At 42.3% G+C, this 288,358-nt stretch overlaps 9 protein-coding genes across 15 annotated transcripts in view; 3 read left to right on the forward strand and 6 right to left on the reverse strand.

Annotated features, from left to right (window-relative positions):
• Window positions 1-598: 598 nt before the first annotated feature.
• foxj1b (forkhead box J1b) lies at window positions 599-5,873 on the reverse strand. 3 transcript variants are annotated; one of them, XM_071463022.1, is made up of 3 exons: window positions 4,891-5,873; window positions 4,023-4,635; window positions 599-3,269 (listed from the first exon to the last, which is right to left on the reverse strand). In XM_071463022.1, the coding sequence occupies exons 2-3, from the start codon at window positions 4,608-4,610 to the stop codon at window positions 2,373-2,375; spliced, it is 1,485 nt and encodes a 494-aa protein (XP_071319123.1). In that variant the 5' UTR covers window positions 4,611-4,635; window positions 4,891-5,873; the 3' UTR covers window positions 599-2,372. The 3 variants fall into 3 exon arrangements, with proteins under 3 accessions (XP_071319123.1, XP_071319122.1, XP_071319121.1); XM_071463021.1 differs by having other exon boundaries at window positions 4,023-4,690; XM_071463020.1 differs by having other exon boundaries at window positions 4,023-5,873.
• A 2,932-nt stretch (window positions 5,874-8,805) lies between these two features.
• ubald1a (UBA-like domain containing 1a) lies at window positions 8,806-28,240 on the forward strand. The gene is made up of 3 exons (XM_071463681.1): window positions 8,806-9,188; window positions 9,866-9,925; window positions 25,853-28,240. Exons 1-3 carry the CDS (start codon window positions 9,081-9,083, stop codon window positions 26,174-26,176), a joined length of 492 nt encoding a protein of 163 aa, XP_071319782.1. The 5' UTR covers window positions 8,806-9,080; the 3' UTR covers window positions 26,177-28,240.
• A 10,630-nt stretch (window positions 28,241-38,870) lies between these two features.
• Window positions 38,871-43,670, forward strand: LOC139609305 (uncharacterized). The gene is made up of 5 exons (XM_071463680.1): window positions 38,871-41,649; window positions 42,287-42,421; window positions 42,658-42,816; window positions 42,935-43,061; window positions 43,545-43,670. Exons 1-5 carry the CDS (start codon window positions 41,376-41,378, stop codon window positions 43,651-43,653), a joined length of 804 nt encoding a protein of 267 aa, XP_071319781.1. The 5' UTR covers window positions 38,871-41,375; the 3' UTR covers window positions 43,654-43,670.
• A 565-nt stretch (window positions 43,671-44,235) lies between these two features.
• On the reverse strand, window positions 44,236-70,760 carry mrtfba (myocardin related transcription factor Ba). Its single transcript, XM_071463678.1, has 17 exons — window positions 70,598-70,760; window positions 64,866-64,953; window positions 60,923-61,185; window positions 55,571-55,636; window positions 55,305-55,360; window positions 55,070-55,145; window positions 54,582-54,743; window positions 54,240-54,415; window positions 53,948-54,070; window positions 53,592-53,839; window positions 52,800-52,971; window positions 50,826-51,905; window positions 50,530-50,655; window positions 49,897-50,046; window positions 49,644-49,778; window positions 49,413-49,473; window positions 44,236-48,755 (listed from the first exon to the last, which is right to left on the reverse strand). The coding sequence occupies exons 3-17, from the start codon at window positions 61,083-61,085 to the stop codon at window positions 48,241-48,243; spliced, it is 3,309 nt and encodes a 1,102-aa protein (XP_071319779.1). The 5' UTR covers window positions 61,086-61,185; window positions 64,866-64,953; window positions 70,598-70,760; the 3' UTR covers window positions 44,236-48,240.
• Window positions 70,761-72,015: 1,255 nt separating this feature from the next.
• ercc4 (excision repair cross-complementation group 4) lies at window positions 72,016-79,255 on the reverse strand. Its single transcript, XM_071463679.1, has 10 exons — window positions 78,900-79,255; window positions 77,953-78,133; window positions 76,938-77,133; window positions 76,629-76,836; window positions 76,165-76,345; window positions 75,928-76,059; window positions 75,719-75,823; window positions 73,392-74,058; window positions 73,164-73,276; window positions 72,016-73,055 (listed from the first exon to the last, which is right to left on the reverse strand). The coding sequence occupies exons 1-10, from the start codon at window positions 79,074-79,076 to the stop codon at window positions 72,313-72,315; spliced, it is 2,703 nt and encodes a 900-aa protein (XP_071319780.1). The 5' UTR covers window positions 79,077-79,255; the 3' UTR covers window positions 72,016-72,312.
• Window positions 79,256-101,348: 22,093 nt separating this feature from the next.
• Window positions 101,349-236,011, reverse strand: cpped1 (calcineurin-like phosphoesterase domain containing 1). 4 transcript variants are annotated; one of them, XM_071463467.1, is made up of 7 exons: window positions 235,857-236,011; window positions 235,241-235,407; window positions 130,788-131,006; window positions 119,533-119,705; window positions 118,681-118,809; window positions 118,352-118,484; window positions 101,349-106,150 (listed from the first exon to the last, which is right to left on the reverse strand). In XM_071463467.1, the coding sequence occupies exons 3-7, from the start codon at window positions 130,939-130,941 to the stop codon at window positions 105,924-105,926; spliced, it is 816 nt and encodes a 271-aa protein (XP_071319568.1). In that variant the 5' UTR covers window positions 130,942-131,006; window positions 235,241-235,407; window positions 235,857-236,011; the 3' UTR covers window positions 101,349-105,923. The 4 variants fall into 4 exon arrangements, with proteins under 4 accessions (XP_071319568.1, XP_071319567.1, XP_071319566.1 ...); XM_071463466.1 differs by lacking the exons at window positions 235,241-235,407; window positions 235,857-236,011 and adding an exon at window positions 134,153-134,359 and having other exon boundaries at window positions 118,352-118,481; XM_071463465.1 differs by lacking the exons at window positions 235,241-235,407; window positions 235,857-236,011 and adding an exon at window positions 134,153-134,359.
• Window positions 135,845-183,466, forward strand: shisa9a (shisa family member 9a). Its single transcript, XM_071463457.1, has 4 exons — window positions 135,845-136,801; window positions 137,621-137,727; window positions 172,445-172,630; window positions 180,455-183,466. The coding sequence occupies exons 1-4, from the start codon at window positions 136,287-136,289 to the stop codon at window positions 181,333-181,335; spliced, it is 1,689 nt and encodes a 562-aa protein (XP_071319558.1). The 5' UTR covers window positions 135,845-136,286; the 3' UTR covers window positions 181,336-183,466.
• LOC139609180 (tropomyosin-like) lies at window positions 196,561-208,745 on the reverse strand. Of its 2 annotated transcripts, none has more exons than XM_071463464.1 (2): window positions 203,325-208,745; window positions 196,561-203,189 (listed from the first exon to the last, which is right to left on the reverse strand). In XM_071463464.1, exon 2 carries the CDS (start codon window positions 201,927-201,929, stop codon window positions 200,955-200,957), a length of 975 nt encoding a protein of 324 aa, XP_071319565.1. In that variant the 5' UTR covers window positions 201,930-203,189; window positions 203,325-208,745; the 3' UTR covers window positions 196,561-200,954. The 2 variants fall into 2 exon arrangements, with proteins under 2 accessions (XP_071319565.1, XP_071319564.1); XM_071463463.1 differs by having other exon boundaries at window positions 196,561-201,933; window positions 202,873-208,745.
• A 38,392-nt stretch (window positions 236,012-274,403) lies between the features above and the next one.
• The window catches only part of snx29 (sorting nexin 29), a 145,146-nt gene continuing 131,191 nt past the window's right edge, over window positions 274,404-288,358 (reverse strand). Inside the window, exons 20-21 of the mRNA XM_071463453.1 lie at window positions 286,365-286,504; window positions 274,404-276,780 (exon numbers count right to left, since the gene is read on the reverse strand). Of these exons, the coding sequence (XP_071319554.1) occupies window positions 276,654-276,780; window positions 286,365-286,504 (267 nt within the window). The 3' untranslated portion in view covers window positions 274,404-276,653. The remainder of the gene's footprint in view (window positions 276,781-286,364; window positions 286,505-288,358) is intronic.

A 288,358-nucleotide genomic window follows, 5' to 3' on the forward strand; every position in this document is an offset into this window, starting at 1 on the left:
AGCACTGCTGTGACTAAGTACAGCTTATAGAGCTGCTAGCATGGCTGTAGCCTCTTTGTCTTGTTCACTTTTTTGTCTTTGTTAAAATATTTGTAGCAAATTGATGAAAAGTGAGAAATGCTCCTTAAATGAATACCATTATTTCGTTTTTCTTTTCTTTTCTTTTTTTTTTTTTTAAGTCATATCGCATTTTCCTTCCATCTCATTTTTAACCTTTTCTCCTCTTCACACTTGGTCTAAAAACCCCTCTGACCTCAGGTACAATTATGATTCTGAATAATGATCATAGAGTTGAAGACAAACGTCTCTGACATTTAATGCTACAGGCTTTGGCAGGCTTTGCTAATAATGTCTGATGTACTGTCTTACTTTTTTTTTTTAACGGGTGTATATCTACCCCTGTATGTTTAAAAATGCCAAGCGAGTTCAGAACTGTCTGTGCTGATTAATGATAAACCCTGATTGATCTTTTATCTCTTGACTGCACACACACACACACACCTATAACCCAAACAATAATCCTGACCTGAAATATAGATCCATCATGTGTATGTATTTTAACCTCTGATATTTCACAACGACAAGTGAAGGATACGTGTTTGTGTTACTGGTCTTTCTTTAATTGACACCATTTATTGCATCAAGGCATGATTGCATTTTTAAACAGCTTAAAAAAAGTACAAATGAAAATAACATGGTAAGATTAAAGAGTCCATATCAAACCTGATCAATATGATACAATAAGAAAATCTGGCCTTTAAGAGTTGAATTTTTGTATCTCCTTGTCATTTGTCACCACAAACCAGCAGTTATTATTCTCATACATAATTTGAAATTCAGATTTATGAAAACAAACCATACAAATAAAAAAAGACATACACCAAAGTAATCAATAAGGGACAAAAAGAAATCCATCACCCAGTGACAGAAAGCACAACTCTCTTATTAATCAACACAGAAACACAGGTGAACTGCATATTCCTTATCAACAAATTTGGCGAAAATATAATCAACAAATGCCCACTTACTTCTGTATACATCTGGAAAGAAAAACAGTATAAGAGTATAAGCAAATAAAACTTATTGCAGTGTTGAGTTCATTGTTCAAAAAGAAACTGATATGGACGATTACAGCATATATGCATCATTTTCATTATGGTCAGTAAACTTCAGAAAAAATGTTGCCATTTTAATACCATAAAAAATAAAACTAAACATCCTGAAATAAAAGCCGTCTTGCTTTCCTAAAACTGCTGCCTATCAAAGTGCATAATGTTCGATTTCATGACTCAATTTCAGTTCGGCTCCTCTTTTTGCTTTGCAATACGTTACTGTAGACAAATGGCAAATGTTCCTGCCCAGCTTCATGCTATATACTTTAGTGAATATATATTAAATCAACTATATAACAATGTCATAAGTGACTGATTTCTAATCTCAGACTATGAATTTAAAGTTTTCTTGTGTCCATCCTGCTCTTGATAGCTTCATCTTTCATCATCACACAACACAGCAGACAGTTGAGATGAATGGCTGATTTTACTGCATGTTAGTAAAAAATGTTAAATGCTAATGTAGCAAAATAGATATCCTGTTCGTCTTCTGAGACCCACTGTGACAGTGCTTGTTTGTGGAGAGTGCTTTGAAGGAGGGCTGATGGGTTTTCTTTCCTTCTGTCACTGGGAACGAATGGCTGTAGCTTACAGTTCAGTCCACTTCAGCACTCATTTGAACACATTCTCTTATCACCAGCCTCCTCATATTCAAGCTCTTACAGTTCCAAAAAAAAAAAAAAAAATCCAACTTAAAGGATGTCCTCTTTTGTGCACACAGCTAAGCTTTTCGTCGTTTTTCTTCCTCGTGAAGAAGCCATTTGACAGAGTGAGATAATCCTGCTCAGTCCGCATGAAACTTTAATTTGGTTTATCTAAGTTACTCTGTTGTTTTGTCATTTCATTTGTGCCTGATGTACCAGCTCTGCTTTCTGTCAATCACCTGACATGCTCAGGAAGAAATGTGGGTCTGTGCCAGGAAGTAGTCCCTAATCGTGTTACCCAGCAAATGTTATAGTCAGATCAGTTTCTTTTTTATGAAGGGCATCTTTGTTAGCTGGGTTTTTGTAGTTCAAGTTCAAGATAGGTTTGACATGATTGTGTTTGTATTTTAACCACAAGAACAGGTAAATATTCCAAAAAATAAATTACGGATGCAGTGTATTGCAGGATGATTGGAGGAAATGCAGAAGCAACCTTGCTGCAGCTCTGTTGCCAGTGTTATCCTTTTGGGGTAATATGGAGTTGGACCAGCAATCAGAGATGTTAAGATCAATAGGTGTAAATTATTAGAAGTCAATGAGGTTTTGGGGTCAAAGGTCACAGGTAGGCCTCCACTCGCTCCCATGGCTGCATCTCTGTGAAGAAGCCCTCGCACAGGCCGAAGCCCTGATCCAGCGTGAGAGGAATTGCCTGCGCCTCCTCTTTGATTTCCTCCCAGGGCTGCAGCATCGCCTCCTCAGGCTGCTCCGGGAACAGCGTGGAGGGCTCGTCGAACTGCTGCAGGTGGTGGTGGTGGCTCTGGAGCAGCTGATCCTGGTCCAGCTGCTGAGGATGCTGCTGCGGCACATGGAGCTCTCCCATATTGACAGCGCACTCCATGGAAGCAGCGCTCAAGTCCATGTAACCGTAGGACTGATGGTGGCTCAGGTGCTGGCTCTGACCCATCAGGTCCCCTCCCCCACACCACCTCCCGAGTCCTGCTGAGTGCTGCCTCCCCTGCATGGAAACCTCCATCTCGCAGCCAAGGGAGCTTAGCGCCGTGTTGATGTCCAAATCCTCGAAGGTGCTACAGTTCCCGCTGAGAACGTCATCGAACACGGACGCCAGGTCAAAGTCCCCCCTCAGGATGTCTGCTTTGTGGGCTTCTGTCGCTAATAGAGGGGACTCAGTCACCCTCATCGCCTTGTTGCTGTTTTTAGAGGGCAGATGCTTCCGTTTGCCGCCCACCTCTTGGTAAGGGCAGCCATTTTGGGTGCTGTGATAACCCTGAACAGGTTTGCTCTGTCTATGTGTGCTGCTGCCGCCGCCGCCGCCGCCGCTGTTGCTGCTGTTGTAGTGGTTGGCAGACATCCTCCTGCGTTTGAAGATGCCGTTGACAAACATGTCAGCGTACTGAGGATCGATCTGCCAGAAGCCTCCTTTCCCTGGCTCGTCTTTTTGTCTGGGGACCTTCTTGAAACACTTGTTGAGGGACAAGTTGTGGCGAATCGAGTTCTGTGACAAAGACAAAAAAAAAAAAAAAAGGATATTTAACATGATCCCAGTGGCTCTGAGCACAGTTAGCCATGCAACAACTGAAAATGCCAGTTTGTCTTTGAAAGGGAGGTAGGAAGAAAGAATGAGAGAGGAGGTGTGTACGTATGTGTGTGTGTGTGTGTGTGTGTGTGTGTGTGGTGGTGTTGGGGGGGGGGTATTGTTGTTGTTTGTATAGGAAAGCAAATGTACCTAATGAGGCTTTCTAGTAACAGGCAGCTCTGTGCGTTTCAAACATGATCAGCTGTGCTTAGCTGCCATCTCTCTCAGGAGCCCTCATTAACACACATTCAGGCACAAACACACACACACACACATTAGAGTGCTTTCTCCACACCATCACCATTCCCCTCAGACAAAAACCCTGCACCAGCACTCTCTTGGAAGATGGAAATTTCAGACTCTTGCATTAAAAAACACTTTCCATGGAAATCATGAAAGGAAGAAACTAGACACTAATCCTGGAGAGAGAGAGAGAGAGAGAGAGAGTAACAGAGAGATAGAGAGAGGATTTTTTAAAATGATTTCCTTCACTACATTTGATGATTGGTGTTTTCCTACACTGACAGAGAAAAGCCCTTGTTTGATGCCCTGTAGTCTAAAGACTTGGTGTCTGGTGGTGACACTGGAGTCAATTGCTCAGCCTTCCCTCCCTCACCTCGCCATTTATCTGGCTCATCAATAATAGAAGGAGAGTTATCCGGTCTCGGTTACCTGCCAGCTGGGCTCCGCATGTCTGTAGTAGCAGAAATTCTCCGTTATCCAGTTGTAGATGGTGGACAGAGTCACTTTGGGCTGCTTGCTGGCCTGCATGGCCATGCAGATGAGAGAGGCGTACGAATAGGGCGGTTTGACTTTAGGGTTGGTTTTGTAGTCGACCTCAGCCGGCGGGCTGGCCTGGATGGGGATCTGTGGGTAGCCGGATGCAGGATGTGCGCAACTGGTAAACCGCGGTGCCGCCGTGGAGTCACTGCCGGAGGTAACGGGGCTCCCGAGGTACAGAGGCATCCCGGTAGCGGCCGTGTCCCCGGCCGGGGGGCTGGACGGGGAGTCGGTGCCTCCTCTGGGGAAGCCGAGCCGCTTGAGAAACAGGTGCTGCTGGGAGGACGGACAGCCCGGTCCAGCGCCGTTGGGTCGCTCCGGATCCGCGCTGAGGATGGAGAAATTCTGGAGCCAGTGGAGGCTGGTGAGACTGTCGTCAAGGGGGGCAGAGTCGGACCCGGTGACCTGATCCTCCGGGTAGACCGCCAGCCATTTCTCCTTAAACTTGTTCGCGATGTCGGGGCTTGTCAGGACCGGCATCCTGGCTCTGTACGCGCGGTGAGGGCTGAAGACGACCAAAGGACCACGGATTCAGATCAGCATTTAAAGTTTTGTTTTATCTTGAAGCCAAAGGGGGAAAACAAACAAAACAAAACAAAAAAAAAACAAAACAAAGTATAAAAACAAAAACGCATTTAATTAAATAAATCTAAATCATCCCTCAATAAATCCCCACGGATAGATGTTTGTTTGGTCAAAAGATCCAAAACAAATCATATATTCAGCCCATAAGCTGCCAGATGATGCGTGACCTCCCTACCTCCGGTGCAGGCTCTGTGGAGGAGATGCTCTGTGTGCACCTGTTGCAGTCCGTCCCTGCCTCTCCTCTCCAAGGGCTCAGCGGCGCATCCAGTCTCTGCGCAACAAGTGCGGCGGGGGGAGGGCGAGGAGCATCCAGCAGGGGCTCATATGTGGGGCGGGGGGGGGGCGGGGGACCAAGAGAAACGCCACTCAGGACAGATTCATGTCGACTCAGGCAAACCGGGCTGTGCGAGTGTCTGCGGGAGGTCAGGACGCGGGGATATCTGGAGGTTGTAAAATAAGTCGCTCTTAAAGCCCGAGAGACTGCCCACCATCCCTTTAAACGCCTGGGGGGGGGGGGGGGGGGGGGATTTTCTGATTGGCTGGCTATCTCTGCTTCTCCAGGTTTCACTTGAAGTCTCTCTCTCTCTCTCTCTCTCTCTCTCTCTCTCTCTCTCTGTGAGTGCACCGTACACACACCAGGCTACAATAGGACCAGCCAGTTTCTCATCTCTGTGGCTTTAATCTCCGTCTTGGTGTGAAATGTGACCTCACAGACCACCACCCCCCTCGCTGGCGCGGAAAAAGACGCGCCACGGATCCCGCCCCGTAGCGCACTTTTGCACCTGCGAGAAAAGCAGCCCACTTTTACTGATAGCTGAAGCCCGTGTTTACCATGGTTTGACAGTATTGGAGATATTGTTGGGGGGAGGAAAAAAAATGGCTAATTGAATTTCTAAATATTTTATCTATAGTATTGTGCATGACCTGCTCGTGTTTTTTGTCCAGACTGATCCTCTTATCCTCCTCAAGCACAGGGGAAGTAACTAAACGTTTTTTTTTTAATAGAGAGTGAGCACAAAGGGATGGTCATTCACAGACACATCCATCCAACCTTCATCAGGCGGTCATATGTCATATTCTACACCGGTTCAACACACTCCATCCCGACGTTGCAGAGCCTGTGTCTTGCAGAGGTAGAGTTAACGGGAATCGTGAGGAAACACTGCCATCCAGTGGATCAGTACTGCACTAGCAGCTACACCAGAGAACCCATCATGGCACTTTTACTTGGAATGACCGGTGGGTATGGATTCCCTACGATCATGAGGAAGCACTGATTGTTTCCTGTAGGGGTGCACCGCAGCAGGCCGTAGGATCCATCCAGGCTGAATGTCAGCTGTGAAGCCAGCACTCTTTGTACTGGCCTTGTCCACCATACTGCTTTTCATACAAGGGGTGAAGCCCGCCATGCATAGTGCTGACGGTGCAGCGGGGAGTTTATGTTTTCACTGCAAATGTCATAGATCAGGCAGTTTGACCAGTCTCACCAAGATGCAACCACTGCAATCGACGGTTACTTTAACATCCTGTGCAGACATGGAATGTGTACTGTATCCGAAGACCTGTCGTGTTTATGAATATAAAAACTCTTTAATTAGACTACTGCTACTGTGTCTCCTAAAATCTTGTGAAACTTGATTAATACCCAAACCTGTCCGTCTCATTTCTGATATGCTGCCACTATAATCTGGCTCAGATTACATATTGCAACTTCATGTTGTTTGGACCATTTGACAAGTGACACTGTCTTCAAAAGGCCCCAGTCACTGAAAACCATGTCAGAAACAAATCCCACATCTGGTGTAAGTCAAGCGTGGCATACTGAAACACTGTGGCTGTGGGATGACTTTACAGGAGCCACGGCCCACATGCATTAATGATGGAACTTGCTCCTAAAACCTGGGGAAATTTCATACAGTGTGCATTGCCAGCCATCTCTCTTCCTCCCCAAACAGATTTTATCAATACATCTGCTGAGGTTAAAGATCTGGAGCGCGGTGGCTGACAAGGGCTGGCACTCAGTGTGGGGCACCGGGAGGGATGAGAACGCTGCAACACTTCAAGAGCCGGGATATGTCAGGCCAGCTGTTGCGTCCCGTCAAGGAGGCTTGATTTTTAAAATGTCTCCAGGTTTGTTCTGCTTCTTGACAAAGGGTTTGCTGGTGAGACGGGTAAATGTTTGAACAGCTGTTCTTATTGTTGCCAGGCTTCACGCTGTCCTCCAGCAGGAACTAAGCACACATACAGTATGGCTACAGTACATCTAATGGGTTGAAAGAGGGTGCTGAGGACTGATACACCACAATGTATTTCTTGTTAATAGCACTGTTAACCTTTACAAGGGTTTTAATTCAGAAAGTCCCTTAATTTATGTCCTTTGCCAAACTGTGAAGCTCACAAATATATTTTTGGGGAAAGGTAGAGGACCAACCGATGACCACAACAACATATTTAGACAACTCTTCAAGAGCCGGGATACGTCCTGAATTCTCCCCTGAGAGATTGTATATTTAATGTTTTTTTTGGCCTCTGTATTTAGAGATAGTGGTATTTGCTTCATTGCACAGCACTACAAATTAGCAGATAAAATTTTGAATAACTTAAGGCAAGTAAATGCAGTTAAATAAAGCATGATAAAAAAAACAAGAAAAAAAAAAAAACAACAACAAAAACTAATATTACCTGCCTTGTTTTGATTGAAAGTGTATTAAATCAATGGATAAGTGTGCATGAATAACACTGGCTGTGAGTAACATAGAACTAGATTGTATCAAAGGTCCCACTAGAAAATAAATGTGTATTGTGAAACCTCCAAGTTATTCAGTAATGTAAAAATATGATTTTATTACTATGGATGTGAGTGACCTCAAATTCACTCATTGTTAGGCCTACAGTGGATGCTGTTTATTTCACCAGCAGGTGTCTCTCTTTCCAGTCTTTCCTCCACCCTCTCACCCACAGCTGCTACAAACATGTCATTCATAAAAGAATGTTTACAGTTTGCAGTTACCCACAATTCTGAGCTACATGAGGGCTAATTTTACACACAGCCTGCTCCAAAACTGATGCTTTAGAAACCTAGATATACATTTACTGACCATCCACTCAAGTATTTGTAAAAGGAAAAGCAAGGTGGTTGATGGCAACAGGATATTCCCAAATATGATCAATCAAGTGGGTATATTTCAAGAATTAGAATCTCATTGTAACTCTGTTTTATTGTCATTGTATTTGAAGTACCACCTTTGTTTAAGATGCCACAAATGGCTTTATTCTCATCTTTTTTTTTTTATCACATAGACTGCCGACTGGCATTAAAAGAATAATTTCCCCTATTTTGTTTAACGATTCTCATTATATGCTTATCAGTTTCGGTATATTTTAGTTACGGGGTAGCTACATCGTTGATATGCGTCGTATCGGCGATCTGGATTACACTGGGAGTTGAAAGGCATAATAAATTATATTCCCCATTGTAACCTGGTTTCATTTTAAAACCCAATATCTCACAGTGTCTAACCCACTGTAGCTTGAGCAACCCTCAATGCAATGATGCAATGCATCCATGAAAGCGTATGCTCACTTTGTTGCTACAACAAAGGAGAAATGGGGATGAGAGAGGGTTGTAGTGCCACCGCAGTCCGCACTGATGTGTGCAGATAAATAGCAGCACTGATAGGACACACACACACAGAGGCGGTTTTATGAGAATAAGTACGCAGCGTAGACACAGCGCTTTTGAATGTGCACCCATGGCTGCCGGCTGTCCCTAACTTAACTCCGAGCGATGTAATTGGCGATGGTGGACTTGTTTACCATATTTGGCAAGGTAGTGACACAGCGCGCCTGGGAATTGGACGAGAGCAGCCGTCATTCACAAAAGTCTGCCTTCTGGAGCTTTACAAACAAAGCGTGTGCTCACGGGAGTTGTAGTCCAAAACAAACCCTTTCTGGGATTCCTCGAGTGGGCATTTACCTCCCTTGCGGTGATTTAAACGCCACACGCGTAGCGTCATTTTAAAAACACTCGCTGTGGTGAACTATTTTCGATTCGTGTATCTTTAAGTGTCAACATTAGGCCCCATCAGACGGCTAAAGACACGCTGATCCGAGACCCTCGGCTTGCAGCATACAAATCCCACCGGTGATGCTCTCTCTTGATTGGCTGCGTCCTTCTGTCAATCACGCAATGTTCCTTCCACTACCGCTCCTACAGTAAATATTTGTGTTTGCTCAACCGGCTGTAATGGTGGACGACTGAGGCAGGGGACCGGAATACAACAAGAGTGAAGAAAGAGAGGAAAAACGGTCGAAAGTCTGCTTCACAGCACAGCCGCCGCTAGTAGGATACGGGCTTCGTCGAAAATGGATGAACTCAAACATCAAGTCATGATTAACCAGTTCGTCCTGACGGCGGGTTGTGCGGCAGACCAGGCGAAGCAGCTTTTGCAGGCGGCACATTGGCAGTTCGAGGTAAAAGAAAACAGAAAGCGATAAGGCTTCAGCCTCAGAGTCGGCAGGGTGTCGTTAGCCGCACGGCTAATGTTTATTTCTGACCGACCGTTAGTTTCGACCGGAGCCTGCCTGTCTGCCTCTCGACACTTTTCAAGCTCCTGTAATTCAACGCAAAACAAAGCGTTAGTGTTAGCTGTCTGCCCGCTTTATGTGGCCGGAGTCGGTCCACTTTAAAGCCAGAACTTTTGCTGTATTTAAAGTGGACGTGTCTGTGCTTTCGCCAGACCAGATCGGTAGGGGACACACAGGCAATGCAGTAGGGCGAAGCGTACAGCAAGCAGATCCAATTAGACTTTACTCCAGATTAAATACTATAATCCGACACATGACAGCGGTGAACAGGCGAGGCCAGCGAGTGTTATTACGCAATAAAGATGACCGCTGTGTTGTATCGACTAGCCTACAAAACAGTCGTCTGATGCATTACTGTTTCGTCTGCGGTGAACCGAGTATAGATTTAGCTCGTACATTTCATGTTTCTTCGCCGCAGGCTATTGTTTGGGTTTTATTTATATCAGCACAGATGAGCGACGTGTAGTCGAGTTCTTTGCCTTGAGCTGTTTTTTAATGCTCCTGTCTGACACGTACAATAATGGCACGAAAATATAATGAACCTTCTCTGTGTTTTATTGTAGACTGCCCTCAGTGCCTTTTTTCAAGAAACAAATATTCCATATGGCCATCATCATCAAATGGTGAGTGCGAGGAGGAGGGGGTGATGATAATATACTTTTTACATCATGAATTGTCCTATTTACTGAATCATAGCTAACATCATTTTAAGATGGTATTTCTTTAAGGCTACTGTGTTGTGTTGGGTGGGATGTGGGCCGATAAACAGCCCTTATAGGCCAGAAGGAATGATGTTGTACTAACAATAACAAAGCACATGTCGGCCATGTTGTGAGCTTCCAGAAATAAACACACAGGCAGGCATGCTGCAGCAGCAGCAGCAGCAGCCACACTGAACTGAGGGAGAGACTGTGTGTGTGTATGTGTGTGTGTGCATGGGGGGATAGAGGGAGTGGAAATGATGAATGTAGGTATATGAAATTACTTGTTTTTCATTGTTTCAACTGAGGTGCAAGAACGGAAGGAGGGGCCCCTCAGTTTCTGGGTAAAAGAGAAAAACTCTATTTCCAGGAAGAAGACAGCTACCTCTCACAAATAGACCCTTGTGCTGTTGCAATTGCCTTGGGTAATTCAGTTGTTTCGCCCTGATCGGGTTGTTACTGCCCCCAACACGACACACATTGGAGACTTTTAGGAGCAGACAAATCAGAGAGGAGTAAGCTGGAAGGCGTTAGGGCTGTAGGAGATTCTCCACACACACACACAGACACACACATAGACAAGGGTTGGACATTATGAAACACTAGCAGTATTTGGGCTTTTAGCAGCAGCCCACTTTGGCAGCACACAAGCCTTTGTTTGCAGCTGCATGCATGGCAGCATCCAGCAACAGCTGCCCTCTGAAAGAGCCTGACATGGATGTGAGGAGATTTTGGGTGAAATTGTTGATAGTTGAGTTTTAGGTCTCTTAAAGCTCGCTCTCTGTTTGTGTGGCAAAAACAGTCATCAAACTGCTAAACAGTTTTGGCTTTGCATTTCTGGAGGAAAGGGAGAGAGACTGAGGGAAAAAGAGGATTTGATTTTTATTGCTTTGTGTGAGTGTGTGTGTGTTTACCTTTTATATCCTCCGAGTTAGTGCATTATTGCCAGTCAGCATAGAAATGGCTCATGGTGAGATGAATCACTTTTATCACAGCTTTATTATTAAAAAAGAAGGCCAGTCCTCCTTTAACATCAGATCAGTAAATAAGCGCATCTCGGTCCTCAGTCCTATTTAGCTCATGAAATGTGTCACTTTCATTTGGAGAGTAAACTGTCGGCCAAATAGGGCCGAGCTCGATTGCTGCAGACACTGAATAATGAAAGTCAAGGATGCACAGCACCTTTGTCTGTTTGTGGTGTTATTATAGGCGTGCTCTTGCATAATCACAAGTTGACGTTCCCTTTTTTTTTTTTTTTGCATATGCTGACATGGACGTGCGTCTGTGTTTTTCCTTGCATACCTTACATGCATGTAGTTGTATTTTGCGCATGCACAGAGTGGGTGTTTGTGTGTGTGAGTCACAACAGTACTACAGTAGGGCAGCGTGTCCAACCTTGCTGCAGCTTATCAAGCCACAGTGTTCGTTGGTATACAAATCTAATCCACTTTGCGCTTGCTCTCGCTCTCACTCTTAACTCTCTCTCTCTCTCTCTCTCTCTCACTCTCTCTCCCTCTCCCTCTCCCTCTCTCTCCTTCTCCCTCTCCCCCCTCTCCCTCTCTTTTGCTGTCTCTGGCTTCAGTTTAGAGTAAGCATGAGCAGCACTTAATTGATAATAATGATATAATAATAATAAATCTGTCATACATGGTGTTGCGTCAGTGTTTTACAACACTAACTGAACTCATCCTTGGGATTGCTATTTTGGCTGGAGGCCTCGCCCTGACCCCAACGGCCCCCACAGATAGCCTGTAGACATGCAGCTCTTGGCAGCATGGCAGGTTAGGACGTCATGTAGGTCAGTTAGTTTCTGGATGCTGCTCAGTGAGCTGCTTTACACTATTGTTTTTGAGGCCCAAACACAATGTATGAGGCTTGAATGTGGGGTACCAAATCAGTTTCCCATCTAAATTTGGCAACATGGGAGAGAAACTATCTTGGATACAAAAGCACTGTTGTTTTATAAATACAGTTTATCTCTAAACAAAGCTTGCTCGGTGAGGATTTGTAGAAGTTAGCAATCAGTTGTGCTAATACGTTATTTGTGCTTTGTATGTCAGATGTTTATACCCTGTATCAAATATCAAATAGTGAGGTTAGTTGGTCCACTCACTATTACAGTCTTGTATAATGCTGTGAATGCTGGAGGATTTAGCTAAAGCTCTTGTCATTAACAATCCCAGACTGAGGGGAGTGCCGTCGCTTTGGCACATGATGTAAAAGAGCTACTATCTCTGCACAGACACGCATTTAAGACTGTTTATTTTGGCTTTCATGTGTTTACGTACACTGTATGTGTTTCAGTGAGAGCCACGCAACCACATGTGAGTGTTGCCTTGAAAATATTGTCTGTTTATCTCTTTGTTTTTGAATGAAGTCATAGAAGCTTACATCTATGCTCCATGATGGACACCCAGGCCCTAAGCTCAGTCCAGCCTCTGCTCTGTGTTATGTACAACCCCTCCCCGTCTACTCCCAGTTTTCTCCTCCACACACACCCTGCCCACACAAACACTGCAACCGCACCACATTCCTACAGGATGCAATGCTCGCACCAACCCAAAATGGACCCTTTCACAGCAAGGGGGGCTGGTATAACTAAAAACACAGCACCCTGTCTCTTTCTTTCTGTACTTTGTACACTCTCACCCCTCTTTCCTCCCTCTCTTTCCCTATCTCCGTCTCTCTCTCTCTCTCTCTCTCTCTCTCTCTCTCTCTCTCTCTCTTGTTTACAAACACAAAACATGAGGCTGTAGAATTCAATTTGCCGTTGTTGTTTCCTGTTGGGGAATTTCATAATCATGTCCTGTCCTCGTCCACTTGTTTTAGCCTCATTCTCAAAGCAGCAGCTGCCACCTTCAGAACCCAGTGTCAGCATGTTAGCTCACACTTGGAATGCACAAAGTATTTCTCTTGCTTCTGGCTGTTTGGTGCTCTTATCAAATATTATGCACACATTCTTGTACCCCTGCCTCTATTTGTTTTCATACGTTTACGAGGGATATCCCAAGCTCATATTGAGGGATTGACTTTGAGTCTGAGCTATTTCTGATACCTTGTTTACAATATCGCATTACATAGTTGAAACAAAAGCTGTTAAAAATTCTCTTGCAAATCTAGATAGATAGATAGATAGATAGATAGATAGATAAAATACTTTATACATCCCCTTGGGTAAATTTAAAAAAAAAAGAAGAAACTTTCCACTTGCTCTAGCATCTCCGTCCGCCCTCACTGAATTGAAGCTGTTGTATATTTATACAGTTTACAATGTCACCTCAACGCAGAACAGTAATAGACAGAAAATCACTGGTCATTTGAAAGCAAAACTACCTAAAATGGTTTCTTGTGCACAAAAGAAAGATTTCCTTAGCACTAGATAGTTTCTTGTGCACATGAGCAGCTTTGCGAAATGGTTTTTTCAGCCATGGTTTTTGAGTGATCCGGCCTGGACAGCGTATTAACTGCCTGTCTTCAACTGTCTCCGTGAATTTGGAAGGAAAAACACTGACACATCACTGTTCGCTCATACCAATATCAGCTTTTCCATGATTTATATTTCTCCATGTGGGGCACGTACAGCCACAATAAAGTGAATGAATCCTCATGTGACCACATAAGGAGGAAGTAGCCCAGCTGGATGACTTCCACTGTTGTCTGGGAACATGTGACCCCAAACATGTGACTAAGCTGGGGAAATGAACGAACTAAGCCACAAAGCCTGGTTTACGCATGTAATTTCTGTCAGCGCTATGCGTTGCAGTGAGGTCGTTATGTGGCAGGCCTGCAGTAAAGTCAGGACTGTGCTGTTGAAAAGTATGTTGTCTTTAGTAGGTCAGGGTCATAAAAAAAATCTGAAGAAACATTTCACATTCTCATTTCCCACTTGAATCGTCTCTCTCCTTAAGTCTGCCTCTTGTTCTCACTCTGATTCTCATGTACTGAAGTAACAACAAACAAACAAACACCCTTCCTCTCTTGCAAAGTCTTATTAAATTGTAAGGACTATTGTCCTGATTGTGTGGATCTGGCCTTTTTCCATTTCTTCTGATTGAAATGAGCCCATTAGCTAAATATAAGCTGTAAGTCATCTCATCTGTATCCATTCAAAGAAGTTTTACTGTTTCCTCTTACTGCCGAACACAGCTGAGCCTGGCCCACATTCTGCAACCCACAGAATCATCAAGAAGCTCCAGCTCCACAGTCTGAATGATTGCCTTTTTAAAATTTTTATTACGCTGTAATTGCCATTTGTAACTAGAATCACGAACAAGGTGAATGAAACAGGGATTTTTATGAAGGGCAACGTTCAGCTCCGACTGCTCGGGTACAGTGACGTAGCAGAATGGTGTCGGGCACTGCAGGGCAAGTGATAAAAGTGGGCGTGAGGCTGTTTAAAGGCCGTTTCCTGGCAATATGAACACCCACCAAGAGAAAGGAGGAGGGCTCGGTGTGTGTGTGTGTTTCTGGTAACTACAAACATTTTGGTTTTGGTGTCTGGGTGTGGCTTAAGAGGGGATTCTTAGAAATCCAAACTTCTCTCATTCATGTAAAGATCTCGTCTGACTGAGATTTGAAGTGTGTGGTGTGCCCATGCAGAAGAGCAAAGGTATAATTACCTTCATAAATCATGGCATGACAACATGGACAACTCCTTTTTCTCTCTGTCTTTGTTTCTATCTGTCTATCGTCACAGATGGAAGAAAGCTAACTTAAGTGTGTAAAGGATATTTGGATTCTTAAATGGCAGCAAGGAGCTGATGAAAACAAGTGTGGAAGGGTGTTTGGCTAGCACTAAGGGTGAAACAGGCTAACAGCAGGGCAACGCCAGGTATTTGAACAGAAGATACAATAACTGGGTTAACACAGAGCTGCTCTGTGTCTCTGCCACAATACAGACAAGGTGTTCTCTGTCCTGCTGCAGACTTTACGTACAGAAGTTATTAAGTGCAGAGTGAGGTGAAATCCAGTTTATTTTTTCCCGGTGTTTGGGTATGTGTGTGCAGCAATGCGTCTCACATTTCACAGTTAATCATGTCCAGATCTGTTAATGTTGTTAATGGGCGTGCATGCATCTGTGCGTGTCTGTGTGTGTCTGTCCGTCTGTACCCGAGTGTCGTACAGCCATGCCAAGCAGTTCGCCACATCTGAAGAGGCTTGGCCTGTGCTCTGCATGTTCCAGCGTGTTGCCCTGCATGTTTCCAGGAGCACAGCTTCCCAGAACCCTAACCACACACACAAAGCCATGTGTGCAGACACAGTCCCACACACACACACACACACACAGACACAGGAACTTTGGCTCAAGGGACTCAGGGAATGGGAATCCATGTGGGATGGCTGCGAGGACCAGATGTGTTTATGAGCGGTGAAGTTAGATTGGGTTTCACACTGATTCTTGGAGTCACTGAGTACAGTCATAGACACACGAGGGGTTAGGCCTATGGCTCAGGAAACACAAGCAGCACATGGGAACCTTGTCTTTTGAGAGAGAGGGTTGTAACACTATGTCTCCCTGGCCTGTTTGCTCAGGTTAGCTGTACCGCTGCAGCCAGGCTCATGTCAGCTGACTTGTGAGCACTGGGCCGCTGGTACCTTGTCCTGCTATTCCTGTACTGTCACCTTCCATAGCCTCGACCATCCCTTTCCTGCTTTCCTGTCTCACATTCATGATCCTTGACACCTCACCACTCCCTGAGTGAACCTGTTCACCCTCAGCTCTGCTCTTCTTATTTTATATGAGTATATATCTAAAGACATACACACAGTGGGGTCCAAAAGTGAGTGAGATCACAAGTGAAGGGTAACTTTTAGACTGTGTTTATATATATATATATATATATATATATATATATATATATAAAATATGCCGTGCAGTTCACTTCACAGGTTCCTGATCTGTTACCTCAGGCAGGATATAACCTATTTGAGTATTTGGATTTCAAAAAGCAGCATTTGACCTTTGAGTTTTGAATTTAGAAATCTCCTGGAACAACCAACTATTTGTCTTTTTTTTTCATCCTAGCATTTATTGTCATCTGTGCAAATGCTTTAGTTAGGATTGTGTATGCTGCTGTCTCAAGATGAATTACTCAGTTTGTCTTTCATGAGAGCAACAGAGAAATTTTCATTTGACATTTCAAATAAAATCCCAATCAGACAGCGCTCAGTGGCTCAGACACAGACACAGACTAGAAAACCTAAGGCGTGTGTTGCTTGTGAGGTGAAAGACAAATTAATTTGATCTGCAGTGTACTCGTAGCCTTGAGAAAGATATATTTTGGCAAGCTGAACCTAAATGTTTGTATCGTGATCGTGTGTTGTTCTCCCTCACGATGACCTTTGGCCTAGTGGTTTCTGTTGCCAGCCTGTTACCAGTCGACAGGCCAAACCCCTTTTTCTAGATACGAGTGGGCCACTGAACACCTATTGTTAGCCTGTTAGCCATTGTTGTGAGCAGTGCAGTGTGTGCAGTTGGTCAAACACACCACATACTCCACTCAGTCCCAGTTCTCCTATCTTCTGTCTTTATCTGCTTTCCATTTCCGTTCTTTTTTTTTTTTTTGTCATAGCTTCTGTCTTTTTCTTTCTCCTTCCTTTAACATACAGTGTCAGAATACACAGGAAAACTGGCCACAGCCTGGCTAATGAGCAACCCAGTCCCTCGTGAGCTCAAACCCTGCCTTGACCCTGCATGTACACAATATTAACTCACACACAGACTCAGCTGCTGGAAGGTGTGTGAGGTCAAAGGAACGAGGGGTCAGGGATGAGGAAGGGAGGGGAGGAGACGGTCACTTGAAACATTCAGCAGCACCTGTCGGCCTCCTTCATTTTGTTGAGGAAAGAAACATCTAGTTCTGACATCCAGGACTGTCACCTCCATGTGGGTGAGCTGACACACACTGTTGCATGTTTGGTGTCCGTATGATATGATGATGTGGTGACATAAACTGCTGCCAAACCTCCAGTGCGTGTATAAACAAATGGCAGATTTCTGTGCACAGCATGGAGAGGATGTTGGCAAACAGATGGATGGAAGTCCTGTTGTTTAGTTTTTTTTTCCTCCTCACAATCAAGTACCTGAAGTTCAGCATGGAGTATCTCTGAAATATGTATTTGTTGCATTTGCACAAGTATTATTACACTTTATTCCAAACGTCAATCAAATCTTCTGTTAAAACAGTGAATCAGCAGGTTTTTCAAAGGCTAAAAAATGTATATAGTCTCACTTTGACCACATAACAACAGCTTTATTTATGGCTAATTCCCATTAATAACATTGATACAGTCTAATGTAAAGCAGGTATATACCAGTAGTTCTTAGTGTGATAGTTTAGTTTATTTGATGTGGGGTTGTGTCTCAGTAAAAAAAAAACTAATATCAATTGAAGTGTATGCTTTATTTTGAATATTTTCACAGCTTTATCCTGCCATCAAACAGCCCTTTGCTTTGAGATTACAGCTTGGGAGCCGCTGAACTAACTAATATAACCAAGTATTATTATTAATGACTCATTATTTCCGTTATGGTTAGCAAAATTGGCATGCTATACTTGTTAATAGGTCATGGTTGCATTGGGATCCAACTGCAGAGCTGCAGCTCCGAACAAAAAAAGCAGTGCTAGGCTCCATCCACACCATAACAGCACTCTGTTTAAATATTTAACAGGCAGAAAGAATCATGTACAGTTAATGCAGCAGTGGTCTGTGCAGCCTGCCCCCTCTCTGTTATTGTGTTATCCTCTTTCCTTCTACCTCTCTGTTCATGTTTCAGCACCTGTTTTACCCACAGCTCCCCCTTCCCCTTTTCTTCTGTTAACATCAGTCTGCCTTGCTCCTCCATTTAGCCCTGATTTTCACAGTCCTCACAAGGCATCAGTCACAAGCAGCTCTGCAGTTACATTAAAGACTGTAAAGCAAGTCACATTTACAGGACGTCTTTTGTATGATCCATGAATGGGAAGGTTTATTTTGTGGCATCTGTTTGGGCTTCATTTACCGTCTCACTTCCAGCCCACATGTAAATTGCACGTCACATGGACTCACAAGTAGCGCGTTTATTGGATACAGTTTTGGTAAACATGTCATCTGTGGAGGATACAGATGTGCACATGGGAGTCAAAACATCCAATTCCAGTTCCTGTAACCTTAGCTAAACACAACAGACCTGTCTCTGCTCATTGCCAGTAAATTGATATATCGTTGAGACATTTCATATCATGTTGAGGCCAAGTTTTACGTCAGTTTTCTCTATAATCTTGGCTTTCGAGTACATAATGGCAGTCAAAGTTCAGCACTCAGCCCCAAAACGTTGTTTGTTGAAAGTTGCATTACTAATGTTAACAAACTGCACTGCAGCACTCTTCAAACTGGACAGAGAACTGTATTGTGGGCGCTGCCAGGTTTGAATGGCATTGTTCTCACATGCCCAAACAAACCAAACGTAAAGAGTTAATGTTTGAGAATGCATTCAAAATATTTCCACCATGCTCGTGAATGCACCAAAGACTAGTTCAGACCTGATGCTGGTTGGAACCATAGCACCTTCCCACACAACCCAGCCCTTAACACCAGTTGGTAGAGATACAGTCTACAGTTTTATCTCATCTTTAAATCTTGAGACTCTTTTCTGTTCTCTTTTATTTGTTTTGAGTATGATTACATTTCCCTTTTTCACCGTTGCACAGCTGAACACCTCTGAGCTGTGGCCTTACTGTGTTCAGCAGTTTCAGTGGAAAACTTTTTGCCCAGTGTTATGAGGTCATTCAATGTTGCTGGAAGATGAGCGGCGATTGAATAAGAGGCTCCTAGAGTTGAGACTTGCTTTGCCGCGACATGGCCTGTAATTGTGTAGCCAAACCAGGCAGAGGAATGTTGTCATAAATGTCCGACAACCATGTGGGGATGTGATTCCAGGAATACCACACATTCGCCTGAGATTGTTTTAAACAGTATGGAAAGTACATTTTAGCATCTCTCTGTGGAAAGGTGTGTAATAGTTATGTTGTGTTCTGTCAATTGTCAACTCACTTGTTGTAGCAGAGAATCTTCTTTCAGATAAGGATTGATTCGACCCAGTTTACTGCCACTTTTATGAGAAGTCAAAATAGTAGCCCACAGTAAAAGCTCTGGAAACATGTGGAAGACCTTATTACAGTATATGTAAGTAAACCTTTTAGGCTGAGCTGTAGGCGTTAAACATTACACATCGCCCTGAGGTTTAAAAAAATACCAAATAAACATTTTTAAGTGTGTGTGTGCCTGGTGGCATAGCTGCAAGTCATCAATGCAGATACCTTGTCTTGTTTTTGCAGTTGTAGACCTTTTATTTTGCAAACCGATAGTGAGTGAAGACACATTTCCTGAGAGCCTCTCCGACCAGTCACTGTTGACATGTGTGTTGTTTTAAATAATAACCAAAATCCACAAATCAAATTTCCTAATCTTCAGAAGTGAAGTAACTGGCTTAAAGCAAGTCCAAAACTAATTTTCAGGCCTGATACACACACAACTTCATTTGTTTTTAGTGCCAGACAAGTGTCATTTTGTTTGGTACAGTATTATTCAAAGCTGTAAAGCAGAGTTCCTCCGGTATCCAACTTCCATTGAACAGCAAGTTAAATGTTAGAATCCAAGCAGAAGACATTCGAGGATGCCGACATCGGGCCGCGTGTTTCACCGTCATCCTCGTGTCTCACAGATCTCTCAGCACAGTTTGCTTCAAGCGCCAACACAGAATGTGTGAACTGTTCAAGCCACAGACTGGAGGGAGAGGAAGACGGGGAGAAGGAAGTGAGAGGAAGATAGAGAAGGGAGAGAAAACAGACATTTCATAGGTTCATAATCATGTTGACAGCAGAGGGAATTACTGAGAAAAAGAAGCTGCGGTTCCATTGAAGTGTTGTTTTTAATGCAGGCGACTAGAAATATGAAAACACTACAAAACTTTTGAGCCCCATTTAAAGTAGATTTTTCTTGGGTGTGTGAAGCAACTTTAGCAGAGGTGAAGCAGCCTTTACCTAGTTTCACAACAGCTGGCTTTGGATATTGTGAAATTACAACAAATAAAAAGTAACAGCAATTGTCAAACCTGTGATACTTCCTGTTTAAGTCCCTTTGTTTGTGTATGGATTTCTTTGTAAGATGGCGTGAAACATGGAGCCACAAATGACAATTTGCTTGTTAATACTTTTTTGGTCAGTAAGGAAATCTATTTATATATTTCAGCTGAATTAATGGAAACAAACATTTTATTTATTGCCAAATTTGGGTTAAAATTCCTGTGACAGTCGGACAGAAACATTTAGATCAATAAGAGTGTGGGTGTGTGTGGGTGTGTGTGGGTGTGTGTGGGTGTGTGTGGGTGTGTGTAGGTGTGTGTGCGTGTGTGTGTGCGTGTGCTGAGGTAAACTGTACACGCAGGAGGTCAGTCTAGGTCACGAGAAGTACCTGGATTCTCTGCACAAGAATGCAGGAGGATAGAAGGCTTCTCTTTTTCAGCCCGGCACGTACACACACTTCATATTTCTGAGGAATGTGGTTGGTTAGACTGGAAATAACTCCAGCCCGTCTTTGTTTGTGGACAAACATGCACACATACACGCACACAGACACGTATGTACACAAACGGAGGAGTGTTTAAGGTTTCTGGCTCGGGAAAGGCGTGTTTAGAGTGGTCGCTGCCTGTCAGCCTCTTGGTCGTCGCGCTGGGCTCGTCAAACAGACTTGAAGAGAGGGGTGGACAGGGCCGGGCCGCTGTGGCCACAGAGCCAGGCCTGCCTCAGCCCCATCCCGTCAACAGGAGATCTCTACTGCTTTCTCATAACAACCGTCCCCATGACAACCTCTCTCTCTGCCGGCTCTGTTTTGAACACAAACTGCCTCTCGCTGTCTTTTATTTCCTCTGTCTCTCCATCTGTAGATCTTGAACAAATGGCTGCTGTAACTCACTTTCTGCTGTATATGTTGCTACATGCATTTACACACACAGCCATGAAGGTCCTCACTTATACAATACAATGCTGTTAGCATCTGCTTGTGATTTTAAAACTGTCTGACTTAACAGATATTATTACTTGAGTGGTTATTTTCACACTGTTTTGGACTGGGAATTAATTTAGATTTTTTTTTTTTTTTTTTTGGGATAATTTTTCTTTGCTAAATGATCCTGCAGGATTTTTAATTAACTAACAAAGCCCACAGTCGGCCCTTTGTTTGGATTTACTGAGCTGACACTTCTCAGATTACATCTTATAGTGTTTTGGAGAAGAAACCAGAAGACAATTTGCTGTCTCACAGTAACCTCTATTTGAAAGCAAGTTTACCTGACCAGACCTCTCGCTCTGTCCCTGAATGTTACTGAACTGACACATGCTCACAAAGCAAACAGTAGTTGCATGTGCTTTTCTTTCTTTATTGCCCAGGTGCTGTTTATTTAGCCAACATTTGCCTACAGATACTTAATAACTGGTTATTCATGATGCAGTCAGACAACGTTTTTATAGATTTTTATTACCGTTTCAGGCCAGACATTTAGGATAACAAGATACTGCTGTTTATCAAATATAAACAAAATTTAACCACAATCTCATATATCTGTTGGTATTATCTGTCAACAGTATCTACATTTAAATAACATATTTATTTTTTAAAATGTCAAGTAAATTGGACAATTAACAACAAAAGAAAGAAAATAATTGCTTTAAGGCCAAAGTTTATCCTGACAAAGGACAATGTCATAAGTAACTGGCTAATGGACACCTTAGTCTTTATACGTGATTCATATTTACAATTTCTTATTATCCTATATCTTAGTCTAGAGTAGTTGCAAGTAAAAAGGTCAATAGAAAAGAATTCAACTTTTTATATCGATGACATGGAACAAATAGAAAATTGTACTCGTGTGTCTTTTGACTAAGATTCAATGTAGTTTCTAGCCCAGATAAATCTTTTTCTTCTTTGCTTTCTTCCACATCAGTTCGATAAGTGAGCTGCACATATTTCCCAGTGAGACTCACATGACTCTTACCCCATATTGCTTCTATCTATGTGTGACACAACCACAAACTCCCTGTAGTCTTTACATCAATGTGTGTGTGTTTGTGATTTTCTCACAGAAATTATTAACCCTCATGCTGTGACTGCAGATAGCTCACGTGCCCGTCAGTTGCCATTAGAGAGCCAGTTGGATCTGAACCTCAGTCTGCATGCGCCGGCGTCAGCAGCTCTTGCAGTATTTTTCTGTCCTTGCCTCGGTGCAGCGAGAGCTAATCTGCTACTCAGCTGCTTAATACGCACAAAGGGAAAACACACAGTAACCTGCTGCACCAGAGCAGTGTTTTAACCTGTGTGGAGGAAATCCTGTGGAGCTTTTACCTCAGATTTTGTTGTCACTCTTCTGACAACATGCAGTCATGTGCTCTTATACTGTACTTAAACTTGTATAGAGATCACATAAAAAAAAAAAAATACATAATATATATATATACAATGGCAGAAATAATATATATCCTTTATTTGTGTTTAGTAGTGGAAGATATGTTGTTTACTTGTATGTACGGTGGTGTCCAAAAGTCTGAGAGAAGGAAGGTGGTCTCAGGCTTTTAGACCCCCCTGTATGTGGGTGGGGGCTCCAGTGACAGTCCTGGGCTCTGCCGAAGCTTTTATCAGCGACAAAGTGTCAGATTAGCAGTCAGATCCAAACTCTGACAGCCTGGCACAGAAGACAGCTGCTGCGTCTCTGGACCCGATCCCCTTCCCTGTGGGTCGATACCGTCTGCGTCCCTGACTCTGTCCAAGGTCCCCTGCGCAGACAGACACACACATGCAGACACATAGAGGTGTGTTGTGTTATTTCATGGAGTGTGAGATGGGCATTTGTGAGGCGTGTTTCGAAGTTGGTTTTGTCGTCAGCCTCCCTCTGTCATCTTGCTTATTTTGCTTTTACTGTTTTAAATGTGAAACAAAAGCCGAAAACATAAATCAGTACAGGTGACATGTGCAGTCTTTTAGCTGACTGCAGGCGTATATTTATACCTGCTCATCTGTGTATGTGTTTACGGATGAGTAAGTCAGATGCACAGGTCTCAGTGGACACTCTGAAAGGTCATGTGTCAGCATTTTTGGCTTGCTTTCCGTTCCTCGGCAGTAAACACAGAGGCAGGAGGCCTCATGTGTTGTTTTCTACCTGAGTACCACTCACACAGACTCGCACTGATCACGAAACCACTCACCTCCACCGCTGCCACCGCCAAGAACAGGAAGCGCTGTAGAGGTCACTTCAGCATTCCAGGGTGTCTCTTTACTGCAGGAAACGGCCTCCGAGACATGAGCCAGCGTTTCCTGTCAGAGTGCACAGTGGACACGCTCACCTTTCATAACAGTGTGCCACTCTGAGAACCCCTGGCTCGGTCTGGCTTGGCTCAGCACTGCCTCAGATAGTGTATTCGCAGGACCCAGCCTGCAAGCCGCAGCACTTTTAGGGGGCAAGGTAGTCCATTTACACCCCCGAGGGTGGAATGGTGTAGCTGTCACTCTATTGTTTTTCTAAAGGCTGTGTGCCACAATCTGAGAATCATGGGTGACGGAGCCAAGGGTAGATTAGATACCACAGGTCAGCCTGAGATCTGGTTGTCAGCAAGGGGAATGTTGTTTTCCAGCCTTTTTTTTTTTCCCCTCTTCAGCATGTTAACATTTTTTGCCCAGTGTTCATGTGTGACTGCAGCTGCTGTTCCCAGTCGTTGATTCATGGAGCCTATGACTCCCAGTTCCAGAAAATCCCCCCCCCCCTCCCTAAAACACACAGTGTGAAACAGTAGAAAATGTTATCTGGATGTTGTTGCAGTGTAGAAAAAACAAACTTTGAGGACACTTAGGGGGAAAATTTACAGGCATATTCACAGTTCAGTATCAGGTGAGTGGATGCAAATCGCGCAAGACAATTTGAACCCAGAATCGTGTTCTGTCCTGTCAGGTTTCTTGAATCTTAAGTAAATTTGATCTTATAAAATCCTAATCCTGGAAGTTGCCAAGCTGTTTTCTTCCACTACTTATGCCTGGTGATTTAGGATTATTTTGCCATGTAGGTGCCTGCCCTGTTAGCCTCTGAGCCCAGGCTCTTATTTTTAGATGGCAAGCCTCCTCGCTAAACATAGCTCCACCTTTGCTTCCCTGTGGAATACACTAGATTGTTGTTTTCCTGGTCACAAATGGACGGGGACACAGAAGAGGAAGCAGGGCGTGAGGCAGTGGGTGAGAAGCTGTCTTGGTGAGGATGATGACGATGAAGGAATGCTGTATTTGAACAGCCAAACATGTTGTTCACATGCCCTGTTAGCTGCAAGGTGGTAGGCCCAGTGCTGTTTTTGGCACACGGGTGTATTGTGTGTGCCACTAAAGGAACTCCTGGCAGCAGGACAATAACAGCGCTGGCACAAAGGAGGGTCGGAGCAGGTCAGAGCGCAGGGGAGTGCAACAAGGCCAAGGAGACTTGGTGTGTGTCCGTATGTGGTTTTGTTTGTGTGGATGTGTGTGTCCACAAAGCAAAATTAGCTGTCATTAGCTGTTATTCTCAGTCTGCTAAATCAGATTGTACTTAAACCAGGAAGTGGATGTAAACAAAGGACTTTAATGTCATCATCAAGACTCTCAGGGGAAGAGTGCCTGGGATTCCCCTAAATTCCCCTTCAGCTGTACAAAACAGTCTGCCTCCTTTAAAGGAATAACTGCGTTATAAACATTTGTGATAGATATTTCTGGAATAATGTTGTTATACTTGAAGCTTGCTGGCCAAGGAGGATGAAACAACAGGATCAAGATTTTTCTAGTGCAGCTACTTTTTGGGTTTGATGAATGTTGAGCTGAATAACACCAGATTTTGGTGACATAGCTATTATCAGAAAGCAGGAAAAGTCTGTATAGGCTCAGCATTTTACAGTGACAGTCAATAATCCGAGTGGAAGAAATCAGTTGTGTATGAGGAAGAGATACCAATGTCCCTGCTGACTGTCATCTCAGTAAAATAGAATGTGGTGCAGTCACAAGACGAGCTACAGTCTGTTCTGTCAGCCTCCAAGCAGACATAACCCACAGCTGCAAGCAGCAGGTTCACTACATGTCTGTTCAGTTCTTCTCCTAATTACTATTATTTTCATTATTGATTTATCTGGTGATTGGTGTTTCAATTAAATGATGAATGCTTTTATCAATAAAGCTATTTGGGGAAAAAAAAGGGGAAAAAAGAGCTAAGTCTTTTTCCTTGTCTAAAGCCCAGAGATTTTCAGTTTACTGATAGAACCAGTTTGGCATTTCTGCAAAAAAAAAAAAAAAAAAAAATCCAGTGATTATTATTATTATTATTGAATAGACTGCAGATAATTTTCTCAATTAATCATATAATAAAAAATACTAATCACATTTTGTCTGAGCCTAAGGTTATTTGACAGGTTACATTTCAGAGGTATTGTTTTTTGCCGTTCTTTGTTTTAAAGTTACTTAAAAATCAATTATCAAAATTGTTGCTGATGATGACAAACTGGCTCCAAAAATGTCAAAAATTGTGAAAAATGCTAACATCAGATTCATTTAGAGCCCGTCAACAGTCTAAAACCCAAAATGACAAAAAACAAGAAACATTTAACAAACTGGGTCCAGCAAATGTTTTCGTATATTGATTATAAAACATATTGCTAATAACATTTCTATCAATAAACTGATTTGTCACTCTTGGTATATGATAGAATATAGAGAGGTAATATTTTTGTCTTCCTAACATCTCACTGAGGCTGTCGTTATGGGTTTCCTGTTTTGGATTTGCATTAATTGCTCTCTTTTCCTACTTGTTCCCAGATGTGCACCCCAGCCAACACACCAGCGACGCCCCCCAACTTCCCGGACGCGTTGACCATGTTCTCACGGCTGAAGGCGTCTGAGAGCTTCAACAGCGGCAGCGGCGGCAGCCCCATGGCCGCCTCCATGGCCACCTCACCCCCGCCCCCCCAGGTCGGCGGCTGGGGGGTCTCACCAAACGTACCTAATGTGCCGCAACCTCCACAGGGACTCTGGACTCAGGGGCAGCCCCCCACGCAGCCCTGCCCCGCCTGGCCCACGGGCGTAAACCCGCACGCAGGCGCTGAGCAGAAGGCTAGTGTAGCGATGGAGGCTGAGAGATGAAGGGCCGCACGGGACTGAAAAGCCCCCCTTCCACCCCGGGTGAGGGGAAGGAAATGGGGTATGAAAGTGGGGAGGGTGGGAAGGGTGGGAGGTGATAGTGGGCATAAAATGGGTTTTGGTCTTTTTTCCCAAAAGACGGATGGATATGGAGCGAGATGGAAACTACGCAAACCAAGAAAAACTCAACGTGGACAATTTAAGAAGAGGAGAAACCAATGCAAACGTCAATACAAAAATAGAAAAAAAAAGATACGCACACACACATAGTAATAAGAGAGCAACTGAAATCTTTGTTAGTTTTTTCCTAAGTAAATGCATAGATAAGAGAAATATTATTGAACTAAAAAAAAACAGAAATTTAAAAAAAATTGTCACGCCCAAGGATTCTATGTGATGTTCAAGGACTTTCAAGGCAGCAAACTTAATTTTCTGTTTTTTGTTTAGGTTTTTTTTTTTTTTTTTTTTTCATCTTTTCAGCCAGTGTTTTTTGTCACTGGTGTTCTGTGTTTTTGCAACTGTCTGTGCTGCATGAGGAGAGAGGAACTTGCAATGCAGTGTTTTAGATTGACTCAAAAATCATCACGCACTTGAGTGTGAGTGTGTACGCATGTGAGCGGGTGGTCAAGTTTGTAATCAAAAATGTATACACACACACACACACATATATATATATATATTCACACACACACATACACACACACAAATACACACACATACACACTAGTGTCTAGAAGAAACACCTCCATACTGTCATCCCCATCGTCAAAGGTGGGACTTTTCTTACCTCACCTGGTGGTCACCTGACTTCTTTCAGCCAATCAGGGATTCTTCTTAAACCAACCATTGCCGCCGCCGACACAGGACATGTTTTTAAAGGTTTTTTCTTAAAGGCAGCAGCCACTCTGGTTGATGCTAACTGATCCTCGCTGCAATGGCTTTTTCCTGACACAGTTTTAAACCTGGACTCAGACTACAACTGTCCACTGTACTTTTTCTCTGGAGATTTGGGTTATTACAAGAAAAAAAAGAGAAATCATGGTTTAATGTAATATCATTTGTAATGCTAATTGTTCTGTTTTTGTTAAGAGGTTAAGGGAGGTGGCTTTGAACTTGGGTGGGACTTCAGGTTGATTTTTTTTTTTTCTTCCTTTCTTTTTTTTTTCTGGAAAGAGTGAATCAAACGCAGCTAAAATGGCCACAGATAAAAAAAAAAAACCAACAAAAAAACGAAAACAAAATACGACTACTCCATCTTTGTAAACAGAATTGCCACTTTGCATGATGTGTTCATAACGTGTAACATCTTTTGTAGCAAACATACATGAGGTCGAGACATGTTTATGGGAGGGGTGGAGTTAAAGATGAGGGTGGGGTGGTGGGTGGTATTCCCAAAGCTTAAAGAAATGCAATAGTGGAAAGTGTCTTGTTAGATATGAGAAACAAAAGGGTGGGGAAAATGGGTGTGGGGCAGCTTGGGAAGCCCACCACAGGCTATTTGGGGACACTACAGACTACTTTCAGATACACAGTATATATATATATACCCTCAGATACTGTACTAAAGAGGGGTTTTTACAACATTTAGGTCTATAGTTTTGACCAGTCCCTGGTCCACTGACACTGCTGAGGGACAGTTCAGGGATGACCCTGATAAACGGCAATATTTTAAATGCAGGGTCTGTCCCTTTTTTAATTTGTCCTGTTAGGATTATTTTTACATTCGATAAAAGAAGAGAGAGTAAGAAGAGATATTTTGAATAGCTGAGGGTCTTTTTTTAAAAAGATGATTAGGAAAAAAAATTATGGATATAATAATGAATAAATAACCAACTTCCTTTTTATCATTTAGACTAAACTAATGTTTGAGTTCATCCTTTTTTCCATGCTTCATACTTTATTTGGTAAAATCAGAGCGTTTCCGGGTGGGCCTGTTCCTAAATGGTTTCTCATGTATGTTTCCCCCCTTGTATGACTGTATGAGACCATTCCCACAATATTTGTGGACTACCTGATAATTAACTTATCATTTTTGTGAACCTAAATAAATATTGTATGTCAACCTAATTGGCATGGTTTATGGCATGGAGTGTGTGAGTGTTTCTGCTACAGTGAACGGACTGAATATGACAAAGGAAGGGGCCCACATAAATTGTCATATAGTTCTGTGTGTGTTAGAGAAAGAGAGAGAGAGAGAGAAGAAGAGGCACCAGACCAGTGTGTTAAATAATGACACTAGGAAGATGGATGCATCATAATCTCACACTTGGCTACCTCTCAGCCAGGCGGATTTAATACAGTCACCCAGCCAGACTACAAAATCATGTTCTACAAACCTCTCCGTCTTTTTCTGCTTCTCCCTCTGTCTGTCTGTCTGTCTCTCACTCTGTCTCTGAGAACTAAGCAATCTGCCTGATGCTCCGCAGCTAAAGATGGAAGGGCCTGAGATGAAAGCCAAAATGGAGGGAGAAGAGGGAGAAAAGCTTTTGAAAGAGGGAGTTCAGCTCTGCGGCCATCGCTATCTTCGCCTCTCTGAATCAACAGCTCTTTAGATGTAAACACAAACAAACACCAGCTGCCCACACACACGCAATAGCCATAGATAAACACCCACCGCACACACACACACACACCCACATGCCAGTGGTGTGGTGTGGTGTGGTGTGCTGTGGTGGTGCTAGTGGTGGCAAAAGGAGGGTCACAGAGTTCCCCGTGTCCTCAGCTCACCTCCTGACAGCTTCCTCCTCTGCAGGAAATGGGAGCGATCCCGTCTGCTGATTGCTGCGTGTGCCACTTTGCCAGTCTCTGAGCTGCTGTGAGTGTTTCAGAGAGCTGGGGTGAATGCCGACAACTTGGCATCCGAGGGCTGCAGTGCATCAGAGCATGTGGGGACAGGAGTAGCAGTAAACTCGTAGGGTTTTCTTGCACCGCAGTACCCAGAATATGAAGGCCAGTAAATGAGGACTTGAGGCCCCCATTGCTTAATAATGAAGATGGGATAGAATAATAATAGCACTGCATTATATATTCAGAGGAGGCTGTGATAGGCCGACAGTGAGCCTTTGTAAAATAATTTACAGACTCTTTTTTAGTTTGGTGACATCGTTAGCTCAGAGTTCACCCAGAAAACAGCCCTTGTGGTTACTGTATAACTGCTCATGCTAACATCCAGCTCTTCTTTGACTGACTCCAAGCTGCGGATGTAAACAAAACATAAATCACTTCTTATTCGGACATCATCACGTACTTGTAAAGAGCTACCAAATCAACATGTTTAGAACAGCAAAAGCAAAAGCTCACGTTGTTTGTTTACCTATGTCTCCGGGGGAGTGCAGCCGTCATCCAAAACATATCATATATGCAAACTGTCTCCTGTTATAGTGGAGGGATACAGCGCTGTTCAGTTTACCTATCCTTCAACCCAAACCCACGATGTTGTTTTCTGGGTCAGTGGGTGGTGTGGACACAACACAGCAACACAGATGGCCCAGCGCCGGTGCACCTGTCTCACCTCATGTGTAAAATAACTATACTGGTTAACTAAAAGTTCACCACCGGTAAATTAGTTTGACCATAATTGTTACAAGTGAGGCTACACTTGAGAAGCTTCTTTTGGGCTCTTCATTTTTATTTAAAGCTCAAATTTACAAAAAAATTACTTTAAAAAAAGTTTAAAATTTAACTTAAAGGAGCCCTATAGAGTTTTTGACCACCGGGGGCGCTGTGGAGCAATGTTTTTATTAGTGGCTTCACACTCACATATACATAGCGCAATCCACATACTGCCACATTATTTACACTATTTTAGTTATTGACTGTTGGTGGTAGTGATGTGTCAACAATCTTGGTGGAGAAGAAGATTGACAAAGCAATGCAGAATTCCAAATATTTATAAATCAGCTTTGCAAATGTTTAGAAATGCATTGTTGAACCTTTGGGATACACATTAATGGGTTTTGTTGAGAAACACTGAACGCAAACACAATTTATATTTGTTTACGAGAGGAAATCCACAGGACATCTTTATTTATTTTTCTTTATTGTGTCTGGATACACATTGCCTGTTATCAAGGGCAAGCGCTGTATCATTGGCTCTTTTGTCGATAGCATGTTTACTATACAGGCTACGCGTATTAACTATCTACTGTATTAGCCTGATGTGTCTTTTTAGGAAGACAGACAGTGTTGAGAAATGTTTTGGGAAAAGAGGCTGGCTTAAAAAAGTGAATCATGAGCATGTTTACACTGGAATAACAGTGACCCCCTTCCTAGATTGTTTGAAATAGTGTAAAAGTAAGTACGGACTGCCAGTCTAAAAGCATGGTCCTGTTCGTGCCTAGCAGTCATTTTCACTGATTAAAAAACTAAGCTCGCGAGTCGGTATCACTGGCATGAGGCAACACCGTGCATACAGGCATTATATTATCAGGTCCAGCGTTCCAGAGCAGCTCTATAGAAATGGACAGGATGGCTGTGAGGTATGCAGGCAGGGGGAAGACAAAGGACGCACCGTGTGGAGGTGGGCACGGGAGCAGAACGGACACAGTGACATTGGGCGTATTTGTAACCTGGCACCTCACCTCCCCTTGTTCTCCTCTACAGGTGGAGGCTCCAGCTCTGCACTGGACAAGCTGCAGCTAGCAGCAGGAAGTGGGACGAACGTCACACACACACACACACACACATACACTGTACATACATACACCCTGCATCTGGCAGAGGTTAGATGGAAAAAGAGAGAGAGAATATGAGTCACACTCAAAACAAGTTAAGTGGGGAGGGAAACAATAGCGAATGTAATGCCACAGTGTGCAATCACAAGTCAAATGAATGAACTGGTTTCGTATCCAGGAAAAACAGTTCTCTTAAGTTCATCAGCAGATCTTTCAAAGATGATTTTGTCCTCTAAAGAGCAACAGCAACACAAAAAAAAAAAATGTCAGTCTTTTATTTGCCAGTTGAAGGGGCGCTGGACCGTGTCCTGGGAGACGAGTACAAATGAAAAAGCCCCGAGAGTCACTGAGAGAACGATGCTTCATGTCTTGTCAGCACCAGCCAAAGTTCAGAGCTGGTAGAAATGACTCGGAAAATGAGAAGCTGTGTGTTTTAATGATGCCACATCAATCACTCAGCCTTTTCTCAAGCTGTGTGTCGTGTTTTCTCGGACTCTCGTTTGTTCCCTCTGAAATAAATCCGAGATGTCCTTGAATGAGGCTTTGTAAAATGTAAAACGTGACGTCTAGAGTGATATACCGCGGTACCAGCCACGTTTGTTTGTTCATGGTGATTCCCCTCCACTCACTCGTTTATTTTTCCCAACCTCTTTCAGACTCCTATGACCAAATCTGTGAAAATAAAGTACTTCTCCCCTCTTTTCTTTTGGTTTGAATTTCAGACTTAGCCTCTTCAAAATTGTGTTTTGTGTCTAGCTTGACTGCAGTGAGAGCCCTGAACAACTAACTCCGTGGTAAAGATGATTACACATCACTGGTTTTGTAGATGTGTATGCAAATTTAAGACATGTCTGATCCTCTTGCCTTCTTTCCAAATAGACAAATGAAAGCTAAAAGCTAAAAACACCACCTCATTTGTGATAGTAGGGTTAAATAGGTTGAATTATTAGGTAACTATCTATTATTTTACTTACTAGTAAAAACTGAACACCTTATAATTTTAACAAAGTCATTTTGTGAGAATTCAACAGCTATTACAGCTTTCGTGAGACTTTGGCAGCATTCCCTTGGCTAAGATACGAGATATGTTGCTATTGCTGCAATGCTAATAATCATTGCTTATCTTTTTGAAAATGGTGAGGGGCTCAGATTTTATTATCCTCCGCTATAGCCACATATACTAATTTAACTTGTGTACTGGATGGAAAACCTCAGGTCACTTGTAATATAAAATGTATTGCTCATAATGACAAACCCAAAGTAAAGCGCCACCCAATAATTTGCACAAGAATAACTTGCACCAGACTTTTCTCTGGGGGAACTCATCACAGTGCAGGCACGTCCTTCAGTGAAGAAGTGTTACAGTCCTTAAAGTATCTTGCTTGTTTAACCAAAGCTGTCAAATAAATGTAGAGGAGCAGAAAATACAATATTTACTCTGGAATGTTGTTGAGTGGAAATATAAAGTAGCATAAACTTTTTATTGTTGTGGAAATGTATCTCTACAACAACTAATCCTTCATTGTCTCACTGATCATGACTGAGTGCCAGTGTTTGCTAAAATTAGATAAGATAGACGTGCTATCAGCTAGCTATTAGTTGGCTAAACTGTCATTTAAGGCTAACGTTAGAAACTTGCTAACATCAGTCAGCTAAACTGTCATTTAAGGCTAACGTTAGAAACTTGCTAACATCAGTCAGGTAAACTGTAACTTAAGGCTAATGTTAGAAACTCAATAATATTACTTAGCTAAACCAAAAGTTAAGGGCAAAGTAAAAAACGTGCTAACATTAGCGTTCATCTGTAGATTCTAATTCAGAAAGTCCAAAGGTAAGAGAGTTCAGTGTATTAAACAAGCTCTATCTAGCTTGTTAGATACTGCTACTTACATTTACCTACAGGTGGCAAACAAGGCATTCTTCTCATGTCGAGGTTAAGGAATGGTACGGTTCACTTTAGGGGTGGGGGTATAGGTCTGAAATCATATCACTTCCAGGCATGTTGTTATATTTTTAATAAGAAGGACACGTAAATGTTTCAATCCTCCGAACTGTTGTTTTGTTCGTTGGATGCACAAATAGGTAGCAATTTGTTGCCAACACATTCGCTATATCAACTTTAAGATGATAATATGTCAAAACTGTGTTTACTGTTGCCTGAGCTACCCTCAAGTGGCCAAAAAATCAGTTTATGAAACTTCTAGGATCAATGGACGTCATAAAACAGCACTTAACAGCATTTTTTTAATCATACAGACCTGAGTATTTCCTGTGAAATCCACCCCAGTGACACAGTGGAAACAGTCTGGGTGGGGGCTCTTATTTGTTTTAATTATATGTAAATAATATTGCATTGATTCACTGATGTTGCAACAGTGTTGCAACTGCACCTTTAATATCTGTGGTTTCAGTGCTGGTGTTGCCAGATCACTAGCTCTCACACTGTGTGTGTGTGTGTGTGTGTGTGTGTGACCGCAGTGAACCTGTGACAATGGCTGTGTGCCATTTCAGCCACGCTGCGGCTGAGATCCTGAGTTGGACACAAAGCCGGCTTTATCTTAGCTCTCACTGTTGTATCAGTGCTGCCTGGCTGGACACATAGCACTGGACCTAGCACATACACACTCACACACACACACGCACACACGCACACATACATACACATACACACACCAGTACTAAAACAAATACATTACACTTTGACTGAAAGCAGGGGAAGTTGTGTGTGTTTGTGTGCTTACATGAATGTGTCTGTGACTGCACAGAGACCCTGACCACCAGGGGAAGTGACAGAGACAGACTCATGCTGTTTCTGTTCCCATGACATGTGGTGTTGTTGGGAGGAAAGCCACAGAAACGACATCATGTATGGTCACTGTATGGTGTGTGTGTGTGTGTGTGTGTGTGTGTGTGTGTGTGACACACCATACATTTCAATATGACTTTACTACGTTTTTTTGGTGTGTGTGTATGGACTGCCTAAACAGGTCGGATTGGCCTTATTACAACATGAAGCAGCAAAGTGCTTCTCTCTGTTCCTTTCTTTCTTTATCACTTCCCTCTATATTTTCTTCTCAATGTCACCCTCCTTCTCTGTCTTTGTGTGCGTGTGCGACAGACACTCCTCCATGCACATCATCTCTTTCTCTCTTTCTGTCTGTGTCTTCACAGAGGGACGCAGAGACTGGAATGTGGAGAAAGAGATTTTCAAAAAGAAACGAGCCATAAAAAGACATTTACAGGTGAATTAACAGGTTGTTACACCGCAGGACATCACAGCCATAGATGCGGGAATAGTTAACCCTTTGTGCCATAGCTCTTCTTCTTTGTGGTAGCAGCCTCTAATGCCCTTCTGTATTTATGCTCAGTAAAACTTCACAGTTAATCAACAGCTTCTCTGCTGCCTGGTAAATTGACACAACATAATAATATTTTCACGCTCCTCCCTTGCACTCAGTTTCATTTTTATAACCCAGTGTGAGCTTAGTGCTGTCTGCTTTACATCAAGCATCATTTTCTGTTACAATCCCGCTCTGCAGCCCAGCGCTGTTGTCTTGACTGTGAGGCAGCTCTGTGGTGGCAGCAGGAGTTCGATTAGTTCAGATGAAACATTAATGATCCCCGTGGGGAATCAGGCCGTTGCAGCAAGCAAGCAACGGCGGTGTACATCAAAGAGAAATGAGGATGTAAATAAGAGCACAATAAGAAAACATGCAGCACTTACGTATCCAAACATATGTCCTGCGACGTGTGAATTAGCAGCAGTAGAATTCGTACTGAAATATATTAGCGATAACTCCTTCATGCATCTTAACCACCACGCTATCACGAAGCTTGTTTAAACCCCTGTGTTTGTGTGTTTACACTGTGTGAACCTCAGTGTTTGTGGCTGTACCATTCCATTCAGTGGAAAAAATTCTAGATCCCTTGTTTCTCATTTTATGCACAATTTCCCCCAAATTCAGCCTGACATAATTGTGTCTTTGGAAATGTTGAGACACCCACTAGAATTTCAAATAGTTCTATGGGTCTGAACAAATTTTGGATGCACAGGATAAGTTCGTATTTACTCACCCTAATGTTTAAAGGATAGGTTCACATTTTTCAAGTTGGCCTAAAAACAATACTCACAAGCCAAAGCTAATATAAGGCTTCAGCGGTCTGAGCTGGGTATTTTTCACAGTTGTTTAAACAGAAAAAGACAGAAACCATGTTTTTGAGATCCATTCTTAAAGATTTGGGAAACATCGTCAGCAGGACCACAGGCTTGGGTTAGGGTTAGAGATCTCCAGAGTCGTTACAATTCATCCCAGGGAGAACATGGATGTGTGTGCACCAACTTTCACGGTAATCCATCCAATAGTTGTCGAAACATTTCACTCAAAAACATAAATGTCAACTTTATGGTGGCACTAAAGGAAAAGTCAGCCCCTGCAGGCACGCCGCTGGCCACCGACATTGTTAGATGTGGCTTGTTGAATGAAGGCTGTGACGTCAGGTGACCAAAATCCAATGTCAGGACAACATCTAATGCCAACACCGATTCGATGGAGAAAACCGATATTGGTATTTGCTGGTTTTAATTTGAGTAAAGTCACCAAAATCCAATGTCTCATGCCAACTCCATCTTTTCATATGAAACAGTGGCACCAGTAGCTGTAGTCCTGTATGCGCTGTGCATACACTTTTTTTTTCGTGATTTTGTTTGTTTATTTAGCTAAATACGGTTATTATCAAAGGCAACCATACATATGTTTTCTCACAGCAAACAGAACTTGTCAGTCTACTACTCTTCAAAAAACTTCTCTAATCCACTTAAAGGCTATAACCAGTTTGGATTTACTTGACATTACATTATTCACAGCGTGGGATACGGAGCATTTTATCTTCAAATATGGGACGTATTACACGGGACAACCCTAGTGGGAAACCTAAAGGTAGCCTCCAAGCAGACAGGTGGGTGTGCGTAGTATGAAATATAATGTTGCTGGTGCCACTGATGTAAAATACAGACATCCTACCCTTCTGACCCAACGCCTCCTTAACATCTCCTAAACTTCACAATGTCTATTAGCCAACATAAGATTTTGACGTTAACCTAATTTTCATTTCCAACTAAAATTTGACATCTGTCCGATATTAGAGTCCGACGTCTTTCTGACACTACACCGACGTCCAGCGCCTGCTGGGGGCGGATCACCAATGTCAGTAGGGTTCATCCTCTGGAAACTATGAACACAATTTAATGTCAATCCCCCAAGTATTTGTTGAGATTGTTCAGTCTCATCTCAAGTTGTGATGAGACATACCCACTGTTATCTCTAGAGTGGCTAAAAATCCATAATAAGGCCCTCTTTGAACAATTATATGGCAAGAACAGAATCCTCTTCCTGTTTTATGCCACATAGCACTCTGTAACCCAGTGAGAGTCTTCTCAGTCCTCTCAGCAATAGTCTTGTTTCCTTATGTCCATTATGCTCTCAAAATTAACTGCTGTATATGTCTCGTGGAGCAGGGTCTGCAGACGGTCATGCATGTGAACAGAAGTGGCTGCAGATGTGTTGACAAGTCAATCCACCTGAGAAAAATGAGTGTGCGCCCTGAGGGGAGGCACGCTGTGGTAACACACAAAAGAAGACTCCTGTGATTTGTCACCGAGATTTATCTTTGTTGTTCAAGGCACAACAATGAGGTGCCGTGCGGTTTTAATCTCTGAATTTTACTGCTGAACGACGCTGCTTGGAGATTTTGAGGGAAGCTCTATTACATAACCCTCTTGTTGCAACAGATGATTTACAGTGGCCTGTGTGTGTGAACATAACTTGTGTGTGGATGGGCGTCTGTGGGGAATGTGATGTAGTGTCTCTGATGCAGAACTGGATCCATCCTCGCTCGCCTGTTGCTGCAGCTGCAGACATCGTTTTTCATAATAGACCTGCATGCTGGCAGAATGCCCGACAGCCTCTCTCCTGTCCCGCTTTCTCTCTCCTCTCCTCCTTCTTTTCACCTCCTCTCCCCTCTTTTTTTATGTTTCTCTCCCCTCTCACTTACTTGTCCCCTTACACAAACACACTACTCCTCCTCCTCCCTCTCTTTGCCTCTGATCTGATCGGTCTGGCCAAAAATTTTTTTTTTAAAAAAAAAAGGAAATTTGTTTGTTATGACTTAATTTCGGCCAACATGTTCGAGACCTTGACAAAAACCAACTGCTGTGAGTGTCTGTGTGTGTGTGTACACATTCAAATTCTCCTCCTATTACTCAGTGTGAGAGTCCAGCTGCAAGCTGCTGCACAGGAAGTGGTTTCAACAATGGTTTTGTTCAGATAAGAGAACGGGAACATCCACACGCTCACTCATCCACAGTCACACAACACGCGTGAGTATCCTCAATGATGACATTCATTCCTCGCACCCTTATCTGTACATGATGCTTATCTCCAGCCTAAACACAACCTTAAACTAACGCACTACTGCAACACAAATGACTTGTTATTGTGCAGATAGTTGATGTGACACAGGCAGTAAAACAACTGAGAATATGAGAAGAAAAAAATACACATTAGATATTGAAAACAGAAATAAATCTCATTTCAAATTTAAACATCACAACAAAGACAAAGTAAAAAAAAAAAAAACCGCAGATTAGACACGAGTTCAAATTTAGTCCTAATAAGCACAAGAAATACACCCACACACAAACTAACACACACTAATCCAGGAATGATGCAACCCTGTGAGCAACTATATGCCATCATCAGTGAGATATCCTCCGGGAGGGAGAGTGACCCAGTACAACATGCTGCCTGATGGACACACTGGACAGCGGAGTGTGTTAAAAACATCTGTCTCTCCCACTACACAGCAACAGTACAGCTGCTAAACACAGACTGACCTATATCGCAGCAGTGAGTTATCACAGTGTTGGTGCAGTTAAAGATGGAGTGGTTTGAGCGCACTGTTGTGGCTGGAAATTACAGGGGGATGTTCCGATGCTGTGTAAATGTTTCACTATGTCTCACTGTATTGTTCCTATGTTGGACCATTTTCATTCTGCTCATTACTGCTGCTGCTGGAAAACTTTAACATGCTAGCTCCGAGGCAAACATTTAGCTACGGTCCTATATTCTTTTACCAAAATGTCTCTCAGCTATAGGTGATATTTTACATGGACGGGGTTGCTGGTAGTGATGGAGCAGCTCCCCTCGGCTTCAGCTATGGAGCTTTGAGTTTGAGTTCGTTGTTTAGTTGTCTGGTCTGTAAAGCTACTGCACTTGTTCACTCTCACCACTCCCTGTTTTCGGCAACAAATCTCTGAACCCACAGTAAACCACCTTCTCGCACAGTCAGATATTTTCCTTAGAAGTTGGCCGAGACCAAAAACAGAGCAAAAAAAATTAATATTGGACTTATGCTCGCCAGGTGGCCAAAACATGAACCCAAATGAACGCTAATGCTAACATTACCGCTAACGCTAACGTTGGTCTGTGACAACTGTACAAATAGCTGCTCGCGAGCACATTTGCCATATCAACTTTAAGTGTCTTTAAGTGTCTCAATGCTGTTTACAGCTTGTTTCCACTGCCCCCGAGTGGACTCAAAAAAACATCAACAAAAAGTTTTAAATGAGCATGAATTAGCACAACAGGAAACAAAATTGACGTATCACCTCATAAAGCTGATGTGTCTAACATGTTTGCAAACAGTTCGCATGTAAAGTCTTGTATTCGCTCTCTTTTAGCCTGCTGCAACAACACGCTGAAACACTGTGAACCATGTATGAACCTGAAAAATACAAAAGGATTTTTTTTTCTAATATACACTGGACACCAAAACAAAAACATGTGTATATAAAAAAGTGATGGATAGTAGAAAAATGTGGGTAATGCTTTAACCTTAAAAAAAACCCATACATTTTATTTCAGACACTAAATTTGAATCGTCTCGGGTCAAGAGCATAACAGTGGTCTTAGTGTTTTAACATTTACACAATTACAGTAACACTATTGTTCAACGATACGTGAGAACTGTTGGATGCTGAATAATGAAGCTCATTAACCATCAATGACTGTGTGTATCCCTCCCTGGGTGACTAATACCCTGACAGGTGGTGCACACACATACTTAACTGTTATTTGATCTGCGTGCTTCTCACACAGACACGCACATACACACACATCGTCAAACAAGCAGCCTGGTGTGTGTGTGTGTGTGTGTGTGTGTGTGTGTGTGCAAATAGTGTATATGGTGTGTTTGGGGGATGAATGTGTCTTGAAACAAGAGAGAAAGAAATGAACTTATGAGTCTTGCGAAAAGGTCCTTAATATTTCAGGTTGGTACAGGCACTGTGGGATGAAAGAATGGATGGATGGATGGATGGATGGATGGATGGATGGATGTCTGCCACTGCAGGACCAGTGACGTCAGCCCTGTAAACTGAGGACATAATCCTCTGTGGGACCGACCTGCTCCTTTAATGTACTATCCTGACATCTAGTGGTCAGCTAGATCAACACACCATAATTTAGAGGTTTTGTTTTCTTAAAACACTGAAACATTTGAAAATGTATAATGTCAGTTTCTCCTTTACTTCTCTGTATTACGACCATTTCTTAGGCTGAGCACATTGGCCCAGTGACCTCCATAGCGCCATAGAAACACCAAGAACCAAAGATTGATGACAACACCTTATCGTGCTGTAACCTGGCATAAAACACATCGGAAATTAAAACAAGGTCACAGATAAGGCTTATGAAATAGACCCCTTATCTGTATGCACATTAAATTACAGTCTGTTGGCCTTTATTTTCACCAAGACCAACATACTGTATATGCATGGAGTGATTTTGTGTGTGGAATATAGGTCAGACAGCATCTGCTCCGCTGATGTTATAAACTGACTCCATCATATGGGGCCAACTGCTATAATTTCACAGTTGAACAAGCCGGTTCATTGTGTGCTCCCAAACACTACGAGGTTCATGTTATTTTTAGAGCAATAATCGACTGAGACCTAAGTGTTAAACAGCATAAAACAGCCCAGTTGCTTCGCAGAGCCGAGACACGTGTTAATGTGTACACTGTGATTTCATGTGATCATGATATTGATATGGCGAGCCGAAGTCATTTTCATCTTCAGCGAGATTTTTTAAACAAAATATGAACTGAACATTTTCAGGATTATGGTGATGGTCCCTGCCTAACCTGCAATGTAGCTGTGGTGGATAAGTTACTGTGTTTCCCTGTGTGTCCTCGAAGGTAACTGAAGGAAAATGATCACGGCAGCCAGCTGGATTTGGAGCACCTGGGCTGTGCGCTCCCAGAGGATAAGGGCACGGGCCCACATCACTCTGGTTCTCTTTCTCACCTGGACTCATCCCAACCAATGTCTGCATATTTTCTTTTGTATGGCTTTTGTTTTTGCTTCACAACACCCCACAATTCATTATGCTCACACTTGCACATTTACACCACTGATATTACAGACTGACATCCCTTACTTGTAGTTACTTCTTTGTTTATTCTCTTTATTATAATAAATATTCTAACTAATCATAATCAGTCATGTCCATCCGTTATGACAAATATCATTACTGTCCTGTATTGTGAAAGCTGCTGGAAATTTAGTTTCAGGTGTTAAAGCTACACCAGGGAATATTTTTATTTTATCAATGGATTAAAGCTACACGTAATGTGAAAGGGGTTGCTTGGAGTGATGAATCCACAGATAATTATCCTCAGCTCCCTTGGGTCATACGGACTATTTTAGTCTCTTTCAGCTCTTTGTGTGATTTTACAGCAACTTCACTGTTTTGTTTTGGTTTCTCTTCGCCCTAAACAACCTCCTCTCCGGCAGCAGCAGGCAGCTGTTTTTCGCCATAAACAACATATAAACCCACTGTACGCTACCTGCCCAGCATTAAATAAATAATAGGAAGACAAAGTCAGGAATTAGCAGGTTAACATAGCAGCTACAGGGCCAGATATTTCCATCAGGAGACTATGTGGGCTTCAGACTGACAGTACACACCAGAGAGCTGTCACCAGATTTTAACTCAACCATTGCATAATCCATATTGGTGCTGGACTGATGCCTTTAAGCTGCTGTCAACACCTCTGGATGACCGCAGTCTACCCGGAAGGCGAGCCACTGTCCATTGTCCTGCACACGCCCAGGCAGACAATATTTTCATGTTTTACAGTTCATGGACACTAATTTGTTTGTGCACACATTATATTAATGGAACTATCAGCCATATTCACTGACACCTCTGTCAAAGCTCTCAATGTCAGGAGCCAAGCCTGACCCGATCATGGTCAAAACCTATTATTCAGATGAGTTTTTCTTCTGAATTTTTTTTTTTTTTTTTCAGGATTATTTTGAGAGAAGAATGATTTTTATGAGGTTGAAACTTGTTCCAGAACTTCTGGACTTCTGGCTTTGAGCTTCTGCTTTACATCACTTGAGGCTGAGGATTCAGTGCTTCGTTTAACTGCTTCAAAAACACCTTCACTGGAGCCTGTGGACCAGTATGCAGAATCCAGGCCAGGACGAGGGGCCTGATCAGTCTTTCAGTGGGACACAAACTGTGACATTGAACACAAGAGTCCGTTCAGATCCGCAACAGGATGAGTCTGAACATGAGCCCGAATCCAACCAGGGGACACCAGAGCCAAAAAGCCCCCCACCGCTGGAACTCATCAAGTTCCGCGTACAGCAGCTACGCAACAGGCGTTTCGTTCTGCTGAAGATGCAGCACTTCAAGAAGAAAGCTGGGGATGGCAGTAGTGGGCATACAGAGGAAAGTGAGTCAGACCCCTTTATTTGATGATTAAAAAATAATACATCAGTCCAGTTAAATAAGCCCGTCACCTGTGGTGCACTGTCAACCAAAGAGTGATTTCACATTCACACATTTTTCATTTGAATAATTTTTAGTCATGAGGAGGCAAAACATCTTAGAATCTCACTGCGAAGGTTCAACAGAGAAAAATCATTTTGTGTGGCACAAATAATTGTTCTTCTTCTGTCTGGTTTACCAGTGATGACTGACAGCCCCTCAGTGCAGCATTGCTTTTCTATTTTATCTTTAAAAGCATTTTAGCTTAACGTTAACAAAGTAAGCTAAATTGTTAAAAAGCACTTTTTTTTTTTCTTCTTGGTGATAATAACAAGGCTAGCTAATGATGCTTAGGAGCTAGATTGAATTTATTTCCATTTTATTATCTTATAATCATTAAGATACAATTAAATGAAAGTTGGAGAAAGATAAACGAGAGTAGCGGTATATTTCTTTTTGTTCTCCCTCGTTTATTTAACCAGCAATATTATTTATTGATGTATTTATATTTCTGCCTGCCATGGCAACAATTAAAAATGGTGAACAGGTACAGTAGCTCTGTAACTTTGTACACGTCCTGGCCCATTGTGTGGTGTCTCCAGTGACGTGTGAGGACAGTGAGGACAGTGATGAAGTGTGCGAGCTGGAGGCCATCCAGAAGGAGCTGGAGGAGCTGCTGGTCAAAAAGGAGGAGCTGGAGAAAAAGGGAAAGAGATGCAGCCTCACAGCAACAGGGGGTGCGTTTCTTCTTAATATAGGTGTTTAAAACTCTCACTTTGTATTGCTGGTAAAATATACTTGAATACTATTAGCAATTTATAAGCAACATTAGACGACTTTATATGTGAGTATCTGTGGCCCTCAGTGGATGGATACTCCTCTTTACGGCTTCCTGCTTCCTGTTTTTTTTTTTTACGTAAACACATTGCTTACATTTATAGTGATGCTCTGAACTGCTCATGTTTTAAATCAGGTCAACAGGGTGCATGTCCCCCTTTCTATAAAACTGAGACACCCCATGGGGGGATCTACCTGCTGCCGCCTCTTCAGCCAGCACAGGAGGACGCCACACCGGAGCAGGGAGTGAGAACTGTACCTGCAGCAGAAACGCCGACAGGCCCCGTCGTTCCTGGTGGGTGACACCTCCTCACTGGCACAGTACACACACATTACATGCCAACCATGCATTTAGATACATCCTACTTTATATTGGACCAGTAACAGTATCCTCTGTCTCTCTCGTGGGCAAGTGGACAGTCTTGGTGGGACGCCAGCCATCACCCAGTGTCCATCCTGTAAAGAGGTCATCCTCACAGAAACCCACAGCACAGTGGGCGATACAGTGTGGCTGCTCTGCTGCTTGTGCTCCATGATGGGGTAAATCATGACTGACTCAAGAAATGCTAGACTGCTGTATTTTAAACTAGTCTTAAAGGAGTAGCTCACCATTTTGTGAATGTACAAAATCATCTGTACAAAATCTGTGAGTGTAAAAGACAGTTTTGCAGGAGGTTATGTGTCATATTGTTTCTTGGCAGATTTTACACTCGAGTTTTCTGTACAGACCAAACAAATGAGATACAGTATAATGTGTTAATGAGTGTTAGAGGCATTAATGGGCAGCTTTGTTATCTTTGCACAGGGCCACTCAAGCTGTTTCCCTGTCTTTATGCTTTGCTAAGCTAAGCTAAGCGTCTTCTGGCCAGCACTTTAATGGACAGATGTAGGAGTGGTGTCGATCTTCTCCTCTAACTCTTACAGTCAAAGTGGTGGAAGACAAACTAGTTGTAGGAAGCTCAGCGACACTGTTGTGGCAAAGATAAACACTGAACATCAAGTCACACGTCTGTCCTCTTGCAGGTGTGTCGCAGGCTGCTGTTTGATCCCTTTCTTCATGGACCAGATGAAGGACATCCAACACCAGTGCCCCCGCTGTCAGACACACATAAGCACCCATCAGCCATTGTGATGTTTTTTTTTTTTTAATTCCTCAGCACTTTGGCTTTTCATCTGGACAAGGACTTCTTTTTCTTTTGACTCTACAGTCTCTGATCTTGGAAATGCTCCTGGAGTCAACTACAACAGATTCGGAGGCTCAGGAAACTTTCGTCAAACATACTTTTGACGTCCTTGGTCTTGTGATGTTGCTCAGTGCGCACTTCATTAATCTGACGGCTGCTGATGAGAGGATACAGCTTGGCGGTGTATCAACAACCTGATGGCCTCTGTGACCTGCTTCCTTGGTATTAGGGAAATATATTTGTGAATATCATATCTGAAAAGAAAATGGAAATCCACTGCTGAACATATGCAAACATCGGGCATGTAGCCTGACCAGTCTAACAAAGAACTGTTTCTACACTCTGACAAACAATTCAAATGTAGTGGCTTCCTTCATTTTTCAGTTTCTATTCTTGGACCAGGTCTTTTAAAGGCAACATGGCTATTATTATTATATTACAAACAATATGAACAATAATAATAATATTATATATGAGTTTGTATTTTTTTTCTGGTGTGAATTGATCTGTAATTAAGTTCTGCAGAGGCGTTCACAGTACACCAAATTTTATTGACACATAAAGGCATACAGTACTTATATACATCTTTTTGAGTATTTACAAAATAGAGAGCCCATGGATGTTACACATGTATAAAAATATGCATTACATCTATATAAATATATACACAATGTGCAAAACATATGGCATTACAAACAACAAGAGGCATGGCATGGGTGGTGGAGATAAGAGAGGAAACTCGGCTACGATGAAAATTGTAAATCAACTGATGAGGGTGGAGAACCTCGGTGCCTCTTCGCCTGCGCTTCCACTAATGTGCCCAAAATACATATAATGTAATGGAAGGTCTTGTACAGAGCTCTGTTCATAAGTTCAGCTCCTCTAACCCACAAATGTAAAAATGTTCACGTGATGACACGGACGCAAGGTGGATGAGGACGAGCAGGAGCAGGAGAGCTGAGGTCAACATGTGGAAGCCTGATTTGACGGTGCTTCCGCAAAACCTCTGACATAAGAGGGTTATTCAAACGAGCCCTCGCTTATCCACTCAGATATGAAGTGCTTTTCAGCTTAAAAACGAATGTATTTCTCTGTTTGCAGTAAAGGCTCGTACATGAAGAAGATCAAGGCAGGATTTGACATACAGTGCAGTATATCAAGGGAGAGCAGCCGTTATTGCTTTTCGCTGTCCCAGTCTGGCCAGTCAGCAACCACAATGGCCAATGGTAAAGTGGTGTCACATCATAGAGTGTAAATCGTGAGTAGATTTACTGCAGCCAAGAGGTTTGTGTATGCCTGATTTGAAAAATAAGAATTAAAAAAAAAACTCTGCAAACCAAAAATATACACATACAGATTTAACACAAACATGAAAACAAGATTAAATGTTGCTTCCTTTTACTTTTCACCCTAAAAAAAACAAAAAACTAAACATGATAATATGTTCCACTGCTGCTTAGACAACAAAATAGCAAAAATGTGACAGCCTTAAAGCTGGAAAAAATACACAACTAACTCATCACCTCCTTTAGGATACACATAAATCAACTAGTGACTCTTCCTGTTCATCCTATGCAGGATTTAACACTCGCAGCAATGTGGGGAAAAAAGAAGAAGAAATACAACTAGACCCAAGCAGGTACAGCGAGAACGTAGATCAAAGCCCAGAAGCAGGTCTGTACAGTATTTGGCCAACTCTTTCAGGGGGTCAAAGGTAACTGGATATGAGCACATCCAAGCGTCTTGACCTGATCTGATGAGAAACGTGTATGTGCAGCAGTAAGAGCATTGTGGTTTGTTGACAAGACAGTGTCGACATGAAGGGCTCTCAGTCATTTTGCTCAGGTCTCCACATTATTGCTGATGTGAACAGCAAAAATCAGCATTATACAGGCAGAGAAAGCATTTCTGTAGAATACAATAAAATAAAATAAAATAAAATAAAAAAACAAATCAAACAAACAAACAAAAAAAACCACAGCCCCATTTACTTTTTTCCTCTGCTAGAAATGACCCTGAAGTAACAGTTGCCACTGAAAATGTGCCATCATGCCACAACTGGAGAGCAAACGCCCTCTAGTGGGCACGGATGTAAAAACACAATGAAGTGGTTAAATGTAAATGTAATTTCAACAAACATGGATATTTAAGAGAATTTAGGAAGAATTAAAAAAAGCTATCTTATTTCAAAGTGCTATACAGTAAGACTGTATCAATCCCAAAAGAATATTTATCCTAAATCAGTAACTCAATATTTAGGTTTAAAAAAAAAAAAAGATGAGTGGGATGTGATGCAATCCATTAAAAATAAACATTGAGAATTTATCACGGCTTTAGAAGGAGCTAAGCCCTCGTCACTGACGCCCCGCCGCGTATCACAGCTCAGAGGTGTCTGTGCGTTTTTGTATCACATCAACTGAACAACACAGATAAAAACAGTACAACAGTCATCAGAAGCCTTCTGAAGAGTACATTTTGGAATATGCCGACTGGTGAGCGAATGATTTTGATTTCATAGATATTAGCAACGAAAGAGCCCGAAACAGCCCCGAGATTAAACGTGAATACAATCATGCACACGGAGACATGCACAGATGTACATGCAGGAGAGACAGGAGGACAGACGGACGGACGGACGGAGACACACACACACACGCCTGCTTCTCTTACGCAACCACACGGTCAGGAAACTAAGTTTGTGTACAGGCCGCAGCAGCTGATGCGTCACATGTTCAGACTATTTCACCAGCCAGATGTTGCCTTAAAGTCCAAGCTTGGTCTCTTGATAAATGGGCTGGTGAAGCAGACTAACGTTCAGCTACAGGTCAGTTTAACTGGCACATTTGTTGGCTAGTGTTGCAGTGATTTCCAACTTTGACACACACACACAGACACTCACAGACACTCACAGACACACACAGAGACACACAGAGACACACAGAGACACACAGAGACACACAGAGACACACAGAGACACACAGAGACACACAGAGACACACACACACAAAGTGCAGGGATACTGTAGGACAGTTAGATATAAAGCTCATCGTCTCCAAAGACATCTTTATTCCTTGATATAACTTGCAGCGCACACACGGTTCACACCTATTACGGTTGTGTGTCTGCATGTCTCATAAACTGATATTTGTTCCCTTATTACTGTTTTTTTGTCAGTTTACTTTCAGAGGAAAAAAAAGAAAAAGCTGCCAACTGTGTAAGTTAAGTCCTTTGTTTTTATCTTTTCAAAAGTACATTCAAAATAAGAGACTTGGACAACAACTGCTTTATCTCTGGAGTGATTGGCCACATGATCATTCTGCTGATCACAATCATATTGATCACTTTATATTAACGATCACCTTGGATATGCAAAGTTCACATTTCTTTGTTCTGAGGTGAAGGAGGCGCGTCGTTTGATCTCTCTGCCTCTTTAGTGCATAGCTCTCACATAGACGGAGGAGCTCCATCCTCTCGTCGTCTGACTGGAGTCGCGTCTTTGTTCTTTAGAGTTATTCATCAGCTTGACCGGAGGGGGTCACGATGGGTCAGAAGAAAAAACAGTCACATCTGATAGGACATATCAGATAAGTCAGCAAACATGTAATCTACAGTATGTGGTAGAGTGGACCAGTGTGAACAGAGGCTTGACCTCCTCTCAGCTGGGGAAATTTCTAAACTTGGCTCGGTGACTGACTGAGCTTCGAATCGTAAAGGGAACAGACACTGCTGTAGCTTTCCCAGGTGAAGTGGTCAGTAGCTGAGGCTGCAATGACCTCCCAAAGAACCTATGTCCCAGGCAAGACTCAAATGTGTTTTTATTGAGAATCTAATCTCCTCCCAACTGGATTCAATCTGTAGTCTGTGATCTGTGCTGCCACTATAGCCTCTTATGGCACAGTATGCCTCAGTGGATCAAAGGCCTTCACATCAGACCACCTACAGAAGCATCTAGGAGGCCTTTTACACCTGCACTTACTGTACACACACAGTAAACCAGACACCAGTCAAACCTCCAGTAGGAATAACTGTGCGACCTCAGACATCAGCTCAGGCTCTCTGACAGACAAAGTCAAGTTGTTTAGTGTGGTTTGAACAGTATTTACAGACAGTCCATGCTACCAGTCTTCATTTGGCTTTGTCTCCTCCTTTCTGTAAATCATCATTAAAATCATGACATCAGACACTGAAAAGGTCTAAAATCCCTACGTCACAACCACCTCAGTGATGACACGTCTTCTTTTAAAGCTGTGCAAACTCCTGCTTGTAGTTCAGCTTGATCAGTGCACTGCCTGTACAGTGTCTCTTACTGTAGTATAGTGGGGAATATTACAGATGGTATGGATGTACTGTGAAAGAGTGATAACGGCACAGAAGTGCCATGTTTTCTCCTCCTTTTGTTTCCTTTTATTAAAAATGTTTTAACTCATCCTCTTATCAGCCGTCATTCCCTTTCTTTTTCTCTTCATCCATCCATCTCTCGCTCCCGGCTCAGCTGCTCAGCCGACTCTCCTCCATCTTCCTTACCCGAAGCTCCGTCAGTCCCAGTGCAGCTGCAGGTCTTGTGTATCCAGAAAGTCTGTTGGGATCCCCAGCGGTGTGAGTGCTCCGGCAGGACCCGGGGGCATGGTGAGGTCCAGCCACTCCATGTTGTCCAGTGCCGGGTCGGACAGGCCCATGTTAAGTGAGGAAGGAGGTGAGGAGGAATCGCAGAAGGACAGGTCTGATGTGTCCATGGGTGAGTAGGGTTGCTGGTCCATCAGCTGGGCCTGCAGCTCCTCCATCAGGCCCCGTGTGCGCGGGTCTGAGACTGGCGACGTGTCAGCCAGTGTGCCCTCCAGAAAGGCCTCCAGCTGATTGTCTGTGGCCAGAGAGGAGAGGCTGGACAGGCTGGGGTCGATGACGGGGCTCAGGGTGGGCGGAGGAGCCAAATGGATCTGCGGAGGCGGTCTGGAGAGGGCGGTGTTCATAGGCAGGGTGGTGATATTGGCTGTGACTGGGAGAGTCTTATTGAGAGACACTGGGGGGTCCTGCTGGATGAATGGTGTGATTTCTAGAGGGAGGTACAGATGAGAGTGAAGAAAACATGGGTTAGAGTGAACATTCAACAAATGGGGGCTTTAGACTGAAGCTTTTTAAATCTAGAAAGTTTTTTAGCGTTAGCAGCTCGTAAACTCCCTCACTCCAACACAACCTTCATGTTCCAAGTTCCTTCAAACACAAATTGATTAAACTGGATGTTATTTAACACGTATGTGTATGTGTATGTGTATGTGTGTGTGTGTGTGTACATTTCTGTTTCAACCTCTCTGCTTGCTTGGTAACTCCTTTTCACACACTCCTAATGGCAACATCATCAGATGTCACCATAGACTCAATATATATATTTTTAAACAAATCATAATTCCTATTTTGGCCGATGAACCCCCCGGCAGCTGCAGAAGTACCCCTAGGGGCACCCTGTGTGGGTTGAGGAGGAGCCTTTGTCACACTGGCCGAAGCAACATGAATATCTGATCAGCTATAACTGTTCAAATTCCACTTCCATACGAGGTGATGTTATCACATTAAGAACACTGCTCCCTCGGCCTGGTTATATAACAAACACTGTGAAAAGAGTTGCAGCAGTTTTCTCTCCGAGACTAAAATTCTTTAAACCTGCTCATAATAAAATTGTTCTGGGCTGTGCTGTCAGTTTGCATCAAGTTACCTCCACTCTCTATGAGGATGTCGAACAAGTCATCCATTTGCTGGCTGGTTGCCGTGGGAACCTGAGAAGACAGTCAATGGCGTTAGAGGACACTGGAGGCTGGTAAACAAAAAGTGAAACAATTCATCAAGGCTGAAATCCTGAGAACAGACTCTTTTGGTGACTCGTCAGCTGGGGGCGGTGCCTAGTGGTGTCTGTGTGTCTTTGGGCTGTGGCTGGGGCATATCTAACCTGTGAAACATTGTTGACGTGCATGTTGCGGCTCTGTTTGACAGCGTCCTCATAGCGGGGGGGCTCTCTTGTCTTGGGAGGCTGAGTAATAAGAGAGGTGGGCTGGAGGATGAAGGTAGGCTGGGGAGAAGAGGACTGGGAGGATGAGAGAGAGAGATGGAGAAAATGCAGGTGGAGTTAAGGACGGACCTGTGTGTAGCCACCATTACACAATGAGAAAATTGTTAAAACAGTAATAACTCGGCTCTGATACCTTAGTGAGGGGTCCGTTGGAGATGTGGTGGTTGGGTGAAGCCCGTGGAGAGACCCTGCTCTCTGGGGAGCTTCTGAGGAAACACTGGGGATTCATCTCAGGTCTAGTCTGGTTCTCCAGACCAGTAGTATTATTGCACCCTGTCAGAGTCTGTGAAGACACAAGAGAGGCTGACATCAGTCCACTGAACACAGCACAGGAAACAACACAGACGACTGAAGCCTCAAAAATCCCCTTCAACCCACCCCCCTCCAAAATTAGACACAGTCATACCTGTCAGAAATGTGCAAATCAGACACAGAACCAAATATAGATGTGGCATTAAAGGAGGAACAAAAGGCACAGCAAATGGGAAGTGTTTTACAAACACACGCCTCTGTAGCTCTTACACTGAGCTGCACTCGTGGGAAGATACAAATATAATCCTCAGTTGAAGTCCGACTCTCATCAGCTACAGCACTCCTCCACTTACAGTCATCACGGGACACATCACAAGAGTTTGAGGTTGATTTGTCAAGAACACATAAGACACTGATAAACTTTTCATTTTGCCAATGCAAAACTGCACATCCGCAAAAGTCGCTGGAGGATATGTGCTTACCAAGATACAACCAGTTATGTGGTGTGACTGACCTGTAGCAGTGGGTTGTGGTTGGCCAGCTGCTGGGTGCTGGGTGCTGTCTCCATCTTAGTGCTCTGCAGCTGAGGAACTGAGGCCTGTACCAGGCCTGGATTGGAGACTGTGGCCTGGAGAACAGGCTGAGATGTGGGGAAAAACAAACGAGTGTAAGACCACAACTTTGTGGGTGAACCTGCATCTACACGTCCAGTTCACCAAACTAAAACTGAATTTGTTAACACTTGTTGTGAGTCCCCTAAAGCTATAATAATTTGACACCACACAACATACCACAGACGTGTGATCTCACCTGCAGGCTGACAGTGGTGCTTGGCAGCTGGATTGCAGTAGCGTTGTTGGGTAGCGAGACTGGGAGGAGGATCTGAGTCCCAGCCTGGCCAGTCGTGGTCAGCAGAGTCTGAGGTTGCCCAGATGTGGTTAACAAGGTCTGAGGCTGACCCAGGACCTGGGAGACTCCACCTGGGTGGCTGATGAAGAACTGCTGCAGGCTGGGGGCTGCAGGTTGGGACTGGGGCTGGGTCTGAAGTTTGGGACTTCTCTGTGATTGGGGGATTAGCTGCGGGCTGGTGGTCACTTTAGTCTGGGCTGGGGGATGGATCTGGGTGATGAGCTGGGTCTGGGTCTGGAGCTGAATCGGTTTGCCAGCAGAAACAGTCACATCCTCCAGCTTCACCATGGTTGGTAGGGGGCTGGTGAGAGCCTGGGAGCCAAGCACAGAGTTTGGGATGGTAGCAGTGGTGGATGAACAGTTCGACAGGACTGTACCCTCCATCTTTACTACATTTGAATTCAGGACAGTGGGAACAGGATTCATGGCAGGTATAGAGGCGAGTTTGGGAGATACAGAGGCAGAGTCGGCACTGCAGCCCTGGCCTCTCTTCTCCACCTCCAGCTGCATCTTCAGCTCCTCCACCAGCCTCTGCTCCTGCTCCAGCTTCCTCATCAACTCTTCTATCTGCCGCTCCTTCTCATGGAGCCTCCTGTCCTTTTCTTCTGGGACTTGAAAAGGCGAGCGAGGTGAGCACCGTGGACCACAGCTCATTATTTGTGCTTCAAGAGCCTCAGACATGCCTACATCCTGCTGCAGGGTGGAGGGATCAGTGGGGATGGGAGAGACTGGCGGCGTGGAGCTCATGCTCTCTGGAGCCACCTGCTGGACTGGGAGGACTATGGCAGCAGCGGCAGTGGTGGTAGTGGTGGTGGTGGTGACCTCCATGGGGATGGAGGTGGTAGTGGCAGGAGGGGTAATGGTGGCAGGAGCAGGGGTGGTGGGATTGTCCTGGAAAGGCTTCAGCCTCTCTATCAGATCAGTCTTGGTTCCTGACACAGGGAGGCCACGCAGCTTTAGCTCCAGTTTCAGCTCGGCCACCTACAAAGACAGGAATGATCCGGTCATTTTAGATGAGTGCTGGAGGAATAATACAGCTGATTTTACTGGAATAGTTTGACATGTTTGGAAACACGTTTTTGCATTTCTTTGGAGGACTGACAGAATCAGCAGAGCCTGCACACAGTTAGCTTAGCATACAGACAGCAGAAAGGGGGGCTCAGGAGAAATCAATCTACCAGCACCTATAAAGCTCATTGATGAGCACATTATATATTTTGTGATCTACCGAAAAAAAATTGTAAAAATGACAACATAAGCCCCAGTAAAACCACAACTTGCTGTTTTTACACTTTGGTTTTTGTACAGACTAAACAGATTTTGTTTTTCTTTTACCCTTAGACAGAGTCAGGCTGGCTGTTTGTCTCCATTTCCAGTCATTGTGCTAAGCTAAGCTAACTGCCGTCTGGGCTATAACTTCATATTTACCGCACAGACATGATTCCACTCCTCTTAACTTTCGGCAAGAAAGCAAATAATGCCATTTCCCAAAATGTCAAAATATTCCTTTAAGTGTTGGTGTGAAAAATGTGTAGCTGTGTTAAATAAATCCTTCAGGTTAAAGGTTAACTTCTGACACAGGTGACACTTCTCACACAACTCCAAGATGAATAACAAATGGTAAGAATGCAGAGTAAAACGTCCCGAGTATAAAACCTTGTTCAATCGTATGTAGGGTTGTCAGATTTCTAAGAAAAACATTCTGTGCAATATCTTGATAGAATTTGGTTTTAACAGCTGAGCAGGCTTGTAAAGCCAAAAGGGGTCAGTCCCTCTTTAGTCCATGATTGTCCCAATAATTTTTAAATTGCTGGGCCATGGTGTTCCAAGCTGCAAGGGCGAAGGGCTTGCTGGTACAAATGGGTTTCCAAATACCTTCATCTCCTCCAGGTTGGCAGGCAAGACTCCTGGCTTGCGGTTTGACAGCGAGTTGTTTGGCCGAGCCGTAGCTGGAGGCAGAGGAGGAGGTGGAGGGGCAGTGGGCAAAGACACCACGATGGAGGTTGGCAGGCTGCTGGCACTGCTGCTCTGACCCTCAGCCACAGATCTGCAGAGAGGAGGAGACACAAAAAGTTGAGGTCATTGTTACTGGGGGAAATCACTGACACTATTTTGAATAAGACACAGAAAGAGAGGAAGAGGAGGTGGGAGAAAGAGACAAAAGAGTATTATTGTAGAGATAATTGGAAAGAGAGAGAAGTGAAAGAGAGGAAACAGAGAGAGGAAATCTGCTCCCAATATGAACAGAGCCTCCATCCTGTGCCCTGCGCCTCACTGACAAAGCCAGTCAACCGAACCACAGCGCACGAGAACAGTTCAAAGGGAGCTCAGCTGTGCCGCTGCTGAGAGGACATATATGAAAACAGCAGCTGGTGAAACAACATCCTGTTGGTTATTAATATGATTAGATGCAGAGTTGTTATTGGAAACAAGCTAATGGCCCTCTGGGTTGTTGAAAACAACAATATTTGGCTGCTTTCCGGCGTGTTCAGATAAAGAGTGATGGAGACGAGCCAAACCAGATTAGGGGGAAAAATGTAAAAATTTAAACACACTACAACAGCAGCAGTAGAGGCAACACAACTCAGTGTTTATCAAAAACACAGTGCAATTTTTTTTCACTATCGGGAAGTCGTGGTTTGTAGTTGTAATGTTCTATATACATACTTGAGTGGTGCTGGTAATATTGTCTGGTAGTTGTAGTGCTGCTGTTGCTGGCTGAGGATCTGCAGCTGGAGGAACAGCTGCTGCTGCTGCAGTAGTCGGGCGTAAGAGGAGTCCATGGGCACTTCACTGGCCTCCTGCTTCTGGTCTGGAGGAACATACTGGTGGTATTTCAGCTTTTTCACCCGGGACTTCGGCTCTTTGCCCTTCTTACTGCGACTCTTCTCTGAGGGCGTCTTCTGCTGGCTTTGCTGGTGGACGGAGGAAACATTTGAACGTTCGGATTGTCGACCAGCGTTAAGACACATCAAAAGAGGCTGTGTTACATTCAGAGGAGAGAGAGAAAGCCTTGCCCTTACTTTCACCAGTGTTGGGCCTGGTTTTGCGGGAGCAGGAATGACAGCTGGGCGGCTGGCAGGAAGCTCATTGGTAGCGATCACTTTCACAAAGTCTGGTCCTGCTTGTGTAGCAACTGGGAGAGGCTGAACAAGAAAAACAGTAAGACACTTATAAAGACAAAACAAACGCTAAACGTCTCATAAACACTGTGAAGTCCAATATCAATGTTATTAAGTTAGAGAAACATTCGGGGGATATTGAGCAGGCATGCACAAACACCAGTATTACACCAGTACTAGTTCTCCATCTAACCTGCAGTATGGTGCTGGATAGTGGTGGTGGTGCTGGAGCTGGGGAGGGCGTCTCTGGTGCTCTGCTCTCCCCTGGTGAGGGCACAGAGCTCTGAGACTCCTGGCTGGCTGGCTGCTCTGGCGACAGGGCATCACAGCTGTCTTCGTCCAGCACCTTGGGATAATTCACCTGGCCCACTGAGAGACAAACCGAGACAAACAAAGTGCTCTAAGACCTTTATGTCCACTCACTGTATCTCCAGTTCTATAATTCACTGCATTATGGTTACTCAAGCAAAGACCTCTCCCTGACAGTGTCCGTTAAGACAGAAACCGCTTAAATCACTGCTGCCATGTCTCTCACCGATGATGGCCTGTTTAAGGCTGGAGTCCACCGGCAGGATGTTCTTCTCCACCAGCTCCATCGGGCCGGGCCTCTGGGCAATTTTCTCGTTCAGGTTGTCGGCCAGCCGGGCCCTCTTCAGCTTCATCTGGGTGGCCTGTAATGAGGGCTCTGCTCCAGTCTCTGTGGGTTGAGGAAAACAAAATGTCACATGGAGTATATGTCAGCTTATAGATTTCTTCTTCTCTTAAATTTTTTCATAGCAACATATCTGCTGTCAACCTGAACCTGTGATGAATGAAATATGTAACAACTATGTGAACATTTTGAGAGGAAATGTAGCTCCTTTCAGCATAAACCCTCTCTAAAATATGCTAAATACATGTAGTAGGAGGAGATTCTTTATGCTATGTTGTGAAGAGAGACTTTCAATTCCTGCTCTGTAAAGGTCCACATGAAAACTGCATAAAAGATGAAGTGTACGTATTATGAACTAGAGAATTCAGTACCTTGCAGGATGTGCATCCTGACCAGCTCTGCTCTCTCTGGACGACTGCGGATCTTGTGTTTCAGGAAATTCTCAGTCTAAAAAAAAAAATTTATCGACAGAACAGTCAGTAAGGTAGCTTTAGTTTCCTGATCTATTATTTTCTGCTGCACTGAGGAACTCAACAGTGCAGGAGTGCTTTTCCACTACTTCTCAAGTTCAGATTTAGCACTTTATTTCCAAACTGTGTGTCTTACCCTGGCTCTCTCCAAGCTGCGAATCTGCCCATGGAACGCCGCTGGGCTCTTGAGAGCTGCAGGACATAACGTTTACATCAATGCACAAGTCTGAGTGCAATTACATTGTAGACAAATAATGATCAGGATTGAAAAAAGAGAGTAAACATGTTTATTATTGCAGATATCAGTGCAGTGGACCGGGGTCCCACTTTGTTATGATACACCTGCCCACTCCACATTAGCTTTTCTGTCAGTGATGGACATCGAGCAGCGCTGATACTCACGTGGCATGATGCCCTGGTCCACCAGCTGCTCCCGGGTTCGCCTTTGCTGAAGCCTCAACTGCAGCACTGAAAGCAAAAAGGAAAAAAATTATAAAAGAAAAACAGAGAGAGTAGAAAAACAGAAGGGTTAATCAGGAGGAAGAATTGATAAGGCAAACTGTTGACTGAACCAGCATACAAACATAAAAAGGGAAGAAAATGAAACCAATCTGAGGAGGTAACCACTAACTGACCTCTCCCCACCCCTGACTCATATCCTGCTTTCAAGTCACTAGGTTGGCATTGATGATAACATCATTATCATTTAATGCAGCGTTTCCCATACATTGATTCATTTGCGGTAGAGGTGCTCCAATCAGGGTCAATTTTCACTGGAAGCAGTATCGGAAATACAGATAAGTGGGTCTATTTGAAGCTCTATTCATCATGTAGAATTGTTTTTTTTTTTAACTACTCTCAATAAAATGGTATAATAAGTATTATCCTGCTCAGATCTGAGCCATCTTCTCCTATTTTTGGTTCATCTGGTCTGGTCTGAATCTCACAGAACATTACTCAAACCAAACAGAAAACAACAATGACCAAGGTTATTGGCTTTTGAAAAGTCTTTTTCCCAGTCACGACAAAAAAAAAAAAAAAATCATTCAAATCAACAAACATCAAAAACTATTTGATTTTTTTCCAGGAGTCCATTTTTCTATCCGAATGCACAGAAGAGAATCTACACATTAATTATTACATTGACACAATTATTACTTCACTGATAGTCTAGATCAATAGATAACAGAATGGAGTGAAAAACCATTGTACAATTAATTTGAAATCAGAGTCAGGAACACAGCCTCTGATTGGTTGACAGACTCTACCCAAAGCATCATGGGGTTGCTCGTAGACAGTTAACAACTGGAGCACTACACTGCACAACACTACGCTTCTGGGCAAAGAAAAAAAACTCATCCTTTGATGTTGTATAGGACATCGTCACCCTGGGGGATTCAAAATGAAGAGATCAGAAAGTATCATGAACTGACAACAGACCGGTAAAGCAGGTGAAGCCAGTTTAGCCGTGCGTAGAGAAATTGTCTCACAAGTGTTGCATCATTTGATTGGCTCTTCTGAACAGCCTTAAAAGAGGCAATAGATCAAACTATATAGTATTGGGCGATTGTCATCTGTGTAAGTGACGGATCGGAGGACCATTAATTCATAGCGGCCTGCCACAATATCAACACTGACCCCCATGAACTGGTTTTCTAATGAGTACAACCTCAGTCCTCAGCAGCTGTTTGAGGATGGGATGGGGTTTGATATCGTTTCCCTACTGTAACTTTACCGGGGCAGGACATCTCCCAGTCTGTTCATATAAACTCTTTAGCCTCCTGTTTTAATGTTTCAAACACCGCTACCCAAAAACAAAGCAGGAGCACCAGGCAATCATGAGAGGCAAAGACAGACATCCACCACCAAAACACCGGGTATGATTTTATTATCAGTTTTTCAGTGTTTATCAAGCTGGTGCCTCCCGTAACTCATGTTTTATTAAACCACAACACTTGCAGAACTGCAGGAGAAGCAGGAACCAGCATCAGCCTACTTCAGTAATCAGCATCACAGTAACAAAGAAGAAGAAGAGTGCTCACCTGCTCTTGCTCTGAACCTAGCACAGAAGCTGTTGAATGTGTCTATCTCCATACACGCCATAGTCTTATACTCCTGACCCATAAAACAGTCCAGAATACAACTGAGTGATTTCCAGTGAGACAGCCTTTGTATTAAAGCCCATAGTATTTCGCTCATGCACTCTAAAACATGATCCATCGAATGATAAAAATCCAGCACTGCAGCTCTTCTAAGAATTAGAGAAGCAACATTGGGTCCGTCCTTCATTTCTCTATCCCTCCCTGACGTTTATTCTTTTTTTTTTTTCTATTTCAGGGCCACAACTCCCTCCTCCCTCTCTACTCTTACTTCCCTCTCTCACTCAGCCAGTTTGCGATAGGGTATTTTCTGACTGTAGGCGATCCAAACACAGCCAGACGTGAAGGACTACACTGGTTCCTTGTAACTACTGAGGAACAGTCAAAAATATCACTCAGCACCGCAAAAGACAACAATGACTGCATCTTCACGCTTAAAGGATGAGTGTGCAGCAGCAACACAAGTACTTTAGAGCTTTAATCTGACGTTGTAAGTGGGTTTACAACAAGGGGAAGAGTCACACAAAGTAGAACATGTAGATTTGCACATATTAAATTCTGACCATGAGTACCGACACTTCTCCATTCACAGGAAAGGACGCGTCAAAGCTTGCAGTGAGACATAATCTCTTGCTCTAACAGGAAACAGCTGGCCTTAACAACTTTGTGTCCATTCATTATGACCACACATAAACTCAGGGTCCACTGGTTGCATCGCACAAAATGTCATAACCTTTTGCTTGAAACTGCAACTTTGATCCCAACTAGAGCTGTGGTGAAACATTTACAGAGAGTCTACCTTGGCTCATGTTTATACACCGACATAGAAAGTGTGCAAGTCAGGGGAGAGGCGGAACACAACCCTGAAAGAGGTGAGCAGTTTCCACCCCAACTTCACCCCGTAAATAGTTGGAGAGAGGTATGCAGTAGGGACGTGCTTGTTCAAGGTGATTCATAGACTTCCAGTCTGTGGCATTGTCCTCAATTCCTCTGGGAAAACACCGTTCAGCCTGACAAACACACGTTGACCGGTGACCTCAGCAGGCTGAGGAGAGCGGTGAATGATACGACTGAGCTGTTCGTCCACACAGAGACAGACACGCATGCATCAGCCCGCTCGGCAGGTCCGTGGGGGAAACACGGAGAGTTAGAAGAGAAGACTGATCCCACTCTCATGTTTCCATTCAATATGAAACTGGCAGGAGATGGTGAGCTTATCTTAACTTAGCTCAGCACCACCCAAAGGTTACAAGACCAATGTAAAACTGCAACTTGCACAAATGAAACAACAGAGACACATCATGTTCAGTGGTGAGTTACAGAGGCATGTATGTGAGGATGGGATGAATGATCTGACTCTTAAAGAGAAAGCAAATAAAAGTGTGTTTACCAAAAGCGTCACAATCTTCCTGATTGATATTGCATCATTGCATGTCATCATTGCATCATTCATTAGTTTAAATCCTCTCACACCTCTGTGGCTCTATACCCTACACAGTTATAGCAGTATATACACCTAAATAAACAGGGATTGATTTAATAGTGCTTAAAATATGGGATTTTTCCCGGCATACCCACATATTTTGATTATTAAAAAGTTTGCCTTAATTCATCAACCAAAAGGTCATATTGATAGGCTTTCTCAGTTATCAGAAACCTTAATGATTTCAGTTTATAGGCTACCTCTTACTCTCATTCGCTGTCACTACAACTCTGCTGACAAAGCAGCACTGCTCCTCTCCCTCCAGACAGACACTCTGAGCTGCGGCCTCCTGCCAAACATAAACTAAAGTGGCCTCAGACACTCCCACCTGTCAAGACAGTGGACAGATTAGCACCTGCGTGTTAAAACAAATATGAGTGAAGGGACTCTGTGGTTGGCAAAGTGCTGGGGATGTCTTAGAGGCTGGAAAATATGAGATAGGTGCGTGTGTGTTCTCACTGGAGGGGGAATGACAAAAGCCAAGATGAGTGTGTGCTACTACTGTTGACATGCCACAGAAATTTTCCACCGTCGAGGCGTTTTACTGCGCTCTCCTGCAGACAGCAGCAGACAGTGCACACAAGAGCACAAAATCCTACATTCATCCAGAACATGTTTAATCCAGTCTGGAACGGCTCTGGGTAAACACCCTGTTGTTGACTGTATCTGACAAATTAGATTTTTCTAAGCACGGCGATCAATATCACAACGACTGGACTCAACTGATCTCCCGACGCCATCTAAGCCATGATTAGGAACTGGCAGACGCAGGAGCGAATCTAACCCGCTCCTGAAGTCTGGTAATCGCGTACCCATCCATCAGTGTCTGAGTCAGTCCTGTGTGGCGGCCAAAACAACACCGGCAGCGTGAGGGTGATGAGAAGCACACAGGCAGAATAACACGACGAGGATCATTTCACTGCGCACTGCAGAGGAGAAACTGAAGCTGAGGACTCACATTTATGGTTCGTTTTGAACTGATTGGTGGATTCAGGGCATGTGTGCCTGTGTACGTGCAGTAATGAATAGTGTGAAGGCCATTTATGTATGAAGGGTATTTAAACTGGGCTGCCACTCATGTCACCACGCTGGAGGAGTTGCAACAAAGGGAGACAAAATCAGAGAGGAGACAGGATGCAGAGATTTGTGAGTTGAGCCTTGGAGTTGAAGTGACAGGCTTCGTGTCCAGGCAACCATATGCACAACTAGACATGTGATCAACTAAATCTGTGGGGAGACTTGTGATTCGGATCGTGGGTCGTGATTCTACCTAAAAAGATTGTGATACAATCTTTTGATCGCTCAGCCCTGGGTGCAGCACTTTGTTTGGTGTTGGAGGGTTTTGATGACAATAACTCTATCAATAATATAATTTTGTGCCAAGAGATTGATCAGATAATTTAGAAGCAGAATTTCAGCATGAGTATGATGATGATGATGATGATGATGATGATGCAGACTCAGAGAACGTGAGCTTCACAGCAACTGCATGCAACCGTTTAGCAAAAACCACAGACAGTGACTGTGATTTGTGACTCTGGTGCTCACTCGTGTGTGGTTAATTAGTAACAGTTATTGATCAGTTACAGAAAATAACTAAATAATCAAAACTGAAACTTATTCTTTTTCTATTTTTCTTTCTATTTCATAAAACTAGAACCACCCCCGACCACAGATTTTCCTGGTCAACTTGTTGACTATTCGTCGCACATTTATGACGTTTTGTTTTGTCCGACCAGCAGACTGAACCCCAAAGATCGGAGCAGTTGTGACCGTGACATGAGACAAATAAGTGTCAAATCTCCACAACAGAGAAGCTTGAGCTGGAGAATTTATGACATTTAGCCTAAAAACTGACTGAAACACATGACAGGTTGTCAGAATAGTTTCTGAATTGGTTTTCTGTGAATTGATTTATTGATTAACAGATGATCGTTTCAGCTCCAGACATTTTAGGAATAACCTAATTTTCAATCTTCTTCTTCTTCATGTTTTTTTCTGCCAGTGTAATCTAATCCCCCTGCAGAAAAGCAGCTCTGCCTCTCTGCGAAGTAATCGAAATATTTTGTGTCTCCTTTTTCCAGCTGAGTGGCTGGGTTAATGTATCATCTGAGTTAATGTGTCTCCTGTCATGGTACGTCATGGAGAGCCTGCACAGCAGTATGTCCTCACCATTTTTGCGTTCACTGAGCGGAGGCAGACTCTGTGTGGGCTGCAGCGACAGCTCCTCCATCTCATGGGTCACTGCCTCGCTCTGGGGACTGGGCACCAGCAGACTCGACGACCCAAAATCCCCCTCTGCTCCGAGGTGCCACTGGGAAGCCTGGGGCTCCATCCTGCCTCAGGAGGGGGTTGGGGGGAGGGGTGGGCTGGGGGTCCCAGGCAAGCAATAAGGGTATGGGTCACTGTCCCTTTAAGTTATGCCTCGCTGCTACCTGCATGGATATAAGAAAAAAGAGCGAGGAGTTAGAAGGAAAACTAATGACAGCTCCTCTCCTCTCAATGAACAACTCACACAGGAATACATCACTCAGGGATATTTTGTGGGCTCCTCATGAACACCAGTAATTCAGAATAATCATCATCATCCTGTTGGTATGACTACTTCACCCAACTGCTGAAATGCTAAGGGTGGCATTTCATTTCAGCCATCTGGAAGAGCTCAGTCGCAGCCCAAATTATTCATTAAATGAGCTGGGTTGGCTATTATACTGAATAATCACTTCAAACCGCTGCTCATGAGAAACAACGCCAGCGTGCCCATGAATGTTCCCTCTGTTCAGACGGGCTTCATAATCTGGAATATGACGTCGCTGTGGCGGTTTCAAACAGAGGGAACGGAAACATTCGGGGAGCAAAACAAACAGTTTAGTATCCATGGCTTCCCAATGGTCTCTTAACCGGCAGATGACAGACTGCTCAGTCTGAACATGTATGCTATTTATCGCTCTCCAGCAGCACCCACACTATCCATTCCAGGACATAAGTACTCTTTACTAACCGTCTTGATGTGTTGCTTTTGGCTGAGAAGTGCTGTGTTCCTATTGCTGCCTTTAGTTCTCCCTGTAGGCCCTTTAAGTGCCAAAGGCATTAGACAGTTGAGGAAGACTATGGGACTCAGACACATTTGGTTACAACACATGTAAATGTTGTCCACTCTGGCTGATGTCATGTAATTTATCCAACACCGTGTTTTATCATCTCTTGCTTTTCTTCTCTGACCCTTATAAAGTAAATGATCTAACAATGTTCTGCCACTCCATTCAAGACGGTGTGTTTTAGTAAAGACATATACTGTGTTCCTGAACCTAATCTTTTTGAGATTTTCACCCACATTTTATGGTACTTAACATTAAAATGGTGTTTTCTGCTGGAGGAAGAATCACTGTACGTGGCATTTTTAAAACACGAATTTAGCATTTTTAAAAATTGCTCCATCTCGTTCCGATCTGTTTTTAAACAACAAAATTACAAATTTTTTTTTTTGAAAACTTCCAAATTAGCCCTATCAACATATGGATATATTCAGTACGTCATAATTAAGAAATACATTTCAAATACTTAAGTAAAAACTAACAAATTTCTGGTAATAATAAAAAGTTAGGCAACCACATAAAAGATGAGCTCATTTGTAACATTGCATTCCTCAGTTCCTGTACTTAATGTCTTGTTTATATTGTTTTATTTATAACATAGTCATTTATTGCTCTGGATGGGGATGGGGAGTGGGGGTATTCTTTTTTTTCTATTGCTTAAAAAATTGTTTTTATTACTTTTATTCTGTAAAGCATATTTTGTTACATTGGTTGAATGAAAAGTTTGATTGACTGAAAAAAAAAGAAACATCAGCCAAAACTTAAAATCACAAAATCTGAATACACCGATAAACAATAGATGCAGCCTCTGTCGATTTTTTAAAATTTGACCTGATGTCAGATTTTCATCAGTAACTTTGCAGTTGTCTGCAAGAGCAGAAACTAAAACTACATTTCCTAGTATCTGTGCTGTTTGTCTGTATGTCATCTACTTGATGAATGGCTCACGGTTGAGACGTCATGAATAAAGTGAGTAACAGTTTTGGTTATTTCACAGTCAGGAGTTTTAGATCCAGTGCCTCTGTCTTAAGGACTTTCTGGTGTGCAGTTACTTTGTAGTGACTGTTACCTGCTATATCTGTGACATTTTGGGTGTGTGCATTCGGCCCCACCAATCAGGCATCAAGTAATACCATGTGAATCAGTCCCTGTTCACTTGGCATTTACTGGTAATCTCAATTGGTGTACGTTGGATCTGGCCGCCGTCCCCCACTCTTCAAATCTTGGCCTCCAACTCGCAGCCACTTTCTGGCCCCTTAATGATGATTAAGTGCCACTAAAACAGCGAACTACAGACGGTTCAACCTCAGTGATTTTCTGTGACAGAAGTGCAGTGATAGATCTCCAGTAACAGCGTTTGAATGAACTCATCCAGCCTCTGGTCCGTCACATGTAAGCACTTCCTACAGATTACAATCAAACAGTGCATCCCGTACTCTGAGGCTTTTGCTTTGGATTTTCTGGGCCATGTCAAAAATGTTTGAAAGGGGACTCAGCATACACTGTCCCTGGTTGAAGGCTGTTCTTCTCTCTCAGGTTGGCTTTAAGCAGTAGATGGGGGGTTGTTTGCAGGGATGGGAACCCAGACATGGTTCCAGTTGAGAACCGGTTCCAAACTGTGAGCTGGAATTACTGGAATCATATGCCTTTTGGAACAGCAATAAGGTAAACTTGTTATCTCTTGTCTCCAAGTTGGATATCAGCCAACAACAGCAACATTACATTGATGCGCTGTCTGCAAACTGAGCTTGGTCTGTGTGTTCCTTACCAGCCACTTCCAGGGCTGTTCTGTGACTTTGTGTCGAACCAATACATGGTGCACATCATTTTAAAACAACTAATGCAAGATGGAAAGCAATTGAATGACACTGAATTGAATGATTAAATATTGAATTGAAAATGTTAGCTCGTTATAATGGCCACTATGGATACACATCTCTCATTCACTCCAGCCATAGTATGAATAGGATTTTATATTTGAAAATGTATCAAATCTGGCAGAGCCTGTTTGATCTGATGCACCTGATAAAATGAACAACAACAACAATAATAATAATAATAATAATAATAATAATAATAATAATAATAACAACAACAACAATCATGAGCTGAAGTCACAGTCTACTGGCTTATGTTTCATTGTAGGGCCAAAGCTAATTGTATGATATTGTGAGGACTGGACTCATTAGTCATTACATCAGCAGAGCCAAAGCTCAGTATAACATCTTATGTTTTCTGTTGATAGTCACTCTGTTCTGTGTAGGTTGACATATTCTTAGACCGACTGATGGAGCAAACGTTTAAGGAGGAGGATTGTAGTGGGAGCACTGGGACGTCAGGTGGGACTGTGTGGCAATAACCTGTGCATGCCTACTTTTCCCCCCCTCACAGAAAATTAATCAGGAACTGTTAAGGAAATTGATGAAGAATTGGATGAATAAGCAGAATCGATAATGGATTTGATATAAAAAAAAAATCTTATTAATTCCCATCCCTTGTTGTTTTGGTAATGAGCCACTCAGGTCCTGGATTTCACTATTTGCTACAGAATAATCTTCCTTCTCCTCAGTTTCTATGATAAATGGTTGGGACATGAATTGCAAATGACACATAAACAGCACTTACTTCCCAATTTTAGTGTCTGGTCCTTAATGCAGAACTAATATCCTTAGCTAAATGTTGATGTGATCCACATTTTGACTGGATTAGATAAAGGATGTTGCTTAATTTGATAAAAATGAGCTGATTCAATCACATTTACAGGTCTTTAAAAGGAAGTTTGTCAGTAATGGCTTTGCCCAAGAAGAACGCAAATACAGAGGAAAAGGGATTGGAAAGAAAAAATACTGATGTATTTCAGAGTGCATGACAACCTCCTAAACCAGGTCAAATGTATTTGTGTGCTTGCCTGGAAATAGGTGAGTGTCTCCCACAACTACAGGAAAGCAAACAAAACTGTCAGTAAATAATAATATGGTCGATAATAATGATAGTCATTCTCTTGATGAGTTCATTCCTACCAGTAGTAGCAGAGGACAGCAAGGGACGGAGGGGAGAGAAGTCTGGGCTAGTTGCTGTGCAGAGTGATGCTAAGCCATGGAGTCAAACCTGGTGGGAGAAAGAATGGAGAACACGGTGAAACAACTACCATGAACGCTTCCAACTTTTATTTTTGTGACATCTGTGATACTAGGCACCCATTATATCCAATACATCAAAATCCAAAACTGTGTTCAGTGCTGTGTTGTCCTTTTCATTGATTTTCTAAAATTAGTTTCACCAGCACTCTTTTCTGCCTCTGTCCAGTCTTATTGCCTGTTGCTAATGCCTCTTTGTCCGTTTATCCCAAACAAATGACCACTGCTGATGGTAATGTGAAACATGTTTTCTGAAAGACAAAGTAAAAAATTAGAGTTGTTCTGATTCTAGTATTGAAGGAATCAGAGAGTATGCGAGTCTATGCACTGACCCAATACCATGTAATGTATTGATAAACTTTATAATTTCACAGCCACATAAAACCGCAGTTTTCCTGGAAATCAATTCTTCTTCGCTGCTCTCAAACAGTGACCTACAGTTTCAGAGCAGCTGCAGCTACTGTTAAAGAGTGGTGAAGTCGTGTAACGTTAGCCGTTGGCAGAGGTCACTAATAGGTGGTCTGCGGTTCAGGTTCAGACCCAGATGCTGTCCTTTCCAGAGCCGGGCCTATACCCTATAAATTATTATTACTACACTTTGACAGAGTGTTTCTGTTTTAAGCGGCACAGCTTTTCAAGTCTTTGTAGAACTGGTCAAGTGATGCTACTCAGCCAGTCACTGCTACTCAGTGAGTGAGATACACACAAATGAAGAGACGAGACGAGAGGCAGTCTTAAAAGTAAGGCAGAGTCTCAGCTACGGAAGCCCAGAAAGGCCATACTCAGCCCGTTGAGATAATGAGAGGAGAAAAAAGTGCAAGTATGGCCTTTCCCAGCTTCCATACTCAAATTGCAGTAGTAGGCTACAACAGTTCTGGATGCTTTTTTCAGATATTGTCATGTATGAAAAAAACTGGAATCAACAGTGTAAGTGGACTACTTGATTACTATTATGATTTTAAAAACTATAAACAAATTATTTAAACAAATTGTTAACACAAAGAGTTTAGGAATGATTCTGCCCCGAGCTTTTTGATCCATATAAGTGGGTGATTACTCTAAAAACTATATTCATGCATTTGTTCATGTTTTACAATGAGCTATGCCATACAACAATGTCAGCACTCATATCACATGCATACTGGGTTTTTAGCTGTATGGATACAGATACAGCTATTACATTTTTTTAATGCATTAGCATCAGATCAGTACTTGGTATTGGCTGATACACAAGTTCAAGTATCAGATTCTGTATCTGTCAGGAGAAAATGGTATCTGAACATCTCTAGTAAAAATGCTAAACCATTTAGGAACTAAAAAAATGGAAAAAGAAACAACTCTAGGGAACAACTAGTGAGATACTGGCCGTATTAAAATTAAAGCCCACTAAAAAAATAATGAAATGTAAACACATACACACACACAAACACACACACACAGCGCTGACAGCACCAGACAGCTGTTGCTTGAATAGCTGTGTTTGAAGATTTGTAGAGAATTAAACAGGTAAGTGCCACTTAAAGATGTCTGAATGAAACAAGCCCGCACACGAAAAAAGGCTGCGTCGGGGTCTGAAAATGATGTTAACAGGTTGCTAGGAAAACCCGCAGTGGTTTCTATGACAAAGGAAGTGCATCTTTCATGCATAGACAATAGAAAGTCTTGGTGCTCATGACTAAAGAGCTGTAATGTATCATCCCACTGTCATCTGAGGAGAGGCACTCTGAATAAGAATCGATCGAGTGCACACAGGACTGTTCAGGACATGCGCCTTGTGTACAGAGCAGATAGCTGAATTAGGGTTAGTTCGATGTATCAGTTTACAGACACTCTGGGAAGGTAATGGTCTTCTACTACACACAGTATCTGACATTTCCTGGTAATCTTTGTTTATGTGGGCTCCTCCCTGACAACAGCATCATAATATTTGTGTTAAGAACTGACAATTCTATGTTCTTAATAATAGAATAAAATAAAATAAAAGGTCACATGCGTCAGACCAGATTTGGAGGTAGATGGATTTTAGTTGACTAAAGTAAAAGACGAGAAAGAAAGCAGCAGTATCCTACAGGCAGAGAACTACACGCTGCGTGTGTATTCGTGTCGGCGTGGGGTGGGGGGGGTGCACAAAGCGAAGGGGAGGAATGAGTTGAGGGTGGGTGAGCAAGTGCGTAGGAGAAAGGGGGCAGAACAAACAACTGTCACGGCTGACGAGGCGTTGTGGGATAAACAACGGCGCTGCCCCGGCAGAATCAAAGAGCAGATCCAGATGGCAGGCGCTGCGTGCTGCTCTGCCCTCGACTGTTCTTTTAATGGCATGGGGGCAACAAGTACCATGTGTTTCATCAAAGGGTAATGCACACGGTCTGTACACACTCACTCACTCACTCACTCACGCGCGCACACACACACACACACACACACACACACACAAACACGCTAAAAGAATCAAAGGTGTGCTCAGCAGTAGAGGGTGAGGGAGAGACTGGCATCTGCTCACCGTGGTTATGCTCAGATATAATGCAGTTTTACTTTTCCACACAGGTTTCAACAATGAACAAGAGGTCATGGCTATAAAAATGTTTAGATAACTGACAAATGTGTTACATGACCAGTCAAAGGACTGCTGTGTTATTCTGCCACTGGGTGTGTTTGGTATTTAAAACTGGGCGCAGATAACACGCGGGGTCACTGCAGTTGCCTGCGCTTATGTCAATCATCAACACTGTACTGTGCAGCACGACCACAGAGATACTGACAAATGCTCCTATCCCTTCCCTGTCAGCAGCACGTAGCCTTTTTTTTCCCCTCACTAAATATGTCACCAACAACATGTCGTCTGTGTGCTCAAAATGTCACTATGACAAATTAATGAACAAAGTCATCACCATAGACCACAGTATCAAAAATAAACAGCTGTTGATTGCATTTGAACAGAGAATTATTCTTGAAAAACACCAATACTGTTATATGGGCCAGCGCCACATGGATAGTGAGTCAGAGGCGGCAGAAGCGAATTTTCAATCGGCACTTGTGCAGCTATGGAGGAAAACAGAGAAAGGAGTTTTTGGAGCTGTGCCCAGCTGCCACAGAAAGATGGCCTGGCCGCTTAGATTTTGTACTGACAATAACTGGACAATGCACATGAAACAAAGAACCTGTAAGGGCCTGAAAAGTCAGAGAGTCAAACAAAAGTTCCAACAAACTGACTGATGATGCCATCTTCAGATACCTGCACTGTCACAAAGTAGCTAAAAACACGTCACAATTCAACTGGTTTTTCCACCCAATGCTCAGAAAAACCAAATATTTAAAAACCACGTTTTCAGCAAAATAATCTCAAAAATTGCACAGTCATTTCACGGAATAGGAACTGTTAGAACTGCAGAGCTAGTCATCAGTAAAAAACATAGGGAAGTCATCAGTTCCCTGTCTCTGCATACAGACGAGAAGAGGTCATGGGTCAGCTTTACTACAAATAGGCCTGTGAAGACTTGCAGTGATAAAGCACCCACAAGCACTCTCATACACACACTCGCTCCCTTAACTGACAGCATGAGATAACTGACATCTGCAGCCTCGGCCTAAGAGCTACTAAACTATGAACAGTCAAGTAGGTCTGGTTTCTGTTTAAAGGATGTAAATACACCACTGACAACATGTAATGAATGACATTTACACAACTGTAAAAACAAACAAACAAACAAAAAAAAAATTAATACGCCTACCACTAAGCAAAGGCTTTGTCTAGAAACTAGACATGACTGTGAATCTTATAAAAGCGAGAGCAATTCATTCTCAAATCTCACGAAATTCAATCTGGAACAAACAGGGATGTTGAGAAGAATAGAATTAACTTATATTATTATGCAGGTAAGGGCAATAAACATCTAACAAGATTTGGCTTGTTATATTGCGTATTGGAATTATTAATATTGATCATATCACTTAGTCCTATTAATTCTGTAATTATGTGAGCAGCAAATGTACTGTGCACATACAAACCACATGTGCACACAGCCTGAGAACCACTCTGTGCCAAACTACACTTTCAGTCTGCAGTTTTCTGAGCCTTAAATAGACCACGTCTTGTCCTAAAAAAAAAAAGAAAGTCTGCTTTTATCCAGAGATAAGACAGAAATGATGTAATCACTGCGGCTCATTCACTAGAGTCAGTGTTCTGCTCTGTTCCCACAGGCACACGTGTGTTGTTGTTGTTTCCTTCCTGGCTGCCTTTGTGGACTTTGCTGAAAAGATCCTCCAAAAACAGTACAAAAGGACTGGACAAACAAACAAAAAAAAACCCCACAAGGATTTAATGGCTAGCAGCCAAAAACCATGGGACAGTCACACCTAAGATAAGAGGGACCATTTCAGCAGCCAAACTTGAACAGCCTTAATGCGAAAGGACACAAGTTAATAGAGCGCTGCCTGCAATGAAGAGTTTTGCAGGCTTGTTATGTAAAGCAGTTTCCGAGAAATGAATACAAATCTAAATAAAATGCCCGCGGTGGAAAAGCTTGGGTGCAGACTTCCTGAGAGTAGATAACTCTAGCATGTCAGTACTAACAAGTCCTGCATCTCAGTATGAATATGATTTGCCACAATCATTAACCTAAATATAGACAAAGATCAAGTTCTATTAAATGCAACAATTCAGCTTCATTTTAACTTAATTTGCCCCAGGGAGAGACGTGGAAAACCGTAGTCTCCAGTGATCTGAGCGGAGCAGTGGTCCTGCAAACCAATACTGCACTGGGAGGTTGATATAAGCAAAGCACACACGGATATATGGCTTACAGCCTCGGAATAATCACTTTGCCATCCAACCATATGCACAGTGTTTAAGTCGACGCCAACGATTCACACGTTTTAATGACAGGCTGTGAGTGGACACGGCCGCCTTTGAAACCGCCACATCCTGCCCGTCTGCATGACTCACACAGACCGCGACCTGTCGGGATTTGCTGCAGCGCTACCTCACCTCATACGATAACATCATCGGGGTTTGTCTTGTGGGTGGGGGGCTCACTGCACAGCATGCGTGTTGAAGACTTTCTCGATAAAAAAGGGGGCCAGCTCACGGTGAAACTGAATGTCATGCCTTAGCATTCAGAGAGCATCCGGGCTCAAGAATAAATAGCTGGAATAAACACACGGTGCGGACGGATAGTGACTTGAAAACTTAGCTGGTTTAAACAGCAAAACCAGGGAAGTCTTACTGAGCGACATGGCAGTCGGCTCCCCCACAGCCAATGTTATCGCGGTTGAGGAGGCGGGTGTGGGTGTGGGGTAAGCTAAGGTTGGCTAGCTACTTGAAATCTGACAGGTGAGTGAGTTGCAGACAGCGCCAGTCATAAAAGACGATGGGGCGCTTCCATGGCCATCATTTCCAGGGCTAGAAAACATATCTCACTATCAGTTACAGTCAGTTATCCTCTTTACAAGCCCCCCTGTGTAGTCTTACCCAGCCCTGGTCTGCTGTGCCTCTGTCTGCACATCACGAACGCTCCTCAACAACAGCCTCCTCACATTTTCGCCAGTTAGCTCGGTTTAGCTAACACGGGCTAACATGCTAAAAACAAGACAGCGCCGCCTCGGACGTGTGGTCTTACCGAATTGCGAAGACTTGAGACCAGAAGTCCGTCCGAGGTCTGGTTCACAACGAAATGTCCATTAGCGCCAGCGGGAATGTTTACTGCATTTCCTTTTTCTCCCCCAGCGATGAGATTGAAGTTTATTTCGCGGAGTAAAATGGCTGCGACTGGTCGAGGCTCGGATGCAGAGTGACGTAATGACGCTGTCCGACAGGAAGCGTTGGGGGGCGTGGCGGAGGGCAGGGGATCATCGCCCTCTTCATTAACTACCTTTGACGGACCTGGACTTTCTGCTCTAAAACCATACACATCTCCACACCACCACGAATACACATGAGACACTCTGTGTCCCGAGCTTCCGCATGTGGTTTTATTCTGTGATACAGTGGGGTCCGTTTTGGCGGTGTTGCATAATTTGCCATTGTGAAGCTGGTAGACATCCAGGGGGAAAGAAGGACCAGCCATCCTCATTCATTCCCTCATTATGCTTTTAAGTAAATGTGAACCCCCGAGAATAACTTTTCATTAAACGACCATACTACATCTACTGTCTCTATTTCTTTTCCGTTAAGAGGTTTACTTAAGTTTTGAGGTGAAGAGCTTCCATAAAAATGTACAAAGCTGGATTACTTTTGTGCTCTCTACCAACTGACCACTGGCAGCAAGTACAATCCCACATGCTGAAGGAGAACACTGAATAGTGAGCACAAGAGCAACAGCATGCTCTGCAACAGGGGTGTCACAACACAGATACTGACCATAACTGTGATATTTAAAGACGAAATATTGATATTGTGATAGTAATACACACGTGATCGTGAATCATATTGTGGATCATTCATTCATCTGGTTGTCTTTTCAATTTCTATTAAGAGTAATTGTTCTTTTTGTGCAGTTATGGTTACAGACTCTCTCTCCGCCTCCCTGCACTCGCATTTACTTCATTTGCCAAAAAAGACGAAATACACACTCAGCAAAGAATGGTTTTAACTGACAGCATCATTTACAATTTTCTGTAGATATCACAATAATATCCTTATCATTAATTCTTTCGGGGAAGATAATCACGTAGTGAAAATCTGAAACTTTCAGTAAGAAAGGTTGATAACAACTTTAGAAAGCACTACTTCAGGTAATAAGAGAAGAAGTAAAATACAGTATAGTTACTAAGTTTTGTGAGACTTCAAACTGTTGTGAATTAAAGGTCTAAAGGGAAACATGTTTCACCCCCTTAGCTGTACTTGACATCAGATGTATTTTATGTTTACATTATAACATTTACTGCAATATGTACTTGATGAAGTGATATTCATTTGTGGTATTTCAGCAGTTTTTATACATCTCAATATCAGTGATTTGACCTTAGTGTGCTGCATGCTTTATAAAAACGTGCTGTTCAAGGGAGCTTTATTTAGAAAAAACAGGTCATTATGGGTAAAAAAACACAGGATTTTATTTCTTCCAGAATGTAGTTAATTTAAAATATAATAAAAGTTTCAAATGCACACATTTGCAGAGTAGTTTCTAAATTGCAATAGAAAAACCTGCATTATTTCAGTTCATTCTGCACATTAATATAATGTGCATTTCACCTAGACAAAGACACTGCACAAATACATGACGTGAATTCGCTCTGCATAGTTTTACACTGAGGACACTTTCATCCAGCTTTACAATGCAGAACCAATCCTGAATTTATTCATACAAATAAGTCAGAATCCCTGCTTTTCTTCCTATGATGTCTGCCTGGCCTTCTGCACAGGAGCAGCAACTTCAGCAACATTATGCAGAAACTCGTACAGCAACTTAGCATTGAGAGCATTTCCGAGTATCTCTGCGAGCTTGTCCTTGCTGAGTTTGGCTAAATCTGCCAGACTGTCTGCATTCCTGATCAGAGCCCTGTAGTTTTTTGTATTGACCCCAGGCATTTTTAACAGGAAGTCATATGGACCAGGGTTGTAGAGGTCTGATGACTCAGCCACCATGTCTGAATCAGCCGTAACTGCCTGAGCTGCTGCAGCATTGGGTTCGAGGCGGCCTTGCTTCAGCTCCAGGAAGAGGTCGGCTGTGGCGTGAGGAGAGGGGCACCAGAGTATACGCAGCCGGGGGAAATGCAAGGTGAGCAAGGTGAGTTTTGAAGAAATGTCATTAGATGATATCTCATGACGGAAATCCGATCGGGCCATTAAGGAAAACGGTTTCGCTGGGTCAAACTCGATGAGCAGCACTGGCTTCCTGTAGAAACGGGTCATGGAGAGACACTGGGTGTAGAGGCGGCCGCTCTGCAAAGAGCCAATCAGATCGCTGACGCTTTTGCGCTCCACGCATGTCTCCGGGGTCAGGATGTAGTCACCTACTTCTAGAGTGACGGGCTCAATGTCCAGTCCACGGCGATGCAGCAAGGAGGGGAGCTCACTGCGGAACTCACGCATGTCCACAATGACTCGTGAGGGCTCTGTGGCCTGCTCCTGGCCTCCTGGTCATAGCACAGAATATGGAAATACAAAAGAAAGTAAATACTTATTCAAGAAAACTGTTAAGAAAATAATAATAATAATTAAAAAAAAGACTAAAACAGACATGCCTGCTTTACGGGTGTTGGTGGTGGCATTTGCAGGCTCTAAATTTCTAGCAAGGTCCAGGTTGGTGTCTTCTCGCCCCTCCCTCTCCTCTGGGATGACCATAGTAGCTTTTTCCCTGCAGTATTTTACACACACACATACATACGCACCAATGAGAAGCTGAGACATCAAAAAAACCCAAATCAACAAACAATGCAAAAAGTACTTGACCAGAAAGAAACAGTTCTCACCTGATGAGGTGTTCGAAGGCTTTCTTTTCCTTAGACAGAGCTGTCAGGTACTTCTGTTCTTCTGTCGAGCCTCCATAGATGAGGAAATACACCCTGAGAGCCTTTCCGGGCCGGCTAGCTTTGTAGATCTCCAGTTGTCGGACAAAACTCACTTCGGCGTCGTACAGCACCACAAAACTGGGCTCCACCTCGTGCAGCACCCGCGTCAAGCTGTGGGGGTCAGTGCAGCCTTTCAGCGGGTGGATGACAGTCAGTGGCTCCTTCAGGACACCGTAGTAAGCATCGGATGACAAATCCAGCTTCAGTTGCTCTTCCTCGCCGCCATCCTCGTCCATCAGTTCATCCTCGTCTCCGCTGCTGCCCATCGCTGCTGCTTCTTCCGTCTCCTCCTTCCCCACCATCTGGGTCAGGGTCAGAGACGGTCGGCTTTTACCCTTCGTGGACTTTCCGTTTTTTTTCTGTGCAGGCTCCTTCCCCTTGGCTCCTTTTTTGGGCCAGCCTTTGCCCTTTTTCTGTGAGTCAAGTTCAAGTTCCGCGGCTGCGGCGGAGTCCCGTTTACCGATGGTGCGGGCGTACAGTCTGTTGAGCAGCCGGTCGGAGCCGTGCCTGATGTACTGCTGCAGCTGGGCACAAGTGCGGTCATCACTGGCGCAGATGAGCACACGACCTGGAGGCAACATGTCAGACAGTTACACAAACATACATGAGAGATTTCAACAGAATATTTTGACGGTGGATATTTATACTTGTAGCTGTAACTGGGACTGACCTATTTGAGAAGAATATCTACACAGACGTTTTCTGTCATTTAAATTGCAATTGTTTACTATCATTAAAGTACAGGCCTGTACTTATCAAACGTGTCACATTTCTAAATGAAAAGAATCAGATAAAATATTACTGCTGCTTGTTCATGAAGTCTTTACCAGATCCTTTTTTTCAACCAGTCAGTCAATGGAAAGGTAACATCTAAGTAACTTGACTAGTTTTTAGTAAAGATATTACATTCGTGGTATAGTTATTAGGAAGATGGCGATAAAGACAAACTGACTGGCTGTCGAACTGGCATTTATACAGCTGACAGCTCTGCACTGTAGCTGCTTAAGCTAATGTTAGCTGTTAGCTGTGATTAGCTCACAACAATGATATGATGTGACATTTGGACATTGCACAACACTACGGCCTTGAATTCATGCACCTAACAATGCCCAGTATAGTGCAAAGACAGTGTGTGTGTGTGCATGAGATACATGCATACACCGAGGGGACAAATAAAGTTTCTTGAATTAAACTGAATGTGCTTTAAAGTTTGATGAGAGACCCTATAACTCTGCTCAGTTGCCGTCTGTCCATTGTACTTGACATCCCACTCCGTTGGGCCTTTTTGAACAGAAGAAGACAGCCCATATTTTCCAAGCATCAAAATGAAACAGAGTGGTCTATCTTCTTCAACGAAATCATCCCTCATCATCTCATAAAGTGAAAACAGCACAAACACTGGAACGCAGCAAGCCGTATCCTGGCAACAGCCAGGGTTGTTTTGTTGCTGCTGCTTCAGCAACTCACAAAACTAATGTTAATTAACGACAACTGAGAAAATCTCCCAGCAACTGTTCTGCCATGAAGTCAAAACGTATTGACTAAAATCTATATTTAGTTAAAACAAAGTTAAGACACTGTTGATAATAACATTTGTGATTAAACTCTTGCAGATCTTGCAATTTGAGAATGCCACACTTTTAAATCACAGTTTTGATATAAAAACTATTGTTTTGCTCCACGTCTGAATGTCCATTAGGTGCAGGTAGGCAATGTGAGTGAGATAGCATGCACAGCACTGGGGCCTTGAATTGGTGCGCCCAAATGTAACGCACATATAATACTAACACTTAAATGTGTTCTTTTCTGGTTATGAAAAAATAAAACATGTTTTCCACAGAAACTGGGACTGGTTAGCAGTAAGTGCAAGTACAGTGTGTGTGTGTGACGTGTGTTTAATATAGTCCACAAAGCCGTAGCACAAGGCAGTGAACCAGGACAAACCAGCACACCCTGAGGATGGCCTTGTGAAATGTCAGCTGAGTTTAAACTAGTTTTAAATTTGAAATGTATTTCATTGTGAGGATTTCATTCTCCTGTGGGCATTTCCTGTGTCGGTGTCAGGCTAAAGTTTAAATGATCTTAGACCATCTACATGTACAACAAAACTACCTTTTACAAGTCTAAAAAGTAGCATCTACACAACTTTGCTACTATACAACATTATATGTAAATCTGTGGATTGAAACACACTGACGAGATGAAGGACGACTTTCATGAGCTCTAACCTGGTTCATGTTGAGAGCTCTTGTTCTCCCTCTCAATCTCCTGCAGCACTTCAGTTAGAGCCTCCCACTTTGGGCTCTTCTCCAGCACCAGGTCTCGTTTCACCTCTGAAACACACACACGCAATACACAACCTTTAGTAATCTCAACAACACACATACAGTACATGATGACACACACACTCTCAGAGAGCCGGCCACAGCTCAGTCACCAGATGCAGAGGATAACTTCTGCTTCTCAGCCTCTGCTCCCACTTTGAGTTTCTTCTTGCTCTCAGTGATGCGGTACACTCGACTCCTGGCGTTCACAAACATGGACGTGCTGGAGTCCAGGAACAGCCACCCTGATGGTTACAACAACAGGCACATGCAATCACACAGGGGTAACGAAGATTAATTATGGACATTAAGTACAATTTCTTTTACTTAAAGTAAGTACTCTAGTTCACCTGAATTGGAGCCAAAGTTCTTTTGGCTGGAGCGCAGCGACTCGAGCAGATTGAGGAAGGTGACGCAGTCATACTGGGTGAGGTAGAGCAGGAGAACCCTCAGCACCTTCAGGTCCTGGACCAGGGCCTTGGTCTTGGATCCCAGCTGGTGCCACAGGGGGTCCAGGTAGTGACGGATGGTCTGGATAGAGGAAGATGAGGTCAAATGCAACTTCAAAGAGTTAAATTCAACCTCTTGCAGTAAATTCTTTGATGTCACAGGAGACCAACTTAACTTAATAACACCATAAATCAGCAGGACTGCAGACTAGGAGCAATATAATGCAGTTTCCATATTACACCTTCCTTTTTTTTTTTTTTTTTAATTACTACCCAACATTTTAATCAAATACATTCTATAGGTTGGAGTCTAATACAGTGTCAAGGCAGCTTAATGTGTCATGTGTCAGTAAGATAGTGCGGACCTTTTCAAAAGCATTTCCTAGTGTGTTCTCCAGTGAGAGGTCCTCCGCCTCCAGGCTGGGGTTGTAGCGTTTCAGCTCCTTCAGACAGGCGCTCATGATGTCGAGGATGGAGCTCTGAATGGCCCTCATAGCTGGCGTCAACGACACATGGAGCTCCACCACCTCCGGCTTGTGCCTGTCCAGTGCCGAGTTTACCGACGCTTGGAACCTGTTGAACGAAAAACAGGCGTAGAGAGGTAAAGGTAAAAGAGGATGGGGGGAGCACTTCCTTTTCCTGCGATGACATTTAAAGAGTAAGTCCCTTCACACCTGGGCCACAGGTAGAGCTTCTTGACGAAGAGGTTCCTCATCACACGCTCCACCTGGCAGAAGCCTGAGGAGAAGGCCGTGGCCTTGTCAGTGAAGGCCTTGATGAAGCCCGTCTTGTTCTTCTGTCTGAACAGGCGGAGGATGAAGGCCTCCTGACATGACTCAATGATTTTATGGGCGCGATACACCAGGATGCCTGAAGGGTTGGTACAGAGAGACAGGAAAATAGTAACACCTGTAGAATCCAGTGCAATACAATACCCAGCAATTAAATACATGACTTACAAAGTCTTTGATTAATCAACTGCAATTTATTGTGTTGATATTCTGGTACATTTAAGTATATATCTGATGTTAAATACTTATACTTATTTTAAAGTGTATTTAACACAATCTGTTATTTTTTTAACACTACATATACACTCTAGGTTACATTTGCATATAAAACCACAGAATTTGATTTAGGAGTAAAAAATAATCTGCATTTATTTGTGTTTCTCAACAAACTATAACAAAGGACATTTGTTTAGTCTGTTGACAATATCAGAAAAAAATAGTGACTTTATCCTTTAACGGTTGTGTCTCTTGTTAGTTCCTATAGTAAAAGACCTGTCAGTCAGTGTGTGAGTGAAAATATGCTCCAGTCACGTGTTTTGAAAGTTTGGTGGACAGGACTACCCTTGTGTTTACATATGGATCATGGATTATGCCTATTACTATCATTATTATTCCTTTATGTCATAGACAGACAGCACTGTTAGAAATGAAATGCCCCTAACCATGCCCAAATCAATTCAACTTATAGTTACTTATATCAAAAATAATCCTACATCAAGGTCATTTAAAGATATTAAATGTATCTAAACCTTTGTGATGCCTGACCTACTATAGTTTGATTGAATACAAATACAAGTGTTAATACTCATATTAGTGATTGATGGTGATAAATAAGATCACAGTGTGCAACAAGACAAAGATGGCTCTCATTTCAGCCGGGATCAGGCGGCCGTCTGACCTGATATGAGATGAGCAGGGATGCGGTCAGTGAGGAAGTCGACCACCAGGATTCTGCTGGTGACAAACAGCACTCCTCCCTCAGTGTAGACATCATAACGCTCTGCGCTCTGGACGTCGCTGGTCACCGTCCTGGGCAGGTGAGTCACACCCTCCATTCGCAACTGCTCTGTGAAATACTCCTGAGGAGGCAAGAGGTAAGAAAGTAAAGTTCATTAAGGCGACTCTCAATAAATAAACCCATTGGTTGCAGGAAGAGATAAATGTAAAAACCCGGACCTAGGGCTGAGCAATTAATCAATCAACATCTCAATCGCAGGAGATGGTAAAATGTGTCATGACATACCATAAATGAAGCATTGTGACCCAAGTAAAAATCACCTTACCATCATTTCATACTTTTTTCTATCCCCACTGTAATTCTGACTCGCATCGCAATCAGAACACATGTCAAAATGATTACAATCTAATTTGTGGCACAGGGTTCAGCCGTCCCCAGACCTTTATTATCTGGAAGATCATCTTGCCTAGTGCAGCACTGAAGTCCACCACTCAGTCACTGGGTGGACAATCCTCAAAAGGCTTTCCTGTAAAAAGAAGCCGAGGTGTGTGCGACTCCAGTTTATCAAATAATAATGTATTCTACAGTACAAAGGGCCACTTTGGAGAGAAACAACATTGCACTAACCATGTAAACTAATAATGGGCACAAAGAGGCAGCCAAAATGAAACGTATGAGGTGTTGCACAGTGGTGCAGCTAGCAGTGAACTGGTAAAGACACCGTGTTGTGTTCTCAAATGGTCTTGAAATGAATGAGCAACGTCCCTGCTGTTATTCTTTACGTCTCCAGCCGCATCTTACACACTGGCCACGTTGCTGCCCCCAAACCAACGTGCAAATGTAGGTTACGAGGCGTCCACAGCGGACACGACCCACGCAGTCCTGACCTGTTCAGGTGCGGTGGTGTTGAGCAGAAGGACCAGGCTGCCCTGCTCCGAGTACACCCGCATGAACTGCAGCAGGATGCGGTCTATCCCCATGCCCTCCGCCGCCACCAGCAGCCCGTCACAGCCGAACAGGCTCAGGAACATCTCGGTCTCAAACTCCAGCAGCGGCCCCGCCATGTTGGAGCCACCGGGACGGCCCTCCAACTCCGCGCCCCAAAGTCACCGGGTTTTCTCTCGCTGTCGGCGGCAAATGTCAGCTAAAAGCCGTGTGAACCATAGTGAGACAGCCAGGGGAAGGACTGCCCGGAGATGTTATTCAATGTTTTGAAATTGCACATCCGGTCATGTGGCGCTAAAAACAAAGGTGAAGTTACCGGTTCAGGACCAAGAGCTCCACCTAGTGACCCGGAGCGACCTAGCAGGCTCCTCTCCATCACCTGTGTGTGCCTCTACATCAAATTCACTGCTTCTGGCTTATCACTGCCAACAATACAAATGTGGTTGTATTCTCTTTATTCTCTCTGCATCTCTTTACAAATACCTCTCTTTCACACTCTCATGGAAATATGACAGCAGTTTTGAAAGACTCCCGAGCTGCTGACTGGTCTTTTTTTAACAGACAACTCTAAAATCTCTGCAAGTGAGCACATCGGTTGGGACAGAAAACAGTCTCTGCTCAGTTGTATTCCCGCACAGTGACAGCGTAATGATGAGAATGACACGTTGTCAGGTTCATTTTCACAGCATGCTAAAGTGCAAAAAGGTCAGCAACAACGTATAAAGGATTCAGTCGGCTAAAACATGAGAAGCTTGCACACGCATGCTTTTCAGACATGTTTTCTACCAGACGAGAGGAAAATCCTTGAAATGCTTTTGGCATGAAGCATTACATTTACAGTTATTTTGCATAGTATATGAGGTTCTTAGACAGCGGGCCTTCATTTGCTTCAAATGGATGATATCAGGATCAGACCTACAAAAAACCCACGCCAGTCAAACACTAATCCACTTTCATTTAACTGCAGCAACACGAAATACACTATCAAACAATTAAACAGGAACGCAGGGTACCGAGCCAATAGCTGTTTTAGTGACAGCATTAAGGTGTTTTCGGGCGGATTATTCCTGTAATGCACCGTCAGGAACAGAGCTGTAATATGCTTGCATAACAAAGCCTGCCAGCTGGGCTTTGTAAAACTCGGTTGTGTCAGCCCACATTTCTCTACCATAAGAGAGGAGGCTGAGGGGACCAGAATAGGTCTGAGCTCATGAATGACAGCAAAGGAGCAGGACAATGCTGAGCCCACCACCATCCCCAATACACACACACACACACACACACACACTCACTCAGAGGTTTCGGCTACACAGGGGCACGGACATGACTCATCATAGTTTCAAGACTTCAGGCTTGAATTTAGCCACTTTGATGTCGGCATCTGTCACTCATCCGCTGTGATGTGCTGACTCTGTGTACACTCTGTGCAGAGCCATATTATATAAAAACAACACGTGGACCCTTGAGTGGACCTCATTACAATGAGTTATCCGGACAAAACTTTCTTTCTTTACCTTGAAATGACAGGAAACTCTGAATATATGTGCATGTGCATGTGTATATCAACACTGTCACAGGAAAACTAATTTCTTTTAATATCCTGATTTTGAATAAATAAGCAGTGAAGTTGCGGAAACGAAGAATTAAGTAAGTATATCAATTAAAACTGATATTTCAGAGGCGAATTTCATTAAGTAAAGGAAGAGTAATAAGGAAAGTCTTACAGAGCAGAATGTATATGGAAATACCCGCTCTAATATATTTGTATATTTTTGGTCCAAGAATATAATGCTACAACATACAGTAATGTGTAGACAATAGTAGGGTTTTTTCCTGTCTTGACAAGTCAGTGCCACAGTTATAGTCAAGTCAATTAAACCTCAAGTCCGAGTCAAATCTTGAGTCTCCAGAGCTGACGTACAAATAAAAAAGGTCTACAAATGACAGATGTCACCATTTTAAAGGCAATTTATTTACTGTGTGTGATACAATAGCTAAACAAATGCACTCATAAGCATAAGCATGTGCATGAGCACACAAAAAGTCAGAGTTCCTGTCTCCAACTTCTAAATCTGTCACCAGTGAGTCAAACTTGAGTCCTGGACTTCCGGACTCCTGGACTACAACACTGCCTTGTGCAAAAGCTAAGTTCATTTAAATAAGCAAAGAACAAGTAAGTCAAATTATCCAATATTTTATAACAAAGCAAAGATTTGAGAAACATAAAAAAAATGAAAATATAGATTTGTTTTGCAGAACTTTTCCTTCTTTCCCACCTTGATAATCATCTCACAGCCCCTCATTTATCTTGTGATCCTTTGGTGCAGGGTCCAGATCCTAGTTTGGGAAACACTACAACAACCTCGAAGAGGCTGTTGTAGCTGCATATTAATGCACATGGGTTTGGATCAAGATATTCAACAATCCTATAAATGTGCACCCAGAGGAAAGGAAAATACAAAAATAAGATCTCGTCTTTGTCTAGTCTATTTCTCCAAGCCACAGTTGAGCTCAATTTAACATCAATATAAGATTTTGTATTTCTTCATCTGAACTCCTAAGATCTTAAGATCTTTTTTTCTCTCACTGCTCTGATCTTTCCTTGTCTGAAATAATCTACTCTTAAGACAACAGTAAGAGCTTAAAGCTTGATTGGCTTATAAATGAACCCGCTCAACACCTGAAATTGTGACTGTGATCAAATGAAGGCCTGTAAGCTCAGCATAAGATCTCCTGCTTTTCTTGTGTTTCTCCTGATTGATTCCTCAGATCTTGATCTCTTCTTTTGCTCCTTATTTCTCCTACGGAGGGGTTCGGGAGAAACAGGTCAGAATTCAGTGATCTCCAAATAAGATCTTATTTATTTATGTGAAGACATCAAACTCTTCCTCTGGGTAATGTTCACGTGTCCACATGCAGAGTAATAATCCCAGCCCAGTGTTTCTGAGTCACTATCAGTTGTCTGTATGATCTGACGTTGACATTTCTCACAAACTGCAGGCTAAGCAGATGCAGTCACAGAGTGAGAGTGAAATTAAATAAGAGTCTAGCCAACATCAAAGGTGACCCTGAAGGCAGCAGGAGACACAGCGACAGGCCCACGCTGCCTCGCCTGAAGAGAGCTGCACTACTGGGGAGGTTTATAGGTGCCTTGAACAGAAACTGAGAACTTGATAGAAATGAGGAGAAAGCGAAAGGAAAAGCAGCATGAGGAGAAAAATGGGAAGTATTAGGGCAGAAGGGACATTGTTCGGATTTTCAGTTAAGTGGGAAATCCAAAAATGGCAGAAAAAGGTTATACAGGCGGAACACTTGCATTTCCTAAATGTCTTTTACAACCTTATATTTAGCTTGAAAACCATGTTTCTTATTATATAGAGATTTTTAAGTGACTCATCAGCTCAAAAAAGACGAGGGCTTATTTGATCTTCTTAAAGAAGGAAAACAATATAAAACATGTCAGGACATCTATGTCGTCAAAAAAGGTCCTTTGATCACTCAAAACAATGCAATCTTACATATTAAATGACTTCAGTGTTCCACTGTTAACAGCAAATGATAGACAGCAGTAAGAAAAAAAAAATTGGGTACACTTGGAATAGCACAAAAGCGTTGGACAGCTGAGCGCTCAGAGACAGAGGTGACTGAGGATTCAAATAATGCACTGTCATGAACAAACCTATAGAGAGCAGTGGAGCGCTTTGTTCTGCAAACCCATGCATCTTATAGGACACGTCTGGCTCTGGGGTGGTGTGTGTGCGAGAGCACACCCGTGCAGCCTCACCTGGGAGACAGTCAGCAGCTTCACGTCAGGATGACAACATGAAGTTAGGATGGAGTGGTAACATGACACTATTGGGGCTGCCTAGAAGGGGGGGGGGGGGGGCATGGGCCAATATAATTGATTCTGCTATTATTACAGTTTTATGGTACATGAAATTGAATCAAATGATCCATAAATGTGCTTGGAGGAACCAGCATGTTTCCACGGAGGGAGCATCAGGCTGGGTGTCACATGTGAGGGATTTGCGGTAAAAACCGTTCATCCGCTTCTCTTAGCACCAAGCAGGATGAGTAAAAGTGTACATTTGGCAGCTGATGTACATCCTGATACCATGGATGGTCTGGCACCACTGTAAATGAGAGGAGAACAGCTTGAAATTGATGGCATGCTGGAGGATAAAATAAGATGAGATATTTAACACTGCCTGCCTGACTGCAGTGTAGGAGGGAAATGAGAGAGAGAGAGAAAACAGAGAGAGAGAGAGAGAAGAGAAAACAGCTGAAGGCCCGATACATCCCTCCAGCCCTCATTAGGAAAAGAGAGACACAGCAGGGTTTTGTTGTAAATGGAGGGCTAAGCCTGAGAGCCGACCAGGCTCTGAGGGCCAAACACGAAGCCTCTGGAGGTTAACACTCTTTAAAGGAATAGCTCGAGATTTTGGGAAACACGCTTGCTCAGCTTCATGCCGAGAGTTACAATAGATGACAAGATCGATGGCACTCTCATGGCTGAGGGATAAATGTGAAGCTAGACCCGGCAGTTAGCTTAGCTTAGCACAATGAGTGGAAACAGGGGGAAACAGCTAGCAACAAATTCCTCCTACCAGCACTTCTAAAGCACACAAATGAACATTTGTAAAAAATAAACCATTGTGGTTTTATGGGGAGGTTGCAAGTGGGAATATTTACCTCGCTAGTAAGTTAGTTAGTCTGGCGCAAAACTGCTAGAAAAACCACAGCAGATCTTTACACTTCAGTTTTTATACAGATTAAACAGATATTGTAGTATTCGTGGGCTTTAAGTGCTTATTACTGTTAGACAGAGCCTAACTAGCTATTTCCTGTATTTTTGGTAAGCTAAACTAACTAGCTGCTACCATGATCTTTTCATCTGACTCTAGACAAGAAACTAAACAAGTGTATTTCACAAAATATCAACCACAGGATGAATCTGCTGGTTTATTTATGGCAGATGACCCCTGTGACAATAAAGTAACCCATGTAAATCTGGAAGTTTTTAACTTTTGGAATAAAGAACCTTAAAGTTTTTGTTTGGCCTTCACAGTTCTGTAAAGTGCTTTCATTACATGCTAGTTTCTGGTTATATATCAACTTGCAATCCCTGATTTCTTGCTTTGACATCAGATGAAATGCATCATTTAAAAAAAATCTGAAACACAGGGAATGATAAAAGTGAATTTTGTGTCTTAGAATAAAACCTTCATTTAAATGGCATTTCCACAGCCATATTTTTTGACATGTTACAGGTTCCACAGGATACAGGATATTTCATATTTCTAAGACAAAGCAGTATTATGCATCACAGTGTTATGAATATGTGAGCCACCACAGAAATGGCACTTTCTTCACTTCTACCCTCGACTCAGCTTTGTCTGCTCCTTCCAATCACAAAACCAGCAGGCAGCACTGCTTCTACACAGAAGCAACATGCTGAAAGGATGTTTGTTTGGCAAAGCTTTTTGGTCTATTTTTTTAAGGAACATGAAACGCTTTATTCGAATCTGCAATGGGTATTTTCCAGATAAAATAAGATTTACATGGTGCTATATTGTTATTGTCCATAATCAAGGTGCTGTGCCAAAAACTTGTAGATTACACCTCAGGTTAAACCAAAAGACTCGGGGTCAAACTTTGAAACGCATGACTCACTGAAAAGCCTTTTAGTGCTAAGAGCAGTCACAAATATAGAAAATGATGCACGCTGAGCTGAGTTTCAGTGGAAATAAAAGTACTCCAGCAGCAGCACAGAGGATAGCTGCTGTAGGCACTACATGTATAGCATTTCAGGCTGTCATGACCCTTGTTACTTCAGCACCTTAGCGGAATGTGACTAAAGATTATGGTGCTTGGAAATGGCAGAGTGGCGCCGCTGCATGTTCACAAATTGAGATTATTACAGAACACCCTCAGTGCACTGAAATATAGATGAGGGAGAGGAGCATTTTGGCACTCAGAGCTGGGTCAAGCAGCACCAGCCAGGCAGCCTCTGTAATGTTTAACTGTAATGACACACACACACACACACACACACACACACACACACAAGAAATGTCTTTATTTACGTAATGGTGGGAACTGATTACCAAAAGCAAAGAGACCTAAGTTTTTCCTGGGCTACAATTTGCATATATTACAGTGACGAAACAAGGGGATGAACATTATAGGGAAGAGGAAAATTCACTCCCTCATGGTCAAACACAGCATGAAAAAGAAGAGGAAGAAATGAGATGAAAAAAATTCTATTGAAGCAAATGTATGGCTTTTATAAGAGGCATGAACAAGGCTGGCTGCCTGTCACATCCACTTTAGCAAATCACTGTGACAGCGGATGCCAATAAAGAGGAGGGGAATGTGGCGTTTGTGAGTAAAGATGAGAAAAAGGAACTGGGGAGATAAGAGGGGGAGGAAAAGACAATAACAGGAAGTGAAGAAGTGAGACACAGAGAGACAGATAAACAAATATTTCTTGCCTGTAATGTTTGGCAAACTAGCACAACGGCTGGCTTTGTCAAATGGGCATATTAGATGAATAATTCAAGGCGGCTGGCAGACTGGAGGTTTGGAGGATGGTGTCAGTAGGTGACAGGGGAGACACGTTACAGGCTGGAGTGGATGTTAGTGATGCATTAGAGGGGAAGAAAAAAAATGTGTGTATTTGTGTGTGTGTGTGTGTGTGTGTGAGTGTGAGTGTGACAATGGGAGAAATGAGGCTTGTTTGGTGAGAATATGAGAAAAAGATACAGAGAAGAAGGGATTGTGTGTTTGTGAGTTTCTGAACCGTGCACAAACATAGAAATACCCACACTGCAGAGGGACCCACGTGCACAGTTTTTAAGAGCCATTAGCATTTCTCACTCAGTCGCTCTCATGACCGATCATAGGAGAGCTGTAACTGTTAATACTCAAGGTATTTTTTCCCCTGCACAGACTATGGAATCAAGGCTTTCCAATTGATGTTGTAGACACACATTTTCCTGTGTCTATAAACCAATAAATCCTAAATCCTGACAGATCTCAGGCTTGTTATCGACCAGTAGCCCACAAATCCACAATGCTGCACTTCCTGGACCAGAGATAGAGATGTGAGAGAGAACAAGAGAGAACCAAAGGAGAGAGGCAGAGATCAAGGCAGCTCAAAGGCTGATTTGATCTCTACCAGCGTCCTGGAGTGGCAAACCTCCAGTCTCTGTGGTGGGTGGTGGTGGTGTGTGTGTGTGTGTGTGTGTGGGTGAGGTGTGGAGGTTGAGAGGGTGCTCATGTTGAATTTAAAACCTTGGTATGGGAGTTTATGTTCTCACATTAACAGCATTTTGACAGTGAGGCACTTGAAGGCTACAGTGCTGGACTTGTTGCCTTGCAGCAGGGAACTGTATCATTTGTCCCACCCTCCACCACCTCAGTGGGACAAGTTTTACACTGCAGTTCTTTTTACACGTCTAGATGAGCTGTGTACCTTGAAAAAGCAAATATAGGATGGGGGTTGAAACCTTCCGTTGTTAATAGACTTGTAAAAGTCTTTGCCGAAGTTTTCTGGGTACAACAAACACATTTTGACAGAGCAGGAAAGAGATACTGTTAACGCTGGTGTTGTTACACCGAAGTAGACATTTAGTAACTAACAGACTGTTTATTCTCTGTGCTAATAGAGTGTGGTTAGCCTAGCCTAGCTGGCGATTGTAGCTACTGGTTGTTGGATTTTATGAGCCAGAAAGGCGGAAAAGAGGTTGAAGATATTGCCCACATGAATTGCTTTGTGTCGGACTCGTCTACACTGAGTTAGTCTACAGAGGTTTGCCTGTACCCCGTTTCTAAATTGAACAACCTGTATAAATTGGGCCGTGTCCATGTGTGGCTAGTTTCTCTGGAGGGGGCTCCTGCTAATTGACAGGGAAGATACTTTATTGTTGTTCACAGTACTTGACTATTGTGACATCCAGTGACATTTTAAGAACAATTTCACCATTGGTTAGCAAAGATCCTTTTGGCTTTGGAAACTGTTTTTTTCTATTGAAGAAGTGTACAAAACAGAATAAACAATAGCATTGTCCATTTTAAACAAACCTCTTGGTCAACACTCATAAATTTTTTGACAGAAATTAGTCAACACAGTGAAATTGCGTATCAAAGAAAATTTGAAACTATTTTTTGAATGTGTTAGTTGATTACAAGTATTTCTTGAAATGAAATACAAACATCCTTTAAATTCCTGTTACATGGACAAATGTTACGAGAGATGGTACTATTAAGCCTCATGGTGTTTTCACTTTGCCTAATCACTCTCATTAGGACTGTGTGGATATACAAGCTGTGTCCGAAATCATTCATTACTCACTATATACTCCACTACATAATGACTTCGCCATGTTATAATGCTGTCCGAATGTATAGTGAGAATTATTATACCCTATATAGTGGACACATAGTATCCTATAGTATGAAAAGTAGCGTACGAGCAATGGTCACCAACCGAGCAATATATACCATCATGCATTGTGCTGAAAAAAGAAAAACAACACAGAGAGAATGACCTGAGTAATGACCAAAAGTGTTTTTTCATTTTGCCGATGAGCTCACTATATAGTCCTTTACAAAGAACTCCCTGGATAGTGAGGGGATAATGAGTGAGTGAGTGATTTCAGATGCAACCACAGATTGAGTGTGATCTCCCTGACTTTGCTATAAATCGCAACAGACCTTCTCAGGGCAGACAGTTTAACGTCTAATAGCTTGAAGAGCACAGGTTACAAAACAACACACACCAGTTACTGAACATCATTGTCACCACATGAACAACTGATCTCAATAGAGCTTTTGTGTGAATGATATTTTCTCGTCAAACACAGGTGTAACCAATGACATTAACAATGACTTTATTCCTTTTAAAGCATGTGTTAGGATTAGGTCTGGATTCCTCTTACATGCACAAATTCCAGGTCCTGGTGCCCTGCATACTTTATGTCAAAATGTCTGCCCTGAAAAAGGTCTAGGACAAAGTTATGCTTATTAAAGGTAGTGTCTAGTGACTTCATACAATTCCCAGAATAGCTGAGCCCAGGTATAATTAACCAGAATAACTTAAAAGGCCTGTGTGGGTGTGTAGTTCCCAATTAATTTTGTCTGTATCTATATATAAGTGATTCACCAGTGAGAGACATTGGGACCGTAGTAAGAATGCACCGAAAGCTATAATTTTATACTTAATTTCATCTTTTATTCATGACCATGTAATCACCTTAGATGAATAGGAGGTTTGTTAATTAACATTAGTGTATAGACCTACAGTATGTTTTGAATTCAGGTCAGCTAGGCTAACTAGCTAACAGAGAAAATGTCAGGTCATGGTGTTTTATGTGATTATCAAGACTCAAGTTTAGCTCTATGTTGTCAGTTCCAAAGGAGATTAGAGGCAGGGTCAGAGCACACACAGAAGACATCTAAAGAATCGTTTGCTCTGATTTTGACCTATCTCAGCTCAGGAGTGCAAAAAGAAGGCAGCTGGGAGAGTGGTGCGAGGTCTGCATTGAGGCCAGCATACTTACCAAGAGTCAATGGAGGCGCAGGCACGTAGCGAAGGTTTAGTGAACGCGTACGTGCAGCATAAACACTACTTCACATACACGCACACAAAGAATTACACACTTATCCTTATAAAAGCCAGATAGCTGTCAAGTGTCTGATGCAGTAAGTCAAAGGCAATGGAGGATTTCAAACATTAGCATTCCTCCATAATTCCACCTAATCCAAACACTAACATAACAGTAGGAAGTTCAGTCTAATTGAAGAAGGGATGAAAGCCAAGGATATCCTGTGTGGGAAAAGATATCTGGATTAATCAGTATTGTTGTGGTCGTGCATGTGTGTGTCTGCTCGTACAGCAATCTGTATGCATTTGCTTGAATATGCCAGTGTAACAGTATACGTGCGTGGACGTGTTTTTGATGGTATTTGAGAGGGTAATTGTTACTGCATTATATCCTATATATGGAGCCACCACCTCGTCATAAGAAGCATGTTTGATTGGATTTTCCTGTTTTAATCACTCTGCCTCTATTTTCGCTTGTGGTGATGGGGCCTGGCTAATTACAAGCGCGGATTAAATTTGAATGTCAACATGTTAAAGGCATGCAATCACGGCCATAAAAACATGGAGGGGAACCAGGAGGCATCATCGTTTGTCAGTACTTATATCCTTGTGAGGACCGTGCTCATATGAGTGCATGTTCATGAACACATGCTTCTGCATTTTGTGTGTGAAATGAAGGAATAATAAACCCATAAAACTTATGCTAAAATTAAAAGTGCTACCAAAGAAAATGCTACCAAGATAGCATTCGGGCAATCTGCTGAAGTAGCTAACGGCTACATCCAGAGCCAATAAAAATGTCTTAAAGGGGCTATTTGTAAGTTTTCTCTGCCTCCAAACATGGTTTCTTGCCAGGTGGTGCTTGTCGCTTGCCAAAAGCTTTGGCCACAGGATAAGAGGTTACAATACGTCATCTGAGGCTGAAGTGAGTCGCTATCAGAAAGTGATGACAGGCTGGGGCTGGCTAGTTAGCGTGATAAGTATAGCACAAGAAAAAGCATAATAGAGATAAGAGTTAACATATGTTTGTTGCTGAACAAAGTTTCTTCTAGGTAGGTGAGTGAACAGCTGTTAATGCTAATATTCGCTATATAGCAATAGCAACACTTACAAATAGCTCCTTTAAGTGTCAGTATGCTCCAAACTGGCCAGTTGCGATGCGAGGTGGGTGTTCTTATCATTTTTGAAGCCGCAGAAATTCCAGATGAGGTCGTTGCGATTCCGATGTTGGAGATGTGTTTGGTGAGGAGGGTTCAGATGCTGTTTGACCATTCAACAAGCAGTTTGATTGACACACACGCTCACACAGTTGCTATCCTCACAGCGTAGCAAAGTTGGAGGTAACATAGTCCTATGACTTTGACATGGGAGACAGTGGTTCACATCCCATCCCGTACCAATGGTCAAAACTGGTTTCTTACATGATGATATTTTCCTTTCCTTAACTAAATAGTTTTAGTTGGATAAACCTAACCAGATCTCAACTATTGAGATTGCAGAGCAAGACCCAAAACCCATATGATTAATGACACGTAATTTACACTGAATAAATGCATAAAAATACTCTCATAAATATCATTCTATGACTGAGTGGCCAAGTTAGGGGAATATAACAGTGTGCATTCACTAAATCAGCATTAATGATGGTGTGGTTGCCTTGATTGATGGATTAGCTAATGTGAGGTATTTCAGACACTTTTGCACTATTAAGAGCTAGTTTGATAAAGTAAATTAAAAATCTCTCACAAAGTAGAAACATAGAACAGTGTCCTTGTAGATTTGTACAATATCTTCACAAATGAAAAGAAAGTAACATGTACATGCTTAGTATGGTGTAATATATTATTTCACTGTGTATGAGTCGGTGGATAAGCATCTAGGTATATCCTGTCCTGTGTCCCCCTTGTGTTTTTTACATGTTCCTGTGAGTGAGGTTCTACTCCTATAAGGGATGAGTGCAATTGGCCGAAGTGCATATGGCGCATTGAGTCCGGGCTTTCTTCCTCCTCCTTTCATCCTGAAGAATATTAATATTTAGAATGACTGTCGCCCTGCCTCGCGCTGCCTTGCCCCAGAGGCGCATTCAGCGGTGCGCAGCATGTCGGCACCCGTCAGTTTAGTGTGTTGTTAGCCTGCATCTTGGGTGCTAATGTTCCCCCACAGTTTATTGCTTGGTGAAATGGCTCCATTAGTGTTGAAACCCACAGTAATGGCATACAGATGGACTGTCATGCACTAAAGCAAGCTAAGAGTTGTGAGAGGGAAAGCTGACCGACAAGCAGGAAGTCAGAATGTCCACCTAACTTCATACTCTGTGTTTATGTATGTATGAAGCGAATGTACCATATCTGCCATACGGTCTTCACCTGTACATGTGAGCGCGTCTCAGAGTGTGTGCGTGCTATGGTTGTGTAAGTGTGTTAATATGCGAGTGTGTGCGTGTGTGTGTGTGTGCATGCATGAGGGAGAAAATAAGTGTGTGGTCGTGTTTGTGTGTGTTTATGCGTGTGCTGTCTCCTCTCAGGGGATAGCAGGCGGTTTAGAGACGTGCTCACTTCTATTCAGCTGTTACACTCTGCTGCTCCTCGGGGGTCTCACAGAAGCGACGCAGCAGTGAGGGGAGGGTGTTGTGATGACAGTGGGAAATGGCCGCTATGCCAAACTACAAATTGCTCTGCTAGCAAAAAGAAACTTTAAGTTGGTTAGTGATGGCCTGCAGGTACTCTGAACTTTCAAACTCAGTGGACATATGCCACCTACCATGATGTCAAATACACCCAGGTCTGCTATAGCAGCACGTTGATGAAAAAGACAAAAAAGAGTCAACAACATGTTGTCCCCGCTTAATTATGCAACTCATCTTCTGGGACAAAGGGACAAATATGCATATGATATCAGAGGAACATTTTTGCTTTATAAGAGAGAATAACAAACACTGAAAGGAGAACATTGCAGCACCTGTCCCTGTCATGTTTTTTTTAATTGTGCTCTTGTTTACTTGTGTAATGTAATAACTCCATCATGCCTATTGGTTCACAGACATGCTATGGGATTATAGATAATTACTGTGTTCCAGCTTCACTGCTATTTCACACACATCAGGAACAGAATGAGTAGCAAACTGAAGCTAAAAATATCGGATTAATTTTCATAATTTAAATAAAGATTTGGATAGAATCCAAAACCAACAGAGTGACAGTAAAAGGGATGTTGACACTCTGTAATTTCCTGGTATAAAACACTTAAGCTTGTTACCTAGCTTGGCAAACAATACAAGCTTATCAAGCTGGCATATATTTTCCACAATATCTCCTAAATTACCTCCAGGATTTCTGTCAAGCAGAGCTTTTAATAGTAATTAAATTGTACTTTTAATGAAGAGGCTTTATGCAAATATTACTAAGACTGAAAGTCTATAGAGCTATGCTAGCAGCTCTGAGACTGTACTTAGTGATAGTGGTCCTTTATAGAGACATTTCACTTAAAACCACAAATATCAGTCGTATGGTGGCGCTAGAGGAAAAGTCAAAAATCAATACCAACGTCGTTGGACTTCATCACGAACATGAATGTCTGTGACAAATTTAATGGCAATCCAATAGTTGTATTGTGTTGCGTATGTATAAAGTAGTGGACCAAAGGACAGATGGCTGTCACATTGACCAACATAGACCGACATTGCCATCCCCAGAGCTACGAGGCTAGTGTGGATAAATCAGAGGAAATACAATTTGATACTAAAGTCCTATTGGGTTAGGACTGGCAAATTATAATCATGCTGGATATTTTTGCCATGATGACTTAATTTACTTATAAGTAAGGCATGAAAAAAGTGTGACATATTAACAAACATCATGCAAATCAAATTTTGCGACAAAAGGTGGCCTGAATAAACTAGGACATACTAGGCTCTTTTTGATGCACTGCCTTATGCAATCTCCCAGCATCTATTAAATAGCTGTAATAGTAATACTTACACAAAGGTTCCCACCGCACTGTGGCTTTACTATTGTCCTTCACTTGTAAGTGGCTTTGGATAAAAGCGTCTGCCGAACGAGTAAATGTAATGTAATGTAATGAATGCAAACAGTGGTTGGATCACATATTCTAATGGAGTCCACAGTGGATTTCTCAAACTCCAGAGCAGCTTTTGGCCATGTGGTTTTAGTGTTCAGGCTTGTAATAGTGGAACAGGAGCACTTGAAGCTATAAATAAGCAATAAAAATAACATTTTAAAAGCTTCCCTTATTTATGTTAATTTAAATACTGTTATGTGTGAAAATGCTGACATCATTAACAGGGCTCCAACAGCTCTTCAGTAGCCGTCCTGGCAACTGAGCTAACTTTAACATATAACTGTGGTGTTGTGATCACAGGAATCGCAGGAGACCATGTCAGGTTTGCACATCAGATGGACACAAATGACGCAAACTGTTGTATTTTGGCGCAACATTCGTTTTTACTGGGCCAAAATATTTCTAGTTCATGCGAACCTTGATTAAAAGGTGTTTATTTTTTATTTATTTTTTAAATAAATTAAAAATGTTTGAGCACAGCCTCAAGACGCAGCAATTACAGTCAATGTTTCCCGATTCAGAGAGTCACCCAGGAGTTTGTACTAATCATATTATTCTCCTGGCCACTGTCTCACCTGCAACACAGATGTCGTGAAACACACAACATAGTGTTAGTTAGAAGGGCGCAGGTGCTCCCTGTTGCCCCGATGAACCTCTCCTGTCTCTCTCCGCCTCTCAGCCACTACATTCACATCCTGTGTGGTGGTAAATAACAGTGTTCAGCCATTTTTAGTCAGCAGGTGGCTCGTTGTTGGGGAGGTTGTGTTCTAGTGTCCAAACAAACTGTTGAAACAATCTTCCATCTTCACTTTGAGAGAGTGGGAGTCCGGTTGGTGGTGGTGTGAAGAACAGTATTGTGGGTAAATGTCACAGAGAGCCTTCTGTTCCATATGTGACTAAGTGAACGAAAAGAATCCTCAAGTATATGCACCACTTTGCTCGAACAGCAGCGTGAGGACAGGCCTCGAGAGCAGGAGAGGATTTCTGCAGAGTAATATGTCTGGGGACTGTCAATGTCATCTTTTTTAGTACCAAGACACAAACAAACTGTGCCGCTGTCACATTTTCCTCTGAATCTTATTTGGACCAAACACATTTTTCGGAAAAAAATTGACTTCTACCTCTTGCTCAAAGTTGTGCTTGATGCACACTGTCCAGTATCTCTTCCTGTATTATAGACACATACAGAAGGCACACTGACTATTCATCTAACCACTGAGTGTAAGCAGACATATGGCTCACTTCCTGTTGTGCCCGCGTCATATGGGATGGATTTTAGAGATGGAAGGATTCATGTTCACAACTTGTGAGTGTTCACGTCGCTGGCAATATGACTGTACAGTTTCCTGTGAGGGTTAAAGTACTGGGAACTGACGATATCACAGTATGTTCATTAAAGGGGCTATTCGTAAGTTTTCTCGGACGCAGAATGGTTTCTTGCCAGGAGTGGGTGGAGCTGATCATCGCTTGACAGGACCTTCAGCCATCGTTGTCTTTATAATACATGAGGTTGTGATATGCCCTCTGAGCAGCGCTGCGTCTTCAGGGCAGATTGGAGGCCACAGTGAGCCACTACTGGAAAGTGAAGAGGTCGGGCTCGGGCTAGCTGGTTAGCGTGCTAACTTCAGCAGAAGAAAAGACGTGACAGAGACAAGAGCTGAGCTGGAGGCAGTTCTTGGTGAGTGAAGGAATGAACTTGCATCAGTTCTTCTAGACTGGTAATGCTAATGCTAGGTAGCAAAACTTACAACGAGCTCCTTTAATTAGGCATTGCTTGAGCCAGCTCAGGAATGAAGTTTGATGCTGAACTTGTTTTCTTTAGCCTGGTCAGTAAACAGCTGTTAATGCTAACATTAGCTATGTAGGAATAGCAAAACTTTACAAACAGTTCCTTTAACTTTGGGCTAAATTACCTTGAAATCCGGATTTTTGCTGTGAAGCATCTGTGTTGAACGACAGCATAGCTGCTCTTTGTATCAGAGCCCTGTCATACAGATATAATAAAGACCATTAAAGATTGAATAGATTTCATTATATTACAAGTATCAACATGTTTTTGACAAAACTGATAATGGGGTTCATTTGTTACAATCATCCAGAATATTTAAAGCAGATTTGTCCTTATCCAAGAACCTCATGGAAACAAGATTAACAGCTTTTTTTTTTTTTTTTCAGTTGTCTGTGTCATGTACAGCGGATGAGCTCTATGCTTATCAACAGGGCCTTAAGTGCAGAACTGCAGTGAGTGTCTGAATACACACAGAGCATGAGAGCTGCTGCTGCTAACGCTACGTGTGCAGTGCAGAGATGGACAGAGTACTCGACCCCACTACTTGAGTAAGAGTACAAATACTACCGGTCAAAATTTACTCCGTTACAAGTAAAAGTAGCTCAGTCTAAATGTTACTCAAGTAAGAGTAAAAAAGTACTTGCTTTTAAAGGTACTTTAAGTAAAAGTAAGAGTAAGAGTAAACTTCTTATTTTTCACATCAATGAATTACTATATTTTTTTCTAAATGAATTTAAGGACCTTTGAACTCTTGTTTCTGAGAATTAACTCTTTGAAACCACCTGCACTGATGTGCTTGCTTTTATAACCACAATGTTATATAAAGCCTGCAGAAACACCTATAAGAACAAATAAAATGAATGGGATCATAAGAGGACAGCAGATGTTGCAGATGCAGTGTTTATTAACAATCATTAAAACTGTAACCAAATGAACCTGCACTGTCCAACTAACTCTCTATCATTTCGCTAAGTTGGGAACTGGAACCCCCTCGAAGACCAATGTTGTCCCCAGACCACTGGTTGAGAACCACTGCTTTACAAAAAACTACATCTCTGCTTTCAATAATTCAATATTGAAGTCACTTGACTTTCCAGGAAGGACATGTACCAGTACAATATAGGAGCACAACAAACTCTGTCTCCCCATGTCTGTCTTGTCTCCCCATGTCCTGATATTATTATCCGCTTTTACGTAGATCCCAGTGGAGAGCGTGCACTGTGATAGGTTTCATTCTTTGACAAACATAGCTTGTGTCCAATAGTATTTTAGAATAAAAATAAAAAATAAAAAAAAGAGAGCAGACCTGAAAGTAACGAGTACTTTTCAGCCTTCCTAGAAATTTACTTGAGTAAAAGTAAAAATATTTGTCTTGGAAATGTATTCAAGTAAGAGTAATAAGTACCAAAGAAATCTAATACTCAAGTTAAGTACAAATCCTCTGGATATGTACTTAAGTACAGTACTCAAGTAAATTTACTCCATTACTGTCCACCACTGGTGCAGTGTAGACACAGTGTGAGAGTCCACAGGGGCTCTAGTGGCTCTGTAAATGGGAAAGGGACGGCACCAGTCTCATCGACCACTCAAAACACTTCACACTACAAGCCACATTCACCCATTCATATACATCAAATTAGCTGAATTGATTGTAGCGACTGTAAGTGCTGATATTGGATCATATTTAGTTGTAAATGCCTATGATGATGGCAGTTACATCAAAATTTTGTTGCCTTTTTAACATGGCTGTGTAGCTCTGTCCTGAATGAATGTTTAAACACAGTTCCTATTTAGGGTGCTCTCTGGACTGGGTGAAGTGACATTTCAATAAAAAAAAACCCAAAAAACCCCACAAAACTTTTCTGCAGAATTCAAATGAGGAAAGGAGGTTTTTAGTTCAAGCAGGAAGACAATTATCATTTAAATTTTCTCATCACACCCATTTTCCACCTCCTAATTATTACCAGTGAACTCACTAAGTTATGTGCACGTACTTCTCTGTCAACCATGATTAACCTAGCTGAAGGGTACTTAAACTCTGTTACATGTTTTTTTGTTTTTTTTTATTCTTTGCCCCTCCACCAGCAGTCTCCCCTAGAGATTTATTGCTGTGATTGTTGGGTGTGATGGAGGAAACTGTCTCGAAAAACAAGAGAAAAGAAAATAGCGGGGTATGGTGTTTCTGTGAATCCGTCGACATATTAGGTTGCCATGTTTTAATTTGTTTCAGTGCCGCGTTTACTTGGGATCACCGGTCAGTGTAGGAGCATATAGACGAATCACTACTATTTCATGAAGAAAACATGAGGTGTTATTCGTGGCCATAATGCAACAGTTGGGATATATCTGTGACCAGTCAGACTGCGTGGCTGAAACCAACCCACTGCATTAAATAAAGTGAATCATGGGCATTTTTGACCCCACTGAATACTAGCATCATCAAAACATGCTCCAGCTTGGCAAGCGAGCGAGCTGATCCCTGCCAGCTCTCCCAGTCTGTCTCACTGGCTGCAGGCCCAGAGGGCAGGGCACAGCAATGGATGGGCCTGTCGCTGGCTCTATGCTGCCCAGATGGCTCGCTCTGTCAGCGGGCTCACCGCCAGGAGGGGTGGCACCCTGACGTCAGGCAATGATTGGATACGCCAACTTTCATTTGCTTCCCCCCAACACCTGTGGACTGCGTGGAGAAATGAAGGGGTGGTGGTACTGGAGCCTGGCCAAATGTGTATGTGTGTGTGTACTGTATTCTTGTACCTGTTTTACACTTGTAGCATGAGGATATTGACTTTATATTGAGGGTAATTAGAAGCTGTTGTGGAGCTTTTGATCATATCACACCATGTTCCTCAGCAGACAGTTTGCCCAATTGTCATGAAGTTATACACGTTAAAATGTAATTATCTCTTTAAAGCTGCTGTAATCAATATTCTTATATCAACCGTGGATCACATCAAATATGTGTCATGTGAAAGGCGCAGCTTGTGGTGACAAACATCCCACATATTATCACCTGACTCTGCAGTTCCCCCCAGCTCTACAGAGCATTTTAATCTCTTTCAGCTCATTGTTTTGGTTTTCTGCCCTGTTACTTCACTGTCTCACTGCTCCCATCAGCATTGTTTTCAGATGCAGCTGTTTGCACTGTAAAGGCTGTAAAACCAGCTGTGCTCCACCTGCCCCGCACCAAACAGCAGCAAACTGTTTGTGTGGTCTTGAAACTTCCAATGGTAGTTGTCAGTGTCTACACCTGCACTAATTAAAGGAGCTAGTTTAAGTTTTGCTACCTAGAATTAGCATTACCAGTCTAGAAGAACTGATACGAGTTCAGCGTGAAACTGCCTCCAGCGGTGGAAAAGCAACGCCGATGTGAACTCTCGTCTCTGCTGCTATTTTTCTTCTACTGCAGTTAGCACGCTAACCACCCAGCCCCAGCCTGGCTCATCACTTTGTGATAGCGACTAAATGTAGCCTCCAATCTGCCCTGAAGACATAGCACTGTCTTATTATGAAGACAACAACAACGGCTGAAGCTCCTTTCAAGCGACAATCCAAGAAACCACATCCGGCAGCACAAATAGCCCCTTTAAAGGCCTATCGCGGGGTTTTCTAACGAAACATACTATGTGCACATAATGTGGTCCTGTAACTGCACACGTGAACTAACTTAACTGAACAGTCTGACCGACTACTAAGTACACAAGTATGCTTTCATGCGATTTGATAGAGATTGAGATTTCAAGATACAATCATGACGTTTTAGGCTAATTGTACAGGAATGTTATGGGTTAACTGGCTGAATTCAGAATTACCACATAGGGTAACTTATCTGGAATAGAGCAGCTGCGAAAAGACATTCAATTCAAATAATGCCTTCTACTTAAGCTGATAATCACGCCACAGAATTATGTCATAACTACACAAATCCGTTTAGAAGGCAATTCTCAGTTTGGGTATAATTTTTGATAAAGCTCTCAGTGGTGTCATTGTTTACTGCATAAATCTCTCATTTACTGCGAGTCCTTGCAGACTCTGGCGTGAAGTAATTTGAGTGAACCAAACAAAAGTGGATTTAAGTCCTCAGGCATTATACTGCAGTAGATTTGTGTTGTGAAATTACTTTCTCCATTCCAACAATAGGAAGGGGAGACCTAACTCATGGAGCATGTAATTTAACTGCCTCAGCTGTCATTACTTTGAGTTTGGAAACTTTGACGAACCTTGGATGATTAGCCCCGCTCTTCTTTACATTTTGAACTGGTCGCTTCACCTCCAGTGTCCCCGAGACACCAGCTCACAGTATGGAGTCAAGAATATCTGCCTTTCCACCATGTAATGAGAACTTGGACTCCATTAGAGGCCGAAACACTCAGGCGAACATAAAATAAGCTCTTGTTTGTTTCCCTGGTGATTTACCCAACTCACTTCTGAAATGTTAACATCCCCTTCATGCTATCAAGCTGTACATAGACCTCTCATGTGTTCAAAAGCTGACGACCTACGACCCCAATCCCCCACATGTACTTGAAGCGTGCTCTTGTGCGAGGGAAAAACATCGGTGCTGTGGATTTTTACAGCCTGGCAGCTGATGCAAGTGTTGTGGAGAGACTTGAGTGTCTTTAATGTGTGTGTAGTCTGTCTGTGTGTGCGAGCGCTGGAGGACACTGCGACAGCGTTTCGGATCAATAAACAGGAACTAGCTTTCATCTGTCACAGCAGAATAAATCTCCTGAAGGAACAAAGCAGGGAGCAAAGGCCACCTCGCTGACCTCAGGTCTGTCCAGAAAGCTGCCATCTTGTCAGGACTCTTCTTATAGTGTAATATCTCAAAAATGAGAATTCATGTTCTTTCAAAGAAATGACAGGGATGGTGATTTTTTTTACAAATCATCACATTTTTTGCAGCAATAAAGTACAGGGCAATTTCAGAGCAGAACAGCTCTGTGTGGGTTTTTGAATGAATAACTAACCGGTAAGCAGCGAGACCTGCGTTCAGTCTCCGCTGTTGTGTCCAATAACAGCCATTTGTTCGACTGCAGAGTCCACGAGCAAGCAATCCCCACCTGGTCACCCCCCTCGGGCTGCGCTGGAGTCAGCTAATCTCTAATTTAACACAGACAGAGCAGAGAAAATATGAATACAATATGCAGCAGGCGTGACTTGGCTTCAGTTGAAGATGAACGTGCTGATATTTCCATGTTAAAAAACGCCACGTCTTATCAGCAGCTTCAGTGAGGCTGTGTGTGGTGCCAAGTGTGTCTTTGCTGTTTGTTATGCCAGGCTGATGATGCATCTCCAGATTCATGTGTGTGTTTGATGTACAAAAGTTTAAAAAGAATGAACTTTGAAATGACAGCGACATGTAAGAGTCATCGTCGTCCATTTAGCCAAAAGAACTGAGGAGGCGTTTTTTTTTTTTTTGGAGCCAGACATGTTTCTGCTTTCTAAAGAGGCTAAACACAAACTGTGTCACTTGAATACTTAAACAAAGTGAGACAGGAAGGAGCTACACCCTTTTTAAAATTTAATCAGTCTACATCACAAAAACATGGACTGATTGTGGTTCATCCTGAGCGGTGTTTCACAAAGGTGCCTCAGAAAAGGCAGGCTTATTGTGAAAAGCCCGGCTTTAATTATCCTGACAATATAAATAAAACTATCTGTAGCTAGTGTTATTGGACTGATTCAAGTCTGGTTTGAGAACTGCTTTTTAATGAGAAACATCTTTGAAACATCAGGCACAGATCACACAAATTCACAATTAGGAAACAACTCACATTGAAAATATAATCCAGAGAGTAAAATAATGAAAAAACAATCAACTGCAGTTAACAAACGAGAGCTTTTGGCAGCAGTGAGCTCAGACTTTGACACAGAGATGAACTTGTTGCCGCTGAACCCGTCTGCTGACTCACGTCATCAAAGGTTCAAGTCCTGAGTAATGCGAATTTCCTCTGTATCATAAGTGCTAAAAATGAGTGTGCAAGATCTAAGCATTAATATTATCTAGAAACTCAAGTACTGCTTAGTTTGTGCAAGTTACATAACAGCTTCCCTGTGGTGAAAATACAGTTCAGATGCCTTCTGACTGGCTTAGATTAGCGTGTCTGGACACTGACTTTATTCAAAAGACAACAAATGGTGAAAATGTTGCTTACTGTGAAGCAACTGCAACAGGTCAAAGTTGTTTATTTAGTTTATTTACTTTAATTGCAGAGCCTTCAAAAGCACATATGTTGACAGAAATACTGATCAGATACTTTATGCCAGACGTTTTCAAACTAAGATGCCCACACAGCTTATGGTGGCAATTAAGCAGACCTCATGTTAGCCTGCCTCTACCAATTTATGTCAAAAATATTTCTCCTTCTCTGAGTTATAACTCAGTCAGGACGTGACACACATATTTTTAGATTCAGTGTGACTTACATATCATTATGTCAAGTCAGAACTTGCCTGAGAATTATCTTGTTTTTAAGTCTTTTTCAGTATCACAGTAATCCAGTGGTCGTTGTCTGTACATGCATGGGTACATTGCAAACAAAGAATAGTGATAGCTAACTCTGCATACTTTTAATGCTGCCAGAATGTAAACAATAACAAAATAGCCTTAAGACAACAGGGTTCAAGTTGTAGCCCACACTGTTAGTTTAACTGAGTGAATCAGTTGTGACATTATTTTTCATGTTTGCATCCCCTAAAGCATTTATGGGACTGTGATTTCACAACTTAGAGCATTGCAATGCTGAAAAAAAAAAATAAACGGAGGTGAGACATGCACTGCAAATTCACTTATGTTCTGAGTAATGAAGTTCGATACGTTCTGCTACCATTTAGAAACGTGTGCACAAACAAACAGTTGTTTGTGTAAGTCCAGTTCAAGCACTACGCAGGCCTAACAAACACAACAACACACAGGAATCATTAGATAAAATCAATATTTATTATAAAAATACCACCAGTTGTGCTACAGTCATGGTGTTCAGTATGGTCATTCATTACAATTCAACACAGTCAAAGTGTGTGATGTTCCTCCAAATTCATAGAGCAACTGTGCTCTAAAACAAATTCTCTCTCTCACACACACACACACACTCACACAAAGATAAAGGACAATGTGATTGGGCTTGGCTACCATGAGGATATAAAAATAGATAAGGACATAAGGTTCCTTCTCAGACAGGAAATGAAGGAGATGGACTGAGTCGTCTTTCACACATCACACTCATTATCCATTCCTCTCAGACGCCCCCTCCTCCCTCCATCACATGCCGACTTTTTGGAAAAGAGACAGAATCCGTCAGTGTGAAATGAGGTCAGCGATCGCGTCGCTGATGGAAAATCACCTACAGTACCCACCAGACCACGGATGGACACACACACACACACACACACACACAGATGGGAGTACATACACTTTCTCTCCAACACTTGCAGTCTCTTTCTGAGACACACACAGATGTGTTGCTAAAGGGTTGCCATGACAACTCTCTTACATTCCCAGTCGGTCAGGACGACTGTGAGAGTCTGTGTGTGTGTGTGTGTGTGTGTGTGTGTGTGTGTGTGTGTGTGTGTGTGTGGTGTAATCGAGTAGAGTCATTTAGGGCTCACAGAGAAAGTCATTTTGTTGCAGAAATGTTCATTTTTAAGACAATTTCAGGATTGTGAGCTCCCAAAACAAGTCTGCAGCCAGCAGGCTGTAACACTGTTAGGTTGTTTCAGCTCTGACTAAGCAGTCAGGAAATACTGCGCTCCTCCCACCATTAATCACCAACACATCACATCACTATCACTGTTTTATGAGCCTGACACCACTCCTTTAGTTTGCCATTTAACAACACAATCACACTTTCATCTTATTTACTGAGCACTTCTGTGTGTGGAGCTCACTGCGAGGATCTCAAACAGATTAGGTGTGATTCAAATGTGAAGCGTTGCATCATAAGTTCTGATTGAAACCATGGCCTGATGATGAAATATTTTCATCACAAAAACAGCACAGTGATGGGAAAACCAGCCTCATCCATGCTTTCATAAACAAGTAGCCAGGAGAAACCAAATGTATATTGCAACATTTGTGCTACGGAGTCATTTATCGGTAATGGACTCATCTGATTTTATCGCAGATTTGATATGAGGGACTGGAGAGCAACACATTCAAGCTTAGTGATCAGCTGGGCACAATTAGCTCTGCTCTTCTGCCCGACGAAGGAAAAAAGACATTAAGACAATTTTGACTCTATTTATGGGCTCATTTTTTCTGCTACAGTCCTTCACTGTGCTTGTATTCTCTAATTACCTCTTTATATAATAGTTTTCCTTGTTAGTGGCAGTCTGCCATACCCATGCTGGCTTTAAATTGTAGTCACTCAAAATTTCCTGTAAATTTGTCTCACTCAAAATGCTGCGTGAGAGCTGTGTTAAGGTACTGCTAAGGCAAACCAAACTTTTCCCCCTGCTGTTGCTTTATGTTAAAGGGGCCACTTGTAAGTTTTTAGGAGCAGGTGGTGGTGACAGTCCCTCGACAAGTTTCAGTCATCGCTGTGTTTACAAGACAGGAGGTCATAATATGCTCTCTGAGCAGCACTACATCTTCAGGGCAGATTGGAGGCTACAGTAAGTCGCGATTAGCAAGTGAGGAGACAGGCTCGGGCTAGCTGGTTAGCATGCTAACTTCAGTTGAAGGAAACATGTGATAGGAAGAAGAGTTAACATTGGTGTTGTTTTCTACCTCTGGAGAAAATTCTTGGTGAGTAAAGGCAAAGCAAAACTTACAAATAGCTCCTTTAAAAAGCAAAACTCAGAGGGCTTTTATTGTGAAGCACTCCCAGGAAAGGAAGTGTGTTGTTGTTGTTGAGGTTAGCACTGTCACAAATATCCACAAAATAAGAACAATCATTAGGAACATTTCTTTTCTTTTACAATGGATCAGCTTTATGTCAGCCAGGACTGAAATCAGTTTACATAAGAAGCAAGATTGTCATTTTTGTTATAATCTATATGGATTAAAAATAATCTCTCAAATCAACATGAATTCAAAGATTCGTTGTATGCAGGTTGAACTGTAAAAAAAAAAAAAAAATTCTGTCTTTCTCCTGCACGGGCAGTGTTGCAGCTCAAAATCTGATCAGAGGTCAGGAGTCAGCGGCACATCTTCCAGGTCATACACACATACATACACACCCACACACACAATGTGGTGATGTGATTAGCTTGCATAGGATGGTGAACCAGGCATTACACTGCAGCAACAGCAAACATACAGTAGTGGTGAGAACCACTGTAGCTGGATATTTCAGGATCATTAAAATAAAAATCCACCCTTCAACAGTGAGATGAAGAACTGAAAATGATCTTTTCATTGTCCTCACCTCTGGTAGCTGCTCTGATCGAGACGTCAGTGTCTCAGGGAGGAATCTTCCTTTTAAGCATGAAACAGTTTGAATACATTTAAAGTGAAACTGTAGAACATCTGACTACACCAGAGCTTATCGTCTTGAACTTTTAACATTTCACACTGCACAGACAGAGTGGGTGTCAGAGGAGGTAATGCTACTTCAAATATAGGAGGACTGTGTGGTAAGGTAGTGCTACTCCACAGAAGAACCACCAGAACACGTTCTCGATCTTTGTGTGGCCTGGTTAGGGCAGCGGGAGCAGAGATACTAACATCCACTCTGCTGAGAGTTAACCCTAAAAAAAACATTCAGTACAGAGAACATGAGCCAAATTTAATTTCATCATAAGATTCTGTATAATGTATAATGTTTAGCTGACATGTGGTCTTGTTTTTATGGGTTTAAATTCACTGCCTTTCTCTTATTTTAGGTCAAATAAGTACCAGTCAAAAGTTTGGACACCTACCCATTCATAGGTATTTTAAAATCTAATTTAATTTTCTATTTTGAGGAACAATCCTGAAGACATGACAACTATGAAATAATGCATATGGAATTATGTCGTAAACAAAAAAATGTTTAAAAAAACCCCAAAATGTTTCACATTTTATATTCTTCAAAGTAGCCACCTTGATGAAACTCTTGGCATTATCTTAGCCAGCTTCATGAGGTAGTCGCCTGGAAGGCCTTTCAAATTAACAGGTGTGCCTTGTCAAGAGTTATTAGTAGAAATCCTTGCTTTCTTAATGCCTTTGAGACCATTAGTTGTGTTGTGTCGTGGTATTGTTCTCATACAGTAAACAGCCCCATTGGACAACCGTACTAATCCATATAATGTCTAGAACTGATCAACTAAGTAAAGAGAGACGACAGTCCATCATTACTTTAAGACAAGAGGGTCAGTCAATCTGGAAGATTGCATGAATATTGAACATATCTTCAAGTACAACTACAAACATCAAAAGCTCAGATGAAACTGGCTCTCATAAGGACCGTCCCAGGAAAGGAAGACCAAGATTTACCTCTGCTGCATAGGATAAGTTTATCAGTTACCAGCCTCAGAAATCGGCATTTAACAGCACCTCAGGTTAGAGGCTACATGAATGCTCTCATACATCTCAACATCAACTGAGGAGGAGGAGGAGACTGTGTGAATCAGGCCTTCACGGTCGAATTGCTGCAAAGAAACCCCCACTGAGGGAGGCCAACAAGAAGAAGAGAATCGCTTAGGCCATGAAACACATGACCAGTAGAAATCAGTACTTCGGTGTGATGAGTCCAAATTTGAGGTTTTTGGTTCCAACCACTATGTTTTTGTGAAGATGAGGGAACGGATGGTATCTGCATGTGTGGTTCCCACCGTGAAGCATGGAGGTGGAGGTGTGATGGTGTGGGGGTGCTTTGCTGGTGACGCTGTTGGCGATTTATTAAAAACTGAAGGCACGCTTAACCAGCATCACTACCACACCATTCTGCAGCGACACGCCATCCCATCTGGTTTGTGCTTAGTGGGTTTTTCAACACGACAATGATCCAAAACACACCAGCAGGCTACGTAAGACCGATTTAACCAAGAAGGAGAGTGAAGGAGCGCTGCATCGGATAACCTGCCTGCTACAATCACCTGACCTAAACCCAACTGAGATGGCTTTGGATGAGTTGGACCGCAGGGTGAAAGAAAAGCAGCCAACAGTGCTCAACAATGGGAACTCCTTCAATGTGACTGCCTCATGAAGCTGGTTGAGAGAACATCAAGAGTGTGCAAACTGTAAAAGCAAAAGGTGGCTACCGTGAAAAATCTAAAATCTATAACATTTTGCTTTGTTTAAACTTTTTTTTTGTTCATTCTTCAATGTAGAAAATAAAAAAATAAAGCAAAACCACTGAGTTAGTACAGTACACATCCTATCTTTGATTTTCTTTCGTGAATACAGAAGACAAAGATTTTCTGGAGACTGGGTCATTTGTCAAATTTAACATTCGATATCTTGTGTTCAAAATTGAAATCCATACAAAGCCATTTACAGAAAAAAAACAAAAAACAAAAAAAAAAACCCAGTCAAACTTAGCCAAACAGTTTTCGCTCCATCATCAGCCCTCAGGCCTGCAGGAGCTTCCTGAGGTCCTCGTCCATGCCTCGTGCTCTCAGCTGCTCCAGGCTGTGGTAACGATGAATAATGTTGTCGGCAGTCACCACCACCACCCTGACGCCGTGGGTGTCGTTGCCGAGCTGGCAGCCAATGGCCGAGCTCACGACCATATCCATGCCGCCGTGGCAACCGCCGGCGTTTCGGTGGTAATGGCCGGAGAAGACTGCCTTCACCCCTTGTGGTGGAGAGAGAGACAGAGAGAGAGGTGTGAGAGCTGAATTTGGTACAATGAGGAAATTATGTAAATCCAAGCATAAACTAGGGGAAAACAAAAGCCTGAATATGCTTTTTACGTCACTGCCCTAAGTTGGGATGTTACAATAAATAGGCAACATGCTGCCGTGTAATGTGCACCCTGTCTGACCCCGTGTCCCTCATGTATCCCAAGTAAAGGAGCAACACACAATTATAAATAGCTCATAACAGAAAATGACCAAAATATATCTACAAGGACTTGACAGGGTTAGTGATCAATACCAGTGACTCAATGTTTACTCCACCAGATGTCTTTACATAACTCACCCTACAGCCTCTGGTGCATTTTGAAACGAGAACCCGCTGCTCAACTTCTTGACAGATTTACATTCAGTTCTAACTCACTTAGCATTTGCATAATAGCTTCATCATCGGTGGCATCGCTTCAGCATATATATACTTTTAATAGGACTGCACGAAAGAAAGAAACAATGAAACAAGACAGACAGAAAGAAAGAAAGAAAGAAAGAAAGAAAGAAAGAAAGACAGAAAGAAAGAAAGAAAAGAAAAAAACATACTCTGGAGCCTTCCACTTGTAGAATAATTTTGAAAACCCAGGGAACTTTCATTAAGGGAGCCACGATTTTCAATTTATTTTCAATTACCAACGACATGGTTAATAGAACGGTGTGGGTATGGCTCGGCCCTGCGGCACTGATGCTGTGTCACTACAGTCGAAATGACTACACACTTAAAACGGCCACGCCAGACAAGCCTCACTTTGAATGAGGGGCTGCAAAGTGAGTTGTGAGTGCTGTGTGTAAATATGGAGAATTTGAATGCGTGAATTTGTTTCCCTGTTTTGGGGAGAAACAATTTGACTCTGACAAGTCGGTGTCATTTCTGGCCAGTTTTCACTTGAACAACAACATAATGTTAGGATTTGAACTGAAGGAAAAGATTTGAATGAAAGTTAAGTTAGAATAAGGTGAAGGCGGTCGTGGGTTTAATGCTTTAAGATTAGGACACAATGCATGCAGGGCGTGATTGCATGTGTGTAATGGAATGTTAACTTACAGTAAATGTGTGTGCTTGCATTATTAACAATGCATGCATGTGTATAGGTAAGGGGTATCTTTAAAATGAGTTTACTGCAGGCTTTTGGCAGAGCAAATGAGCTGCTCTATTTTCTCACAGCAAGTGTTTCTATGGAGGGGAGTCTGGCTGCTTGCTGCCTCGTCTCCGGAGAGACACCCAGCCAAAAAAATAATGAAAACTGGCAACAAAAGAGGATAAATTGCAGCATGTGCATGAGAAAGACATTGGTCTGTCCCAGAAATCTGCACAACAAAGACAAGGAAGATCCCTCTGAAAAAACTCTTTTCTTTCTTTCTCCACCGCTGATACTACTTCGGCTTCACTTTCCGTGAAATTGCCCCGAATCATCACGTCCGCCACTCTGCATAGTCAAACAGCACCAGAATACGAATGTGACCTACATTTATATTAATATTCTGAGCTACGTGAGGACAACAGTTGCACATGCTGGACCATTAAATAATTAATCTGCCACAGATGGAAATTGATGATTTAGGCCTGTATGTGCTTGGGCGAAATTCATTTACAATCAAAACCTGAGGCAGAACTTGCGGCCGGGCCTGCAGCTGTATCATTATGGACCATACATTTCACGAATCTGTTTGCATGTACGTGTGTGTGGCCAGGAATAATTTCATATAACCTTGCCACCGCTCTAGGTGACCGAATAACTGGCCAGGCTCAACACTTGTCTAGTCATAAATGTGTGTACATGTGTGTTGTTTCTAGATGAGAGCTGAAAGGCAACAAATGCCCTTTATGCCTCTAGGCTAAAGCATGTACTCATTACTCTGTATGACTGTGTGTATAGATATGTGTGTGTGTGTGTGTGTGTGTGTGTGTGTGTGTGTGTGTATTTTGTGGCGTTCTTGAGTATTTTTTTCGTTTGTCCTCTGAGGAATTGCACAGCTCACCTACAATTATTCAGACACTGCGAATGAAAACAAAGTGAAGCAGCAACCTTGTGCGAGTGTGTGTGTGTGTGGCAGAGAAAATGTTTGATGGGATCACCTGATGACTCAGTTAGCGACACCGATTGTAGAAACGTTGGATTTGTTGCGGTTTCCACAAGAGGGTTGTGACTTCTTTGTCACCTAAGAGACATGAGGAAGTGGGAGGAAGACGCTCAGACAGCGTTAGTGAAGAAGTGATAGACGAGAATTAATCCTGTAATGATGATGACGAACGAGCCACCGGGAGAGTAAAAAAAAAAAAAATTCTTTTTTTGAAGCTGAAATGGTTTTTCTGAACCTCCTGTAAAACTCCCAAAGATGCCATGATTAATCCTGCTGCCAAATAAAGTGTGTGGGAACGTGTAAGTCTGCATATGTGTACATGTGTCAGTGAGTCTGAGTTCTGCTGCCACGTCTTTGATGATCAACATCCCACACATACGCTGCACGACGCTACCACGCAGCAGCAGTGAGCTTCCCCCATATGTGTGTGACATATTTGTGATGCATCCATGTAGTTGAGTTGTGCTGTACGTTTGTTGCTCATAGCTTTAGAAATGAAGGACTGAGTCACAGAAGGACCTGCTACGCGGTGATTTTAGAAAACCTATAGTAGGAGGCACTGCTAGACACAATAATAGTTGGAATTGGGGCTGCAATTAACGATTATCTTATTCATCAATTAACATGTGAATTATTTTCTTGAATAATCAATGAATCGTTTCGTCTAACATCAGAAAATTGTTAAAAATGTCCATAGTGGCATTATCAGATTGTCTTGTTTTGCTGACGAACAGTCTAAAACCCAAAGATAATTTCCAATTGACTAGTTGGATTTTTTTTTAAGTTATATGTTGGGCAGACTTTATGCCTTCATTTGATGGGAAAGTGGAGAGAGACAGATAAACACAGGAGAGAAAGTCAGTGAGACATGAGGCGAAGGGTCCAGCTGGCTGGGAATCAAACTGGGGACCTGCTGCTTAGGGCTCATTGTCCCCTCATGGTATGCTCCCTAACCACTCGGCCATCAGGATGCACAAAACACTTTGTTGCTTGTACTGAAAAGTGTTGTACAAATAAAGTCTTCTTCTTCTTCTTCTTCTTCCTTTTATTCTTCTTCATTTTATTCTTTTTATCCTTCAAATTTGTATTCTTCTTCTTCTTCTTATTCTTATTATTATTTAAAACAGAAAAAAGCAGAACATCCTCACAAAATGATTTGTCAGCTATCAAAAAAGTTGCCCATTAATTTTCTGTCAACCTCCTGATCGATGAATTGTAATACTTAACTATACTGAGCAACAGGAACAGCTAGAAATCAAATAGACTTCTTTGATCTCTTGCTGAGAGTCTCAGCCAGCAGCTGATTATCTTAGCTTAGCTTAGCAAAAGGCAGCTGGCACATGACCCCTCCTCTGAGGCACAGAGGTCCTGAGAGAGTTGCACTTGGCTAAACTCTCTGCTGTCCATCAGGCAGAGTGGGATCTGTGTCAGGTCAACATTACACACTACAGGCTTTCTTTCAAGATCTGAAGTGTGAATCAACAGTCAATTTTTATGTTGTGGAAATGAATTGTCTCGCTCCACTGGCTTGTCCCCTACTGGCTCTTACTGAACAAAACCGATTTCATAGAAACAATTTAGCGCAGGCCCAGCGATAACACTCTGACCTGAATTCATTTGAGCACGTCCCTTTCAGAGCGCCATCATTACGCAGGCTTTAGAAGTCAAACCACTCCACCTGGGTCCTTGTCTGCTAAAAAACACTCTCTGATAGAAAGGATGGTCTGTCTTAGGAAGAAAAACATTTTCAATCTCCACAACTTTGTCTGTATGAATAAAAGATAGACAACTGGGGGAAAAAAAAAAAAAAAAAAAAAAAGAATAAAGAAGCCAATAAAACTGTCCCCTTCGCCGTGCACTTAGAAGATGAAGCTGACCTCTGAAATTGTCTGCTAGAGAATAAATTCAAAGTGAGGGGTTGAGGCTGAGATTGCCTGTGTGGAACTGAAAAATCACAAAATAAAAATAAAAAAAAAAGCAAATTAAAAACCCACTAAATGCCCTCGCACTGCTTTAAAGACTTTCTGTAACATAGAACTACTGATTGGTGGACCAACACAATGAGAAGGGTTAAACTGACAACCCTCTTTCCTGACCTGGGTTAAATGCAGGTCAGACACTTCTCAGGTTTTGTCAAGAGTTTGTCTGGTAACACACCCTGACTTGTATGTACTCAAAGAAAGTAGTCCTGCTCTGATGTGATGTGACCACTGAGAGAACCACAAAAAAAACATGGGTGGTGGGATTTGACATCCATATGTAGTAGCAACAGTAGCAGGAAAATTAGCAGCAGAAACAAGACTAACCTCTGGGCTGTTATATTCATTGTGAATGGCAGCTGTTGTTGCAGCCTGTCGCCGCTCACTGAGCTGGAGGGAAAAGGGCACAAGGTGGCAAAACAGGGGGAATTTAAGGAAAGCTCAACTTTATGCAAAATATCCTGTGGCAACTGTGGCAGAGAAAAAAATCCTTCTCCTTCCACTACCAACATCATACTACCATATAGAGAATGGAACACATAACCAAGCTGAGTGTAAGTGTCTTGCTTTTTCAGAGTATCCCATTCAGTAAGAGGACTGTTAAATCCTATTTCCCCCCATTTTTGTCTCTCCTCCATGTTTTGCCGTATCCTCTCCCTTCCCTTCTTCAGCTGAGTGGGTGCCCTCGCAAAAACACGCGCTCTCTGTGCTGATAATTCCACGTCTTGTCTTGTCTCAGTCTCTGCGGAAATCCCATTTACCTATCAGCCTTGAAACAGTGCTGGTTCTTTTGTGTTTTTCTTTGTGATAAAGACTCCCATCTGGGGACTGGCCTTTGCTTTGACAGACAGAGGTGGGGAGGGTGGAAAGGAGGGAAGGTAGGAGGGAGGGATGGAGGGAGGGAGAGGAGGGGTGTCAGAGCTCTCAGAAAATACCCAGAGTAAGCAGTCAGAGTGATGAAAACATATTGAATGCAAACGGGGGGAAATTACCCAGAGTCAAATTGAATTCTGGTCAGGGGTTGCAGAAAAATGCACAGAGAGGAGAGGGGAGTACTTCTAATATGTGCCTGTATTTTGTGTGTCATATAATTTTTTTTTATGCTAAAGTCATCTGTGCCATGTTCGTCTTAATTGGTGGCTCTATTTGAAACACCTTTTACTTTTTAAATGCTAATAGTCGACATTGATGTATTCTGCAAAATAAAGGAATAAAAGAAGTAAAGAAACGCCCGTCCACATCAAATCATGTTTGATGTTTTTGCCCCTTCTTTCAATTTCCCCTCCCCTTCTTTCAATTTCCCCTCCCCTTTCTTTCTCTTCCCACTCTCCATCATCTCCCTTTCATCTCCTGGTCACTGATTTGCAGGCTACAAGATTGGATTTGCTAATTGCAAGCTAAGTTCTATCACTAAACCTCCTCTTATCTTTGATTACCTCCAGGAGAAGCCATTTTCCCTCAGACCTTTTCTCCCACTTTCTCTTTGACACCAACTCCTAATGGAGTTCTGAACAGAGCTGTCATCTGCACATCTGTGAGAACGGGCCTGCGTAGGAGTGAACATGCAACGTGTGCGCTCGTATTGAAGGGCGGTTGTCATTAAAGTGCAGGTCTGGGAAATAATTCATCATGAAACGGTAGCTGTTGATAATTTGCATGACAGAGGGATACAAAATGATGCAGCATGGTGAGGCATGTTGCAGCCCCGGCTCCCCATAAATCACTCTCAGCCATCAGTCACTGCGCAGCATCCCCTCCCCGTGTCCTCCACTTACACACACGCATACACACATATTCACACAATCAAAAAGGCAGCTGGGAAATGAAAGTAGTCAGCATGTCATCCACCCTGCTATGAGCATGCATGCGTTTTGCCCATTTGGTAGCCAACATGGTACCTAATCATTCTGAATTCACCAAGCTATGACCCCTGTGTTTCTCTCAGAATGACAGGCCTTCAAACAGGGAAGATGCCACAGATGGGTCACAGGGGCCCGTCGATACGACCGTTTGTAAATCATCAGATGACAGAGTCCCATGTTTACTGAGCTCACATACAAAAGGAGCAGTCCCAGTGGTATCACAGTTCTTTAGAAAGCTGGGTAGTGGTTTCTACAAACCTTTTTTTGGTTCCGGTAGGAAGCCAGTTATATGCTGTGTGAACACAAGAACTTTACCTGAATAAAACAGTCAGTCAAAATCAGCAACTGTCTGATCTAAAAATAAGCTTAGGTCACTGACCAGACAAGCAATCCCAGGTATGGAGGCTCTAATCATACAAGAAGAAGAGACGAGCGCTGGAACAAGGCGAGACCTTCATCAGCAGCTAAATCGATAAAATGGTAAATGAAGAGGAAGCGTCGAAGATTACTTCACGATTATCGTCCACTTTAACGACTCTGATTCTTTGGAGCATGAAGAGGTGATGGATCAGTACACGAAGGCCCTCAGTCACTCATTCAATGAGGCTGCTGCTTCGACACAGCGGCTGTCAACTGGCAAGACGCCACGATCGCCGATCAAATCCATGCAAGTGCTCCTTATTGTCTGAAGACTTTGTGACGTTCTACCATTTACCTTACCACTCACACGGGCCAAAACAAGACCGATGCAGCCCCTGTTTTCAGTCTGAATACCCGCTTTCACCCCCGCCCAACCTTTGGTTGCAGCAGAAAGCGACAACGTCAGAATAAGAGAGCGAGATACAGAAAAAGCAAAAGCATTATTTAGCCTCATCATTAAAACAATGGGGTTAAAGGCTTAACCGTGGCCTCTTATCAAATCCCCAGCGGGTGATAAATGTGTCTTCGCTTTTGAACAGAGTGGGATCCTTGCTGATAAAGACAACCGGCAGCAAGAGAGCGAGAAAGAGTGAGAGATGGAGAGACTATGCGGAGCAGCGCACTGCTTATCTTCGCCTCTAATTAGCTACTGTATGTACAACTCTACAGCCGCGAGCAATGTTGGGAATTCCAATGAATTTCTCAGCTGCGCTCATTTTTTTCTTTTTTTTTTTCTCTCTCTACATAAACAGGGTTTGGAGGTGAACAGAGGCAAAACAGAAGTGTGTATCTGTCTGTCTGTCTGTGCATGTGTGATGAACATCCTTGTTTGTATGTGTGCTGAAGGTATCCTGGATGTAGGATATAAACCTTGGAGGAGGAGGAGGAGGAGGAGGAGGAATGGGGCTGAGAAATCTAATTACAGTACTCCATCTATGAGGAGAGGAGAGGCTGAGAGCACTGCTGGGATTTCTGCTGCTCCACTCTCCTCTCAGAAAGGAGACACCGGTCCCCAGCCATGGGAATTCAATCTTCACTGAAGAGACTCGGGATGTGCACAAAACCTGTTCTCTCTAAATTCAACATCTTCAACAGGCAACCTACAATTTTTACACGTCTTTCTTCCTTCACTCGGAGTAACTAGGCACTGGCTCAGTCGCATTCACACAAATTGGCATAGGTGGGGGCAATAAAGCCCAAGAGGGCATTATTTACTATGATTACGAGTATGACAGTGACAAGGCAGTGCAGGAGTACACATAATAAGAGTAAAAAACTTCCTCCAGGGTGTTTAGGGCTTTGTGTGATTGTTACCAACAAACTGACTATACTGGACTGACTGAAAAGTCTCCAAACACAAAAGAAGTTAAAACAACTTTTCCTGTTGTCATATCAGACTTCTGTGTGCATTTCAGAAAATGTCCTTTTCCAGTCAGGTGCTTGGTTTAAACCCAAAAGATATTAAACACAGAGAGCGAGCGCATAATTAAAGACAAGATTTAATATCAGCCAAATCACTGTCAAATCACAAACCACGGTAATTGCTTATGCAATTAAAAAAAGGGATTACGTGATACCCGACTTGCACGAGAGGGGTCATCACAGGGAGACAGTGTATCATTAATATGAGCTGGGTTGCAGCCAACTGTTCTCAGGGTGGAACTGCTCGCTCTGATGAGCCAGAGTATGACTAAGTGGTGTCACACCTTTCCCCGTGTGCGGCTGTGTTGCTGAGATAACATACAGATACTTGCTGCAGAATATATCATGCAAAGAAAATGTACCGCTGCAGAGCGATTTATTTGCAAAATGCATACACACACAGAACATGTACAAAATAAACAGTCGTGCACACGTAATTACTCAAACGTCTCCTGACACCCATATCCTATGAGAAGGAGGAGAAGAAGGAAGGAGTGGAATGAAAAATACTTCAGTGACGAAAAAAAATCAATTAAATTTCCTTTGTCTGCAGGGGACAATATTCTCTATTTCCATCATATGTCAGTGGATTGGTGGGGGGGCTGCAGGAACCCAGCAGCAGCAATAACAACCTCACAAGTGCTGAGGCAAATCCCCAGCTGCTGTAAGTAAACTGACAGCACACAAAAAGACACCTCTGGAGTGGATGGAGAACTCAGTTATACATAAACAGTGTGTACGTACTTGCAAAGTACTGATTCGATGCCAAAGAAACATTTGTGTAACATCCAGCAATCCCATTACAAGGCTGCTTTCTGTAGAATTTGAATTAGTAGACAAAGAATGAGGAAAGTCATCCAATTTTACCTCTTTGTTCTTGCCAGACGGCTGTTTTGCTTTGCTCAAGTAAGAACATTAGGGCGGCCAACAAAGAAGAATAATCTTGAAGAGTTTTTTAACAACATCCGTGTGTTATTGGTACAAAGAAACATTGTTAGAGTGTCATGACGCATTTTCCAGTGTTCCAATAAAGGATCTTGAAGCTCAGTACTTTTTACACCATAAAATGTGTAATCCTTCAGCTGCTGTTATAGCTACATTTGTCTTCCAGGCCCAAATTATATGAGAGCTCGCTGCACAAACATAGACTGAGACTTATCCCCTTCAGCTGCTCACTTTAATGAAAATCTCAGTGGAAAGATGACATTCAAGCTTTATCTGTGCCAAAGCTTAACTGTTCCTGCGTGGACTCTCTGAGAATAGGACTGGATACAGAAGTGTGTGTGTGTGTATATGCGTGTGTGCGCGCGCGTGTGTGTGCGGCGTGTGTGTGTGAGGTTAATGATGCTGCCCTTTACTGTAATGACAGTAATGATCACCAGGGTACAAGAGCACATCTGGAGGATAGAGGATCACTGGGTGCAGCGGTGAGGCCAGACCAACAGCGGAGGGAGATGATGCATGAATAAAGCACCACAAAGAAGGGGAAAAAAACAATAACCATAGCCAACGTATGTCCAGAAGAGACATCATTTACCATGGATGAGAGGAAATACAGCCGCTCACTGCAGAGACAGGAAGACAAACAACACACACTTACCCTAGCTCTTCCTTTTCTTCAATATGCTGCAAATATCATATCACAGTTTTCTGTTCTTCCTCACTTGTTTAGATTTCTCCTCTAAAAGGCTCACGGTCTCTCCGTTGGGATATGTTTACCAGGCGCATACCTGCCCTGTAGGGAACTCCTACTTCATGCAAGTTCAGACAGTCCTTAATTTTGAAGCTTACATCAATAAAAAATGGACAAGTAAATATTTGTTTCATCAAACTTTGTTTTGTGCAAAGTTCTCAAACGTAACTGACAATAATTGATCTTGTTTGTGATGTGTGTGGGTGTAGTTGATTATGAATCGGTGTATACTGTCTCATGAAAATGAGCCATCTTTGTGAAATTTTTTACATATTAAAAAAATGACTATAGGCAGGCTAGTACTAACTGTACATGAGGCTGTACTTATACACAGCAGTGCTTTGAGCTAAATGCTAATGTTATCATGCTAAAGCATGATAACATGCTCAATACGACAATGTTAGCATGGAGATTTAATGGTGTAATGGTGCAGGTTTGTGTTTACCATGTTCACCATCTTTAGTTTAGTATGTTATGCAAATATTTGCTAATTAACAGTAAGTTTAAATTACAGCTGAGGAAGGTTTTGTGGGTATTTAGCCATAAACCAATGATGAGGGCGCAAGACAAAAAGGGAAATGAAATATCATGGCAATTCGTTAGAGCATCACTGAATTCATTTGGAAACATCCTCTGGGACCAGGAATGTCTCTACCAAATATTGTTGCAACCAATCCAGTTGTTGCTGAGATATTTCACATCAGCTTTGTGGCGGCACAAGAATCTGAAGCAGAGTGCTGGACCAACCACCAACCTACAGTCATTTCCCTCCATAGAGCCATGAAGCTAGCATGGCTAAAACATTTTCTGATCACTTTTAATACATACCTGCTAAACAAATCTGTGAATTACAGTATGTTCTCTGTCACTAATTACCTTAGTTCAGGGCTAATTTGTATGACTGTCTTTCCAGTCACTGTGTCATTTCCTGCCCTGGCGGTGACCCTGATGATTACAGTCTATCTGCTACGAGTGTAGAGTTGCAGCTCGATGACAAACTGACAGAGAGAGTACGATGATCACAGGCAGTCTCTTTTACAAGCATGCCTCCAGGACAGACTCCAGAAGATTCAGAGTGCAGATGTTACAGCATCACTCATCACCATGATACTCTGAGTAGGAGAAGAAGGAGGGAGCAGAGGGAGCATGAAAGAGAAAGCGGGGACTCAGAGGAGAGCTGAATGAACTAAGAGACAAAGCCTGTTATTATTCAACAGTAATTTTTTTGTCATTGATGACTTGACATTTTTGTCAAGTCATCAGATTTCAGTTTTAAATTTTATACATTTAGCTGACAAAGATGTGTATTTCATAGCTTTCTTTTGGCTTTTTCTCGCTACTTCTTGTTTTCCTATGATCCGAATGACTAAGAGTCTTACTAAGAGTCTTACGATAACTGCACTGTAACATTGTACCGAGCCCATTGTTCTCTATGGGATAGGACTGAACACAGGAAGTACATGAACGTGATGAAGAAAATATGACTGCTCATAGATAAATCACAGAAATCACATCCTTCCTCTCATACCATATATTGTACATTCACACATAAAGCTGTATATGCATACAAACATGAGAAAAGCATGTAGTGTACGCAGCTTTATAGCGAGCGGCAGCATGTCTCTCATCAATTATTAAAAACCATGTACATGTAAGTATGTATATAGTTCATATAGAACACGCCTAGTGTGCACTCTGTATTTATAATTACAGGCAGGACATGTGTGAACCAATGTGTGGATAAGAAAGGACACTTGTGCATAGCATGTTCTCTATGTACAGAGCAGCAACACCCTTGTCCTTCGTATAAAAAGCCTGTACGGACTGCCCTTTAAATGTTTAACCAGTGTTCCCTGAGAGAAGCAATCAATTATGAGAGAAAGAAGGGTCATCGGACCTAAACAGGCCAACATGGTTAAATACATGCTGGAATAATGGCTAGATAATGAAATTAATACCATCCCCCGCCAGTCACCTTGATGCATAATTGAGAAGCGTGGCATGTGTCTGTATGAGAGGTCCCGTCAATCAGTTGTGCAGAAATGGCTGGATGGAGCGTTGTGTACATGAATGTGTGTGTAAGTGTTTAGCTGGCGCCTACTTATTGTCCTTGTGAGAGTTTCCCTGCCCGGTACCCTTGTATCACACTCTTATAAGCCGACAACAGTGGATTTCGATTATGGAATTATTCTTCTCTTAGGAAGTCAGTTCATTAATTAATTCAATTATGCCTGCGTTGTTTGTGTGTGTGTGCCAGGAGCTCCGCCTGTGGTGCTTGCTAATGGCATATTAATCCTCTGGGCTAGCATCTTAGCTGTGCTTCAGTTAGATATGCTAGAAATGAACAGGTTGAACGGGAATATTAGCTGAGAATTATTAAGATAAGAAATGTAAGGCCACTTCACAGCGGCTTGAATCCATAATCCGAGAAAATACTGCTGATATTTCAGGGTTATGGATGAGGCAGCTGCTTGACTTTTAAAACAATAAAAGTGATTTATCTCCTCAGTGACTTCTTATTGCAGGCAAAAAAAAAACTGCCCACAAAACTGGACTCAAAGACAAAGTAGTTGGAAGAGACAAAAGATATGTCATGTTGAAGTGCCCTTGAGCAACAGACTCATATAAAGGCAAAGAAACCAGAGGAGAAGGTGTATGAAGCCTGTAATTTGTGCCTCTGTGTTCTCCTACCTGCCTTCTTGAACCTGTCCAGCAGGTTTTGTCTGACCACCCTCTGCAGGTTGAAGTAGTCGTCCTCCTCATCAGGGCTCTTCAGGTACAGAGGAATGTGCTGGAACACCAGGATGTGTTTGGGTTTGGGCTCCTGAACAGAGATGGATGTGAGGGAGGAGAACATCACTAAACTCCACAAACAAAATTTAATTGCTGTGTCACATGGCTGCAGGCGGCAGCAATTATCTAAAACCATGCCGTCCAGACGTAGCAAAAGAAGACATTATCTAGCTGAGCATCTTCATAAGTCAAAGGAGAGTAGAATCATGCCGTTGATGCCGTCCTACCGTTGAAGAGGAGGAGGCTCTGCTCAGCTGCTCCTCCAGCCACGTCTCCTGGGCCTCCTTCAGCTGAGGGCAGGCCGAGGCATCGTAGAACAACTGGGAGTTCAGAACCAGGCAGAGGACTCCACCCACCTGAGACCACACGACAGAGAAAAGATTGTATTAGATGTTACTTACCTACACCTGATCTATTTTTAACAAATATGTGTATAGTTGTAAGAAAGGGTTATTTTTTAAAGCGCCTTTTCTACCATCTACACATTTGTATTCCAACAATTATTTTTTATTTTCCTGAACCATTTTCCTACAATCTGACCACTGCAAAAACATAACTTCTACTGCACTGAAGATCAATGAAGAATCATCTTATTTTAAAACTTCTACCAGTACCAGGCATACACAGATGATCACATGAGCAAAGTGAGCAGAAGTGGGGAGAAATACATAAAAGGACCCAGGAATTGTTATTTAGTTAAATTTAAAGAATAAGAAAAAGCTACAAATGAAAGCTAGAGACAGAATCAGACAGTAAGTGACAGTGAACACTGATTTCCCACTGATTTAGACAAGTGTCTCTCTGATGAACTGGTGCACTTCAGATGTTTGATTAGGCCTCCACTGATTTTACACATGAAAATATCATGAACTTGCCATGATTAGTCCTGCTCAGCCTGTAACACAGTTTTATTATATATATATATATATATATATATATATATATATATCCCAACTTTATGGATACTAAATACTTAACACTTGGATTACTCTTTTAAATATAAATACACATATAAATCACATAATATGCACGAAGCAAAACAGAACCAAACAGTTCTGCTACTACTACTTTCTGCTTACCCAGAAGCTGAAATAGTCGTCCCCCCATGCACTGCAGAACTGCTCCACTGTACTAGGCGTGGGTGTGTTGCCCAGGTCGTGGTTCCCACTGACAAACACCAGTGGGATTGAGGGATCTGCTCCTTTCAGGGCCGCCTTCAGGTCTCTCTCCTGACCTTCTCTGAACGGCGTGTCTAGGGGGAGAAATGGGGAACTCAGCTTGTGTCCTTGTGACAAATGATGCAGTGGTTACAGTCCACTTAGAAAAACAAAACAATATTGACTTGGAAAAGCAGTTGCTTGATAACAACAATAACACTTAATATGGGCAAGATAACAATGAGACACACAGACAGAGAAATGTATATGAATGCTGATGTCAGATGGAGAGTGTGAAGGGTACTATAGGTGAGAGTCGCCGAAGGGAAGGAGGATTATTTGGATGATAATGATGACAGCTCAGAGAATGATCAATGCTCTGTACAGCTACACTTTATATCACCATGGTTACTGACATGATGAGTAGTGTTCTGGCGAAACCCTCGCTGTTCGGCACAGCAAACCCGACCTCTCTGTGTAGAGCTGTGCGCAGGCCGCAGCTCCGCGGAGCACTTGTCAGATTCATCGGTCTAAGATACATGAGGCTACTCGTCTTACAGGATCATTACAATGTGCTCAGTTGTTTGTTGTGTTAAAATCTCCTCTATTACGACTGGAGTTTACAAAGAGGAGAAGCATGTGAAGAGGAGGGAAATGTTTTGAGTGAAATGAATTCAATCCCAGCATGGATAAAGGGCAGAGAATGGTTGAGACTCAAATCTATTTATAATTTAGAATGTATATCAAACAAACCTATCAGCCCCTGCTCTCAAGTTATTCCTTCCTCTCCCTCTTCTCCTCTCTCTTATTTCTTTTCATTTTTATTCATCTGAGTAATTATTTTACTGGCCTACTTTTGGAGCAAACGTTTCCTTGGATGTTTGGATAGGACTCATTACGTAAGAGCCTTTTGCGACAGAGCATCTTGTGCATGGCAGAGTGAGAGAATGTAGACTTTAAAATGTATCCAGATAAAAAGGTAAAACATCACTTTCACCTGTCTCTTTTTTTATAATTAAGCCACCCTGTAAGACTTCAAACTGTCAATTCAACACACAAACATGCACTCAAATGCAAAGAGAGACACAAAGGCCCTCTTTGTTATGTAAAACACATTCTGTGACACTTTAATACTGCACTTGTATTCAGGTTTGGAGAGTAAGTGCTTCTGTGTAATTGCCTACAGTATATTAATTTCCTCATGTGTAACAGGTAGTATTTCAACAAGTACAATTAGATTAGCGAGAATATGCACAGCATTGTACTGCCCATGGCTGGCATGAAACATGTGGGCGACAACTCACAACATGTGTCAATATAAAATAATTTTGTATATTTGTAAGTGTACTTTGTACGTGCTGGTGAAGTGTCCCAAATTTAATAATATATGACATTTTATTTTGAAATTAGAACAGAAACGATTAGTCAAGAGATCAAAGTGTGAAAAGGTAACTGGTTCCAGCCTCTGGCTACAAATCTGAATATTTAATGTGAATAATAAACTTTGTCTGTTGTTCAGACAAAACAAGACATTTGAACTGGTAATGTAAGTACATAATGATTTTTACAAATTAATTTCCTCCTTTTCTTTATAGCAAACTATTTCTATATCAGGAAAAGTGAATACTTGTACCTAAACACACAATGTCATGCTGTGGCAGACAAAGTGTTCTGACAATTAGACATGATGTATCTGACGCCCCGCACAAATTCCATCGCTGCGATATACCAGTATTGATGATAACCGTGATATTTAAAAAATGAAATACTGATATTGTGTTTATAATTCATAAATGGCCAATGTCCACTCTAAAAATGACAAGTCAGCAGTATTACTATCTGTCTGAAATTTGGTTGGTATCAATGCCTGGGAGTCTTCTTTGTGTCCTTATTTCATGTCAATAAGGGTCCTTAGAGCGAATGGCAACAGCACTTTCCAGTCATTAGCAAGTTGTAAGCAGTTTTTCTATAAAATTATGAAACTGATCGAGGTAGATTTCCATTAATGTTATGTTGTAAGTCGGTGGAAGCAACCTTTAACAGATAAATAACACAGGTGCATTTCGATTACAAACTGCACAAGCAATTTACGTAATTTATACTCAACACAGCATGAAACAGTAAACACCACGTTTCCTAATAATGCCTACACACATAAATTTTGCATCACTTTAGTGATTAATAGTACCTTTTAAAAATATATTTTTTTATTAGTAAAGTACAAATAAGTATTTTATGAGAAAGATTGAAACAAGGTTGAAAGATTGATGACAGAAGTTACGGTTATTTTTATTGGCAAGTTGACCAAAGGATTAGTCAACAAATCAGAAAACAATGAATAGATTAACTGAAACAATAATCATTTATTAGTTGAATTATTGAAAAAGTGATCGATAGATTAATCATTAAAAAAATATAACCATGTCACCCAGTGGGGGTGATGCATACCGAAGATTTGGAAAAAAAAACTGAACATCTAGGTTGTTGTTTTGGGAGCTGACAGTCTGAATCTTCATGAAAGCTGAGGCCACAACAATGTGGACTCATCATTCCACCATCACAATATTTGACTGCTGCCTCAATTACATACAAACAAAGGCAGCCTCATTAATGAAGCTGGGATGGAGAATAGGGGGCGCATAGGTTGCCATTTTAAAAGCTGAGGCCATTGTAGCAGCTGGTAGTTCTCAACTAATCCTGGATTTTCACAGATTCCATGTTTTTATGTCAGTAAGGTCCATTTCTTCAACTATTCAACAACCTTAGAGAATCTGAAAGGGGAAGTGAACGAGAAGCGCGCTCCCCTCCCCTTTAAACACCATCAGTGTGCCCTTCAGCAAGGCACCTGACCGTCTCAGCTGCTCCAGTGGAGCTGCTCAGTGGCCACGATCAGAAAAGAAAAATGTTTTATGCTCGACACCATCCAAGTGTGAATGTGTGTATTCAAGTGAGTGAAGCAGGGTGGGGCTCGTCAAGAGCATCTAGCCACATATAACTATTTCCAGATAAATAAATGTGAATAAATAGCACTGGTAGCCTCACACAGTGGCAGGAACGCTGTGCTGCCTTCTGCTTCCTTGCACCTCCAGCTGCCTGCCCTCAACTGCAGCCATCCGCTAACACAGCATGTCCATGAATCATCCCTCAGCATTACACGGTTCAAACCAACACTCGACCATACAGTAGCCCATCAATCTGCATTTGAGACACCTTGCTTCAGATTAGCGGGATGTCGTAAACCCATTAAGATAACAGGTGTCAAGTTAAACAATCATAGGTTATAGGTTTGTGTGAACCTGTCCTGCTGTCGTTGAAGAGAAAGCCTACACACTTGTGATGTGAACCCATTTGCCCTTTAAGTGTGCCCAATAATAAACAATGAGGAAAAACAGGAGTAATAAAATGCTGCGGATATATTCACGTCATAAATATGTAGGATTTTCTGTGCTCAGGAAACAATGAAGAATCATGAAAAAATGATTTCTAAGCATCCATTTTCTCACCCCACTTTCCTCTTTTGGAATATAACACACACACACACACACATATATATATATATATATATATATATATATATATATATATATATATATATATATATATATATATATATATATATATATATATATATATATATATATATATATATATTTCAGTCAGAGCTCCAGAGACAGTGGAGAGCAGCATTGTTTTTTGTTTTTTTTTTTTTTATGTACACCACTCTGTATATATGTATATGTATGTGTGTGTGTATATATATATATATATACACACACACATACATATACATATATACAGAGTATATGTATATATATATATATACATATACTCTGTATATGTAAAGCCCTTGTTTGTTTAATGAGATTGCAACACTGTGATTCTCAAACCCTGACAGGTTCTGGTTGAGCCTGTCCAACACTGTAAGCACTTCTCTCAATTTCCTCTAAAGACTGGCTGTCGACACTGCACATAGGTCTCAGTGCGTGGGGACTTGCTGTCGCATACATTTTCTACACTAAAACAACTGTCTTCTCAATGTGTGGAGACCTCTCTTTATCCCTTTGTGACTAACTCAAGCATGTACTGGCGCTGACAGGTTGTGCTGATGTGGCACTGGTTTACAGTTTATGGCAAGGTAGTAGTTGTGATGAAGTAATATTAACTCTATCCTACCTACAACCTTTCACACACTACCTAGTAACATTACAGCAAGCTGGGATCAATCCTGTAGGAGACAGAATTCTTAACTGTTAAGTCCTGTGAACTGTTCATTGACCACAACAAGGTGGGCAACTTTATGTTTTTGACATCAATGGATTCATTCATCCGTACATAACAGTATATTGTCATCAATTAATAGAATGCCCTCTCAAAAGAGAAATGGATAGATGTCAAGAAACTTGTGCAGTGCTTGTCTCTTGTGCTGTCAAATTCACACACCAAGCAGAAAATATTACCCTTGTATATCCTGCCAGGATGGTGACAGGAATGTTTGTGCTTGGTCTGGTCTTCCTTATTTTACATAAATCTAATATGAGGTGTCATAAACAGTGATGTCTTCACACTAAATTGCCTGTATTTTGAATTGAAGATTCACTAAAGAACGAGATTGACAAGTGGGTGTAGCATCAGCAGTAATGTGGCCACTGGCCTGGACTGTCGTGGTGACGAAGGAACTGAGCCCAAAAGCAAAGGTCTTGATTTACCAGTCTATCGATGTTCCCACCCTCATCTATGGTCATAGCATCACCTATGGTCATGAGCTCTAGGTAATTACAAATGGAATAAGATCAGGGATACACACAGCCGAATTGAGCTTCCTCTGCAAGGTGCACCAAGAAGCACCACTGCTCCTTCGCCCTAAAAAGAGTGAACTGAGATAATTTGGGCATCCAATAAGGGCTGGGATTTGGTACAGAAAATTAGTCTGTATGACATGTCGAAATGTTTATAGTTGTCCCAACCAACCAAGCTCGAAGGTGGGTAAAAAAATGTCCACGATAGAGAGGCAGGCAAAGTGATACTGTTTAATTATGGGGATTATGGTACACTTCAGACTGACAGTCCTTGAAGATATTCATGGCTGTACATCCAAAAAGTAACTTCCAACATTCTCACAGCTGGACGATCCCGGTGTGAAGTCGGTGTGATGTTGGACAGTTGGTTTTGAAAAATTTTGGAAACTGTCAGATGCCCATACCTTAAGGACACATGCTGGATGCCTTCCTTTAGGGGATTTCTGGGCACATCCAATTTAGAGGAGACTCCAGCACAAGCACAAAGCATGCTGGGAGGACTTCATATTCCTTCTGGCTTGGGAAAGTTTTGGGATGCCACAGAAGGACTTGAGGATGTGGCTTGGGAGAAGGATGTCTGGGCTACTTTTCTTAGCCTGCTGCCATAATAACCTGGACTTGGATAAGCTGTCAAAAAAGGACGGATGAATGGATTCACCCTGACATTTACCAGGGTTGTTTTACAGAGTCTAAGAGGATCTTTTCACAATGACATTTGAACTGTATATCTCTTGGGTCTTTATAAAAGTGTGAAGATGGGGACAGAGACATTTCTAAACGTGTACACTCCTGGCAGCACCAAACCCGCTAAGAAACCTATTACTTTCCACAAGCCAGTCGATGAACCCATTAGATAAACTCACACAGAACATCCCCACTCACCCACCCCACTCCAAAAAAAAAAAAAGAAAATCCAAAATGCTTCCACGTGTCACAAAAACAAACCTTCCCTGGGCAGTCTATCCTTCTCACTCTCCTCTGCTTCAGAATCCTACAGAGGGTACCATTTTATCTGCCTTCAACGCCAATTAAACAGGTGTCCACAGTTACAGAAGAAGGGACAGGGAAGTCCCAAGGTAACCTCTTCTTCACCTTTGTGAGTTTTACACACATACGTGCACACACAGATGCACGCACATACTTGAACACTTCTCCAAGCTGTATCATGCGTAACATCCCTCATGAACCCCCAGAGACACAGCTTGAATCCTTTGTAGTGCTCATTAGGAGAGTGTTAAGTCCAGCATGTTCCTCTAATCTAATCAGCTCTCTATCTCACTTTCCCCCACTGCCTCCTCCCTCTGCTGCCGTCCCTCTCCCTGCTCTTTATCCCCTTCATTTGTCAGCTTTGAAAATAAGTGAGAGAAAGACACAAGAGAGTTAAAGTGAGTGAGGGAGAGGCAGAGATAGGGAGAGAACGAATGGCGAGATTGAAGGAAGTCCTTGAGATGAGAAAGCGTCTCTTGGGGGTTTGCTTGGATTGCAGTGGAGGCAGGGAATTGGGATCAAGGAACTTTCTGTCAGTAAAGGTCTGGATGGCATGATGCTGTGGGAGCAAATGCAAGCCAGCATTTCTTTAAGGAAGCATGACCTGTTTAGTTTTGGGGAACGGGATTGTTCCTTGTGGACCACTGCGATGGGATGCAAATGAAGTTCATCAGGGTTCTTCGCCATCTTGTGAGCATGAGAGTGTCTGATTCTTGCTTCACCGACTACTCTTTGATAAGAAATGTGGATTTATCAAATGGTGACATCACTATTCAGCCTTAAGTTTTCCTGCCTTGAAATCCAGATCTGACATGAAAAAACCTACTGCTGATGAAACACAATGATCCCATTGATTTTTCATGTTTGTTGCTGAACAATTACAAGAACAAACTGAATTTTTGATTCCTCGACAGCAGATTTTAGTCACACTGACGCTTCAAATAGATTTATCACAGGCAAGAATAAGTGAGTGTGTTTGTGTACAGTGTCAGACTTGCAAATGAAGGTTGTCAAAATAAGGTATGAGGCATGAGACCACAGCTGTTTACAAAAGAGAACAGACAGATGATAGAGAGAAGAGAGAGAAAGGAAAAGAGAATGTGTGAGCGAAGGAGAGGAGAGATACCGAGTGAAATTCGAGGGAACAGAAATACAGTTGCCAATTTCCCGTCGCCAACAGGCAGCAGTGTTGACAATGCCGGTTGACAGCCAGCTTCCCCTGGCCGCCTCCCATTCATTCTGTATTGTAAATAAACAGTTTAAGGGGAAATGTCAGCTGAGAGACGGAAGGAGCAGCTCCTAATATCTCCTCCCTCCTTCCCACCAATGCAGCGGCCCAGTTGCCAGGAATGTGACGGACACGGCGAGTAATGAGGATGGCACACACAACCTGTTCTTCTGGGGCTGACAGTAACAAGGGCTGACGCCGTGGCGTTCATAGGTCCCCAAGGCCTTGCAGTTTAAACCCCATGCCTACACCATCTACTGTCCCACTGTGCGTCTGAAATAGATCTTGCTGTGACCTATAAATGCTACTGATCAGAGCAAGACGGGGAGAGTGGTGGAAAATGGATGGCGGCCATGTTTTAGTCCAAATGGTGCAGTCATGGAGATGATAAGGATACTTGGACGCCTACAGCAAGACTCTTGGATGATAGGGCGAGACAGCTCCTGCAGTGTTCATGACTGTCCCTGTGTGGCTAAAATTGGTGGTCATTATGACCCAAAAAAGAGAAGAGGAGGGAAAAAGCTGCTCTGTGACTAAGCTAAGCCAAATCTGTGTTGCATATGAATACTGAGCCTTGAGTCATATTTTAAAAACAGGGGCCAAGGACATTCTACACATGACATACTGCACTAAATATCACAAAATATTCAGCTTCTGTATCATATCTTACATAATCCTCAAATCAGGATCAAGCTCAGTGATACTTTCATCACGATCCGATCGTCAAGTAAACAGATCCACTGAGAGAGAAGACACGCAGGGACGGACAGAGAGACAGGTTCGCCTGCTGACTTCTTTTCTCTCCGTGTGCCCATTCCTTGAGGCCAGGCAGCCACCTCATGCTAGCTCCCTAATTGTCATGCAAAGGTAGTTTGCATTGGTTGGCAGCTTGCGGCTCTTTTTGCTGAACATTAACTCTGCAGTGGGTCCTGCCAGCCCGTTTTGCTTACCCTGTCATCGAATCAGGCAGCTGGACATTGAGGAAAAAAAAAACAACGCACAGCACACCGTAGTCACTCATTTCATTACAGTTACTTTAATAAAACCATCTGTTTGCCTCTAATGCCTCCCGAGCTACATAGTCAAGGTCTTCTTCTGACAGAAACAGGATTGGCTGGTTGATGTTTACAAGTTAGCATTAATCATCATATCTCTAGTCACTACTGAAACAGAGACACAGACAGACCGAAGGGAGCACAATTGAACACAGCATGAGCCAAACACAGCATGTCAGCTGCAAACAAGGTAGGAAATGAGCAACAAAATGATTATTTTGTTTACTTGGCCAGCCATTTCTGGAGGTATCCAACTATTTTCAAACCCAGTTCTTTTCTGAAAGTCTATTTGTCTGGCCAGACAGTGAATGCATCAGGTGAATTGGGGAAAGCAGCTGCCACTGTGGCAACACAAGTCAGCTTGCTTTCCCGGTTCAAAGACATCTAATATGTCTAACTCAGAGCATAGGACTAATGTAGAGAAAGCAGTGTACACCACACTTAGATATTATATAGAAAATAAATGACTGAATACAAAGGCCTCATATTCTACATCCATCTGCTGAAGCATCTCAACAAAGCAAAATTCCTCATTTCATGTAAACAGCTTGAAGGCAACCAGGTGCTTTTTTATAGATAAAGCTGTCACAGGGGGTCTGATGTTAACAAGCTAGACTTTACCAACAGGGCAGAGAACTTACTTTTTAGAATTCATAGTCTGGCTGGTCTGATCAATAGCCTGAAATCTTCATCAGCACCAGCCTGTGAAAAGCCAGACGGCCTATGCTTTCTCATAGACAAATATGAACTGCTGTCATATGGAAGTATGTTGTTTACATACTCTGTCTTGAAAACAGAGAAAACTAATGTTCAAACCTACAACACTGAAGAATATTCTGCAACAGAAACCATCCCTCAGCTGATGTTCTTTACGGACAGCATTAATTAGATTAAGACTATCTCAGAGGGCAGCTGAGAATACGTTAATCAATATATACACATATATATATATATATATATACACACACACACACATATATATATATATATATATATATATAAAAAAAATCAGACATATTCCATTCTCTTTAAAGACTGATGAATGTGAGAAATCTCACTTGGCTTCTGCTAACAGCATATCTGAGAATATGTAACAGTGGACACAGTATGAGGCTTTCTGTATATTCACTCACTCCTGACAGCTGTATCTATACTTGGCATGTGAAATAATTCAGTATAATAAAACACTGTCTCTATTACAGGTGTCCCTTATAGTTATACTGCATATTTAGGTCAAATGAAAGTCACTATTTCCAGATTCACAAGCATACATTGATTTTACAGGTCATCACAAACCTCTCCTACCTGCTGCACTGGGACGACGAATAATCAATTCTGCCCGAGGCTCAAAAATGAAATTCAGATTACAGTGCATGCCCATTTGGAATTCCATATGACAGAAAAAGCATGAAATTTTAATGGTTTCAGTCAGAAACATTCATGTCACATTTTACTATTATGATAAAATATGTTTGAGTTTGCCATAATAGCTCCTTTCAGATCAGCTTTCCTGGCCAGTCAGTAAGTCATCTCACACTGGGCAGGTCAGAAACTGAAACCCACAGTGGAAATAGAGCGAACTGCTCAGTCTGACCTCTACACATCATGGGATAATATAAGGTTGAAATATCAGAGCAAACGCCTGATGTAACACAGATATGTGGTTAGTTTAAGTAACAATCCAGCAATCCACTCAAAGTGAATTACTAGCAAAGGAGTGAACGCTACTAGCAAGTGAAAAGCACTCAGAAATATACACTTGACATCTTGAGTTGAATACTTGAATACTTGACATCAAATATGGTGTGGCTGAAGGCTGGGGTGTGGTTAGTGGTGCTTTTCCAGCTTGCAGAAAGTGATGTTGGAGGCAGTGTCTTCTCGGGTACAACACAGATTTTTTCACAGATTTCTTTAGGATCAAGTGGACAGGAAGACTGGAAAAAGGAAAATAATTTCTGTTGCTTTTAACACTATAAAATTATACTAGAATCAATAGTTAGAGTAATAAACTGACTGGATTTCTTGTCAAGTAAATCTTTAAGCATCAGATTTAGCATTTAGATATATGGAGCTGAGTATCTAAATAGGCCACTACAATGTAATGTAATGTAATGGGTGTGTAGCTGATGAACTGCTGATGTGGGTGGCAAACATGTCTCCTACTTCTGTCCGAGCCTTCAATAAAAGTTCTCATGCTGCTAGTGTCATACAGCCGATCACATCTTAGTCAGAACAGAAATACTGATTAACAGTGAATCTGATGTCCCTCATTAAAAACCTGTATCATGCGTATAGTTAGCAGCCTGATGACTTCAGTAGGAGGTTTGTTCATGGTCCAGCACTGTTCACTGAACAGGACGTCTTTAGCTGAATACAAATGAGGCACAAAACGAGTTAACTGGAGAAACGGCGTATAGTGTGTAAAATCCGAGCTTGTGTTTTTAAACGGTGTTGTTATCTCTCATTTGGGAGAGCCATTTCAAACACTTTGAAATAAGTGCAGCATTTGCATAAGCCTGCGTGAGGTACCAGATGCCATGGGATAACACTCACTGGGCCACTGCTTTATCATTTGTTTTGACTAAAAGAGCCTGAGCAGAGTTAAAGCTCACACAACTGGCATCTGTGAGTTCACATCATGTCCTCCAACATTAGGCAGATAATTGGCAGCTACCGTGGTTGATGCCAATATTTTGTTTTTACTGTCCATACGGCTGTGTGCCCGCTGGGCGCCTCTCTTCACTGCTGTGGCTTGTTTTCAATAGTAAGCATGTTCTGCTTGAGAACAGCCCTCACAGCTCAGCATGTACTTATTGCTCAGAGAAGTATTTCAATGTTTAGCATAAAAGCAATGTACTTCAAAGAGTGTTTCATCACAATGCAACAGCAGGACCCACACCATGAGCTTGCCCTGAACACCTGTTGAGAGCCAATAGCTAAAAGAGTGTTTTCTTACAAACTGACACCGTCAAGAAAAACTTCAAGAAAACTTCAACTTCAAGAAAAGCTTCAACTATAATGTCTTTATTTTGACAAGAGAGGGCAACAGTAATACCCGCATGTAGTTCTTTCAAGCGGGTTTCAATTTTGCTTAATGTGCTCTATCCCTACCTGGCATGGCGTGGACCAGGTCCCCACACAGCACCATGAACCTCGGCCTGGGTCTGAGCTGGTTAACGGCCTCCACGGCCTGCTTGGTGAGCTCAACCTCCTCCGCCCATTCATCTCCTCCACCGTCGCAGTCACCGTCCCTCCAGGCCTTCATCAGCCCGAGCTGTGGGTCTGCGGCCTGGATGAAGCAAAATGGTCCCGTCCACTCCCGCTCTGCATCTGGAAGAAAAAAAGACAAACATGAACTTAATAGCTGTGCTGACAGAGACAGACACTCAGGTTACTACCAAGACCACAATGCAACGAAACACAGCACTTGGTGTGGTAGTTAGCATGCACACCGACTATTACTACTACTGACAAATATATGGAAAAACAGCAATCAATACTGATGTGCAAGTATGTTCCCTTTGTGTCACCTTTAGGGCCTGCTACTACCAAATGCTTAAAGTATTGAGACATTTGGCAATTATTTTTCAACCTCATTAATCATTTTCTCCATGAAATGTCTGAAAAAGGTGAAATTCTCATTAAAGTTCCCCACAGCCCAAGATGACATCATCAAATGACTATTTTCCATGTCTCACCCAAAATGTTTCAGTTTACGCTAAGGTGAAACAAACAAAAGCATCAAATCCTCACATGTCCTCGAAACCCTAAATTAGGCATTGATTATTTGTTGATTAATCAACTAATTGCCTCAGCTCTAGTCTATTAATGGAAAATGCATGCAGTCAATAGTACTTTTGTTCAGATTTAAACCCACACATTAAATGGACACAACTTTCATTAGCAGCCGATCCTCTGTTTTATCTAACTGGTATTAACTTCTCATTCTGGCAGCATCTAAACATTTTCATTTCAATGTGTTTAGGTTACAGGACTTTTCCACCGAACACTGCACAAAGTAATAAGCAGGAAAATAAAAGCTTTAAGGATTAGGTGTCATCACAGTATTAGTCACTCAGCGGTATCCGGCCCGCTGTGAAAGCTTCATGTAGAAACCTCATTATATTCATTCTTGGACTCAACACAACGCTTTATTTGTTGAAAGCACTATGATCAGGATTTAGGGCTGGGAATTGAAGATCCGAGGGGGCGGGCGGGTGGGGCTACACGCTCACTTCACGAGTAACCAACGCTGAATAATTAACAAACAGCTACATGTCGGAGAATGAATGGCAAAGAACAAGTGTTTTACATAATCCTGATATTACGTAACAGAAGGGCCCTACAATCTAATCACTCTCAAACACTCATTAACAAGGCAAACTGCGCCTGGTTTTCCATGTAAGGAACGGAAGCAGGCACTCAGCACAGCTTGGCTGATGGTAATGACAAGGTATGACATGAAGGACACGAGAGACAGCCCAGCAAAGTGATATGGAAATGGAGAGATGCTAAGAGCAGATGCTAAGAGCAGGTGTAAACAACAGCTTTCTGCTCCACTCATTTAGTTTCCGGAGGATGTGGAAGCAGTACTGTAGTTATGCACTGCTGTCACTGCTGTGGAGAGTCTGCATCTGCATTCTGCACAAATCCCCTCACTCACACTCAGCAGGGGCGAGTAGCTGTTCAGCATCCTCTGTGTTTAACATGCTCTCCATGTATCTCTCTCCCAAATGAGTTTATGATAATTCTGTCCTCGGGAGAAACATGAGCAAAGATAGGAAAAGAAAGAGCCACAATGAGTGCGTTGCTCCTGGGATCTAGACAAGTGTAAGACTAACAATGATCCCATCGGTGTAATTGACATTTATGAAACCACTGGGGGAAACACATTCTACTTTTAAGATGATCACCATCGTGTCTTCATCCAAATTACATAAGAATGCCTTCAGTCCAAACTAGCCTGGCCTTGATCTTAACACAGTGAGGACTGCTGATGAATTCTGAATTTAAACCAGCTGCCATGACCATTGTAGTGTAAAGCGAAGTTTCCTAACTTTATCCCAGCAGTCCGTCGGCACTTCCTTCTTGAGAGAATGCAGGCTAGATCTTACTTTTTTTAAAAGATCAAAAACTTTCATCCTGATCTCCTGCAGCTCAGCAGAATACTTTTTAAACTCTGCCTCAGCTTACAAGTGTTTGTATATGGAAATCTCCGCCTAACAATACATACCGCAGTAAGCAGATAAACTCCTGCTCTTCTTTCCAAAGTCACACAGGGGTGCAAGTGTGCACGTGCATACACACACGACATCTGCATGTGCACGTAAACCCTGCATGCATGTTGGGTTCTGCTCCTGAGTTATTCGCCACCTTCTCTGTCAGTGCTCCTGCAAGGCGCGCTCACACACAAATCCTGCAGGCTTTTTGTTGCACTGCATACACTTTACAGTACAGCATCTCTCTCTGGAGTCAGATGTGTGAACTATTTCACAGACAAATGAAAAATAAATTAAAAAAAACAAAAAAACACAAGGACTTTGAGGAGTCAACAAAGATCCCATGACAGGAGATAAGAGGCAGCAGCCTTGTGCGTCTGTGCTGTGCGAGCACAACTTCAAATATAAATCGCAGAGATTTCTCAGGTGGCAGATGGTACGCTCCAAACAAAGCTAATCATCATTTGAGATGAAAGTGCATTGGGAGTTGCTTTTGCAGCAAATAATAAAATACTGAACATTTCACTTTCTTCCCTTGGGTTCCTTTATACTAACAGTTTTCCAAGGTTGTAAAGAATTAAGCTGATATCAAGGTAGAAAACTGATGAAAACCTAACTGAGCATGTCACTGTGATTATGTTTTTTTATCCTTGAATATTCTGGCTGCCAGGCTGAACCACACAGCTTCATAGTGAAACCTCTCAAGCTTTTTTACTCTACTTCATTTCAGCCAGAGACAGTAATTCAAGTTGATGGTACAACAGCCTGTCTCCACCTCAGGAACTTTGTTATATTTTGCTGCAAATTAGACTTGAAGTTGTGACACAAACATAACTTTTCAGTGTGTAGCTTGGTGTGAGTTACCAACCTGTACCACTCCGTAATTATTCCACAACACTTCACTAAAAAACTATTTTCTAAGCCTTTTACTATTTCTACGGCACTTCTGAAACAACCACAGCAGGGAAGTCGGAACTGCGCTGATTTGATTCATTACTGGAACAGAGCGCAACACATGAATCATTTTGTTAACACAAGCTAGCAAGCTAGCTGTGTGGCCTGGCTTCAGCTGGCGACGGTGGCCCGGTTATTTTAACACAGCTGCACAAAAGCCGTCAGATGACAGCGCTTGCTCTGTCGGACCACGGCTCTGAAAACCAGCAGCAACAACTTGTGCAACGGCCAAGTCACGGAGAGCGGCAGCCACTGTGTTAGCTTGTAAGCTGGCTAACTGAGGAGGCTAAAACCGTCGGCTACCTTCAGTCAGCCCGCTGAATGCCCGGTGTTTTGCCCTGAGGAAGACATCCACACTCTCAGCCATAAGACCCACTGCTGAACGAGTCGTCCGAGTGAACTGTTTGTGAACTTGCGAGCCTCCGGACCCGGTTTGTTGTGCGGCTGTTGCGTCGCTCCAGCTGCCACCGCGGCTAGCTAACGCTGGTGGCTATCGGGGATCGACTACGCTGCCTGTTTGTGAATCTGTGACTCTCGCTGCAGCGGCCCCCAGCGTGGCAGCGACACGCAGGTCCCACTAACACACATACAGACAACGGCGTATTGATATAGCCTATACAGTATCCAGTAAACCAGCCACGGATTTTCATGTTTAAAAGAAAAGTAACTTTAGGCTAGTATGCAGTTTTTTCAATGGATACTAAATTAGCCAGTTCTCTTGAGTGATTCTCAGACTACACCATATGGCCCCGGGGGTGGCCCTAGAGGTGGTGCAGGATATCTGAACATTAATTTTAAAAAAAATGAATTGTGCTATGATTCTCTTCACAAACCCTCCCACAGTCGCATGGTTTAAGGCGTTATAGCCAGATGTCTGTTTTCTCCTCACTAAGCAAACACATCTGCCGAGCTTCAGCCTTCAACGACTCAACATCTGGAGTCCAAGTCAGTTCCGTCTGAAAGCCGCAGGAGGTCCCGCGGATCGCCCGCAGCTCCTTGTTCGCCCCGAAACTTAAGGACCTTGGACAGAGGGTGGAGCCTTTCAGCACCCTGGACAGAGGTCGCTCCAAACCGAGCATCACCCACCCATCCTCCCTGTGGCGCAGAGGGAAAACTGTTAATCTGGTTGTTTGAATATCTTTGGATTTGAATAAAAGGTACTTTAGAGGTCTGCTGTATCTACACGGACCGTTTTTCTTACAGCTTCAGGCTATATGTGTGATTTGCATTTGAAAATGATCAACCTTTTTGTTTTTTTGCATGTTTTATGTGTTTTTGCTCATGGAACTACAACTGCCCTTGAAAAAAACTTGAGATATCCACTAAATAAAAATGACACATATACGTGTGTTTTAGGGTTTTTTGTGTTTTTAAAAAATATTAATTTTAATGGAGGGGTAGCTGCACCATTTGGGAATGAGATTTTTCACTTTTCCAGCTTAAAAACAAACAAACAAACAAAAAAACCCTGTCAGGCACTGTGCCAGTTGTTTTGAGGATGAAAAGAAAAAAAAAAACCCAACACATGACTTATCTTATTATTTGGCTCTGTCTTTTGGTTAGGTCTGGATCTGGATGAGCTTTAATGTGAAAATCGTTTGGAGAAAGTCCCCAGGGATATAACACATGATGTCCTGGGGCGACATTTTGGTCTGGGAGCTTTTTTTTAAAAAAAAGAAATGTATGCCCTGCTTTTAGAGGCTGCCCATTGTAACACATGAAGCTACTTGTGATTTAAAACAATTGCAACCTACGACTGAAAATGCGTAAAGTGGGAAAAAAAGGAGCGGAGCGAAGCGGGGGGTGGGGGCTCCCACGCCTTTCCTCGACGGCAAAACAGAATAGTGATGTGCGCATCCCGGGGCTTTTCTCATAATATTTCATAATCTCTCCCTCTCTCTCTCTCTCTCCCTCCCTCCCTTACAGTCTCCCTCCCTCCCTCCCTCCCTCCCTCCCCCTGTTCTCCTCCTCCTCTCCTTTTGCGCACCGGCCTCTCTCACCCTCGGCTCCTCTCTTCGCTCACTGCGCTCTCATCCTCCGTGCGGCTTGTTTCTCTGCCTCCTCCTGTGCGTAAGAGCGCACCGATGGATATGCGAAGCGAGGCGCTCCTGAAAACGCCAGAGCCGAGCCTCTGAAAGCCTCTCTGGAAACGCGTATAGGTGCGCGGCAGAGAGCAGTTAGTTAGACTCAGCCAAGTTCATTCCGCGGAGATTGGTTTTTATTCTGCGTTTTCCTTTTCTTCTCTTCTCTTTTTCCTCCTTTTTTTTTTTTTTTTGAATGATGATACGTTAGTAAAGATGTTCATCAGAGCGGATGCCGGTGCGTGGCTGTCTGGATGTATGTTTCTGGACTTTTCAGCATATCATGACCGCGCACCTTCCCCCCTCTCTCCAAGTGTTTTCGTTTCTGCGTGAAGTTGAACGGGGGAGAGAGCAGAATGAGAGGGAAATACTTTCTCCTCGGCTTCTTGCTGCTCAAACTTATGGCTCTGGTGTGCAAGGCTGACGGGGAGCCGGGACTGCTCGGAGGATTCGTCATGATCTCCACCTCCAACGGCTCCAGGGAGGAGGAGAGCGTGTCCGAGGAGACCCCGCACACGGAGGACAAATGTCGGGGTTACTACGACGTGATGGGCCAGTGGGACCCGCCGTTCATCTGCAAGACGGGCAATTATCTGTACTGCTGCGGCACCTGTGGCTTCCGCTTCTGCTGCTCCTACAAGCACTCGCGTCTGGACCAGAGCACCTGTAAAAATTACGACACTCCGGTGTGGATGAAGACCGGGCAGACTCCCTACAACAAAATGAACAAGATGCACGACAGCACCAAAGACAAGACGAACTTAATCGTTTACATCATATGTGGAGTAGTGGCCATTATGGCTCTTGTGGGGATTTTCACCAAACTGGGGCTGGAAAAGGCGCACCGGCCCCAGAGAGAAAACATGTCCAGGTAAGTCTCTCTCTCTCTCTCTCTCTCTCTCACGTCCCTTCCCTCTTTCTCCAATCCTCTCTCTCTCTCTCCTCTTCTCTCAGTGCGCTTGTTTACAAAGAGACTTGCAGTAGTAGCCTACGCACGCAGGGATCTGGAGTGTCGTTCTTCCCTCCATCTGCCTCTGTCTATATGTATATAAGTGAATCATAAGAATAAACAGGCTTATAATAAGCTACAAGTTGCTTTAAACGCACCTTGGTTGCCGTATTTCACACCCAGGCTGTGGTTTCTGGGCAACCAGAACAACTTATGTCACCTCCAATGTTGAGACTCTTTGTGAACAGGAGTGGATGCTGCATGCCTTCCCTCCACTCTGGTCTATCCATCCATTGTGATATAACATTACGTGAGCTACTCTCATCAGGCGGGGGTGGTTTCTTTCACTAGAGTGAGGCGGCATTGCGCTCCATTGTGTAGCCTATGTCTGATCTGAGATCGGTTTAAAACGCTTTCATACACCTCCACAATGTAATGCAATAGTCAAGGGTGCATGTGCAATGACTGCAGCAAAAAAAAAGGGAAAAAAAAAAAAAGCACAAATGAAACCAAATCTTTTCCCATTCATCAGGGAATCACATTTTTTTTTACACCCAGCTGCACCTCACAGTTTGATGAAAAGATGCTGTGCAGTTGTGCAGCCCAAGAGAATAATTCAATTAACCGTGTTATGCACAGTTCCTCATGTCTGCACCCCTCATCCATCACCGCCTTCCTGTCTGTCTCTCTGTCTCTCTCTCTCTCTCTCTCTCTCCTCTCCTCCCTCTGTCTGTCTGACAGGGCCGTGGCCAGCGTGCTGCAGGGCGGGTGTCCAGGTGAGCAGTATCGGGGGGAGGAGGCCCTGGGGATGCATTCGCAGCACTACGTTTCCAGGCCCACGACCCTCCGTGAGTTCTTTTTTTGAAGTGACTGTTGTGAAGTGTGTCTATAACTTAGAGCAGCATATGGAAGTGTGGGTGGGTTGCGTGTGTGTCAGCAAAGAAGAAGCAACTTATTTAAAGTGACTTGAATATGTCACACGTTGGTGTCAGAGGCGCCTCCAAAGGCATTTGGAGTGATGTAAGGATGTGAGGGATTGGGATTAAGTCAGTCCTCTCAGGCTGGACTCACCAAACTCATATCTGGTGTGTAGTCGGAAAATCCTCAAAGATAGAGTATGTGCAGAGGGAGAACGCACACATCCCTGCAGGCGTTTTCCTATTTTGTTTCAAATGACAGCGTTGGTTTTTTTTTGTTTTTTTGTTTTTTATCGCACACCAGCCAGATTTCATAACGCGCTCGAAGGAGAATATCTGCCTGGCTTTTCTGCTGCTTCTCAAATCCACAGTTATTCACTGCTTTATTTTGGTTCATGCCCACATGATATAATGAGAGAGAGAAAGAGGGAAGTGGGAGTGTGTGTGAGTCGGTGAGGAAGTGGTGGTAGTGTGTGTGTGTATGTGTGTGTGTGTGTGTGTGTGTGTGTGCGTGTGTGTGTGTGTGTAGGGGGATCGGGGGAGGGGGGGCCTGGTTGGGAGTTTGAAGGGTGGTGGTGTTGGCGGTGGGGGGTAGAATACAGAGCACATGAATGCCATCTATTTCTGTTGCGTCCCGTGGGCTGCTACAGTACCAAGCTCCTTTGTGTTTTTTAACACTGAAGATCAAACAGATGAATGTGCACAAACACACACACACACACACACACACATGCTAAGGCCAGCACACACAGTTCATGCACACACATCATGGGAACAGTCGGTACACAGCCTTCAGATTCCCTAAGAGTTGAATCTCCAGTCCGTCTGTTTCTTGAGCCAAAACAACAACAACAACAACAACAACAACAACAACAAAAAAAGACAAAGACAAATTTCAACATAAACAATGTGTTCGAGATGCTCAGACTCTACAATCACTTTTGTCTTGTTAGAGCTTTTTCCCCTCATTTCTTGTGCTACTATCGGATCTATACATGAATGGCACCTTGTTCAGTTCCATCTGACTGCAGCTGAAATCCTCCCACATCAAAAAGACTGCTCCTTGGCTTTTTTTTTTTTTTTTGAGTACATTTCATCACTTTGGTGCACAGCAAAAAAAAAAAAAAAAGCTACCTCACTATGTTATTTCATGCAAGTTTGAGTTTTTAAGTTGTGTTTTTTATATTTAAAAAAAAGTAAGAAGATTCACTGGTTGGATGAGATTAGCTTTGCAATTTTCCAGTGCAGATAAACTGGCAGCAAGAATTCTGACCAAATTCTCCACTGGCTTCCACAATTTCTTTGCTACTAAACACATGATGAAAATGTTTTTTTGTTTTTTTTTTTAATGGCATTGTTGCCAACAATTCCTGATTGGTTTATAACACCAACAGTGTTGCCAAACCTCTAATTTTTTCCCCCTCCAGTTCACAGTTTATGTTTGGAAACCATCAACAGAGATCTGGCTGGAAATGCTGGTATTATGAAGCGCTGCTGAGCGAGGAAGTGTACATGTAAGGAAGTGGTGGTGGTGGTGGTGGGGGGGGTTGAGTAACTACTTCTATTTGTGAGAATGAGATAAATATGTAATCCTACAACAGCTCGCCTGGCTAACGACAAGGTGACATAACCCTACTCAGCGTGAAGCACTACGCCCACAGACACCATCAACATCATGATGAGAGCACAGCTCATGGACGAGGGGGAAAGAAAGGTTGTATTCATTTAAAAGGTTTGCTTTCAGAGAGGAAGGGCGCTCAAGTCTCAAAAAAATGAAAAAAAAGAGAGATAAGTAACACTTTGAGCAGGTGTTGGGGTCCACGTGAGTCTCTTTTTCTCTCCCCACTGTGGGAGAGATGAGATAACGTGGTGGCCTATCACCTGAGTGGCCAATAGGACGCCGCCGTGAAATAGCGATTATTATTTGCAATGTGGAACCTGCTCCTCCGAACCCTTTAATCCTCGGGCTTGTGGGTAATCATGTGGAATGTTATTAACCTCTATGATCTGGCGGGATCCTCCTCGACAGCCACCTGATTGGTTTATGGGTCCCCTCAGTCGGTGAGGGAGGCAATTTGTCAAGGGGTGGGGTGGGGTGGGGGGGTCGTAGGATAGGAGAGGAATTAGATATGGATTTTGCTGGATATGGACATGTTATTCTTGTTTTAAGTGATTAACAGAAGATAGATAGACTGAAAAGGCCAAGATGATTTTTCAGTGAGGTGGTCGCTCTGCATGCGAAGGGCAGAGGAGGGAAGGAGAGAAGAAGAGTGAGGAGAGTGGTAATTGCAATGTAAAGATAAGTGTCGGGGTTAAAAGGGACATGTGCATTGGCAAACAGCGGCACGCACGCGAGGAGTTTTGCTTAGTTACAGTGCAGGATTGTGCTGGAAAATCTATTTTTAGTGCAAACCACATATTGATTATAGCTTATGGCCAGATTGCCCTATTACTGGCATCAATGAATCTGGTCTGAAAGGTCTCTGCAGCTTCTATAGGAGAAAATTCCTCGGGGCCTCGTGCGACTGTCAGTCACAGAATGCTATTTGTCTGTAATTGAATCAGTGATGATCACCACCTGTATCATTTATATGGTTCCCCTGCAGCATTTTCTTTGTGTTATTTGTCCGCATTGGTAAAGAAGTGAGGCTGCTGTCATAATCATTATCACATGTGCCGTGCAAGTAAGAGACGCACGCAAAAAGCCTGAGGTCTGTGTTTGTTATGTTTGTGGAGGGGGGGTGAATTGAGCAGGAGCCCCTGCAACCTGCTGCATATTAAAAAACGGATACTTTGGTTGCTTTGTGAACCAGAACCAGCAAGCCCCACCTATTCCCCAGCTGGGCCGGCTGGCAGACTTTCATGTCATCTCAAAACCCAGAGACTTTGTTTGAATCCTTAAAAGGCTGAAAATCCCAGGTCTCTTCACTTTCAGCATCAAAGAGCCGAAGAGGCAAAGATGGGACGAATGGAGAAAGAGGATAAAATGGGACTGGAGGAAGAGAGCGAACGGTACAAATGATCCTGGTGGCTAACATCCAGATTGACTGATTTTTTTTTTTTTTTTTTTTTTGAAGGGCTGGTCTTTGTAGTTATCACGTTTTATCTGAAAGCACTATTAAAGCTACGCTCTTGTTTGGATTGCCATTTAATTTAGGGTGACTTTAGCTCTGCAAACTAGAAGACTTGTGTGTTTGAGTGTAATTGACGAAGCAGCAGCTGATCTCACAGCTACTGCTCTTACTGTATAATCTCATGAAGAAGTTAGATGTGAAATTTAATTGGAAAATCGTGGTTATCCTGGTGAATGATTACACCGAACACTTCCTCCACGCCAAGATCGCACTTTTTTAGTTCTGTAATTGTCATTTCAGGTATCACACTGAAGAGCTACGTGCACATGCTCACACACAAACACACACACACACACACACACACACAGTGCTCTGTATTCACAACTCAATTCACATTTGCAGGCTTAATTACCTCCCCAGCAGTTATAATCTTTTCCTAAACATTCGGAGATGGGAAGGATGAAATTTTAATAGGTAATTGCTCCTGAGATTGCACAGGCACGAGAAAAGGCCTTGTCTGCAAAATGCTCCAGCTCCGCCTTGCGACTGCGTACGTGCGTGCAAAATGTGTGTGCGCGCCTGCGGGCGAGCGAAGGTGTTTGCGCGCTCGCTGTGCGTACGTGCACGTGCACGTTGGCCTGTCAGAGGGAGCCGTGCGTATTCTACCTTAAAAGTAGGTGACTGTGTGACCTTGTCTTCCCGGCTGTCATCTGAGCCTTCAGTGTGTTGCATCTGATTGCAGAGTGTCAGAGCGGAAAGAGGAGCTCCGGCAAGCGAAACCTACTCACGGCCGTGGAAACAAGCAGAGAGAGGCCGGGAGAGAGAAAATGACAGAGCTGGAGGTAGTTATCTGTGAGGCGTCACTCCAGCTCCGGCTCCGTTTGAAGCTCGGCTTCTGTCCTCGTGTTCAAACGGGTGAGAAAAGCAGGTGCAGCTGAAGTTCCATCCCTGAGTTTGTCTTTCAGGCTCATAGCTCGATGCAGTGGCAGTAAAGCTTCCACTGTATCTACAGCTGGTCCCCTTTGATCCAAACCATTGAGGAAAGTGTTTGCTCGTTCCATTTTCATAATTTGATATACTTCACGTGGTCCACACTCCCTGCTTACAAGAAAATAAGGCTTGCCCCACACATAAAGTCACAGAGACACACACACAGTCACTTATTTTATGGAGGGTCTGTTATGGCCCCCTGGATTTGGCTGTACCACTCACCACCACACAGTTTTTGTAACCAGAAAATTCTAATTCAGATCTTAACTTGCAAACCCAAAGACCTCAGCCCTAATTTGGTGACATCTTTGTTTAAAGATCCCATATTTTACACTTACCCGGTGTTTTATTTGAAGAAGATATATATTTGTGGTTTTCCACCATCTCAATGTAGTTTTACATCTCCTCTCTCGTGCTTCTCCCTGGAGCTCTTGAAGGAACAGGGGATTTTGCTTCTGTCTCTATGCCTCTCTTCTGATTGGCTGACTGTTTTCTGAATGATGCAGGCCAGTGTCCAGGCCAGCCACAGGTAACAGATTGTTGCCTACCACTGTTGCTTGGTAAAACTCACCGGTGAATGAAAATGGCAGCGCTGAAACGAACCAAACAGGTGGTCAAAGTTGGACTAAAATGCTCTTTAACCACTGGTCAGTAATATTACCATCCTTTTGAAGGCTGCGCAAACACTTGTTGAGCAGCTACTTTGTCAGAAATCCTACAGAGGATTTAATAAATAACAGTGGTCTGATTTCATGCTATGCCTGGTGTGAGGATGGTCTTCCTCGCACCAGCAGGGCTCAGTCACATTTCTGATCAGCGACTGCAGTCAGTGTTAACCGTAGTGACAGATACGCCCCGTGCTTCCGTGCTGCTGAGGTCTTTTAATGTGAAGCAGCAGTGGCAGCAGGATGCTCTGTTTGCATTCGCAGCTCGGACACGGCAGCAGCAGAGTGAGTAAACGCTGAGGTCGTTATCAGCGAGAAATTGTACTTGATTACGCGCACACTTCCTCACGCACGTAATCTGGCATCATTTTCTGTGAATCCCTTGTATTTAGGTAGGCAGATTGCATCCAGAGCGAGAATGGCGGACTCTGCCTACCCAATAAAAACTACAGAGAGGTAATTACCCAATGTAAATACATTTAATGGCTCTTCAGGAAAAAAATCACTATTATAAATAGAATCAAAAATTGACACCTGTCAATCAAAACAAGCATGCTTTGCTTAAAGACTTAATATCTTATTAATTTACAATATCTTTCAAAATTGCCACCAAACACATAAAAAGAAATTAAATTAGAGATGTTGAGACTGTTGAGATCCCATTGCCCTTTGGTAGAGCCGCATCTTAGGACACATTTGGATTCAGAAATGATAATGTCCATGATGATGATGTCCATGACATCGACGTCAATCTGACTACGGTTACACTGTTACGTTTTAGTTTTGCTACATTTAAGCCTGGTCCAATCTACTCTGGAGTTTTCGAGCCCTTAAAACAGAGACCTTTGGAAATGATGACTTCGACACCTCGCTGCCTGATTGTGTCTCATCAGCCTTAGCTATCAGTGGTGAATGCAACAAAAATAACAAATTAAAGTGTTACTGACTTTGTTGTCTTTGCCGGCAGCTGTTGTGAAATGAAATTCTGCATTTTAACGCTACAACTGCCTTTGCTGTTCCTTCTTCGTAGTATTTCCTGCAACTGATTAACTGCAGAGTAGACAGTATACTTCCTGTTTCCGCTGGCTCGCACATGCCCAGTGTACCTAAATGGTTAGGTGTGTATGTGTTTTCAGGTGCGGTAGTATGGATGGAGATTGTTTTTGTTCTAAAAACGCAGTTTTAAAATGAAAATGTATTAGTGTGGGCATAGTCTGCGTCTCAGGACACCTCGCATTTGTGGTGATTTACTTGGTTTGAATACCTCATCATCATAGCTCTAACATTGTTTTTTTCTGTATGAATAAAGTAAAGGAATAAATTGGGCTACAGTGACAAGGCAGAGAAACAGGCCCAGATTCAGAGAAACATCAGCAGCGTCTCCTCCTCCTCTCCAGGGCCTCATTCCTGCACCTTCTCTCTGCCTAATTATCTTAATGTGAGTCCCCTCAGCAGCACGGGTCGCCATTAGACTCCTGTTTATTAGGGCTCTGGGGCGGCACAGCCAGAAAGCATCGACCAATGGCACACATTCACTCAGTTTAGGCACAGGGGGAGGCCAGGGACAGGGAGGTGTCAACACAGCCCGAGGAAGGAGGAAGACTGTGCATGTGGGACTTGCAGGAGAAAATAGGCAAAAAGATTTTAGAAAATGAGAAAAGAGAATGTTTTTTCCCATTAGCTTCCTTTCCAAAATCCTAATGAAGCAGCAGAGGACCCTGAGCAGCGTCACGCTCCTGTTACTGAGCGTTAGAGTCTTTGTGCAAAGGTAATGTAAATTGGAACAAGCACTCATTCTGTGGGTATTTCAAGAAGTCAAACAGTATGTTAAAGAGCAGAGAGTGGTGTAATGCACACCGCTCATCTTTTCCTGTCCTCACTGTTCTGCATCTTCCAGTGTGTAATTTCCCATCTTGTCATTTTGGTGTTGTAATAAAAGAAGCAATAAGGACAGTGAATATCTTAACTTCTAATCAGCTGAACGCCCCCCCCACCCCCCACCCCCCCACCCCTCTCTCTCCATCCACCCACCCTCCTCACGAATATTAATCAGTTCATTTACTCCCAGGAAGTCACATCTTGCATTTGACAGGTAATTATGTCTGTGTCTCCCTGTGTGTGTGTGTGTGAGTGCGTGCACAAGGGTCCAAGTCTGTATTCACTTACATGCTCAACATATGCGTCCGTGCAGGCGCATGCACGGCATATGTCTGCAGCAAAAAAAAAAAATACCTGCGGTGCCCTTCAGTCAGATCCTGAGAGCGATGTTACATCCATCTATCTTCATCTATTTCAGTCTCATTTAGGTTTGACTATCTGTAATGAAACAGCACTCGCAGGCAGTCATGGGATAAGGAGACAGACTTCCCATCTGTATGTTTGAACAGGTGGTTATCACCACTGGTTTCTAATTAACTGCTACACTGACTCTTCTTAATCGACTATTCAAATTAATGAGTCAAGCCTTTTGCAAATATTAGGATTATTTTCCATCATATGAACTCACACAAAAATTTAATTATTTTGGAAGATAACTGTAAAAGCTTTTCAAGTTGAAGGTTTTTTTTTATTATTATTATTTCATTCAGGCTGTGTTTAAGTTTGAAGAGGCACTTGGCTCAATGCATGCATCCTTACATTTCTCGTTGCAGTGGAGGAGCTGTTGAGAGAGCAGCTATAATCCTTTTAACAATAACAAGCTCACTGTAAGACATAGAGGGAAGCAAGCTGAATTACATAGTGGCATTATAGGTCTATTTATGCCCCCTAACATGTAGCTGTGTTACGCTGTGTGAAATCCTCGGTAATCTGCAGCTATTGCCACAGTTTTCCTTTTTACACTGGTTCTAATGGGGAAATGGAGCTCAAATCTCCCGTGCTGCTGACAATAATAGCACATATATGTATTCCTGCCACTTTCCAACAGCGTTCCAGCTGTGATCTAATAGTATTCACAGTGGAAGCTCTCCTCTCATGGAGGACTGTACATCAGCGATTCCCAACTTTGGTGCTTGTACTGCAGGGGGCACATGGGAAGACAGTGGAGACGCACAACTCATGTGACAAAAAAAAAAAAAAAGCTGTATCACCTGATCACCACAGGTTGTGATCGAGAGTTCTTGAAAACTAGTTAGTGAGAGCAAGCAGAGAAGCTAAAGAGTTAGATAGAAGCAGGGTTCGAATTACGTGGGTGACTGGGGGGGCTAATCCCCCTGATTAAGACTTGGACTTGTAGTTGAAACAAGTATATATCCTTCTTACCTGTAATTGTAAATATTACAATATATTTCCCATATTCATGCCTGGAAGAAACTTGTAATATGATTCCACGCCGTCATGTCTCTGCTCCCGTGCGTCACGTACACACTGCAGGTACATTTAAGTAGCAGTAACTAACTATCTGGCTTTTTTAATACACTTAACTGTCTTACCTTTAGAGTTTCTGAATTAAATTGTGTGAAATATCTCCAGATGAAAGATAATGTTAGCTAGATTCTAACTTTAGCCCTAAGTTACAGTTCAGCTAACTAATGTTAGCTAACTGCTAGTGCGCCTTTTCGTTTCCAATACTGACTTGTCGTTTCAATACCCATAAATATCGTATAGTATCTCATTTCAGCAAACGCAGGTGCACAGTCATGAGCAGTGAGGCAATAGAAGTTTATTTGTTGCAGAGACGACAGTTTAATATCAATATACAGTTAATAATTTTATTTTAACAGTCTATTGTGTGGCTCTGGTGGTTTAGTCACCTTATGTTAGTCTTTTTCCTTTTTGATATTTGTGTTTGTAACTGGCACCCCCTTTGTTTTCACTCAGGAATTCAGGAGCTTTACCTGGTTGCATAATTGAACAATATTAAAATTACTCTAAGTACTATAACTGAGTACAATTTTGAGGTACTTGTACTTTACTTTAGTATATCTATTTTACACTGCTCCATCCACCCTAATACATTTCAGGTGAAATATTGTACTTTCTACTCCACTGCATTTGTTTGACAGCTTTAGTTAAACAAGCGACACCACATGCCGGCACTGCACTGGGTTCCCTTTCGCCTCAGAGAGAAAGTTGACCCCCCCCCCCCCCCCCCCCCCCCAATTGTCAGTGTTTAATTCGCACTCTAAAGCAACGGATAAACAAGTGAAAGGTTGGGAACCACTTCAGTACATGTTATCGCACTCGGAGTATAGGAGCTAAGCTGTGCACTGACTTCTGTGTGTGTGTGTGTGTGTGTGTGTGTGTGTGTGTGTGTGTGTGCACGTTTTGAAAGTCTTGGCTTTAAAAAAGAACAGTCTGTTTTGGGTGAAGCAGCCAAAGCAACAGATCACTTCCCATGTCCCTAAAGTGCTGAAGTCCCTTTTTTTTTCTTCTCTCTTTTCTCCTCCTTATGTACACACATGCATATGGACACCAAAAAGCGCCCACACATGTGCAGCCTCCATACACACGTATATTCTGTTCCAGGCTTGTGTTTCACTCACGGCCTGGGGGCAGGTAGCAGATTTGCTTGGCTGGCTGAGTGTCGCCACCAGCGATGTTAAGTCACAGGCAGGAAAAGCTCATGCTGCACTATCCATGCCATCCCTCCCTACACATACACACCTATTGCCAAACTCAGGGTGGCGGTCTTGGGAGAGCGAGCTCCACCTTATTCTCTCTCTTGCCTGCGGGCTTCAGTATGGCCTGGCTCGCTCGCCACCCTGCCCCGAGGAGGTAGGGACACATTGGCAGCCTTCCCGCGGCTCACCCTCCCGTCCTCATACATACATATGGACACACACAAACACCGAAATACACAAACTCGTGGACAGGCTTGCTGCCCCCGCTCCCACCACCACCACCCACCACCCCATCCCCATCATCCTGCTGGGCGCTGGCCCATGGATAGGGGACATGTGGCTGGGCGAAATGCGTCACGATACTGGGCTCTCACTCCGACAGATCTTGTGCCTGTCTGCCTGCCTGCAAATTACCAGCCTGGAACGCCTCACAAAAACAGAGAAGGAGTTTTGTTTTCCACCCTTCTGATTGCAGCAATCGCCCTGCTCTCAGCTCCCCTCGGCTTCTGGCCACTGTTGCCTGTTCTCTTGGCATTTCTTGTCTCTCATGGCAGTCGCTGGTTACAGAATCTGTTCTTCTTTCTCCTCCTGGTGTTGTTTTTGTTGCAGTTTCTAGTTGAGATTCTCAACATTTTCCCCAGATTATCAGAAATGTGTCTCTGTCCGTAGCCATTTAGGTTATATGTATGCATCGTACTTAGAAGTTCAGATATTGCATAATACATGTTGTGCTGTGAGACTGAAAATAAGTAGAGGCTACAACTGAACAACAAATCTCCTTCCTTTGAGGATTTAGACCGGAAGATCAAACCGCTTTTTTTTCTTTTTTCGTTTTGTTTGTTTTCAGAGCTTTTCTCTCAGGAAAGGTCAGATGTTGTCTTTCTTTATTTCATCCACACATAACCTGATGCTGTTAGTGAGAGGATCACACAGCCAGAATCACTTCAGTGTCAAAGAAGAAAGTCAAGGAGAGCACGCCAGCTGAATACTTAACTTTATCAGTAAGACTTTCAACTACATTCTTGCCTTGAGATCTTTTAAAGGACAGATCCGCTGAAAACCTATGTTTAGAGTATGAAAGGTGGCTCTGGGAGTATGAATGTGGAGCTCGCTCCCTTGGAAAAGGAGGCAAGACAGCTGTGCAGACAGCTTGAATTAACAACAGTTACAATGGATTGCACTGGTGACCCAGTTTCCCAGCGTTACAAAACATACTTATTTGCTTTCTTGCCAAGAGTTAAATGAGAGAACTGATACCACTCTGATGTCTTAAGTATAAAACTACAGCCAGCAGCCAGCTAGCTTAGCTTAGCACAAAGACTGGAAACATGGGGAAACAGCAACTGGTTGCCTAGCAATCTCATGGAGATGATGAAGATTTAAGGGAGCCGATGCTCCCAGCCAAGAAATAATCCAGCACAAGGTGTTGTTTTTACACTTTTTTTTTTGTAAGAATTCAAGAGATGAGATATAAAATGTTAATTAGTGAGCTGTATTAGATCCGTAAGCCGCTAGAAAAATGCAAGCTTGTTTAAAAGTCAATACATGCCGTTAAGCCTTCCACATGAATAAATAATATTATGTGCAATATCAAGTTCAAAGCTAAGGATTGCGATACTTTCTTGCCAAAATTAAACTGTGTTTTTTGTTTTTTTTTTGATAATGTTGATTCAATATGGAAATTCAGATTGTTTTCCTGCCCTTTCATTGGCCACCATCTTTCGCCTCATGCATACTGTATATGCAAATGCACCATTTCAGTATCTGCTCATCAGATCACAGGCAGCAGCATGGCACTGTGTCTGCACGCACAGCTACTTAATGAGCTTCATAATCCCAACGGGCTTTACCTTATTGAAAAATCAGAGAGCACATTAATTTAGGCTTCTGCCCAATAATGTATGATGTACAGTACTGTGCATGGGATGATGCATTCAACTCTTATTTCCCTCTATGATCATGAGAAGACTCTTGTGTCAAGATTTAAGACTTCCCTTGAGTCTATACCTTGCAGCCTACAATCATACAACTCTATACATCGTGGCGCATAGGATAAGCATCTCAGATCACAATAGAAAAGTACTTTTTCACTGTGGCAATTGCGAGTGCTGCAGTGAGAGGAATAGGAATTCTAGAGAAGCAAAAGAGACAGACATCCAGAGGGAGAGGTACCTTTAGATGTCACTGTCAGCCTAACCAGCAGGCAGCGATTGAATCAGTCCCCCACAGGAATCTTGGGAAATGGAAGCAGAGGGGATCTGAAAGTGCCTTTTTCTCCCCCCTCTATTCTGATATACGGAGCCTGATGGAGAGTAGTTGTATGTGCCAAGTCTGAAAGATAGAGACAGAGAAAGAGAGAAATAAAGTGAGGGACCAAGAACGAGACAGGCAGAGGGCAAGTGGAGGATGAGAGATGAGAACAGAAAGATTGAGAAAGAGAAAGAAGAATGGAGCAGACAGCGGGGAGGCTGAGAGTGTTTGACGAAGGATGGAGTGAGAAACTCTACACTGAGACCATCGATCTTTCAGGCCTCTCCTGATATGAAAGTGGGAAGACACAGAGCAGATTGGGTTCAGACAAAGCGCCCTGTTGCGTTCCGCCTTCCTGCGCACAAGAGCAGCATTCCTCCGTTGTGGCAATGTGGCGTCGGTGCTTCGACAGTCATTTAGTCCTGAAGTGGTTAAAAGCTCTTATGTGTGCGAAGTCTCCATTTGCAGTGGCAGCGGCGAGTTTGCTGCATATCATGTACGAATAAACAGCATTGATGTGAATGTGGGTGGTGCATCAGTCTTGCATGGAAGCCTACAGGTAAAAGAGAGACGTGGACTTCATGTTTTTGCTGGTAGACAATGAGAAGTCAGTGGTTAGGTGACTGCAGCAGTTTTGAGTGTGTTTTACTGTATCTCACAAACCAAATGATCATTTCGACCAGCTTGGTTTGAATGTTCATTAATACCTAGGTCTGCGCAGGTTTCACCACCACTCTTGATTGTAATAATTGCATTATACACGGGAATATGGCAACACAAGGAAACTCAAGCAGTCAGGCTTGAACAAATACCCAAGTTGACAAATCTTATTCGGAAGCGAAGGTTAAGGGTAAAATTATTACCCACACTGTCCACTGTAAAGATTCAACACGTGCTGAGTCCCTGCACTACTTCTGAGCAAGTTTTGACGACATAGTGTGTTCACACAGGAAAAGAAAAAAAAAAATGAAGTACTGTATGCTACTTGCTTTTCGAGTGTGCTGTTGATGCATAGCCTACTTCTCTCTCACAATTAAGCCGTAATTGTTATCATTACCAACATTTTGGGTGCGCTCACTATCCGTGTTACCTCTAAATAAATTGGTTTAGGTGGTCTAACCAAACTGAGGGCGTACATGTCCACTGCTGCCCAAACTTATTGCCCAACAGACTTTTTAGAAACGCTGCTGTGTTCCCTGATCTCAGCAATTACTTTAGTAAGCACACTCTTTCAGGTCTCTAAATGCTTCCCATTAAATTAGAATAGCATCTTAAGAATTTCCTGTAGCTGTGATAGTGTTTTATACAGAGCTGAGACCAAGTCATTTTAATGCACTGGCCTAATAATTAAATATTCAAGGTTTGTGGCTGTGTACAGTCTCCCTGATGCTGTTTTATTCATTTCTCTGGGAGTTTAAAATGTCAGAACTTGATTCAAGTTAAGTCATTAAACAGTCAGGGAAGTCTGTAGTCCACAGGTTTCCTCCACCTCATTATGTACATGCATATGTATGTATGAAAAGATGTGTTTATGCATATGTGTTCAAAATGTGACATGGCCTTGAGTGCAAACATTTGTCTTCGCCGCCTCTCTCCTCCTCATGTTATTTCAGCATCATACTGAATTTCATCTCGCTGCACCTGAGTCATTAAGAGCAGCCGCATGTTTGTATTGATTTTAATCTGCACCGTCAATACATCCCCATCCCCAGCTACTTCCTCTCCGCTCATCCCATACCACTTTCTCTCTTTCTCATCCTCTCCTCCTCCTCTCTGATTGTGTGCATTGTTGCAGCAGGCTCGGTGTCACCCTAAGATCAACAGTTAAAAGCCACAAATGATGTATAATTCATTCCACACAGCTCTGTCCGCACAACAGATTACATTTATGTATGACTGCGTCCCTTGACCCACAATATCTACCTTGCTAAATTGTAATGCATCTCGCACCATCATAGGTTCTTTTATGAATGTGAAAACAGGCTTCCCTTTGTAATTTGTTGGTTAAAAATGTTCAGTTGAGCTGAGGTCTCTGCGGTGCCCTGTCTGATTAAGGAAGTTGTTCTCAGCATAGTTTGAATACCTTGATTAGCTACATACAGCAATTAAAACAGCATTTGTCATGTTAAGTGCAGTACCTTCATGTGACTATTGTAAAAAACTGACCCTTTGCTGAACCTCTCCTCCGAACAGTGATTGCCCAATCATAGCATAATAACTATTAAATTACAGGCCCGTCAAACTGTGGATTTCTCCACATGCTGAAGCGGTGCATCGGGCTGTAGTAGGTACTCTGTATTGATATGGTTTGGAAGATGGTGTGCTTTTGTGAGTCTTTAAAAAACAAAAATACAAGCACAAAAATGTGAAGAATAGATTAAACTGAGTGTTTATATGTTCAATTGTCGAATTGTTAGCACGTTCAGCTAACTTTGTGTATTACCTGTAGTAAACAAGCTTTACTTCCAAGGGGGGATATCAGTGACTGTGTTTGGATGGCATGACAGCTCCAAAGTACATGTCAAATAAATTTGCCCATAAAATGGTTTCCGTCATTTTAGGCAGTTTGTATCACACTGACGTACGTTCAAGTGTTCATTGTTCTTATAATTTTGGTTTACATTAGTAACATGAGCCTATAATAAGGGGGAGGGAAGTCACTATTGACAGCTGTGATTGAGACGGACAGGTGTATGGGAGGCTCCACCCCCCGATCACCACTGCACAGACTCTGGCTGTGTCTGAAATCAGACCCATTGGTTGTACACTACTTTTCACAATGCATTATGGGATACTATGAGTCCACTATATAGGTTCACTATATAGGGACAGCACTACACAAAATTCAGAGAGCACTACAAAATGGTGAACTCCCTATATAGTGGACTATATTGGGAGTGGTGGGTGATTGTTGACTCTGGCTCAAAATTACATCACCAGCACAAGACGGCAGTGAACAATATCTGGGATATTTTGGTTTTATTTTTATACAGTGGATAATGGACATTGGACATTAGCTAACTAGGTCACATTAGCATGTAGGGTTACACAAAAAAAAACAAGAAGTAGCATTTCCCTTGTGTGCCAGTCATCGATGACATCAAGGCTTAAGCTAATTTTATGCATGAGACCATTATCTAGACTTGTCATTATATGATGTATAGCCATCAAGTAGCCTACATATTTTGAGACTCGATTAGTTGCTGAGTGAGACTAGATTAGTTTTTAAACAAGTCAGCTGTTAGCCGGTTAAGCTAATGTTAGCTTAATTCAATTGCTAGCTACACCTGATGAAATCAGCCAGCAACAGTCTTCATTTCAGCCTCCTTTTGTCTGCCTCTGCCCAGCAAAGACTGCCCATTCTGTATGTGTTAATCTGTTTGTTTATGTCTTGTTTGCCTTAATGGTTTATTGATGCAGAAATGCATGCACCTTTAATAGCCTATCTATTTGTCCACAATTGCAGTTTGCAGCTCTCGTACAAGCCAGTGTTTGGAGAGAAGATTATATCATTATCTTCAGAAAAACGTGTTTGCAGTGCATGTTTGCAAACCTGCTAGACATGTATCAATATCAATTCTGAGAGGAAAATCAAACACATGTAGAAGTAACCGGCACTGGCTCCAACTCTGCAGCTGCAGCCAGTGAGCCCGGAGTGACTGTTTTAATACCAAGTGGTTAAATTTGCAACACATTTAAAATTTTATAGAATACTATTGGTTTGAATATCAAAACACAGTTGTGGAACTGCAGCGAAGCCTGCTTTGCCAACCACCACTCTGTCCAGAACCACCTTGACCATCCCAGCATTAGCTCAGCCCTAAATTATTTACTGCTCTCTGATTGTGTTTGCCAACTGACGTCTCAGGTTCCTCCATCACCACATCCACACTCCTACCCTGTCCACCCATCTGCGGTTGATGGAATTCCACAACTGCTTTTTAGCGTGGCCATCGCCGCAACACTTGTTTATATCCGCGCTTATTTATTTTTCTGGGATGATTTGCTAACAGCAGGCGCAGGCCACGCAGGTTGATGAAGGTAATGAGCAGGGGAGGGAGAAAGGAAGGAGGAAGCACGAGAGGAGAGGGAGAGGCAGAGGCAGAGAGGGATGCTAGCTAAACCGTGTTTTTATGGAGGATAATTTTCCTCCCCAGAAGGCAGTGATTGGCATTAATTACCTAACAGGTGCTAACAGCGATGAATCTCATAATTAACCAGTTTAGATTTAGTTCATTTGGAAAGACATGAGTATGAGGCAGTGGGTGCAAAAGTGTTTATGAGTCTGAACATGTGTTTAGTGTGTGAGTACACATGCATAGTAAAAAAACAGAAGGGAGATAAAGTGAAAGAAATATACAACATGCATGTTGAGTAGAACTGTTTTCTAAGTCCCTCTATAATTTGGGGGTGGGGGGGGGTTATTAAATGTATATATCTAATAGTTTGTTGCATGTCTTAAGACTGTCGGAGCATAGAGAATGTATTATGTGTGTGGATTCTCAAAGATATTGGTTGTACAAATATTATACTGTGCCATGTGAAAATGAACCAGAGATGGTGGAATAGGTTAATATCTGAAGCATTAAAGCAGGAAAGCTCTCCTGGTGACAATACAAGTTCTGTTCCATGGTTTTGTTATTATGGTGAACACATGCATGAAGATATATGAACATATAATACTTATAATACTATAATTCTGAACCAGGATCCTGATTTAGGTTCCTTAGTCCATCAGCATTAGGATCCCAGTGTTGACGGAAAGAGGACCCTGCATTTGTTTTGACCAAGCAACTAATGATTATTTTCATTATCGATTAATGTGATAATTATTTTAGCTTTTATTTTTTTTAAATCAATAAATAGTTCAGTATATAAAATGAAAAGAAAGTGAATAAAAGCCCATCACAATGTCCAAGGTGAACTCTATAGAGGTCTTGTTTTGTCAGACCAACAGCCAAAACCACAAAATATTCCACTTGCAATAACACAAAACAGACTAAGTCAGAAAATAGTCACATTTGAGAGCTGGGTTTTTTTCCACCACATTTGCTTGAAAAATTATTAAATTAATAACCAAAATAAAATCTGATTATTTTTCTGTTTTTGTCTGGTCGTGGTTGCAGGAATCTCCTTTTTTTTTCCCACTGACCCACAAGTTGTAGTGTGTTTGTTCTCACCATTCTTAGATAGATCAGTGAAACAGTTGCACTTGAAAAGCCAAAGGCAGCAACCATGTTGAACGTGACAGAACCAGCAAGCCCATCGCCAACAATCACATTCAACAGCACTGAGGTTATTCATTTGCCCTCTCCAACATTCGACAGCAAATTACACTGACTAACACCAACTGATGCGCAAAACCAAATGCTGGTCTTCCACACACACACACGCAGTCACGTGACGTGTAACTTGTTACTTGTGGTACAATCTGTGTCGAAGCAGAGATTTTTCCAAATAAACTGGCAGCTCGGTATGAACGAAGCCAAGCGTTTGTCCCCTCCATGCTTCTTGCTCAGGGCTCTGGGTTGGTTTTGGAGGGCTGCTGGCGGTACAGGCAATGCCCAGTGGGATGAGGTGGTGGTGGTGGTGGTGGTGGAGAGGGGGGTCGTCCATATGGGGATTTCCTTATGACCCACTTCTTACCCCCATGCTGTTGCACAGAAGCCATCTCTCGCCTGCCTGCCTGCCTCGCCCGCTCTGCAGCACTCGTCAGGCAGGAGGAGGCGTCTTTGTCTGCTCGCACTGGTTCCCTCGCACACTCCCTGTTGCCAAGACACAGAGCCGACAGTTACGCTGCCACTCTGCAGGACCAGTGCCTTGCACAGACCGTCGCATGAATGCTATCAAACAGCATTCAGCAGATATACAGTGCAGTCGGTGCATGAAACAAAAAAAAAGCACACGGAGAGGTGTTCACACGGAGAGGAGCTCTAAACTGTTGCACAAAGTGATCCTCATGGGTGCAGACTGCCACGTGAGAATCTATTCATTAGAGAAAACGCGCAACGGCATCCTCACTCATACAGTGAGTCCCTATATGCCGCCATTTCTGTTATTCTTCATGCAATTCTTCAGGCCGCTGTCTCTCTCACAAAGACACAGCAACACACAGGCACATTCACCCAGTACCCTTTGCACAGCACACAATGACGCACACTCACACACTGTACACTCTGCACCCTGCCAGTGTTTGTGTTCTCCTGCTTACAAATGGAGCGAGGCAGCCGGTCTTTCTTCTGTAACCTACTTTTTCTCGCCCCTCTCCTTTTTCACTTGCGTCCCCAGCTCTCAGTGGGAGTATGGATGTCTTGCTCGAGTCGATTCCTGCAGCGGGGGCCATCAATAAGCGCTGTGTTTAGTTTATATCACTAATAATAGAACGTCACTGAGGCCTCTTTGTGGATGAATAGACAGGTCCTGCAGTGGAGTGTGGGATTCACTGGCTGTCTAATCTGTCCTTCTTAGTGTGGAGATCCCTCGGGGCCACTCCAAGGTTCCTGAAATAATACCCCCCCCCCCCCCGCAAAATTTGATATCTTTCATGAGCTGCAGGAAAGCAGGAGAAAGGTATCAGATGCCCCTGTGGATATGTGTGTGCGTGTAGTCGAAGCGTGCTGACCTGCTCTTTGAGCCGCAGCTAGATGGCAGAGAGACAGGCAGATAAATACTCAGGATGCTTTTGACGACAGATGGACTGAGAGAGCAGGGGATTCGGTGAGAGGAGGAGGCACGGAGAGAAAGGGAAGACAGATAAACAGGTACACAAATAAACAGGCACGGGGATAAGAGAGTGTGTTGCCTACCATGTGCTCACATCAGACAGGCATATGGCAGCAATGCAGAGGCAGAGGGAGAAGAGAGATGACTCTAAACACCATGCCTCTCAATCTGGCCCTGCGGTAGCCCTTCACCCTTTAGTAAACTAATGCCACCACAATAAAGCACCTAATCACATTCACTTTAAGCAAATTATACTTTCACAGCCCAGTAAGGAGCCCACACAAACACACACACCCCAGAACATATCGCAGCCTTGGTGAAGTAAAAACCTCCCGCCAGATTACCCCCAGCGAGCGGACAGAAGGCAAAATCAGTGCTTTTAGCAAAAGGAGGAGAGGAGCATGAGACAGATGATCCACTTCACAGATGGAGCGATGTGCAGGAAGCAAGGCTATTTTGCTGCCGTGCTTTGACTCACTCCATCATTGATGTGTTGTCTTGTGGCTTTTAGGAACGAGGGGGGGGGGGTGGAGGACATGCGAGAGAGACAAAGAGGGGAACGGATTGTGGTTCGTATGTTGTTGTTGAGGAAACGCAGAGATGTCATAAACTCTGCGAGCAGAACAAATCACGTCCTGCAGATGATGATAAAGCGCCGTGCTATCAAGCCGCTGTGCTTCGAGCCAACTCTGGAAAGTATGTAACAAGGGGTTATTTGTGCTGTGGCTCTCTAGACATACACCTAGAGGCCCCCGAGTTTCTTTCTTCACCAAACAAACACGAGCCTGGTAATTGCAGTCGAGGATTGATGAGATTGTTCTGATGCCATGTGAACTGCGTGCAGCTTGAGCCGTTCAACTCCGTGCTACGCCTGAATTCAGCGATTATTGTCGTGCATTTCTCATCCCGCTGCTGCTGCTGGCTGCAGAGGGATGAGCAAGGAGAAATCTGCCTACTGCCCTGTCTCGTCCTCGCAGGCCAACAAAAGCCCCTCACAGCTGTGCCTCGACACTTAAACCTGCCAGGGATTCAGCCCAGGGGCCAGGTGCAGCAGACTAAAGCTTTTAAACATAAAGCTTCTCTTCAGCGGAGCCAGAGAAGCAGACTGTGGGTCAGAGACCGCAGGGAGAATAAATTCTGAGGTTACACTAATTAAACGCTATCAGAATCCTGACTTCAGCCTGGCTGGTGGGTATAATAGAGGCTGGATTAACTATTAAGGTGAGACAGATATAGAGTTTAGCCTCTATTAAGCATCAGATATCAGCTCTTTCCCTGTAGAGCACAGTTAACAGCAATTTATCAAATGAAAATGCAATCAGCCATGTTTAATAATATAATCGAAGCTCTAAGCTCAAAGGTCCACTTGCTACCTTCTGAAGCTTTCGACAACATCTCATGATCTGCATTCAAGGTGTTTTAGGGACTTTTCTGTGAAAATATTAAAGCTAAAACCTAAAGTTTGGAGGCTTGTCAGAGACAGATTCAAAAATGGTCAAAATCCAGGCAGATGAGACTCAGACATCCTAAATTTTAGTCCCTAGTATCGATCACAGTTCAAAAATACTGGATCTTACATTTCTCCTTATCCATCTGGGTTGTGTCTTTCATTATATCTTCCTTGTTTCCAATATGTCCAATTTTTCCAAGCATTACAAATCCAGTTTGTAACGCAGACTTTCAGTTAACATTTTTTAAGTCAAGATGAAAAAATAACCCTGACAACAGCATTCGGGTTATTGTTTCAAACCTTCAAACCTCCCTTCAGAAACACAGAAGACATGATACAACTGTGCTCGCAGTCTGAGTATTACTCCTTCTGACAAGTAAACTGAAATGTATAAGATCAGTGGAGTGCCCTTTACTTCTGCTCCTATTCAGTGACAGCGAGTAGAATAGTCTGAATGGGACGTTTGCTAATCACATATCAGCTTAATATCGTATTCCTTCAGTTAAAATCACATATGTTTTCCTTTTGTCATCATAACTACCATAACTACCTGACAGGCTCTCATAAGCAACCGTTGGAAAGCAGTGTCCTGCCTGTCTCTCCTCTGTGGTATCTGGGTCGGCACTACTGACATGTTGTCAGAGGTGTCAGCCCCCCACGGAGACACACATCATTATCATCACCATCTCCCACTGCCTCCCTCCCTCCCTATCTGTCTGTCTCTGTCTGTCTCTCTTTGCCTCTAGCAGCATGTTGCCCTCAGTTGATGGAGCGGCAGTCCCACTGCTGACTCACAACTACGGAAGAGGGGGAAACAGTATGGCCCAGTAAGTCAGGGTGGCACTGCAGTGGTAGCATCCTGCCAATCAGGAACAGAAACACTCAAATGAGCGCTTGAAAAAAAGAGACTCATGGGGAGAAGAAAGAAAAAGTTAGAAGGAGACAAACATGAAGGACACTAACTTTTAAAACTGGCCCCTTTTTCTGGCAAAAATTCATAAACAATCAGGCCATGAGTTAAAAATGGAACATTTTTCTGTGAGAGAGACAGAAGATCGTTGAGGAAAAACAATGGGCCCAGATGTTATTGCGGATGCTGTGTTTCCTTGAGTGGTGCTCCATCATCATGATGAATACGGGCCCCTCTTTGTCAGTCATGTGCTTTAGTGGAGCAGGTATTTATTTCTCTGTTTTCGCTGTCTACTTGTCTCTCTCTCTCTCTCTGTCTCTCTCTCTCTCTCTCTCTCTGTGGCCTGGTGACTGATGAGCCCTGTCGCAGGGAGGAACACCCAGTCTGTAGCCACTGGAGATGACTGCCCAAGGCACTTACGAGATACAATCATGTGACAGAAACCCGAACACTGGTATTTTGAAGAAAAGAGGAAAGACAATTTCTTTGAAGACTTTTGGTGGTCAGAGGAGTGTGTAAAGGGAAATATCCTTACCTTCTGAAAAAGAATTTAAAGTGAAACAAAATATTTCAGGGTTCATTTCAGCCTCTTAACACTAAATATTTTTGCAGGGATGCACCAACACAACTCTGCCGATACACAGCAGCATTCTCTTTATTCCAAGTTCAAAATCTACATACCTCACTGCGTAGAACTCATTAGGATAATTTTCACGTAAACTAACCTGAAAAGGGAAACTGATGGTTCACCTGGACTAAATAAGTGTAAGTGATTGCAAATAAGCAAAAAGAAAAAGTATTTTATATGATTTGGTCATGTTAGGGCTAATGCCCGATCCTCTTAATAAAGACAGTATCGGGACAGATACTGATCCGGTGTATCAGATCAGTGCATCCCTGGGCATACACTCGTGTCCTCTTTTTATACTAACAGTACATTGGATCATACTAGGGACCTGATATGCGAAGAATGTGATGTTCATTAAGCAGCTCAGGCTTCAGGCCAGGTGTGGTGGCTCCCTCTTATACAGAGGTCCTCTTATACTGCCATTAAGATGCATATTGCCGTCCCAGTGTGTCATTTTAGATGAGTCCTGTCTCTCCATTTTACACTGATGTCAATTCAACTTAAAGGCAGAACAACAAAGATCCTCCATTTCCATGCTTGTACCTTTTATACAGAAAAGCAAGGTGGAACAAAGCTGCAACATTCCTTTTACACAGCCTTGAAACAGGCTGTGTAAAAGGAGCTACAGTCAAAGCCTCATGTTACTTTATGTAAAATGATCCCAATGAGTTCCACTGATTGTGGTACACACATTTTAAATTTGGGAAAAAGAGAGTATTGGATCGGGAATTCGAGTATCTTGTAACTGGTAAGAAATAAAGTCAGATCAATTATTCCTTTAATCTTCATTATATTCTGAGAATTTTCCTCATCAGTGGTCATTTTAGCATTGAAGTTAAAACAGTATTATGCACCTCAGTATTGGCCCTGTTCCCACTGATGTATTCATTGAAGCTTATTCCCCTATCACACTCTACACAGTGAGAAACAAGCCCAGTGAGCTGTTTCTGCTTGACTTGATTTCTTGTTGATGAGAAATTACCATTATTAGACAGTACTTTGCAGCTTTCCTTCCTAACAACTTTCTCCACATTCTGTTTTCTACCTGGCGTTCTCCCACTCATCTGTCAGAGCTCATCAGTGCAGAGGACTTCTGGTTTTAAGCTACTGACAAACAGGTCTTGTTATCCGGAGGTGTTATTTTGCATTTCATTTGCTCTAATGCCCTTCACGTGTGAGTTGTTTCCATCCACTCGTGCAGTGTAGATGCCACGAGGTACATTCTTCTCCATTTAAATATGGGTGTGAAGTCAGTTGCAGTGACACACTATCATGCCGTTACAAATGGGTGCTCCAATCTGCCGAGGTTTAGGATTGGATACAGATAAAAATCTAAGAACACTGTCGTCGTTTACAGATGCATTAGAGGCAGTGTTTAGGGGATTTAATGTTCAAAGGAAGTGTCTCATGGGACAGTGATGATCATTATTGTTACTGTTTTGACACTAACAACATTTTTTTTTTTTTTTTTTTATTCCAACACATCTTATCTTTAAAACACAACTCCCTTGGTCTGAGATATTTGTCTTTATAGATATCAGAGTGATATCTTACTATTGATTCAGTGACTTGCTTTAACAATGTCCTGTGAGACTCGAGTCAATGCATTGTCCTGTGACAAGACAATGCAAAAGGGAGACAGTTGTTGAATCCTGCTGCAAATGCTCCACTGTGAATAGGAGAGAAAGAAAAATAAGGAACAATAGAAATCGATAGCTCTTCAAAATGAGGAAGGTATGACGGAAGGCTGTAATCATAAAAGGGTGCAGCGGAAGTCATTGTGCTTTCAAAGGCTCAGGGAGGAACAATTAAGGGCAGATAAGCTTTTCTCTCTGCTATCATTTCCCACCACCATTTCCCATGACAGACTTTTCAATAATACGGTTTCCCTGCATCACACTCCTATCTGTTTAATGGTCAGCCCTCGTGAGAATTACTCCGAGATATGTGATCGGTTTTGTAACAGAGTTGGCTGCACACATTTCTCTGTATCTCCCGAGCATTTCACGACACTCTGCATCGCGCCCCCCTCTGAGCACTCTCACTATCTCTTCCTAAATGGGAGTGTACTGATGCGCTAATGAGCGAAGACAAAGCATGCAGCATATGGTGATGATAATGAGATGAACAATGTTTGGAAAACAAGGCCATATATAAGACTGAGGATCTGACACATTGCTTTAGAGCAGACAGACAGTGTTGTGTGCCGAATGCCATACAGCAGCCTTACGGTGATGCTACATAGGCTAGATTATTCATGGCCATGCACACCCAGGTGCTTAGGCACTGTTTCCGGGCAAATAAATGACTGCTGGTGTCAGTGGCATGCCTTAGAAATAATAAAGTCCTTTGTCATATGGCACATACCTCGATCTTAGTGTTCATGCAAGTTCTCATTTTGCAGACTGTTGGCAGTCCTGCAATCTAAAGCAGTAGTTCCCGACCCAATGTACAGCAGCCACACAGTTGCCAGATGAACTCAAGTAATCCTTTTAATGACCCCGCCTGTCACATTCTAAATGTGTTCAAAACCCCTTGTTATTTAACACTGCGGATTTAAAAAGTATGTTTTATGCAATTGAACTGTTAATTTTTAGGCTGGTTTAGTTAAGTTTGCATTGATGCTACTAGTGGCGGTAGCTAGACATTTCAGCAATTCAGCCGTTACTTTTTAACTAGCCATTTCAACATTTGTTCCATGCCTTTTAGCTAATCATTTCAGCTGCTTATACGATACTTCAAGCTGTCTATTCTAATCGTTCTCTTTGAGCTATTTCACCATTTATCCAAAACTGTTTCGCCTGTTCATTTGTTTCAGCTAACTATTTATCCATTATTTTTAGCTAATTATTTTAACTGTTCACCCATTACTTTTAGCTAACCATTAATCTGTTATTTTTAGCTCATTATTTCAACCAGTTAACCATTACTTTTGGCTGACCATTTGAACCTTTATTCATCATTTTTAGCTATTAAAACCACATTATTTCTAGCTGTTTAGACTTCTCTGATTGCTTCTTCTTTTTTTTTCTTTTTTTTCCAAATTACTTGAGCTGCTCCACTGTCTTTCCACACATCCCCTGGCCTCTGCAGCCGCTGGGATACAAACAGCCCTGGTTGGGAATCACTGATCTAAATGCTACTCCGTGACTTTTGAAGCACCTCTAAAAGCTGCGAGTTGTTTGCTTGACTCTCATAAAGCTGGCGCTCTTTCAAGGCGTAAGCATCGGTGTCAGATAGTTTCTATCTGGGTTTTTGGCCCTTACACTTCAAACCTCCCACCCATTGCTGACGGTGCCAGCAGGTAGCAAGACCCATGGAGCCTCGGACATCTGCTCTCGTTTCGCTCTCCGTCTCTATGTCATGCTAGCAAAACTTTCTTGTTTATATATCACAGGCATCTGATGAAATCCCCCCCCCCCATGCCCACCAATCATGTGCATCTCACTCGTTCACTTCAGGGCCCCGAACACGGCGCCCTCACTCAAGTCTCCACATGAACTCATTCACCTTACAGCCTGCCACGCAGAGGGGCTTTTACACTTGGCTCCTGGCGAAATTCAACCAGGCCTCTCCCCGGTGTGTGATCCTCGCTGTCCTCCAAGCTGCAGGGAAGTGATATGGACCAAAGGGGTGAGGTCAAGACAGAAGTGGTGCTTCTTATATACTGTAAACAGACGAGGAGGCAAATAAAAAGGAGGCTCTCGACTCCTGCCTCACACAGGCTCGCGCATAACCAGCTTACCATTTTCAGTGTGACTAAATATGCATATGCAGAAAAACAGAGAGGACCCCACACACTCCTACTCACACGCAAGTATGTGTGCACACTGTCACATAAGGGTGAATGATTTCGACAAGTCAAGAGCTCTTGCTGCCACAGAATAAATACAGGAGACTTAACACTTTACTGAATGCTCTTTGTAGTCACAGTTTTCATATAGCTGCTCTAAACTAATATCACATAGATATTTGCTCTTGCTCCCGTGTTCACGTAACAAAACAAGCAGCAGCGTTGTCAGGCTTCATCCACACAGGTTTTCATCGTCGGTGCAGAGTTCTGTGTCAACAGTCTTTTCAGTGTCAAAATGCCTTGCTCGGTTATACCGAAATGACTCTTCAATTCGCTCTTCTACCAAACTAGAGCGAGTCTTTCAATAAAACATGCATGCTTTCTTTTTTTTTTTTTTTTGACAATGCCTGACAAAGCTGTTAGGATGTGACCTAGAACAAGCTCAGAGGAGGCAAGCAGACACGTGAAGAATAAGTGGAGAGAGATGAACAGACAGACCGACAGAGCAGCAGGCAACATAACATAGGTTGCATAACAATGACTTTTTCAGTACAGTACAGCCGGCCTGCCTGTTGATATGTGGGCGCGGGTGACTGCGGGACAATGCGAACTCGCCGTGTGCTGCAGAGCAAATACTACACGAGAGAATACTGTTGCCATGACAAGAGAGAGGAAGAGAGAGATGGAGAGGGTTGAGTAATGACAGAGAGGCAGTTTTGCAGCTGAAGGAAAAGAAGAGGGTTTATCCATTTGCAGTGTGAGGAGAAAGAGGGAATAATAGATGAGTCAGCTGCTTACAATTTTCAGCGCCGAATCAAACAAGCAGTGAAATTACACTGTACAGCCAGTAGCAATGGAGCCAGGCCAAGCATGAGATAGAAGCACTCCTACATACATGTGCTCTGGCTCTCTCTTGATGTCTCCGTCTCTCTGTATGTTTTTTCTTCTTCATTTTCTCTTGCACAAACATACACACACACACGCACGCAACTCTATACACTGTACACATCAAGGGACAGAGTTGAATGTGTTGTCTACCCCTCCCTCTCCCCCTCAGCGTGTAGCAGAAGAGAATATATTCTTGTCTGGGACATGAGAAAAGCACAGATATGGTTCTGCCCCAGGAGGATTGCCTCTTGGCTCCATGCTTCCCACGAGGGAGACAGTGCGACTTTGAAATCACTCAGTGTTTTGGATCTGTAAGACTCTGCCTCTGCAGTGTTATGTTGTGCACACTCATGTTGTGCATTGCTGACTGCACTGTCTGTTACCTGCTGGTCATAAGCTCATCATCCACACACTGTCTCTTCAGTGCAGCCACACTGACTGTAATCCTGACATTCCTGCACCTCTGCCCTGCAGTTTGAGTTCATGTAAATGTCTTTTTATTCCTTTCAAAATAAGGTTCAGACAGTGGTATACATTTCAGTCCAAATGCAATGCTTTTCCCAAACAAACCCTTAAGTAGTCATCTATAAAGGCTTTATTTAAACAAATACCCAGTTTCCTCCTGTCGGTGACTGATGTAACATAGCAATAATTCAAGCCTTAAGCCAATTTACAGCCACTTTTACAACATACTTCTGCAAACTGCCAGTGTGAGTGGTTATTTGAAAAAAAATGGTACACAGGAAGTGATAAATCTTTCATATTGGTTAGCAGTAATCTTGCACAGCCAGACGTCCATCTTGTCAAGCTCACAGAGGTCTGAGGAAAATCATAATAAGTGACCTTTAGAAATCTGGCAGCTATTCAACTGACTGAGAGATGGAAAACACCCACCGATGGAAACCATGAACCTGGGTAGACTGATTATAAGTGAGAACTGTGGATTCCTAATACAATAAAACATTTTTCTCATTTCAGTTTCTTTATGTTTTCTCAAGTGATGGTAATAATCAAACATGACTCCCACTCAAGCCTTAACCTAACCCTAAATATAACTTTTTGAAGTCTGTGTGCTAACTCTAACGCTTCTGAATTAACATGGCAGTTTTGTTGAGATTAATCAGTATACAACAGAGGCTTTTTTATTCCATTGCAGCTAAAAATGCTCAGATGTTATAAACCAGCATCATAAACAAGCTGGTTCTTTGTTGCGTTATGTGATTTCTGAACTTTTCTGCTACAACTTAGCCTTTGAGCTTGAATTTCCGTGTTGAGATGTTGCTTTAGCTAAGCGAGAATATAGCAATATTCAATAGATAGCAATAGCAACAGTGGCGAGTTTAGAATAGGTTGGTGAATTTCACCATACAAGCAATATATTACGCAGGGACAGGACATTGTTTCCAGTGAAAACCATCGGTACGTTCACCTAAACAACTGCATTAGCCAAATTCAAGTTTTACTTCTAAACACTGAATGATATGAAGAGGATTTTTATTGATGCCGCATGGCTGCAAAGATGGAGAACTTAAAGAAGAAACCTGGAGGATATTACTCAGCACTTTAACCGCACCAGGACTTAAAAATACCTCCTTCATATAGTTGAACAATATCCAAGAGGATTAAGATATCAGGCTACAGCATAATTTAACTGAAACCAATGTCTCGTAACTGAATGATTAAGCTATTTTGTGTGATGTTCACATTTGACTTAGTTTGCAGTGGGACCTGTACATTCTCAATGAAATGAATGGACAACCATGTACATTTATACTTTTAAAGGATTACATTCCCCACAGGATTTAATATGCCGGCAATAATAAATATTTTCAATAGCATCCAAAATGAGTACTTCAGAGACCGCAGACCAAATTTATTTCCACATCCTGTCACTGTGAAGACTCTGGACATCACTCTGTAAAACAATTCATAGCATGGCAGTATCAGAGTCCATCTAAGTGTAAGGTGGCACGGTTGAGAAGAGTAAACTCTCACATGCAGAAGATCTATTAAGAGAGTCCTCACCATCAGTCTTTTATTTTGAAGTCACCAAAAACGTCACTTTTTACACTATTATTGACTGAAATTGAATGATTCAACATGTTGCTAAATGGCTTATAATATTGGCTGCCCAATGTGGTGGTTGTAGGTACTGTACTGAAAGAACTACAGATTATGTAATCAGCTCTGTCTATTCATTTGTTTGTCACAAACACATACTGTCTGCCAGACTGTCCACTGGGTTTTAAAATACATTTGGCAACATGAAATGAAATCCATCATTACATCAGTCCAAGCTTTCAGTTTTCACATGAACAGACTGTCTTTTGTGGTTTTTCATCAACGCGGTGTGAAGAGACCCATTGATTTTGATGACCCCATGACCTTTCACCCAGCACTTTATACAGCTGTCATCTATCCAGAACTGCTTGGCTGTGACAGCACCAAGGAACTGAGATGGTTAGACTTTTGTGGAGGTTTCTGTTGAGCTCTACTGAACATTTATTTTGAATGTCAGAATACATTTCTCAGATTTCTTCTTAGTTCTCAGAGAGCTCTGAGTTGTTGATTGTACTTTAGTATGTAGAGGAGCATTCTTATGAGATCTGAGTTTGTCTTTATTTTCCATTTTGTTTGACCCAAATCCTGAAACAAAATAAGCTTGTAACTGCCATTACCGATTCCCGACTGTATCCAGTGTCTCTCTCCTTGTTTTGCATTGTGCTGCCGGCCTAATCCTGGGGAAAGAAATCCCAAAGACGTGACCTTACAGAATCAGTTTGTTTTGGTTCAGGTGGGTGAGACACTGTTACCATAGCAGCCGAGGCATCGTCCTCCAGACACGCATCCTGGTGACAGCTGTCAGTCATCCACATGAATGGGTTCATGGTTGGATGATGTCATCCAGGGTGCTGTGTTTGTTTTCACTCTGAGCCGGCGGTGTGTGTGTGCGTGTGTGTGTGTCTGTGTGTGTATGTGTGCGTGTGATCTTTTTCATTTAGATGAAAATGCAGGGATGAGAGGGTTTTGACTGAGATCAGATTAAAGCTGGAGAGTAGAACAAGAGGATTGAAGTAGTATGATAATTGGATTTTTTTCTGTTTTCATTCTGTCAAGACTGCATGAGGCAAGGTGAGCAATTATCCATATTTGGCTCAAATTCCTGTCATCACCCTTGTCAAGGTACTGAGGATGTCAAGAGTATTTCTATGAAGCTTGAATAATTATAGTTGTAAGCAAACAGGAGTGAGGGGAAAAGATTGTGGACTGTTTTCCAGACTCAATACTGGAGGCAACTACAGGAGACTGTTAGTGTGATTCAAGGAGAGAAGCAGTGCACAGTATTAATCCTTGTCATGGTTCTTTGAAGCGATGGACATAAACTGACCAGAACTGCTTCTAAAGAGACAATTAGCAACACAGATTTTACTGACTGGAACATTTTTATGTTATAATGGGATAAAGTGCAGAAAATGCTCTTCCCAAAATACACAGGCCGTCCAGTAAATCCACTGGTACAGTTATTGTGACCACAAGCCCACTGCAGTTTGTATGAATCACCGTTCTTACTGTTTTGAATGTGGTTCTTTCAAACTCTGTTTATTTTTAAATCCAACATTTTAAACAGGTGCTGGATGAAGCTGTCAGGGGCAACATCTGAATTAATTCTTTACTTTTGTAATAATAGTGTGTGTTACTGCAGCACTTTGAACCATCATGGAAAAGTTTCAGCAACAGGTCATTAAAATTATTATGCATCCCACTTTTGCCTTGCAACAAGGTTTACTATACCATTGTTTACTTACATTTAAAGGAATAGTCAGACATTTTGGGAAATGTATCCAACATCTCATCACCTCATCATCATCATCATCATCATCATCATCACTCTTATGTGTCTCAAAGACTGGAAACAGGGGGAAAGAGCTAGTCTGGATCTCTTGTTACCTTTGAACTAGGACTGGGCAATATGGCCTATAAGTAATATGGTGACATTTATTAGGCAATATTGTGATACACTCAAAAGCTCTTCATAAATGCCCGATTTAACCCTTTGATGCATAAAGAGATGCTGCCTCTCACACCTGCTGCTGCGCTACGTGATCTACAGATTGGGCATCTCGCCTGTTTTCACACCTGATGAGCTGTTTCCAGCAAAAATAGACAGGGAAAACATCTGTTGATAGTTATTCTGACATGATACCAGCAGCATTATATATAACTGACACCTTTCACTGCAGAGTCAGTGTTTGGACTTTATATGAATAAGACCCCCCCCCCCCCCCCCCCCCCCCCCATCTCCAGTCTTTATGCTAAGCTAAGCTAACCTCCTGGGCTTGCTGTAGCTTCATATTTACAGCGCAGGCATGAAAGTGGCGTCTCCTCATCTGACCCTCTGTCAGAAAGCGAATACGTTTATTTCCCAAAATGTCACACTATCGCTTAAGACAAAATGCACCACGGTTGTAACCAGATGTTTATCTGTGACTCGGCGAGACTATGATTTGATTTGCCAGCTTGTCAGAGCCAACAGCCATCCAACTTGGCGGAGCAGATGCGCCCAGTTTAATGCACTGTGTCTGCGGTCCCTGTGGTATCTGTGACTACTAGACTCCATCTCACCAGAAGTTTATTCATTAACGACATAAGGATCATTTGCACACAGTCACAATTGATGCACAGTGCAAATGTGAGGAAGGCTCCTCTTTATTTGTCTCTGAAAAGAAGGAGGTGACCCTGTGCTTTGATTGGATATCAACAGACAACATTTTGGTCTATGAAAGCAGTAGGCTGGCTTTCATCAGGACTAGACTCAATGTCGCTGTTTTTTTTTTTTTTTTGAGAGAGAGAAATTCTATTAAATTCATGAAAGAGGGGTTTCAGCATCATAATGGGTCAATGCCTTCGGCTCAATTTTATCCCTTATTCCTTCTCTCCATGGCTGTCTTTCTCTCCGTTTCTCCTCTCTCCCCTCCACAGTGTTTACCCGCAACCCCCCCCCACTCAGCCTCAGTTTCAATTTACTTAAATTCATGTCGCCGTCAGTGAGTCAGTACATCGCAAAGTGTTTATCCAAGAAGTGCATCAGAGAGACGCTGTGCGAGTGGCATTCAAATCCAATGAAATAGTCCGAAAACGTTTTCGAGATTGTGTTTTCCAGTCATCTGACTTCCATCTTTGGATATGCTCTTTCCACTTGTCTATATGAACTCACATCACATCACATGTCTTGTCTTTTTCCTTTTCACCGAGTACCATGGGACATTTCATCACATCGGGGGATCTTGTCTCTTATTCTTTCTTCTACGCGGCCTCACACTGTTTCTCACTCTGATGCTCTTTTTAATTGTCTCTACTCCCTGTCTACCTTGTCAGTCAGTGTGTGTGTGTGTGTGTGTGTGTGTGTGTGTGTGATTTGAGTCAGTGCCAGGACTAAGTGATTAATTAGTAACGGCACAACTTGCTTCGCCTTGACAGCTGAGCGGTGAGAGGTTTACGGCCTTTGAGCGCACCTCACTCCTCAACAACGCACCGCTGAGATGAAACAGGGAGAAAATGGTGGAGGAAATCGATATTGTTGGGCTGTGGCCGCACAACTTCCTCTTCTGTTTGCTGCGGAGCAACAAAAGGCCATCTGTTTGAGCGCCTACTGTTTAAGAGGACAAAGGAGAAGGAGGGAGGAAGAGTTTGTATTTATAGGACTGTGTCGAGATTGTCCATCTTTTATTGTGTGTCTGTCTCCTCTTCTTGTGCTTTCTGCGTTGATGATTTGGTCTCTGTGCTTCACACACTTCCTTTATTTCTCTGCCAGCCACGTTTCTAACCTTTTCCCTCACTCTCCTCATTGTTTATGCATCCTCATCCTTCTCCCTTCTTCCTCTTTCACTCTCCACCTTTTCCTCTCGATCTCTGTCTCTTAAGTTTTACTCACTTTTTCAAATTATCAAGTGGCAGTACTTGGGCTTTTAGCAGAATGTATTCACTTAGCCAAGGATACCTTTGCCTTCAGTAACAGGAATTTGCAATTATCTGTCTGGCTCAGTGCAGCGAGAGAACAGTGCTGGAGAGAGCGTCCCCTGAATTCCCACACACAGCTCGGCTGAGCTGTAAAAATCAGACTGTGCAGTTCTGCTAGAGCAGCTCCCCGCCGCTTCTGTAAAACTCTGCGGAGCTGCTGGCGCCGCCCTTCATTTCCATCTGTACATTCGGGGATGTCTTATCCTGCCATCTGGTTTCTGCGTCTTCCAGAGGAGGTGCAGCTTTAGGCGCCATTATATAACTGTGTTTGGAGGAAGGCTGATCCATTTACTAATCAATTATGGCCATGGCTGAGGAGGCTACTTTAAAAAGTGTGCCAGGGTGGGGAGGACTGATTACCTGCTAATCACAATCAGAACATAAAGCCGACTTGATTTTGCTGTAATTCAAAATCAGAAAGAAGTTTTACTAAGGATTTAGTTTTAGAGGCCACTGGATTTTTTCATAGATGCATGTCTGTCCTCTATCCTTGTAGTTTGTGCTGCAATGATTTTGGAGCACAGATTCATATGTTCAACACATCTTTTAAAATCCAACATCATATATTGAATTAAGGAATGCATTTTGGTCAAAAAACTCTGCAACCAGGACAGTGTAATTAATACAAGACTTCCACAGACTGTAAACAAAGATGGACGTACCCTTGGTGACATCACCCATAGGCTTCTGAGGGCGTGATGGGGTGGAGCTGAGAACCGGTGCATGCATATGCTCATCCACCTGTCACTCAAAGCGGCATGCTCTCAATTAAGTCTTAAAAATTCTTGAAAATTTAAACAGATGAATGATATAAAAATTTGCCCTCGTACAGTCATCATGGAGGAGGAAATAAGCTACAGAGACAAAAAACGTTTTTTTTGGTACCAGGCTGCAAACATGTTTATTTCTGCTGTATATTTGGGAGACTATGGGGACTCACTTTTGGAGACAGCCTCAAGTGGCCATTCCAGGAACTGCAGTTTTTGACACTGGTTTCATTTTTTGAGCCCCAGAGGTTGCAGCTGAAAAGTAAACACTTTTCATGGTATTATAATAGGAAGTAACCAAGCCATAAAAGCCATAAAAGGCAAATTCACATACTAAACAGTGATAAACAGCACAGTATTAGTAAAAAGAACTAAACTCTAACAGTGATTCCTACCAAGAGGTTCTGGGGTATGTGGAAAGATTGTGTAGTAACTTAACTAATTTGAAAAAATATATATGATAGCATATAATAATAATTTGAGTCTGATTCTGCTGTAATTCCTGAACACTACAGGTTAGAGCTGAGAGTGCAGCAAAACTAGGTAGCGAGCAAGCAGTTCGGGAAACAAGAAGATAAAAAGTTGACAATGTTGTAGTAATTGTTGTGCACATTTCCCCAAATTACTTTTCATGCTGAAGCAGCAGTTTCTGCAGGGGTTCAGCTGTGCGGGTTTTTAGTGGGGCTGATTGTGAAGCATGACACAGTCAGAGGACTGGGTGAAGGAGATCGCCCAAATGTTACGACTATGTCCAGCAACGGTCATCCCCAAAACAGCAGGCTGAAATGGCTGAATGTGACTGATCTTTCTGTTCTCCTGCTGCTGCAGCAGTAACAACCTCAGTTCGGCACTGTAAAAGTAGTCCCTTAGAACTACTAATAAGAGGACGTGCTGAAAAACGAAGGATCAAATTCTGCTTGGTTGGCATTTTGGGTTTTTTTTTTTTTCCAACTCAAAGATAGTGAAGTTTTAAAGGAGCTATTTGTAAGTTTTGCTATTGCCACATAGTCATTTTTTAGAGTCTTTTTTAAAGTCTGAGACCACTTTCCCAGCATGGGAGGATAGACATGTTTAAAGTCACTAAGAAATTAATAAGAAAAACATATGTAAGCATGCACGTTAATAACCTTGAACATATAAATTAAATATATATTCCTAACATATATGGTTGCAACATCTTTTACCAAACTTCATACTATACATATTTCCTATATATGCTCACATACAAATTTTACTGTGGGTTTTTCATATATGCTATAAACTTATATCGTCATATATGTATAAATGTGATAATAATATATTTAACATATATGGCAGCATCACTCTGGATATAGGGATATATATGTCATATTTTACATTTCTGTATGGGTTAGTTGGTGGCAGAGAAAAAACGCACAAACAGCCCAGTGCCTGACACAAGAAACTAGGATCTATAAAGCACCTCAACCTAACACCATATAGCCTACTTCTATATCTAAGCTGATGACATTTAAAAAAATATCAGCTCTGTAATGCACTGAAATTTGTATTCAGGGGAATAGCCTGCTTCAGCTCTAATGATGAGACTAATGTAGTGGCATGCAAGGTAAAATGACTGGTAAAATCTCATGTAATACTCAGCAGATGCAGCTAATCAGTGCACAAAGTGTATACACACTGGATTCTGTCCAAATGTGTATTAGGCAGCATGGCATACAATAGACTGCAGCTGTACAATGATGGCAAGAGTTCATCTGCTGATGGTAATGAAATGAATAGACGTTCATGTGTTCATGTTGACAGGCTGTTAAGCAGCATATCGTACAATAATAAAAAAAAAAATTTAAAAAGAGGTGGTTATGTGAGTGGGTGCTGGGAAATATGAATGAGAGATTCCTGTTGACACCAAACTTGATTGTAACCTTGTCCTGTCCTCTGTCCTTGTCCACAGAGGGGGGCCCGATCAACAACAATGTGGGACCGGGCCCAAACATGGGCCAGCAGCACCCGTACCCAGCCCTCAGCCAGCTGGCTCACGTCTACGAACAGCAGCAACAACAGCAGCAGCAGCAGCAGCAACAACAGCAGCAGCAGCAAAACAAGGATCTCAACAAGTACGCCTCCCTGAAGGCTGTGGGTGAGTGTCTGTCAAGCTTCTGATTATCTTATCATCTTTAAAGTTTCGGATGAGGAATAACAGGGAATGTTTTTACAGTTTGAGAGAGGCAGCGTACTTGGTGTCGTGCAACTGATTTTTACGAGCTGCTGCTACCAGCTCTGTTTGGAGAGGGCGCACCAGCGTCACAGCGAATCTTGGGGCTTCCCCCATTCTTGTTAGCGGAGTCACCATCAGATGTATCTTGAGTTGGCAGTGAGAACTTCTTGAGCTTGAGAAATGGAGAACTGAGGTTGTGATTTATTCATTACTTGGCTTTTTTTTTGTATAGTTTTCTAAGGGAGTGTGTTAAAAATTACTGTGGTGAAGGGGGGGGGGGGCTAAAGCTTGTATTTGACTTTTTAATAGCATTATGCTCAGTCTCTAGCTATAACTAACTATAAAGTTCCACGTCTACTGTTGTACTATACTCACTTTAATTATGAATTCATGGCACAAAAAGGATTTTTTTTTTTTTCCATAAAGCTATTTCATCTTTTTTTCAGTCAATCTCCCATGAAAAAGATGAACTAAATTATTAATCTGGGGGAAGAAAAAAACTAAAGGTCATCCCCACCCTCCCTTGGAGCAAAAATAAAAAATACATAACCCTCCCTTTTTTTCTTACTCCTCCTCCCCTCTCTAATAATTTACATACAGTCCCTAAATGTTGCACTCCAAACACAAAGGGCAGCAGATGATTTTCCCAGAGGTCCCTGGGAATGATGCATATAAGCAGTCTGCAGCAGTGCCGTGGGCTGATTTGACAGGTGTTATTGATTACCAAACTGGAGCCAGTGTAAAACAGAAACAGCCTGCTTATCAAGCTGTTTGACAGCTTAATGCATGCCACCAAATTCAATGAGGTCATTTGCCAGTGCAGCTGATTTGAATTTGCCTCACCATGCCCATATGCTATTGGCAGTGGCATCACTATTTCATAACCTGAATTAATTTGAGATTGACTTGTGAATTTTTCAGTGTGTGTCCTGTCGGCTTGTTTACGCTTTAAAGGTGCAGTACCCTCACTTGACTCAGGATTCAGCCCACTCACGCCAGATATTATCTACAAACACATTGGTATATCTGTGCAAGCAGCTACAAGATGCTGTTTGTCCACATTGTTAGAATAATAATCAGACAGAGCTTGTCTTTGAAAAGTCTTTTCCTGCTTGCCCAACAGCAGAAAGTGAAGTATATGACTCAGATGACCAGTATAGGTGTGAACTTCCTCTGTAATGGGCCCTAACTCATCAGTGGACATGTTGCAGTAATAGATCACGCTAGTTTATGTGACAACTGCTTTGTGCACCAGAAACAAGAAGATGTTGCAGTAATGCTGCCGGCAAAATTGAAAACAGAAAGAAGATGAATAATAAGTGACAGTGGACACATCAGTTTCAAGTTAAAAGGAACGCCACCCTAAAAAGAACATCAATGAAAATGTTGATTAACACCGTCGTCCTGATGCCTGGTATCTTCATTGTTTGCTGGTGTATTTTTAGAAACCCCCGATATCTGGCCAAATTTAGACTTCAGACAATGCCTGGATATTTTCAGCACAGCTACAAACTGTGTCTGATTGCAGAAAATGTGCTCAGTTATCTTAAAAGGCAGCAGAAGATGTCTTGGTGTCAGTCTCCGATGGACCAGAGAACAAAGGGATTATTTCCCAGCTCAACGTTTTCGACCAACATTCAGCAAAGAGAGAGGGAATCCGCGATAGTAGAAGCAGAGATGCCAATTTGCTCGCCGACAGGAGATGTGATAGAGCAGAGCGCAGAGCAACCACGAGACACGCTGCAGTTCGAGTAACTGGTTCTCAACTGAAAAAACCACACTCTCTGATGTTGGGCTACTGCCTACCTTTCATCTCACCGCACATAACACCAACAGATAGATGCAGCACATGCTCCGGGGACTGAGTGTGGCATTTTGGGAAATATCATATATATATATATATATATATATATCTTACTGCAGGGAACAACGATGGTTGATGGAAAACAGGAGCAAGAAAACTCCTGAAATTTGTGAACTATTACAAAGTGAGAATGTGCTCTATACACAATCAGTATTTAATTATGTATTGATGATTTTGATGATTTGATGAATGATCCTACTGTATCTCTTGTTGGAAAATCCTAGTCTACAAATATGGAAACATATTACATATACAAAACTTTTACAAAACTCCCAGCCGAGTATGGTTGCTGAACTAAAATCATTCAGCCCACCAACAGTTTGATTGCAAAGACCTGCGACAGCACAACATTTTGGGTAATGTTGGGTTTTACTGTTGCAGCAGAAACAGTGCCCCCCCCACCCCCTCCACTCTGGTGAGCACAGACCAACATCTGTTTAACAAAAGACGTGTAGTCAGTCGATACAGACTGTAAAGATTGTGTCATGCAAAGTTCATTCTTTAAAAAAATGTTTTTTCTTTGATTCAAAAAAGCTTTGTACTCCCACGCTCTTTCTTCTGCTGTTTTCTGTTCGATGACCTTCATGAAGACCATGAAGCTAAATAACTGGCAGTCATGCCCCACGTTGAAGGTTCAGTGGACTAAAACCACGAGTGAATGGGGTAAGAGCCTGAACCCCCTTGAATACCACAATCAAGAATCAGTTTTAAATTGAGAATTGATCCTGAATGGAATCATGACACCGAGGATCTGAATTGATTTTTTTTGTTTCTTTTTTTTTTCCTCCACATTAGCTTTTGTACCATCTCCACTCCTCCTGGGATCCTCGTAAACAATACTTCATTGACAACAGATACATCAATACACATCCATATCTTCCTCACAATAAGACTCACAATACACAACACAACCATTATGACGCACAACAATCAACGCCAACGCAAAACTAACCTAATACATAGGATAAATACGCCTTATCTAACAATTTCATTTCTTTATTACCGTAACTGAGAAAAGCTAAGTCACTAATAATACAATAAAATAAAAGTGGGATGAAAAAAAGACAAGAAAGTCATTCAATTCCCTGTGTAAAAATTTCATCTTAACTCTTTCTTGAAACATATTCTACTGTTTTCTTATGTCAAGAAACTTGGTCATGACTTCCATGCCACCATTGCTCGATAATTATCTGTTCTCTGTATTGAACTATTGATCACGGAGGCAACACCATGACTGTGATCCCTAGTTAACGATAAGCAAAATCTCTGAGTGGAGGGTACATTCATATTAGCTGCTTAAAATTCAAATCCCAATGTTTTATTGTTCACATGAACAAAGACAGTTTGTCTCCTCTCACAAAACTCCTGTATAACTATCCAACAAAAATGTTCCCTGTGACTGATTATTATTCTGAAGCCGCGTTAAGATTTTTATAATGTGCTGACATCTTCTGAAAGAGTCTGCCTGGGGAGCATGAAATCAGTCTAAAATCCTGCAGAGTGACGGCTGAAAACGGTTGGAAGTAATCTTACATGTACACTATTTCAAGTTAATGGGATAAAAAGTGCATAACTACACATATGCTTCAATTACAACGAGGCAAATTTGAACATTTGGGTTTGCATAGACCAGAGAGTCCAGGCAGCAGCGTGGAAAACATATTCAAACCTTTCAGCGCACAGTCTGTCAATATTCTTCCCTTCCTCCTCTTCAGCTCCTACTGAAGCCGCTTCTTCATCTCTGCTTCTTTATATCTGAAATGGCCCTCGTCCTCCCTTCGCCACCTCTCCTGGACCATTTTCTTTCCTCCCGTTTGCTCCTCTAACCTTTAATGTCTTGGCTCGTTTCTCTCTCCCTCATCATTTTCCTCCTCCAGTCCCTCCCTCTCCACTTCCCTGCCTAGCTGTCCCCTTCATTTCCTCTCACCTTTTCTCCCGCTCCCTCCCTCCCTCCCACCTCTCCCCACATCCCATCTTCTCTTCTTCTTTCTTTCATATTGTCACCTTTATCATCTGCCTCCTGCCCTCTCCTCTGCATTTCCCATCACCTTTCCCCTTCTTTTGCCCCCCCCCCCACTCAGCGTCTCGCCTTCTCCCGCTCCATATCGCTCCTTAAAGAATCATTGGGCTGCTAATCTCGATCCTCCCTCATAGCGGCTCATATCTGATTCCATTTCTGTAATTGAACGAAGCCCCCCCCCCGGCTCACACTTGACTGACAGATTTCCATCCCACAAGTGGTATTCAAAGAGGCACCTATGAAATGATCGGAAACCTGTCCAGAGATATACAGCACAGGAGCCCTGGATACCAGGAGGCAAACTACTATTACTGTGAGTCCGATGATAGGCGCGTCACTCACAAGCTCTGAAAATGTTTGTGGGTGTGAAGAAAGAGAGCGAGTGGGTGGGGGTGGGCAGACGGAGGGAGAGGGAATAAATGACAGCAAACAAAAAACAAAATGCCAGCGGTGCTTCTTTTTGAAGTCACCTTTGTGTGAGCTTTGTTAATCTTGAGCAGCTTTTTTTTTTTGCTTTTTTCTTCTCCTCCGCTACACACTGTGGTGTTCTCACTGCCTGTTGACCCCATGAGAAATAGAACCAAGTCTAAAATTAACACCGTTTTCCCGACTGCCTTTTTTCCCTTTTCTTTAATTGCCTCTGCCACCGTCCCAGTGGTCGACCGCACGGCTGATAAGCCACACTTCTGTCAATCAATAGCCGACTCCACTGTCCCCCTGTGCATCTAATATAAGGTCACTTTATTGAGCTCTAACTGCAACCAAGGTAAAAACCAACTAATAAAAGTCCCTGGATGCAGTTGTGTAAGTCAGCCCAGAGGACGACACGTTCCTCTACGAGTACAAATGACCAATTACGGCCCACGTCTGATACAATCTGCTCTGCTACATCTAACAACTGCTATAAACCCTAAAGAGATGAACGGCATGTTCCTGCATGTCTGTTAATAAGTTAGTTTTCCACAGATGGTCTGCAGAGTAGATCTGCTGTAACTGAGGAATGAATTGCACAGCTTTTATTTATTTTTTTTTAAATGATGCTTGCTCCTGTCCTGCATCTTCCTAAAGAAGAGTCTACACAGCCGCTAGGTTTTTACTGAAAAACAAAAAATGACAACCTCCTGGTGGCGCTAAAGGTAATATTAGTGGCTCACCAGCCAATAGAATTCATCCTTTGGGTGTCAATCCACCTAATAGTTGATATTTCAGAGCGGACTGTCGTTCTTAAAGCCGCCCTGCGAGGGTGGTGGTAATGTCACATTCCCGAGCGTTTACACCTGTAGCTCTAATCACCTATTTCATTACTATATTTCCACAGTGGCGATGGCAGCTGAGTCACTACAGAGAGCAGGTTCAGAACTCATCTCATGTCCTGTGCCAACATTGAACATCTTTATGTTAGACCATTGTCTTGCCAAGGAATACAGACTAATGGATGCTGTTTGCCGTTGACGGGGAGATCCAAACACTAAGAGTAAATACTAAAATATCTCGGTCGGATTTTGCAAAAATACATTGTAAAATTTAAAAAGAAATGTATTGGCGAGAAGAGAGAGCTAATTAGGCGTCCATCACCTCAACAGAAGACAACCTGATGGTCTAATAAAAAACACTGGTCGAACACTAATAAGGTCTTTTGTGTTACTGGTGCTGAGGGACCTCTGAGAAGCAGTGCCTGATTTTCTTTGGAGATGCATAATGTGTGTCAGTCTCTGTGGGGTGCTGGCCTTTCTCAGGCAGAGGCATGCAGAGCCCACACTGCGTAACAGCGGTGTTTTCCATTTCCACTCACGTACGCCGCTGGATGTGTGCACCGTTGAGCTGACTGCCACCGGATTGATTCACCTGTCGCCTGAGCAAGTTTGATCCCCAGGGGCGGTCTAGCGGCAACTCGGCGGGTGAGACGCCCCCACCCCCACCTCTCCACCCGGAGCACCCCCCCCCCCTCCCTCTCCCTCTCCCTCTCCCTCTGCTTTTTTCCCTCCACTCGCTTTTCTCCCCGTTCACAGAGCGATAAACGAGATTTATAGCTACGGCGGCGAAGCAAACTCAGCGAGTGTGTTAACTTTATCTTCAACGACGTGGAGGCAACAAGGGCTAAAAAGTAATGACTTTGAATGTGAATCTGACGGGGGGGAGGTGGGAGGGTGGGGGTCACATTATGCAGTGATAAGAGAGACTGCAGCTCTGTGACAATGACTGACAGAGGGAGGAATAAACGTGGGGCATTAAAGCTGATTGCTCCGAGGCTGAAAGACACACACCCACAAACACACACAGGTTTACAGAAGATATGAGACAACGCTTAAACCAGCGAGGCTGAAACTTCTGCGTGTTGATTCAGTCTGCGTTTATGTAGACAGATTCATGCTGGTGTCTGCTGGGTGAGACTTTATATGTGCATGCTTGTATGTTTATACTGTGTGTGTGTGTATAACCTCGTTCTCTTTACTCCATAAAAAATAATTTGCCACCGACGACAATAACTTTTCCTCTGCAGCTCTCTGGTCTGATGGAAGTGCATCATATCCAATCATTACAATTCAAGGTTGCATTTCACAAAGTCACAAAGCTAACATGTTTATATAGGGATATACTGGGATCATACCAAACATATACAAACACTGTTACATGCTAGTGGTCTTCACAGGTCCAAAAACTGGGACCCGACCCATATACATCCGATGATATTTAGACCAGATCCCAAACAGACGAGAGAGAACACAAACACTGGCGGCAGCATGATGTGCTACTTAATCTGAGTCATTAATAAACAGCCACAGTGGAAAAGAGCAGCAGGACAATGATAATAGTAATTTAATAAATCTAATAGTCCACTGGTTTTCCTAACCAAGGGCTTCAGTTCCTTTGCCACAATAAAGCTCCAGTAAGATGTGAAGTTCACAGTTCTCATCCTCCCTCTCACCTCATAACACACCTGATACTGCACATGCTTGGGAGCATTTGGATCCACTCAGGTATGGGATATATTGACACACAAACCTCAGACAGTAAAGCCAGACTTGATTAGACTAAGTAGAATTTGGACCCAGTCCAACCAGGGGTCTCAGCTCCTCAGTCGTCATCAAAACCAGAACGCATTCTACCTAACTGCACCTTTTCCTCCCTGGATTAACAAACTCTCCTCAAAATATTCTGTTCATTTTATGTCAAAAGGAGAAAAAAAGCATGCCCCATCTTGGAGAAGTGGCCGCCACAGTGCATGTTGTAATGGCCCCACATCTTTCTCCCAGATAGTCTTCCTCCTTTTATCATAGCGAGCACCATCCCACCACACAGAAATAAGATGTTTTCTTAGCTGTATAAGGGAGGACGAGGCGAGGTGGAGGAGACATTCTGGGCTTTCCTTTTGATCTCACTCCTCCGGTGGCACCACAGGCCTCCATATGCAGGCGTTTACAGTAGCCCTGACACCTCGGTTGGTCAGTTTGTTCAGGGTAGGCTGACTAACAAAGTTAAAGTATATGGGGTTTGTTATATGACCTTTTCAGATTGTGGGAGGAAAAAAGGATGGGATGTTTTCTATCCAAACTTCTGCCTGTGTGTGTGTGTGTGTGCACTCAGGTCTCAGTTTGCAGCTGATATGCAAACTGCTGAAAGTCTTATTTTATGAGTCACTCTGTAAAACAGTTTTATTTTCTTTCTGTTCCACAGTAGCAGAAAACGATGAGCTGAGGATATTGTTTTTTCCACGATTGACAGTGTAAAAAGAGCAAACAGCCAAATTGGAGGAGGAAAATTCAACATTTGACCCAAGATTTCAGCTGTGCTCTTTAGAAGCTCTTTCATGTCCACTTAACATTTTCATTAGCTCTCTGTTTCTCTCTCCCTCTACTATCAGCTGCCAAGTACAACGGTGAACTCTACAACAAGCGCCGGCTGATGGTGGAGCTGCCAGCGAAGGGCGGCCTTCCTCTGCAGCCAATGGGCAACTCCAGACCCTCTATGGGCAACATATCGTCGATGACCCCTCCGATGACCACCAATCCCATGGCTTCAAACCCAATGACCTCCAACCCCATGAACCCCACCATCACCCAGATGACTTCAATGACCCAAATGACGTCTATGACACCCATGACCTCAATGACACCCATGACATCCCTCAACCCGATGCCCTCCATGACCCCTATGACTTCTCTGGGTCCACTGACTCCAGAGCCAGTGGCCACCTACGTCACAGAGATGCCCAGCATCTCCTCCGTCTCAACCCTCCCGACAGAACGGCACATAGCTGGTGGAGGAGGAGTTGGGGGACTTAAGCCGAACGGCCAGAAACCCAAAGGCAGCCATGGCCACGCTGTGCACAGCTCTCACAGCTCTCACAGCTCTCACACTCATGCTCACAGCCACAGTAGCAAGCCGCCAGGACTCGGGGCTACCTCCCTGGCACACATGGCGGGGACCATGCCAGGTGGCATGTCCCTGGGCATCTCCAGGGCCGCCGAGACCACTATTGGCTCCAGCTCAGCTACAATGGGCCGCCCATTGGCATACAGTTCCAACACAATTGCGGCTGGGCATGGGATGGGGCTGGGGCTGAAGGGTTGGGACGGGACTGAGACGGTGGGCCGGAGGAAGACCTACGGGCACAAGAGGCCTCAGTGTACCGTGCTGGAGCCGAACCAGCTCCATGGCAGCAGAGGCCACAGCCACAGCCAACACTTCCTCCCCACACAGCCCTACTTTGTGACCAACAGCAAGACAGAGGTGACTGTGTGAGAGAAGAAGACAGGGAGAAAAAGAGGGTGAAGGGATGCATGTGGAGTGGTGGCACAAGTAATCTCTGTGTGGAGACACCAACTCCCGGGGTGGTCCAAAGTGCAGATCTGTGTGTGTGTTTGTGTGAAGAAGTTGAGGCCCGTTGGTGTACTGGTGAATGTGGTGGGACAGCGACACTGTGTCTGAGTGGTCCTCATTTCACAAACAGAGTTCACCAATCAAATCACTGAACAGACCTTTGTTGTCAACAGGATGGCATCCAAGTTGGTGGCATCTGTAACCATAACAACAAAGAGCCTATAGGGCAGGGATGTCTGTACACTTGTGGCAGTATTAGAGTGTTGTCTCACGGATAATATCTACTCTGTAACGATAACAGTATCTGTGCATTACAGTGCGACTTCACACAGGTGATGAAGTGGAAAACTGCTGATAATGAAATGGATTGGCTTAATTGTACGAACCAAACCTGACAAGCAATATAAGGGATCAAGTGTGAAGCAGCGAAGCATCATGGGAAAGGAGAAATACATCAAGTTTACCCACAAACCTCGCAGTGAGAGTTCTGCTCATCTGCCCGACAAAGCGCAGAATGGTTTGGAAGAAACCCTCCCTTGTGATTCACCCCCAAATCTCCCGAGGGCTTTGAAACAGACACACACGATGAGGGCGCCGGGCTTTGGACTGCAGACATGCAGGGCTTTGTACTGTGGCTATTCAGAAGCGCCTTCATAAGCTCTGCAGCTGAAGGTCGCCCTTTTCCACAAGGCTCCAGCACAGAGAATGGAGGCTGTCGCACTGGCATTGTTCTGTCCCGATCTGGTCTGTGTGGTGACAGCTGGCCGAGAGGAGGGATAAGGAGGCAGGGAGGCGGCATCTGGATGATGCTGCGGCTAGCATTGGCTCCTCGGAGCGTCATTCTCATACACATACACACACATAAAGGCACACATTCAGAAATGTGCACATGCAGACACACGTTTTCGCACACACACACAGATATACAGTATTCTGTAGAAACACCACATCAGGTCGACTGACATGGGTTTTTGATGAATGATACCAATCATGTCAGATTCAAGATGGCTGACAGTTTATTTAATTTGTTTATATTCGTTATCTTTACATTAGACTGCTTGCATTCCAAAAATGATCTACAGCTTTTCCCTAAAATTATATTCACATCAGCGAATTTAGACCATCGCAGTATCTGAAACTCTCTGATGAGACCCTGAGAAATGGCAGCTGAGTCAGAGTGACCCACTTTATCCAGTCAATAACAGGGTACATTGAATTTAACTACCTTTAAAGTACCAAAAATAGATTCGGAAATGTGAAGAGGTGATCTGGAAAATATGTTTGTTTGCTTTTTTGCCAAGACTTAAGACGAGAAGAATGATACCACTCTCACATCTGTATGCTAAAAATGGAACGACGCGACAGCCAGTTAGCTTAGCACAAAGACTGGAAATAGCTCACCTGGCTCTGTCCAGTGTACAGCAACAAACCCTGACTACGAGCACCTCGAAAGCTCACTGATTAACATGTTACATCTTTTTTGCTTAATCCGTATAAAACCCAGTGTAAAAAAGACACTTGTGGTTTTAAGGAGGGTTATGTGTGCCAGAAATAGTTAATTCCTTGTGTCTTACTGGAGGTTGTCGGGCACCAAAGTGTTGAACTATTCCTTTAAAAGAATAAATAAAATCTGCAAAAATATATATATATATACATATATAGTTTTAATGTAGCTGTGTAGGAAGGGCCTTCAACACAAACGCAAACAACACTTATTTGATTCAAATGTATATTCTATATATTATATATCAGCACACATAAGATATGAGCCACTGAGCAACTATACGGTGAAAATATTTTATTAAGTGGACCAAATGTCAGCTGTGGCTTCTCAACGCTTTCTTTCTGCACAAATTTGGTGTGGAGTGTTCTACTTCTCTAGTTTTAGACAAAAGCCAGAAACTATTGTGGAAAGTACCACCATTCATTTTTTTAAATTTATTTATTTATTTTTTGCTGGTAATGGAAAACGCTGACACAAGAGACTAGGCTTGAATAGATCACTCACTGTACTGGAAAACAAAAACAAAAAAAAAACAAAAAAACAACACAACCAGCAGAAAAAAAGAGAAAATCTGGGTTACATGACTCACACATGAAAATAAATCCTTAAGTCTGACAAACAGACCAAATCTTCCAAAGGCTCCTCTGAGCCTGTTTGCTAGTTTTGTAATGATCTGCAGTTGCTAATAAGTACCACACTCATTAGCAACTGCAGCCACTGTTATCATTTAACCTTGTTATCTAAAGAGTTGCTTCCACCTGTAAGACCCTCTTTACGCTACGATTTAGATGCATTCTGAAGTGATCAGATTGTAATCAGAGAGCGCTCAGCCACAACGAAATATAAGATGTGAATGCGCCCGAGAAATGGTGAGCAAGGATTATGATTTGCTCGCTTAAATCATCTCTGGAGGTGGTCAGAGAAGCATTTGGCATACATGTAAATGCAGCTGTGTCTTAGAAATCTGTGTGCAGGTCCAACAGAAGCACAAGCAACAGTATCACACTAGCAAAGACAGTCTGTCAGGATAGAGAGCAAGGAAAAAAAAAAAAAAAAAAAAGGTGTTAAATGTCCATTTCAAAGCATATAAATATGAGCGGGAAGAGGTGAACATGACAATCTGGTGAGAGAAGAAGACACTGAATTTCAGTGTGACACATTTTATTGCCAGGTCCAGCAGAGCAACTCGCATTTTGGGTAAAATGTGTAACAAATCAAAACCAGATGAAACAACTAAGCCAGCTGAGCGAAAGATAAGGGGGTCTATAGGAGGGGATATTTTTGCTCAGGCTGTGGAACCCCCGCTGCCTGCTGGGTCACACGACTGCAAACCTGAGACCAAACAGAAGCTGTGGAACAGGATTTAAGAAGTCATCAGAGCATTAAAATGTGTCACCTACACACCCACCTAACACACACACACACACACACACAGAACACATTACAGGGTGGACTCTGCTTTCCTTCTGCTCCCACGGTGCCGAGCGGCAGGCAGGCGTCATCACAGCAGAGACAAAAAGAGTCAGCACTGTTACTGCGCCTGTTGTACATGAAAGACTGTGAAACTCCAGAACTTGGCCCTTTGTAGCGATAACTGTTATTATGCTTTTTTATATATATATATATATATATATCTAAATATACACAGCCTTTCTCGCTTAATCTCTTTCTTTTCATGCTTTCTTCTTCTACACTTCTTTTCACCCTTTTCCTCTTCTTCTTTGGCTCCCTTTACGTCTGAATGGAAGGCCTTCAGAGCAGAGATATTGGAGAGAAGCAAAAAAAAAAACAAACAAAAAAACAACAAAAAAAAAACCCCAGGGCTGTGATGAATCTTTTCTGTGATAGTGGCGTGCAGTCATGATGAGACAGTGAATAATAATAATTCACCCCCATAGAAAGGCATGATTGGTTTTCCCATTGTTCTAGCAGGAAATATTAGTGATTGTTTCTATGTTCCAAAAAAAAAAAAAAAATGTAATTCAGTTTGCAATTTTGTACCATTGTGTGTCCTCTTGAACACTGCGCACATTTTACTCTTTATAACTTTGTGTGTGCCTGCGTGTGTGTGTGTGTGCGTGCATCAAACTCTGGCATATGATTACTGTCTCTGAAGAAGTCAGAACTCAAACAAACCAAAGTGAATCATATACAAATGGAGTTCACAATCTCATAAACCTGTTTGCTTCCGATGATAATCCTCTTCAAACTTGGTTGTTTTTTTAACTCCTCCGCGTATTCATCTCGGCAGCTGGTGGTTCTGTCAGTGACGGAGTTGAGAAGCAGGTCAATGTTCGCTCAGGATGTGCATTATCCGACCCAATTGACTTAATCCAGCAAGGCGGAAATATGAACCCTTCCTGCTGCCCCGCACTGCTCCATCCTTAAAGCCCATTCAGCTCTGCAGAAGCAGCCACTGGAACAATTGGTAAGCAGGCAGGGCATTGGAAACAGCTGGTAAACAAAAAAAAAAAAAAAAATCCCTCACCGTAACAGCCAAAATAAACCTGATAGAAAGCGGGGAATTGGTTGCGCTGGCTGGGTCACGGTTGATAGGGTCAGGGCCACAGATGAGTGGGTTCAGGAGGCAGTCATGTCTGACATTTTTCATCAGACGAGTCAGTCAGACAAAAAAATTCCTCAGCAGAGACAAAAGGACACCAGGTAGTCTCCAGGCTCCGAGCCAGTCTAGTGACAGAGCCAGAGGGAGCCCTGGAACGGCGAGTGTTCCTGTTCATCATTTATTGAAGAGAAAATCTCTGAGATTCGTGTTATCCTGAATTTTGACAACATCATTTGGTGATAAAATGTAGTGTTTGAACTTATTGTTAGTACTGGCTCAATATGCTGTAATATTAAAGACATTCAGTGCATACGGATCCAGAGAAAAAGAGACCAGTATGCAGTATTTCTCACGGATCCCTCTCACTTGGGATGTGCTTTTGTAATCTAAAAGACAATTTCATGGCTCAGAAATGGCTGCTTTCCTTTCTGGCATGTTTACCTGTCTTCAGAGCGGTCGATCACATTTACCTCTTTGGCTTTTCTGTTGATGGAGTTTGACTTTCTGTAGTTTTTCATGGTTGATGCTCATGCCCACGACCTACTTTTGCCACAAAAGAGAGACACCCTTATTTTCAACTGCAGAACAACATAAGAGATCATCCACAATATATAGAAAGAATCACTATTGTGTATAGTATCGGCTACAAAAATATACATATAACACTTGCAAAACTGATTTTGCACTTTAAGCTACAAAAATGTCACAGTGTAATCCGTGCAAATGTTTCATGTCAAGTTGAACTTCGGTTTACCAACAAGCCCCGTGAGCAGTCATTACGTCACCAAACGTCTTGACCCAAATGTTTTGCAAAGACACGGATAATTCAAAAATTCGATCACCCAGCTGGCCACTCTGTAGACAGACGGTGATCAGCTTCACCTCTTCTCTTACCACCAACCACAACACTGCCAAATGCAATCTAAATTTAGGGATGACCACTCAGTGTGAACTCATTGCTCCAAACCAACCAGGTCCTGATTGCCCTGTGGGTGCACTGCCTGCCACAGCATAAAGCTTTTTCTCCGTTATTATTTTATTTTTTCATTATTCTCCTTCCTGGCTGAATGCAAGTCAAATGAAGAGTAGAGGTGCAATTGGCCTAATTATAGGAATCAGACTCAAGTTAGAGGGTGCAGTGGTTCACCGGTACATCGATCAGCAACACAGGCAGGAGCAGGAATCAGGCCAGCCAAGCATGCAGCCAGAAATTATGTGATGTTAACGCTTGTGCTGAATTTGCTTTGGCCTTGTGACCTGGAGTTAATGATTGCAGATGCAATATTTTGGCTTCATCTTTTCAATAAAAATTGCCAACCGGGGCCACAATAGAAAAAAAGTTCACTTTTCTTTTCACTTTATTTAATCAAAGTCTGGCATAAACACTTCACAGCGATCTTTTGCCCCTTTTGCCCCTGTGATCTGCTTTGCTGTCACAGAGCAATTAGCTAGGGAGTCAATCAGTGCTGTGGCATTGATCCCCCAGCTCGCACCCCCGTTTTGTGCAGTGTTTTTTTTTTGCCCCAGCCAACCAGTTAGAATCACTGGTCAACAGTGATCCCTCACTGGCTTCCCACCCACATAGCAATGCTTATTGTGCTCGCTCCAGAATTGGAACCTGGGTCTCTGCAACGGTTCTTTTTGCCCCTGCGTCACCTGAGCCACCACGCTACATGACTCACTTCTCATAGCAATGTAACCACTACTGTGCTCATTCTTGATGTGCCCTTACTCCGGTAAGCTCTCAGAGGTGAAACGCCTGAATGATCTTTGAGCCAGTGTTGAGTCAGGGAGTTAGCTAGTGGCAAAGTGTCAAATTAATAAGGGCACGGAGAAAAGCAAACAGAAGATGGGTTAGAGAGATTTTAATTTTAATGAAATGCCTCAAAAGGAGATAGATTGAAAGCTGGAAGGCAAACACCTTGAAAAGTCACCAACCTACCCACTCACAAAGCACACTTCGACAAGCACTAGCAGCGACAAAACTGAGTAACAGAAAAGTTTATACTCTCACTAGAACTAGAGGCTTCACTGAGAGACAGAAAGAGGCAAAGAGGGCGTGGCAGTCACATGAGATGTGAATAGGATATGAAAACGGGGACTGTGGTCCGACTTGTTTCTCGCCTTGGCTCAGAGAGAGGCCTATTAATACAAAAAGGTGACCCCATTAGACAAGTTGTGCTGAAATCAAGCTCTCTTGTTCAGCAGAGCGGCCAGCCGCCAGGAGAAAACCACACTGTGGAATATCTACGAGGAATATTCAATACGAGAGAACAGGAGCTGTACTGGGACCAGTGGCTGTGGGGGGGGGGGGGGGTTGTGTTTATGAGTTCTCACTGTGGTCTTTAATCACCGAAACCCAGAGAAATGTATGGAAGAGCTTCGGTGCCGCGACAGGGACTCACAGTGGCACACGAATACTGAAAAGGGACCTAATGTCAACACTTGATGGGGAGGAAGCTTTGAATTATTGATACTGCAAAACGCTGGCGGTGAACGACACGTGAGCTCAAACGGCTCCATTTAAAAAGCTGTGAATCAGAGACCGTTGACTCACACACACATGCACACATACACACACACTTAAAACTCCTCTGTCCATTGATTTCATGTCACTACAGTATTGTTACCCAGACATGCAGACTCTCAGACTATTGATCATTGATGCAGCAGAGCAGTAGGTTCTCAGATCAATCACTGGTTCCTCCAGGCAGATTAAGCATTTCTAATCCGGACTAGAACATATTTGTCTTGAATATGTATCTCGTGTCGAGTTGAGTATTTTTTTTTTTTTTTTTTAACGCTCATTTAAAGTTGAAGATGTGAAGCATGGTTGGTTCTTGATGTCAGTCTGAATCAAGACAGTGCAGTTGTCTGTAAATATTCATTTCTGGGTGGGGAAGTAGTGAAGAGGCGTCTTTTTTTCCCTTAATCACTACAGATAAAATGCAGTATAATCTTTTCATTAAGGAAAAGAAAGAGCAGCGTTGCCATGATCAGAAAGTGGGACATGTACAGTACATCAGAGATGACACTAAAGGGCTCAAACACACAAGCTACATTTTTACCAGATTTTCCTCCGCTTGTTTCTTTTTCTTTTTTAATCCTTTACCGTTGCCGTTCGTTGGGCTTCATAACGCTGCACACATCGCAACCTATGAAGACCAGCATCTGTATGATCAAAAAAAAAAAAATCAATATATCACTATATTATCAAAGGGTTTTCTTGTCAGCTACGTTTACGACTTTGTATGGCATCAGTCTTTATGTGCAATGTTTTCCACCGTACGGAGCTGTCTACTTATGCACACGGAGACAGAGGAGGCGCAGTGTTTGTTGTCCAGTGACGCTCAACATCTGCTTTAAAAAGGGTTTGCTCCTATGGTGTGCTTTATACAGTATGTATGATTTTGATCATGAACCTATATTAAATATACCTGCTGTCAGCATTGCGAGAAGGATATCAATCACAGTAGATGTGAACAGCGCTCTGGTTATTGACCTATGTTATGGTTCAGCGCCAAGAGGTTTACCATTACCTTTGAAGAATCAATAAGCTATTTGCGATATGACTACCATCCATTAGCAAGCATATCCTTTTATAGAAGAACTCATTGATTAACTGATTTTGGTGTTAATCATGCATTACATACAAAGTTATATCAGATCCAATTTTCTATTTTTGATGTCCAGACCAGTTTGTGGTATTTATGCATATGTGTATATGGATACATATGGCCCCAACACAGCATTTAAGCGTGACTAGTAAAGCATATTTTCTATGGTAGAACCCATCACCCACTATTGTTTGCACAGTAGCTTATAATATGCACCGTGATGCCCCATTGTCCTTTTACTGTTTACTCACTTTATAATTTGTGAAATTACGTTATGAAAAAGCTGTATTTTGGTACTATTCAAATATTGTTAGAAAAAGAGGTATAGCAGACGTTTTGTCCAAGAAATATATTACCATAGTGTTGCTATGAATTAGTCTGTTTTCCTTATTTTGGGGAGGGATGACAGGGATATTTTTGTTCTTCTTTTGTTGTTGATTTGCAATCTGACAGTATATCACCATTGTTCTATATACGACTTTCTTACGTGGCAATAAAAGATGACTTCTGTAAAAAAAAAAAAAAAAAAACGCTGCCTGTCTTTGCCTTCCTTTGGTGTCTCTTTTTATTCTCTTTTGTTTCTTTGTCCTTTTGTCCTCAGGAAGATACAGTGAACGGTCCTTCAACTGTTCTTTATTCCTCCTCCCTCTTGTCTTCATACTGTATCTCCCCTCCCACTTCCCTCCTCTCTCTTCCCCTGGCGCTTCCCAGAAAAACACCCGATATTAAAAAGATGTTTTAACTCTGGCTTGGACCAACTTTGACAGCACATTTACATATAGTAGCAAAGTAAAACGTTAATACTCGGCCGCTTGACACATAAACACAGATGTCAATCAATACAAATTCACAATCTGTTTTTCCTCTTCCCCTCCATAAATTGCTGCTAAATTAGTAATGTTTCCTTAATTTTTTCACAGTGAGCATTAGACAGATGGCAATGTGCATAAGATCACCAAGATTGACATTAAACACATTTTTTATAGTATTTATGGTTTGCATTTTTTTTTTTCCAGCAAGAGCTATTAACCTCTTTATAGAGTAGTTTTAATTTTTAGTGGAGGGCTCTGCCAGTCTTGCACATTTTTTTTAAATTCCTTTCCTCTACACGGGAGTTCGTAAGTTCGGATATGGGATAAGCCTACCACTGGGTGCCACTGGATGCTAATTTGGTAAACAACAACAATCTCTGAGCTACACACTGAAAATGGTGTAGTTTTGATGAAGATCTGGATTTTGGATGGACGTCTTTGATGTTTTTTGAGGCATTTTCTTTATGGGGAATCAGCTGTTATGATGATGGTGCTCGCCTCTCCAAGCATAAATGTTCCACCAAGACAAATTCCCCTCTGACTCTTTGTTTTGTCGCTGCATCCAGCGCCGCCCGAGACAGTTGTAATTGGTTTGAAGAAATGCAAACAAAACTCCATTTCCCCTGCGCAGCCGGACCACTCTGCAGCGCTGACACACACTGCTGTGGAGACTGGTCTCTTATAGATCTTATATGTCAGAGCTGTATGAGCTGACATCACCTACAGCCGCTGCCTCACATTGAGCTTTAAGCTGATGAAACATGGCATGGCTGAAGTAATAACCGGAAACTCGGTGTATGCGTTACAGATGTTAGTATCTACAATGATCGCTCATCAAAAATCTGCCATCTTTCTGCATTTTCTGGCTGCGGCTCAGTTTTAAATATTGCATGAAGTAATGGAACATGAAGAGGCAGCCACAGTGACACTTGCTGCATGGAAAACAATTTGTGCCACACATAGCGTGACATCAGATACATTTGCTCATGGAATAATGGAAAAAGGCCATGAACTGACTTTCATCTTTATTAAAACAACATGAGTTTGTCACACCAGCTGCTCTTTGGATTATTGCTTTATGTCCCCAGAATTCTGGGACCTGTAGCATTAATCTGCACCACAACCAGGACTGAACTCTTCTAGATTATGATTTAAGTTATAATTATGTTATATATTATCAGCACCCTTGTTTAAGTGTTAAATTCACACCACCGTTATACTTTTTTGCATTTAGTTGTATCAATATTACCTCTTGAAGTTTGATTATTTTTGGCACAGTGCACCTGTCACTAATAGTAAAAGGTCCCAGTGTAAATGAATAATATTCCTCAGTCTACAAAGTCCTATATTCAAATCATCTATGCACCATGAAAATATCGCCTCTCCTCTCGTACCTCTTTCCCTGCCGCTTCTCTCCGTGGACGCAGAGCTGAAGCCAGAGAGTTAATGTGTCCTTGGGCTTCAAACAGAAGATCACTGCCAGACAAAATCAAACTCTCTGTTTTTGTTGTGAATGTAATTTGCATAGTGCAGGAAAGGTAAAAAAATAAAAAATAAAAAAAATAAAAAGAAACAATGTGCACAAATGTTGCTTTCACTCCCAACAGGACACAAAGACACACTGCAACACACACACACATTTGCACAATGTGAGTTTACGCTGATTACTCAGGCTGCCAGTGCTATTGGCAGTGAGGAAACAGTCCAGGGAATTTAACTCAAAACAAAGCAAACCTGCTTTTCGTCCCGCTCCCCTGCCAGTCCCTCTCTACCTTCCTGAATCCTGCTCAGCAGAGCAGAGCTGCACAACAAGAGCTCTCTGTGTGTTTAAAGCCATCTGGCACTGATATCGGCTTCAACCGTCAGGGGCACCATCACCATCATCATCATCATCATCATCATCATCCTAATCTTTCGGTACTTGTTCTAGCTTTCGTTGTCATTGGTCTTTTTCATCAATATGGTCAACAACATTGTCACTATCAGTACAATATCATAATAATAAAAATAATAATTTGTATGACCAGTGTTATGCAAAACTAATGTCACAAATGTAAAGTGAAGCTAAAAGTGGAATAATACTTTAGTTCAAAGTTCAGCAACTCCACATTTGACTAGTGGACTAGTTACTATTTGGAAATTGATTTATATAAATAAATATATAAATAAAACAGCTGCATTCACAAACAGACAAAGTTTTCTCTCACGTTTTCTCTTTTGTTTTACAAAATCAATTTAAGTTTTGTCTTGTGAACAGTAAATACTTCACATGTTGAAAATTATTTGTTACTCGCTGGTTTGATTTCTAAACAATATAATAAACACAATATACAAAATAAAATAAATAAAAAACAAAATAAATATGATAAAAGCATTCAACTGTATTCAGCTTATTTATTACTGCAATGAGCGATATGACCTTATATGATGAACACATGAACCTGCAACACTTCTCTGTGAAAATAAAAATAAGGGTTTCTGTCAAAATACAGTAGATTTCACCTCGAGTTAACAAGGTGATTTAATTGAGTGAAATCCACTTACAAACAGTAAAACAAAAGAAGTATTTTACAAGTTGTTCACTTAAGACTAATTAGCAAGCCAAGGAATGATCCATGTTTGTTTTCTTTCCCTTTAACATGACGAACGGATAGAGACATTAAAGTAAGTGATTCTAATCAAATACACTTTTTGTCCGCTTCAGCCGATGTCTCCCCGGGGTTTGCTGGCTGTCTAATCTGTGTGTGTGCACTGAAAAACAGCTCCTGCAGAGCCAGGGCTGGGAAGGAGAAGGAGCTTTCTGTCGGCGCCAAACTCTGTGGAGTTTTGAGTGGGATTGATTGGGCCAGCGGACAAGAGGCAGTGTTAAGGTGAGTGCATTAGGGGAACTGGCAGCAGCGTGACAGCTGCGTATACTCCCCAACATTTGGACGACACGTGAGGCATTCCAATGGTGGAGACTGCACTGTCAGACTGGGACAGAAAATATCCTCTGGGACCAGCCCACACCTCAAACCCCGAATGACAGGCCAGTCCGGTTGCGCTGTTTCTGGTTAACAGGTGGGCAACATTAATTTTGCGATGCTTCGCAGAGCCAATGGATGCTCTGGATTCTGAGGGGGGGGGCACTGAAGTTATGGGGTGTATTTGTTTTGCTATTGAGTTCAAATATCAACAATCTTTCAGCTTTAACTTAAAGCTAAGTAATTATATTAGTTTGTGTATTTATTCATTTCTTTCTATTTTAACCTGCTCATCTGGGCCACTGACCAACTTTCCATCCAAATTTAGCGCAAACTTCAAACTAATTTACAGAAAATTGGCATAAGAAAGTGCAAATTAATACAGTCCCTGACAAAAGTCTTGTCACTTATCCATTTTGTAGAAACAACAGCTTATAACCTGACTTTTAATTAATCCGTTGGTTTTAGAAATGGCTCATATGAAAGCTAAAACCCTCCCAAATTATGTTTAATATACTAAAATAAATTTGCTTCACTGAAGAAAGATTGATCATTTAATGAACACAAAGGTCAGATTTTGGCAAGACAAAAGTTTTGTCGCCTACAGAGAGTAATGTGAAAATTGAACAAATAATTTACTTCAAATACAAAAATATGTTGCATAACATCAGTGAATTAAGTAGTGGTGCTGTGAGATCCATATTTAATATCTTGTATGACTTCCATGAGCTTGAAGGACTGCATCCATGCGGTTCGACAATGATTCATACAATTTATTGATGAAGTCATCAGGAATAGCAAAGAAAGCAGTCTTACATGCCTCCCAGAGTTCATCAAGATTCTTTGGTTTTGTCTTCCATGCTTCCTCTTTCATTCTACCTCAGACATGCTCAATGATGTTCATGTCTGGTGACTGGGCTGGCCAGTCCTGGAGCACCTTGATCTTCTTTGCCTTGAGGAACTTTGATGTAGAGATGGAAGTATGCGATGGAGCACCATCCTGCTGCAAAATTTGACCCCTTTTATGGTTGGGAATGTAAGAGGTAGCTAAACTTCTTGATATTTTAGGCTATTGATATTGCCTTCCACCCTGCAAATCTCACGCACACCCCCATACTGGATGTAACCCCAGACCATGATTTTTCCGCCACCAAACTTAACTGTTTTCTGGGTGAATCTCGGATCCATGCGGGCTCCAGTAGGTTTCCTGCAATATTTGCGACGGCTGTGATGTAATTCAACTGAAGATTTATCTGAGGAATCCACCTTCTGCCACTTTTCCAGCGTCCATCCTTTTAGCAGGCTGCGGGCCTTGGCAAATGCCACAGGTTTTTTTAATTGCCTTTTGTTTAGTGCTGGTTTCTGGGCACTGATTCGACCATGGAGGCCATTTCAAGACAGAATTCTACAAACTGTTCTGGTTGACACGGAGACTTGAGGTGACCAGGCCTGGTGGAGCTCTGCTGCAGTGGAAAAGGGGCTGGCCTTGGATTTTCAAGCCAACAAACGGTCCTCCCGAGCAGTTGTCTTGCGGGGTCTGCCGGACCTGGGCTTGTCAAAAACATCTCCAGTCTCTTCAAATCTTTTTCTTATTCTTTGTACTTGATGCTGAGACACATTGAAGGTGTCAGCCACCTCAGCAGTGGATCTGGTCTTCAGCCTCTTGATAATCAATGCTTTGGTCTCAGGGTGAATCTTAGGCATGTTGTCAGAGGTCAAGTTGCAGTTGATGTGAAGGTCTGGTGTGCTGGGGTTCTTTTTATACACACCCACTAATTGATTGATCAATTATTGATCACAGGTGAGGCTGTAATCTAGGATTGGGTGCATCATATGACAAGGCGACAAGACTTTTGTCTTTGCAAAAACTGACTCAGTGGGCTTTACCAAGCTGTAAACGTTAGAATGCTTTTCAGCAGTTTCGTTTGGCACCAAAACATTATTTCAAAAGCTGTTGGGATTGAAATTAGCCATTTCATGTAAAAAAAAATGTATTAGACATATATTTGAGGGGCACTTAAGGTCAACTTGTACCCAAGCGACAAGACTTTTGTCAGGGGCTGTATGCATTTCTATCCCCTACTGTTAATCAGTTGATGACACGATTCTCCAGTTGGGTGGAAGAAGAGCAAGAAGAAGTGGGTGCAACAAGATGTGTTATTTTATATTATATCTACTTTTATTTCTTCTAAATGCCAGCATTTTCATGCAGGTTTTTTATACGCGTGAATTGAAAACGTGGGTGGAAATGCACTTACTGATAAGATCCTCTGTTTCATCAGCATTTAATTAAACAAAATTTGCAGACACCTAATCTTTCATATCTGCAAGACATTTACCAGACAAGACAGATTAGAGAGGTAATTGGGTGTCACAGGGAGATATATTAGAGTATTGATCATATAACAAATGTTATGCGACACCCTGTATGAATGACTGAGGGGAATCATATACAAGGAAAACAAGCTTAGCCCTAGAATTGAACCCCGGGGGCACTTATGTTAGAGATGCTAATGAGGAAACACTGTCAACAACTGAAACCAAAAATCCTGTGATCTGACAAGCACTCCAGGATGGTTTTCGATATACCAGCCCACTGTTGAAGGATCTACTATATCAAAAGCTATACTGAAAAATGAGAATACAGCAGTTCCCAGTATCTGCAATAAAAGAGAAGGGTGGTTTCTGTGCTGCTGTGTTTCTGTTAACGTGACTTCCATTTTTTCAGAAAACACAATTATCTGACAGAAGCTGTAATCAAACTGCCTCTTGCCAAATAACAATGATAATTTCATTTTGGTATATCATCATAAATAATCTTTGAATGCCTTTCTCAATGTTCCTCTGGTATTTTTTAATAAGTCTGCTGAAGCATTAGATTTCGCTGCACTGCGCATCAATTATATAGTAAAAACAGCACTCAGCTTTTCAGAAATTGCATATGTTATTCTTATGGCCCAGGGCAGAAACATCAGGATCTGTGAAAATGAAACATTCCCTTCCAAGCCTTCAGACCAGGAGGAGTCAGACTCTAATCTGTGAAGAGAAAGCGATGTACAGCCTGGAGGGAAACCACTGACAGTGATGACGGGACTCACTTTGTCGCCTTTTACACTGTTTGTTAGAACTTTGAGATCCAGGGGAGCTTTGCTTCATAACATACTAATGTTGTCTGTTTGAAATTAGAAATGTGCGTTGATAGACTGAATATACCCTGCACTGCAGATTAATAGGCTGCTAAGAATGGAAGAAAAGGAGAAAATATCATGACTGAAAAGGAAAGTTTAAAGGATCCAGAGCTGGATGCTTGAGGTTTACAAGATAAAGAGGTAAACTCAAATTTGCTGATAGAAACAGACACTGACTGACAAAGACAGAAAAAAGAAAGAGGCTTAGACGAAGAAGCATCTTGGCCAAAGTGAATTTTTTGTGGAGCAGTCCTGCATTGCAGATGCACCGGCCTCGAAAGCAATTTGTGAATAGCTAAAATGAAAAATAAAATAAGACAAAGAAATATATAAAAGAAAGTATTATTACCAAAAAAGGACTTTAAAGAATCCAAAACAAGACAGTTGAGTATCTTCACAAAAAAAACAAAAAAAGACAAAGAACAAAAATTGTTTAAATACATACATAAATGAATACACATACACACCACATACGGTTCTCCAGCTACAGCTCACACCTTTAACCTTTCGCTGTCAGTGACTTATATTGCTGCTGATATAAAGACGTCACTGTCATATACGTCATATCAATGTAAAGCTGAACTTGAGCAGCGTAACTAAAGTCAGAGCCGGGCCTGTCATTGTGCGCGCGCTGCACATCAAAGTGTGTTTTCCTTCTCCCGTGACCCCGCTCCTGCAAATTATCTTATGCAGAACGCAGTGCATTATGGGACCATCCTCTACACAAAGTTCAATGAGTCATCTTGTCAAAAGGATTGACCTGCCAATCTCCCTGGAGACTTCTCTCTCGCCTTCACTCGCTCTCTGTCAAAGATAATACGGTATTCAAAGACACAGAGAGACAGAGTGGGCTCTGGGCTCTTAGGGATAATGTACACTATGCTAAGCTGGGCTCCTCTCCAGGATCTTTGGAAGGGTGTATAATGTGGAGTAGTTGAATAAATAAGTTCTCCTTTTATACCCTTCTTTGTCAGACTCTGCACTTGTTCAGTCAAACGTCGAGTGTTTTTGTTATGGAGCACATCTGTCCTTGTAAGGACCATTTTGCATATCAGAGGAAGACTTTTTTTTTTTTTTTTTCTTTTTTTCTCTTTTTGGTGCAACATGACATAACATGGCAGGTAACATAAAATACAGGAGATCACTTTAACGAATGCAGAGAGAACAGAATGTGACATCAAGTACGGCTGCAGTGATAAGTGTGTGTAACAAACTGTGGGGGCTTGGATTTGTATATGATAAAGAACTGTGGCGGCACGTATGGATGTGTGATTCTGCTGTCAGGGTATAGAAATGAATTCACAACAGTCCATGCTCACTTCTTCAAGCAGTTTTCGTCTTTATTATGTTATTCAAATCTGGGCCTTAGTCTTAAGTGTCAGGATTAAAACCAGGCTTTGGATTTGGCTAAATATTGTGTGTTAATAATAGACCTGGAACGTGAGCATGATTGAATAAAGTTTAATAAGGTTCGGGGGCAATGCTAGTTTTTTGTTTCATGAAAATGGAAAGAAACAGTGTGAATAAACATAAGGTTAACGCGCCCGTTAAAGCTGCAACAATCCACATTTGCATGTTAAGACAGGAAAAAAAAAGACGACTATGACTGCGTGTAAAAGCTCGTAGTGATGAAGAGACAGATAATTATCATCCAACCGAAACGGGACACTGTGTCTGCTGGACGTGTAAACAGGTGATTAATAGCCAACATGTCAGATGTACAGCTTGTTCAGTTATATATATATATATATATATATATACATATATACATATATACATATATATATACATATATACATATATATATATATATATATATACATGAATGTCCTCGTCATCAAACTGCGCTCTGCTTGTGAGGGCTTGCTTCATCAAAACTGCATCATTATCACATAACACAACATAATCACACAGATTTTTTTAAAAATACACCGTCACGGACATTTACCCCCCTCATTAACAAATTAGCCTGCTTGTTCCTAATAGATGAAATACTCTCTCTGTGGCTACACAGCCGAACGGTCCCATCCAGAACAAAATGGACGGCAGCAACAACCACACTTTAATCATTCCTGCTGATGAAATCGATTTTACAAAGGAGACAGGAGCGAGCTGCCGCCGGGGGTTAAGCAGCCTCCCAGGGGTGAGAGAGAGCGGGACACACAGACAGTTATAAAGAGGACAGAGCTAACAGGGGCGAGAGAGAGAGGGAGAGAGAGCCAGTGATGCACCTGGACACCAGATGGTTCATCAGCAGGTCTCTCTTTGTCCTCATTGACAGGAAATGGATCGCTGAGGGCCAGACTGTTACCTAATTACTACAGGACCACACACACACACACACACACACACACACACACACACACACACAATGCATGCAGACACAGACTAATTTACAGTTAATCTGCACACAGATTTGCATAGACATACCTTTGGGATTGCTGCACCGAAGTCACACTACACATACACATGGCAAAAATATGTGCATGCTCGCTGTACCTGGATGCACAAACACAAACACACACACACACACACACACACACACACACACAGCACAGGCAGTGCCCTGGCTGTCAAATAGGCCACTTTCTTGCTTTCCTTTCACCTTTTCCCAGAGTGCATTTCAGCACTGAAGCTGTCAGGTGGCTCTTTACTTTCCACTGTCCCAGCATGCCCTACCAGGCCTCCACACACACACTGTGACAGCACCGTTTACATGCTCTCTCGCGCGCGCACGCACACACACGCGCACACACACACACTGTAAGTACCTGTTCTCATACAAGTAAGGGTGCACCTGTGGTTTTCATGCACAAACACACACAATATATTTTTTTCTTTTTAAATATATATTTTTCACAGCTCACAAACACTTCTGCTTGCTCTCAGCATTGTATACCTTTTCAGCTCTCCCTCTCTCAAACACACACACACACACACACGTAAACAAACACACCAACTCAGCATCTCTAAACAGCCTCTCACATCGTCACTAACGTACCTCAACAGTCACCCTGTCGGACACAGTGTCAGTCCATCGTCTCTGTAATTAGACTGTCAGCTACCTACCTCTGCTGTGCAAGAGGACCAGTCACAGCAGAAAGGTCAGCTGATGGTTGGGAGGGAGAGGAGAGGACAAAGCATATGGCTTTACGCTTAGTAGATGTTGATTCAAATATCTGAACATTTCATAGGATGAGGATGAGATTGGTTATCTCCAAAGTTATCATTAACTAAAGGCAAACTGACAAAAAATCTGTAAAACTCCAAGAGGAGATATTAAAAAGTAGAAAAATGTTAAGGCAACATCTGTACTTGCAGTTTTTTGAAACATTTTTTTCCCCAAGCAGTTTGAAAATTTCATTTTTTCAATGTGTAGTATGAACGCTTTGTCGTGGTTCATGATCGGTCACATCATTTACATTTCATGTACAGACAGAGGAAAACGGCTTTGAAATGAATGTTGAATTGACAGCTGCAAGACATTTAGGTCTCAACCTGATATGACAATGTAGGAAGCAGCTGATGTGTGTTTACTTTGCTGCTATATATAAATGTGTTTCCAAAGTTAGTTCAAGGCACTCCATCAATGTCTCACATCAGAAATGAGCTGTAGAGTCGAGAGCCAAGGGAAACAGACTGGGGAAGCGGCAGGGGAGAGGAAGACTTCAATATACTGTACATTTCAAGTGGAAGAAGATTCCCTGTAAGAGAGGAGAAGAGACTGCAGCATGTTCAACAAGCTACAATGGTATCAAGCTTTTTCATTACTGAACAAAGAGCATAACTAAAGAGCACAGAGCGGAAAACATAATAACACCAATTCCAGTTTGTTTTGCAATGAAATGAGATCTTGTATCTATTTGACCTCACAGAGAAGACAGAACAAAGCAGAATAGAAAACAACGGCAAACCAGTTAACAGTTTGTTTAACAGTTTACATGGTGGCGTGAAGCAGCAGTCCCTGAACCGTGACAGCTGCACTCTCGACGTACAGCCAGCGTTTCCTAGTGACACAGCTACATATGTGCGTCAGCGATGCCTGGATCAGCTCTGATGTCATATGAATCCACGTATATGCGTGAATGATCCACGCGCCGCCCCAAACAAGTTCTTTTCCATGGTTTGGAGACCTGCACCCGATCATGCATTACCATTATTTCCCAGTGGGACAGTACGCGTGATGATATGGTGACATATCACACTGGAGAAGGCAGGTTTTAAACAAACAGACATTTATTTAAATTAGAAGTTCTCCCTTTTTTGTAAAATGCAATTAGCGACAGCTGTTTCCACAATAGCTTGAACACAGATTGACATTTTTAATCCAAACTCTGAATGTCGCTGCCACTTCCCAAACAGAAGCAATTTAAAAGCTCATAATAACATTTGGCCACTGCCTTACACACAAAAAAAGGTTAAAGAAGCTTTAGGGAGGGATAGTCTCAAATCCGTGCACTGAGCACGAGGTACGTGCACGTGACGGGTGCACAGGTGCGGCCCTGCGAGCACGGAGCTGTGATGAGCCCCGTGCTCGTAGAACCACGTTGGTGCAGTGGCTGCAAGCAGGGACGCGTCCTCTCCAGGACGTGCTCCTGCTCACTGATGCTGCTGTGTGTGCTTGTGTCAGGTGTACGTACCTGATTTTTGTGTGTGCTGGATTTGAGAAGAATTAAAAGCCGTATAAGACCCCCCCCCCCCCCCCAATTAAATAGTTGGTTTTTATTTGGACCCAGAGTGTCCGAAGAGCCTGGCCAGCCAGCGATTCTTCTTCCTGGCCTTCTTCTGTAACATCTCCTGGATGCAGCTCTCCAGATGGTCCATCCTGGAGCCCATGTCGCTCTCCTTCTCTGACCACTCCTGCTGCTTCTCCCTCAGGATTTTCTGGAGCGGCTCAGCTGATTTCTGCAGAGCTGCCCTGAACCCGCAGCTCCTCTTTGCTGTTCAGCGCATCTTTTTTCTGCCGATCTATTGTTGCTTGAGCCTCTTGCACAGCGTAGTTCTTCTTATGAAGCTCAACCTTCATTTCCAGAGCCACCTTCTCAGTGAGAACTCTCAGGACCTCTTCGGCAGCCAGTTTTTCTTTGAGCTGCTGGATTTCGCAGGCAGCCTCCTCCTCCTCCAGGTGCTGTTGTTGTGGGTCTGTCTGCTGCTCTTGGTTCTTGCAGGTTGTGTCCTTTGTTGGGCCTTCCCTCTTTCTCATACCCAGGGCCTGCAGCAGCTGCTTTGTGTGAGTCCTCTGCAGCTGGAGGTTGACCTTCTCTACCTCTCCATCCTGGGCCTCCTCGCTGGTGCCTTTGTCAGTGTCGTGGATAACAAGTTTGACAGCCTTTTTCATCAGAATAACTTGCTCCCTCTGCACTCTCACACTGAAACTCATGATGCACCTTTTCAAAGCCTCGATCGTCTCACCTCGCTCTTCTTCGGCATCCTCATGGTTGTTCACTCTGGTCAGGAGTTTGGCTGTGCACTCCTCCAGATCCTCCTGAGCCTTCTTCAGGTGCAGCATTAGCTCAGAGACCTGGTTCTCTGTAGCCTGAGGAGCCTCTGTGTTGACTCCTTGGGGATTCAGACTGGGAACTTTGCTCCCTGAGCTGACCAGTTCCCGGCATGCCTCTTCCAGCTGGTTCTTCAGATCGGTGATGGTTTGCTTAGCAGCAATCAGTCTGCAGTCAGACATGTGCTGCTTGAACTGAGAGTCCAGCAGATGTTGTTTCAGAAGAGCGTTTTGGCTCATCAGCTCTCTGACTGTGTCCTCCTGCATCGACACCACCTGACTTTGACTGAGGTCTGTGGTGTTCCTCATTGTGGCGCCTAACTGTTTCTTTGGCTGGACATCCATCCCTGTTCTCTTACTTGGTGTCTGCATTTTGCTATTGTTGGGGCACAGGTAGGAGCAATTTGGTTATTGGCTTATCATATTAATGATTATCAGTGATAATCACCAATATATATATAAATGTTTACTACAAGTAGTAACCTCGGGGCACCACCCTGTCACCAGGGACCAATGACCAAATTGATGGTTCAAAATACAGTCTCAGAAGGTTAATTGAAGGATAAATTCGAGCACTGACTGTTGTGAATCCAGCTGTTATCACAAATATAGTCACAATAATCACCGACAACGACTAGTTAAATTATAACAGGATTTATTAATAAGAGTAATAATTATTCAACATCACTTAATATTAAACCGATTATAATTCAACTATAACTAAGACAAACATTGGTTACTAACTAGATGATTACAGGCAAAACACATATGTACAACCGTGTGTGTGTGTGTGTGTGTGTGTGTGTGAGTGAGAGTGAGAGAGAGGATGTGACGAGGTCACGTGAGTGACGTGTCAGTAGGAACCAAGATGGCGGCAGAGCGAGGTACTCGCTAGAGCCAAGATGGCGGCTGGCCGCAGAGTGTGAATGGCGTGAAAACGTGCGTGAACACGAGAACAAAGGGAGGGGCCTTGAGCCTTACGTGTATGACACGATCACACTCTAGGGCCTGAATGTGAGAGAGATGTGGATGAGGTGCGTGATTGGGAGGAAAGAGGGACAATAGAGGTGAAGAGAGGAAAGAGTCCACAAGAGATCATCACCACAGTTAATAATCACCACAATATCACTACACAATAACGGAGCCAGAGAACCGAGTTCGTCTGGTCAGATATTGGTCCTTTAACTAGTGATATTTGGCTTATTAAGCTGATCACAGTGAACGATCTAAACAACAGGATATGCAGCACTTATAAGTCAGCAACAATACAACACGCTACACTAATTGTGTCTCTGCCCAGACATCAGCCTCTTACTATGAGTTGCTCCGATCCTTCGGAGTTAGAACAGAAAGTCTCTGGGTCTCCACAGCTCGGTCCTCGGCTGGGAGCTCGGCGGGTCATGTCTCGCTCTCCTGGCGATGACAGTGATGAGTTCCTCGGCGGCAGCGGGAAGATCACAGATGAGGGACGGTGAACTTTGTTTGTCTTTAACAAAGTCGGCGCTCGTCCTCACAGGACGTGAAATCAGCTGATTGCACAGCGATCTACGTCGGATCCGAAGAGAAGAGAAACACAGCAGTCTGTGCGCTCGGCCTGCGAGTTGAAGACTGTGACCTGGGCTTGAAGAAGTTCTGGAAAAAGGTCAGATGTTTGCAGATTGCTCCCTTTCAGCAGCCGAGTCGCGGAGAGAGCGGGAGTAGCTCTCTACTGTAACTGGTGCACGGGAATGAAGCGCAGGAGGAGAGTCACAGCGCAGCTTTTATTACCTGTGTGACGTCACCGGGGATCCCTGCTGGGAATGCCTGGCCGCGGCCAATGCCGTTGCGGAGTTTTCTTTCAAACTCCAATTTTACACATAGGTGTGAATTGTGGGGGTGGTTTTGGCCCATAGCCTGGGGGGAAATGTAGTTCACTCCTTTGTTCTCCCCACGAGGCATGGCTCGAGTCAGGCTTCAGGAGAAGCACGCGGGCCTCTCTATTGTTATTCTCAGAACTCATGACTTGAGATCCCAACACTATTGTGGCTCCTATCCATCGTGACAATGAATGTACTGACTGAACAGAGCTGTTGACCAATTCCACACCTTCAGTGTTCCGTGTTGCCAGTATGTGATGTCACAGTCTGAGCATTTTCCTCAGAATTCAGATCAGAACCGCTTTATTGGAAGTAAAAAAAAAAAAACACTGTTGCCACAGCAACACAGGACAAGTAAACAACAACAGACAGAAAGATCAACAAAACACCAAGATTGATATAAAATATGATGTTTTTAGATCAAAAACTTAGATTACAATTACCTCCTCAAGGTTCTCATTGATTCCAGTTGCCATGGCACCGTGGATGGCTGCCTCGGTGTGTTGGTGCGCACTTTTTTGCCTTATTTTCTTTATAAATTCAGTTTTCTGCCTTGGTTTCCGGAGCTCTTTCACCAGAGAAGAGCTCATTAACATCAGAGAAACAATTCCAGAGGATTTTTTCCATCTTTCTCGACTCACCAGTGGAATTATTGGACATTTTGGTCAGAGGTGCACTGACCGTTACTCTCACAGTGAAACGCCGGAGGAGAGGAAAACGTGCCGGTGCGCTTGCGCGTCTCCGCTGGCGCAGACTTCACACACCGCTCCCAGGTATCTTTCTCTCCAACGTGCGTTCACTGCCCAACAACTTCAGCTACTGGTGCAGAAGGACAAAGACTTTTCTTCATCTTCCGTTCTGTGCTTCACGGAGACGTGGCTGTGTGGATCGATTCCAAACTCTGCGCTGGAGCTGGCCGGCTTCCAACTCTTCAGAGCGGATCGAGACACAGAGCTGTCCGGCAAAACCAAAGGTGGAGGAATCTGTTTTTATGCTAACTGTGGCTGGTGCAAAGACGTGACAGTGATCCTGCAGCACTGTTCTCCTGACCTGGAGGCTTTCATCATAAATTGCAGGCCCTTCTACTCCCCCCGTGAGTTCACTTCATTCATCCTGGTCGGTGTTTACATCCCACCACAGGCCACAGCAGATACTGTGTGTGGAGCGGACCAACCCGGACTCCTTAGTTATTGTCCTTGGTGACTTTAACAAAGGTAACCACAACCACGAACTGCCCAAATACAGACAGTTTGTTAATTGCCCGACCAGTGAGGGGAACGCTCTGGACCACTGTTACACCACAATCAGTGGTGCTTATCACGCCGTCCCCCGGGCTGCACTGGGCCACTCTGACCATGTCATGGTCCACCTGATTCCCACATACAGGCAGAAACTAAAACTGTGTAAACCTGTTGTTTACAAGAACCTCCAAGAACCTCCAATTGCACCAATCACCAAAACAAATTCCTTGTATGTGGAAACATACTTGGCAATAAAACTGATTCTGATTCTATGCCTCTGCCACTCAGGGTGGTTTCATTTACATTCTTATTTATCCAGAATCATATAAGATATTAACCATTTGTGTCAAATTTTGTCCTAATTGCTGTATGAAGTCTTAAGTTGTGGCTAAAAAGTGTTTTACGTCATCACACTGACTCTGACTTTTGACCGACAAAATCAAATCAGTTCATCCTTGAGTCCAAGTGAACGTTTGTGCCAAATCTGAATCAGAATCAGAGTCAGAAAACTTTATTGATCTGACTTTCTCTTGAACCTCACTTCTTTTAAACCCACAGTTTCAGGATTTTGAAAATGTAAAATTTCAAAACCATCCAAATAACCCCAATGACCTCATCAGGGTTATTCTGAGGATGGATGAGTGCTGCTCCTTGTGACAAGTAAATTGAACTAAAATAGGTGAAGTACCCGTGACCACTTTTTTCTTTTTTTGCCTGAATTGAAATGGTTTTGTTGTCAGTGTGTTGTGCTAGTCACCATGACGATGAGGGTAGTGAGGAGACTAATCTGTCAAGACGATACCCAGAAAAATCTTTTGAACAGGCTTTGATATGTAGCAGAGACAAAGTCCTACTGTATTTAAAAAAAAAACATAAAAACTCATTGACAGTCAGACAAAAGACTCTGAACAGCAAAACATCGACACTCTTACACAAGAGTAATCAGTTGCTGGAGTACTGATGCCAGCTTCTGGCCTGGTGAAAGTGTAAAATTCCCAACCTCTGCCAGAGCCATTTTGCCAAAACACAATCCCATTAGCGTGACATCTCTAATGTGCATTTTACTCATTGGCACAATAGATCCAAAATGTCAAGTCTCCTGTTGCTGTTGTAATAAGCCCCTCAGTTGCCAACTGGCTGCCATGCCTCACGAGTGGCGCACAGTTTCTGCACCAGCTGTGCAGCATTAGTGTTTGCAGCAATATCTGTGTTTCACCAGCAGGGGTGTAGCAAGCAATTATAGGCACGGGTAGAGGACGGTGACTCTCTCTCTGGCACTTTCTCCTGATCAACATCATTATCAAGATTTTTTTTTTTTTTTTTTTTTTTATGGATTTTGTCAGTCTTGCTTCTTCTATTTAAAGGAAACTCGTGTTCTCAGTTTTGGAACTACAATCCTTATAATGCTTTTGGAGCTGTTTTTTCAAATCATATTCAATGTCACTGAACATAGAAGCACAGGACTCTCCTGGGCAAAGATAATATAGATTCATATTATGACTACAAGTTTAACAACACCATGAGCACAAGTTCCAACTTGTGAACAAAACAGGAGCACTTATTGTTGAATATTTAAAACCTGGAGAAACGTGATTTAAATCATGGTAATAGTCAGTTTTAACTGAATGAAGAATTTTAGTCACCAGATATCTGGATCTTAAGATCTGAGAATACAGTAGGGCAAATGTTAGGCAGCTCAGCTCCCATCTACTCCAAGATGTCCCAGGTCCATCGAAGAGCATTGGTGCATCACCAATTTTTAAAGTGAAACTGCTTGATTTTTTTACTTTAATCCCCTGGTCTGTTCATCATGGAGTCGAGGACACCTCTGTTCAGCTGTCAGTGGAACCCTCCAGAACGTCTGGCTCATAAATTAGCAGTTAGTTAGATTAGCAGTCTAAGCTCCCAACCTTTCCCTGGTGTCCTGTGTCTGTCGAACAGTGTCAGTGAAACACTGACTTTGAACTGCTTTCATGCTTTTAACAGTTATAATCACTGGGTCTGTTTGATTTAGAGACGACTGACACTGAAGGAATGCAAAACAGGAGAACGCCAAGGGTGGTTAAGACAGCAACTCCCATGATCCCACGCTATTTCATGACATCACCCAACGCCATCTTTTGTTGGAATCAGTGAGTTACCTGTTTGTCATTTGTAGACTGTATTTGTTTGCATTTTGCACCCTTAAAGATAGGCCTAACTGACTGCCTTTTATTTATAGGAACAGTGAGAGAGAGACAGGATAGTTGGGGGGGGGGGGGGGGGGGGGTGACACGCAACAAAGGGCCACGGATTGGGTTCGAACCCTGGACCGCTGCGGTTCGGACAAAGTGAGCCACTGAGGCGCCCCACAAGAACACTTTTAATACAGAAAGAAAACTCTCAAACATGATTATTATGAGGCCAGATCTGTAGGTAGAAGGATCCTATTTTTTTTATCATCTCTGATTTCTTATTCAGTTTATTCAGATCTATGACCCTGAGAGGAAACTGTGTAATTTTGGATGCAAATTAAACAAACTCAGAGTGAAAAAAAATAGAAAATAATTCGGGAAGAGAGTAAATCCATTCCAGTCCAGACACTGATAATCTCTACAGCCGAGACCATCACTGCTCGAGACAAACCCCAGGTGCCTGCCTTTGCCACAATCAAAACACTAAATCTCCAGCAGTTTCACAGCCGCAGACCTTCCATCTCGGAGAATCTGTATCTCCTCCGGAGCTCGCTGATAGAAACATCAGCACTTGAGCAATTTCTAGCCAATGGATGGCCTCAATCTGACTGTGGTCAGTGCAGGCCGGCTGGAGTGGACCGGAGGGCGGCGCGCTTCCAACAATGGCCTGGAGGAAAGCCAAGCGTTGCCACGGTGACAGAGCTGCAAAGAAAATCTCTGTATTGTTACCAAGGCAACCACTGTGGATAGGTGGGGAGGGAGGGAAGGATGGACAGACGGAGAGAGATGGAAAAAAAGAAAGAGAGACTGGGCAGAGGAGGGAGAGTAAAAACAACAGAATGAGGTGAAAGAAAGGGGAGGGAGGGTGGGGGCTGTTGTTTGAGGCGCAGAGATATGAGCCCAGGCTTTATTATTCCCTCCATCTCTGCCTTGTTTATGCTGGATGATTCTCGACTGCGTGGGAGAATTTACAGTTTGCTGTAACCTCATCCCAAACAAAGTTACTCAGCAGATTCTTTTGAGCCAGATGGATACAGCAGCGCTTCTTTGGGAAGGCAGCTCAAACAGGACACAATAAGTCAACGGTTCCTTTACCGACTGCATGTCTCCAGTCTACAGCAATCTCCCCTTCCTATATCTGCCCCTTTCACTTCTACCTGCCTCTCAATGTTCTTCCTCTCCATCATCTTTTTTTCCCCTCCCTCCCTTTTCTGTCTCTGAAACCTGAATCCAAGATTTTTTTTGAATTGTGACTTAAAAACATTTACTGGAGTCATTTTGATAACTTTTGAACAGCTTTGCACCAAGGCTTCACTAATTCCCCCTGTGTTTGAATTGATTGCATAAATCTAGCGGGGAAGACTAACACCGAAGACGTGTTTCTTCTCAGCATTTCTGGATTTAGCATGAGAGTGTGAATGTGTTTGAGTCCAAAAGAAAAAAAGAAAAAATAACAGTCATCTAAGTGGCTCCATCAGCTCTATCTACACTATAATAAATATAATGAATAATGTAATAATTTTACTTTCTCACGAGGCTGGAAAAGTGTAAGTTGACAGAAATACTTGACAGAGAGAGGATGAATGACTTTATTTCAGTATGCTCTTGGTTACATTTGGGTTATGTATGCAGATTTATGCAACCCTCCCGTTTCCAGGCTGCTCGTTACTCAAAGCAACTGGAAATTTCTCATCAGTCCCCCAACCCCCCTCCCCAATTCTACACTTCAGACACAGCTCCACACATTCTAATGTGTGTGAGGGAGGGAGATTAGAGGGAAATTGAATCAAATCAAATCCCCCGAAATTGCACAGAGCTCAGTGGAAAGGTATCTGTTATCTAACGCCAGCATTGCATCTCATCTCATCTCTCCCGATCGCCTGGAGACAATCAGCCACTTGGAGAAGGAGAGAACAGAGGACTTCAGCTCAGCACAGACTTTATGCTAAAACTTCCCATGATGGTGCAAACTTGGTCAGACTTCACCTTGTGCAGATGAAGGGGTTTTTTTTGTTTGTTTTTTTTTTCCCTCTCTCAACAAAATCAGGCTGTTGGAGTGACAGGAAATAAGCACAGCAGGAAGGCGAAAGCAAGAGAAAGCTGCGAGCTCCGCCTTGGTCTTAATTGATATTCCAGCCGAGGAGTCGGAATATTCAAATGTCAGTAAGCTCTGTTATCTCACTTGGGAGTCGGCAGAGATTAGGGGATAGGTGAACGAGGGGCGCCGGAAGGTATCGCACTGCTTAAACTCCACGCATGCAAACACACAAATTTGCACATGTGCACTCGTGCGTACACCATCACAAAAATATCCATGCAAATACTTTCACACACACACACACACACACACTCAAGACAGGCGGTCCACCTCACTCCCACAGAGACTCACAGTCTGTCAGAACGTATACCAAGACCAACACACATTCACTTTGTCACTCAAAGACACACACACACACACACACACACACACACACACACACACACACACACACACACACTTCACCTCTGTTTTTTCATTGTATGTTTTGTGCTGGCAGGGAGGTCGGTGAGTGAAGGCTATTAGCTCAGCTGAGTCTCTCCTGCTGTCTGTTCGGGCTCAGCCACAAAGACGGATCACTGTTTCAGATCAATATTGCTGTGGCCAGATCCTGGCTGTTACACAGAGAAGAGTGAGTATTATCAATCCTCAGCTAATGCCAAATCATCAGTTTCTCTCTCTCTCTCTCTTACACACACACACACCTAACTTATATTACACAAAATTTATTCACATATATAATAACCCCTAGACTGTAATGTAAGACTGTTCCTTAATTTCTCATTCATGCTTAATTTACATCACAGTCTAAATATGTTGTACATGTACTGGGTACCAATGAAATACTCACTTGGTACCTGCTGGTAGTTACAAGGGAGGGAGTACAGGAATAAATTAGACCATAAGTGCTCATTAATTTACCCAAGACATAGGTGAATAATTTATTACTGTGTACATACAGGTCTCCAACAGGTTTAGCCCACATATCATTCCACAATAACAATGTTTTCCCCTTTTAATCGTTTTCAGAATTAATGCTACATGTTTCAGCCAATACTTACTGTGTAATTTCAGCCATAATGGAGCTATTTGTGAGTTTTGCTTTTGCTACAATATTTACAAGAAAATAGGTTATATGTTCACTGAGAAGCACTGCTTCTTCAGGGCTACCTACTTGTACTGTGGCCTAGCTAGTTAGTTAGCTAGTCTTCAGTAGAAGAAAAGAAGTGACAGAAATAGAAGCAAAAACAAAAGTTAACAGTAACATTGCTTTAAACGACTGGACACAGATTTTGGTAAGTGAAGGAATGAAGTTCGACGCTGAACTTGCGACGTGTCTTCTCAACTGGTAAGTTATCGGCTGTTAATGCTAACGCTAGCTATGTAGCAATAGCAAAACTTGTTTGTTTGTGAGTAAAAGTAGATGTGCCAGTCTTAAGTATTCCAGATTAATAAAAACGTGCAATTGTAATTTGTCCAAAGTCATTTCATACATCATACTTTTAAAGTAAAGAATACTATAACAGCCTTTTCCAACTCATGACATTCAAACCCACATTTAACCCTATAGCAACGCAATGCGATACAGAGGCCAAATACATTCTCAGGGCACTTTATTTTTTTAATGAAAGCAGGGGAAGCTTTTTTTTTTTTTTTTTTTGACAGTGATCACTTGTCAATTCACCATCTGTCTCTTGACTCTCTTTCATTTAACTCCTCTTGCTAACCTTTTTGAAACTCTTTTAGTGCCCAATAAGACTTAGATGGCAAACAACTATACAATATGGTCAATATGCCGGCAAAGTGGTCCTGCCAGTGACAAAATAAAAGTTCCTATTGTTGGCTGATCACAGTGACAGGCCTTAACATGAGAAAAAAAAACTAAACAAGAAAACAAAACAATGAAAAGCGTTTTTATTCTTACACCTTTCATTAAAATTGTAATGTTTTGCAAATGATTTGTCAGCCTACTTGCGATACCTTCAAAGGCCAACAGTGGGGCTTGGCCCACAGGTGGGGAACCACTTTTATCCCCTTTTTCTTACCTTGTTACCCAGGAACAAGGTTTATGTGCTGTGTTATAGGTGCTCACTAAGTAGGATAATACTTGCAGTGTAATTTATTCCTAAGTCCAGCTTTAACACAAACATGTTACCCAGTTATTCCCTAAACTCTTGCCCCCGTACCCTAAACTCACATTTGGCTCTCACTCAACACACTCTCTCTCTCTCTCTCACTCACACACACACACACACACACACACACAGGCCACTGGAGCCCCATTTTGTTGTGGAGGCCATGGAGCTGATCCAGAGAACGGCTTAGATATTTACATGGTTTTCCACCGAGACTAAATGAGAAAACAATTAAGGCACAAATAATCACATACACATGGATATGAACTCATATATGCGCATGCATGCACACACACACACACACACACACACCGTGTACACACTCCAGACCTCCTACTAGCGTGCTACAAGAATCAAAGGTTTATTTCACAGCTGACATTGTTCCCCCACTTTCTGGCTACACTACAGGCAAAACAACACACACATAAAAATGTACACACACCACTACTACTGACTCTATGTATATAAATGCAAGGATGACACAAGGGATGTATAGCGGGCTCACTTTAAGAAAGCATGCAAATTTCCATTCTGCATGTAATTATTAAATGCATGCCAGGAGCTACAACAGTATGGTGCAATTACATGTATGTATAGTTGTATAGGTGCTTTCAACTTCCCCTTCTGTATATTTAACATGAAGAAACAGGCGCATTTATCAGCCCAGGGGGAGAATTGCATAAACAAGAGAAAGTTATGGGGAGGTTGGGAAGTCATTATAGATTTGGTATTTTTTCTTCTCTAGGTTCACTGATATTCACCAAAAAGGATCATCAGGAAGATAAATGTTTTAGATGTTTTTAATCGAGTGAAACAGGTTGTTTGAAGCAAAATCGCAAAGGAAATGAAATTGGACACAATGCAGGATTCTCTCTATTGGAACATTTCTCAGTACGACAGATACAGCAGCGTCCAAATGTGCGACTTACTTTGCAGGCAGTGGAGCTTTCCCTTCCACCTGAATGGGAACGTGGCCTCAGACTTTTGGACCACGCTGCTGTATACTGTTTTGTTTTCATCTCTGATTATACTGTTTACTGTGTATTTCTCACCCTCTGCTACTCTTAGTTCATCTCTGGCAGTATGTTCCACCTAGTGATGGCTCATCTTGCAAACCCTTGTGTCTCTCTTATAAAGGAAAGACCTTGACATGGCTCCGCTGTGTGTCTGAATTGTGATCAAGCTAAATTTTCAATGCACCAAACAGCTGTGAAGCCAATATGTTACAGTGAAATACCCAGAGTGCAAATGTGGATACATTATTGATCCATCATGAATTTCAACCCTGTCTCCTGGAAATTACATCAGTATACTACAGGTTTCTTTTGCCCGTTACATGTTGAGGGCAGATGTAATTGCTGCCTGTTTAGCAACAAAACTACTTTAGTTTGGACTGGGGGAGGACTGATTGGGTTAAATGTTAATAAAGTAAACACATCATTCCTTGTGCCTCAAGTCACAGTTGACATTTTCATGACCTGCATCTTTCCCTGGCTTTAATCAAGTGCGTGTGAGTACCAAGCACATCATGTATTGCAAAGTGGGTGATAAAGAAAAAAAAAAAACCAACAAGTGTCTTAGTAAGGTGTTGGACCACGACATGCTGCCTGTTCTTCCAAAAGATATTCCCTCATTCGCTGATGGTGGCAGCTGGTGACTGATGGTGACAGCTCTTTCTCACGTCGGTCCAAAATCTCCTGAAGGTGCTCAACTGAGTTGAGATCTGGTTACTGTGAAGGTCATAGCATACCTTTCAAATCATTTTACTAATCATCAAACCATTCTGTGACCCCCTCCTGTCCCCTGACCCCTCCTGTCCCAGGATGACATCCTGTTTCTCCACTCATTTTTCCTTGTATTTGTCACCTGTATCTGTCACCTGTTTTATTTGTCACCTTTGTCTGTATTTTAGCAGATAAACTTATGCAGATACATTAATTTTATGTTTTCTTATTGTGTTGATTAATATATATAGATATACATATATATATATATTTTTTTTTTTTTTTTTTTTAAATCATTAAAAAAAAATCAATGATCCATGACAATCTTTTGAAATGATTATTTTGTGTTAAAATCATTTTTTGGTGCTGACAGACGTAACTTTTACTACCAAGAGTTTTCATTTCAAACTGTGAAAACTGTTGACATGAAGGTCTTCGGATTATCCTGAGTAACTGAAATATTGTTTCTTCAAGACAATGCTGTTACAATTGAAGCATTGTGCGCTGTAGCTGCAGAAGTGTCTGTGTCTTGACAAACCGCAAGAGGTGATGGGGAAAATCTTTGTGATTTGTGTGAACTGACCCTCTACCGTGAAAGCTCTGTCTGTAGGGGAGCCTGAATATTTCGTATTTGCAGCTCGCAAAATGAAACTGTGGGTGCCGTTTTAAATCTTAGCTTATGATATTGCTCTGTATTTTTCATCAAGATCAAGATATCCCTGCTGCATGGATACAAAATAGCCACACACCCAAGGTTAGATTCATTTTTGAGTCAAAATTGAACAAAAAAATAAGTAAAAGAGCGAAGGTTGAAATAGCTACCTAAAGAGAGGTGCTGTGGTTGCTCACCATCTGTCTTCAGTTATTTTACCTGATCTCACTGGAAAACGGCACCAAACAAGACCAAGCAAGAGGTGATGACCAGTGAGAGCTGTGTTTTCTTGTTAATGGTGTGAAGACAGAGTTACCAAGTGGCAGCTCAAATTTACCTCCTGCCATGACTGTAGCAACGACTTGTTCAAGAATCTGAAAGGAAAAAAAAAAAAAAAACCATGACAGTGACATTCAACACAGAGTCTGACAGAGAAATGTCTGAGTTCCTGTTTGGTGTGAGGAAGTCGCAGTGAGACTACATTGTTGGCCTGTTTTAATGAGCTTTGCCAGTAGCCCAGGGTAAAAGTGCAGTTGGATCCAGTGATAATGAGAAGCATAATGCTGCTCCCGCTGCCTCCTCATGCCCTCCGTTAAAATGGGACCTGATACTCAGCTTCACTTGAAATGAGATTTAAAAGAAAGGCCTGGGCTGGCAACAGTTTGGTGAGGCGAAGAACATTAAAAATGCTGTGACAGGAGTCACAACAACAAGGTTAGATGGAATTTCTTCATCGTTATATGGAGCAGCTCGTTTTGATATCTTTGCGCTAACACTCCTCAGGCAAACAATCTTCATGCTTTTCATCTTCATGGCCGATTTTTATCTTTGAACAAAGAAGTCAAGTTTACCCTCTTGATCTTCTGTAGTCTGAATGCAGGGCTTTTGTCACTCCTGTGCAGTAATTACTCATACAAGTCACTCTCCGTCATGCACTTTCTCACTAACTCAGTAATTAACAGACTGATCAGGGAGATTTTCCCCTGTGTCGTGAGTCTACTGTCTTATCTGATATGAATATATTTCAGTCATGATGCTGGATGTGCAGAATGTCTGCCCTGTGCTGTTGTACATTTACTTTGTTCAACACAATCATTCACAATAAATTACCATTTAGGATTTACTGGTTGTTCTTTGCCAGTTGGTGAAACATTGATACCTACCTAAAAAGAACATATGTGCAAATTCACCTCAACCAGCAAGTAAGAAGTGTATAACATTTTTAAACCTGTATATTGGTTTTATGGCCACTTAGGGTTATAAAGCCAATAATAATGATAATAATAATATCTAATTTGTTAGTTAGTTTGCCCAGCAGTCAATGGGCAACATTAGCCATTAGCTTTTATTTTATAATAGTGTCTTTGGCCACCCGGGTAAAGCCAGTGCGATGCTCATTCTCCTCCTCAGGTGAAATATCTCACTTTTTAGCTGCTAAATGCTTCACTATTTTCAGCAGTTAGTTGCCGACTGAGTCAGTCTACCATTTCACGGGTTAGAGGGTTTAAAAAAAAAAAAAAGAAGCCTGCTGACACTAGAAACCAGATTTATGAATGTTAAGTGACTGAACCCTAAAACAGGAAACCAAGACAACTGGCTGAAAGAGGCTAAAACATTCCATCGAGCCGCAGAGTCTGATGACAACTGTCGATGAGTTTGTAACATTTCACAATACACACAAATATTTGATTCATTGTTAATTAAAAAAAATAATAAACTGGTGGTTTTGACTTTTTATTTGTTTTTGGTTCATTTATGCTGAAACTGTCAAACTAAGTGAATCTGGGCTTGTGAACAAAAACCTCATGAACAGACAGACAGCACGTCATCTGGACACACATTTAATGACTTGTCACCCAGCCAAATTAGAGATTTTGATGATGGGAGGAAAACTAAGCACAAATGACTGCACTCTCTGCTGTGATAACAACATGTATTGTTAACGAGCATCTTAACTCTATCGAATGTCGCAGTGCTCATTAGGAATCAGTGGACAAAGCAAACAGAGCAGACTTTAGTTGGTGAAAAGGCAGGATTAGAGTCAGCGTAGTGAAGGCTGTCAGATTTAGATAAAAAAAAGAAACAAAAGACTAAATGAGGCAGGTTCATTAGAGGATCCGTAGAACAAGAGAAGTCAGGGTGAAATCCAAGATACCTTGACAACATAGATAGGTCTGGAAATCAGTAAGTGTCAGTTCTTTATATAAACTCGAAACAGGTGGTCAGAGATTGTCCTTCCATAAAAAAAACTATGTTTTACTGTTAAAGGAGCTATTTGTAAGTTTTGCTTTTGCTACATAGCCAACATTAGCATAACACCTGTTTACTCTCCAGTCAAAAGAAACGTTGCAAGTTCAGCATCAAACTTCATCCCTTTACTCGCCGAGAGCTATCTCCAGCGGTGGAGAGCAACCCTCTTGTTTTGCTTAAAATTCTAGCTAGCTCCGGCCCAGTCGGACTGTCTTGTTACTTTCCAATACCGAGTCACTGTAACGTTCAGACTGCCCTGAAGAAGTACTGCTGCTCAGAGGTTTAAGCAGCATCTACCAGCCGTGTGAGACTGCATCAGTCTTTTCAGCAAATGATCCAAAACAACATGTTTACACTCCAGTGGCAAAGCCCACTAGTGACTGTCGTAATTTTGACAGCAGCAAGAAGGAAATCAGGTTATGTTATAGAGCGATGAAGTCTGAGTAGGGAAGAGGTCAGGGTGGACAGATGGGTCAACAAGAGATTGGACAAAGACCTCAACCACGTGTTTATTATTATAACCATGATGATGAACATCCTCCAACCTTAACAAAGTACTCATTTTATCCCCAACCATGATCTTTTCTTAAACCTACCAAAGCTGTTTCTGTGCCTAAAGATAACCAGACTTTCACTACAGCATTGCCACATCATAAAAGGGTTTGTTTTTCTACAGTGCATCAAAGAAATGGCTGATATACAATAAGTATCAGTCCAGACTGTATTTTGTCCTCCAGCTTTTCAATTATGAGGCAGTGCTGGCCAACACTTGTCAACATCTCTCCCCTTATAGCCACAACCTCAGTGCATTTTGCATTTATTACCTCTAGATGGTCTGGAACACATTCCCAGCTCACAACAGTGTTTTACAGTAGAGGACACTGGCTTTTACTTAGTGCCACCTGAGCCCAAAAAGCAAATGCTGTCATATATGAAGTTAACCTCATTAGATCAACTCACTTACCTACTTACTAACTGTATTTTATATCACATCCCAGCTCTCTCTCTCTCTCTCACGCACACACACACACACGCACACTCAGGGCCCCTCACTGCTCGTCCGTCCTGCTCTGGGCGAGGTGCCAGTGCTCACAGATGGCATTAGTGGAAGATGAAGTGCCCGACTTGCAACCAGTGAAATGTGAATGCCAGTTAGTGGCCTAACCGTTATCTGAGCTGCCTTACCGAGCCTCAAAGACTTGTTGCCTCAGAGTAAAAAAAAGCCACAGGTACACAGGGCTAGTTATGCAAAAGAGTGTTTCCTGTGTTTTTTTTTTTGTGTGTGTTTTGTTCTGTTTTTTTCCTCTCCAAATCCCCAAGTAATCTTTAAATGCTTATTACAGTTGTGACATATAGTAGAGATGACTAAATTAGTTGTTTGCAAACATGTCTCATTAGTTTAACAACATTGCCCAGGTGAGTATTAAAATATTGGTAATCACTTCACTGACATACAGACTAAAGGTTATAACAGAAAACGTTCAGTGATTCAGCCATGTACAGTCAAAGTCAAAATTTACTGTTATGCATTTTCAAATGAGATATTTTCAAATGAGATATTTTGACATAACAAAAAAATACATGGTGGCAATGTACAAGATATTATATTATATACAACATACCACTATTTGATCTATATGTAATTTATATATATCTTGATTAATTTTTACTGAATCTGTACATAGAGTATATACAGGCAAAAATCAACAGAGGTTGCTCAGGTCTACAAAGGTAACTGTGCTTTCTTATGGTTGCCTTATGGTTAAGCTGCACACCACATAAAAATACCCACGGGTCGATTCTAGCCAGGGAACCTTTTTTTGTTTTGTCGGTTTTATTTTATTTGACCTTTATTGAACCAGGTAGCAACCTCTTCCTCAGGGGAGACCTGGCCAGGGTGGAAGCATTACAAGTTTCAGATAGGACAATACAACATCAGGCAGACAAATAAAATAATACGAAAAAAAATCAAATCATACAACTGTCAATATTTAGAAAGCTTAACTGAGGTAAAAACAGACAATTAGTAAAAGACTTAGATTTACCATAGAGGTTACGACGACTGCTTAGGCTGGGCCACCAAATTATTCAATTTAATTAAATAATTTTAACTCTGTGAAATAAGTCTAGAGTGGCTTTATAAATTAACAGATACATACAGACCTATGAATAAAGCAACACATTAGGAGAGATGGCCAGCCAACATGGAGGTAAAGAGAGCAATGATGAGTCAGTGGTTTTACGTTGGTGACAAATTTTTAATGCACTGTGATAAACAGTCAACATATGCAGACACTGTGCTGGTGCATTCATATATAACGAGTCACCGTGATCAGCAGAGTTAAGCAGGAAAGCATCACCCAGTAACACCTTACAGTCATGTGATTACTTTTGTCAGTAATGAGTAAATAGTAGTACATCATGGTTACGCATCCCAGTAACAGCTGACATTTGGTGGTCGGCTTATTCGCTGGTCTCTGCGTTCAGTCACCTGACTGGTCCAGTCGGCTCAGTGGTAGTGTCAACCAAAAGAGGAGAAATGTGACTCCAGCTAATTCCAAAGTTGTCTCATTTAATTTTTTTGTGTGTTCTTTGAAGATTGATGTGGAAAATGTTAGCTGCCCCCCCCCCCCCCCCCCACCCCGGGTGCAGTCTGCTGTGTGCAGTTACTGAGACTAAGCAAGCTGCTTTATGGTTAGTAAATCCCTCCAAAAAGTAGGGCTGCCTACATGGGAAACTGCAGTGTCATGCTTTCTGTTTCTACATGTGTCAAAGTCAATGTCAATGTGTCAATGTCCCATTTGGTATAAGGTGAGTGTTTGGTATAAGGTGGTATTGGTGCTATATTAATACTGTGGAAGTATCGAGGAGCTCTCTCCACAGACAAAGGCCAAGCCGTCAGGACTTCGGTAACTTTGTGTGATGTCATAACAAAGCAGTCAGGGTCCATCTGGTTGGTTGAGTGTTTAACTTTTTATTCTATCACTCAGAAAACAGTAAGCCAATCAGAAGAGAGGCTCAGAGCCTCTCCTCTGATTGGCTCACTGACCTGTTGTTGCTAAAGCTCCAGAGAGAAGCCCGAGAGAGGAGATATAAAACTACATTGAGATGGTTTTTAATTCTTAAATCCACAAATTTATCTTCCTATGGATATCAATACCTCAAAAATAAGGAAAGGTGTAAAATATGGGACCTTTTAATAGAAAAGATATCAGGTGTGGGTGTGGAGGATCTGGAGTTGTTTACAGGCACCTCAACAGTTGACTACTGTAACGCACTACTCTTGCTGATGAGTAATAAGTTAATTAATATCATTGCTTTTTCAATGAGTAATGTGTAATTGTAACCACACTTCTTGGTAAGTGGCGTGTTGGGGCAATCCCTCGTGGAGAGCGAGGAGCGGGAGTCTTGCTAATATTAGTATGACGCCAATTATTGTCTGAACAGGAACAGTTATTTTAGCACAGAGGCTAACTGGCTAGCTTAGAGATTGTGATATGCCATTATTTGAATATTGCAGCATTTAAAAAGTACAGAGACCCACTCCTTCAAATTTCCATAAATCACAGCGCACAGATACACAGATATAAAACTATGGCAGTTGTAGCAAGTGGAATCAAACTGTTACATAATGAGTAAATTATTACAGTTTTCAAGTAACTAGCCCAACAGTGATCAAGACCTAGTTAGAAGGTAGCAGCAGCCAGCCCTCTCCTGGCTCCTGAAATAAAAGCCTCACTTCAGTCTCAGCTTCGTCACGAGGTTTTCGACATGTTGCTTCAACAAAAGACATCAAGCCAAACACCAAGTTATTTATAACCGGCATAAACTTCTATTGTTGTTGTCTGTCATTTTGTTTTTGAAAGTTCAACATAGTTTTCATTTCAGTGATGGACATACAGTTAGGATGCTTCCATTTCATGAGTCACTGCTGACTCATTTGTTTTCATTTTGTCTGTTGTACAGTTTGAGCTCTGAGGACAAAATCAAGAGGATAATTTCTGCACATTGTTGTGAGAAGTGAGTCAAGGCAGTTGGAGATGACTGTGACTGCTGTGGCTGCCAGGCACAACCGCCAGTCAGTGCTCGGCGGCCCCTCTTGCAGGTGAGAAGTGGGCTGTTTGCGGCTCCAGAGCGATGTGATTGGCTACTTGTCTTTTATTCCCTCCATCTCTGCCTTGTTTATGCCTGATTATGTGTGACTGCGTGGGTGGGTTTACAGTTTGCTGCAACCTTATGCAAAATAAAGTTACTCAGCAGAAAACTGAATCAGAAAAGCAGCAGCAGCAGCAGCAGCAGTGCATCTTTGAGGCAGATGCTCAAAGAGAAATACAGTATGAGTGTGTGCTTTTTTTTTCCCTCTCTGATTCAGCGTTATGTTTCCAGGCTGGATGGAAGATTATGTGAGATGTTTGCTGATGTGCATTATCAGTTGAGGCTGAATTTGTTTAGCATGGCCTCTTAGTCGGATGTGTGGTGATGTTTTTTTTATTATTATTTATTTATTTCTTTACAGGAATTTTATGAATGCAGAAGCTCATCGATTGCCAGCCCTGATACAAGAATTCACCACTTCAAATTGCAGCTTCTGCTCCAATACACACACCTGTCACTATGGCAACACACCTGGATAATTTCAGGTGCTCAGCAGCTTAGCAAAAGACCCCCAGCTTGGAATGGCGTAATATATTAGTGAGGCAAGTGGGCCACAGAGCCAATCAGATGGCAAGCGCATACACACAAGCGCACACGCACACATGCGCACACACACACACACACACACACACAAAGTAAACTTCACTGTGAACTTTAATGACTCATTCCTAATCAATTTAATAGAGAGATCTACTGTTGACCTTGTGGATGTGTTGAAATGGCACTAAAGGAATGTGCTGCTTCTCTTATTTTTTCTCTTATTCTCTCACTCTAAATTGGAATGTTTATAGATCCTTCACAGCACTGTTAGGATTTAGAGGGGATGGGTCAGCTTATAGTGGGAGAGATAAGTTGACTTTTCACTTTTGGTGGAAATGGTGCTGAAATTACTCTTTTGAACTTTGGTCCGACTGCAGTTCTTCTGCCGCTCGGACCTCCTGCAGTCTCCATGCGGCCTCTGCCTCAGCACTGATTGAAAACTGAGGTCGTCCAGTTGCACATCATCAGATCCATCTGTCTTCCACAATATTCTCTCGGGTATGTTAGTAAAGGATCTTCCTTACTTTCTTATAACCTTTACATGCAGTTTAAATTATCTAAAACACATGCATGCTATTAAATACTATAAGTAAGTTAAGTGTTCTGTCATGGAGCAGTTGATTTCAGCATAATGAGCAAACAATTCAAACAAAAGTCAGTCTCCTCCTCAACTTTATCAGCAAACATTCCCTCATCATACCACTCAGACTTATCCTTCTGCTCTTTTTGTTCTGCTATGCTGTTCATTTTATTCAGAACACCAACAATTTGCTGAGTGCTCTGGGTGCTGTGCAAAGCATATTGTTCTAGATACAAAAGAGAAGCAATTTTGTCTTTTTCAAATACCTCCCAAGGCTGCTTAATAAGTCTGTTGGTCCACACACACAAAAAAAGCATGTGTCCCCCATAGTTGCTCTATGGCTTAATGCTCTTTTCAATTAGCAATAAACACAAAGTACAGCTGGGGATGATGGGAATGTCATTAGTTTTGCAGGCATTTGGTCAAAAACCAAAGTTAAGGTTTTGACCTAAGCAAAGTTAAGGGGTCACCAAAGTTATTACAACTGTTCTAAGTGTAACAACTGAATGTTGGTATTTAATTTGATGGCAAACCATCTAATAGTTCATGAGACAGTGAAAACCAAAAAAGTCAACCTCATAGTGTCAAATTCGGTAGGTTTCATCCTCTGGGGAACATGAATGACTATGCTTTATTATTTCAGTGTTGTAGAAATTCAAAGTGTCTGATCCGGTGTTTTTGGTTACACACTAAAAGTCACAATATACTGTCGGTAATTTGTCTCTTGCAGATCCCCAACTTCATGGAAGTGCAACACTAAACTGTATCCCTGCAATGGAATAACTGTCAAATTATTGGTAAAGGCTGCATGTGTAAAAGTATCTTCAGCTAAAATCAGTCTGAGCCAAATGGCAACTTCCAGGGCTGAAAAATGAAGCCAAGAAGAAGTGCCAAAAACTGCTCTAAAAGTGAGTCAATCCCCATAGACTTCCACGTTAAAATGCCAAACTTTGCAGCAGAAACCAATATGTTTACAGCCTGGTATGAAAAATGGTTTTGGTCTATATAGCTAATTTTCCCGTGGAAACTGTACTTGCCACAAACCGAGACTGTCCTCTTGCAAAAACACGAGCCCATAGGTCACTTGTGCAGAAGGTTATTATGAGCCACAGTTACGTTTTGTTGTAGCAATTACGACAGGAGTAAAGTGAAAAGTGCGTTGACGTAGTACATAGAGCAACAAAGTCCACATCACGCAGAGGCTGGGATGGATGGATGGATAGATGGATGGATGGATGGGTCAACAAAACACACGACTATGACACAGGAGAGCTGTGTTCAATTCCCATGTGGAAGTAGCAGTTTATGTTGTTTCTATTATCCAGGACCATTCAATAAAGTTGAACCATGTTATTATTGTAACAATGACAACAAAGATCATCTAATGCTGCTTAAGTTTTTTTTTTTGACCCAAATAACAATCTTTTCTTAAACCTACCCAAGCCATGACCATTATTATAGAAACCATGGCAACGAAGGAAGGTACACTATTTCAAGAGACGTTCCTATGGAACATATCAGCAGGTTGAAAAAAGCAACCTATATGGTTGTTCAGGTTGGAGGACTGGTTACCCAAACCAGCATGCACAGTATTCTTCCACAGTATTGGTTCCACACTCATCCCAACTCTTTGCCCATTTTTTGATTAGCTGAAAGTTAGGCGGAGTCAGGCGCTGCCAAGATGGCAACAGTGAAGCAGCCCACTCTGAGCTTCAAAAATGCTCTTAAAAAAACCTATGGGTGATGTCACGGAGGCCACGTCCACCTGTATAAATAGTCTATGGTCAGAGCTGGTCAGCAGCACAGAGCTGCTGGTAACATAACAAGCTGGGATTTTATGAGGGCTTGTTGTTCTCTATTTTACTCATAGCAAGATCCACTTCAATGACATAACAAATAACACAACTGTGGAAGATGGACAAACCAACACATTCACACTTTCGGGCAATATAATGTCTGAACTTCACGTGTGTGTGCACTGTGGGAGTGTGTGTGTGGATTTTTTCACATTTACGCATTGATTTCTTACAGGAACAGAATGTCCTGTAAAGCTTTTGTTCAGCTATTATGACTGTTTTATTTACATGTTGTATTAATCATATGCACCTTTTCCTCATATTGTATTGTAGCCCAACACCACTGTCTGCATTTACAGACAGTGCTCTCCTCATCAGCACAGCTCCAAAGCAATCACCATTTGACACAGAATCCCATCAGTATTAACCAAGTCAACTGCAGAAGATTACTATGCATCTTTGCCGTACTATGCCTTAATAAAGACTGAATTTATTCGGAGTAATTAGTGGCAATGTTCCAGCAACACACATACGCACACTGAACCAGAAATGAATGCAAGTCTTCAAAAGCATTACATCTGTTCTACAGTGACAGATTATCTCTTTTTTTTTTCAGAATACAGATTTATGAATTATAGCCAATAATGCTTTGATCGATGGGAAAAAATAACAGCCCCATTTTCCAGCCGATGAAAAACAGCACCATATGTCAGTGTCATGGTGCATTTTGTAATTCCCTGGCTCTGAAAACAGGGAGGAGAAAACATTTGTTTCGTGTTGTTAAATCACCTATCGAAAGGCCCGTGGAGGAGGTTTCGAATTCAAAAAACTGAAATGTGTAAGAAACTTCTCATCTCTACCAACTATGCAGGTAAGTAAATAAGTATGCAGATTGGCAGACACACACACACACACACACATACACACACACACACACACACAACACAATCTCTGTGAGATTTAACCTCTAATTTGGGTTTCAAAACTTCATTAGTTCATGCAGCCGACTTATTTGAAACAAACTAAATCTGCAGAGGTGGGAATTGAATTCTCACAGCTCTCAATGAACCGTAAACAAACTTACAGCCTCTCGAAATTAATTGATTCACTGATTTATTGTGTCTCAAACAGATAAGGTAAAGTAAGAAAAAACTATGCATCCAAATGAATAAATGGAAATCTCTAAACTTTTTTTACAGAGCTCATCTGCTGCATTCATCCACACCACACAGACATGGTGAAAATAAAGGAGCTCTGTGTTTCTCAGCTGTATTAACATGACGTCCAACGCTGACAGACAGAGGGTGAAATGTCTTGTAGCTCAGAAGCTAACACTGCTGTCTGTCATGAAGCTGAGCAGTATGAGAACAGCCCAAAGACACCTTTCTATGACAAAGTAAAAATGAAGTGACAACTAAATCTAGAAGCAAGCTAAAAAAAGGTTAAGTTGTTGCATCCTACAAGTGTGCATGAGTGCCCTGAGATATTACAAGTTTGCAACCATAACAACGCCGAGATATAAAACCGACATGAGCTACAATTGAAACTTAAAAAGGATAAAATGATTGAAACAGACATTACACCAGGGTTAAATAATTAAATACAAGAGCATTTTTTTTAAAGCCTAATTAAATCTTCAAAACGCAGCATCGCTCAGATTTATCTTAGCACGTACAGGCTAGTGTGCTGACAACTTGATAAATGCATTAAAAATGATCCAGTTTCGATTCCAGCTGCAGTTTATGAAACTGGGACGTGAGCTTGTTTTCCCCACAGCTCTGCAGGGCTCCAGCCAAACACTGTGGTCATTCACACACAGACACCAAGTGCATCTCCATCCGCCAGTTTTCATGCGCTTTTTAAATATGTACATTAAAACATGGAGTGATGGTGGGTAATTGTATCGAGTGCAAAGCAAATGGACTAGTGAATATCTAGCTAGCAACGACTGATCGTGACATATATGAAGCATGTGATTTATAACAAGTGGATGATAAAAACAATGATACTAAACTAATACTGTACATGAATCAATCATAAACACCATATTTCCATCTTATCTTTCACATGGTTTTCCACCAGGTGAGGTTTGACTGGAGTCTTTTATAATTACATCACATCTTGCGCCCTCGTCTCCAGCAGTGGCACCCAGCTGGAGAGTGAGTGCCTCTAACTTTTCATCTCAATGTGCAGAGCACATTGGATGGAAAAGCACATTCATTCACAATTTTCTTTTGCAAATTTAAAGAATTCAAGGTGCCAGGTTTGGTGTTGAATATAACTGATATTTAGCAGGATTTAGTGGACATAGTGCATTAAACTTAACTCCATTCAGAGCTTTTAAATCATGGCATGAACAGTGGTTTGAACTACAACAAAGTTTTTTAAGCCACTTTTTATTATTCTTTAATCAAGAACCAGCCTACAGTGACACTGGATGCAAACACCTTTACAGTCCATTACAGTTTTGAATTCACATTCCCATACTTGCTGTTCTGAGTCCACAATTGTGATCCCATTGACAAGTTCGGCAACATGCAGTGCACTATAAGTACCCAGATGGTGTATACAAAACGGTTAAGAGGTTGAGTGTGTAACGCTGTCGCAATCTTGGCTACGTAGCGGAAGGGGAGCGACCACCACCATATTTTCAAACTTGAGAAAACAGAGAAGGGGCGACACAACAGCAGTGTTCGATATTGAACGGGCCTCAGGACTACATTTTTAAAGATTGCAGTACTGGCAAGCTCCAACGTTAACAGTTCTGCTCTCGGTACTGGAGAAATTAGGATTATTGATTTCCTACCTGTCACTGTTACATAAAAGTTTTCTCTGACATTTTATCTCACCAACTCAGTTTCTGATTAAGACATTTGTCGATGATGATTTGCACTGTTCCCAACACAGGAGAGAGACCTCTCTCTTTCTGTGAGCCTGTGTCTGTGAGGGGCGGGGGCAGCTCTCTCTCACACACAAACACACAGAGACACTGCTCTTAGCGACAATGGCAGAGAGAACTGAACGTTAGGTGTGGCTGATAACACAAAATTTCATTTCAAACCAATTCCAAGTAATACAGAGCCAGAATCACCGCTATCAATAGATACTTTTTTTTTTTTTTTTATTAAAAGCAGCTTATGTATTTTCATGTAGGGGAGAGCAGCGACAGGATTTATGAGGTATATGCCTCATCAATAGGCTAAATCTGAATACATTTTAACGACCACTAAATGATTTGCCGAAGGTTAACAATCATTTTAAGGATGGCAGATCTTACACCTGCTAGCTGAGACCTGGGTTTGAATCCCAGCTGAGGCAGGGACGTAGCAAGCGAAGCTGAACAAAAAGTGTCTTCATGCATTCATGCAGCACTGTGTAAAAACGTGCTAAATGAACGACAACACTCCTCTTTTGTGCAGCCGTCGCCGCATTCAGACATTTTTAATGTGATAGAGACAGTGAGAGAGAGACAGGGAAGCTGGGGGAGAGAGCGGGGATGATACGCAGCAAACTGCACAGGCTGGATTCAAACCCGGGCCACTGCAGTAGGGACTGAGCTTAATTGGTGTGTGCGCTACCAGCTGAGCCACATAGACACTTATTACTGCTTTCGTGTGTGCTGCATGTTTGAGTGTGCACATGACAGCAGCAGTGCCAAAGAGTGGTGAGTTTACGATAACGGAACATTGTTTGCACAGACAGTTGAAGTCTGAAATTAGTCTAATATATAAGAGAGACACTCAAACTGATATCAATCCTATTGACACTAGAATTGATCTTCCAAAATTGATGCTGTATCGGTAGTATCGATATTTTGGAATCGATCTGCCCACCATTACTAAATGTTAAAAAGTCCTTTGCATGTAAGGACAGAAACACGACTGATCTCTCCAAACATCTAGTGACAGTATGGCAGAGAAATGTAGAGTTTTCAACTGTCTAGCTTGTAGTTCATCCGTCACTGTGCCGTGTGTGTTGTGTATGCTAGCAGCCTGAAGCCCACACACACAGAGGAAACTACATTGTACAAACACGGGTTGATGATGAAAGGTAACCATCAACCACCTGATTGTTGTGGCCGTGTTCTTAAATTCTGAAAATCTGAAATGGACAAAGCGTCGTCTGAACTGTCGTCCTGAAATTCAGTTTCAGTTTCAGGTTTGGTGATTGAACTACTGCACTGAAAAAATACTGTCAAAGTTCTGCAGTAAATTATTGGCCATTACATTGTATGTTTTCACATTTCCATCATTATAAAATCAATCAAATCTGAAACAGTCATCTGTTCAATGCTGTTGAAGTTTGCTTCTCAAGGATGGTACCTGAGTGTCAAGGATGGTACCTGAGTGTAAGATCACATTCTGTTCTTTTTTTTCTCGTACAAATAAACAAGAAGTACCAATAAGAGATAACAGTTAAAGTACCAGATCGATATGCAGTATCAGTAAAAGCAGTAGTACCATAAAAATCTTCAGCGTACCTTTCCCATATGGTGAGTGTACTGTGTTCACAATGTACTACATGTGAGTGTACTGACTGAAGTATCAGATTTGAGACACAGCAGTTATCTTTGTATTTCAGTGAACAGAGAGAGTCGGGAGCTGCAGAAGCTCCATCACGGATGACTGAGATTAAAGAGATTCACGGTGAAGGTTAGGAATGCTTCCTTGTCACCAGCATCATGGTTACTCCAACAAGTGGGTATCCTTCACTGTCACAGACTATCAGGAGCGCTCCTGATCAGTCTTCCACACGGAACTCTTTGATACGACTGACATGGCAGGACAGAGTTGGTTTTCACAAGCCAGCGCAGGTCAAACACACAGCTGAGTGATGATGAATCACGATGTGATGAGGACGACATGACCCACTTCAAAGGCTCCAGTGGAAATCACATTAACTTTCTGATGGCATTTTTACACACGGCTGGGATGTGCCTCATGCAGGCCTGGGTGCATGTTAATTAGCACACGCGCACACACACACACACACACACACACACACACACACACACACACAGGCAGACATATTCATACACCCAGGAAGCAAGCAACACACAAGCATACAAAAACATCTCGTACAGCTCAGTTTCCTCTCTCTCTTTCTTGCCTTTTCTCACTTTCACTCTGTCTCTTTCTCTCTCTCTCTCTCGCTTTCACATACAAACACAGCCACTCAGGTGGGGTAATTGAATGTGACGGCGAATCCTGAGAGTGTTGTTGGCAGGTTCTCAGGTTAACCTGTGAAATGTAGGTTAACCCACCTGACACCAGCAGGTTGGCTCCGACACCTACAGAAGACACGGCTGAATCATTGCAGCAAAGACTGGAGGCTGAAAACGGGAGGTGCTCTCACTTTTCATATTTAGTGCCGGATGACCGCAGAGTAACAAAATGAATGTAATCACACGTTATCAGAGCTGACACGAGACTGCAGATGACTCCATCTTTTTCACGAAAGTGCTAAAATGGATTCCATGATATTTTAAAGGCCCTGTCACACCAGAGCCAAATTCACCTGAGGTCCTCACATAGTAGGAGATCGGAAGAAGAAACTTGGGGAGTGCCAGAAGGACTGGCTCGCAAACTAGCTGGCGAGATAACAGCTAACAGCTGGAGACATGTTAGCGCTAGTTAGGCGCTTGCAGAGCTTGTTTCTGTCTGAGCTGGGCTGTTGACTCCCCTCTGGCATTTCATGGCTGCCTGCAACATTTCATTCATTACAGAGATGCAGAAGGGGAGGAAGCTTCTCGAAGCTCGCTGATTGGCTTCACTGCTAACAGGACAAGTTCACACAGCTCATTCATAAAACGTATTTGTACCATTGACTCCTGTCTTTATGTCTATAAATGGCCTACTGAAAGCCTACACCAGCTTCCCTCCAGTGTTACTGACTTAGCAAGTTTGTTGCTAGATTTAGCGACTTTTATGACCCCTCACATCTACCAGCAAATTTGAACTTTTTGGACAAACCTACTCTCCGGAGAGTCACCGGCACCTGTCTCTGTGTTTCCTCTACTCAGTGGGAGGCAGAGAGGTGGAGCATTCAGTCCACACGTCAGCTGACATAGACACGAATGAGCTGCGCAAGAGTAGGATGTGCACTGTGAGAACAAAAAATAAAAAATTAAAAAAACACTTTCTCTGTGAGTGATCATTTTAGTAAATTGAGCAGAAATCTCAGCACAGCTGTTGTCTTTAATTTACGTGTATAGTGATTTTATCAGACGATGTCACAGTTATGAAATCAGGACTCTTGCAGCAGCTTAGAAATGGCTTGGCTTAGAAGCGAGTGCAAATAGTAGAATGGGCAAATAGTTAAAGGGTTGATAGCAGGCAGAATGTAAATAAGAAGCATGAATATGCTAAATGGTCTATTACGCCGTCTTGTGACATTCAGTGACTTTTCAAGCAGGTTTTAGCTACTTCCCATTGAAAGTATTCGGCAGCACCGCTTCCTTCATTTTTGACTCTGAAATGCAGAATGCATGCAATAAGTAAACTAAGATGTATGCATTATATGTGCCTTAAGGTGTTGTGTGTTGTGTAGTGAAACTGGTGCCAAGTGTGTAAACAGATCAATAGTCACTAAAACTGGTGCCAAGTGTGTAAACAGATCAGTAGTCACTAAAAACAGGTGCCAAGTGCATAAACAAGTACATAAATCAGATCAAACAGTAAGGAAAAACCTACACACACCAGGAGCATCCGATGGACTGCAGGCTATCAGTGTGGAAGAGTAATACACTTGGACCAATGCCAAATCAGGTTAGTTGGGCTGATTAAGCAACTCCAAGAAAAGAACCTGGAAATAATGGGGGAAAAATACCCTAATAAAAAGAAGAAGGGGGTGGATGCCCTGAGGAGGAAGCCCCACAGTAGGTGCCTATGTTCAAGAGCCAGCCTCGGTTTGCTGTATCTTACCCAAAGATCAGCAAATCTTAGAATCGCACTCTACTCTGCATCGTCTCTGTATGTTTCTTGACTCGAGTGTTTGCTGACTTCTCTGAGCAGTGTGATATTGTTACTGAACTAAGTGCTGCAGAAGACCCGAAGATCCTCTGGCCTTGTCTGCACAGTTCTGCCGTGACAAGCCAAAGACCTAATAATACACCAGGGCCTATAGCTTCGGTAACTCAGTCTCTCACTGAGCATTTCTTAAAAACTGAATTCTGTCTCTCTGCTCTCAAAGGTATCCGACTTTGGGAGCTTCAGGAGATTCAGCTTAATCTTGTCTGAGTTTAAAACATGTGATTTATTTTTCAAGCACATCTACTGTTTGTCCATTAAAATTATTACATCATACATTTATGCTGATTAAAACCATAGATTGTTTATAAAAATGGACGTAGACTTAACCTCCATTCTATCTGATGACCATCAGGAGGAGAGTCCACTGGCTGCAAAAATAAGTCCCATTGTAATGAAGTCTATGGGAAAATGGCTTCTTACTTCATTAATTACCTCAGTAAACATTTTCCTAAGGATTTTATCATCTCAATCACTAGTTTCAAGTCCTCTTCAATACAACATGATGTTCATTTTTTAAATTATGGTCCCATTTCGAGATGATAAAGGAGATGATAAAGCAGGGTATGCATTAGGGTGGGGCTACTGTGTGATTGACAGACCTGCCTGACAATCAGGACAGAGTACAAAGCAGGTCAGATCCACCCCTTACTCCTCCTCAGCTCCACCTGCTCGTCCAAACATTGTTTCTTCTGGTTTCAAAAAACAAGATGGCAATGGCCAGATTACAAACTCGTTTCAAAAGAGTAGTTCACAAACCAATGGGTGACATCACGTTGGTTCACCACTTGGTTAAAATGCTGGTGGGATTGATTTGGAGGGTTTTTTTCCCCCAAAAACAAAATAAAAAATATTCTCCCTGAATATGCTGCTCCAGGCTCATATATGAAATCATTTGTATGATGTTCAGTACTATTCAATAGCAAGAACATGCAGAGAGAAGAGGATGAACTTCCAGACAACTGTAAAATATCTTTGGGATGTTAAGTTGCAGCCAATGCTGTACAATCTCATCTGCGTAACATCTGAAAAAGATCTCTCATATCTACAGTTCATCTTCCTCCTTTGAGATAGACACAGGTCCAAAGAGGATAAGGGCTTTTATATCTGGAATTCTCAGCATCAAAAACATAAAGAAATGCTCTGTGAGAGACGATGTGCAGCACAGTGCAATTACACTTCTCTCCTCTGACAGCAAAATATTCTAACAGTGAAAATGGGATTGAAGTTGCTGTCAATTAATGGAGTGTGATGATGATCATGATGATCTCCAGCTTTACGCAGCCGTCATAGACGCCTGCCGCCGGCGTGCTCCGTTTATTGTCAGCTCAAGAAACAACAACACACCCATAACCAATCAGTCCACGATTCTCATTTCAGCTGTTAAAGTCTATCTGCAAGTCTACAGCAGTTCAGCTGACACCAACAAAGCACATGCATGATGAAATGCAGCGCAATCACTGGGGGGGGGGGGGGGGGGGGGGGGGGGGTTATGTGTTGTTGCTGTCAGCCACTTCTTCCACACAATGACGGAGTTTTAACTCAGCAAGCACCACAAACATCAGTCCCTGGTGTTCACTCACTGATGGCAGCTTTGATCTGCAGGATAAAGGTGACTTTGAGGCTATCTGCATGCAGCCATCACACGACAATATGATGATGACATAAAAATGTAATGATGGAGACAGAGATCAGTAGCAGGCAGGGACGGCAGCTCAGAAGGAGATAAGTTTGCTGTTGATAATAGTGAAACTGATGGAGCTGATGAGGAGGATAAGGAGGAAGAGCAGGTCTGTGAGCTCTTGATCAGGATTTTGATGATGATGATGATGATGATGATGATGATGATGATGATGATGATTGCAATGACAATGACTCCTTTGGGTCCCAGAATGGAGACGGGCCTGTGTAGCCACACGAGCGGCACAGCAGTGTTGGTCATTCAGTCCTGAGTGAAATACGTCAAACCACCATTTGATTGACATTTTCTACAGTCTTTCATGGTCCATAGAGCAGCGGTTCTCAACCTGGGGATCGGGACACCCCAGGGGAGCACAAGATTATTTTTGGAGGTCGCGGAATGGTTTTTAAAAATAAATAAATGAATAATAAAGAAACTGATCAATATTTTTTTGAAAATGATTTTTTTCATTCAATTTCCCCGACCAATGTTATAATGTAGTCAATATAAAACAGATTGGAGCAACTGAGTGAAATTAGTGTGTGTGAGCTGGGGAGGGACAAGTCGTCTCCTCCAGCTTGAGCGGTAGACTGACCGTGACACAGAACAGTGGCAGGTGCTAAACGTTAACTACTGCAAAGTGGCTGAAAGTGGAGCGTTGGCTTCTCAAAAGAAAGTCTGCCAGCTCATAATAATAATACTAAGAAGAAGAAGAAGAAGCAATAAAATAATATCAATGAAAAACAGGATTTCAAGGAGAAGAAAAACAGATAAAACTATTAAACCATCAGGTGTATAAAAACCAGTACAGAGTAAATTTCACTTTCACTCACTTCAAGGGAAGCTCAAAAAAGTTGAGAACCACCGCCACAGAAGATGAATCCCACTTACACTGGTGATTCTCTGACTTTTCATCCATCGCCACCATGAGGTTGACAATTTAGGTTTAAAGTGAAATGTCTTGACATCTACTGGATGGATTTCCATGAAATGTTGTACAAACATTCCGGCCTTAAACCCAAAGTGAGACATGTAAGTTTTAAAGAAGTTATAATCTTGAGGGAAAAATATTATATTATAGGATTCTAATGTTTACTGAGTTAAATTTGGACTCTGAGATTAATAAATTAGGCCTCCAAAATTTAAGAGGAGCTTGTGACTTTTACTGTGATCTGTCTGGGAAACGGGCCCTTTCTCTTACTGACTGACTTCACGTTAGTTCTTCAAGTGCACTGATGTAAATACGTTCCCCCCTGCAGAAAAACTCTATAATTGTGTCTTCCTGCATTTTAGATGAATAATGGCTGGTTATGACCCCTGCATTACATTCAAGAGCTCACCTGGCTTTGATCTCATTGATCATGCCATAAATATTGCCCATAATCCATCTTTACAAATCAGTATGAGCACTGTGACGCTGTGAAATCATCCCTGCGGTGCCTCGCACATGCTCATGTCTGATAGTCATAGTTCCGAGCTGCAAAACTCAAAGAAAACATTACAAAGTTTTCACCAGAATAAATTCTCTTCTGAATTCATTTCAAGCTCCCTCTTTGTTCATAAAGGAAGTGGGGGGTATTAGAGAGTGGATCACAGGTGTTTGAGAGATAGATATGGCTCTTTAACGCATTTATGCACTTCACACACTCGCACATGCACACAGACATTAATCTGTAGCCAAGGGCAACAGCTGGATCCATTCCCATCCCAGGAGCTAGCGGTAGCTCCAGAGAGCCATGTGGCGTTTGCATATGCATATGTAAACATGCACTCACCGAGCAATGCTGGTAAATTCTATCTGCTATCTGCATCAACAGTGGCTCAGAGATATGTAGCCACCGTGCGTGGAGCTCTGTGTAAATATGCTCTCATCCCCTCCCGCACTCTGTTTGGAATTGCAGGTCTATTGTTTGTTTTTGATAGTGCAATTTGCCGCAACAATGGTATCTGAACTGCAGGACGTTTATCTGTTATAGTGTGGCGTGGATATGTGTACATTTGTGGCCATGTGCTGTGCATTTGCAGACATTTGTGCTCTGTGACTGCTCTGCTTTGAAGCTCGCTGTCTGTTGGAGTTAAATGTCAGACAGATCATGCCTAAAAATATGAATTCTAAAATACATTCGTCTCTCAGCTAAATGTTCAACGATCAAAATAACATCCCCCTGCCTGTTTCCCCGTGTGCATGCTCCAAAATATTAACCATTAAAAGAGACCTTCGTGTCTGCCTCGTGCACTGGAGTCATGAGGTCCTGATCAAACTAGGACATATACATAATCTTGTGGCTTGATGCTGCAGAAAAATAAGAAGCCCCTAATAATGCAGGAGTTATCTGATTATTGCAGAGTGAGGTTTATAGTAGGACGCTCACTTGGGAGCATCTGGTTCCATATTACTGTATGTAAGAGACGCATATAGACAAACACGGCAGCCTGCCTGGATGCCAAACTCTCTATTATGGCTTTGATGTGCGTGCGAGGCAGCACTCCCGCAGGATGCTCTGTGCTCGCTCCGTTGTGAACTGGCAATACTGGCATTATTACACACAGAATTATTATTTAGATTTCCTCAGAGGCAAGGGGAAAGGGGGAAAGCTGCACCAGGGAAAGCCAGTGTATGTACACATACATATACATACATACACTATCTATGAGATGGGGTTTTGTGTTTGCAGGAGATACAGTTGTGTTATTGTGCATACAGACATATGGTAAGATATATTGTGTGGTAGTAGAAGCACCAGACTCAGGAACAACCCTCAGTAGGCTACGGCACCATGAGACACGCCCCCACGCACACAATGCAAATGACTGCAGGGAACACACACATGGCGTATTTCTCTGTCCTCTGGGATTGATGCATACACACACTCTATTACGCAATACGTCATGGAAAGACTCTGATGCAATGTGCAGCATAAGGACTGAGGAGTAGGAAGATTCAAAAGACTTTTTTTCAGAGCCTCATTAAAGGTACCTTGAAGAGCAACCAACCATCAGCGAGTTTGTTCTTCAGCCAAGAAAAAGTTGAGAGGTCACGCAATGATCACACAGTAGCTCATGTTCTGGGCTGAAATCAGACGAGTATAGGATTTCTGGATTTATCTTTGCAACCTTGCTGTCTCTGCAGCCTTCTGTGATATCACAGATAGCAAGTAAATCTGTGCATACTCATAACCCTAACATTACATAAAAGTGACACCTCTAACTATAGTTTCAGTGTCTAGGATGTATCTGAATATGACACAGACATGAAAAAAAATATACATATTATATCTTTTTACCCATTTTAGCAGCTGCATGTAGAGACAGTAGCATTTCAGTCTAGAAAATAGATCAGAAATTACTTTATAGCGAAAGGAAATCCAACATTCGAGTCACCTGCTGATGGTCATTATCCAAGGCAAACTCTATGTAGAAAGATGGAGCTGGCATTAGCAGTGACACAGCAGACACACTGTCGGCATGAACACACACGTGCGTGAGTCGCAGCAGCCACGCACATGTAACGCAGGCAGTGTGCCCCCAGTGTTAGACAAATCTACAACCGTGGTTATACTTCCATATATTTATCAGTGAAATAATATGGATCAGTATCAGAAGTTCTAGGAATCTAGGAGCCTGAGATTTTGAATAGCATAAATAAGAACGGAACATCATAATAAGTTTGCTAAAATATACTAATATACTAAAACATTAAACTTACAAAAGCGTACAAAATACACAAATTAAAAAAAAAAAAAACGTTTTAACCCTTAGTTCAGTTTTCTCTTCAGTCATGGATTGATCGTTGGGGCCCAATAATTTTGTATCAGCACTGTAAACCATCTTACCACACCAAGAAGCGAGGAGGGGAATCCATCTTCAGAAAGTAGCAATCTGTGCAGCCCAACTCCAAAGACCAGTGGGTTGGCTCGCCATCCAGTTAACTGGACTCTCTGTTCTTCAATAGATGCTGTCCCAGCATCGAACTGTCTCCGAGCCGTTCCCGAAACCTGACCTACAGACAGGTCACACAACCACGCAGTTTCATCCACACACATTTGCATAGGTTATATTTAACTTACAGTTCAGTGTGAAATTTCACTAAGCATCAGTATAACCTAGAATTTAAATACATTTTAAAGTCAGCCCTGTTATACACTAAGAAAATATGTTTAAAATCTCAATTAAGTCTAACATTACTTCAAATACTAACTGAAAACAACCTTGATTTAAGGTAATAAATTTAAGACACATACATAAGAGACATAACAACTTTGTACAGTGTGACCCCCCCCCCCCACCCCACACACACACACACACGCAGCAAAATGCTAACGTTATTAGCGCAAACCTACGGCAATTTCAATTGTATAAGTTAGCTTAACCGCTAGCGGAGTTTTCCCACTCCGTCTTTTCTGACAATTAACATTTTCATCAACACCTAACAGGCTCATTTTTACTCACCGCTGAGCGGGTTAAGTTATTGCACCTTCCGACGCGTCGACACAGTGGAAGTTGAGGATTTATGAACAGTCTCGGCCGAAGAAAGTCAGAAACAGATACTTGTGTTAGCATTTTATGATCTCCATAATCAGCTGAGCGCTGCAGGTAGCTTCTGCTGATTGGCTACTCTGCACCAGAGTAGTCTCTGATTGGCTTCCCCAAGTGCACATCACGGGGACAATCTTAACCCTTTACAATCCATTTAAAACACAATACTTTCACTTCTGATAACATTTAAAGCCTGGGCTACAGATTACTGACTTTTATTGATAGGCAGGAAAACATGAGCACCCGATCAGCTATCTTTAAAAATGGCTGTTATAGAAATCAGAGCTCCATGCATGTATTTGAAGATGGAGCGAAAGCGCAGCAGTTCACACACAGTGGCAGGCAGTTATCTAGTTTGGTAGAAACAAAAGAAGCACTTGTCCTGCCTCTGCTCAGTGATGAGATCTGTCACAGTGATATATTGCTCTATGAAGAGTGAACTGGTGACGCTGGGAAAGATATCTTTCCGTGATGATGCTGAAGGTAAGGTCCTGGTTGGGAACTTGCAGCTCCTAACATGACTGAACGGACCCGAGGTTCTCTGGAATTAAATTTGAGTTTTTCATAGACACCAAAAGGTTTATTTTAAATTGTGTGGTAAGAATAACATGTTGTTGCTCGAGTAACTGTGGTTCAAAAACCTGACTGTACACTGTATTACACTGGCATGACCACTCATATTGCAGTGACTCTACCTTTGCCTACTACACAGTAGGCTACTCTTTGTACTTTATCCTCGGAGTATGAAAGAGGCTGTAGAGCTTTTCCCTTTTGTGCCTCTTCCTGTGGAACAACCTCCCTGCTGACATCAGACAGAAAAACTGACTGGAACAGCAGTAATTTTTGTTGGTTTCATCACTACAAGTGACCCCATTCACATTACTCATATCTACTTCATCCTTTGTTGATATGAAAAAATCAATATGGTGCAGCTTTAAAATACAGGATTACCATTAGAATAATTTTATGATTGTGAGAACACAAAAATAATTCAGTAAATGTCATGATATGGTGTCAGTCCATTTGAGTTTAGACTCATCATTTCACTTCAACATTCAAAGATGATGCTCAGCCAGAGATACTGAATTGTACAGAAACAGTATCCTCAATTCACCAGAATGCAATGCAATCCAAACACATGTTCACTTTGAATTGGGAGGTGCACAGGTAATTTACATGCAAAAATCTGAAATTCATTGTCTGGGACTTTGAAAGAAACTCTGGGAAATGTAGTTAATCAGTAGCTAAAATATAACAAAATACGCAGACTGAGTGGGTAAAACAAGGGTTAATTATAAGTCTTGATTAGAAAAAAAACCCTGAAAATCACTTTTGATCAATAAAAGCTGCAGAGTGTGTCCATACTGTACATACAGAGGGAGCTTCATGCATTTTAGTGCAGCATAGGTAAATTAAATTAACATGGACAGAAGCTCTTAACCCTTAATTAACCCTCAGTTAATTACATACACAGATGTTAAGCCACTGACTAAATTATATATTTTGACTTGATCAGCTTATAAACAATAAAAGCTACTTTGCGCAGTGGAGCCTTATTTGTTGAGGTATTTTAACACGGATACTCTAATAGCAAAGGGGTGATGAGATCTATCACATCATATACATATACCAGCCTGAATATAGATGAGAACAGGCACTGTGGCAGAATCCCCCTCATTATTCCAGGGTTTTTAATCATTTACTTTAGGATCAGACAACTGATAACAGGCTGGGTCAGAGGACAAGAACACCTCGTCTCCACAGGAGCCGATTACCCTACTTGACCTTGACCTATACGTCTCTACAGATGAATGAATTTCTTGTATTTGGCTCATTGAACAGAGCGACTGAGAAAAATCAGCATTATGAATTGCATTATGAGTTACTCAAATTGCATTAAGAAGGTCTGTTTGCAAGGATTTTCATGTGCGTGCCCAGCAGATTGGAGAGAAGTGAATTTATTGCAGTCCTCTGCCATCAGTGATCATGTCAGCACGGACAGAAACCTCTAACTAGCTATCATGAGCTCATCACTAAACAAGATATCGACACCCTCTGGATCCAAATTCTCATTCTGCTCGGGTGTTCCCCAGAGCTGTGGTCTGAAAAGGCCAGGAGTTATTTCCATATTTATTGTGCTGCTTCAGTCCCTGATGAATAAATCAAAGGCGTAGCTAATGGCCTTCTACAGATTCCTTAATAAATCTCTGCTTTAATGCGCATCATTAAGTATTCGCTTGTGTGTGAGGTGGCTCAAAATGCCACAAGTACTTTGTTTTCATTTACTAAACAGTCATTTCTAACTCTGTTGGTACAGTTAAGTCCCTCTCTCTCTCTCTCTCTCTTTTTGTCTTTCTCTCTGCCTGCTTTCTTGTCATGTCTTAACTTTGTGAAAGCAGTCTTGGGGTCTTAATCGTGGTACTCTCCCTGATTAAAACTGGTGCACTAAGCCAATTAGGATGCCCACAGGTGGGCAATTAGGAGAGTGAATGTGCAGCACAGAGCTGAAGTGGGTCAGACAAGGCTACAGGTCGGGGACACATCCTCCTTTGATTGTGAGACACTGCTCTGACATCAGCTGCAACTTCTCTGCAACAGTCATTAACAAAGCTCCACTAAAAACACTAGTTTGTTGCTTATCCTCAGTAAAAAAATAAATAAATAAATAAAAAAAACGAGAATCACACTTGTGTCATGATACCTGAAAGTACAGTAAGAAGACAGTAAGCAATTAAAATCCTCTTCTCCTATGTCATGTAAAGTTCACCTATTTTTCGCCCACTCCATCCCTCATCCATTTAAATTGCCATGGTTCAGTGAGACTTTACTTGCATTCAGTGGCAAAAAGCACAGGACAGGACATAGAGGTGGTGGTTAGAGTTAGAACTACAGGAATTTCAACAAATGGCAATGGCAGAATGGCTGCAAATCAGCCAGCTGATAAATTCAACTCATTTTATAGGACCTATACACTAAATATGTAGCACAACAAAAGCAGCTAACACGTCGTTGCTCCCCTTCTGCCAACATTGCATAAATGCAACATTATCAAACACTTCGTCATTAAGACAAAGATGAATATATTGTCATTGTGCTCACTGCAGCGAAGCAGCATCCGTCCTGCTCTGCTGCTTGTAATGTTTCGCTCTACAGTTGCCTTTAATTTATGTGTTTGATGATTTTGTCAGATGACATCATGATAATAAAATCAGGATTTGACCATAGGCGGTCCAGCCACGTATTAGATTATGACCTAGTCTTGTTTGTTCTCTTGGGGGTTGAACAAGAAGTTGTAAAGACAACACTGTCATACTGTAAACCTGCAGAGCACCTTTAGCTTTCATTTGGAGTTGCGTCTCAGGTCAAAGTAACTTGAATATTCTTTCGGCTTTTAGTTTTGTTTTGGTCTCCACCAACTCCTGAGAAATACAAATGCCTCCTTAGCTTCTAAAATGTGCCACTATGTTCAAGCTAGTTGCTAATTTTGTCTGACAGTTCTTTGGTCCACAGTGTCATTTTTCCCCATTGTTAATATAATAGTGCAACTTTAAGAGGTAACTCCTTCCTGGTTCACTTCATCCAGGCTGAGCCTAAAACTCCTCTCACCACCTACTTTATCAGTCCTGTTAGCGACCTCTGCCTCCTGATGCTAATGCCAACATTCAACCACCTTCTAGCTTCAAGACCCCCCCCCCCCCCACACACACACACACACACACACACACACACACACACACACACAAAAAGGAAAAACAGACGATGTTTTATTTCAACACCACAGTCAAGCACCTTTGCCAAAAAAATAAAAAAATTGATGCTCTACAAGTACTGAATGAACATCTTCCGTGCTCCTGCTTCTTCCATACTGCATGTGATTGTTCTTTATCCCCAGAGAGCGTTACATATAACCACCGGGGAAAGCTCGACTTCTTTTGCAAAAGAAAAAAGGCCAGGAACAAAGGGTTGAATGGTTGGTCATTTGGCTGGCTGAGGACGACAGCAGCATTGTTGTGCATGTGAAATGGGACGCCGGGCTGTGCATTGTTCACACAGAAAGAGAATAAGTCTGAGTGGTGTTTGAGTTGACAGCCGGAGGTCCTGAATTCACGCAGACACCACTCGCACCCTGTTTCTGTGGACACGCTCTCCTCATGCTCTCTCTTCCTTCTTCCTCTTAGCCCTTCCCTCCCTCCCCTCCCTTTTCTAACCAGAAGCTTTATCATTTTCAAACACACACACACTCACACACCCTCTGTGCCTCCATCATCATGCCTGTGTGTAGGAGGCTCATAATGGAACATCTGCATGAATAGGACATTTTCAGAATGAGCAGGGGAGAGGAGCGCTACATAAAAGTAGTTGGGCTAAATGGGAACTCTGCTTGGTGAGGCCGAATTAATCATTTTTATATCTGCAACTTTAATTCTAATGCTAAGCTCAGGGTGCAGATATCCAGCTTGTGGCATGGCTGAGAGAAAATCACACAATCACAGACACCCGAAACAGCCTCCTCTTCCTCCTCCTCCTCCTCCTCCTCCACTACCAGTGCTGAGAAAAAGTTTGTGTAATGTAGAAACAGAGTCTCAACTTCCCTTTTAAATAATTCAAGAACTGGACAAAAAAAAAAAAAGTTTTTGGAGATAGAAATTTCTGGCAAATTCTTTCTTGAAAATCTCCAACAGGGAGTCGCTGAGCAGGCCCAGGTACGAGCGGAGATGATTCTCTGGTGAGTGAAGCTGAGAAGATATTACTACAGCGACCGGGCGAGCATCCGATATTGTGTGATCTATTCAAAGAATACGTTCCTTAGAGGATATTAATATAAACTCAAACTCACTTCCAACCAGTTGAGCGTATTCGCTTCAACTCGACGTTTCGGGCTATATGTACCTGCTCGGTACATCTCAGGAGTATTTCCTCTGATGTGTTCAGTGTGATTTAATTAAGCAGAATCCCATTCCCATCAAGCTTAAAAGAGATGCTGTGATTTTCTCTGCCAATAAAGTTAGAAGAAAGTTATGTCTTTATTCACTGTGTGTTCGTTAGATGATTAACTGAAGTGTGGTGGGCAGCTCACATTCTGGCAAGTTGACTAGATGTTAATGTTAAAACAAACAAAAAAAAAACTGCACTCATCTCATTAAAAACAACGGATTGTGTTCATCTTTCCATCTTTTTAATGAGTGTATGACACATTGAGAGCCTACACTTCATGGAGGAGAGACAAAGTTTCAGCAGAACAGGCAGTACGAGCTTCAAACAGTCACATTAATGGTGCCTCTAACAACAATAAAATGACATTGGTTTTATCCTTTCACCACAGCATGAGCAATAGCCGGGCCCTTCTGAGAAGGAAACCTGACAGTGTTCGTTTGCATCTATGAAAACCAACAGTTTTACTGTTTATATTAAGTCCTCAGCCATCAGAGTTAATTTGAACAGCTGCCTCAGAGCCATATCAGCTCTGTGAGTGAACAAACAGCCCACTCCACTGCAAATAATTGTCACCAGGATGACACTAGAAAATTGGTTGCGTTTGTGTGTTCTGGACATTTGCGTTGCTTACGTTGCTTTGCTCCTGTGGTTAGTCTTGACCCAGTAGGCATTTGAATGGGTCAGTGGTGTCATATATTAAAACCATGAATAGATCTGCCTTTAATGACAACAGGTGACTGACAAATTCTCATTGAAAAAATTTAAGCTCTGTCCACTGTAAAAAAAAAAAAAAAAAAAAAAAAAAAAAAAAAAAAAGAAAATAGCTGGTTAGCAACAGGAAGAGTTAAAAGGATAGAGAGTCAAGAGACAGATGGTGAATCGACAAGTGATCGCTCCTCCTTCAATCAAAAAAAAACAATTGAGCTTCCTCTGCTTTCAGTTCAGTCCTGAATCTTCAACTCTTATCATTAAGGTAAAAAGTGCTCTGGGAAGGCACTATTTGGCCTCCATATTGTCACAAGGTTGGCTGTGGGCCGCAAACATTTTTGGATTTTCAAGTAGGCCATGAGTACCTTTGTTGTCATGGTACCACTGATGAACACATGGTTATAGTTGTTAAACTGTCACGGATAAGAGAAACAACACTGACTATTTCATGGGAAATGAACAGCATACCACCCCAAGCTCCTCCTAACATGGTCTTTGTAGCTCTATAAAACATCACCTATCCAGCTACACAATTACTCAAAATATAATCAAAATCGCAATATGGCCAAGTGCAATATCCAAATTGCAGAAGCTGCAAAGAAATTACAGGAGCTGCTATTTTTTGGATAAAAGTAAAATGTATTGTTAGCACTATAAGCGTTGTGGTGCTACAGAGACGCTGCAGCCTATAAATCATATTTTCCAGACGTAAGTGAAATTGCTTAATTGGTTCTACTGAAATTCTATCACATATCGCAATCACAATATCTGTCAAAATAATCGCAATATTTTTTTCATATTGTGAAGCTGTAATCACCTGACGTCTGCCTTTGCTCCTGTCATAATTACTACGGACTCTAGAGGTCTACAAAATGGAAAGCATAACTAATAAAGGTAACAAGCTGCTTGTAAAGATGAACTATGGGTTTGATTTTTACAGGACAGTCTCCAGTTTCACAGCTATTAGACCAGTGATGTGACTGGAAGAAAGTGTATTCATTTAGCACCACCCCCTCTGATCTATATTCCACTTTCCCAAGCCCTTTTGGACTTTGCACCTAATTTCAGCATTGAAAAGTTAAAACCAGACAAACCTCTCACCATAGTTTGCTGAGAGCTCTGGTTTCCAACTAACTGATTCAGTTCTCAGCTGTCCTTGTCCAGAGAAACATCTTAGTTGAAATTAGCTTTGGGATCCACTATCAACCCAGTTTTGACATTTATACGAGGTGATCTGGGAACAGCCATCTGTAGCAGCCTTAAATGAAATGAGAACAACCTCAATCTAATCAAGAATACCCAGCAGAGGATCTCCTTCCTGTGTCCGGTCAGTGTATTACAGCTAATCCAATTCGATCATCGATCTTCACACATCACAGGCTCGTATGGTTCTGCCTCATACCATCGCAGGTTTCACAGCCAGCCAATGACCTGAAACACAATACAATGCTCTGCGATGCTGAGTGGCACTGAAGAGTCATGTGACCTCTGCTGCTTCATCACCTTTCATATTACATAGACCCATTGTTCATATAAAATATTGATTAGTGCAGATTTGTGATTGAGAAAAGACTGTGATCTTGATTACTATGTTTAGAGTCTAAGTCATGCTAGCAGCTCTGTGGGGCTGGCTAAAGCTAAAAGTAAATTTGCTAATATCTTCACAATGGCAATGCTCTTGTGATGTTTATTAGCAAATTAACATTTGCCAATTAGCACCAAACACAAGGTACCACTGAGGTTGAGGGGAATGCAATTAGTTTTGCAAGTACTTGGTCACAGTAACTTGGACAAATTGAAATTTTGACCAGATGACACTATGAAAAGTTAAATAATCACCACCAGTGGTGAACAGCCTTGTCAGGAGCACCAGGACATCTCCTGATGGCCTGCAGTGTTGCCAACTTCTTTCAATAGACGGAAACCCTCCTGTTCTCCCTCAGCCTGATTGTCATGTTGAGTTTGACTATCCAAACAGTGGTTGTGACTCACGGCCAATAATTTTGTGGTTTTGCTATTTTTGTACATGAATCTTAAATAGAGGGAGCAAAAACTGAGAGGAGTGAGCCCTCTCAAAACCCACCTGGTAACTGGCAACCAGTTTCAAAGTTCCTGCCAAGCAGCATAGCAACAGGCATAGAGATATAAATGCTTAAACTTTTGTCAATATTGACATGCTACAGATCACTAGCTTGAATATATATGCCGCACAATTCAACTGTTCAGTTCACTTTACAGAAACAACAAAAAAATATAATTAATTCAGATTTACCGGTATCGTAAAGATAGATAGATAGATAGATAGATAGATAGATAGATAGATAGATAGATAGATAGATAGATGACTTTATTCATCCCCGAAGGGAAATTAGTTTGTTACAGCTGTCCGGTGTATTATAATACAAAATATACAATAGAATAAAATACAGAGGTAGACAGAAAGAAATAAAAATACAGAATGGCAGATATAAATAATAATATACTATGTATATGCATATGTAAATGGAAAGTGCAAAAAGATGGATACAAATATTGTATGAATATGATATATAATATCAATATGGTTAGTATTTGGAGTGGAGTGTTGTGATGAAAATTTAGAGTGCAAAGGGTGACAAGTCATCTTGTGTCATCTTGGCTCTGACAGAGGTAGATGAGTTGTACAGTCTGACCACAGTAGGTAGGAACGATTTCCTGTATCGTTCCTTAGAGCAGCGGGGTTGAATGAGTCTGTTGCTGAAACTGCTCTTCAGCTTGTCCAGTGTTTTGTGGAGGGGGTGAGAGGGATTGTCCATGATTGCCAGCAGTTTTGCCAGCATCCTTTCCTCCACCACCTCCTCCAGGGTGACAAGTTTAGAGCCAACAACAGACTCTGCCTTTTTGATGAGTTTGTTCAGTCTGTTGGCGTCCTTTGCCTTGATGCCCGCACCCCAGGACACCGCAGCAAAGAAGATGGTGCTCGCCACAACAGACTGATAGAACATCTGCAGCATCTTGTTGCAGACATGAAAAGACCTGAGCCTCCTCAAGAAGTAAAGCCGGCTCTGACCCTTCTTGTAGATGGCCTCTGTATTGGTGGACCAGTCCAGTTTATTGTCCAGTGTTACACCCAGGTACTTGTATGAGGCCACTAAATCCACATCCCTCCCGCTGATGCAGACAGGAGAGGGCAGGGGCTTGTTCCTCCTGAAGTCCACCACCATCTCCTTCGTCTTCGCCACATTCAGCTGCAGGTGGTTCTCCCCACACCACTTCACAAAGCGCTCGACCAGGTCCCTGTACTCAGCCTCCCTCCCTGCAAACCAGCAAGATGAGGCAAAATGGTGGCAGCTCCCTACCTTTGAAGTGGTCATGAAGTCCAATTGTCTATCTGCTTTGGTTCTTAAGGTTACAGTTCGTCCTGAAGGGAACATGAATGCTGGTGCAAAATGTCATGACCCTTCTTAAAAAAAAGATAATTGAAATTCATGACTTTTTGTTTGATGGGCTGATATGATACAGCGTTTAATACCCTGCAGTGTTATTTACAGTATTTTAAAGGGAACATAAAGAAAATGGTTTTCTGCTCAATGTCAAATCAATTGGGGGGAAACTTTACAGTAAGTACAGACAATACAATAAATATATATTTCTTACTGTGTTCGTGTTCAGTTTAGTTACACGTTTCTATTGATTGGGGTTCAGTTGTGTTAAATTTGAAATTTCCCTGTGGCTTTACTTAATTTTCCCTTTTCCCCCTTCTGCGTCTTGTTTCTTCTCTGGCTGTGTTTACCCACTTAATTTCCCCCCCTTCCTCCCACTTGGATACACTTGTCTTTTTCTCCCCGCCATCATCACATCCTCCTTTTAAAATTCTCATCACTCCCCACCACTTCCCCTGCTGCGCCTAATTCCTCCCACTTCTGTCTTCTCTCTGTTCCTTATCTCTATCTTGTCTGCCTCCATACCTTCCTTAACACCGTCCGATCCCTTCGTGCCATCGTCCCTCTTCTTTCTCCTCTGCATTTTCCCGCACTACTGTTAGTAGTGGCAGCATGTCACATCAGTCTTGAGCCAAGCTGTGCTGCCCCAGGCTCCACCATGCCCAGCCAACTGTTCTGCTCTGTTTGGCATACCTGACTGGGCTGAGGTTTTACAACAACGCCACCTTGAAATCCCTGCCATCCTCATCCTGCTTCTCCTCCTCCTCCTCCTTCTCCTCAATCCTATAACAATCAAACTCCACGCCAGTCACTGAGCCCATTCCCAACAGTCATTAGCCTAATTGTCACACTGCCTGGCTCCTTTCTTACTGCCAAGCGTGGGACTCTTCCACCTGAATGCCAAATATTTGGGCTCATCGAAAAGAGCGACACCCCACTGTGCCCACTCCGCCAGGCAAATGCTCAGCCAATGCATCCATATTATTATCCTAACAAAACAGCCCCACATCTCTTCTTCCATTAGCTGATGATTATTAACTGTGGACCACACAGATTGAATATGAGCACCTGTAAATCTCATTGGTTTTACACACAAGCTGACTGTTCTCAAACTGCTCAGCACGAAATGGGAGTAAAAGGAAATGAGAGTTGCTTTTCCCATCGAAAGGTAGCACTTTGAATGCAAACACGTTATCCGACTATGGCTTGTTGTAGTGAACTTGTGGTGTAGTCCCCTTTTTGCTCTCTAGTGATCAAAATCATTCAATGATTTAAACAATGTCTTATGTTTGAGAAACTATTTAAATAGTTTAAATTTCATGACAATCCATCTGGTAGTTGTCAAGACAATTCAATAAAACCATGAATGGTGGCAGCAGAGGAAAAGTCAGAGGATCATCAAAGTCAGTAGGATTCATCCTCTGGGCACCATGACTGTGCAAAACTTCACCTGGAGCACTGGGTATAGTATTTTTTATATATAATATTTCTAATGCTTAAAAATGCCATGTTGTGAGGAGGCTACACTCATTTTTTGTTCCTTATAAATTTATTCAGACACTGTTTGCTAATGTGTCAAATGCTCTCATTCAGAAAAGTTGTAGATGAAGTGTTTGAACCAAAAAATGTATTGCATCACTTGTACTTTTGCACAGGAGAGTTGACAAAATACCAATCTTAAAAAAATATATATATAATATATAAATATAATTACAATACAATTAAAATGGACCATAAATAAATGCTGATATGTCCTTCATGGTGCTACACATTGCATTCTTTGTCATTATTGCATCAATAGATGACACTAATATTCTACCATCCTTTACAAATCACCTCAGTTATGATAGAATAGCTGATATTCAGTAACGTGCTGTTGATGTCGTTCACTCCATTTACACATTTGACATTTGTAGCCTATTATGAGACACATTTTATTGCATTTTGACAAGGTTACCAGCAGTTGTAACATAACAAGTAGTGACATTGCTCTTGTATACCGCACTATGTGTCATTGCATTAGAGGACATTAGTACTACGACATTACTATTTTTGCATTTTACTGTGTGTGCGACTATGTCTCTCTGACTTTAATGTCAGTCACCAAGGACAGCAGAGGAGAGGAGGGGGAGGAGACTGTGGGAGGGCTGGCTGTGACAGGTGGATGGATGACAACGATGGCTACCTGTATCTGAGCACTTTTCTGCACTTTGATCCGCGGCGGACGACATATTTATCAACAGACAGACAGATGTTATCATCAACGGGAGATACAAGTGACAAATGACCGGGATACGGGATGTGGATGGAGGTGGAGGGGTAAGACGGAGCGGGGAACATGAGGATACAGGCAGGGAAGGAAAGTGACGAGTTAAACTGAGGTAATGTGGGAAGAAGAAGTGTTAGAAGTTTCAAGGAGAGCGAGGGGCAGACAGGCGGGTGAGCAGACAGGTGGATAAATGGCTCAACACATGGAGGGATATATGTGCACATGCACAGACAGACGACCAGAAACGTAGATTTAAGTCAGAGAGGGAATAGACAGAGAAAGGAGGAAAAGAGACGGTGAGAGTTGCCATGCTCAGTAAACTGTGATAACCGGCAGGATGAGAGAGATGTTCTGCCTCCAAATTACTGACTGCAGCGTGTAAACATGATGCTGGGCAGAACAAAGCTGCTGCCGCATTGATCAACACTGGGGGAAAAAAATGAGGTGAAGCTAAGAGAATAACCAAGTACATTCATCAGACTGACCCGCTTTATTTGCATATATCAGGATCACATGTACGGTCTGTACATACTTTTGTGTATACATGGGGTGGAGGTGTGATTTTGTCAAACATAACCGTGCAGTTAAAAAGAAACCACAAAGCAGCTGCAGCGTGTTTGAGCCGGTGCTGCTGTCCTCTGAAGCATGAGGCACAGCTCGGTGCTTGTGAGCATCACAAAATGCAACAAGTCGAGCTGGATACACACACATATACACACGCGTACTCACGCGCGCGCACCCAACCCTAGTTGCTATGGAAACAGGGTCCTCAAAAGGGGCAAAGAGTTTTGAAGGATGCAAAAAAAATGTGCTCTGAGAGGTTCTGACTCGCAGGAAAATAGCTGTATTAGACAAGAAAAACGTGAGCACTTTTTTAAAATTTTTTGATGCCATCAACAAGTCATGAATAAGTTTATTTGATTTATCTGCAAGGTAGGGTGTTTGCTTTGTAGCATGTAATAGCATGTATTAGCTTTTCCTTTTTTTTTTCCCGGCGCACTGAAGATCGGTTTGGTATGCAGCACGGTGGCTTGGCCCACTTCGTTCGCTCATTCGGGCGGCATATAACACATTTGACTTGACAAAAGACACTAAAATAGATGTCTAATCCTTGACTAATTCTAACCAAATCCTTTTGTTCGTGTCCTGTCACATCATGAGCACAGAGAGAGGCATGTTCACACACACAGACACACACACGCACCGAGGAGAGAGAGGTATCTTATTCCAGGCTTTCAGACAGACCATTGTTATTTAGAGAGCCCCCACCCCCAGCCGAACCACCCTCCCACACACACTCCAATCATCCCCCTCCCACACCACTGCCCACCATCCTACCCACACCACAACACACGCGCATACACATAAATGTTTCCTCAAAAAATGTCACTGTTGGCAGCATGGGAAAGCCTCCAAATCAGCATTTAGACATGAAGCTCTGACTGAAACCCAGACTAATGAAATTCTTTTGTCAGTTAGCTGCTTTTTAAGGAGCGGGGATCCACAAAACTCTTCAATAATAGGGGAAAAACTTGACACATGTCCACTCACAAACACACACACACACACACACACACACATACACAGATCTATAGTTCCTCTAAAGCCACCTGTCACACTCTGCTGTTTGACACTTGCCAAGGCAGCATCTTGGTGCTGTGCCAGCCGGGCACCCTCTCGCTCCGGCAGGCAAACAAATTAGCGAAGGAGGCTTGACTCCCGTTCAAAGAAAGGGCATCGCTGGGAAATTGGAATTTTGAGACTCAATTAGAGGCCCCACCAGCATCGTCCACATTCGTAGTTCAACAAAAGTTCACACACCGTCGATGCTCAGTGACGAGCACGGACAAGGATGTGTAGATTCATTCTACCCATGGGTGAATGAATATACAGTACGGGTATGCAAATTGGTCTTTTGTATTAAAGGTGTTAATTACTCCCTCTTTTGATTTGATAGCTTCCATTAATGCACCACAAAAGGTTCTGAAAGTCTGAGTCCCATTAATGTCTCAGCACAGAAATATTTCTAATGTGCTGTTCAGCTGTGTGGGAAGCTAAAGCAACAAAATCCCTTGTTATTCCACTCACAAAATTATCCTCGACACCACCCAAACAATGTTCACGATCCTCATCTGTTTACTAGAAAATGCACAATCAAGCTCATTCTTTTAACTTTTCCATAATGGCTTTGTCGATATCCTGTTAACAGCATCTTGACATACAGCCTGTTCTCATTAGCCTGTCACTTTTTGCCCCCCCCCCCCCCCAAGTCATTATGCCCTATTGTGTCAATCTGCTGTCTATTTCATCCACATTCTCATCTATTTTTCTTGCCTTTCTCTCTCCAGCCATTTCAGAGTACATAAATGCCAGGCAGGGAGTGAGGGAGCAGGGGTGTTTCTAAACCCAAACAGACAGATAGATTTGGGCTGCTTATTGAATCCATTTGTCTTTGGATTGGCACTAATGAAAGAGCTATTAGGCCGAGAACACATTAGCCTCTGCATATGTGTGTGTGTGTGCGTGTCTGCGCCTGTGTGTGACAGAAAGAAAGAGACAAAATGTGAGCAATGATGGGTCACCTTTCCATTGGCCACTAAAGGCCAATAGTCTTTAAAAGAGAATATTAGTCCCTTCCACTGTAGAGGGCTCTCTTTAGCAGTCCTCTGGGTGCTATAAGTGTAACGTGTATGGACCTACTGCATCAATTTAGTGCTTTTTTACACACTCAGCCTGACTCATCTTCACAGGTGGGCAGAGGATCTGAGGAGAGGTCAGGTCTGTTTGTGGGCCCGCACTAATTACAGTATTTAGATGATATAGTATGAGCTGTTTACTCCTGAAAATAGGAGAGTGACGAGCCCGGCTGCCGTCCTGACAGCTCAGATGAACCTCGCTGCTCGGCTGCTTCATTCCCTGCTGACATTTAAGTACAGATGAACCAAGCCTCCCTCTTAAAAAATAGGCTCCTCTATTACCTCTGTCTGACACTGCAAGTCTTCCTCTCTTTATCTCTGCCTTCTCCTCCCACCACCAAAGCAGCTAATTCAATAAACAAACCATTTGTTTCCCTTCTAATCTGTATCTATCTTCCTGATGGAATGGAGTCTGACTTCAGTGATTGTCTCCTCCTGTTTTGGGGTCTTCTTTTCCCCAAAACCTAATTCACTTTAGGTTTAGGCTTGATGATATGGTTGGCAAATTGGAATTTGAATTGGGAATGAAAAGAGTGTAAGCTCAGGGAAAACTCATCACTTCCTACTGATTGCAAAATAACAGGCCTTTAACTATAACAGCCTCAGTTAAAAAGGTACGGTTAGATTTAATTTAGGCTACTCAAACTTTGGTTAAAGTTTGGGGTGAGGCGTGGACACTTTTTCAACTCATTAATCTCTTTTAATGGGAACTGTTAGAGTGTAAAAACAGAAACTGGTAGTATTAAGAGGGCTTATGTAGGAAAATTTGTCAGCATTAACTTCCTGGAGTCTTGTTGTCTCTAGAAAGTCAATGAAAATAAGCAAATAATGACTTAAATTTTGTCCAAAGGCAGCTTCAGGTCACAGCATGACACTCGTTCATGCCATGTTCTGCTCTTATATGAGAATGAAAAAGTAAAAGCCTGGACTTGATCCTTTTTCTTTGCCAAGACGTTGAAGAATGAACATGACCCACGATGGCACTGGCAGACATATTTTGTTTAATTTGGAGAACTTGTTGGCTTGTCGGGTCACTACAGGGTGATTTAGCTCTAACTTGGGCTTGAGAAAGTCTGGGTCTATAGCTACTAGCCACTCTCACATACCTAGACTGCTGTTTGATGCTGGGCAGTACCGTACAGTGGGTTTATCACAGTTTTGCTGCTGTAGTCATATTGTTCCAGAGAGTCAGTTTCCTGGCTCTTCATCCAAAATAATAAGATGAAGAAGGTTACATTCAGCTTTACAGGTGGGTAATAATTCTCTTTGCTTGGAAATCCTGTCTGTTTAGTGAGACTTTGACGAGTGCATTCACATTCAAAGTATGGAAACAGCAGTGCACTCCAAGTACCCGTATGATGCATTGAAAGTGGCCAAAAACTTAAATGGTCGACACTTTCACTGTCAATGGTCGCCATCTTGGCTACATAGCAGCAGGGGAGGGACCACCAACACATTTTCAAACTTGTGAAAACGGGGACCCAGTGAAGGAGGACACGTCATTAGCGCAGAGGGTGGCATAATTTCCATGTCACGTGCCACAGAGGACCGGAGAAACTTCAGGGAAAGTAAAACTTCAGTTTTAAAGTCAAGTGAGCAAAGCAGCCAGCAGGTGGGCGACAATCACGGCCACATGTTGCGACTGTAATTTCCGATGAGTGCACAGTAGCAGTGTTTGATTGGGACAAGACTATCCTGTCATGCACTACATTAGTGAATATACTACATACTACATGTGAGTGTATTGACTGAAGTAGCCAGTTTAAAATACACACAGCTGTTACAGCACATAAGCATTTCTGAACTGAACATTTCAACCACCAGAAACCCTCAGAGGTTAAACTGCGTCACTGGTTTTGAAGGTCGCCCCATGCAGTCACTAGACCTTCTACTGCACACTGTCAAACTTAATGTCAGAAAACAAATTCAGACATCTTCTCTCCTGTGTTTGTAAAATACCATGCAAAATTGGGCTTTAATGAGATTTAAAATAAGGTTACCAAACCATCACAAAACTTTCCAACTTTCTTGCCCCTTAACTGCAGCCATGCAGAGAAACACCCTCACTGAGAACAACATGAGCGCATTTGACGAGCTGTATTGTCACGGCGCTACGTGATTTCGCAGTGTCTCGCACTTCCCTTTGGCAGTCTCCCTTAACCCATCTATTACCACACGTAACATCATGGACAAGCTGCTTTCTCTCCCCCCTCCCTTCGTTCCCCTTTTCTCCCAAAAACGCTTCATCAAGGTCTGAGTCAATGTGAGCCTGTGAGAAATTAAATTCCCCTAATTAGGCCAGCAGATTTGCCTGCTTTATCCTTCTGCCTCCCAAACCTCCCCTCATCGAGACAAATCTCTAATTAATCGCCGCATGCTGCTGTTGACTATACTTCAGAGGTCGGGCCTCAATGAATGGTGAAGGGATTCTCATGCTTCACTCTAGAAATAGGCTTCTAAAAAAGGCTATTATAATCAGAGCTGTCCTAGTATATGTGTGTGCATGTGTGTGTATATTCTCTGAGGGGTTATTCAGTGTTTACATCAAAAGGAAAACTGCTGCAGGCTGTAATTGAGGATGATATAGCTCTGTAAATTCAAGACTTGAACATGTGATATGGACTGTGTGGCAGACTTTGTATGTGCGTGTCTGAAAACACTGTATATGAACAAGCAGGCATAATGAGAACAAGGGGGCAAAGATACAGTATTTCTGCAGATTTCTTCAGCTAATTAAGGATCAAAGTTGCCGCTCCAGCCAACTTCAGAAGTTCAGATTGCTAACAACTATGGCATCAGTGTCTCACTCAGCTCCTCCAAATTTACACATAACCGAATAAAAAGACTTTCGACAAAAACCATCCGAGCTCATGGGTGAGAGTTTCTGTGTTTATGCTTTTCTAGTCAATCTTATTCAGAGGGCTTTTTCAAGTTCCCTGGAGTTCTTTCCCCTGGGTGTTCCAGTGATTCTGGTCCATTTCAGGTGAACTATTGTTGAACTATGAACAATTTGCAGTGTATATTTGAAAAGAAAGATTCCCTCTCTGAGCAGCAATCAGGCAGCAGGCCTTAAACAGGATAGTTCAGGGGATATAATGTGGCTTTTTGACACTGATCAACAAAAATGCCATTAATGTTAAAATGAAAACAGATCTCTATAAAGTCAGAGATTAATTACATATGTAAAACAGAAAATACACATTTAGACTTATCTAATAGGCCAAACCTAACCCAGATAGCAAGATACATCCAGTTTCTTCTTGATAAATGATGATACGATGATTGTCACATGCTACTTCCCCATCTGGATACACAGAAAATCTTCCAGTTCCCAGCCAACATTGCAGGATAACAGCCAGAAGCTACCCAGATGTGGAAGTAAAAGGGCCAGACTCCAGGCCATGGAACTGCAGTGTATATTTGGCCAGAAGTTTAATTTTGCTATCTGGGAAATTATCACTTGGTTTCAGAAGTCACATAATTAGTTAAACTGATCCCTTGTGCGTTGTCAAAGAGTTTCATTTGATTGCAGTAGAAAATGAATGCCGCAACACACAGGAAAGAAAACCTGAATCTGTCTTCATGCAATAATCATGGAGCGTGGGGAGTTTGTGGCCTTGAACAACTTTCTTGTATCTGGAATTTTCTCTTATGTATGAATGGAATTCACAAGTGGACCGCACCTGTCGTACGGGCCATGAACAGACAGCCTGCCTCTTTCCACAGGGGGAGGAAATAAAGACGCCCATTTGACCTTTGATTAAAGGGGCTATCTGTAAGTTTTGCTACTGCTACATAGCCAGCGTTAGCATTAACAGCTGTTTAGTTACCAGTCTAGAAGAAATGTTTTGAGTTCAACATCAAACTTTGTTCCTGCCAAGAGCTGTCTCGCTAATGTTGACTAATGTCTCTATCACGTCTTTTCCTCTACTGAAGATAGCGCTCCAACCAGCTAGCCCAGACCCATCTCCTCACTTTCAGATAGCGACTCACTCTAGCCTCCAACCTGCCCTGAAGATGTAGCGCTGCTCAGCAGGCATATTACAGCTTGTCAATCACCACCACCCGCCCCTGGCGTCTTTAATAAACAAAAACTGAATGAATTTTGGGTTTAGATATGACACCAAAATTAATGAAAGTAAAACATAAAAGGAGAAGACTTGAATGTAAATAATATTCGGCTCACAAGATCATCATTGTGGCTTGTCAAATTACTGAGAGGTTTCTTTTTGTTAGACTTAATGTTTTTTATCTGCATATTTCAGCAGGGCAGCTTTTGCAGTTAGTCGAAAAAAATTCTGTCACTTTGACAGATGCCACAGGGTCTTTATCCAGTATCCCTCTGCTGCACCTAATAGCACTGTAACCTATAATATTCTCTCCTAAAATATGATATAATATATTACAGGTCCTCTAACACCACTATACTGACACTGCTGATTTCCTACAGCAGGTTTGTATGTACTCTTTGGTAATATTGCTGATGAAACTTTCCCTCAAACGCAGCAGCCTTATATGGCATAGACTATACTGACGATCAACTCTCACTAATATGCACCTCCTCGTGAACAGGTGATATTCAGCAGGCTGAAATGAGCTATTTACCACAAGCTGGTCCACCTGAGGGTCGGTGAACCTGACTCAGAACACGAGAGAACCTCGAAGGAAAAAAGTAAGAGTAAAGACCTGTTTACTTTTGGGTCTTTTTACTTTTGGGTCTTTTTCTGTTGATCTGTGTGGGAAAAGGCCTGTTAAATCTTCTCTGATTCAGTGTTGTAAGACAAGATAATATGAAAACACCCAAGTGAAGAGGGGGTGAAGCCTCATAACCACCTCATTAGTTTTTTTTATTACCAAATATTCCCTCCATAGATTTACTATGGAACATGCCTTGAATACAGTCTACCAGGCAATAGATGTGTAAACCAATTCCTACCCCACAAATAAGGTCTTCTGTGCAAACATTGTCTACATTCAGTGACCGTGAGCATATGGGATGTGTAATGCATATCAATCTCACACCCCCCTGCTGATATCCACACCCAACACACACACAGTCAGCTGCTGTTTACCCCAGCACTGTCCCCTTCCCTCTGAACTTCAGTTAGAGAGCGCAATACAGAATCCATCTCAGACTCTCAGCTGGTCCAAAGCAATCACTATGATGGGATTCCACTAGCTGCTGGCTTTACATATTCAATCTGTCTCTATAACATCGCTTCCCGGGGTCCCCAGCTGCAGTTGAACTGTGGCTTCACTGTAATGAGTTGAGGACGGCTAACAGAGATGTGGAGAGAGAGAGACTGTGTGAGGGTCGAGAACAGCGTGGGCGTAGCTGCACACTGGACTACACAAGGAGTGGAGTGTGTGTGTGTGTACTGTATGTGTTTCTGTCTCTGGTGTGCTTGTGCGTCTGTGTGCACAGTGTGTGTCACTGCTTGGACAGTCCCACTCCGACTCAACTATATGAAGCAGATGCATTCCTTCTATAACGCACTGTTGACTTGTGCATCCACACACACACACACACACACACACACACACACACACACACACACACACACACACACACACATATACACACAAACAAGGAAGCACTTCAAACACAGTTTCTCCAAGCTGTTTGAACACCACATCTGTCAGAGGTTAATGTGGAGAGTGTGGGGAAAAGAATGAAACACACATTTGCACACCATAACACACACACACACACACACACACACAAAAACACACCCCAAACATCAGATATATGGAAATTGATTTCCCCCCCAAAGGGACAACTCAGTCGACCTTTGAGCTGCTTGAGGTGGGGCCACAACGGCAAAGTGGCGCTGTGTAAAGTTGTATGTAGGTGTCATCAACTTCCTCTGCACGTCCCATGTGGAAGACTGTAGGTGTCGACGTGTTTGTAAGCAGTGCGGACCAAATCAGCCTCCTTGGGGGGGTTAAAGGTCCCAGAGCAGAACCTTCACACAGATTAACCACAAACATGACACCTGCTTACTCACAGGATAACACTGTGGAAGTCGGTTGTTTGCTTTAATATAGAATCTTTTTTTCATTTTGTTTTAATATCTTCAAAGGGATGGTGAAATTTAATGAACATCAGTGTTTCCATGGTGATGTGCAAAGGAATAAAAAGGCTTGGTTGCCATGGGGTTTGAAGCGTATATTGAGTTAAAAGCTCCCTAAATACACTGTCAACACACTCAGCAGTCTCCCGGGACATAACAGGGAGGCTCTCTCTTACACACACACACACACAGACTGATGGAGATGGAATGAATACACAAGGGCATGTCAATCACTATCGGACGTAATTACAGATTTCCATGTTTATCAACAACTGATTTGCTTTAATGTCTGGCTTTATGTGTGTTTTTTTTCTGGTTAAAGCCGTGTGTCACAGTGAAAGGCGTCAAGAATGTGGGGAAGCTGCTGTTCTGGCCTATAAACTAAACATTTCTAAACCTTTATTAAATAAGGCAGAGGAACAAATCACTTCATACATGGACCCCTCAGATCCTCACAGATGGCAAAGGAAGATTTGACTTTGCCCAGCCAATGTTGTGAGAAAATCTTTGAAAATCCTTTCATGCAACAATGACTTAATTGAAAATTCTCTCTTTTCCCTGACTTAGGGCAGTCCTAATTTAGCCAGAAAAATAGAATTTATGAAAACCATTCAACACACTGAATGAGCTGCCAGCTCTGTAAGGGGAGTTTTAAAATCTTTGTTATTTGGCTTTTCACAGGAAAAGAAAAACTAAAGATTAGGTCTAAACATCTGTAATAGACAGCCTGATTGTAGATTTTTGTTTCTGGTCCTCGAGCATTGCTGCCAGTCACTACTTACCTGGACATTTCCACACTGCTGTAAGTTTGCTCAAGACCTTCCTCACTGTGGCTGCTTGAGCAAACAGCTCACAGTCACCTCCTAAAGGCCAGGTCATTCCTAATCCTTTTTGATTTCAGGTAACAAATCCACACACCTTTTCTTGTGGTTTGCAGCTGTTCAACACTCTGGAGGCAAAGTGTGCGTCCCACACTCACTGCTGCCAAAGTCTTGACAAAACTGAACTTGTGGCGAGTGTTGAACCGAGACAACAAGCAGCCGAAAGCTACAAAAAGCTGCACAGTTGATTTTCAGCGGTACTGGTAACCTTTTAACATCACAGAAAGTCATTACCTCAGTGGATATCATTGCTCTACAGGTCCATACCCTCAGTACAGCTCTGTGAGGTTTACTTTTCTGTCACTGTTCCAGATTACAGATTTGGAAGGCCAAGTATCTCTACATTAAAAGTGGATCACATGACTACTCATATGTGAAATACTTGCTTGCAAGAAGTGGTTTTTCAGACAATTCAACAAAGCAATATTTCATAAAATTTAAATGGAAACAGTTTTTTTTGCATTCAAGTTGTTGCACCTGCCAAATCGTGCCGTGGGGAGCCAGTTCCAACCGAGAGGCAGACTGCTGGAAATCCGTCGTCATGTTTAATTGAAATATCGCAAGAGGGGAAAACAAAGCATTAATTGCATCACATCTTTCAATGGAACCACAGACCATTCACAACTGTGTTTTATAAAAAAAAAGTTGCTTCTATTTTTCCAAAACTACAATGGAAACCCAGCTCATTTTAGTTCACTCTCACTGCTCTCATATCTGTGTTTTTGGCCACAGCAGGCTGATGTTTTCGGCCAGAAAGCAATAAAAATTCTCCTGTATTCTACCTGCCCAGCGCCAAACATCTAATATAAATGTTAGCAGCTGTAGCTGGTGAGGAACAGTGGAGCATGTTGCAGCTAAAAAGTCAGATATTTCCGTCAGGAGTTGGTGCAAAACAGAGCTAAAAAGCTAAAAGCAGAATGATTTGCTTCATCAGATGGTGCTTAAAAGGTGTTATTTCAAACCTAAAAGTTGATAGAATGTCATGGTCATAATTTTACAGATAATACAGGACTTAATTTGACCTAATATGACTTATTTTTGGGGCAACCCAATAGCCAAATGGTTTAGACACATATCACATGGGTGCTAATCCTTTAAAGCAGGTGAGACCCTGGTTCAACTTACAGCCCCCAGACTCTTTGCTGCATGTCATTTCCCTTCTCTCTGTCCAGTTTCCTGTCACTCTACACCTATCTAATAAAGGAATAAAATGGCCAAATTAATCATATTTGTTTTAAAAATTCATCAAATATTACTGTGTGTCCAGGCAGAAAGTAAAAATTGAGAGGGGTAAAAAGGGGGGAAGCAGGCAGGCTGGTACAATTTCAAAGCCAATATGGATAATGTGAAAGGCAACATTGGTGAAGTGTCATCAATATATACAGGAGTGACTAATGACTCAGGTGACCAGGTCGGGTAAACAGCAAGAGTGAGGAACGGCTGAGGCACGATGAGGTCTAAAATAACAGGGGATGGTTACAAACTGATGAAATATAACAAAGGGAAAAAAAGATCTGAGTTCAGTGGGTAAATTCACACACTGCAAAATTATACACAGGCTCTATTATACACCAGTTAAACTTCAAAATGTGGGACTGGTGATAATTACTGTTGGGAGAATAAAAATGAGGCTGCTTCTTTTCTCAGTTTAATGTGGGAAAGTTCTTTTGAGTAATCATAAGTATTGGGAAGTGGCTGCATTAAACAGAATCCTCCCAGCTTGTTCTTTGTGTCCTTTCTTCCCCTCAGTTTATTAGTTTGTCGTATTCTAGTTGAATTAGCTGCTTCAGTCTGACCAGATTTGTTTTGTTTTGTTCTTTTTTATCTATTAGAAAAGTGAATAAAACGGGCGCTTCAATGAGCCCTTTTAAATTTTGCAAAGATTGGCTGGTGATGTATGATTCAATTTATGTGGATTCTCATTGTCCTCCTTGTCTTTTCCATGAACTCTCTCACATCTTTTTCACATCTTTTTTACATTCATTTGGCAGGTGCTTTACTCCAAAGCGACTTCTGTTTTCCTTCTGATGTTTTCTATTAAATAAAGGAAAAGTTATTAAGCAAAGAAAAATGACTGCAGATATCTATAAGTCCAACTTTTCTATGGATTTATTTTGACCTCAGTGGCGTCCTCTTGGGAACTGAGCCAAACAAGACGCACAAATAATCCTGCAGTAAAACATTGGACTGTTACTATCCATCTCTGCTGAGCATCAAGGGACAAGTGTCTGACTGCTTTACTACTTTGTCCTGGTCGACAGATCTGCCCCGACACACACAGCTACCGTATATGAATTGTTTCAGACTGGCTGTTCGTTTTATCCTCCGTTTAATCCCCAGCACAGACGTCCTGTTCCAGCTGTAGGTGGAGCGGTGGCTGTCTTCCAGATCAGACAAAGAGGAGACACCCTCTGCCCCGGGCCACATGTAATTACTCCCACAACAAAAAGCTCAAGTGAACAGAGGAGAGGAGGTTGCCAGACTCAGGCAAACTCAGTCTCTCCTCTTGTTTCTTTTCTGTCTCTTTCAGTCTCACTGTCGGCGTCTGAGTTTTGTCTTTTCCCCAAACTGCCTCCTTCACTTCCTCTGCCTTTTCCTGTCATATACACACATACACACATAAATTATGAACAATAACAACACAAGCTCTCTCAGCATAGCATGACTCGGTTTCTTTGCAGGAGTCCACACACACACAAAACAAATCACTACAATAGCCCTGTTGGGAGCCCAGGAGGTTTCATGGAGCACTGTGGTTCATGGAGAGTCTTATGTAATTTAAGAGGCTGGCAATACGGGGCGAGACAAACAGCCCCAGACGGAGCTAAAGTACTTGTGATACACCAGTGTGCTGTGTACATTCACATTCAAAGTCACTGGTAACAAGAGTCACAGCTGGAGCGACTGTACTTTCAAAAAACACATCACAGCTTTGAATGTCAGTACAACTGACTCAATAATTGCTTCACTAACCAGTGGAATTTGCAACTTTCTGGTCTATGATCTATTTTTGAATAAAACTTTTTTTGAGCAGCTCCCAAATCCCCCCAGATTCCCATTCGCATTTTTAGCAGCTTAACAAAGGAGGACGAGTAGTTGATGTCGCAGGAGATGCCAGTGTGGGATAAATAGTTTTCATAAACCAAAAATCAATAATCTTAGAGTTGCAAATAGAAGTTTGGGAAAGCGTTCGAGTGCGCAGGGATACAGACTGATATAATTTTGATGTATGAAAGGATGCAAGAGGTGCTGGCGCCCGTCTCTGCGAAGATGCCACGTGTTTTACAAAAACAGTCACACACCTGTTAGAAATAGAACAGAACCGCCAATTGTCAGCTGTGATAACGCTGCACTGAAACCCTGACGGGGAAAATGTGCAGATAACCTGTGAAAACAAGGCAAACAGCCTGGCCGACCTCAGATGGTGTGATGTTGCACTTCTCTGAAATAGCAGCAGTCGCCACTGTTGCTGAGAAATGAAGGTAATTAGCACAAGCAACACACACATGCACACACACACATACACGCACATGCACACACACACATGCCATTTGTGCTCATGACCAAACAATAAAAGTCTCACGTTGGCAGTCATGCACAGACAATTAAATTCAAAACAGCGACAAAGTGAATGCAAACACACACACACACACACACACACACACACACACATACACATACACACACACAGATGCATCTTCTTCCAACAAAGCACGAGCACTTGCAGCATGTGAGGGAAGCCTTGTGTGGGCGAGGGAGGGAATCTACAGTACTAAGAGTGTGATATTTAACAGCTTAGCGTGCCGTCTTTCATGGCGCTAAATCACAAGGATTCCACTTATGACTCAGTAGTTAGGAAACTTCTGCCATAAATGTTCTTCCCGAAGGAAAATCAGTCATTTGTTTGCATTAATGAAGCTGCCTGTGCATATACACACCTTTACAAAAACACACTTAGCATTCAGTGATATATGAAGTGGTGTGGGGGAGAAAACACTTGAGAAACATGCAGCAGATGTTGGCTGCTTTCAAGATGCTCTCAACCTTGATTCCTTGAGTTATTTCGTTGGCTACGAACACTTTAACACAGCTAGAAGCGAGGTTTGTACACTCCACCATATATACAATTATTGTTCAAAAGGCAACTATTTCAACCACCGATTTAATGATTTAGGAAACAAATATTTCTTTATTCTCCTGAAAATCCAAGCTGACGCAAAGCTGGACAAGGATATCATTTTCCTCTGCTCACATTTTGTGTTTTTATTATGTAAGATGTGTTTTTCTCACCAGATATTTTATGCTGTGTCTAAATCCCATACTCCATACTAATTGTATCTTTTCACAGTGTATAGAAGTACCATTGAAGAAATAACTGTACATTCCAGTTTTGTACCAACTGAAAATGATGCAACATGTGTAGGCATCAGTCAAATGGCTGATTAAACACAAAGGCAAAATAAAGCTGAGCTATCATACATTTTTTTCTACACTCACCATCATCCACAATTAGTTTCAATGTTTTGCAACTGTGAGCAGCTGCTTCATTTGATTTGTGCATTTCTACAAGTCTTTATCAGGGCAAACACTTTGACTTCTCTTAGTAGGAACATGAACAGTGGTTCTGTTCTGTTCAAGTGTCCCAATAAGCCAAACAGCTCCAGATCCTACTGCCACGAATACTATATACTATCTGTAAGCAGTTTTTGAGTGGGCAGTGTGTTCACGCTTAAAAAGTGACAAAATAAAGTATACTACACAGTAAGTATGCAAATTAAAAAGAAAACCCTTGAATTTTGCGTGTGCTGATGATGTACGCTGGAGCTTTTTAGCTTTTTCACAGCAGACATTTGACATAAAGATGTCTGCATTCCACTCAGGGGAGGTCCAGGTATTGTTCATGCAGGGTCACTGGTTTACTAATCAAACTGTAGGCCACTGTATATGTCATCAATTCCTTTTGTGCCTCCCGTGCTGCGAAAAAGGTCTGTTCTCCCACAATGCAACTGCACAAACAGCTGGTGAAACAGCTGCAGGAACACCCCGGGAAAAAAAAAAAACCCAAAAAACTACACACTTCAAGCGCACATATTTTGTCATTTCCTGTTTGCGTAAAAATATATAAGAATATGGCTTTCCTTCTATTCTAACTTCAAAAACAGCGTCAACTACGAGTTGATATACAAGACACATTGTTCTGATCTGAGATCGTCCTCATCCTGCCTCACCATTATCATCTGCAATCTGTTTCATTGTTTTGTAGCTATGAGCTTCTCCCTTTCATTTCTGCATTGCATCATGGGAGGATATTGTGCATCTGCAGCATGAAACATGAAACAGCAACACATTTTTTAGTATTCATACTAACTTTTTTGAATATACTTTATTTTGTAACTTTTCAGAACCAGCTAAGAATGAATGTGTTGTATGGAACTGTTGGCTGAGTGACTGATAACATTCAACTTATTAGAGAAATCAAAGCGTAGCAAGATTGAATGCTTATTTCTTGTCTAATCATTATGTACAATTTGTATTGCTGTTTTGCAGCTCTGAGCTCAATAATGTTCATTGCATTATGGTTGAATATTGTTCATCACCTGGGTTTTGTAAGTAACTGAGCAGTTCTTTCTGTGCAGTGATCTGTGGCTGGATCCTACTTGAATCAAATGTTAATATTTCTCATCCAAAGAACTGAATAGGAATCAACCAGAGACGCTCGAGGGACAGTACCACTGCTGCATTAGATGAGGAGTTTTGACACCTCAGCTAATAAATTGTGACTACAATGAAATGCAAAAAAAGAAACTCCATTTTTCTCTAATTCTTAATTTAACGTGTACTTTATAATGCTTCACAGACCCCCTTCCCCTGTCATTTTCTTTTCGGGGCTTGAATTATTCAGAATTCAAAAGTTCCAACTGTCATTTTGGGCTCCAGACGTTCAACCTTGAAGAGCGACCAGGGGAGACAAAACTTGGACAAGGTCTTTGTCGAATGCCATCAAACCACGCCATTTTTCACCAATGAAGGCCGTCCTTTCATACTCCACTCATATGCAGCAAACAGGAAACACCATTACACATTCATGAAAAGCACCTGTTTGACAGTCCAATGTATTCCCTCCTGTCAATTGTGTGTGTGTGTGTGTGTCCGCTTGAGAACACATAAGATGGAATCAACCTTCATGTTTCCCTTCACTGACGGTATTATCCTTCATCCTCTCTGTGCACAACCCCCCCCCCCCAGCTCTCTCTTTCGTCACATGAAGGACCCCCTCGTCTCTGTGGAGAATAAACGAGGCTGACCTTCATTCGAAGCACATGAGATGGATCCGCTGTAGCGAGTTCGGCAGCGGCTGGGAATTCTGTCTCCCCTGTAGCCTACGCTCCATTTCCGTGTCCAAAGAGCTGAGTAGACGAGTAGTTTCTCTGTGTCCATTCTCTCTCCATCTTTTTCCTCGATCTCTCTTCCTTTCTTTCCTCTTCGCTCCTTTATTTCTCATTGCCTTCTCCTCCTCACTTCTTTTCCTTTCTCCTATCACTCCCCTTCTTTTCCTCTCTTCCTGTGCTCCACATTTGTCATTTTGTACCCTGTTTGCTCAACTGCCTGTGCCCTTCCAGCTTCTCTTTGGCCTCCTCTGCTTTCTGTCTGTGTGCTCTGGCAGAACGGACAAAAGTCTCAGTGGCAATGACAGGGGTCATTGTCCAGGGTGAGCAATTTCTGCCTCAGAGCTAACTACTAAGTATGCCATGTTGCAGCCAGAAAATGTGAGTGGGTGAGACGAGGGAGTGACAGACTGAGAGGAAGAGAGAGACGGAGGGATGGGAGGACCAAAAGCCCTAACATGTATTTCTTTAAGCAGTATTTCTACTAGTATGGCCAGTTCTACTGTTTCAGGGTCATCAAAGACAGTCTTCCTCTTCCACCACCACATCCAACCCTCACTTTTCTTAAGGGTCATCAGTTCTGGCCATAAAAACACCACTTCCAGTGATTAAGTGCCCAATTACAATCCCATTCTCCTCCCATGCCTCCTCAAATCACGCTCTCTGGATGGGCCTCAGCCTCTGTTATTGATTCCAAGGGGAGGAAAAACCTGGTGAAACCCCTGAAATTACTGATCAAATTTACCTTGAGGAGCAGTAAGGATGTTCAGCGGTCACTACTGTCATGTAACATTAAGAAAGATTCAGGTTTGATGACATAAGCATGTTCTGGATTACCAACAGGGAAAATCTACTGTTTCAACTAGTTAGTGCAATTTAATGGAGACTTGGTTTGGACATGTGCACCACTAAAGCATGTAAACTGACATGAAAATGACCTTAAGGTGGGTCTTTTCCTTGACATGCAAAGACCATCATTCTTTAAGTTTGGTGTCTATATGTTGTATATTCATGAATGACAGTTGTTTTTGGTTTTTTGTTGTTTTTTTGGCTTTCATGCAGCGTTAGACACGAAAGTCCAGTTTTAGGAATCGGTAACACAAACACAAAAACTCTCTGGCAGCACTTGTGTAGTGCTTTTATCCACTGGGGATCGAGCTGCCACTCTAACTTCTGAGCCACAGACAGTTCCTTTTTGCAGATCAGCAAATGCATGCTCCAGGAGGTGTTGTGTTCTCAAAACTCTTACATAAAACTACATTATAGAGTCTAGTGGGGGGAGGGCTGTAACTGTAACAAAACTCCGCACCTGAAGGAGCAAAGTGGGAAAAAAATTTAAACCTGCAGTCACAAACAAACCTAACAACAAAAGTAAGAAAATCTTCAAGCTAGTTTAAAGGAGCCATTTGTAAGTTTTGTGATTGCTGCACAGCTAGCATTAGCATTAACAGCTGTTAACTACACTGTCTTGAAGAAACATTGCGAGTTTATAGCATCAAACTTCATTCCTTTACTTTACTTTAGCCCGGGCTCCATCACAGCTTTTCTTCCACTGAAGTTAGCACGCTAACCAGCTAGCCCCAGCTTTCTTCTGATAGCGACTCACTGTAGCCTCCAATCTGCCCTGAAGATGTAGTGCTGCTCAGAGGACACATTATAAGCTCTTGTATTACAAAGACAGCGATGGCCGAAGCTCGTCAAGCAACAACCACCACCACCCGCTCCAAACAAGAAACCACATTCAGTGGCAGAAAAAATGAACAGCTCCTATTAGTATTAAAATGTCTTATTTTCATTTAAAGAAACGTTAAGTCACTTTGAAAACATTTAAGTGGTGATACCCAAGTTGACCTTTATTATGAAGAAGTCACAAGTTATTTTAATTTATTTTATTTCAATATTTAAATAGCCCCTTTCAGCTAGTCTGTTTACTGCTCTGTATTTTACCTGTTATTTACATTAGATCATACCTACTGTAATGTTCCCATGTTCAGGTGGGTTTTCTTCAACAGTATTATGACATGGAAACAGAAGACTGCAGTTTTGAATTTCTCACCTGTTTGACAGAGATCAGATACGTTTCTATCAGAGACAAGAGGAAGCTGCATTGTTTAATTTTTATATTTCATGTGACCCACTTTACTTATGACTGTTTTACCAGTTGCATTTTAAATCTGTTGCCATAATTTTAAAAATCTTTCATCACTGACCTGAGGACACATAATCCACTTCAGATGAGGCTGGATTAAGATGAAACACAATGAGACACAGCTATGAAACAGAAAGAAAAATAGACTTTAACTTGAACAAATATAGCTACAGTAATGCAAATATGTTCAGGAGGAGCGAAACCCAGCTGAGATGTTGGGTATTGTTATTGTGTGTACACATGCTTTTTGAAATCGCTGCCAGTTTGCATTAGCAGCAAGGGTTATGTCATGGAGCAGCTGTAAGAGGTCTTCTAAGGCTGTCCAGTCCAGCTGACCTTGAAATCCAGAGGTGGGACTGTAGCCTTTATGGCCCATAGGTATAAATGTGAGTGTGTGTGCCTGGCTCTGTAGCGGAGTCACCACCTGCAGGATGTTTCCCTGCCCTCCACAAAATGGATGCTGGGAGTGGGTCCAGCCATTGTAACCCTGGAAACGATTAGGCAGGTAGAGAAATCTCCAATAAAGGAATAAAACTGAGATTCAAAGTCAGTATGTTGGGTGTAATATTATAAATAATGACTTTATTCAAAGCAAGATTTTCAATTATTTTGTTTGTAACTGTGACTAAACGATGTCATTTATAAGCAAATCTCAGAAGTATGAGGTTTTTGATGCATCGCCTATCTGGAGAACAACAAGCTGGTACAACCAGAACAACAAGCACAACATCACCTGACAGAATTAATATAGTGAATATGTGAGCAAACAGTTGCCTATTCCCACATCCAGCAGACACAGAGAACCATTAGCATTCATTCAGAGTCATGTTTCTGTCCTATTCTCTGGTGGGAGCCCTGAAAGTGAACCAAAACAGTACAGTTGGAGGCTGTAGAATCAAACAAAGACTTAAAAGATGCCGTGTAGAGCTGAGGAGAACTGCAGAGTCGGGTGATAATTTTCTGTGGGTTTGTTGCTATGAGCAACACCTATCACATAGACACAGTAAAACTTTTCCATTGTTAATACAAAAACATTGATTAGAGCAGCTTTAATTAGATTAGACATCGGAGTTCAACCTCCTACCCTATCTTTCTGTTGTTTTACTTACAATAATGTGACTAACACTTGATTTTATTATCCTTGTTGTCATTATGACATTTTAGTGACTGTTTGACTATTCTTTGCCTAATTGTTTGTACATTTATTCACAAAGCAAAATAAAGTTCATATTAAATTTTAGTATAGTTAGGTAATCAGAAAATTCTGTTTACACAGCAACTTTTATATATATATATATATATATATATATATGTATATATTATCCCATCCTTTATGCAAGTAAATTATTTCATTACAAGTAAAGGTTCTGCATTCAAACCATTACTTAATAAAGCTACAGAAGTATTATCAAAAAAAGTAAGCATTAAAAGTACTTACTTTGCAGCAGAATAGACATTATTAGAGGTATTTTATTATATTTTACATTATTTCATTCGTATTTCTGATGCATTAACATGAAAACAGCAATTTAATGTTGTAGCTTTTAAAATTGGAACTAATTTCTAACAGTTTAGTCTATAACAAACTAGAATTACTGCTGTGGTGTTGTATGCCCCCTGTCAACCAGCCAAGTTGCAGGATATATGGTCACACTCTGTCGTTACAACATTGTATAATGGCCAGAAGTATTTTTGCAGAACATTATGATGTCACAGTGAAGTTGACGTTTGACCTTTTGGATAGAAAATGTCATCACTTCATCATTTTATCCCATTAGACATTTAGACATGTTAAATTGTGTCATAATTAGTGAATGAATTTATATTATAGCCTTGACCTTTGACCACCAAAATTTAAATCAGTTCATCCTTGAGTCCAAGTTAATGGTTGTGTAAAATTTGAAGACATTCCATCTAAACTTGTCTTGAGCTATCACATTCCAGAAGGCAAAAACACGTTTTGTGAGGTCACAGTGACCTTGACCTTTACCCTTTGCTCACCAAAATCTAATCAGTACATCCTTGACTCCAAATCGACATATGTGCCAAATTTGAAGGGATACCCTTGATGAGTCCTCAAGATATTGAATTTACAAGGCCAAAAACATGCTTTACAACGTCACCATGACCTTGACCTTTGACCTTTGACCACAAAAATCTAGTCAGTTCATGCTTAAATCAAAGTTAAGGTTTGTGCCAAATTTGAAGAAAATGCCTCAAGGTGTTACTGAGATATTGTGTTCATATGAATGAACAACTCGAAAACATAATGCCTCCGGGCCTGGCTGTTGCCTCCCTGGCAGCATAAAAATGTATAAAACTCTGGTGTGTATATTTGTATGCTTAATCTGAATCTGCACAGGTGTTAGTAACTACTGCTGTCAAATAAACGTAGTGAGGCAAAAGCATAAAGCAGCCAATAATGTAAATACACAAGTAAAATACCTCAAACCTGTACTTACAGTACATGAGTAAGTGTACTTTGTAACATTCCTCCACTGGCTAATTGTGTTAATAATACTTCTGAGCTGGCACAAGTTCCCACACTTCTGCAAACGTCCCCACCATCGTTGGCAGTCTTGTCGTTTGCTCAGTGCAGCTACATCTCACCTCCCCTCACCTTGTACTTCCTCCCCTGCTGCGGTTTAAGCGGCGCTTCGAGGTGTTCAGATCAAGCTTCTGGGTTGATCAAAAGAGTGCCGCCGGCTATTGTGAAGGACTGTGATAGCTTTGAGAGGCAGGCAGAGCACACTTCAGGATCCGATTGCGTTGTGAAGGGGAGGCAGCCTGCAGGTAAAGGAAACAAAGTCAAATGAGAGGACAAGAACAAAGCAGAGCCTTGTGAGAAAATGTTACCTTTCTATAGTGAGAGCTGAAGACCAAGCTGGAACTTTCATGATGGAAGATTGGGAAAGCTCCAAACAATCCATCCTACCTGTTTACCTGTAACATTATCTTCATATTAACATAGTGAGCCACATGCTTATTTGTTTCTCTGCTCTTATCTGGGCCCAAACATGGGGAGGATCAGCATATGGGTTATCTAATTAAGTTGATGTTAACAGCGCTGCATGTTGCCTTAATGCTGAAGAACTTTATAAACAGCTTAGGGATAAAGCACACAGTTTATTTCCCATGTTCCCTGAACTGATAGCATATTAATTAACATAATCCATTACAGCTTAATTTGGGATTTCATTCAGATAAGATACAAGAGAAATTTATCCTCTGTTCACAGCCCTAGGTGATCCATTTTCATGATCCACCTCGCGCTCCCTGTAACTACAGGTCGTGTGAACTTTGTTTGACGTAACAGGCAGGAGTCAGTGTTCAATGCAGAATAAATTGAAAAAGATGAAAGGAAGAAAAAAAAAACAAAACCCTGAAACAATCAATTTCCCTACACAGCGATTTAAGATTCAGCGACAGACAGCAGCAGGGAGAGCTGGGAGGAAAATCCTCCGAAGGGCTGGTTCTCTCTGTCTCTCCTGCCTCATCGCTGAATAGGTAATAAACAGAGGCAGCCAGTGAAGGGCTGAGTAAATACAATGTGCCAAGCAGGCTGAGTCTCAAGAGATGGAGAAACAGAGGATGAGGAGGTGATTGGAGGAGGGTGTGAGAGAGGTGGAGGGGAGAGACGGGGAGGGAAGGAAGCAGTGTGAGATGCATAAAGGTAGACAGATGACTGGGAGATGAAGACAGGATAGAAAAGATCAGAGTAAGGGGAGAGACAGAGAGCGAGAGGCTAGAGGAGAGCAAGATGAAAGGGGGAACCAGTAGAGGAGAAGAGGATGGGGGAGCAGAGAAGAAGAGAAACGGAGGGAAGGGTAGAAAACAGAGACAGAAAGAGAAGGGAAGGTGAGAGAGAAGGCTGGAAGAGACGAGGGGGAGAATAAGCAGGATAGAGACGGAGCGAGACTGAGAAGGTGTTGCTTTGTGTGCTGAAGGCAGCGTTTAATCATCTGCAAGGAATACAGTGAACCTTCATTTCAACTTCTGCCAGCTGGAGAACAGGAGCCTGTGGATACAACGAAAAGTTTCTCATGCTCACACGTGGGGGTTGTTTTCTGACAAATAATCCAAAGCCTGTAAAAATTAAGGAAACAAACAGGGGGGGATGAATCACAGGCTGCTGGAAACTGACACCAGAAAAAAAAGGCAGAGCCAAAAGTCTGACTTCAGGCAAAGGATGCAGCTTCTGCTGCACAGACAGAGGGCCAAAACCTTATATTCTATTATTGGTATTACAGTATGTTTGAGTGGCTCTACAACCCTAATAAAGCAGAGGAGTCTACAATGCTGTCATTACAGCGTGACATGGCCATGTCTTAATGAAAAATAAAATCAAATATGTCTGTACTACAATGCATGAGTTTACATGTAGGAGAACACAAAAAACACTGTCTTCAGACACAAACACTCATGGAATTTACAGCTTACTGCACGTGATTATACAGCTGGATTTTGGCAGAGAAGGAACATTACAGCTTAGCAAGACAACAACATCCAAGCTTTTAAAAAGTCATTTAAAAAGGAGGTTGAGGTAGTGAGGGAGCTGTGGCCGTAAGCAGAAGTCAGTGAGAGCATAGTTTTTTGAACTGAACAAGAACACTGTCAGGAAAAGGAATCGGGGCTGGTTGTCATTCAGACTCAGCAGAGTAAGAGTTTATCACAGCCACCTTGTACACTCACATGGTTATGACTGGATGTTAGCAGCCAGCCGGTGGCCAGACAATGCATCAGTAATCCAGCGATGGTGAGCATGAATGAGGCCGTGACTTCAGTTCTCCGCCTGAGCGAACGCAAAACAAAGCATTAATACCATATTATAGTGAACCATAATACTGACCTGCTGTATTCATTCTTACACACCACTTTGTTAACAGTATCACGAGGAGCTAGCTTACTTTCACTGTAGCTTGTATTAGCTTTGATGTGTTATCACTCTTGCTAGCACCCGCCTCAATCCTCTCTGCCCGAAAACACGGTGGGGTCGTGGATTTGCGGCAGTTTCTAGGCAATAACCATAGACTGTATATAAAAATAACGTAATATAATAACGTAACATAAGCAATAACGTAAACTTTTGGGTTTCTGCTACCAATCAAATAAAAGTATAGGCATGGCCAGGAACAAAGCAGAACAGCAATAGACGTTTTATTTGAAACTATTTCATTCTAAGTTAGAGGTGCATTTTCACAAAAACTGGAACGATTTGTGTCTCGGGAAAGAATATTAATTTTCCAGGATAGTCACTCAACTGGAAAACTGGGACAGGTGGCAGCCCTAGCTTGTGTACAGGATAGATTATTACAAGGGTTTCTGTTTGGTAGTTTCCCCAAGGACATCCTACTGTTTACTTTTGGTGGAACTGAAAAAACAAGTGTTTGAGATAATTACTGTTCAATCATATTTTTTGGTTTGCACCTTTTGCCTTGGTTGACGTCATTCTCACTGGCGACTGTGGTTCGAAATCTCTATAGGAGCTGGTGTGAGTAAGACGGTATCATGCCCAATAGTCATAGTGGAGAAAAATACATGAATAACATCCATGAACTTCCTGTTTCTACTGGGGTATTGGAGTGTCCTCTATGAGCCTGCAAAATGCCTCAGCAATCGAAAAATGTAAAGGCTTAAGTTACTATAATTACTGACAGAAGCGTTTCAGATAGATGCAGCTCAGCAGAGCTGATGGAAACTCCTCAGTCTCAGAGGAACGTTTGCTGTTGCCCCTCTTACACAGCATAAATATACAGCACATGCTAATCTTGGTTTCTGTTAGGAAGCTTCTTCCTGAAGGGCCTGTTGTCCATAGGGTGCCCGGGACGTCAGCCCGGTCCTTATCATCATGAACATGCGTCTTGATGCCAAGCCGCCATTGTGTGTTGTACAGATAGAAGTACTGCTTATACAGTGACCTTGTTTAAACCAGGGTCTCTGTCTCCTTGATGTTCTTCACACAAAGGTAAGAGCTTGGTAATTACATACTGTCCTGTAAAAAGACCTCCATATATTCAAAGAGAGGCAGGAGAGTGGGACAAGGAGCGGACAGGGATGAAGAGGTGAAACATGGGAAATGATTTCATACGTTGACTGGTGGACGCTATCACAAGGGCAGTCTTGGTTCAGGACCAACTCACCCTCATGAAGGAACCTTTCATTTTCTTTGGATGCCTTTTTATTCCCTTGTTTGTTCTCTTGCAGCTCAGGAGGTAGAGCAGGTCGACCTCCTGTTCTCAGCTCCATGTGTCCTTGGGTAAGAAACTGAACCCTGAATTACTCCTGATGGACAAACCAACACCTTACAAGATAGTTCACTTCCCAAACAGCAGTCACTCACAATACATACGATAATAAGTTAGCGTTATTTATCATTAGTATTTTCTATTCTAAAAGCTATTTATTTAGTGCATTTTTGTTTGTTTGTTGTGTCCTTGAAAATTTTAAAGAGAAAAGAAAAGAAAAAAATGAAATAAGTTGAAATTTCTGTACTTTATATATTTATATATTACGCACATTTCTTTTGTCATGGTCCTCTCCTCTGTTTCTATACTGCATTCAGTTGTTTAAGCAACTTAACCTCTGGTCACTCTTGAAATAAGCAGCATCTTTAAGTCATAAGAAATTTGATAAATACCTTTTCTCTTGAGTTTGTAGGTAGGAGTATAAGTCAAGGATTTTTACTTTTATCTTTGACAAAGCCTGAACTACACATAAAATAAATTAACACAGAGATTTTTTCTATAATTGCTGGTGTTATTCGAGGGCAAAAAATATTCTGTGAAGTCTGTGAATCGGCCCTGCATCATGCTGCTTTGAGGCTGGTGTTGAAGGTGATAACCACAACTGATGTCTGGCTTCCTCTGATGTTCACTATCCTACACCAGACTGTTACAGCAAATTATAAAGACATATCCTATGACTTATAGCATCTCATAATACATGTATTTTTATACAATGAGTTTATTATCTGATGAATGTCAAGGCCCAGCCAGGCTATTCCACTCCACGCTATAAAAACTGGACATGTCAGGACAACTGTGTCAGTGTACTTGGCTCGCATGCAGCCAGCTGTGTGTTTATGTGTGTGTAATATCTAACATTGCCAAAAGCAGTCACCCAGATCGTAAGCGGGCCTGTAACCAATTTTCTGGTCAATGGACGGTGAACATTTAGTGCACCCTTGCCATCCTTCTCTCTACCGACCTGGCACAGCAAACCCAGCAAAAAAAAAAAAACAAACAACAAAAGCAAAACAAACAAAAAAAAAAACCAAACAAACCTGAAAATGGCTGGATGGTTTGAGTAAAAGCTCTGACTGCTTAAAGAAGCAGTGAAGGTAAAATCACCGTTCGACAAAACAGACATGCAGAGGGGCCACAGATGCTCAGAAACTGGAAGTCACAGTATCTACCCATCCATTTATGCATATTGTTCATATGCAGAATATAATGTGAGTGCGGACACGTTCATCTCGCCATATAAACACATGCAAGCTTTAGCACACACACCTACTGTCTGCATTTAAATTGCATCATAAACACCTCCTGTGTGTTCCTACACATGCATGAATGCATACATGTACCCTGACGCATTCACGCACAAAAGCTTGCTCTTGCAGCAGAGCTGCATAATGGGATCTTGCCCTCATCCACATATGGAAGCAAAACAACAAGATTCACAATGACAACACCTATACACAGGCGTTAGTAGTTTATGTACTGTACATCCTGTACTTTATTGTTCACCCCTCTTGGCTGTGACACTGATAGATAAGGCCTGACTGCTGACTAAGGCAAGGACAGAAAAGTACACAAGAACAGACATGCCAAGAGAACACTTTGCTTCGTCCTGATCCTAAGCCAGCTCACTTCCTTTGCTTGTCCCCGCCCTGGTTCCCATCCTCCAGGTACAGAAAGATTCAATTCATCCAGCATCTGGAGGATGGCTTACTATCATGCTGAAGCTTCTAGACCCCATGTCAGAGGAGTACACCTCAACCAGGGATCATGAAAATGTTGAAATTTTATATAATCAACAGCACCTGAAATAGCATCAAGCCACAGAACAAACGTTTTGACTTCTGGCAAAACAATCCCAATTCAAAATAGTTGTGAGTAAGTACAAGCGAGAGAAAAGACCTGCACTTGCTTCATCTAAAAAGTCGCTTGTGGAACTAAAAACTCTGGCCCGACAAAGTTCACCGAGTTAAAGGTTGAAGGTGTTCTGCGGAGTTTTCCTGCATTCCAACAAAAGTTGATTTTAAATCCAGTGTTACTCACCAAAACACACCGAGTTTTAACAGATGTGCTTAGTGTACCTGTGTCCTCATAAACATTTGCAAAGCTCAGTTTTTGAATATCTTAAATCCTACATTGTTTACCGTCCCCCTCTTCTCTTCCTTTGTTGGCACATTGTAACACTTCTTTTTGTGTGTTAGTGCTGCTAACTATCCATCAGCAGATTAGCATGAAATAAGCAACAGGACTGAGCATACAATCAATCAAAGTGGTGACCCAAACTTGCAGTGAAAACATTGTTCCATAGTGCTACCAGTGGCCAAAAACTCCACAGCCTACCTTTGAAGCTGCCTTTAGGGTTTAGCTGGCAGCTTGAGGCTAAATTAGCCGCTACAATTATAACACACCCAAATCTCTGACCAAACTGTTGGTGGTCAGGTTGAATTATGGGTAATTTAGGTGCCGGGTGGAATGAAAAAAGACAATATTTATCCTATTTTTAAAACTACCCCTCATGAACCTGACAATTTTATATGAGTGCAATGCGAAACTGGTGGAGAGGACTTTAAAAAACAGCTTTCTTTGAAAGACCCTCTTCATAATTACTGTACATCACCACAAATACAATGTGGGTATTGTGCAATGAAGTGGTCACACAGCCAAACTGATCCCAACCTTTGCTGTAAAAGAAACGTCTATGAAAAGGCTACTTGTTTATTGTTATGGAGAGACTATGTCACAATGTTGTTCGTCAGTGATACACAATATATTATGGTGCTGTGGGCTGATTTTTCTAATACATATAAGGCAGTGCTACACCTACAATATCACCAGTTGTACTGTTTTACTGTATCACAGCAGAAAATAGTCTTTAATAAAAAGAATACTCATAGAAATTCATGTTTAACTTACATTATATGTTTTCGACAGCAGTGCCATTTGTCAGACTGAGAAAAAAAAAAAAAATAATGTCAATGTTGTGAAATAATTTCCTTAGAAGGTTTTGATACTACATCTTCTTTTCTTTCCCATGTTGTTGAGTGAAGTCTGATAACAACATTTATTTGACAACATCCTTGTGAGAATTTCCTGACAACGCTGCACAGTGTTTACCAGTAGTTGGATACACGTGAGGGTCATTTCTGTGTAAGAATAACAACTTAATTAAAACCCACAAGCTTTGTTTGTTCACCTCCCTTCAATGACAGTGAACAGCGTTTACCATTTTTGCGAGCCGACCCTTTGATTCAAGTTTTCCAAAACCTTCTAACACAATCACTCCTTGTTTGAACATAGTCTCTGACTACTCTTGGGTAATCAATACATATGCATGAGCTTCTGTTTTACACACACTTGATGCTCAGCAGCCCTCTCCTTGCACTCTAACAAGCAGCTTTTCTTCAAGTGTTTAGTCATCGTTAAAACATTCATTTGCAACATAACGCTGCGTTAAATCCTGCTAAGACACATTAGTTAAACCATCTTTAAACACTGAATTTTTCAGTGCAGCCAGTCGACCTTTGATGAAGACCTTTATTTATGTGACGCACTGGGGGTAAACCCACAGCTTACCCATCTTAATGGTAAAATTGTGTTTCCCTTCCTTTCTCATCAAAAAACTCTGACATAAACTCATCAGATACATCACAGCAGGTTTTTTAAAGTGATGTAAGATGCGGCTATGAAAAGAGAAACTGTTGAGAGGGAACAGGAAGGAATCCTGCTTCTCAATAAGGAACTGTACTCAAATTATTTGGGAGGGAGTGTAGGTAGAAAAAGGGGACAGGGATATGTTTTGGGCTTTTTTTTTTTCAGAAGAAACGGTAGTGTGAATTTAATGAGGGAGCAAGGGAGGGTTTTTAATGTTTACTCACTATGAATTAATATTTTAGTACTTTATTTTGCAGGTAAACATCTGACACAAGTCAGATGTAAAATTGTCCTGTATTGTAATTCAAGTCTGTCCCTTTTTTGAATTTTCCTTTTGTAGCTATTTATGGTGAAATAAACCAATACCATATTTTTAAGTCGTAGTTAAGGTACAAAGAAAATGTTGATTACACTTTTGCGTTTTCAGCAAGTGAAATATTTTCAAACCATCTCTAACCCCCAATAATTTTCATACAGTCCCTAAGTGATTCAGGTTTTATCAGTGGTATTTAACCCTAACGCTTTCATATGATCACTAAGTAGCATCTAAAATTATAATAATAATGATCATAATTACTGACATTAAGAGATGTTAACATATGCTCTTTCTGCAGATTATCTGTGATTGCTGTAATAATAATACAACAGAAGTAAGAAAAAGGAATGCCCATTGCCTGGTGGTCCACGCCAGAGACTGTGAATTGTTCGTGTCTAAAATGTAATGGCACCATAACGCTGACACATAAGCTGAAAAAAAACATTCAGTCCCCAAGAGGATGCTTTACCCCTCCTCACCGTTCAATATACCCTTCTCTCCCTACCCAGAGCAGGAAAGCAGCTACAAAACACTGTAGGCACTGTGACCGTGATACACTTTCACTACAAAACTGAGCAGAGTAAGAAAAAAAAAACACATCCCCATCATCTCAGTGTGTTTGAGATAAAAGAGAACAGTCCAGGCTAGTCCATGTGCAGTTTACAGAGAGTCCTTTGGTCTCAGTGAGGTAAGAGGTGCTGTATGATTGGGTTCATTGATAGGCAACCTCAGGGGATTTATCCTTTACTCAGCCAGGCAATGCACAGAAACATTTACATATCCACCTAGAGAGAGATGCGATGTGAACGCATCTATCACCCCTTCCTGGACTGAGGCTTTATTTTTCTGTAAGGCATTGAAGGTCCGTTAGGCGCCCTTAACGTCCTCACGTACTGTGAGCCAGTGTGTCATAGTTCAGAGACACGGGAACATTGGCGTCCTCTGCCTTTACAGTGAGAGATTATTAGTTCAAAGGCTCTGGGGTTAAAGGTCTCCACTCTGAGGTTCTGGTCTGGCTTCCTGGTTGCGGCTGCGGCCCAGTCTGGGGAAACGGGAGGAAGTTTTGGATCGGGGCGTCTTGGCTCCACCGTCATTGGCCTGGGGTGTGTCTCTAAATGAGAGAAGATAATGGAAGGAAAAGAAAAAAGTCAAGGACTTTAAATGAGCATCTGGTGAAGTTTATTACCAAGTTTATTATTCAAGCAAACCACTGATGCTGCATCTGGAGGCTGAAATGCATCATTTCCCTTCTGCAGGAAGATTTTTTCCTGGACCAGACATTAGCGAAAACAGCAAATGGAGAAGCTTTCATCAGCCAAATAAGCTGAACCACAATTATTCTACATTACTGCAAAAACATTGTAGCAAAATGGCACTGGATCGAAATGACTATTTAGTTACGTTTTCTACATCTATCAAGCTTTTTTGCTCTTGCACGGGAAATGTGGTGGCAGATTGGCTAGAAATGATCAGTCTGGTTTTTTGTGTACCTCTGCCTGAAAGCAAAGACCCATTGACCAAGACTTTGACGCAATAAGTGACTGTTTTTAGGTTCATGAGTTAGTCTCTGGCTGACTTTTTAATGTTTCCGGCGGACTCATTTTTAATAGGAAACCTGTACAAGGGGTCGGTAGACATGATATATGATATGATGTATTTTAGAGGTAGTTAGTTATTATTGTAAGTATGATTAAGAATGCTTGTTTTTCAAAACAGTACATTTCACCTACTTTTAGGATGAGCATTTTAAAAAAATCTATTTTAAATGCTTGTTAGCGCTTTTATATACAAATTATTTATTTGGTATGTTACTCAGGACATTAGAAGCCTGGCAAACGGCTACTGTGTGCCAGGCTGTAGTGGTGGTACTGGGATTGTGCATTGAGGATGGGATATGCTACTCTATGTCAAGTTGGAACTGTATTCATAACAACGCAGACTGTCCGTTGTGTCCGTTGTGTCCGTCCTCTCTGTACTGTATTGTTGGTCTTATATGTTCAATGTTATGATGGAAAGTGGCAGCGTGTTGGTTCTATTTGCCCGAGACAAACTTCCTTCTTCTGGGACAATAAAGTTAATCTCATCTCATTAACTGATGTGTTTGGCAAATGTGGCGGCATCAGAGGAAATAAACGTCAGCGCAGAGCCGCTAACATTAGCCTAAACTCCGAAAGCATCCAGCTATCACACACTGATGAACTACTACACAGCGGATGGAATAGTTGTGAACCAATGTAGCTACTTACTCATGTGAAGTATCAGTGTTTAGGCTTTGTTAGTGACACTTGGTCTCTACTAAGTGATCTAGTTGCACGTGGTAATGTTTGCAGCCTCTGTTAGAGCAGATAAACACACAGTTTAATCAACTTCTTACTTTTGCTTTTGGCTAAACAAAAAGACAGCGCCCTACAAACTCTTTAAATGTTGAGTATTGCTTAGTTCAGCCCCATTAACATCACTTCAGCATGAGGAGAAATCCACTATTTGACTGGCCATCCGTGCCTGATAGCAGCTGCTAAGCTACACAATAGCTGTTCAGGGGAGGGATTTAACAAATGGTTAACTGAAAACATCACAATTTCTTGCTTTAACAATGTTATATGGAATTCATTTTCTAGCTTTCAGTACCTTCCTGCCCTCGGAACCAGAAGCCATTATTTGTGACAAAAGGAATCAAATTATAGTCATTTCTAATCTTATGATGATGTTTAGGCTTCTCATTACTCAGGAGGAAATAATCTTGGCCACTTGATGACATCATTGCCCTGGTTACCCTGACGACCGTCTTCACAACATGAACCCCTGATCCCTGAGTCTTATCTGATAGCGATGAGGATGAATGAGAGACACTTGTGGAAGGAAGGAAATGAAAAGCAGGGCGAGCGAATGCCTGGAGTTAAATGCTTTTTTGTTGTCTGGAGCGCCTCATGTTCCCCTGCCCTGCCTTATGATGCATTCATCCCCAAAACGGCGACCTCTCACCTGCTGCCTGCGATGGCACAGTGACTCTTTAAAAAGGAGCGGTGAGGTCAAGTACTTTTTCCGACAAAGGAGTTTTCAATAAAAATCAAAAACCGCGAAGAGGCAGACAGCATCTCCCAGCTGATGTCTCACTGGCCTCTTTAATGACACACCCCAGCTCCTGGAGCTGTGATTCAGCTTATCTGGGACATCTGGGTGGTCCTGTGATAAGACTTTGATTCCCACGCGGGCAACACTTGTTAAAAATAAATGCACACATGGTGAGGTGCTTTGGCTCAAAGTGTCACTGCCAGCCATATGCTTTCATGTGAGGCAGCAGGGGCTAAAAAAGCAGCACAGTGAGAGCGCAAGTGAGGCTGCGTCGTGTGAAAATAGGCTGAGACATGGAGGAGACAGTTACAGCACGGTTCCGTAAGTACAAGGAGAGATTCAAACTTAAGGATGAAAAATGTTCGGCTGCAAAGCATCTGTGTCATAACTATCAAGATCAAACAGTTTCGGAGTGGGAGGGTGGGACCAGCCAATCGGGGGAACAGCCTGAACTTTGTTAAGATGATGAACATTATTCCTTCTCATCTGGCACATGATGTACATTTAGCAGTGACTGAAGTGCCACTTACTCCTGTATCTCCACCGTAACCAAAGAGATTCACTCAGGTGCACTCACCATTTGAATTTGACCAGGGTTGGCCAAACAGTTATATCAGCAAAAATCCTACTAAAGTGGGGGCAGCATACAGAGCTGAAACTGCAAGCCATCTCATTTATTCGTATCAAACTGGGTAAAGGAGCTAAATGTGCTAAAGTAATTAGGCTTATAGATTTATTTTCCGGCCTTCAGCGTGTGCTTGTCCCCAATTTGGACATGATATTGACTTATGGAGGATAATAACTCTCCCAGGCACTGCTGGAATATTAATAATATGACTGCAGAGGAGCACAATTAGAGTAAACAGGTACACAAACACAAGCATACATCCAATTGACTGTCTAACAGTAAAAGGTAGGGTGCAATGAATAGTGCAGTCTGAATAATAAACTATTCCCTTTGCATTTGCTGTCACACACACACACACACACACACACACACACACACACACACACACACACACACACACACACACACACACACACACACACACACACACACAAACACACATTTCAGTCCACCTCTTCAGTAAAACCCACACGCCTGTGCACAGGTAGACCCAAATAAAGTGTTTCAGCAATTTATTACCACAATAAAAGGTTACATGCTCATTCTGAAGTCAAACTGCCTCAAACTGCTCTTGACAGCGAGACAAAGGTCTGCAACACTTTTCTTTCCGAGGCAAAGGGTCAATGAGCCGAGAGCCCGAGAGTGTGTGTACTTTGTGTTCTGGGTAAACCATATAAGCGTTGAGGTGGAGCTGCATACTAAGTGGTGGCAAATCTGAGGAGAGGTGTGACCATGTTGCCGCTCCAGACAAGTGAGGAAAATTGCAGCATAGTCACAAAGAGATCAGTGTGTGGGCCATCGAGCACAAACAAATGCTGTCTGTTCCTCAAATATAAATTACAGATTAAAATGTGTTAAATAAAAAGCTGGGTTGATGATGATCATCATTAGCAGTAAAACAGGCTAACAGCATGCTAATATATAGCAGGTATAGTGTCTACCTGTCTTAGTTCAGCGTGTTAGTTTACAGTTTGCTAACAAGCACTAAATACAGAGTAAAGCTAAGGCTGATGGGAACGTCAGTAGTTTGAAGGTATTCAGTAATAAACTAAAGTATTAGACTGATTGAATGATTGATGATGGTGCTAGAGGAAAAATTAAGGGAGCAGCAGAGTTATTACATCCTGAGGGGAACGTGATCATCTGCATCAAATTTCATGGAAATCAATTCAGTAGTTGTGGAGATGCAGTATTTCAGGCTGGAGTATGACATCCCCAGAGCCACACTGCAAGCATGGCTGATAACAATTACCAAAATACTCACTGTCAACTATATAGTTTGACAAAAGAATCCCAACTCGAGGTCTTACTAGCTTTTTGCATGTGTTCTTGCTCATGTCGGATTAAAAGTTTAGAAGTCCTAAAAACACATCATTGAAACCATAATAGTGTGCTGTCCATGATAACCGAGGAAACACCTGCATCATCCCACTGATAAAGTCTGTGTAATACATTTGAAAGCTCTGCAAAAAGCAAGCAAGTGGCCCTTGAGGTGACATTGTTCATTGTTCCAATTACAAAAAAATGAACCTTGAGGCACAAATATATCATTTCAGGTTCATATTCGAAAACCGCTGTATCATAGAAATACACGTCAATACACGTTATGTAAACTGTATTGTGCAACTGAGTAATGCACACCAGGTAAACTGACTTCAGATAAGACTGAACTTGAACCCTGTTTATTTCTCCTGGGAGCAGTTATTTGATTCTGTAAAATCACAAGATGTCATCCACTTTTACCTTTACATCTCGTCTGCAGAATATCAGTGTGATCCAATAGCAGCATAAAGGTGTCAGTGCTTTTGTCAAACTACTGCTCAGTTAAATCAAAGCAGCAGGAACCCTTCCAAATATGTTTCCTGCCAACTCGCATCAATCTAACAATCTGGTTAATTATGACAGAATCCAAACAGAGGATTGGCATGTAAAATAGTTTTAAATGACTCAATTTCAAGCTCATATTTAAATGAAAGGAGTAACCAATTTGGCTTCGTAACAGGAATATTGTGGCTGAAAATGACATAATAATTAATATCATTGCCCGTTGCTACACCCTGTTTACCATCAATAAGGTGTTTATGAGATCCATCTGGCCTTTGAGGACAGAGTGTGTCAGCAGAACCTCAATATGCCTTTCCATCTTTTTCCTCTGTCTCCTCCTCAGACCAACTTTCTTTCCCTCCATCCTCCACTGTCCTTGTCCCTTCAGTTTCCTCACCAAACTGCTTCCTGTCATTTTCTCTCTTCCCTGGCTCCTAATTCTCTCAATGCATCAGAACATCTGTCATCTCATATCCAGAGTCTCTTCACCCTTATATAGGCTTTGCCATTGTGTCACAAATCTGCCAGCAACAACATCTGGTAGCATCATGGAGGTCAAGAGGATAATTGGCTGTACACTAATAATAACGAAAACATACCAGCCATGAAGAAATAGAGGCATTCTAAAAATATCGCCGGCAAATTTTCTAGGGATGGATTCATTTACAGTTGTATTGTTCAGTGAAGAAATGAATGTGTTTGAATTATACGTGGTATTACGTCCATTAAATTAAATTAAATGTACAGACATTCAAGTGTCCCTTGAAGGTCGTTCACAAGGAGCCACATTTGTTATAACGTGACGTTCCTGAATAGTAAAGCTGTGTACAACAAGTCTGAAATTTCTTTACATAATTATGCATAGTTTTTGTTGATACTACATATTCAACATAATGAATTGTATGTTGTAATTTTTCAATTGTTATTTGCATCATCAAATAATCAAATACAGAAATATTGGAATGTAAGCTAAGCTGGTGTAGCTGCTAAGCAACTAGAGAGACATGTCAGCAGTTTATCCACAAGTACATTATTTACAGCCAGGTACAAAATAGGGTAATTTGATTTTAATAGCAGATATGGTCACACAGTTATAATCAGAGCTTAAATGTTACATGTAACAACTTTAGGGATAGCCATTTTTCAGAGGTAAATAAAATATAGATAGTATAGACACACATTTATCAAATATAAAACTAATGTTGGTTAGTGTTGATGCTATTTACAGTTATGATGTGGCATAGCACAGTAATTACTGTATATAACTGAAAAAAGAAACTTTTGACCCAAGTTTTTAAAGAAAATTTAATGAGGTAAATGAAAAATTGAGTTTTTTGAGGAACACCTGGAATATGAAATGCTGAAATATTTTAGTCATAAAGATATTGCAAAAAAGGATGATTTTAGACCCGTCTATGCATATAAGCATTGATAGGGACAGGTAATCTACTAAAGTATGATTTCTAATTAATCTCCATTGCATCTGCACCCTCTACACCTCTCTGCCAAGCCCTCTTACTAAGTTCATGACCAGACTAATCAGGCTTTCATCCCTCAGATGTTAGAGCAGCACAGGTTTGATCATATTAAACTATCAAACATCATGACAACACTGGCAGGCCTCAGAACAACTTTATTACAAAGGGACTCCGGCAAGAAACTAGAATATTGCGCACACACACACACACACACACACACACATACAAGCCAGAAATATTATGGTATGCTGATCATGGTTGATCCACTGTCGACTGTAATTCCACTGAGTCATGGAGGTAAAATTTCCACTGTCACTACCAATTACAACAGGTGGACAACAAGTCCTTAACCATCAGCTCTCTGTCAGCTGCCAGCACTGAATTTCATCAAAGGCAGACGTGTTTGCAGCCTCTCTGCAACATGTTACATGATGCTCAAGAAGTTGTTTTGTCACTTTGCTGTCGTCGTTTCTCTTTGCATCATTTCAACTTAAGGCTTACCATTTCACAAGAGGATACACAAGAAAAAGTATCACAGAGGTTGTCCAGTATCTCCTGCTATTTTGATGTTCAACCTTTCTTCGCTACAAGTTCACCTACTAATACTGTTACTATTACTATTCACTAGTAAATGGTACACAAGCAGGAATTCACAATCATAAACATGTGCGGTAACTGTGCGAGAATAGATGTACATTCGTTCAACAGAATGAATGAAGGCATATTAAACACTGAATAACAATATTTCAGGGTGCAAGTTTCATGAAAGAAAGTGAAGTCTCAAGTAGACTTTGCCGGCTTGACACTCTAATATTTCATGCCATTCAAAGACGTGCAGTAGAAAGGTTTCTATTTCAGCTCGGAGATATGAGAAAGAGAGATATGATTATTAAGCCTCTCAGGGCAGACTAAATAATGAGCCTGCTGTGCTTTGGAGGTTCATACAGGCCTTTGTGTCTGCTACTCTTATTCTACTGGACGACTGACTCTGGAGACTTACCTCTCAATTTGAATTTCTCTCTACTTGTGCTATATGGAAAATTGATTTTTCCTGTGCTCCTTGAAAAAAGGTTTTTCAATTCAGTTTCGTATTTAGTTAATTAAACACCAGCAAAGCTCCACCCTGCTTCAACCTGAGCAGAACTCTAACCAGCCAGTCAGTGGAAACAGCTGTGGGAGTGTGAAGTTGAGGTCAAGGGGGCTGGTTTCACTGAGACAGACTTTGACTATAACTTAGATATAACAAATGGTCACACTTCAGATAGACATGTAAATTCATCTGTTGCACAAAGCACTTAAGTTTCTGAGTATCTTAAGCTGGACTGTAGCACAATGCATTCTGGGTAAATTAAGGCTTTTTTTCAAAATAAACCAAGGAACTGCATCCAACCGCTTGAACAGTTCATCCTACAGGTACAAGGACATTTTACGTGGGAAATGAAGTGAAGAGTGTAACAATTAAAAGAAAAAATCTGATTTCTGGTTTCTAACTCTTTCCCTTCTCATTTCTCTCTCCCTAACAATGTTAGCAAACCACAAATTACGCACACACACACTGTTTGTGGTTCAGTGTCCTGCCCACAGGACACTTTAAAATGCAGACAGGAGGAGCTGGGAATCAAACCACCGACATTCTGATTAGTGGGCAACCTGCTCTACCTCTTGAGCCGCAGCTGCTCAAAAAAAAAAGCTACAAAAATACTGAGCTTGAGCTCACAAAGACTGCAAACGGACTTCATATGTCACAGATAATGTAGAACAGGTAGCAATAGGAGGAAGTCCTGTATGGAAATAATACGGGGGAGAAGAACCACACACCTCTGGTTTACTTATCTCTGATTTATCTGGGAAAATCCCTGCAATTACATGTCGATGTGCACATGTGTTACCATAGTTACCAAATCAGCTAGGATAATCTTGCAGATACTTAAGAGATCACATCTTTGACAGTTCCCACGATCAGCTGAAAGATTTAGTAGCTTCTCCTTTGAATTTGTCATAAAATCACAGATCTATCGACACTGAGATGAATGAGAGAAACACATAAACTGCTCCTTTTTCCACCAGAGTTGAAAAGAAATGAAAATTATTTAAAGAGGCTATAATTACATAAAAGTTCCACACTGTCAAACTCATACTCCAGACAAACAAGGGGCAGCAGATTACCAGAAAGTTGGGCTGTCCTCTCTTATTGTAAAAATCACTTTGGTCACCCTCAGGCTGAGCTAACGTTAGCTTGAATAAATCTAACCTCAGCATCGGGCCGTTGTTGACAAACCTGCATGGACTGGGAACTGGTGTTTTCCACAGAGGTTTTCTTCCAATCTGATTATGGAACTGGAAAGTTGTTTTCTTCAGTTATTGTTAGACTGACAATGATGATTTCACACCCAGTCTGCCCAGTCAGAGACAGGGTGGATGCAGTGGTGGCAGTGAGGGTGTGGCCGCTTTGAATGACAGGTGGGTGAGCGTATGCCAGTCTCGGCTCCACACACACCCCACCTCTATGCCTATTTTTGGATAAGCCGGGAGTTAGGCTGAGTCAGGCACTGCCATGACGGCGATGGTGGAGCAGCCCAATCTGAGTTTCAAAACCGCTCTTGAGAAACCTATGTGTGACATCACTGAGGCTACATCCATCTTTAAATACAGACTATGATCTGGACTTGAGGACAGACTGGACAATAAAGTAACTCACTATTGCCTCTTGGGGTACAAAGTAGTATTACAATATCGGATGAGCTGGAGCTAGCTGCTTAGCAACTAACTAAGCTAACTTCAGTATATACCTCTGCAACTCACTACATCTTTGACATAAAGTCAAAACATGGTTAATCTTGGTTCATTTTTGAATGTTCTAAACTGAAGTACTTATTTTACACGTTGCCCCTTTAAATGCTTTGAAGAACCTACATCTAGGTCAACTATGTTGTTGTTGTTGATGTTGTTGGTGTAGCCTGATGACTCAGATGTCTCCAGAGAGGAAATGACATTCCAGTCAGACGGTGTGACAGGTCACGCTCTCTGACTGCAGTAGGCAGAAACTGATGTGAATATTGACAGGAAATGACTGGAACATCTCATTCTCAGATGTAGCCTGGTAGGTAGGTGGGAAGCCGAGGCATCATGCACTTTCACGCTTGCTAGTCGGAGTGTGTGTGAATGTGTGAGAGAACATACAGTGTACGCTCTATGTGTGAATATGAGTGTAAAACGCAGGGAAACGGTGAAGTTTGTTTACAAGGGATTTGGCATTTTCAGTGACATTAATCCTCCCTGTTTGCATCCTCTAACAACTACTACACAACAACCGTGGCAGCTAATTCTTTCTCAAATGTTGTAGATTAAATTGCTATGATACATACAAACTATTGCCAAAAATCTGACAGGCAGTTTGTTCTTGTCGATGTGTGAGGATACAGTGGGAGTTCTACATTTTCAAAAGAGGTCAATAATGTGGATTCTGCCATATTTTAATTTGCTGTGGGCAAAAAACAACTAAAAACTGTCATCTGATGATATGGATGTATAAAGTTACACAAATATTTTGATTCCACTCACAGACAGGAGCACATGTGCTGGCATCTTTTACCTGACTCTCTCTCTCTCTCTCACCCACATACACACAATTGCACGTGCATACATAAAAGCTTGGATCCTGTATTGAACACATGCCTGTGTGTGTCCACTTACAGACAGAAAGGCAGAAGAGACAGCAGGGTCTCTTTGGTGGGGCGGGCCGTGAACTCCGGCAGTGTCTGGATCAGTTTGTTCATCACCATGCGAAGGTAGCACTGCAGCTGCTTCCTCCTCTCCTCCACAAACTTGGCATCCTGCAGACAGAGACAAACAGAGCAGGGAAACACAGAGAGGTACCAGTTAGTTATACATGAAATGACACTTGGAGAGGCTGATGTTAAAGCTGCAACATATTCTACATCTACTTATTCTACTGACATACACTCTACCTGGTGAGCCACTGCTACATCGTAATGTAATCCATGTATGTAGAAGGCAACCACTGACAATGTCTTTTCTCACAGCAGACAGAGCTCATCAGTTTACTGCTCATTGATAAACTTTTCACTTGACATTACATTATTCACAGCGCCTGTTTTTTACAAAAACTAATTGCTGAAGTGCAAGTCCTGTCACAAAAACTCTGTTGTTTACGTGTTCTTGGCCATTTTTAAGTGGTTATACACAAATTCTGGAGCTTTCTTAGTGGGTATACGGCATATATATGCATGTCACATAGACTACATCACTGGTTCCCTCTCACGGTGCCATTTTTGGCCGCTGCAGTTTGCGGTGTAAAAGCTCTATTTGCCCCCTTGTATACTGCATTCATAGCACCAAATAGGAGACAGATAGAGTTACAGTTACAGGTGAACTGAATACTAACTGATACACCACTGAATGACAGTGTTGTTCTGTATCTGCTTGGTGTGTAAATACTGAACTGTTTGGTAACCTAAAAGTGCTGTGAACCTAAAAGTGCTGTGTGTGTTTATTACAACTTTTTTTGCAGCTTCAGTTTTGGTTTTACAGGACAAGACAAGCTCATCCAGGAACAATATGACATTACTACAACAAAATCCAACTGGAAAAGAAGCATGAGCAGTCCATCATCAGACGGGTTGTAAATAAGACAGCAGCTTAGATGATCTAAACCAGTTCTGAGGGGCAAAACTAAAAGATAATGAAGCTGAAACATTAGTAAAAAAAGTTTTGCAAAAGAAAACTTTACAGGCACAACTATAATAAGAATGGACAGTCTGTATATTGTGATGGATGTCACAGCAGGCATTTTGGGTAATAATTTTGTCCTGCATAAATTCAGCATAAAACATATCTGATCATATTACACATTATGTGTTTGTGTTTGGTTAACAGAGCTTAGTCATTTAATTTGGTGAGTAATGTTTTTTTTCTGATTCTTTAAAAATCCTCACACTGTTTATATGTTTAAGACATTTTGCTTCCCTCAGCTGGAGGCTCATCAAGATGACTGACATGTATCGTGGTTTGAGCAGCCCAGATCAGGGGGAGGAAGGTGGGTCTAAATAAAATATGTTGCCTCGGGGCAATAAGTTGCGTACTGTGGAGATAGGAAGTGATTATGTCTTGTTACTGAATCAAATCTTGCATAGAAGTTCCCTGGTATGTGCCCCTCTGGGTTTTCCTACTGTCACTACAAATACTGTGAGGTAGCAGTTAAAACCAGAAGCATTTTGAATTGTCCACAACACTGCCAATGACCAGACCTTCAAATCCTGAGTCTCTCATGAAAAGCAGTTCTTCACATTTAATAAAAATCATGCATTTTTGAGGATTAACACACCCTAATATTTGTGCTTATTTTGTTATTTGGTTGCTGATATTGAAGAAAAACCAGGCAGAGTCATTTGTGCCTTCAGACCCCCTTCACTGAGGGACTGTGAAGGCAGAGGCACAGGGCCACATGGCTGGTGTTAGCATAGCTAATCAGTGTCCAGCACGGCTCAGAACAAAGCCTGGGCAATGCTCCGCTTTACTCTCTGGTGCTTGGGACTGGAACAAACAGCCCATGTAGGAGGCCAACATTTTCCTGTTTTTGAAACGACTGCTTCTCTTTTGAAGTAACCCCCAAAAGAGTTTGCCTTGTCTTAAAGTACGCATTTGTTTCTTCTGTACAAGAAGCATGG

The sequence above is a fragment of the Trachinotus anak genome, unplaced genomic scaffold (assembly GCF_046630095.1).
Source record: "Trachinotus anak isolate AG129_WGS33_773 ecotype Australia unplaced genomic scaffold, CSIRO_AGI_Tana_v1 ptg000025l, whole genome shotgun sequence".
NCBI classification, from domain to species: Eukaryota; Metazoa; Chordata; class Actinopteri; order Carangiformes; family Carangidae; genus Trachinotus; species Trachinotus anak.

Coding starts and splice junctions, on each gene's coding strand:
- foxj1b (XM_071463022.1), bottom strand. CDS start 4,610: ATGCCGGTCCTGACAAGCCCCGACATCGCGAACAAGTTTAAGGAGAAA. Junction 3,270..4,022: donor ATGCGGAGCCCAGCTGGCAG/GTAACCGAGACC, acceptor TCTTTGTCACAG/AACTCGATTCGCCACAACTT.
- ubald1a (XM_071463681.1), top strand. CDS start 9,081: ATGGATGAACTCAAACATCAAGTCATGATTAACCAGTTCGTCCTGACG. Junction 9,189..9,865: donor CGGCACATTGGCAGTTCGAG/GTAAAAGAAAAC, acceptor GTTTTATTGTAG/ACTGCCCTCAGTGCCTTTTT. Junction 9,926..25,852: donor ATGGCCATCATCATCAAATG/GTGAGTGCGAGG, acceptor ACTTGTTCCCAG/ATGTGCACCCCAGCCAACAC.
- LOC139609305 (XM_071463680.1), top strand. CDS start 41,376: ATGCAGAATCCAGGCCAGGACGAGGGGCCTGATCAGTCTTTCAGTGGG. Junction 41,650..42,286: donor TAGTGGGCATACAGAGGAAA/GTGAGTCAGACC, acceptor TGGTGTCTCCAG/TGACGTGTGAGGACAGTGAG. Junction 42,422..42,657: donor CAGCCTCACAGCAACAGGGG/GTGCGTTTCTTC, acceptor GTTTTAAATCAG/GTCAACAGGGTGCATGTCCC.
- mrtfba (XM_071463678.1), bottom strand. CDS start 61,085: ATGGAGCCCCAGGCTTCCCAGTGGCACCTCGGAGCAGAGGGGGATTTT. Junction 54,744..55,069: donor CAGGATGCACATCCTGCAAG/GTACTGAATTCT, acceptor CTCAACCCACAG/AGACTGGAGCAGAGCCCTCA. Junction 52,972..53,591: donor ATATTACCAGCACCACTCAA/GTATGTATATAG, acceptor TCCTCTCTGCAG/ATCTGTGGCTGAGGGTCAGA.
- ercc4 (XM_071463679.1), bottom strand. CDS start 79,076: ATGGCGGGGCCGCTGCTGGAGTTTGAGACCGAGATGTTCCTGAGCCTG. Junction 77,134..77,952: donor CCCTGCTCATCTCATATCAG/GTCAGACGGCCG, acceptor CCAACCCTTCAG/GCATCCTGGTGTATCGCGCC. Junction 73,056..73,163: donor CACCAACACCCGTAAAGCAG/GCATGTCTGTTT, acceptor TGCTATGACCAG/GAGGCCAGGAGCAGGCCACA.
- cpped1 (XM_071463465.1), bottom strand. CDS start 134,216: ATGGCTGAGAGTGTGGATGTCTTCCTCAGGGCAAAACACCGGGCATTC. Junction 131,007..134,152: donor ATTCAGCGGGCTGACTGAAG/GTAGCCGACGGT, acceptor TTTTTCTTCCAG/ATGCAGAGCGGGAGTGGACG. Junction 106,151..118,351: donor GGACAGGTTCAAGAAGGCAG/GTAGGAGAACAC, acceptor CTCCACCACAAG/GGGTGAAGGCAGTCTTCTCC.
- shisa9a (XM_071463457.1), top strand. CDS start 136,287: ATGAGAGGGAAATACTTTCTCCTCGGCTTCTTGCTGCTCAAACTTATG. Junction 136,802..137,620: donor CAGAGAGAAAACATGTCCAG/GTAAGTCTCTCT, acceptor TCTGTCTGACAG/GGCCGTGGCCAGCGTGCTGC. Junction 172,631..180,454: donor CGCCTCCCTGAAGGCTGTGG/GTGAGTGTCTGT, acceptor CTCTACTATCAG/CTGCCAAGTACAACGGTGAA.
- LOC139609180 (XM_071463464.1), bottom strand. CDS start 201,929: ATGCAGACACCAAGTAAGAGAACAGGGATGGATGTCCAGCCAAAGAAA.